Here is a 270,125-nt window from a genome sequence, read left to right on the forward strand (position 1 = left end):
GGTTTATATAAACTACTATATAATATTTTAGAGTTGAATTAACTATTAATTTTAAGAGAATGGATCATCAGTTAATAGAAGAAAATAATCAATATTTTATAATTAATTTTATAATTAATTAATAAAAAAAAACCAGTATGTAATAACTTTTTTATCCTAAAAAAATATTTTACAAAACTTACATTATAAGTACAATTAATCTTATTTTTTTTTTTTATTATACTCAAAGGAATCATAATACATCAATACAAAGGGAGAAACTAGTCTCTAAAATGCCCTAAACAATCGAAAAAATTGCCTACCTGCCGAAGTGCAATGGCAAATATATCCCATGAAAATACAATTAATCTTAATAATTATAATTAATTTTAAAAAACAACAAATATTTAAAATAATAAAAAGCATAATTATAAAATATAATCAATTTCTTCTATAATTACACTTTTAGAACTACTTTATAAAAATCACTGATTTTTTGAAATATTATTATAAAACTAGATAAAGTAACTTTTAAAATAATTGTGCAATTATTTTATAAAATTTTTATAATATATTAAAATATATTTGAAGTATTTTTGAAATTAGTATATATATATTAAAAATAATATTAAAGTTAATTATATTATAGTAACAAAATAATTATAAAAATATTAAAAAATTATTGTAATATTATTTTGAATTATTTTTATAAAACCAGATACAGTACAATTACAAAATAGAAATAATGTATTCACCGCACCCTGCGTTACAAATTTATATATATTTTTATGTTTATCATTTGCCATTTTAAGGAGGAGTGCGGTGTATAAACTAAAGATCGACATAAATAATTTACAAAAAAGGAAGGATGCTTTGTAACGCAGGGTGCGGTAAATAAATTCACTCTACAAAATAATAATAAATTATATTTCAAAATCATTATAAAATTAATTTAAAAAAAATCACATTTTTAGCTAAGTAATATCTTATATAATCACATGATTTTATTATTCATATAATTTTTCATTAAAATATTATTCTATTAAAAAACTATTTATTTTATTTTATAGTGTAATTCTATAAAGAATTCAATTTATTTAAATACTAAAGTTGTATTTTTATTTAGTACTATAAATTTATCTTAAATTATACTATTACATGTAATTATATATATAAAAGGTATTTTACTTATATTTATTATATTATTAAAATATTATTATACTTTATATAATTAGAGAAGTTACATATATATATTACATAATATTTAGTTTAATATAAATTTACTTTCCTTTTTCCTTATCAGTTAAATTATAATATTTATAAATTATATAATTTTATTAAATGTAATGTAAGATTTTGGTTATCCTTCTTTTTCCTTTAATAATTACATAATATCTGTAAACTTCCTTAATAAAATGATTATAAAAAATGTATTTATTATATAAAAAATTTGAAACCAAATAAAATATAATTAAAAGAAAAAAAGAAAGTATTTATAAAGAAAGTTGAATATACTAAAAATAATAATAATATTATATATATACAGTATATTTTTATTTTTATTTTTTTATCACAGCATATTTACAGTTTTATTAAAGTATAAATAAAAGAAATATATACAAAGTAAATTTCTATAAACTACTCTAATATAATTAAATTACAAACCACTTATTATACGTAAAGTACTTTACATATGTACTGTTAAGTGATTGTTTAATTTTATAGGTAAACTTCATTTATATTATAATAGGTTTTCTTAACCAATATTACTATATATATTATTCTATCTTTAATAATAAATCTATTTTAAATTAATTTTATATATTCTATATTAATAATTATCTAAAATTATTTTTTTTAGAAATTTTGTAAAATATTATAAATTTAAATTTAAATTATTTTAAATTAATTTAAAATTAATAAATAATATTAAATTTATAACTTTTTATTTATTTTATTTATTTTATTTTTTTTGTATTTCAAATATGACTGGTTAGAGCTTTTATTGAATTTATTAAAGTTGTAAATTCAACTATGATGCCAAAAGTCTATACTTGACAATCACGTGATTTTGTTCTAATTTTCTGAACCAATTCTATATTATATGATCCAGATTCAGCCAATAAAAAACTGGAATTTTTTGTGTAAAGTACTAATAAAATATGGTTTTTAAAAATTTTTTATTACAAACAAGATAAAACATAAGAAAAAGTAGATTTCAGCAATAAATCGCAACTACTATTTCATAAAAATCATTGATAAAAAATTTTTTTTTAAAAAAAATTACATTTGATTCATATTATGATAATTTGAGTTGGTATTATCACAATATATGGAGTCAACCCAAATTATCATAAATTCTGGTCAATATATTTTATTTTAAATTTGGGACGATCATATGAAAATCATGCAATTTCAAATGCTTATAACTTTTTATATAGATCTTCTTTTAAAAATCTGACTAGTAATTTGATAAAGCTTATCTCAAAGAATAAAATTACCAGTTTATTTTTTCTAAATTGTATTTTTTTTAAGAAGTTGAAAGATTTTTAAGTGTTACATTTTTATTGTTAAGTATAGACTTCTGGCACTATACAAATTTAAAAGACCTCACTCTCACTATGTAATGAAAATATTCAGGCATATCTACTATAATTTTTTATTAAAAATTATATATATGAATTAATTTGTAAAATTAATATTAAATTTTTTTTTTAGATTTTACTAAATTGAAATATATTTAATATTATATTAAAAAGGAAATTTAAAAAAATGGAAAATAATAATAATCAATAAAATTAAATATTTGTAATAAAAATTTCAGAAAAAAAAGTATAAAACAATTGTAAAAATATAATGTATCATTTAATAATATTTTGTTGTTATATAATACTATATTTTTATTATTGATTTTTTAGCTAAAGTAAAGGAAAAATTATATTAAAAGAATTGTTAAATTGGTAAAGCCTTATTAGTAAATCAAAGCTATTAAATTAAATGAATTTATATATATATATTGTTTTTTTTAAAAAAATTAAAGAAAACTTTAATATAAAATAATTTTAAAATCTTTTATTTTTTAGAGAATCTGGTTTATTTGAATATTATTTTCCATTAACATTGGTATTAAAAAGCCCAATTCAATTTATACTGGCTAAATAATAGTATTTAGCAGAAAAAACAAATTCAAATTGTGGAAACAAAAAAGATAGAATAAATAATTGTAATAATATAATAATATAATGTATCATTTATAATGCCTTGTTGTCATATAATACTGTGTTTACTATTGATTTTTTAGCTAAAGCAAAGGAAAGATCATATTAAAAGATTTTTAAAAACTTTGGTAATTTTACAATATAAAGTGATTTTAAAAAATCTTTTTATTTTTTAAAGAACCTGGTTTATTTGACTATTATTTTCCATTAATATTGGTATAAAAGCCCAATACATTTACTGGCTAAATAATAATATTCAGCAGAAAAAAATAACAATTCAAATTGTGAAAACAAAAAAAAAAATAGAATAACTTTATTTATTTCTTGAATCTTTTCTCAATGATCTTATTTCAGATTCTTGTCTTTCATATGTACGTTGTAAAAATTCCTGTTTTTCAATATACCTAAGAAAAAGTTACAATTAATTAAATTGCCCGAATCTACTTTAACAACAAATTTATACTTTTCTTACCCATTTTTGTTATAATATTTTAGTTCGTCAACAATTTGTTCTTGTTCAACATACTTTTTCCAGTCCATTTTTGATTTTTCCAAAGTATTCAATTTTGTTGGTTTTTTTTTAAGTGAATTGGCAAGTTGGTCAAGACCTACCTTAGATTTACCAAATTTATTGCTACTATTAGTACTATTATTTTTTGGAAGAGGTGATTTAACTTTTTGAAGATTTGATGATTTTGTAAGTGGACTTAAAGTTTTTGATGATGTTGATGAGATAGGATTTGATTTTTCATTGCATGCTTTGGAAACTTCATTGTCTTCTAGAAATGCAATTGCTTCTTCTGATCCCTCAGGAACTTGTTTATGTTCTCTTAATAAGAATAATTATATTAATGCTAAGTCTCTTTTTTCAAAAAACTAATCGTAATAATAGTAAAATAAACTTACGTTATAATATCGCCGGCAAATTTGTAAGTGTTTGTAATTGTAATCATATTTGTTGATATTGGAACTTTAGTTATAGGTAACTAAAATATTATTGTAAAAATTATATACATGCATATAATAAATATTTTATGTAATTTGATTGAAATTTATATAAACCTTTTGTTTATCAGTAATATTCTTTTCAACAGATTTATTATTCAGGAGGCTTTTATCATTTACTAAATTATTATCAGGCTTTACTGGTATAGGAGAATAATCATCATCATCTGCATTTAATTCTGCCCATAAAGCATCAATCTTATTTTTACGTACTTCATCAATTGTATTTGATTCTTTGGAAATTTTTTCTTCGAATCTAAAAGAAATTTATAAAATTTTTAAAAGAAGTTGATATTTATTTATATTTATATAATCTTTTTTTTTTTCTATATAAGAGATATAAACTTACTTTTGTTTCTTTATGTTATTATGTGTTTCAATTTCAGCTTCAAATTTTTTACGTTTACTACGAGTTATCAATTTTGGTTCAATGTCTTCTTCACCCTGTGCCGCATCAACAAGTTCATGTTCATCTTCAGTATCTATTTCATCGGCTTTTTTTTAAAAAAAAAATATTTAATTTGTATTAAAGAAACGACTTTTTTTTTTAATAATATTAATAATTACCATTAGGAATATAATCAGCATCGTTTGATGAATCTGAACTGTAATTTTCTTGAAGTTCAAAAGTACTCATATTGAACGAAAGATACTATAAATAATTAATATTTGATATTAGAATATTATCGTTAAAAATAAATAAAATGTTTAATAATAATTTGGGGGTACTGACCAAGAAAGATTCAGAAAAAAAGTTAATAAATAAAACACGTTTTCACAACCACTTTATATACAAAATTCGTTACGCCAAATATTACTTAATACAACCGTTACACAGTTACACAGTTACACAGTTTATCAGTGGACCAATTGACAGATGCACATTGTCGATCACGATTATTTGATCAGCTGATTTAAGAAATTTCAAATTTATTTAAAAAATACTTTACATATGTACATATGTAACTTAACAAAAATAAAATTATTGTATATAACCATTAGTTTTTAACCATTCTTCAACATCTTTTGCATCACGCTCAACCCAAGCTGCGTTAGCACGTATATTTTCTATACTTTGTTGTAATGGTCTTTCGAATTCTTTACAATTTTTATTAGAAAAGAATTTCTCAACATCTTTAATATCATCTTCAGATGCAAATAACTCGGTGCCAAATTTAATAATATGTTCGAAAAGTGCAAGAGACTTGGCATATCGTTCATGTAACTAAATAATAATATGCATTAAATACAAATTAAAATAACACAATGCAACTCACCAAATCAAATAAAATTAGTCTCACCATATAGAAATTTTCTTTAACGAAATTCCATAAAGCTCTTCGTGATTTACGATTGGCTTGTAATCTAAAAAAATCCAAGCCATTTCAGTAACCACATACTTACTGGTCACGTGATTTAAATACAAAATAAATCATACCCATTAAACGCGTAAATAATATCTTGATTTCTAACTTCTTCACTTGTAGAGAATTTTAATGCTCGTTGAATCAAGTCATCACTCTGAGCAAAACCAAGTCCAGTCAAGGCTACTACTTTTTGATCAGCTGTCCTTGCCTCACTATAATATTTCAATATAGAATCAAATTCCTCATTTCCGCCACCATAAGATAGAACAATTTCAAAAACAACACCACGAATGTTAGGATGTAAAGCAGATTCTTCATTTCGTTTAGTGAAGGAATGAAATCTTCGATGAGCTTCTTTAACAGTGCTAAAATATAAATATACAATAAATTGAACACAAATAAATTATGAAATAAAATTACAAATAATTTTTAAGATTATTCAAATTAACATACTCTGGATCATTAGCTCTACCAGCCATCTTAATAACAAGTGATCTCAACATTGTTGTCAAATAATCGTCATTATCCGAATATTCCCATCCAAGCTTTGCTACTAGTTTAGAAACTAATTGACGTTGGAATTTTAAAAGTCCTTGATAAATGTGATCTGGTTGTTCGAACCAAACATTAAGTAGATTGCTGAGACGAGAATTAATCTCAATCCATACACTATTAAAAATTATTAAAGTTAATAAATTATATGTAATAAATTACTGATTACTGTCAAAAGCTGGTTATAGTAGATAATAAGATAAACATTATTAACCCACATGTATTGTTCTTCATCTTCAAAATTTTTAATGAAATTTAATAGTCCACTCGTTTTTCCGTAACCACTAGCTGCCAAAGCACCAGCATCGGCCATTATTCCAATACGATCACTAGTCCCAATCAACCCTTTTTTAACAGCTTGTCCTAATTTAGATAATCGTTCGGGAGTGTAATTTACACGGAAAACGCCAGTTTTACGTGCGTTAAGTTGATAAAAGTCATATTTTTCAGGCAATACCAGTGTCATTTCTTTCTGTGTAAGGACAACGGACCCAATCTCATGATGAGTTTCAGTTGGCCCAAGATCAACGCCAAGAGGCACCCACCATACGGTATTGTCTTCTTCAGGACTAGCAACTCCGGATGAAAGGAAGCGACATTGTCGAATTTTCAGAGTATTTCCTGTTTCTTCCACAGTTAATACCGGATGCTATAATATGATTAATTAGTAAATGACTAAAGTCGTATTTCAATATTGAACGATATATTTTATCTTTATTTATACTTACCCCGGCCATTTTTGTCCATAATGTCATGAATTTACTAACATCATTGCCACTCTCTTCTGTCAATGCTTTCCATAAATCATCGGTACTTGCGTTACTGAATTTATGACGCATCAAATATCGTTTAACACCGGATAAGAACACTTTCTCCCCGAGGAAGGCACTTAACATGCGAATTACATTCGCACCCTTATAATAACTAATGGCATCGAAAATCTGATGAATTTCACTAAATAAGTTAAATAAGTGATATTCAAATAAACAGTGAAAGAATGATCAATAACTACGACACACGTTAAATACTAACACCAAAATAAAGTTAATAACGTTTATAAATTACCTGGAATCATTTACAGGAACTTCAATAGGATGAGAAGATCTTAAGGCATCGAGTTGAAGGCCTCGCTGAAATCCTTCAGTGACATATCTGCCATAAAAATAGATTCCTTAATATAATATTTAACACCAAAATTACGACTTTGAAGATATAATTTAACGTACTGATTCCATATCTCCCAATCAGGAAATAATTTATCAACTGCAAGATATCCGACCCATGTAGCGAAACCTTCATTGAGCCAAAGATCAGTCCACCTATAAAATTAAATGATAATCTTTAATTGTCTAAAAACGGTCAACAAATAATAGTTTTATATAATGTTTAATTACCATTCCATAGTTACAAGATTACCGAACCACTTTAAAAATAAATTCATATGAATTACGCGGAAAACATTGTTTGTTTGAAAAAGAATTCTTTTAAATTTAAATACCTGATGTGCCAATTCATGGGACACAGTATATGCAATACGTTGCTTGAATTTCGCATCAGATGCCTTTGGATCGTAGAGAACTGCGGTAGTACGATAAGTTATCAGACCCCAATTCTCCATAGCGCCTGATTGTAAATTGATGTTAGTTTAATTATCGGTAGATAGTTAATTTCTCAAAGGAGACGATCCTATCATACCCGCTTCAAAATCTGGAATTGCAACCATATCACATTTTGGTAAAGGATATGGAATACCAAATACTAAAATATTCAAAGCATTGATTAATACGAATTTTAATGCATGACATAAGCGATAACATTTTCAACTTTTTCCTAACCTTCTGCGAAATATTCTAAAGTATCTGTTGCTATTTTCAATGCAAAATCACCATGTCGTTCTTCTCCCTTAGGTGCATATACTCTAACCGTTACAGACTTGCCGCCATTATGTTTCCCAGTTGTAAAGGATTCAACGTAACCCAAGTCACCAACAACGAACGCAACTAACTATTAAGTAATGCATCAAGAAATATATAATTGAGTAAGATTCTTTCATAATTACTCTAATACTTAATAAAAGAAAATTAAGATAAAAGAAATCGTACGTAGGTACTCATTATCGGTGTTCTTGCAAATTTTACTTCTTTTTTACCATCACCAAGTCGAGTTTCGCTGACTACATTCATATTACTTAAAGCAGTCATTTCAGCAGGTACAATTAAGGTGATATCGAAAGTAGATTTAATTGCGGGTTCATCCCATGAAGGAAAAGCTCGACGGGCTTCAGTTGCTTCAAATTGGGTTGATGCCATATACCTTTATAACATAATGATTTAAAAAAGTTACTTTCGAGAGTAATATTCAAATTTATAAATAATAATTACATTTTGATATATACCTGGTCTTTCCATCTTGATCCTTATAAGAACTTCTGTAAAATCCGAGCATTTTATCGTCCAAAATGCCAGTGTATTCAATATGAAGGGTAGCAGTAGTTTTGGCAGAAATTTCTTGTGGAAAAGTTAAGGTAACAGTTTGGGTTTCGGCATTTTTAGCAATATTTACTGTTCTGAAACTAATTTTCAATTCCAATTCGTTTTAATATAAAATTAATTTTAATAGCGAAAATAATAGTACTTTAATGAAAAAATTAATACCCTTGATTGGTCTTCAAAGCCGAATTTACTAGCTTGGCAGATTTTATTTCAATATCATTAGCGTGAAGAGTTATAACATTGGTGTTTTCATTAATATTGAGACTAATGATATTAATTAAAAAAAATTTTAATAAGAAAACTTTAATTAGTAATTACGTATATTGCCAGTATGTTTATACTATACTACTACACTGTTTCAACATAACGCTTATACTCAACTCACTTGACGACTTCTGAACCTTTAAAAGTGAAGTTAACCAAGTCTGGAGTGATAGTCAAAGTATAGTGAGTTGGCCTTACATTAGTAGGCAACAAAACACGTTTGTCTTCCTCTTTTGACATTTTAGATAACGGGTATTGTCTAAGAAGGTATGCAACAATAAGAACTAAAATAGAAAAGAAAAGTACATTTAAATGTTTATATGAACTTTGTGTCGCAGGCGAAGGTCGTGAAGAGCTAGAATTCTTTTGAGTAGCCAGTTTCAATGTAACGGACAAAGAAATCTATAATTCCGTATCCCGTGAGAAATTTGATCTTTTAGCAGTTGATGTAACAATTAATAGATATCGGATATTATATCAACCTAATCGTCATTATCTAATTATCTAATCAAAATATATATGCAATTTACTAATAAAATTTTACCGATATTTTATTTATTATTTAGAAAACCTATTTTTTTATACAAATATTGCATCCAAAAATGATATTTTTAATAAATATCTTTTAATATAATTATCCCAAATTAATTAGTTATATGAAATAAAAATACAAATATGTACATCTGATTAATATGTATTTTTCTTGACGATAATATATATACATTCTTCTGGCAATATAAGCAATAATAAATATTCATTGTTATTTTTTTTAAAAAAAAAATTATTATTTCCTTGCGTTCGTTGTTTAAATTTTTAATGGTTCCTGAGCAACGTCTGCATATACCTTGTTATCAAGAACCTTGGAGCTCGAAGAACCTTCTTCTTTTGTTATTTCTCCGACTGCAGTCTTTTTTTCATCAGTATGGGTATTAATTTCAATAACAGCTTCGTATCCACTCGCATAATCTTCTAATGTTTGTAAGTATGGCGTTTTATATCCCGGATCCATAGGTGGTGAAGGATAAAAGTACATTGGCGGTGGCATCGTGATTTGAATTGGGATAGGCACACCACAATATTGTGTTGAATGTCCTACGACTTCAGAAAACCCATATTCATTAATAGGTTGTCCAGGAACATATGGTGGTATGTAGGAATGTAAAATATTAGGTGCCAACGGCGCTTTAGATGTAGTAGTGTTCTTCGGTTCGTGACCAGATGATGCGCCATTATTATGATTGATTGTTCCCATAAATGTCATTGACGATGCATACGGATAAGCGAGACCTTCTGGTGTATGTATATATGGTGGCATTGTAAATTCTAAAGTATAAAATAAAAAATGTTATTTTCATAATAAACAATAAGAAATTGAACGTGAAGAACTATCCTTACCTCGAGGACTTCCTGTATATGCTGAAATCATTCCAACAGAAGTAGGAATGCTTGTCGGAGGTGGATAATACATCAATTCAGGTTGTATCTATTAAACCATAAATCATAAATAACACATATAATAAACAAAAGACTATTTAAATAAAGAAATCGTAAATCGTACCATTTTAGGAGCAGTATTATTTTGCACTTCTGGGCCTTTGCCTTTAGGCTCTTGTTTTCCATTTGTGTTAGAACCAGACATCGTGTTTTTGTTTGGACCGATTTGGTGAACTCCCATGCTGACTTGTGGATAAAAGACAGGGGTTGTCATTATTGGTATCTCCTTTGGAATGATACTGTTTCTTCGGCCTTGACTTATAGAAGTCTTTTGAACACTCGCGTAATAATTTTGCGCGCGTGATAATGGTGGAGGCCTTATAGGTTGACGTCCACTAGGTATAACGTTGTAATAAGACTCTTGAAAAGCTTTTCGTCGTATCTCCTGTTGCTGACGAAGCAATTGAATTTGCTGATGACGAAATTCTTGGGATTCGCGATATTGTACGCGAATAGTCCGATCAAAGTATTTCGTATTGTTCTGTGATAAATACAAACAGTAATTAATTAGAAAATATTAAAACAAAGAAACATAAATCATTTTGAATTACATACTTCAGCTTCGATTGCTTTCCTCGGTGCCTCCTCGTCGTCGTAATAAATGAACGCAAATGCACTTCGTGGTGAACCTTAGAATGTAAAATTAATAAGCTAAAATAAGAATTAAAATTATTAAATTATTAAAAGTAATAATACCTGATGCTCGCAAGAATTTTCTCGCTACATATTGTATTTCTTTAATTCTACCATAACGACCGAACTTTTCAGCAAGGGATTCCTTGGTTACTTCGGCTTGATTGAGCTGACCAACGAAGATTGATTTCTTGTCAATGTCTTCGGGTCCTGGGACTGCCTTTTCTAAATTCGCTGCCCATTCTATCACGTAATTACTTGTATGTTGGCGCAGATTCTAGAATAAGACAAATTAAATTAATATTGGTGATTTAATAAATCGGTGTAAACCTATAAAAGAATAATACCATATATGCTCTAATAGCATCATCTCGATAACAAAATTTAACAAAAGCACAGCCCCTGCTCCTTCCAGTTGAATAAGTTCTTAGTAAATAAATATCTTCCGCGGCTCCATATGGCTCTAAAAGCTTGCGGATATCCTGTAGTAGATGATATAGTACTTTTAATAATAATGATAATTAATACGGTAAATAAAAAGAAAAAAACCAAGTATACCTCTTCATTCATAGTCCTATTTAATCTCCCAATAAATAAGGTACGGTTCACTCGTGCTTGTTCAACACGAATGTGTCGTCCCTCGATAACGGTATTATGAGCTTCAACCAAGGCCTTTTTTGCATCACATACATTCTAAATTTAAATTAGAAATTTTCAGCACGTAATATTTTATCAAGTTTAAAATCAGCGTATGAAAAAAAAGTACTTCGAATTGCACGAATGAATAAGGTCGAAATAACCAATCCTTTAAAACTTTGACATTAAGTAGTATTCCCCATCGAGAGAAGTGATTCCATACAGACTTCTGTAAATCTCCGTCAGATTTTGTTGAAGGTAAACTAAGTAGTTTAATTCAAAAAAAAAAAAATTTGAATTAGATCTAATGTAATAAAAGGATGATCTATCATGTGAAATAAAAAAAATTATACCTAGCTACGAATAAGCAACCGGCTGGCAATCCTCGTTTCGCATTGTTCTGAGGTTCTGCATTTTCGACTTTTTCAGCAGGAATTTCAATTCTTTCCTCTTGAACGTCTAAATAAGAATTTTAACGTTAGATAAAAAAAAATTAATATTTGATTAAAATAATATTTCGACTACCTTTTTCATTGTCGGTCATCTTAAGTTCCATATATCTTTTAACAAATGTGGTAATTTCAGACGGATTTGCTTCGTCAATTGTAGCATTGCTTTCTTCTTCCGCCTTAGAAGATAATTCGTTAGAAGAAACAAGGTCAGCTTTCTTATCGGTTTTCTTGACAATGACAAAATCAAGTTGGCTTTCTTGTTGGCTTTCTTGTACATTCTCTTTTTTGTCTTCAACAGATGGGTCTTGAGCAACAGACGAATTAGTTTCTTCTATTGTTTTTTTATTGCGTGCTCGGACAAATGATAACGAGTTTGAACGGGTAGATTGAACATGCCCTTCCGTAACAGAAATGAATCGATCTTTGGTAATTTGCTGTTCAGCTCCAGACTTGACGGCTGTGACGTTAGTATGAGTATGTTTATTGTCTTCATCAATAGTAGCACTTTCAGGTTCTTTATTATCAATATTTTCATGTTTTTCCAAAAGTGAGATCTGATTATTGACTGAAATATGTTGGCCGTTAGAAGATGGATCAGCTTCAATTTCTTCAATTTTATCAACTAGATCAGGTTGATTTTCCACATGTTTGTCTCTATCGTCTTTTTTGGTATCTGTAACAATCTTCTGATCGTTCATTGATGATTCAGCTTTGCTTGCGTTATCAGAAACATTATGTGAATTGTGCTGATTTTCTGTATTGTCCTTTTTGCTTGATCCTTTATTACGTCTCCGTTTGTTTTTAGCTCCTTGGCTGATCTTGTTTGATTTTGATAAAAAAATTTTTTCATCGTTCTTTGGAGAAACTTCTCTTGTCACAGGTGATAAAACTCGAACGTTGGCCTTTGGTGAACCTTGGTTGCCAATATTTGCAGGTGATACCTGATCATTTGGTTTTGGTGAGCTTTGATTATTATTCTCTTCATTTGACTTTGGAGAACCCTGGTTTTTCGACCCAGGAAAGTCTTGGTTGCTGTTCTTTGATATAGCCATATTACTCAGCTTTGTTGAATTCTGAACGTTAGATTCCGATAAGGTCTGTTCATTCATTGCAAGAATTTCGCTTCTCTATAAAACGGTATAGTTTTAGCTACCGCGTCAAGCTTTAAAATTTTGATTCTCGACATTAGACTTTAGCGAGTTTACCTTTATTTTGGGTTCAGGCGAGTTGTCGGCGGCGACATTGGCAAGGTTATTGAAAGTTGCAACTGAAATTTGTGGTTGTGGCAATCTTTTACGCCAGTTTCGTACACGCTTGCGGGTAGTAGGTTCCTGAACAGAATTTTGCTGAACAGAATTTTGAGTAGTTGACAGTTCCATTTTTATAGAAGATAACAGAAGTATATAAAATTGCTATAAGATAAAAAAAAAATTAAAATGAAAGTGTAGAGAATACGTTAGAACAAAGTCATTACCGTAAAATTATATAAAACTACTTAAAAGAACGCGAAAGTCGGTAATAAAAATTGTAAAATATGTTAAAGCGGATTTTTTTTTTTTTTTGAGAATAAAGTTTTTCGCTCGAATTATTAAAATTAAAATTGAATGAATCACAGTTATTGACTCTTATTGACAGTTATTGACAAATATTCTTTAGTATGATTCGTTCTTTCAAAATCAAAAAAAATATATATATATATTTACTTGAAAGTTGATAAAATGGGTCGAGTAAATATGAGAAATATAAAATAGTTAAGAGGATTATTATTGAAAGAATGTAGAACGTATCTTGAGAAACTCGTGGATAAAGATGAGATTCTGAAAAAAAAAAATTAATTCGAGATTGAACGGTTTTTATGTGATTTTTGAAAATTCTAATGACGCATATAAAAAATAATATATTAATTTAATACTTTAATTTGGTTTTTTTTTAGATATAATCGCGTCACCAGAAATTTTCACAAACTTCTTAGCTGATCGTGAATGCAAAGCAGGCTAATTAGCTAATTGGAATGAGTAATATTTAATGAAATAATATGTAACCGTTTTTTGACTTATCAGAGTTAGCCAGAAAATTTCTTTTTTTATGCATATTTGATAATAAAAAATTTAATTTAGGCAAAGACAAAACGTGTTTTTTTCAAATTTGTTTAGTTCTCAAATTTTCAAAGAATAATGGCGCAACTTGAATTCACATTGAAATCTTTTTATAGTTAAAATACTTTGTAAATACGTGAGCAAAGTCAGGCGCAGTAACAAATTTGAACTGAACGAAATTTCGCGTTTATCATTTTTTATAGCTTCTTTGACAATTACAAGTTCGAAAATTTTTTCATTCATTTTCTTTTTGCATCATTATTAAAATTATAATATTATATATAATCCTTAACTATGAAATGAGGAATCAATTACAGTTACGCGTTAATCGCGTTAATCTGAGCAGAAATTGTTTCATAAGCTCATAATATAATTATTATGAGAGATTAAACTCAATGATAAATTAATTATATGGTAACATGCATAACAACCCAATGATAATTATTAATATTTTCTGCTGATCATTTTACGTACGATAGATAGAGTAAGTAATACAAATAAAACAAAATATTTCAATATATTAAATCTGTCATTTCAAATTCAACGATAGATATTAAAAGAAAGAAGATAATGTAGCGGGGTAGTGAAAATGAAGTCAGAATTTAGAGATTGGAGTTTAATCAATCGAATTGATTTAATCTCAAAATTTTTTCATAAATGATCAACGAGAAGATTTTACCTGCTATTCATACGCAGTATTTGGGAATTACTTTGGAGTCGGGCCTGTAAACAATGATTTAGAGTCGAATCGATTTGATTGGTTTTAGATTTCTTAATAATGCAACATGTGGGAATTATTTTAGAGTCTTTCATGTCACCATTTTACCTCTAACTAAGAAATATTTTTAATGGTATAATGCTAAATTTCCGAAATTACTTTATATTTAAATATCATCATCCCAACAAAAATTTTTTAATATTATTTAATATTCTAATTCATTTTTCTTATATGTAGATAGTATTTAGTATCAGAACCCATATAAACTTAAAATTGTCAAGACCAATTAATATTTATTAGCAAAAATGTATTTATTACCTCTATAAAAAGGAATTTATTTACAGGTTAATGTTCTATATTATAAATCATAATAATATTTATTTATAAAAAATTGAAATTACAATGTGAAATATCCTAAAAATATAATATCCTAAAAATATAATGAATCTATGAATTTACCATATTTCAAATCTTTTTCTTCTATTATTATTGATATTTAAATCTTAAATTTCTTAATAACACCCATTTTATGATATTTTTCAATTATCGGACTTGCCTTATTTTTAATGTTATCTAATGTATTTTTAATAATTAATGTAAGTGATCTTTGTGGTATACGATTTTTCCAATTTATAAAAAATTCTTCAAATCCTTGAAGTGAAAACAAGTTCATTTCTAATTTATGAAAATTTTTTGGTGAATAATTTACTAAAATCTCATAAAATTCTTTACTCTTTAAATGTTTATAACTATATGAAGCATTAATACTCTCCAAAAATTGACAATTTTTTAAAATTAATTTTAGAGATTCTAAATCATCCTCTTCCTCACTAATAATAACATATAAACCTTTAAGGTTTGGACAAAATTTAGCTATAGCTAATTTCATTGATTCATAACAATCACAAACATAATATTTATTTAAATATTTTCCATTAATTTCCAAAAAATTCAGTAAAGGTCCAGCCTTAGGAACAGAATATGGAAATTTTAAGGTTCTTAAATGTGGAAAATTGATATGTTGTAATTGATCAAAATCATCAAAAAAATCTTTAGATTCAGATATTAAAACAAGTTTTTGTAAATTCATGAACATAGATATAAATGATGCCATACAAGCATCACTACTATGTATTCTTAACTTTGTTAATGTTAAAGAAGATTTAACCAATGAAGGGATTATTGTCCTTAATTCATTTTTACTACAAGAACTTAATTTTAAGCTTTTTAGATTATTTTGTGAAGAAATGAAATATGCTAACCCATCTGAAATACCATTATCACTAAAACTTATACTTAATGATTGAATGTTTTGACATATGTGAGATAAATGATAAAAAAATTCTGAATGAATATCTGAATAAAATCCTAATTCTGTAAGAGAATATAAACAGACTTTTGCTTCAGGTGAATATATAAATTCTAAACAATTTGTAGATTTTGTTTTCAAAAAATATTTCAATGATTTTAGGGATGGAATTTGTTCCATAAACATCTTTAATATTTCTTGTAATAATAATGATAATAAATATTTATCATAGTATGAGTCCCCTGAAGTAATAATTAATTGTTTATATACAAGAATATTTTGAATCATTTCATTGATTGTATTAACTGAAATAATTCTGCAAAATGATGGATAATTAAACAATGGAGGTTTCTGACTTGAAATATTAATAAACATTCCTTTCTTACGTAAAAATTCTTTTGATTTCTTGGGAAGACAAGTAATCAAAGTACTAATAAGTGATATTGTTACATATGGTCTATATTCATATCGAATGTCCCAAATATTCTTCCATAAAATTCTAACTGCAAATTTACAATAATGACGATTAACGAATAGACATGAAAATAATGTATTTTTATCATTTTCTAAACATTTAAATATTTCGTTAACACAATCAATAGGAAGTTGACGAGACATTTTGTTTTCGGAAAAAGAAAAGAAAAGAAAAGAGAAAGAGAAAGAAATTGGAGAGAAAATAATGTTAAGGCAAATATTTAAAGGGGTGGGAAACTCAGGTTACACAATTTATTATATAAGCTGGTCAGTGGTCAGCGAGTGGTCAGCGACAATGATATGGTATTTGATGACCATCTAAAAATGGCTCGATATATCACATGATATTTTCCCATGATAAAAGGCCATCCTTAACCTGATCCACCGGTCCAGATGCTTATTCTGGACCAGTCAACTTTTGATTGGCTAATCAGCCCTTTTATTACATAACTCCGGCATAATTTATTTTATCTCTTACTCTTCCTATCTTTCACTCTTTCTCTATTCTTTTTTGTGGTATGTTAGTACTTAGTATTTCATATTTCATTTCAGTTTGTATATTTTAATTTTAATTGTATTTATTGTAGTTTTATGATAATACTAAATGTTTTTTATTTTCTTTTTGAAGAGTTTTATGATATATTGATATTATTCTGGAAATCAAGTGTTTTTTTTTTAAGTTTTGGGGTTAAGCAAAGTTGTTCAAAAAAGGTTGTAAATTACACATTTATAACAAAACTTTTAAAGCTAATATAATACTATTACTTTGTACTTTTGTTTTGATATTAACGTTAAAATAATTTTAATAATAAAATTACAGTAAAAAATAATGTAAAGACCTTTTTTATAAAGTTATATATGCAATTTTACTTATTTATTAATAAAGTTTAATAAAATGCATACCAAAGTACAAATTTTAAATAACATATTACTTTAAAATGGTAGTATTAAATGCTTTAAAAAAAGGCATTTCGTACCTTTTTTTTAAAAACAAACGCGAATTGTTTTTTTTTCCAAGACAAATGTTACACAAAACAATCTCATCCAATTAGATTTGCTGGTCCAGGATAAGCATCTGGACCGTGGCCCAGGATAAGGATGCTCATGATAAAATACTCATAAAATACCCACGGGTATAATTCAATTTTTTATATCAGACAAAATTGATTTAGACCCTGGTAATTCAGGAAGTATCATATATCACTATTAATTATTATTCATGCAGATTTTACATAATTGTTATTTAGGTCGGTTATCTCATATTACTATGTATTAGCATAATAATAAAATTATTGGATAGCAACGGGAGTTTATTATGATAATATTATTATTGGATATAATAGTCTAATGCGGCACTACGTACTGCTATTAGACTATTATATAGTTTAATTCTTTCGAAATAGTAATGAATACTTATTATCACAAGAAATATATTAAAAAATGGTATGAATCAAATTTCATTATTAAAATCTTTGGATTATTATCATTCAAAAAAATTATTTTTACTTATTTGCCTGAAACAAAAAATATTACATTCATTAACTATCGATCTTCGATGGAAGCACTAAAGTATTAATGTTCGGCTAGTTTATGGATATTCTAAAGATAAAGAATTTTTCGAGGTTCGGCAAAGTATTCATCAAAAAAATTTCCATGAATTAGAAATAAATTCTTATGAAAAATTAAAAAATTTTAAATTTAATTTATGAATCTGTAAATATGATTGTTTTTGTTTACTTTCCCCTTTAATGCTGACAAATTAACTGTTAATGCTTAACTCCGGTCAAACTTATTTATATCTATATAACGGGTATCGCAAACCGATTTTTATTTCATTTTCACTCCCGAATAAATTTCTTTTGAAATCGAACAAAGACGATATCTGCATATTTTACACTCATTAATCATTTATTTTATTATATCACTTATATGAAATTATATGAAATCTCGATAACTTCAGCAATTAGTCTCACAATAAAGCCGGTTAATAAACATAGATATAGAGTAGTTTTATCATCTTTAAAATATTCAAATATTTTATTAAGAAATTCAGTAGGAAGTTGACAAGACGAGAGAAGATTTTGCAATAAATAAAAACATCCCATAATGCTGACCAAAATCGGCATAATTCGGGCTGGGTGCTATAATTATTTTCGGGTGCTTAATAAGAGAAATACGAAGGCTAGACATGGCTGCGGGCAGATTTTGCGACTAAGTAATAGATTATAATGCAGCAAGCTACAAAAAATCTATAAAAACTATTTCGACTTAAAAATATTAGATAGCACGTGATTCTAGCAGTAGATTTGACCAAAAGCTTTAACTGGTAAATATATATATTTTAATTAGAGTGTCATCGACGGATAAATTTACAATAAATTATACTAATACAAAAATAAAAAGTAAAAATAAAATAATTTAAAAAGTAGATATCATAAATTTTCTTCTTCTATTAACTTCTCTTCTAACTCTAATACATTCAACAGGATTATCAGATAAAATACCATCAATTTCACCAAATTCTACGCATTTTTTTATATCATTTGTATCGTCAACAGTCCAAACAAATAAATTTCTACCTTTTCTTTTAATCAAATTAACAAAACCAGTTTTATCTGATAATATAAATGGATATTCTATATTATAATTTTCTACTTTATCGAAAAAATCTTCGCGCGCTTCATTAATATCACTACTTATAAAAGAAACTGGAAATTCTGGTAAAACTTTACGAGCTCTTTCGAGAAAATCCAATGTCCATATACCGAGATATAATTGTGAAGTGAAATTATATGGAAAATTTGAATGAATTATATCAGCCATTACATCAAGAATTTCAATCTTACTGTCTTCCTGAAAAAAATGAGTAAATGATGTCAAAATTTTGGAAAATAAAAATGAATGAATTTTCGATTTTTACCTTAATATCAAGAATTACGAAAACATCTTTATTTTCTTCTTGCTTTAATAGATCTAAAACGTCTTGAAACAACGCTATAGGTTCGTTATCATTTCTTAAATATTCAATATAACCAAACCAATTTCTATCTTCAATTAATCCGGTTCCGTTAGTAGTGCTTTCTAACGTAGTTTCATGCATCATAATAACCTGACCATCTTTCGTTAAACGAACATCAGATTCTAAAGCATCTGCACCATAAATTAACGCTTTTTGAAGTGATTTCAAGGTATTTTCTGGAAACATATCAGGATACCCTCTATGTCCAATACAAAGTGGTAATTGTAATTGTGCTTTCACAGAAAAAAAAAGATTCGTTAAATTAATATCAAAAAATTAAATTATTTATTTTATTTAGTCCTTACCAAGAACATTATGATAAAAAGTAAATAATGAAATGAAGAAAAGTCTTTCTAAATTAATTAATAACATTTTGAAAATATAGGAAAAAAAGAAAAAAAAAGGAGTATTTTCTTTTAGTGAATTGGGGGCTTTTATATAATATTTATTAGTTTTTTAAACGTTTTTGAAACAGCCGCTTCAATTTGATGATGAAACAAGCAGATCACCATACGCCTCAAAACATTATTACAAAATAAGCCTAAACTATATACATTATATGTAAATCAGTCGTATTAAATTTTATTTTATTATTTTTCAAAAGAAACAAATTGAATCACAATAATAGAATCAACTAACAATTGTATAAAACCACAAAGAATAAATTGAGATGGTACTCCTGTGTATATATAATAAAAAGCTTTAAATGCATCTCCAAAAAACCATGTTAATAATATCATTGGACTTGTTAAAAAAAAAAGAAGAAATTGTTAGATTAGTTAAATTAATTAATAAAATAAACCAGTTTTCTCAAAAATATTACCTGAATCCTGATACAGATTTATTTTGAAAATTTTGTATTGCTTGTGGCATAGGAACAGTACTTTCAATGCCAAGTGACTATTAAAAAAAGAAGTTAATTTTTTCTAATTCAAACCTCCCAAAAAAATTTATTTTTTTAAAAAAAAAAATCAATTTACCGCAAAACCTAATAACTCAATAAACCAGTATTGATTACCAAATATTAAATAAGATATTAACAAACCACCGGTTAACATTCCAAGAAAAGTTAAATACGGTCCTAAGTGATCCCAATTCCAAAATTGTCTTTTCTTCGGATTATACAAAGAAGAATAAGGTAAACGGTATTTTATACATTCGTATAAAACTATTATTTGAGTTATTATCATTAATATACTTTGATGGAATAATACATTATCAAATCTTTTTCCCAACCTAAGATAGCAAAAATGTTGAGTAAGAAACGAATTTTTTTCAATAAAAATAAAATAAATATAAAATAATAAATTAAAGTCCTACCAAAAGAAAATTCGAATAATGCTTTCAAAAAATATATAATATATTAAATAAATTAATTATTCTTTCCAAACAGAAATTTACCTTTACGTTCGTCATATTATTATCTTACCTACTAACTAATAATATTCCACTTGTATCTAAAGAAAATCCTGCACTTGATTTTGTTTTACGAAATTTTGTTATTTGGTCAAAATATCCTATTACTGGTCCAATTACCATTGAAATTTTCAAAAGTATCTCTGCCATGCCGATTAACTAAATTGACGGAAAAAGGAAGTTTTAGATTCAGTATACTGTATTTATATTAAGTTTGGTGGGACCATGGGACTTGTTGGATTTAAACGGTAAAACTAAAATACCGTGACTTGATCACATGATTTATACCTCTATATCTACTTTTTTTATTTTATAGCTCTCATTAAGCTTTACAATTTAAAAAAAAGTTCATCAAACTTGGATAATTTGACCAAAGTCAATTATAACTTATATATTCTTAAACTTTAATTATGGAATTTATTAAAATTGATTCATGTAGGCTGTATGAATGATAGATATTCAGCAGTTTGGATTGTCGATCCAGGCTTTTCCGACGAAAGCAAATGGTGACAAAAAAATAGAATTCCTGCACATAACTTCGGGCTAATCCAATGAAAATATTTTTTAGCTAGTAGGATAACATACGATCAAGTGCTAGAACTAATCGAGAAACTGATAATATTCGTGAATAAGCCCTCCATATCGATGTTTTCTAAAATTTACTTTGCTCAGCCTGATACCTTTTTGGGCTATAACAATTATTCCGCTTTTTTTGTCCAATTCAATATCGAAATATAATTATACATAGTTGACTTTATGTAGTCAACAAAAATTTATGAAATCAAGATGTTAATTCTATCGAGAATCTCCAAAAAGATTGTACTCCTAGAATGAATGCGCCAGCAAGTGACATTATAATAAATAACAAATATGATAAATGATTCTAAAAAAAACTCTGTATGACGTGAGCGACATATACCACTTCCATATTAGTTAATCTGTCACACATTCAATCTAAATATATTTCACTTAATCCTTCCGATCTTCCGGTGGAATTAAATTTAGTTAAATGTTCGATTATTTTCAATTTCTATTGGGCGTTCGACCCTGATTGTACTAAAAATAGTTTCCCAATTTAGCAAATTATCATTTTCGGAGTTAATCGAAAAGTCGGGATAAATAATGTAAATGATTCAAATAATGGAAATAGATTAATAAATAAAAAAAACCATATATATATGAATCAAAATCCAATTTTCACTAATTAATATTGTCGAATATGAAGATCAACATATCTCAATTTATGTTTTTTTTGATATCCTTTAATTGGACTAATGCCTATATAAACAAACAATTATCTCATACATTTGCAAATAAATTTTTTGTCAAATTTTCTTCCTCTCCTTTTACTTCATCCCCTGAACATGTTGAAGCTCAACACTCCACTTTTCATAAAGAATTAAAAAAACGAGGAATCGAAGTTAAAATTGGACATACATTTAAACGATATGCTAACGGAATTGCCATTGAAACTGATGAGAGACACGTGAAGAGAATTGCTGAAATTGAACATGTTGAAAGCGTTGAGCCTGTGGTAGATGTCAAAATTGATTATTAGTACGACAGTGCCACAGTGGCGCATAAGTATCCGCAGTTACCGATTTATTAATAATTGATTTCTTTTATGAAAATAGAGATATTATAAACGGTTTAAACCGGATGAACAGTTTAAGATTAAATCAATTAAACGTGACAATTCTAAAATGATTCAAATCGCACCTAATAATGATATTAATACTATTCACGAAATTACCGGTGTGAAAAATGCTTACGAAAAGTTAGGACTTACCGGGAAAGGTGTTAAAGTTGGAATTATTGATTCAGGTATATATAAAATAAGTGAATTAAAATATTATGTCTTGTTTAAACTAATTCGTCTCCTTTTTTTTATCAGGTATCGACTATAGACATCCTGCTTTAGGAGGATGTCTTGGACCAGGGTGTAGAATAGCATACGGGTATAACTTTCTTAATGAAAATAATGATCCATTTGATGATTGCAATGGACATGGGACTCATGTAGCAGGAATAATTGGAGGTTATGATATCAAGACCGGATTTAGAGGTGTAGCACCAAACGTTATTTTTGGAGCATACAAAATTCTTGCTTGTGAAAATAATGATTCTGCTGATGCTTATAATGAGGCAAATAACAGTTATGGCCATGATGAAATTTTATTGATGAGATCGATTGAGAGAGCTATTGATGATGGCATGTTAATTATAAATATATCTGCTGTAAGTTTAAATTAAACTTTAATTTTTAAATATCAATTCAAAGTTATTAATAATCAATTAAAAAAAAAAAAAATTTGTAGGGTGGCCCTGGAAATGCTAGAACGCCATCATCACTTATGATTAATGATGTGGCTAAACACAAGGGGATAATATTTATGATAGCATTAGGGAATGATGGATTAGATGGTGTATCAACAAGTCTTGAACCTGGAGTTGCGAACAATGCTATTGGTGTTGGTTCATTTGAAGCAAATAAGTTTTTAAATTTTAAAGCTTTTGATACAAAGAATCCAGATTTTGTTCTTTGTAAGTATAAGTTTCCCTTGTTATTTATTATCTCGATAATTTAAAAAGTAATAACCAACAAAGTTTGTATTTCGAGTAGATTATATGAAAATGAATGCAGCGGCATTTCCTTACACAAAAGTTAAAGTTAAAATTTTCAAATGTATAAATGATTACAAAGAATTTAATAATACAATACTTATCATTGATAATAGAGATTCAAAAGTTATAGAATGTTCATCAGAAAATAAAGTAAGTCGAAAGATTAAGTCCAATTTATTTATTAACAAAAAACTTTTTTTATAAATTAGAGTGATCTCATGTCTTTTCCTTTCTTGCTTTCCAAAAAAAAAAAAATATTTTACAGGTTAATAATATAAACTTACAGGGAATAATAGTAATTAACGCAAAAGATGATGAAGGACTTACACTTTCTCCAGCGGTTCCAGAATATGAAAAATTGGGAGCTATATTAACTTCAAAACAAGGTGATACTTTGATCAAATATCTCGATGAACATCCAAATTTAGAATTAGATTTTTCTGATAAGTATGGATACATGATAGAGCATCCTTTTGCTGTAACCCCTTCTATATTCTCAGGTTGGGGTTTATCTGATGAATTTGATATCAAAGTAAGTATAAAAAAAACCATGTTATTTTTCTAAAAAAGAATTAACTCATAATTATATTTGTATTTATATAATAGCCTGATATTTGTGCACCTGGAGGATTTATTCTTTCAGTTTATCCAATTAACATATCACCTTATCAGGTTTTGTCTGGAACTAGCATGTCTGCACCGTATATGTCTGGTATAGCAGCATTATATTTGGAAACATTTGGAAAACAAAATTCTTTTGAACAAATAAGGGCTGCGCTTATGAACTACGCCATTCCTCATAAAGATCGAAATAAATTATTGTCTCCAGTACTTCATCAAGGTGCAGGATTAGTCAACATTTATGACACATTAAGAGCCACTAGCTTTGTCTATCCACCAAAAATTAATTTGAATGATACGATTCATTTTAACGGAAATCATACATTATATATTTATAATGTTGGAAGAAAAGAGATGGAATATAAATTATCACATTTACCAGCTCCAAATGTTAATGGATATAACACGACCCTCTCTAGAAGTTATTTTCAGTTGGAATATCTCACAAATAATTATGCCGATGTTAAATTTGAAAAGGATTTAATTACAGTAGCACCTGGAGCTAATGTTAAAGTTTCTGTAAATTTCACCGCACCAAAAAATTTATCTAGGGATAAACATTGGTTTTATAGTGGATGGTTGAAAGTAACTCCATTAGATAATAAAATGCCCGTGATGAGTGTTCCTTATGGTAATTATTTTTTCAATTATTCAATTTGTATGTTATTTAAATTATTTAATATTAATTCTTTAATCATATCAATTAGCCGGATTGGCTGATGATGCAAGAAGACTTCCATTATTTCAAACACCAAAATTCCCTAAACTAGTTGAAGATACTACTACAGACAATAGCAACATTGGCGAGATTATAACGTTTACTTTTAAAAATAAAACAGGAAATAAGCTTGATATACCGTCTATAAATTTAAGATTGGCAACTCCAACTCACGGAATCTTTATTGAAATTCTGGATTATAATTATAAATTTTTAGGTGTAGTTAAAATTTATTATGGCTTTCCTGCTCCAAGAGTTACAGATCTCACAGTTGATTGGGATGGTTTAATTTATAATCCTAATGATAAAAATGATCCAGGTGTAATTGCACCTGACGGGGAATATTTCCTCAAAATTAAAGCGTTAAAATTATTTGGTGATATTAATAATGAAAATGATTATGAAGTTTGGTTAAGTCCTAAATTTATAGTTAAAAGAAGTACATGAACCATTGAACCGTTGAATTATTGAACTACTGAACTATTGAATTACTTTAATTTATTTTCTTACTTAGGTTTTATTGTACAAAAATTTAAAATTTATTTTGCAATGCTTTTTATTAGAACAAGTTAATGTAATTTTAGTACATATTAACATCATAAATTGTATTTACTTAAAGTCTACTTTGCGTTTTAATCATTACCAAACAATATCTAATAATAATCCTTCCATGAAGTGATACGTAAAGTAATATTGCTTACATCAAATGATTTTAAAAATTTTAAAAATTTTTAGATATGAAATTTTTTCTTTTGTTATTTAGACTAATATACAACAAAAATTATAATTTGTTCATCCGTATTAAACTGATAAACAATAATAATTCAAGAAAAAAAAGACAAATTTTTTTATAGCAAATATCATTATAATAATTTTAAATGATATAGTTACTCAACATTCGTTATTTATAATAGGAATTTCATCTCCCAATTTTTCGCCATCTTCATCATGGTTTTCGCTTGTTATTGTGGCTCTACTAAACTGATCACGAAGACGATATCTGATACCTGAATTGATTAGATTTTGCGGTGAATCGGTTTGTGTTAGGAAGCTCATTCTTTGATGATAATATAAGAAATATGATCTAACCATGGTAATTGATATAAAGATCCACCACAATAAAAGAACAGCCACAATAGTATTCAGTACAGATTCAGGTGAGAATGTTTTAGGATTATTAACAATAATTTCGTTTTGACGATATTGATCAACGATTTCGCGTGCTTTATGCTGTATAGACGAGATTATCTCTTCCTGCACAAAATTCACATCCCCAGGGAAAGTAACGACTTTCCCAAGGATTGGATCCGTCTCTTGAGCGTATTTCGCTTGTACACCATCCTTCGCATGTTTAAATTCGTCGGTGTGTATGTTGTATTCATGATGTACAACTACGGGATGATTTTCTTCACGTTCAAATTCATATAATCTACTATCGTCGATGTTTCCCGTGGATTTGTAAATAAATTTCAATCCTAACATTCTCAATTTTGCAACTACTCTATCCCATATAGTGGTTGGTATGATATTATTTGGTGGGGGAGGAAATTCAAGACGCATGTGGTGTATATTATGGACCACGATAAAAAGTGTGGGATCTTGTTTTGAGGTTGGGGTACTTGATTGAGATGTGACCATCCTTGACTTTAGGTAAATAAAATAAGATGAATATGTTTACGATTATTATAATCAAAGATTCAAAATTCCTTTAACGAGATTTTATGGATGGAAGTTTACGCGATCAAAAGCTGTACTATGAACTACGAGTTTAATTATATAGAATAAGTTTGGGTGGCTTAGAAAGTAACTTTAATCAATCAATATCGTCATACTATATATCAGGAGAAATGTTAGTTTTTTCAGCCCATTCATTAAATAATTCGAATATACAAGCAATTCTTTTATATTTCATTTCACCGGTCTAGATAATGTAATATTTTTTATATTTTATATTAATTTAAAAAAAAAAATAATTAATCAAAAGATAAAAAATCTCTTGTCACATAATATATTTGTCCTATTTCAAACATAACACTCAATTGGAATATTTCTATTTAAAGTTAATTAAAATTTTCGTTCGTAAATCTTTTTTTATATTTCACGAAAGTTATTGTGCGAACTTAATCTACCTTTATTTGGTAAGATGCACTATAAATTTATCGATCACAGCCACTGGGCTTTGACCTTTTATAATGATAAAATTTTTTTTTTATTTCATTACCTATTTATAATTTTTAATAATATTTTAATAATAGAAAAAAATGTCGACTTCACCAACATCACCAAAATCACCAACATCAAATTCACAAGAACAGTCAACTTCATTTGCGTCAACTTCTGTACATGTGACGCCTCACATAACACTTACATTGCCGCGTAAAGGTCGAGCAAAACAATTATTGAAAGATTTTTATGGATTGCCCGACGGAAAAAAAGCAGATCCTCTAGACATTGGTTTGTATTTTAAAGTATCTTCTTAAGATCATTTTTTAATTTTTTGACCAATTAATTTTAATCAACATTAATGCTTTTCTTTCTTTTTTTTTAAAAAAGATTTTTCTGCCTTTGATGTAAATAAATATGTTAATAATATGCTCGCTGAGAAACATCTTAGCGAATTGATGCAGAGAGATAATGATTTAAGTACAGGTGAGAATTTAATATTATGATATTTTTAAGAATTTATTTAATAAATTATAATGTTGTATTTTATATTGATAGTTAAAACATTTTATTAGAGATTCGGCAACTCGATGGAGATATGAAAACTTTAGTTTATGAAAATTATAGTAAATTTATAAGTGCTACTGATACCATAAGAAAGGTAACGAATAAAATATTTTTTTTCAGTTTATATCATAAAAAATTTTAAGGGTAAAAAAAAAAATTTTTTTACTTAATTTAGATGAAAAGTAATGTAGAAAATATGGAATCAGAAATGGATCAGCTCTCTCAAAGTATTAATAATATATCAAATGTTACATCTTCAGTAAATTCTGCTTTAGGTCTAAAACGTGATAAAATTCTTCAATTAACTGGAGTTCATGATTTACTAAAAAAGGTATTTTTAAATGATGAATAATTTTATTTCCTATGTTTTTTTTTAATTTTATTAAATTTCATTATTTTTTCAAAGATTCAATTCATATTTGAATTACCAACAAGATTAAAAAATTGTCTGGATCAAAAATCTTATGCCCAAGCTGTTAGATATTATGCAAAAACTTCAAAACTTTTGGAGCATTATAGAAGTTTATCAGTTTTTAGTTCTATTGAAATAGAATGTAAAGAAATTATGGATAAAGTTACAAAGAGAATTCGAGAGAATATGACAAATATGAATGTACGTAAAGCATCTTTATTTTTATTTTTTTTTTCCTTAATTTTATATCTAACTCTATATTTTATAGGCAACTGGATCAGAGATAACGGATTGTATGGCATTATTAATCATTTTGAAAGAACCTCCACAGCAGCTTGCCAAAGAATATTTGGAACTGTAAAATTTATTTCAAATTATTATATCATGTTTTATTGAATTAATCTATTTTACGTATTTACTAACTATTTCCATAAATATTTTTTTAGTCAAAAAAATTTTCTCACGAACTTATTAAGAAAAACGATGGAAGAGATGTCATCATTATCATTGGATTCATCTCAAGATAGTCAACCTAAAAATGCCGATTCAGAACTTAAAAAGGAACCATCATCACCAATTTCTCCGAAAAAAAGAGCAAAAAGTAAATTAACATATTTAAATCAGAAATTCTTGAAAGAATTAAATAAGTTTGTTGAATCTTTTAATGGGTTTTTCTTGATGCCACCAAGAGAAATTCGTGAAGCTAAATCTCCAGGAAAATCTCCTGGAAAATCTCCTGGAAAATCTCCTAGAAGTGCTGGTAATGATATTTTGAGAATTGTTTCCGCAAATATGGATGGTGATGTATGTAAAATGATTTATTATTTTTGATTAATCGAAAAAAAATTATTTTGTACTTATTTATTTATTTATTTATTTCCTAATTTAGGATAGGGATATTGCACGTCAAGATTTCTTAAATTTTACTGACGACATGGCAAAGGAATATTTTATTATTGTGGATAGTTTATTGGAGTTTCCTGTATATAATATAATATTTTATTTTATAGATTCACTTTATTATTGTTTTTTTTTTCTATTAAATTTTTTTGCATATTTTATATATTTAGGAACAAATTACAAATCTCAATCCATCAACACATTTACAATTATTGAACGATCTTTATTATGCTACTTTATCTTGCAATAGTCTTTGTACAATTGCAAGATTTGAAGATCGTGTAAATGAAGTAATTACTGCTTGGGAAATTAAATTGGCTAAAAGTTTATTTGGAACTGCTGAAAAGAAATTGATGGGTAAGTTCAATATGAAGTTATTTAAATAAACCGAAATTGAGTATATTATAAAATTATAATAGCTTATATTTGTCATACTTCACTCAGAAAAATTTACCAAGTATGCTGAAAATGAACTTAAAAAGGAATCATCGACATCATCAAATTCTCAAGTTCATGAATTACAATCTTATATATTAGAGATGGAAGCCACATTTTCTGATTATTTGACAGGGGATTGCTTTAGATTGTTAGAGGTTCGTAATCACCCATTTTTCAAATAATATATATATGAATAATAATAATTTTTTATTTTACTTTTATTTAATAGGAATGTATAAAAACTGAAACTCCAATGATACAAAAGAAAGGTGGAGTTGATCGCCTTTTGAAAGAATTTCAAACACAATTTAAAGAATTTTGGCGTTCAATAGTACAATCATCAAATGTAAGCTTATTAGTAATATTTTTTATTATGAAAAAAGTTAAAAGTTTTATTAATCAATGATATTTTAATAGAAATATATAGCACCAGTTCATCCAACTCCTATAACACAAAATCCTATACAATCACCACCATCGATCATTGCATTGATGATGTCCCGTGTTTTATTGGATTTCGGAGAGATTATCGCAATACAGGTTTATATGACATTTTCTAATATACTGTATAATCAACATAATGATTATAGAAATAGAATTGGAGCTGAAATTTATAATGGACTTGGTGAAAGATTTACTATTGCAAAGGAATTGGCTCATGATGTCAGAGAGGTTGTTGGAATTTGTAAAGATGTTGCCCAGGTAAGTATAGTTATACCTTGAAATTGATGGAATCTTTTTTATTTTAATTCATTTTTTTTTTTTTGGATATACATTCAGAGAATATTGGAAAGATATGTTGAAATTAAAGGAAATCAAGTTTCATCAAAAATAAGAAACATTTATATTCCGAATTATATACAAAATTTGGACGAAAATTTAGGAAAGTCGCCACTCCCTGAGAAGGTCACACCAATTTGGAGCGAGATTATAACCGATTTGGTATATATTGAAAGAGAGGTTGTAATGTTATATGGCGGCCCAGTAGACGAAGAAAAAAGTAAAGAGGTTGAAAATATTGTTGGTACGATATAATATCATTATTCAAAATGGAATTTAAATTTAGTACATTTGTATTTTTTCACTTATTTTATCTTTATTTTTAGAAAAAAGGTTAAATCCAATTTTAAAGCCTGATACAAGTTCTAATGTTAGTGGCGGGGATAAATCTCTTTTGTCACCAGGAACAGCATTAATTAAATCACCATATGCACATTCAAATTCATCATATTCTTCAATAAGTTCTACTAGGTCTAGAACTTCTCCAAATCCTTTTACTAGTTCAGTACAATTAACTTCACATATTGATAAATTATTTAGCGATAGAGTAGAAATATATGGTATTGTTGAAATGAGTATTGTTGGTATTATGATGGGAATTATAAAAATTTTGTTGAAGGTGAATAATTTTTAATGTAAAGATTATTAGAAGATTATTAGAAAATTGTTAGAATATCCGTTTTATTAATTTATTTATTTATTTATTTTTTAAAAAAAAGACATGGATTGAAATGATTAGGTTAAATACATTGACAAATAAATCATTTCAACAACTTCAAGTTGATTCAGAATATATGAGAGTTAAATTATGGAGATTTATTGAAGATGAAGGGTAATTATTTATAAAATTTATTGTTTTATAAAAATTATTATTAATTTGATTATTAATTACTTTAGAATAATGAATACAATGTTACAAGAACTAGCGTCAAGCGCATTTAAAAGATGTATTGAAGATCCTTTACCATTAGTTTATGCTGTAAGTAAAGATTATTTATATTTAATATAATTATATATATTTATTTATATTTTTATCTTTTATTAGGATATTGAAATGATTGTTAGTGGAAAAGTTTCATTTTAAAATATATAGTAGTAATGAAAATTATATAAATTGAAAGAATGACTTTATTTTTTTTTTCTATAATATCAATATACAGTAATTATAGATAGATAGATAGATATTAAAAAGATTAGAAAGAATTCCAACATTCTTCATCATCATACTTTCTAGTTCTAAATTTTTTAATAATTCCTAAATTCATATATTTTTTAATTATATCCATATTTTCATTTACTTCTAAATCAATATTTTCTCTATAATCAGTTACAATAATTAAAGAAATTAATTTTAAAGGATTACGATTTTTCCAATTTATAAAAAATTCATCTAATTTTTCACAAAGTAATTTTAAACTACCAAAAGAACAATAATCAATTTCTAATTTAAAAAAATTTTTTGGAGAATATATAGCTAAAGTTTCAAAAAATTCCTTATTATCTAAATCTTCAATACCATTTTGAACTTTAATATTTTCTAAATATTTACAATTATTTAAAATTAATTTTAAAGTTTCTAATTCATTATTCATAAATATAGTAGATAAAATTTTAAGATTTGGACAAAATTTAGCTATAGCTAAATTTAAAGAATAATCATGATCATAATCTATACAAAATTCTAATAAATTTTTACCATTAATTTCTAAAAATTTAATTAATAAATTAATTCTTGAAATTTTAAATAAAAATTTTAAAATTTTTAAATTTTTAAAATTAATAAATTGTAAATGATTAAAATCATCAAAAGAATCTTCAGATTCTAAAGATAAAATAATTTCTTGTAAATTTAAAAAATTAGAAATAAATGATAAAGGTAAATAATAAGCTTCAATTCTTAATTTTGTTAATATTAAAGAAAATTTTGATAAAGTAGAATAAATTATATTATTATTTGATAAATCATTTTTATTATCATAATATCTTAAAGTTAAACTTTTTAAATTATTTTGTAAAGAGATTAAATCAATTAAACCATCAGAAATAAAATTTTCAAATTTAATATTTAAAGATTTTATATTTTGACATATTTGAGATATTTGATAAAAAAATTCGGAATAAATATCAGAACTACAATTTAATTCAAATAAATTTGATAAACAAAATTTTGATTCAGGTAAATGAATGAACATAATATTTTGAACTTTTTTTGAATAACCAGAATAATAATTTAAAGATTTTAAAGAAGAAATTTGATTCATAAACATTTTTAATATTTCTTGAGATAATAAATATTTATTAAATTTTAAACTTTTTGTTGTAATTAATAAATGATTATTTTCAAGAATATAATGAATCATTTGATCAATTCCATGAATTGAAAGAACTTTACAAAATGAAGGATAATTAAATAATGGAGGTTTTTGAATAATAGAAGGATTAATTAAAAAAATTCCATTATCATTTAAAAGGTTTTTTGATTCATTAGGAAGGCAAGCAATTAAAGTATTAATAATTGCTGATGGTACATGAGTACGATAATAAGGTTTATATATTATACTATATTTAAAATTCCAAATATTCCTCCATAAGATTTTAATTGCAATTTCACAAAATAGACGATTGACAAGTAAACATGAATGTAGAGTGATTTTATCATCTTCTAAATGTTCAAATATTTCATTTAAACAATCGGAAAGAAGTTGACGAGGCATTTTTTTTCTGGTTTTTTTTTCGTTCGTTCGGTTTTTCTTTTAAAAAAAGTAGTTTTTTTCGTTCGTTCGTTTTTTTTTAAAAAAAAAGTGGAGTTTTTTCGTTCGTTCGTTTTTTTTTAAAAAAAGGAGAAGTTGAGAAAGAGAGATCAATGGTAACTTTTATATTTCGAGATTTTTATAAAGAAATGTAACACAAAAAGTTCGTATATTAAATTTAATACGTCCAATCATGTTACACGAGATTTGAATTTTTGAATCGCAAAAAATACGATGATAAAATATTTGGGATAAAGAAATGTAAATAATAATTTTTTAAATCGTATTATTATTAAAAATTTTTTTAAAACATTCTAACCAATTATGTAAAATAATTTTAATTTAAAACAAGAAATTTAAACTAACTTTTTTTAATAAAAAAATATTTTTGAAAGAAAAAAAAAAGATAAAATTACTATAATTATTAGTTAATCAACCCAAAAACAGTATTATTATTAATATATAATTTAATATCAGATAAGTAATTTTTATTTTTATATAATCGCGTTTGATTGTGATTTGGGATGGATCGGATGGATCTTTGTTGATCACTTTTAACTCTGTTATGGATTTTAAATTTATTTTCGTAAGAAAGAAAAAGAAAAAAAAATAAAAATAAAAATAAAAATAAAAAATATATACTGTATGTATATTTCTTTATCAAAGATTACTTTGTAAAGATCATAAAAATAATTAGAATTATTTAAAAATAGATTACAAATTTAATTTCTTTTAACAAAAATAATTGAAACGTGTAACATTTTACCCAACTAACTATTTTATGATTATGTAATAAAATTTGGCAATAATGGATAAAATTATTTTTATTATTTTTTTAATTAAAATTAATATTAGTAATTATTGTATAGATTAATATTAATGGAAATAATGGAAAATAATATATATATATATATAAATATATTTTTCTTAATATAAAAATTCTTTTTATTATATTTATGGAAAATAAATAAAATAAATTAAAAGATTCGATAAAAATTTTTAAAATTTGGTTTTTAATGACTTAGAAATACGTGTTTTACGATAAAAATCAAAAATATTTAAATATTTATAATGTAAATATTAATATAAATATTTAGTTTCAATTATTTTCAAAATTTTTTCTACGTTCTTAAATGGACATCATTAAAAAGTTTAGTAGTAAAATAAAAAAAAAGACATTATTATTATATTACATTAAATATTATCCGATAAATTTACCCTAAAATTACGTATTGTAATAATTACTATTGTTTTTAATTATTAACCAAATATATAAAACAAGTAAAACCCCTTTCTCTTCCAAATATATGCATATATTTATATATATATATGTTTTAGGAAATGAATTGTTTTAAAAATAGTTAAATTGTTTGATATCGAGAGTTTTAGATACAATTTTTCTGATAAACATTAAATCATCGAATTTTTATTACATTTGTTCTTGATGAAATAAGGATTATTTATCACTTCGCCTTTACAAATGAAACATGGAAATTTTCTGAGTTTCTTTCAATTCACAAAATTTTATTATTATAATAAGAAATTTTAAAAAATGTCTATTAATCAAATTTCACCCTTAAAGTATATATATATATATAGTCTTTGATTAATGTTTATAATCTTCTAAAATATCCAATTGATTAATTTTAAAAGATTTAAAATTCCACATATATAACGCAGATATTAAAGGAAGATTTGAAATAGTTTTTAGATAGTTGTTAATATTTAGAGAATATAAATTTTGGTTGATAAAAAATAATTGAAAAAAAAAAATATATTTGTTATTATTTCCCAAATCGGCTATGAAGAATTTATATATTTTTGGGGGGTTCGCTAAAGGTTTCGTGTATTGGAATACGTCATTGTAGTCTGATCAGAGAATTTGTATATCATTATTAGTTTATGAGCAACATGTAGAAAATAATATAGAAAATTTAAAATTTTTACATATAAAAATGAATTTTATTAACAGCCAAACGTTATAAATAATTTTTATATGTAAAATAAAATATTAATATAAAATTAATTTTTATTATGTATTATTTACATAGTAAAATAAATTTGTAAATAATTTGTATAATATTTTTTAATTATTAAAAATTATATAATACCCATGAGGTAGATATTTGACCAGAATTAATATTATTTGTATACTTGGTCTTGGAGATACTGTAGAACAAAATTCTATAAATCTATAAATGGTGTGATAATCGTTCACAAGTAAGAATTTCGGATAATAATCAATCCGCGGATATATAACACATGCAGGTACAATACAATTCTCCTCTTTTTTCATGTGAAATATACTGTAAATCAAAAAAAACTAAAAAAAAAAGGAAAATAGGCCCAAAATCGAATACAAATATAGGAATTTAACGTGAGTTTCAGGGTTTTTGGACATTTTGATTTTACGAGTTTCGTCAATTTAAACCTAATAATTATAAATAGTGTAAGTGATAATACATCGTCTAAAAAACCAACCTAATAAAGAGCACGCCGTTGTTGTTTGGTTGCAAATCAATCCTATTCTTTTTTGAACTATTAGATGGATAAGAACATTAATTTCTTTAAAGAATGAAGGGATTCGCAATTTGAAAGTAGTACAAAAAAAAATCGTATTTACTAATTCACATAATTCTAAATATCTTTTATCTTCTGATACATAATTCTCTGCTTCGATAGCATTGAAAGAATTCGTTATGAGAAATATGAAAGTGCTACTAATTATGAGATAATTAATTTTAATACATCATTATTGACTTCTGTGTTCAGGTCACAATTTTGCAGATCAAACTGGGGACCAATGAGCTGATATTTCGGTCCGGAAAAAAGGTCTTGGCTCAAATTGAATTATTATTACTGGCCGAATTTACAGTCAAATTAAAAGTTAATTTTACAATTTTACATCCTCTCGAGTTTCGACTTCTCCTAAACTTCTTTCAACTAAGAAAATATGTTGAGAAACTTTGTTATTTTCATTCTACTTTTTCACTCGAGTATTTATGGTTTCATTAAATGAAGTCGTTTGTCAATGTTTGTAACATTCAACTTGGAACGTTTATGAAAATCATATTCAAAAAGGTATCCAATTGGCTAACCTAGTCGTTATTTTGGGAAAACTTTTAGCTGGATATGCAATATTTTTACTAAAGATAGAAATTTTAATAACAAGAAATAACAAGTGGTTACCGAAATAATAATAATCATGTATAAATTCGAAACAATAAGTTTTCCGTAAACTTTGTTTTTATATTTTCATTTAAAGCTCAAATTGTTCATTTATTGTGAATATAAATAGCTAGTCTATTTGATCGGCATTTTTACGATTGGTAGCTCAAAGATCATGAAACAATCATGTGTGTCATTATCAAACTATTATATAAAAGGTTCAGTTTTAAAAATCTAAATTTTCTAAATTTTCACATAATTTTTTTTTTTTCGTAACAAAATTAACAAAATGTCTGTAATTAATGATGATATAACAGCAACAAATGAGTCTCGAATGGATAACGAAATAAGAGAATCGATATACGCTCCTTCTAGGATGTCTGTAATAGAGAGTCCTCAAGATAAACAAAATAAAATTTTGGGTGTAGCTTATGGTATTGGACTGAATATAAACAATGTAATAGGATCAGGAATTGTTACTACACCAGGAATTATTTGGAATATGGTCAAATCTCCTGGAACTGTATTATTATTATGGTTAATCGGTGGTATTGTAAGTATGGCGGGTTCATTATCTTATGTTGAACTTGGCGTTATACATAAGATAAGTGGTGGAGAAACAAAATATTTACAAACCGCTTATCCTAAGCCAAAAATTTTGATGAGTTATCTTTTTAGTTTCATGCATATTTTGTAAGTATAATTTCGATGTTTCATTATTTCTTATTTTATTTAAAAAAACTTTATTTGTAATTGCTGTATATATAATTTTTTAATTTAGCGCTATTCGACCAGGAATTATTAGTGCAGTTTTACAATCAGCAGCCCAGTATTCTTGGTTTACTATTAATGGACGTAGATATGATGAGGGTATTAAGCAAGATACAACTGGATGGAATCTTCCTTTTTCCCCATTTTGGTAATAAGAATGTTTAATTATCGTCGCGTTAATGTAACATCAACTGTTAAAGGGACTAATCCAAGTTTTTTATTTATTTTATTAGGTTTACAAAAATATTGGCAGTCGTATATTTGCTTATTATAACAATTTATCATATGATTAATAACAGATGGGCTAATTATATAAATCAATCCCTAGCTGTCATAAAATTGATTACATATTCGATTATCGCTTTAGCCGGAATTTATAGATTAGCATCGAATTGGTCTGTAAGTCGGTTTAATTGGGAACATCCAATAAATGGTGATACGAATATTTCAGCTTATTCTTCTTCCATTTTATTAGTAAGTATACACGTTTATGATTTTTATGGTTTTATTCGTAAATAAATTTAATCATTATTTCATTTTATAGATTATGTTTAGTTATGATGGATGGAATACTTTGAATTGTAAGTCATTTAAATTTTTTTTTTTAAAAAAAATTAATTGATGTATTTGTTATTAATAACGAAATTTTTTATTTTTATAGACTCGCTAGATGAATTCCGAAAACCGGGAAAAAAACTTATTTTCAGTAATAGTATCAGTGTCGGAATTGTTACATTAATGTGTATGTACAGTAAATATTATAATAAAATAACATGATATAAAATTCTAATTTCTAATTCATTTATATACATATATGTTTTAGATCTTCTCGTAAATATTGCATTTATTTCAGTTGTTCCACAAGAATCTATATCAAATAATAATAACATAGATGAAACTATAGCCGCAACATTCTTTTATAAATTATTTGGTAAATCTGTTGGAATCGTAAGACTTTTTACCGCTCTGGTTGTACTTTCTGTAATTGGTACCGCAGCAGCAGGAGTGTGGAGGTAAAAATTATATGATTAATATTATTTTTTCCTTTATATTGATAATAATACTAACAAATTTATGTTTAATAAAAAATTTTAGTGGATCAAGAGTTATTGTCGCAGCAGCAGCATCGGATTTTTTCCCAAAATATTCGAAAGAATTAAGAACCTGGAATCAATATTTTAATACACCAATAAATGCTTTATTATTACAGTTTATTTGGTGTTCATTTATTATATTGTTTGTTGGAAGTAGTTTTACTATTACAAGTTTTACGTTATTTTCAACTTTTTCAATGTATAGTTATTGGATTTTTTATTTCGCTACTGGTATAGGTTTATTGGTATGTGTTTTATTTGATAATTTTTATATAATCTAAAAGATTAAAAAACTAAAATTTAATTTATAAATTATAGTTAATTCGGCGTAATAAAAAAAATGAATTGAAGAAAAAACAATTCGATATGAATGATAAAGAATTGAATGAAACTTCTAGCCTATTTTCAAACATAACTCGAGAATATAAAGTTCCATTACCTTTTGCAATAATTTTTATATTAGCAGGTTTATTCATTTTAGTGTTTTCTTTTGTTGTTAATGTTGAATGTCCTAAAGATAAACCAAATTGTGATCTAAGAGAAAAAACGGCTCAACAATTAGCTCCGATACTTATTAGTTATGGATTTCTTTTTGTTGCTTTAACATGTTGGTATTCCTTTTATTACTGGTGGGGTTCTATAAAAGATCAAAGAGAAGCTGCTGTTATGAGAATAGCGGATGAAAATGAAAAACCTTATGATTTTAATTAATTAATTAATTAATTATTATTATATTAATATTTAAAAATAGTTATTTGTAAATTAAAGTGAGAGGTGGCGCAGTAAGACGGGTTAACATTTATAATTACGACTGGTTCGTATTTATTATTTCATTTAGCGCTGCTTTTTATTTTTAAAAAAAAAAATTAGTTATTATATTAATATGTTAATACGACTTAGAAGTTACGAACATTAATAATAAAATATAGATATATAAATTTCAAAGTTTTTTGAACTTTTACATTTTTCAACAAGTTGTACCTTTTAATAACTTAAAGTACATGTAATATATATTAATCGTACATTATTAAATGAATAATATTAATTATTAATTATTTTTAACGGATTTTTTAGATGTTAAATGATAAAAGTATTTTAAGTTATATTTTTCGAATATAAAAGTAAGTAGTGTGACCAACGTTGATTGTAATGAAAATTACTCATTTGATAGTCATAAATTATTGTATTACTCATATCAGTCATATGAATAAAAGTTTACTCATACAAAAAAAATTACTCATGCAACAATTGATTGTATCATGCAAATTATCATTACATAATCTTAATGTGGATAACATCAGTATGACAATTAAAGAGTTGTGATGTGTTATAATATGAGTCATGACTAATCACGTATATCTCAAAAAAAAATATATATATATATATATATAAATACCTTTACTTTCCCTTCATTCTTGTGAGGTATGTGTGGGTGTATGGGTGTGAGTGTGGGTGTTTGGGTGTTTGGGTGTGTGGGTGTGAGTGTGGGTGTGTCGTGTATGGGCGTGGGTGTGTTGTGTGTAGGTGTGGGCGTGGGTGTGTTGTGTGTAGGTGTGGGCGTGGGTGTGGGTGTGTGTGGTGTGAGGCGTGTGTGTATGTGTGGTATATGTTTGTTTTCCCTCGCTCTTTCCCCTTCTTCTTCCCTCTCTCGTTCCTCCCTTTCCCTTTCCCTTTCTCATCCTTTTCTTCCCTTTTCTTCGAGGTCCTGATCAAATTGCTGCACCTCAACGTTGGTGATCAGGTGACAACAAGTTTTTTAAAGACTTGGCTAAGTCAGCAACAGTATAAACCGTCATAAATTAATTTGAATTTGTTTAAATTGTTCTTATATTGTATAATAACCATTATTCTGATTATTAAAAATTCATTCAATTTTTAAATTTTATGATAAATTTATTTAGTGATGCTCCAATTGGTATTTTTTTTAGAAAATAAACCAATCGTCGTGTAAAATTAATTTCACTTTTAATTTTTAATGATGTTCTGAATATATATAAGTATCTACCTAACCCAATGAATCCACTGAGGAGTGAATCCACTGAGGAGTCGTTCCTTTGACGTATGAGAAAAAATTGATCGTGTGTGAAAAAAAAATTAAAAATCAATTTATTCGGTGCCACGTTGAATAAAAATTTTTTTATTTCAAATGAATTGAATTTAATTTTACTTGAAAAATTATAAAATAAATAATAACAATGTTCGATTGATAAATTATTTTTAATAGTATGAAAACGCATTAAATAATTTTAATATACTGTATTTTAATTATAATAAAGTTTTAATAAGAAAAAAGGTGGCAAATAATGTAAATGAATGAAATTTTTATATCAGTTTTTGAAAGAACGAAATTTATTATTTAGTAAAAAAAAAAAGGAAAAAGGAAGAGATAGCAGACACCGTGAGCAATTCCGGGAAGTTTGTCCAAAACTTTGCGTCCAAAATCCAACACTGGGCCGGCCGGCCGTTGCGGGTATAGTAGGAGGCGTAATATACTGGAGAATCAGAGATTAAATTAATTAATATTAAACTAGCTGTAATCTGTTGCAACAGGATTAATAATAAAATTTTTGACCTGAGTATATAACATAAATAATAAAAATATGTCCTAATATCTAAGTTTTGAGTCTCTCTTAGGAGTGGTAAAAATAATTGAAAGTCTCTCTTAGGAGCGGAAGAAATAATTTTTTTTCTCGATTTTTTTTTTCAACGTTTAGTTTATATTAATTACTAGGTCTTCTTTTATTTTTTGATTAAATAATCTTGAATATGGCTAAATAATTCTTCGATAAGAATAAACCATCTTCACTCGATGGGGTTTCTTTTTTCTTACCATCTTCTTTTAGGTATGTAGGTTGTGAGTGTGGGTTGTGTGTATGGGTGGATGGTGACTATAATATCAAAAAATCCCGATAGTCACAAATTCCCAAAGTTTTTTTTTTTAATAAACACAATTTTAAAAATGCAGCGGCGCAGTAACGGGTCTTAATTTATTCAAATATAATTTGAATTATTTGATTAGTATTAACGCAAAATATTTGTAAATTTTATCAATACCAATGCAAATTGCAAATTTTTATTAAATATTAATTCAAATTCACTAAGTTACTATATCATTAATGAAATTAAAAGAAAAATCTTTTTTATTTTAATTAAAAGGACAATGTACAGTATATTACTAGATTGCTAATCTAAAATTGCATTAAAAATTGGATTTTCAAGATTTTAGATTTGCATTTATCGAGATTTTGGTGTCAGGATTATGCATGATTGACTGTCGATATTATGATTGTTCAGGATTTGCTTCTCGTAACATAAATCACGAGGAAACTGCGAATTAATCTACAATGCATGTTAATATAAAATTAGCCTATGACTATATAAATCCTCAATTTTCCAGCTAAATAAAAATGAATCAGTTCGGATTTTTTGCTAAAATCGGCTATAAATCAATAAAATCACTGAAACTGCTATTAAATCGACAAAATTGCTAAAAAATCGTTATATAGTGCTTAAACACTCAAGTACAATACATTTCAGAGATAATATTGCAAGAATGGTTAAACCTGTATGGAATACTCCCAATTGTGATATAAATCTTAAGGAAGTACAAGCGTTAATGCATCTGCATTTGCATTACAAGCATGATTATGAAACACCAGAAATGTGGTGCTCTCATATTTGAGCTCCATTCAAAAAATTTCTTAAAGACAATCCAAGGTACTTTTTATATATCCAGTTGGTGTAGAACATATATATAGATGGGAAAATTCAATTGTCGAGAAAGAATATAGAAACTTAAGTCTTAAAAGGCAAATCTCAGTTACAGAGACTGAGATGAAGCGTCTTCAACCAGAGATTACATCCCAGTCTCTCATTCTGGTGATCCCGTTGATCAGTACGGTTTGACAAATTTCTTAACCGGTTAAAAATCCGTTTTCATCCTTAGATAACGCGGTTAAACGGATAAAAATGTTCGATGACAAATTAAAATTTACGCCAAATATGTTTAAATAATTTTTTTTGATGATCAAGTTAATATATTTACTACGTACACAAATTTTATATATTATAAATATATTTATTCATCTTTATTCATCAACGTATAATGTTATTTCATCCTAAAATAAAGAAGATTGTTGAAATTTTTTTTTTTAATCATACTACAGGATAAAATCTATACAATAAGCATCTGAACTTATTTATAGACCCAACTAAATTAACTCAAATATTGATGGTGAGCAAACTGTCATGAAATTTCAGCACTTTTATCTATTCGGAAGTATTTATTTCACGAAAAATATGGGAGATCGAGAAAATTAGAACAAAAATGATATGATGATCATTAATAAGCGGATATCCTCTATCCCGCTGATCCGGTGAAAACTATCCGTTCAACAAATTAACAAATTTTTAATCCGGTTTAACGGATATATCCGGCGCCAGACCGGCGGATCAACGGATTACGGGTTCATCGAAACTTTTATTTGCATTTAAAATAATTTTTATTATTTTTTTCGAGTTGATAGATAAACATGGTATGGGATTGATGAACTCAAGTTTAGGAAAACATGGAGTTTTCTGAAAATATAATAATATCATACTTTCATTTCAGGAAGCAGAGAATCTTATTTGCATCACGGAAGACAAAATACAGGATAAAATCCTTAAAGGCTTCGCTCGGAATATAAACAATTCGGAAGCTCATACGAAACGAATAAAAAATGAAAGCGGGTTAAGAATTTGTATGATATTGACATTATTTGTGAGTGAGAAAGATTTCATACTTTATTCTTTGCAGGTCGAGATTGCTATATAGTTGGGTATGATTTCACGACGAAGTGCCTATTAGCATCGAATTTCCGAGAAGCTTTGGATGAAGAATAATATCAAGCCTTATGCAACAATGTGATCATAGTTCATTAAAGGAGGCATATGTGATGATTCTCCTGTACAAGTAAGAGGGATAGAAACTTCATGGCTGATCCGATTTGATGCTAATAAACCGCTCCTTCGGGATCAACTTTTAGGAACCAGATTTTCACATGATGGAGAATGATACGCTGTATATCATCATTTCAAAACATATACAGTCAAACCTTTATATAACGATATGTCGGGACATATATGAAATTTTTAGAAAATATCGTTATATCAAAGTTATACCGATATTTATATGTCCTCATATATAGCGGGAAAATAAAATTTTATCGGTATATCAAGTTTTTAATAGTATATCGGTATGTCGAATATCGGTATATCGAGGTTAGACTGTACTACTTACTGGTGTCCTGGTTCATTCTGCTTAAATCAAAAGAAGAGCATTCCTTGCCTCTTTATGTTACTGCGAAACAAAATCTGTCAAATATCAATCAACAAACGAGAGAAATATAGTAATTATGTACTGAACGGAAAGTAATAATGGGTTATCGGTTATATAGTGATACTCTTGTTGGTGTTATCCAGGCAGTCATGAAAGTTTTCAGAATTTAATACACTTTAAGATTTGAAATTGACGACTGGTCAACTGAAACGTGAAAAGTCTGATATGAGATGCAAGTAATATTAAGTAAAAAAAAATTCAGACATACCCTTTATTCCAGAAAAGTTTATGTGTCTGATAACCCTTGACAGGATATAATTCGGAAATCATAAGAATTATAAGCGAAGTGTTATCGAGGAATAATATGTAGAAGAGTTTTCTGAAGAACCCGGAAAAAATGATGGACTCGAAATTAATCAACATTATATTGCTTTTATCGGTTATTCGAGCAAATTATCTAAATTATCTTCAGTTATTTATCCTAAATAGTAAATTTATATGCATTCAGGGATAAAGACCCGAGTCTTATTTCAAATGTATTGCAAATAAATTTTTTTGTGTTCAATCGTTATTAATAGAATATTCCTTTCGGGATATCCTTTTTTTGGCAATCAATATTTCACATAACGGGGGGCGTGCATATTAAGATTTGCAAGGGGTGATTAACGAAATGACGAAGTAATTATGCTAATAAAAAAAAAAAATTACTTCGAGTAACGTTTCATAATTTTATACAGCACTATAACTCGCAAACATTACACTAACCGAATATGTAAAACAATAGAATAATAAATAACAAATTTGCATTTATTATTAATATTTTCTTCCTCCAGCAGATTCTTTTTCTTTTTTTTTGAAAATAAACAAAATGTCCAGTCAACTTCCCATTGATTGTCTTAACGAAATATTTAAGTATTTTGAAGATGATATAATTACTTTACATGCATGTTTGCAAGTTAGTAGTCTTTATTGTGAAATTGCAGTTGAAATTTTATGGAAGGATGTTTTGGATTTTCAAAATGGTTATGAACATAGTTATAAGTCACACGTATCATTATCAATTATTAGTACTTTGATTGCTTGTCTTCCTAAGGAATCGAAAGATCTTTTACATAAGAATAGAATTTGTATTATTACTCCAACTCAGGAACCTCCATTATTTAATTATCCATCATTTTGCAAAACTATTTCAATTTATGGAATCGAAAGAATGATTGAATACACTATTAAAAGTCTACAATTAATTACTTCAGCAGAGGATTTTGATTATGGTAAACGTCTATTATTACAAGAAATATTAAAAATGTTTATGAATCTTTCATCTTTAAAATCTTTAGATTGTTCTACAGCATACATTGATGATATTGAGTTTATTTATTTACCTGAAGCAAAATTCTGTTTAAGAAATCTTACAAGATTATGTTGTGATTCAGATTCTCCTCCCAAATTTTTTTATCAAATATCACAAATATGTCATAATATACAATCAATAATTATAGATTTTGCTGATGTTATTTCAAATGGATTGGCAGATTTAATTTCTTCACAAAATAATTTAAAATGTATAACTTTAATATCTTCTTATTATGACGAGAATGATGAAATAAAGGCCATAATCCCCTCTTCAACTAAATTTTCTTTAACATTAACTGAATTAACATTACATGAATATTATATACCATTATCATTTGTAGCTTTGTTTAAAAATTTACAAAAACTTTTTTTTTCTTTCAAGTATAAACCGTTTGATGATTTTGATCAATTACAATATGTTCATTTTTCACAATTGAAAACTTTGAAATTTTTATATTCTCATCCAAAAATTGAAATGTTAATTATATTTTTAGAAATTAATGGAAAAAATTTAATAGAATTTTATATATGCAAAGGTCAAAATAATAATTCATTAAATTTAGCAATAGCTAAATTTTGTCCAAACCTTAAAATTCTATCAGGTTCTTTGATTAGGAACATTGAAACTAATCTTAAATAATTAATAGTCAATGATATTTAGAAAATTATTAAAATTATTTAGATTTTGATATCATTAATGGATGTTGAAACCATAGGGATCATACACCGCAAAAATCTCTTTCGCTAGTTATTATTATTTAAATCAGAAGTATGAAGTGTCAATTAATAGAATATGAATAATGAACATTATTTTTATAACATTTGTAACAGATAATAAAAAACTTTGATTTATTTTTCAATATTTATAATATATATGTAAATAAAGGTAGGTATAAAAATGTTTACTATGATCGGTGCATAACTTTTAAATTATATAATGGATCGAAGGTTAAGGTCAGCAATAAATGATGGGTTTATATTATAGAGATGACGCCGCAACTAGGTCTTACTAATCGCAACTCGCAGCTCGCAACCCGCATAGCAGTAATTTCGCAACTATTTAAAAAACAGTTGAGGCGTCAACCTTAGTTTATAATAAATATAAATACGTCAACCTGAAGCAGAAAATTAAAGTTTATCTGGAAAGATCACGTCTTCAAAAAGGGTATTTGTGAAATTAGTAAATGTAATTTCATATTTATTCAATACTAGAGTTCGTGATTCTTTTTATTGATCTTGGTCACTCTGTGTTGAAATGTTTGGAAATCATAACCAGCGACTTTAGTTGTAAGAAAGCATATTATAAATCTTATTCTTTATTACTTTGTATGTATAAGTGAACATGTAATTTTGGCGAATTTTTTATATTTTAGATTAGGTGAATTATCATATCATTAATATCATCCAACAATTTTAATAATTTTAATAAAGAAAATAGTAAAATTTATTAAAGGAATTTTCTTATATTAAAGTCTTTTTCATATGTTTTAGCCAGATTTGAGAGAGTTTATTAAGACCGTTACAGAGTGTTGGGATAAAAAGTGTCGGGATAAAAAGTAATGAGTGTTGGATTTTGAATTTTCGGGATTATGATTTGTCAGGATTGTGAGCGTCGGGTTTATGTTATAATGGATTCTGATCGTCAGTAAGTCCGGAATTTTTTTTTGCGTCAAGACATCTCCATGTGTAATTACTAATTATATAGTAAAGGGGGAGTGTACCAACGTATGTTTATGTATTTTTTTTTTATCTTGATAGAATTAAAAAATAAATTTTTTTGGTTGATAAGATAAATAAGATAAATTCTTGGTGGCAGAAGTTTTCCGAAATAATTCATACCATAAGTATGGGAATATAAAATTAATTTTGATGTACGTGTTGATCTACGTTGCGATCGGGAAATACGATTTTTAATGGAACTCAGGAGGCTGGTTTTTTTTTTCTTCATAAAAAGGAAGTAACTCTGAAACCAAGCTATTGATAATTACATGTTAACGAAATATTTAATAATATTTACAAAAAAAAAATTAATTCCAATATTTTAAAAATGAACCGAATCTTCATATTTAATTGTTACAATTTCCATCAATGTCGTTTCACACCTACTTAATAAAAAAAAACTCAATTTAGTCTATATGCAGTCTCAGGTGCTGCCTTAATCAATGTAGAAGTCAAACCTGTCCCTCCTGTTTCTGAACATCCCGTGACTTATCTTGTTTCCGGCAGTGTTGGCAAATTTTGAGGTCATTTCACTTATTTGAAATGACCTTAGGTCATTTCGTATATGATCACGTGATATATTCATAGTAAAATCATGTCGTAATCAGGTCATTTAAAGGTCATTTCAAGGTCATTTGCCAACACTGGTTTCCGGTACATTAAGTCATGATATAACCGTATTAAAAACCGTAACTCAAATTATATATGTTGATATGAACCAACAACCATTAGGTCGACTTTTGTTGTATCACGTAAAGCAGAAAAACCATTTCTGTTGTTGTAATAAATGCTAAGGCACCATATCTTCCTGATTCATACATTATTAGAGTTGCTGTTGGGGATCCAGTAAATGAAAATCAATTAGATGCCTTTGGCTGTGCTGTAGCTACAATAAAGTAGAGGAGCTTATCCTATCGCTGGTTATCTGATCGAAGCGTTTCCATACCCATTGCCGAGCGTTCATACTCAATCCCTAAATGCTATTTGTTTAATGAAAAAAGATTACTATTGCTGGTTCGAATGTGTTAATCTTTTTAATATGAGATCTATTTATTTTATTTTTCGATAATTTTAATTTTAATTTTAATGACTATTTAATAGAATGATGTACTTTTTTATTAATTAATTTATTTATAAAACTTAATCTAATCATAATAAATTGTAAATTAGTTCGTTATTTTTTTAAATGTATATTCATGTTATTATATTTTTGTAGTTTCAGGGAATTGATAAATTAAAATATTAAAAGCTTTGCCTTCATTATCCTTTGCATTGAATTATTTGGATTTTTTTTATTCATCTTAATTGAAAACTAACCAATTATTAATGCTTAAATAAAAATAAAATGTTTAAAATTGAATACGTTCCTATACTATACAAACTTTACCTGCTGCTAGAAAACATTTTGATCACGTTTCAGAAAATTCAATCTTATAAAAAATATGTCAAACTATACTTGGAAATGGAAACCCTATTCTCAGACTTTTTTACTTAATCATATTACGGGAAATCCACGTGGCGCCTGAATATTGACTGGCCCAGTTGAATTGATTGTTTCGCATGTAACATTTATCAATAAAATTAATTTTATTATTTTTATAATAAGTATATTTAAAAGTTAACTCTGTCTACATAACAAGAATTAATAAATGAGTGTTTCAAAATTTTATTATTTGATGGCTTAAATTAACACGGAAAAGCCTAAATCACAATTTTATTCTAATGATTCATGGGTTCTCACATTAATATTAATCTTTAATCTATATAATTAAAAAAATTTGTGTGTATTAACCGTATAAATAAATTCTACCTTACTACTTCCATTGACCAGTTTATTACGTGACGTCAAACAAATTCAAAAGCGAAATTTATACGCCGATCATATAATTCAAGCCGGCATTACCAACATTATAGCGCGAAGCAACAAGTGTATTAATTTAATTAAATTAAATAAATGTGATTGGCTGCAAATTTATGTTAACCAAATATGTAAAACAAGGGAGTAATTACAATTTACTAAAAATTCATTGATTTTTTTTTTCGAAATCCAGCGGTCAAACTTCCTACTGATTGTCTTAAAGAAATATTTGAATATTTAGAAAATGATACAATTACTTTACATTCATGTTTGCTAGTTAACCACCTTTGTTGTGAAATTGCAGTTGAAATTTTATAGAAGAATATTTGTTACACAAATTATTATAAGCCATATATTTCATTATCAATTACTAATACTTTAATTACTTGTCTTCCTAAGGAATCAAAAGATCTTTTACATAAGAATGGAATTTGTTTTATTATTTCGACTCAAAAACCTCCATTGTTTAATTATCCATCATTTTGCAAAACCAATTCAATTTATAAAATTAATTATATGATTGAAATCAACGATTAATTACTTCGGCAGGAGATTTTAACCATATTGAACTTTTATATATTGAAAATGTTTATAAATCAAATTTCATCCTTAAAATCTTTGGATATTTCTCCAGGTAGGATATACTGATAGAATTGAGTTTATTTTATTCACTTGAAGCAAAAATCTGTTTAAAGTATCTTGTAGAGTTAAAATGTTGTTCAAATATTTGCTCTGCATTTTTTTATCAAATACCGGAAATATGTCATAATATACAATCATTAACTATAACTTTTGTTAAATTTATTATTTCAGATGGTATAACAGATTTAATTTCTTTACAAAGTAATTTAAAAAGTTTAGCATTAGAGTATTGTAATAAAGATATAATAAGAATAATAACCCCCTCGTTAATTAAATCATCTTTAACAATAACTAAATTAGTATTTATAGATACAGCTAATTCGCCATTATCATTCATATCTACGTTCATAAATTTACAAGAACTTATTTTACATTTAGATCCTGATGATCCTAATGCTGAAGGTGCTTTTGAAGGTTTTGGTCAATTACAATATATTAAATTTCCCACAATTGAAAATTTTATAACAAAATTTAGTAAAAGCTAAAATCTTAAAAGTTTATGTCACTATTAAAGAGATGAGGGGATGAATTGAAGCATTAAGTAAGTATTTTAGTTCACTTTGATTACAGATTTATATCTAGTAAAAATTTTTTTGTTTTGATAAATTATTCACCAAAAAATTTTCATAAATTAACAATAAGTTTATTCCCATCTAAAAAATTAGAAGGATTTGAGGAATTTTTTATAAATAGGAAAAATTCTATATCACAAAAACCACTTTCATTAACTATTATTACTGGAGATATTTATTTATGATTCAGATTTAAAAATAATAATTGAAAAATATTTTAAAATGGTGTCATTAAAGAATATAAAATAAGATGATGTTTCTGAAATGTGGTACATTGCATTTAATAAATGTTAAATTATGAAATTAGACATGATAACCCTGGTTTACCTGGTTTACCATACTAGTCAAATATTTGAAATTATCAAAATGATTCATTACCCGAAGTAATTCTTTATAAAAATGTTCCATATTTAAATTTCGTAAACATAGCATATTCATGAAATAAATCATGGAAATTATTCAGTTTTGTCGATTTTATAACGGATTCATGGATTAAATAATTGAATTTTATTGTATTGGTTGATTCAACTGAATGTTATACGAATTTATTTGGCGTTCTTGGTTATAAATATATTTTATTATTTTTCTTTCTCAATTACCCAAAAATGTTGTTAGAAATGTACAAGTAAATTTATAATAAAACACACTTTTTCTAGCATAAATAACTTGAAAGCAATGATGCAATTTACGTTAAAAATAATAATAATTTTAACATATATCTATTGATACATTCAGTTGAATAATAATGTTCCTTTTCTACATCATGGTGAAAAGCCATAACGTGAAGAAATTAGGATCACGTGGTTCAAACAATTGCTGTCGGAATTATCATTATTCTTATTGATAACTTTCATGTTTTAATTAAATTTTATTTATACACATTTAAAAAAAATGATATGACAAAAAATTATCTTCTACTAGTAATAATTATAAATTCCTTAATTACACCCATTTTCGAATATATATCAATTACTTTTAAATCTAAATAATAAATATCTTCACGAAAATCTGTATTTATAGTTAATGAAAGTGGTTTTCGTGGTATACAATTTTTTCTCTTTATAAGGAATTCCTGCAAACCTTCTAATTTATAAAATGGTAATAAACTTATTATTAATTTATGAAAATTTTTTGGTGAATACTTTGCCAAAATATCAAATAAATTTTTACTAGTTATACTTTTATTAACAATCCGAACTTTAATACTTTCTAAAAATTGACAGTTACTTAAAATTAGTTTTAGTGCTTCCAATTCATCATTCTTATAAGTGATGTTTATACTTTTAAGGTTTGGACAAAATTTAGCTATTGCTAAATTCATTGTTTTACAATCATAAGATGAATTAAATTTTGTTAAATTTTTCCCATTAATTTCCAAAAATTTAATTACCATTTCTAATTTTGGACTAAAACAATTAAATTCTAAAATTCTCAATTGTGGAAATTCAATATATTGTAATTGATCAAACCTTCCAACAGTATCTTCAGGATCCTCAGCAGGACCTAAAGATAAAATAAGTTCTTGTAAATTTATAAACATAGATATGAATGATAATGGCGAATTATATGTATTTATTTCTAACTTGGTTATTGTTAAAGATGATTTAGCTAAGGAAGGGGTTATTATTCTTATTATATCTTTATTACAATACTCTAATGTTAAGCTTTTTAAATTATTTTGTAAAGAAATTAAATCTGTTACCCCATCTGAAATAACAGCAGTATCAATAAATCTTATAGTTAATGATTGTATATTATGACATATTTGTGATATTTGATAAAAAAATTCAGGATAAATATTTGCATGACATTTTAATTCTACAAGATTCGGTAAACAGATTTTTGCTCCAGGTGAATAAATAAACTTAATTCTATTAGCGTATCCTGAAGAATGTTCCAAAGATTTTAGGGATGAAATTTGATTCATAAACATTTTTAATATTTCGTGTGATATTAAAAGTTCACTATGGTTTAAATCTCTTGAAGTAATTAACTGTTGACTTCTAAGAACATTTTCAATCATATGATTGATTTTAGAAATTGAAATAGCTTTGCAAAATGATGGATAATTAAACAAGGGAGGCTTTTGAATCAAAGTAATAAAACAAATTCCATTCTTATGTAAAAGATCTTTTGATTCCTTAGGAAGACAATTAAATAAAGTACTAATAATTGATAATGATATATATGGCCTAAAATAATTTGAGTTACAAACATTTCTCCATAAAATTTCAACTACAATTTTACAATAAAGACGATTAACTAACAAACATGAATGTAAAGTAATTGTATCATTTTCTAAGTGTTCAAATATTTCGTTAAGACAATCAGTAGGAAGTTGACTAGACATTTTGCTTGTTTTTTCCGGAAAAAAAAAAAATTTTACTCGGGGTAAACTGACCGAATTTTAATTGTAATTTACTTTTTGTTTTACATATTTGGTTAGTATAAAGTTTGCAGCCAATCATATTTATTTACTGAAATTATGTTTGATCGACTGCGGTGATAAAATTCCTTTTTATGTATGATTGAAAAAAGATGTGTTTGGTCAATATGTTAAAAGAATTAAAAATTATCGAAACATTTATTCTTATTAATGACTTTTTTACGTAAGCATATTTAAAATAATCAAATAACAAAAATCATTTTCAAATACTAAAAAATTCATATTCCTTAATAACACCCATTTTCGAATGTTTTTCAATTATTATTTTTAAATCTGAATCATAAATATCTCCAAATAAATCTGTAATAATAGTCAATGAAAGTGGTTTTTGTGGTACACAATTATTCCTATTTATAAAAAATTCTTCCAATCCTTCCAATTTTTTGTAAGATATAAATAAACCTATTGTTAATTTATGAAGATTTTTTGGTAAATATTTTGCCAAAACATCAAATAAATTTTTACTAGTTATAGATATGTAATCAATATGTACTGCAATAATTTCTAAAGATTGACAACTACTTAAAACTAATTTTAACGCTTCTAATTCATCCCCCTCATCTTCTTTAATAGTGACACATAAACTTTTAAGGTTTGGACAAAATTTAGCTTTTACTAAATTCATTGTTTTATCATCATAAGATGAATTAAATTTTGTTAAATTTTTTCCATTAATTTCCAAAAATTTAATTACCATTTCTAATTTTGGACTAAAACAATTAAATTCTAAAATTCTCAATTGTGGAAATTTAATATATTGTAATTGACCAAAACCTTCAAAAGCACCTTCAGCATTAGGATCATCAGGATCTAAATGTAAAATAAGTTCTTGTAAATTTATGAACGTAGATATGAATGATAATGGCGAATTAGCTGTATCTAATACTAATTTAGTTATTGTTAAAGATGATTTAGCTAACGAGGGGGTTATTGTTCTTATTATATCTTTATTACAATACTCTAATGTTAAACTTTTTAAATTACTTTGTAAAGAAATTAAATCTGCTATACCATCTGAAATAATAAATTTAACAAAAGTTATAGTTAATGATTGTATATTATGACATATTTCTGATATTTGATAAAAAAATGCAGAGCAAATATTTGAACAACATTTTAACTCTACAAGATACTTTAAACAGATTTTTGCTTCAGGCGAATAAATAAACTCAATTCTATCAGTATATCCTGGAGAAATATCCAAAGATTTTAAGGATGAAATTTGATTGATAAACATTTTCAATATTTCGTGTGATAATAAAAGTTCACTATGGTTCAAATCTCCTGCTGAAGTAATTAATCGTTGATTTCTAAGTGCGTATTCAATCATATAATTAATTTTATAAATTGAAATAGTTTTACAAAATGATGGATAATTAAACAATGGAGGTTTTTGAGTCGAAATACAAATTCCATTCTTATGTAAATGATCTTTTGATTCCTTAGGAAGACAAGTAATTAAAGTATTAATGATTGATAATGATATATATGGCTTGTAATACGAGTTACAGACGTTTTTCCATAGAATTCCAATTGCAATTTCACAGAAAAGACGATTAACTAGCGAACATGAATGTAAAGTAGTTGTATCATTTTCTAAATATTCAAATATTTCGTTAAGACAATCATCAGGAAGTTGACTAGACATTTTGCTTGATTTTTTCGGGAAAAAAAAAATTTTAGGGTAATCAACCTGTTACGGATTTTAAGTGTAATTTACTCTTTGTTTTACTTATTTGGGTTAATAATATAAAATTTCAGCCAATCATATTTATTTACTGAAATTATGTTGTTGATCAACTGCGGTGATAAATTCCTCGTGATATTACCATATATGATTGAAAAAAAGATTTATTTAAAATAATAATTAAATAACAAAAGGAGTGTCCTTAAAATAGACCGGGGGTTCAGATTCTTATCCTAGACCGCAAATGTACTAATCACGTGACGATTACTCTGAAAAAAACTTATTTATATAGGGGATTTAGGATAAAGAACCTGGACCCCCGGTTCAGAATAAATTTGTCCTAACAAAAATCATTTTCAAATACTAAAATATTCATATTTCTTAATAACATCCATTTTCGAATATTTTTCAATTATCATTTTTATACTTTAAGCAGATTTTTGCTTCAGGTGAATAAATAAAATCAATCATATCAGTACATCCTGGAGAAATATCCAAAAGATTTTAAGGATGAAATTTGATTTAATTTTCAATATTTCGTGTGATAATAAAGTTCACTATGGTTTAAATCTCCTGCCGAAATAATTAATCGTTGATTTCTAAGTGCGTATTCAATCATATAATTAATTTTTAAATTGAAATAGTTTTACAAAATGATGGATAATTAAACAATGAAGGTTTTTGAGTCGAAATAATGAAACAAATTCCATTCTTATGTAAAAGATCTTTTGATTCCTTTGGAGGACAAATAATTAAAATATTTAAGTCACATATTTTTCCATAAGATTCTTACTGCGAGTGTATAGTAGTTGTATCATTTCAAATATTTCATTAAGGCAATCAGCAAGAAGCTGACTAGACATTTTTCGAGGAAAAAATAAAATTTACTCAGGCGAAAAAATATTCAGCAAATTTAATTGTTAAATTACCCTTTTGTTTTACATATCCGGGGTAAATGTAAAATTTGCGAGCTAATCATACTTATAAGTTATAATTATAAATGGTATGGTTAATTATCTGCTATACGGTATATGAGAATTACCAATTTTAGCACCATACATACAACGGAGGTCATATCATACTCATTAGCTATATAAATGATATAAATGATATGAACAATTTTGTTGCTTTATTTCATGATTGAAAAATGTGTGTTCGTGCATTTAATTATAAATGGATGTGTTAATTTTCGTAAGAAGGGTTTTTGTATGAACCAATTTCCATATGAAATTTATTGTTTTTTATCCTTTAATAAGTTTCACAATATTTTTACAACTTCGCAATAGCTTTATGCAAGTTGACATATTAAGGAGTCGATTAAGTTCAAAATGATTTATACTATGCAACGAAAAAAATTTACATATTCTCCTCTCCTAACAAATTTTCTATCCCACGTGACCTAAAAATATTCATCACCGGCATCACACCCATCGCGTTTTCACTGTTTATATTTATCTGAGGGACAGTTTTTTCGTTTTTTTTCACATCCCGCCGGTCACGTGGAGTTAGAATTTTAATTATAAAATTGTTGCTGCACATATCCTACAAAAAATGAATATTGTGGGATGCATGCTAAGTCTAACTGTCCCAGTTCCCCTATCATAAGTCTAACAAATATAATATATTTTTTGCAAAAAATTAGAGGGAAATCATCATATAAACTTTACCCTTATTTTTCAGGAGATGCCCCAAGCCCCAAATTGACGATCGGCCTAAATTATCGGCCCCTTTATAATGCCTTAAGAATTTTCTAGCATTACTTTCACATATATACGTAGTAATCATCGATTATCGTCAATCATACAATATGCATGTTGCTTGTAGTGTAGTATTAGAATATAATTAGTTAGAACATTTATATATTTTATATTTTATCTGTAATTTATACAATAAATAATAATTTACTTGTAATTATTATAATTATTATTTTTATTTATAATACTTTTTATATGATACTTTTTTTCACTGAATTATAATTTTCTATTGTAATTGTTTAAATAAATATTATTTCATATTCCAAATCCTCAATATATTTTTTATACTTTTAATGCAATAAACATTTCTTTAAAATTGTGTATTTTTACACATAATTTTCTTTATTTTGTTAATAATAAAGCTTTTCATTATTTTGATACAGTATAAACTGCACTACTAAAAACTTTTATTATTATTTCTCTAAAAGGTGAGATATCTTTACTCTTTTTATAATATATATACAGTACATATAATTAAACCTCTATATTATATTCATCTAATTAGCTCAATAAAAAATAGTAATTATATAGAGTTATGACTATATAGGAGTTAATTTATTAATAAAATAATATGTAGGTTAAGCAAAAATAAGTGTTTATAAGAAGGCATTATATAAAGGGTAATTATATAAAAGTCTGACTATATATTTAATCTTCTATTTCAATAAACAAAATTATAAAAAAATAAATATATATTAAAACTAAGTTTTTATTAAAGAAAATGATATACCTTTTATTAAAATATTTTTAAAATTTTGTAAAAAAATAATAAAATAATGATAAAATTTTTTTGTAAAAGTTATATTTTTATTTATTTTATCAAATACTATAAATAGTTATTGCAAATATAAAATATTACATCTGATTTCACATAATATGTAACATTGCAAAATTTTTTCAGATATTAATAAGTAGTTTATTATTATACTTCTTTGCAATAACTACAATATTTTTATTTTTATTTTTATTTTTATTAATTTATATAGATGTGATTTTGTCTTAATATAACTACGCTTACTTACATATACTAAATTTATAAAAATAAGAAAAATATAATATATATAAGAACTAAGCATTATGAAAAAAAACTACTCTCCTGAAGAAAAGGTCAACATGTCACCTAAATGATTATATTACTATTACAAACAATTATACAACTAAAATTTTAGGTAACTGTCAAGATCTACCTAAAAATTTGCCTAATGACCTTTCCAATAAAATACTAAATCATTCCATTTGTTTCAATTCATTTCATTGAAATGTTCTATTACAATGTGCTTTCCATTACACTTTTTACTATTTGACTTCATTTTTTTATCTTTATTACTAATGTTATATTTTTTTCTTTTTCTAATTATCTATACACTATAAATAGCGTATATATATAATTTTTTCTTTATTAATAAAAGCTGTATATATACTATCTGATACAGAATAATAAAAGTATAAAAAGCAAATGTACCAAAAACAATTCGTTAAAATTACCTAAAAGAAGTCTATACTGTATTTTTCTTTCAAATAAAATTTGCCATATGTAAATATAATCAAATATGGAATGATGTGAAAAGGGTAAAAATTTAATAGATTATCTATCTATATATTTTCTTTCTAACTAAATAGCCCTATGTAAATATTATTAAATAAAAAATATTGTGAAACTAACAAATAATTATATAACTACAATATTATCCTTTAAATATAAATTTATTATTTTTAAACTGCAAAAGTTTTTTCTCTCTATTATTTATTTATATCTTATTCATTATTCTTAAATAAGTAAGGAGGTATGTTTTTATTATAAGAAAATAGTTAAAAAAAATATGTAAATCATTTATGATTAAGATGAATTAATTTTATTAATTATTAAATATTGATTTTAAGCAAGTCAAAGATATATTCTATTTATACATTTCATAATTATATTTCTATTATTTTGATTAATTATAAATTATAATTCTTCTAATTATTTTTCTGAAGATTCTATAATTCTTTTAATAATTCTTATTTATACTATTTCTTAATATTATTCTTAATGATCCATTCTAATTTTTTTACAATAATCCATAATTATTTATTCTATCATATAATTAGTATCATATAACTTGATTACCTAATCATTCTATTATATCAAAATATTTTATAATTGAGATATTCTATAAATTAATTTATTAATATACAGTATATTATAAAATTTTTTTATATATCTTTTTAGAATTCATAATTATTATTAATTAAAAAAAAAATGTATATATAATTTTTAGTATAAATGTTTTCAAAATTTTAATTTAACCAAAAAATCTAGAAAAATTGAAAATATATTAAAATAGTATGATAAATTACTTTTTATAAATTCAATTACAATAAAATATTCAAAATTGTAATTAACACTAATTTAAAAATAACTAATATTTAATTTTATTATAATTTGATTTAAACTAAAAAAAATCAATGTATTTTATAAAATAAAAAATTTTATAAAAAATAAATTTCATGAAATTTTTGCTAAAATTTTCAATTAATTGAAAATTAATAATCCAAATTTAATACAAAAATAATGCTATTTCTAATAAACTGAATGTATTAAAAAAAATTTTAAAAATACTTAAATCAATTAAAATCAAATTTATTATTATTAGAAGAAAATAAAAAAGTAATTATACGAAATATTGTTAAAGATATTAAGTATTTTACTTTTATATATTATTTTTTAACAAAATTATCCATAATCAAAAATTTTTATTGATATAATATATAAATATAAGTTCCTAATAAATAATTTTTATTTTTATTTAATTTAAGGATACTTGTCAAAATTATTTTTTCAAAATTTTAGTTTAGTCAAAATTTAATTTGAAACTATTTTTTCAAAATTTTAATTTAGTCAAACTTTAATCTAAAACTATTTTTTTATAATAAAATCAATTGTCTAAACTGTTTTTATGCTTTTTTAAAACTAATTATAATTTAGAAAGTTTTAGATTTACCAATTTTTTCATTAAAAATAAAGTTTTTAACTTTTAAGTTTTAGATTTTTGAATTTTATCATTAAATGAGTTTCGAAGTAACTTTGACTTCTTAATTCAATTATATTAATTCTGATTTTTTTTTTTATTATGATAAGACAAATGCATTAAATTATAAATTATATGCAATTATTGGTCAAATAAATGATATCAGATTTGCAGTTATATATTTGTTTCTTAATAATACTAAAAAAATTAAAACTGAAATTTACTTAAAAAGCTTAAATTACAATTTATTAAATATTTTTAATAGATAAAGATTAGTCTTAAATTATTACTGTAAATTGAAGTTATATGAAATTTAACTTTATTTATAATATGCAAAAAAATTACTTAAAAAAAAAATTTATAGATAATTTACAACCAAAATATTATATATAAATTAATTTAAAATTATTTTTTTATTAATAATTATAAGTTAATTTAAAACTATTTATTTTACGACTGTACTAAATCACACCACTGGTGCTCAACACCACAATCACGTGATTATAAAATTTTTTATTGGCTAGTTTTTCAATTTTATTTGATCAATAAAAAATGTTACACCACAATGCATTACATGATTTATAAAAAAAATTTTATGATATAACAGATAGCTGATAAGTCGTAATTGCATAACGTTAACTTTAATGCCATAATGCTGTATATAAATGTGTTGCAATATATGAAGAAAGGACAAAAAAATATAGTAAAAAAAGACAATGAAAAAAACTAAGGGAAATAAAGGAAAGGAAAGATAAATAAAAAGGGTTGAGTAAACGAAAAGTGATGTAGGGAAATGAATGATGAACAAAAATGACGAAAGATAAACAAAATATGATGAAGATACATGAAAGATGAACAAAAGAGACGTGAAAGATGAATGAAAAAAATGAATAAGTGAAAATGATATAGGGAAACGAAAGATGAATGAAAGAGGATGAAGGAAAACGAAGATAACCGTAAAGGAAATGAAAAAAAAAGTGAAGAATAGTAAAAAGGAACAAAAGAATCAAAGGGGAAATAAAATTTAACAAGAGAAACAAAGGGGGAATAAAGGGGAACAAAGAGAGAATAAAAAAAAACAATGAAAAAAATGAAAGGGGAATAAAAACAATGAAAGAAAAGTGAATAAAATACTATGAGAGAAATGAAGGGGAAATGAAAGGGAACAAAAGGGAATAAAAATCAATAAGAGAAACAAAAGAAAAATGAAAAGGAACAAAAGAGATGAAAAAAAAATGAAAAGGAACAATAGGAGAATAAAAAATAACAAAGAAATGTAAGGGAACAAAAGGGAATAAAAAGCAATGTAAAAGCAACGAAGGGGAATGAAAATAACAAAAGAAATGAAGCGAGAATAGAAAACAATGAAAGAAATAAAGGGAATAAGAACAACAAAGTAATGAAGGAAACGAACCATAAATAGAAAGAGATAAAAGGAAATAAAATAAACAGAAATGGATGGATAAAAACAAAAAATAATGAAGAAACAAATAAAACGAAAATAAGAGAGATAAAGGAAAATAAAAGTAAAGCCAGAACACCACCCATAGAAAAAGAAAAAAATAATTAATATCGTTTTAACAGCGATAAAACAATAAGAGAAAAAGACGAAAGAGACTTACTCAGATTTCACTGAAATGGTACACGTCTAAAAAAGAAACAAAGGTTAATAAAAGAACAGGGAAAAGCAGTATTGGCCTTTTGGACTATTGGACTTTTGGACCATTGGACTATTGGAATATTGGACTTAGTCCATTCCAATTCCATTAAAATTTGGACTATTGGAATATAGAGCTATCAAAGCTATAAGTTTTATATGTAATTTTAGCAAATATATAAATAATTACAAAAGTTATAATTGCAAATCATTTTTTATTGATATTTATTAAAATTTTTTATTGAATTCATCAATTATGCTTAGCATTTTTATTGATATCTAAAATTTTTTTAATTGTTACCTAAAATAAAAGCTGACAAATAATTGGGTTCCCCTAAACTTTCAATAAAAATATCTTGAAGTTTCCATTTAGAATTTTGATCTCTAGCAGGATGAGGCAAATTTGATATATTTGTAACATTAATTTCAAGTTTTTCATCATCATCATTACTATCACTTTCATTATCATTATCATATTCTTCATTTGATTCATCTTCCAACATATTAATCCATCTTGACACTACACTTCTCCAATTACTTTCAGTTTGAACATTAGCATCTGTTTCAATAAATTCACTTGATGATTCATCATCTGACACATTCAGATCATCTGATGCATTTGGATCTTCGTTTTCATTTACTGGAAGTGCAACACCTGTACTTCAAAACTTTAATGCATCTTCATCAATTTTTTTTTGTTTAAGTTTTTGTTGCATTGAAGCATGTAACTGAGTCATTCCTAAAACCTTCTCATGCTAAATAATTTAAAAAAATATTAATAAATGATATAATTATATTTATTATAATTAAATTACTAATAAAAATACTTACTGCTAAACGATTTCACCGCTTTGAGTGTAACCATCCCATTGTGAAAAAAGTCTTTCAAGAGATGCTGTAGTTACTGCAATTGAAAAAATACGGTTAGCAACACGATAAAGTTCTTTAGAATAACCACGAACATAATTCCAAAATTCTAAAACATTATTATTAAATTGTCGTGAAGTTGCATCATTATAGGGATATTTTTTTTGTCGATAAGCCTCTAATTCAACTAATATTACAGTCGGATCTTCATTAAACCAAGCACAATAGTAATAAGTAACCCATTTACCAAGATGTGGAAAAGACAAAGTTTCAATTTCAGGATTAAGTTTATCAATACGATATCCTGGATAAAGTAAAAATGCCAATAATAAAAGAGGTTGCTCCCAATCACTCCACCTTTTTTCAAGTTTTTTTAAAAGCTTGTTTTTAAGATTATTATTATCTAATGAATGCAAAACTATAACTAAATTGCCAAAGCAATGGAGAACATCATGAAGTTGTGAATTATGTCGTTGAAGTTGATTAAGTGCAGCACAATAGGGAAGTACTAATGTTTCCAATTCTTTAAGCTTTTTCCACCAATTATTATCAGAAATGCAGTTAAGATATTCGTTTGGAAAATCATAAAGATCATCACTTTCTTGTTCTTCAATTTTTGTTGCTAAATTCTAATAATTTTAATTTTTTTAGTAATAGAATAATATAAATTTTATTAAAAAAAATCAAGACTTACTTTTAATGCAGATTTTGATCACAATAAACTTGCAAAACAATAATATTGGGAATTCCAACGAGTATCATTAGGTACAATTAATGCATAATATTTATTTTTATACATTGCTGCTTGCTCTTCTTGTAATTTTCCAATCCATACTTTTGCACGGTTAAAAAAACTAGCAATTGCAACAGCTTGCTCACCAACTTTTGTAAGAGAATTTGATTCTTTAAATATATCACCAACACATAGATTCATTTGATGAGCAAAACAGGGTAAAAATAGTTTATCACGATAAAGTAATTGAAGTTGTTTCCTATTAATAATATATTTATAAATTTAATAATTAAATTAATTAATTAAAATTAATTAATTAAATATAATTAAAATTAAACAATAAAAAACTGAAAATACACACCGTGCAGAAGCATTTTCTGATGCTGAATCTGTAACTAGCCCATTAACTCTTATATTTTTTTGATTCAATTCTGCAAAAAGTTGTTGTGTAATTCGAATAATCTCATTGGCAGTACCTCTATTACCGCCGCAATTGATTGCTTTCCAAATAATCATTTCGCCTGTAGATGTAATAAGAACTATACCAAAAATATGTTGTCGTGCCACATTTTTCCACCCATCAAAAGCGAGGTTACACCAGACAAATCATTTTTAGCATTATCAAGTAATTTTGTTGAAACTTCGTCAGTTGCATCTTTTAAAATACGTCCTGATAATACTTTTCGAGAAGGCAATGCAATCATTGGATTTAACCAATGAAATAAACTTTTAACTGCAGGATCCTCAATCCATTGGAATGCAAAGCCACATGAAACAGTTACATCCAATAAAAGTTGTTCAAGTTTCTGTTCTTGAATAATTGTTAATGGACAAAATATATAATTATCCAGTGTAATCTCATCCAAATTTGATGTTTCTTCTTCAAGTATTGGATTATCATTATCATCATCATCAGATGATCCATCATCAGATGATTCTGTATGACATCTTTTTTTAAATGGTTTACTCTTCGCACCATCTTTTGCTGCGTCATCAAGAAGTTTTGCTATTTGTTGTGAACTATATTTCTGCGCAAAATTTGGACAGTTTTTAATATGACGTGCACATTCTTTTTTAGTATTTGTAAACTTTAACTTATATGCTTCATCTTTTCCAATAATACTAATACAAGCTCGACATACTGCATACTTGTTGCTTTTATTTGCCTTTTTTGCTGCGTGCAAAACTACAACATATGGTGTTAAAAAATGTGGTTGACGGCCCATAATATTATGATAATTAAAATTAGAAATGAGTACCCTTATCTTTTCTTTGTTTTATTTTGAAGATGATCGCAAAAAGAGATTAAATAAAAAAATTTTTTTTTTTATATTTTTCAATCGATTGATCATCCTTTTAACCAATTATGGTTAATTTACAGCACAAATTTATGTACACGTATGCTTTTTTAATTGTAAAGAATTAAAATTAATTTTAGCCGGCATTATAAAATTGGCCAGAATTATGGTATATAAAATTTAATTCGGCCAAATTTATGAGGACATAGTCCATTTGAATTGGAATTGGACTGGATATCTCCATTAGGTCCAAAGTCCAATAGTCCACTATTGGGAATTGGACAATGTCCAATTCCAACACTGGGGAAAAGAACGAAAAGAAAAACAAAAAAAAAGAGAAAGAAAAGAAAGTAAGATTCACCTTAAATATTTGCCAAAATGGAAACTAAAAACAGCCACTCTTAAAAAAAAGAACAAGCAAGTTTAATGAATGAAAGAAAGGAAAATAGAAGCAAAAAAAACTTACCTGTAACCTAATCCTAAAGCTAAAGATGGTCGTGTCTAAAGAAACCTAAAAAAAAGAAACAGAAAAAATAATAAATCGCGTCAAAAAAAATAAACTGATCAGTAACACATGATCACGTGATGTGGTGTTTACAACACCACTAGTGCGTTTATAATTTTCATTATTTTATTAATAATTAGTATATTTTAATTTAAAACTATTTTTTTTATTAATAATTAGTTTTCTATTATACCTTCTATTTTTCTATTTATTTTTATTGTAATATTTCTATTAATATCTATTTATTTTTATGAAAAAATAGATAGTTCTTATTATCTGAAGATATTTGAAAATTATCAATGGAAGAAATGTATAATTTTATTATGAAAATAACTTAAAATATATTTGAGTTTATATATAGTATAATTGGTATTAATATTATTTATATTCATAAATATAAGCAGTTATTCTTAATGAAATTTGTATTTTAAAATTACTATATTATATTAATTGACGATCCATGAGTTAACTAGAATGATTTCTAATGTAATAAAAACTATAAGTATAGTTTACTAAAAATAGTAACACAAATAATAAAGTAAATGTCACACTTTTATTTTTCAAAGCTACCAAGCATAAAACTTTTTTTTGACAAAGTTTACCTTGAAAGTACATGGCATTTACTATATTATTAGATAAACTAAGGTTTTAAAAGTACAAATTATGGAAATTTTTTTATATTTCACTAAACTTTTATACATATAAGCATATTTGCTTTATTTTTGATATATTTTATTAGTAAACTATGCTGTAATAATTTTTAACCTGACAAATTCAAGACTTTTTTACATTCATTATACAAGTGATATGGTATAATAAAACTAGTTTTTGTTTTTCATATCTCAGATCTCTTAGAAATTGGACTTTTTTCCAATGTTATATTATGGTTTTTTTGCATGAGATTAGTGAGAAAACTATGGAAAACTATTTCATTAAAGCAAAATGGCATTATTTAAACATTTGGCTAAAAAAATTCATAAATAACTTCACATTTAAAAATGTGACTTTTAATTAATAAATTTCCATTAAATTTTATTATCATTTTTGCTACTTGATTTGCAGATTACTAATTAATAGAATTCTATTGAAAAGAAATTACTTGCCAAGATTTTTCAGATTATATTATTTAATACTTTATAGTAAAATAATGTATAATAAATATTAATATTATAAAATTAAACTAAATATAGTTTTATATTTACTAAATAGTAATAAAGATTACTAAAAAGATAAATATTTAAATAATATTGAATTTAATTATTTATTAAACACTTGATTTTTTAAATACTTTATTAATATTTTAAATTGGTATTTATGAGTATTTTTTAATACATCTTGTATTTAATAAGTATTATTAATAAATATTAATAAGTATTTAACAAATATCATAATGAAAGAAAAAGAAAAAAAGAGGATTTAATTAAAAGAGAAGATCTAATTCATAATAATAGACCTGAAAAGATTAATATAACTCAAAAATAAAATTAAAAAATAAGCTTCAGTAAACTCATGCAAAAATTTTTAATCCATTAGAAGTCAATAATCCAAATTTAATATAAAAGCAATATTATTATTGAGAATTAATTAAAAAAAAATTTTACTGTAATTTAAATTAACTGAAGATAAGTTTGTTATTATTGAAAAAAAATAATAAAAAAGTAATTATATAAGATATTATTAGAAATATTAAATATTTAGTATTTATTAAATATTTTTTAACAGATAAAAATTGGTTATAAATTAATGCTGCAAAATTCAACTTTATCTTTGATATATAAAAAAATCTATTAAGAAAAAATTTGCTGATAATTCAGAATTAAATATAATATTTATAATTCTATTGAAGTTAATTCAAAATTATCTTTTATTGAGATTCAGTAATTTCTATTTTTTTATTCAAAATAATTACAATTAAAAATTATGTAATTATTTGTTACATATTTTCATTTATATTCACTTGTTCCTGTAGAAAATAGAAGATTTTTATTATATGAATATATTTGGAAATTATTAAATTATCAGCAAAAAAAATGTATAATTTTTGCTATGAAAATAATTTAAATTATATTTGAATTTATATGTAATGCAATTAGTATTAATTTAATTTATGTAAATATAAACAGTGAAACTCAGACGGATGTGACGATGTGATGAATTAAAAGCAATCACATGACTGTGCAAAAATTGCTGGTGTAGCATGTATAATTACAGTCATTTATTTTTAGTACACATATCATCAATATACTTCTTCACAATAAATAAGGGCATAATCGCCTAAACGAAAAATTATATATTTCTGCAATGCTCTTATTTTTAGATAATCTAGATGTGCTATTTTTGTATTAATGGGACCAAGATTTTATAAAATGCCATTGATCAATAAAAAATTATTCCGGCAGTTATTCAAAACTATAGTTTCAAAAATTTAAAGTTTTGAGACAAAAAACTTTAAAACACAATATCTCATTATCCAGTGATTATAAAAGATGTAATTACCACAGGACCCCGGATATCTCCAAAACAGGTCATAAGTCACACTTTCGGCAGATTGGCCCATTTTTTAGGGGCTCAAAAAATCGTTTTTTGTAAATATCTCGGCATCCAGTGGTCCAATTTTGATGAACCTTTTTTTAAATTGTAGAGCTAAATGAGGGCTACAAAATAAAAAAAAGTTCATTAAAATTGAATTACTGGATGCTGAGATATTTACAAAAAACGATTTTTTGAGCTTTCAGCAAAAAGGGTGTTTTTGGCCAAAAGTCCATTATGACCTTTATATTAGATATCCGGGGTCCTATTACCACCCACTATTCAAATTCTTTTAACGAGACATATTGAATGATATTAATTATGTATTACAGTTCAGCCTAGGACTGACTGGTCTAGGACTGAATAGGACCAATGACCATCCTTATCCCCAATCCAGTGACTTAGTATAGTCTTTACTTTCTGTCTTACTGTATAATATCACGTGAGTTCATATAACAATGTACTTCACTGTCTGAATCAGAATTAAATTCTGTCTCACTTTCTTTTGTTTGCGCTTTTATCATTTGAAAAATTATAAGTTTATGCTAAATTTGCTTTTCTGAAAGACCTTTTCTTGCTAGAACAATTAGTTTTGTATGTCCTATTCTTTCACAATTTGAACAGCGGCATTTTGTTTTACCTGTTTTTATTAACCTTTTTAGTGACTTTTGTAGTAAAATGTCTCATAACCCAATTTTTCAATTTCTTGTTCAATAAACTTATTTAAAGAGTTCACGTCCTTTAGTAAACTATCAGGATAACCTAAACATTCTGCAATAATTTCTAATGCTGAAAAAGCCTTTTTACTATTTGTAACTAGTTTCTTTTGTCTTGATGAAATATGTTCTTCTATATTTCATATTATTTTCCATATAAATTTTTAGCTGGTTATAAGATAAGTTGGCATAATTACAAAATTTTGAGTGAATTTTATGTATTTTATAATTCTTTAAGAACTTTATTATTATAAGATAGTAGGGCCTGAATGATAAATAATATTTGCTTAGATAATTTAATAGCTAGTATAATTTTTTTTATTTAAGTCAGAAATTACTAATTACAGATTATAATATATTAAATACAATTAAACCTTTGTATCACATTTGTGACCTTAAATTCTTTCATGCCTTATTTGGATTTAAAATTTAGGAAGCCTTCGTTAGTTATTATCACTTATAATTTAGATCGACAACAAATTTTAATCCTAGTAAAATTAGTCCAGAATCATAACATTTTACACACATATATTTACAACTTTTATTTTATAAATTTTTCTTTTATTATTTATTTATTCAATAGAATAAAAAATATTTAAAAACAAGTTATAAGTATAAATATTATATTATAATATTTTTTTTGGAAAATAAAAATGTATTTTTTTTTAATATTCAAAATAATCATATTCTTTAGTTATAAATTTATCAATAATACCCAATTTCATATACTTTTTAATTATTTCCATATTTTCTACATTTGATTCCAAACCAAATCCATCAAAATTCTTATAAATAGTTAATGAAAGTGAATTTTGTGATATACGATTTTTCCAATTAATAAAAAATTCTTCTAAATCCTTTGAAAGTATTATTGATGTTTTATTAAAAATATAATAAAATATTCCTAATTTATTAAAATATTTTGGTGAATAATTTACCAAAACATTCAAAAATTCTTTATCATTTAAATAACCTTCACCACACCAAACTCTAATACTTTCTAAATATTGACAATTATTTAAGATAATCTTTAACGTCTCTAATTCATTCTCTTCAAATAGAGTAATTAAATTTTTAAGGGATGGACAAAATTTAGCCACAGCAAGATTTAATGAATTATCATGATCACCTACATGAAATTCTGTTAAATTTTTACCATTAATTTCTAAAAATTTAATTAATGTTTCAACTCTTGGTATAGCAAATAAAAATTTTAAAACCCTCAAATGTGAAAAAGTAATATATTGTAACATATTAAAATCATAAAAAGAATCTCTATAATCAAAAGATAAAACAAGTTCTTGTAAATTTTTGAATATAGATATAAAAGATAATGGTATATAATATTGCATAATTACTAATTTTGTTAATGTTAAAGAAGATTTAGTTAATGAAGAAGTAAAATTTTCTGTTCCACCATAATTATTAGATAATAATTTTAAATTTTTTAAATGTTTTTGTAAAGAAATTAATTCCGTTAATCCATCAGAAATTATATCTTCAAAATCTATAGTTATAGATTTTATATTATGACATATTTGAGATATTTGATAAAAAAATTCTGCATAAATATCTGAACTACAATTTAATTCTGTAAGATATGTTAAACAATTTTCAGCTCCAGGAAAATAAATTATCATAAAATTTTGAATATTTTTTGATTCATCAGAATAATAATCCAAAGATTTTAATGATGAAATTTGTTTCATAAACATTTTTAATATTTCTTGTGAAAATAAATATTTAATATAATTTAAACTTCCTAAATTAATTAATTGTTGTGTTTCAAGATTATGTTGAATCATATGATCGATCTTATGAATTGAAAGAACTTTACAAAATGATGGATAATTAAAAAATGGTGATCTTTGGGTTTGATCGATAATAAGAATTCCATTTTTATATAAAAGTTCTTTTGATTCTTTAGGAAGACAAGAAATTAATGTACCAATAATTGATGACGATGCACGCGCCTTATATTGAAAGTTCCATACATTTCTCCATAAAATTCTAACAGCAATTTCACAATAAAGGTGATTGACTAATAGACATGATTGTAAAGTTTTTTTATCTTCTTCCAAATATTCAAATATTTCATTAAGACAATCAGCAGGAAGTTGCCGAGGCATTTTGTCATAATTCAAAAAAAAAAGGAAAAAAGGAAAAAAAGGAAAAAAATTTTTTTGAAATGTTAAATATAAAAAAGTTAAAACTGTGACACGAACTTAAAAATGTGTACTACATATATGGTTAATATAAATTTGTTGAAGATCTTACATATAGAGTTTCACTATTTGTTTTATCGGATTACATTTTGAGTATATTATTGAGGATATTTATAATAGGTTTTAGGTTTTTATAGAGCATTCCATTATAAAATGATTGTTTCCTAATTTGATTTACATGATAAGACACAAAAATAGCTTCTTTCATTAACAGAAACAAATCAAAATTCATGGGACTTCTTTACTAAATTTATTATAGCTTGTCACATAACTCAATAAATAAATATAGTTATTTATTATTATGAATTCTTACAAAATAAGCGAACCATACAGATTATTGAATGATCTTACTTATTTTAATGCGACAATGATGACAATTATTACCTTTTTATATTATCACGTGCGATTGACTGTATCTATCAAAAATGATATTCATGATTGACTAGGCACTTTGTCTTCACCCATTTATACCAGATTGCACGCATTTTTGTTATATTTTTATCAGAAGGTTCCATATTTAGACAAAAATTCGGTGAGCAACTGGCTATCTACCTAATTCTCGTTCTAAATATAATTTAGAGGGATTAAAAGTTACTCTTCTTTTTATCTCCCTTCTTTGAGCCTTTAGAGTCGCTTAGAGTCGCTTGATTCAAAATATTCATTCAATCAATTTTTGTGAAATGTAATAATTTTCGCCATATCATATGACATGGTCTTGAAATATTTCTCCCTGTTTTCTTGTTTGTAAAATTACAATCCTCTTATCGGCGGAATACTCAATATACCTTCTAAATTAATTGTCCACAATACCGTCAATACGGAACTAGTGACAAATATTTTTCACTGTCGCGTGATATGCATCGGATTAAATAGGATTCACGTGTCATTTAACCGATCAATTTTACATCCTTTTCTTGGTAACGAGTAACCATTGAGTCAGATAAAAAGTTGGTGGTAAAATGCATGCTAAACTATACGATCCGAAACATGAAGCATAGAATATACTAAACAACAGTATAACGAGCAAGTAAAAGAGACAATAAGAACTAAGATTAGTCTATGGCAAGATAGAAACAAGAAAGTTATCTTATTAGTAATGAAACCAGCCACAGGATAATGAACGAATCTTAGAAAAATACTACAAAATATTAATACTTATTATTAGAAAATATTCTGTTATCATTTTTTTTTATTATAAAGATATTATTCAGACATGAGAAATTTAAAGTAATACAAATGAATTTATAATAAGAAATCCTTTGTGGTTAGGGATAATCATGGTTCGAACTGAACAAAATCACCAATTCAGTGCAAATTTGGCACATTTGTGTACATTAAATTTTATTTATTTTATTTTAAAAATTTAGACAATGACTGGAGCTTAACGAGAACGTGAGCTAGACAATTAAAAAACCGAAAAAAAAACTCAACTAAACGAAAAAAACCCAACCTCCACTAGAGCGGTCGTCCTGCCTCTTATTTATAATAAACAACACTAGGCATGACCTGCATCGTTAAAGAAAGTAACCAACGAAAAAGAAGAAGCAAAAAAAGATAAAACGACTAAGAACGAAAAAATTTGATCCGTATTTTACTTTTGACCCGAAGGCCACCACCCGTCAAGGGCGGAATGATTCGCACTATTCTAAGTTGTTTTAAAATGAGGTACCCACCCATAACATAAGGTTGTAATTAGATGTATAAGAGGGAGTACGTCAAAAGTTGTAAGAAAGGAACTAAGCCTTGTTATATAATTAGACTCATTACAAAAGTGAGAAAAAAAAAGAAAAGGACTATTTTTTACTAGGACCAGCGGTCGGGGAGTCATCAAAGGAATCGGTCGATGGTCGAGGTTAACCCTAGGTCTACTGGAGGAGTTAAGAGAAGGATTAATCTTATCCCGTTTCTGAAGATGAAATTCGATTTCTCGCGTATCGTCAGAGGTGTAATTTTCCAGAACATCAATGAGGTAAGGTTGTAATTCTTCAGGAGGTGTCTTCTCTCTGAAGCTCGTAGACATAAATTTGTTGAAGAAATAGTGGCGACTGCCCCATCTCGGGTTTCCCTGTTTCATAAAATCAGGAGCAGAGCGTTCCCACGACATGTGGCTGTGGAACTCATTGGTGTAATTTGTGAGGTGTCTTTTAGTTTGTATTCGGCGATTAGAGTAGTGCCATGCCATGCGGCGCGTCTGGTGTCTCTAGCAAGTTGTTTAGCGTCACGAAGTTCGGATGCGTGATCTAGAGAACTGATGTATTCGTTGTGAAGATAATTAAACTAGCCAGTGGAGCCAAGAGCCAAATAATTTCGCTCCGTTGTGTATATTAAATATAATGTTTAAAGTCATTTTTTTTAAATCATGTGATATTGCGTTCACCGATTTAATGATAATTTTAATAATTAAATAACTATGTGAACTATAAACTGAGTTGACTCGGTTTAAAACCACGGTTCACTGAACTATGTTAATGATAATAAATACTGTATAATTTAGGAAAACGTTACCACTATGGTATAGGAACTAAAACAAATAAGCTGCAAAATTTATTTATATATCTGTAATTACGCTAACATGGTCCAAAGATTATTAATTAGATCTAAATTTATTGAGATTTCCTTTGATTAAACGAGACAATGCGTATGGGTCTGGTTCATTTCACCGACAACTATTTCACCGACAATTTCACCGACATAAAAAATAAATATTGAATATGAAATATTTTATTATAAACCCTTTTTTGGATATTTAGTTTAGATCTAATAAGTATTGATACTTCTATCTTAGATGGGTTAGTAGATAGAACAACATATAGTTATATCTATTGTATTTTTTTAAAATAATAAAAGAAATGCGCGTTACTAACAAATACAGTATATATAAAATAAACTATTGTGAAAAGTATGTGCTATTCCCCTAAGGAAATCAATAGTAGTAGTTTTTTGTATTTTATTAAATCTAGCAAAGAAATACGTGTTACTAACAAAAAAAAATTCCCTATTTCATATGTAAAATATTTATAAAATTTTTATATTTACATATTTACAGCAAAATTCGAAATATAGTGGACACTTGAAAATTTTTTATTGTCGGGATTGTCGGGTATTCGGGTTACTAGGCTAGTCGGGTTATTAGAAAAGACATATAATACGTGACATATACAGTATATATATGATGGCGTAGTATATATAATGTATGTTAAATTTAATTGAAAAGTTACCCATTTGATTAAATAGCGTAGTCCTACTTTCTCAAATAGTTTCGACCGAAGAGTGAGGTCCTATATGGGATGAATTTATGAGATCTTCACACATATATTAGTTTTTTCGTACGAAAGTACCTTCAACTCTTATCTGTAATTGACTCATTTAACTACTCTTTTTGGAATAAAATAAATAAATCAAATAAATGTTTAATTTAATTAATTTAATTAAGGTATGCCCGTGTTATTTTCTTTTCTAATAACCCGACTAGCCGAGTAACCCGAGTACCCGACAATCCCGACAATAAAAATTTTCAAGTGTTCACTATATTTCGAATTTTGCTGTAATTTCATATATGTCGGTGAAACGTTTGTCGGTGTAATTGTCGGTGAGTTAAACGCGACCCATTGCGTATTACATACAAAAGTTAATTTTGACTTTAATTAAACATAGGTCATTTAAACTTTATTATGACTTTTAACAATAGCTAAAACTAGAAAACATTTGGTTTCAGTTAAGTCGACATCACTAATAACGAGCTTTGACTGTATATACAGTACATGTATTTAATATATTTTATTGTACATACTTGGTTAAAAATATTATGAGCGAAATGGCACTATTTATATACACATAATTACAATAATTTTTATTCGGCGTATACCCTATTATATCCATGTTACATGTCAACTTTAACTTTTAACTTTTATTTGTCGGTTTATTTTCTCTTATTTTGCTTCTCCAACTTTTCTTTTCTTCAATTTTTTGAGAAGTTCTTCTATCATATAAGCAATAAACCCCAGTATTATATAAGACTTTATCCAAAGAACTGAAGGCCCAACGATTGTACAGGTTATCAGGCTACCACAAAATACACTTATCCACCTTTGCCTTTTGAATTCTTCATTCTCAGCTTTCAATGCTTCCTCATCTTTCGGTGCTTTCTCGTACGATACTACAACAATATTCAGCGCGTCAACATCATTCGACGTTTCCTCATCTTTTGACGCTTTCTGTGCTTCTTTATCTTCCTTATCTTTCGACGTTGCATTATCCTCCAGGCAAACGTTACATATAAATATCAAAACCCCAATAAAAAAAACGATTATAATAGGTACTAACGCAAAAGAAAGATTTGTCTTGTCAACGTAATTTCTCTTTACGGCTAGAGAAATAAAAATGAAGTCTATGGCGTTGTTTAATACATAGATCAAAAGAAAAGAAATATATAGAGATTTGCTAGAAACAATGAAATTGAACCATTTTAATAGTAATAGCATTGAAGTTATATAATCTGTGATATTTTTAATATAGTTATATAATAATTTTGTAATGAGATATACGATAAAGAAAAAATCTTGGGTATTTTGATATTTAATGACACAGAACCAAATGAGCAAAGAGTTCATTGTAATAATTGGAAGCCTTTTAATAAGTTTAAGATGTCCTTCGGATATTAATTCAAATAGTTTAATTTCCTTCAAATTTTCATTATCAGTGAATAAAATTAAAGGAATCAGAACTGTAATCATCAAATCAAAGACCGCCTCGATAACTGGATTATTATCACCATCATTGTCTTTAACGTTAAATGCATTGGCAAAATCAAAAAAAAACAATAATGATTGCTGGTAGAAATTTAATATGTCGAAAAGATCTAGAATATTCCATTTTTAATACTAAGATAAATTTCCTTTAAATTAATTTTATAATGAAAATGTTCGTATGAAAATAATAATCTCGCTTCTTTAAATGGAAAAACTTTGTTATTGTTCATGCCAAAGATCGATTCTTGCCAAGACTTGTAAATTGGTACAACTTCAAATATTACATCACAATCATTCCCAAATATAGCTAAGTAGTGATACAGCTATCGTTTCTACAAAGATATTCCAAACCAACTGTATCGCAAAATGAAATAGATGAATAGAACGCTTTCTTTTTCTTTAACCAACCAGATAATTTTAATGAAAGGGGAATCTAGAGTTTTTCGGGTTTATCCGGACGGATATTCGGATCTACTAATTTACAAATGAATTACCCCAAGATTATATTCTAAACAATTACATTAAAAAATAAAGTTATAATGATTTAGAACATATAATTATCAGTGAATGTGTTTTTTATTGCATCAAAAAAGTAAAGCAGTGAACATGTGAAAATAAATCTTTTTTAGTGTAAAAATATATTACATGATTTAGGATATAGCCTATGATACATGATGTGAACCTATCTATAGAACAGTATCTCAAATAAAGCAATGAAATATTGCATTTTTTTAAAAATCCCTGTAAAAAATGTCAATCCGTTTTTTTTTATTCCATCTTTTTTCCGTGAAAGGCTCATATTTCCGGAATTAATAATTTTATATCACAGAATTTATCAAATTATTTACATTTTCCGTGAATGAATCCGTGAAAGGCTCATTTTTACGGAGTTTTTACAGAAATAACGGATAAAATTTTTTATAGGAAAAAAAAAACCGAATTGGTTTTGATTGAAATTACAATGTCATATCCGTCTTAAACAAGGCTACTATTTCAGTATTTTCTTTATATGAGTTGTATTTATGAATAATCAGATGACTTATGCAAAGAATAATCATGTGTCAACTGATTCACAATGTAGAAACCATGGTGTGATATGATAGCAAATCACTGCAATCTCTAAAAATCCGCATTGTACATATATAGATTGGCTGTATAGTATGGCATATTAATCTGTAAGTCCTAAGCAGTAGAGAGAGTGCCAGGGCGGGCAGACCTAATAGATTACTTATAGTTATAGAACTCTAAGAAGATAGGTGACGAATTGATAGTATACGGCGTACTTTATAGACTTTACTCCTGACGCGACGCATGTATTATTATTAATAAAAAACAAATATACTTTCACTTGCTAAGTGCCTAAATAAAGCAATTACGAAAAAAATTTTCATTGCATAAAACTTGTTGGATTATGGGATATTGCGGATACGCTAACTTTTTGTCTGTAGCTACTGTATAGGCGCAAGATCTGCCATTATAACATTTTTTCTTTTCAGAATAGGGGTGAGCATGATATCATTTTCACAACGATGAAGCGTTTGATGGATAAATACAAATTCCCTGCCGTAGTGGTGTGCTGTAAAATATATAAAAGACGCATCCTTGCAATAATCAAAGTTCAACGCTCTTGTTTTGCAATAATATCCAGAAAAAATAACTGTAATCTGCGTACATCTGCATATCATCTTGTAAAAATTAACCTTGTCAACCACAAGCAACATGAACGGACGAGATATTTTTTTAATCGTACTTTTCATTTCCGTCGTTGCATTCTATGAGATGCTATCCCGAGATGTCCTAACAATGGACATGATCCAAAATGTTTTTTCGGGAAATGTTATTACATACGCAATTTTAGCAGGTGCATTGTCATTTTTTCGTAAATATCAGCCCGGGACAAATAATGAACTTGAAAAAATAGTCCTAGCGTTAAATAATGAAATCCAAAGAATGCGAGGAATGATGGTAAGCATATCACGTCACAGTCCGCAGTCTGCATGTCACGTGATTTCTGACGTTTATTCTGCGCCTTAGCAGAATCAAATCGATTCTCTTCCACAAGTCGTTCAAACGTTCCGAATATAACGACGAAACAGACATGTATTGGGTCGAATTCACTGCCATTTTCGATCAGAGAAGAAAAAGGGGGAATCGCTCTCCTACACAAATGTATAATATATTGTCTGATGAAATCGGACTTAATTCTGGTACATTAACCAGCTTCTATCATCATCGAACAAATCCAAGAAAGACTACGATGGATAAAATAATTCCATGGATCGAGAAAGAGGGGAAAGGGTAGTTAGTTTCGCGAGTAATAGCAGTAGTATTATAAATGACGAAGTTAGCAATAGTTAGCATAGAGTAGCGGGAAGGAACTGCCATTATTGCACTTGCAAACGTCTAGGGGCGGGCAGGCATATTTTATGCTTTTATTCCTCCCTTGAAACACCCGCTATCCGTTTGTTTTTTATTTGCATAGCAACCGGTTCCTTTAACATATATTACTTTATAAAAATAAAATCTATTTCTTTATCATTTAAAACGTGCGTGCGCGTGTTTTGTGTATGACTTAAAAATAAAATTTTATTAATACAGAGACAATTGTGGTTAGCTTAGCTAACCGAATACATAGGTCATTTGGGACACAGCTCCTTTATGCGTGACTGTGGCACAGTATCAAAAAAAGTTCTGGAAAATTCGAGATCATTTTCAATGAAAATGGTTATAAAAGGAATCGTAGTGCTTATACTGTTTTTCCGTTTACTCTTCGTTTTCTCTTTTTACTTTCGAATAATTTTTTTTCATTTTCAATATGAGTGTCGCAACAGAAGGTGTAGAAGAAATGTTATTTGAAGGGGCTCGGGGAACAAGGTTTTCCTCCAAAGTTACTCAGGTATAGTTATATTTAATACCGTTTACTAACAGGGGGTATGATTAACGAGTAACGACTACAATAGATCTGCGTAAAAATTAATGAATTATTGGAGCAAGTGCAAAAAGATGATGTCGTTGAGATCAACCTTCTGATGCGTGGATAGAGGTAACTGTATTAAATCTTTATTAAGGAAAACGTAAATGGTTTTGACTTATCAGATCTGAATTCTTGCAGGTATTTTTTGATCAGGACCCGGATCGGAGAAACGTGTTTAATAGAGTTAATCATTGTAAGCGATATTGGGATTTTATTGAATACATTAAAATCGCTGTACCCGGAACCACTCGTCGAAATCCAAACCCTGCGCAAGCTTCAACTGCTGTAGTTCTACAAAACAACCGACCTAACCGACCTCCATATGGTATTTACTGGGACGTAGCCGGAAATCCACCAGTTTATTTTACATATACCTGGAACAATCATTTACTCCTTGCGTGTGGTTGGGCAATTGATTTTAATATTGTACTCAATGCAATTCCTTAACGATAGGCACTATCTAAAACTTGTTGCATTATTATCATATTAATTAAATAATAATGATAAAAATGATAAATAGAAATATTAAAAGATATATGTACAAATAAATTAAAAATCATACATGCGAATTTGCGAATTAATATTATTTTTTTTACAATAGTGTGAGGTATCACGCAAAAATACAAAAGTTAAAAATAAACGTTTCTATAATAATTATTGAGGGCCATTTTTTTTTGTATAACATCCTCCTTTTTATTCTCGAGATGTCATTACGGTAAACGCCATAAATCAAAAACTAAGGATCCCTCTTAAGACGTCATGAATTAAATTTCGGAATGTCTCCATCATCGGGAATTGTTTAAATGTCTTGAGTTGGAAAACCTCCGTAGCATCTGTTTGAATCTTGGTTATGGACGGACGCTTGTGCGAACCCTTTCATGAAGTCTTCCTTCTTAACTTCGACCACGCCGAGGATCCTACCAGTCGGACGACATTCTACTGCATAATCAAGATTTCCTTGCCCATTTCGACCCTCGACAAGTTTTTCCGGTATGAGTTTGAAATTATCTTTGTAAAACGAAATCCCGGCAGCTAGGTAACAGTAAGAATAAATGGTCTTCGTTGCTTCATAAGCCCTGTCGAGGGGAGTAACATCTTGACGAAGTTTTAATTCAGCCATTAGATGCTAACCTACAGCTTTGGACTGTTCGCTACTTAGGTCTGCACTACCACACGAAAAAACGGGATACACGTCAATGCTGGGATTCGGGTCATCGCTAAGGCCGTAGAGTTCGCACACTTTCGCCCTGTAAAAAATCTGATCCGTGTTTTATCTTTCCATGTTTTTTCCGTGAATGTATCATTTTAATGGAATTTATAGCCTTAAATCATGGAAATTTTCATCTCGCTAACACGGATATCCGTGAATGTATCATTTTCACGGAATTTTTACGGAAGACACGGAGAAATAATGGAAATATTCAGATAAAAATTTTTTATAGGGTCGGGAAGGTCCATTCGTTGAAGGGCTTCGATGGCGTCTCTATTAACACGGTGAACTTGAGGCTATTTTTAGATACTAATGATCGCAACATCTCCCGGAAAGCATCATCGTTCCTAGGTGAATATCTCCTCCGTCATTAGTGAAGTTGAGCACCGCTCCATCATTTTCAAGCGCTGGTGGCTTGTACAATTCACGTATATAATCTTTGAGGCCTTCGAGAGTCGCATGTTCGATATTTGCAGTCCACTTATTTGCCTTCCGTTTCGGACTAACGACGACATCGAAATCTACAATGCAACGACCGGGTTAAGTTATTTGACGTGGAACATCGTTCCCCGAGGAAACGGTCTCATAACCTGAAGATTTCTTGGCAGAATCTTACGTACCATGCACGGACTTGTTGAGTAATGCCTGTAACGAAGCGAGTTTCTCCCTTAATTCCAATACCTCGTTCGAAGCAGTAGTTGACACGGGTGGTTCAACTATTACATGAATATTCTTCTTAGGCGGTTTCTCGGTCCAGTAGTCTCCAATTTCGTTTATTGCTGACAACTCGCCACTGCCATTGAGGTTGAGATTCTTCAACTGATCGTCAAGGTGATCGCCACTAATTTCCACCTTCCATAGCCTGAGTTCGTCTGCAGCAAAATTATCAAATACTGGTGCTTTTTTCGCCTTTATAGCGTCCTTGAGGTCGCCAACAAGACTATTTCCATCTATATGGACAGGGAAAGGCGGAAAGCGTTTGCGAGTGTATTTCCTTTGACGAGACAGAGTAACGTGACTGACATTTTTCGGGTTTTATACTGTTTTTTGCGAAATGTTATTCCGAGGCAGGGTATATGTGAAAAATGTAGATGTTGTACAGACCGCCATGTGACCTGTTTATTTTGTCGCACAGGAGTACAGTCGCGTCGGAAAGTATTGCCCGATTTAAAAAATCGGCAAAACTTTATTAATTCTCATTAAAATTTACATAAAAAAATAACTTTTAAAATGGCTAATAATGTGTTGGCCCTCCCTTTGCTTCTAGTACTGCATTGATTCGTTGTGGCATTGAGGCAACAACATCTTCAAAAACGGAGCAGTCCAAATTTTCCCATTCTTCACTTAGTGTGGCTTTAAGTTCACCCACAGTTCTAGGAAAGACCTCCTGACTCTGGTCTCTGGATATTGTCTTTTAACTGCTTCCAAATGTTCTCTATCAGATTTAAATCAGGGGAATTGGCCGGCCAATCAATAATCACAATTTTATTCTTCTTTAACCAATCTTTAGCTATTTTCGCGGTATGAATGGGTGCATTATCTTGTTGAAAAGTTGCAGCCCTTCCTGTTAATTCGCAAACTGTATGATGAATGGATGAAAATGTTTATTTAAGATTCTAACATAAGTATTTGAATTAATTTTTTCATTTCCTTCCTTATTTTCATCATAAAAAATCAATGGTTCTTTTATCCCTCCCGCAAAACATCCCCAAACCATAACTGATTTTTGACCACTTTTAAAGGTAGGTGTCAAACATTCAGTGTTAAACCTTTCCCCTGTATGCCTCCAAACTCTTATTTGTCATGACTGCTTTCCAATTTCAATACTTGATTCATCAGAGAAAATAACTTGTGCCCAATCACGAGCTATTTTTTCTTTATATTTTTCACACCAACTAATACGAGCTGATGCATGCCTTTTTGATATAAAAGGCTTTTTTGCGGCAATATGGGAATGAATTCCAGCATCATATAGTGTCTGTTTATTAGCAGTTGTTAGACTACAATTCAACTTCAATTTATTAATAACTTCATATAAAGATTCACGTTGATTTTTAGTAACTTTATTAATAAGTGCATTTTTTCCATTATCATTGAAAGCAGATGGCCATCCTGAATGTGGTAAATTTTCAGTTTTTCCAGTCTTCTTGTATTTGTCAATAAACCTGCATATTGTGGTAGGTCACGTCCCATTTTTCTTGCTATTTGTGCAGGATTGAAATTTTCCATATACACTAGTATTTTTCCCTTCTCTTGAGAAGATAACTTAGTATAATGTGACATTATTTTTTTAACTGTGAAACGGGTTCAGCAAGTTGTAAATTTATGGGAAAACAAAAAAAAATAATAAAAAAGGGGTATAAATAATGTAAGTTAAGTGTATCGTTACATAATACAAAATCAGGCAATATTTTCTGACGTGACTGTACATGCATGTGGCTTAACAAATATCCTCTGAGCTGTGGATCGATATTATGACCTAGTATGGGTCATTTCAGATTCCCAAATATTCGCAAAGCTCAGGTAATTGAACATACCTATTACTCTATCTTGTCTTATATTCTTGACTATAATAAAACCTGTCGTCCTATCATATTCGTGCATATACTTGGTTGGATTATATAATGGAATATACTGTGTAGGGTTAGTAGTAAACTTACCCATTGTCTTATGCTGATTATTTCTCGATTTTCTAACCATTATTACCAATAAAGTTATCTGTTTTAACTAATCCGTAAACTTGGTGAAACAATTGCAGGAATATCAATGTCATGTTTCTGCTTATACTGCAGATGAATAGATCCATGTGAAGAAGCAAACCCACAAAAAAATGAATCCGTTTAATCTATAGTATAAACTTTGTAAATCATCATAAAACATGACTTATGATATCATTTTATGTGGGATCATCTTCCTAAGCCTATTAATTTTCATCCTAAATATGATATGAATTACATTAGACTGATTAGAGCGTATTAATATAAATGTAATTTCAGCTGTGACCTGATGATTGAAGGGACTAGAACAGAAATAATTTATGATATTTTATTAATCATTAGATTTTATGAAACTCTGCAACAATGGGCATTTCACGTAAGAAGTGCTCTGCGAGATTTGCTTTTTATGAGTAAATATAGCTTTTATATGTGCACTGCCTTTACGCATTATATGGGAAAGGTTGGATGTCTGATAAGGTTGCCTGCCGAAATTAGGTAGTTTGGGCCAAGACCAAAACTTTTCTATTGCCGAAAGTTTAGGCAATTAAAAATAAATTTACTGAAACTTACAATGCCAAAATTATTGCCAAAAATCTGAAATTTAACCGAAATTATAAATATAATTTTATTAATTTAATTGATAATTTAATATTTTAATATTATAATTAATAATTTATTTAATTATTTATTTAAATTCAATAAATCTGTTTATTAACTTTATTTAATACTTTAAAATTAGGACCCCGGATATCTAATATAAAGGTCATAATGGACTTTTGGCCAAAAACACCCCTTTTTGCCGAAACTCAAAAAATCATTTTTTGTAAATATCTCAGCATCCAGTAATTCAATTTTAATGAACTTTTTTTATTTTGTAGAAACTTCATTTAGCTCTACAATTTAAAAAACAGTTCATCAAAATTGGACCACTGGATGCCGAGATATTTACAAAAAACGATTTTTTGAGCCCCTGAAAAATGGGCCAATCTGCCGAAAGTGTGACTTATGACCTGTTTTGGAGATATCCGGGGTCCTTTAAAATTGTTTACATATAATATTATAATATCAATTATTATTATTAATTATTCACTATAATTATCATCAGTAATATTATCATTATTATATAATCTTCTGATTCACTATTACTTTCTGATTCATTATCACTATCATTCTATATATATTTTTTCTAATTAAAAAATATAAAAAAAAAGATTATCAGAAATCAAATCAAAATGATCAGTACTAAAATGCTAATCTAATCATTTAGATCATCTGATTTTGATTATAAATTTATAATAAATAAATTATCGTTATTTTTTTAAAAAAAGTCTTTTTTTAAGAAACGTTATTAATGTTTTTGGTTTTCTTTTTGTAGCAAAAAAAAAAAAATCTCTCCTGTTAAAAAAAATTGTTCCAACAAATTAAGTATATGTCAAAAAAATAAATCTTATTAAAAAAAAATTCTCCAAAAAATATCTATCAAATAAAAGTTTTAATGAAATTATCCATCAAAAAAAAAAATTCAGAAATGTCCTTATTAATGAAAAAAATTCTCTACCAAAATTTTTTATCAAAAAAATCTTTTTATTAAAAAAATTTCCAAAGAAATTCTATCAAATAAAGCCTTTACTTGTATTAAAAATAAAAAATTCTACACCTTTAATAATTTCCACTTTCTTGTTTTATTCAATAAAATTAATTTATCAAATAATATACTCGAAAACGCAATATTTATATTTCACACTATTGCTGCTTAGTTTTTGGACGAGTATTATGAACCACCGACCACAAAACTATTAAACTATTAAAGGTGAGTTATTCATTTTTATTTCATTATTTTTTTTAAAATTTCTTTAAGAAATGTTATTAATATTTCTGGTTTTCTTTTTGTAGGGTTCCTGAACAAGTATTACAAACCATGAAACTAGGCTTTGAAATTGAACTATTAAAGATAAGTTATTCGTTTATTTTGTTATTTTTTTAAAAATTTCTTTAAGAAACGTTATTAAAGTTTCTGGCTTTCTTTTTGTAGGATTTCTGGATGAATATTACGACCTGGCTTTGGAAATAAACCATTGAAGGTGAGGTTTATTTTGGGTTTTTTTTAAAAAAAAATTCTTTAAAAAACATTTAAAGCTCCAAACGGTTTAGTTCAGTTCCATTTTTCAGTTTTTTTCTGATTGGTCAGAATCCGTTTTGCGCAATAACTTGCCATTCAGTGATCGTAGAAATCCGATCTATAGCTCGTTGGAATCATCTCGTCGAGACAGTTCGAATGGTACCAAAATCATCCTTCTAGCATCGATAGATGAGGAGCCAATTTTGCCAATTTTTCAAAAAATAACTCGCCATCTATCAATGCTAGAAAGATGATTTTGGTACCATTCAAACCGTCTCGATGAGACGATTCCAACGAGCCATAGATCGGGTTTCTATGATTACTGGATGGCGAGTTATTGCGCAAAATGGATTCTGACCAATCAGAAAAAAACTGAAAAATGGAACTGAACTGAACTTAGAAATATTATTAATGTTTCTGGTTTTCTTTTTGTAGGATTTCTGCACAAATATTACAACCTAGCTTTGGAAATAAACCATTGAAAGTAAGGTTTATTTCATTTTTTTTTTAAAAAAAAAAAATACTTTAAGAAACATTATTAATAACGTTTCTGGTTTTCTTTTTGTAGGATTTCTGGATGAATATTACGACCTGGCTTTGGAAATAAACCATTGAAGGTGAGGTTTATTTCAGTTTTTTTTTAAAAAAAAATTCTTTAAGAAACATTTAAAGCTCCAAACGGTTCAGTTCAGTTCCATTTTTCAGTTTTTTTCTGATTGGTCAGAATCCGTTTTGCACAATAACTCACCATCCAGTGATCGTAAAAATCCGATCTATAGCTCGTTGGAATCATCTCATCGAGACGGCTTGAATGGTACCAAAATCATCTTTCTAGCATCGATAGATGAAGAGTTAATTTTGCCAATTTTTCAAAAAATAACTCGCCATCTATCGATGCTAGAAAGATGATTTTGGTACCATTCAAACCGTCTCGATGAGACGATTCCAATGAGCTATAGATCGGGTTTCTACGATCACTGGATGGCGAGTTATTGCGTAAAACGGATTCTGACCAATCAGAAAAAAACTGAAAAATGGAACTGAACCGAACTTAGAAATATTATTAATGTTTCTGGTTTTCTTTTTGTAAAATTTCTGCACAAATATTACAACCTAGCTTTGGAAATAAACCATTGAAAGTAAGGTTTATTTCATTTTTTTTTTTAAAAAAAAAAAATACTTTAAGAAACATTATTAATAACGTTTCTGATTTTCTTTTTGTAGGATTTCTGAATAAATATTACAATCCGGTTTTAGAAATAAACCATTGAAGGTGAGGTTCATTTCATTTTTTTTTAAAAAAAAAATACTTTAAAAAACGTTATTAACATTTCTGGTTTTCTTTTTGTAGAATTTCCAGACGAATATTATGATCCAGCTTTAGAAATAAACCATTGAAGGTGAGGTTTATTTCATTTTTTTTTTAAAAAAAAAAATACTTTAAGAAACGTTACTTTGCTGAAATCTTCAAATTTGCCACAATATTTTAATGATACATTTTCAACATCTTCACGACGACATCACGATTTTTTTGAAGATATCGCGACGATATAGTTATGATAGTCTTAACGATACCTTTCCAACATCTTCGCGATATTAAAATCGGTAACATTTTGATATCAGAACGATATCATATTGATTTCGTAATTTAATATCGCGAAGATGTTGGAAAGGTATCGTTAAGACTATCATAACTATATCGTCGCGATATCTTCAAAAAAATCGTGATGTCGTCGTGAAGATGTTACGATGATGTTGAAAATGTATCGTTATGATTATCAAACCGTATTGTTACGATATCATTTAAAAATCGTGATGTTATCGTGAAGATGTTGCGATGATGTTGAAAATGTATCGATATAATTATCAAACCGTATTGTTACGATATCATTTAAAAATCGTGATGTTATCGTGAAGATGTTGCGATGATGTTGAAAATGTATCGATATAATTATCAAACCGTATTGTTACGATATCATTTAAAAATCGTGATGTTATCGTGAAGATGTTGCGATGATGTTGAAAATGTATCGATATAATTATCAAACCGTACTGTTACGATATCATTTAAAAATCGTGATGTTATCGTGAAGATGTTGCGATGATGTTGAAAATGTATCGATATAATTATCAAACCGTACTGTTACGATATCATTTAAAAATATTATTTCATTTAAAAATATTATTAAGATATCAGGACGACATTTACACAGTATCAAGATGATATTTGACAAGAATTTTGGGTCATGAAAAAATTGTGAACCGTAGGTACTAGTACATTCAATAATTTTTATTAATTGATAATGCCGTATATATTATTAATATGCAATTATGATGGTCAAAATGAAAAATAAAAACAACGTATCGATATCATTGTTATTACAGCTTGAAGTAGTCACGTTCCGTCATTATTGATTCACAATTGTTGAATTGATAAGTATTGCGAAGTTTAATCGTACTTGGTAAATTATGTAGGCGCATCCCTCTCTAGTAACATAAAACAATGCGACAATATCGGTATGACAATAATATTATAAATGTTGAATTGATGTAAGTTTCCTGATTACGACGCACCTGGTAAATTACTTCTCTCTCCGACGGTTAACATAAGACACTAATATTATACCAAATACTGAATTGACAAGAGTCTGTATTACATACAACGCAAGTTTCTGCGAAATTAAAGATAAGTACCTGGTAAATTAGACATCTCTCTCTCTCCAGATGGTTAACTGTTATGACACTAATATTGTATCGAAACTTTGTGACAATTGTTAAATTAATAAGTACACGGATTATGGTGCAAGTTTCTGCGAAATTAAAGATACGATCGTACCTGGTAAATTAGACACATCTCTCTCTCCCCGGATGGTTAACATAAACCAACGTGACGATATCGTTATAACATAATGGAGTAGTTACGCACAACATTATCGGATTTCGTCACAAATATTAAATACTACTAGGATTCACCTGTTAACTACATTAGCAGTTAATGGTTAAAACCTAAACTTGAAATAAAGTAAAAATTTAATTATTTAAATTTTTTCTTGATGTTATTCTTGAACATGCAACATATAGTTGTCCATGAGAAAATACAGGAGTTGAAGATACAAACCAACCTAATTAAATGATAGTTCTTAAGATTTATTAAAGTCATTGCAAATGCTGGTTGTTAATCCTAAAAAAGATGCATAAATTAAAGTACTGCATTTATAGAAATCAAACGAAATTTTTTTTTAAAATAAAAATTGGTCTCAGAACACTTGACCAAGATTTTCAACCTTAAGAATCAAAAAATGCAATAAGTGGGTTGAGCTCATCCGGCGGGGCCTACCTCATTAGAGTGTCCCTTAGGTCGTCAGCCATTAGCACCCAACTGCCTATGACCAATGATACATCACCACTACCTTCTGATACCACAAGATCCCAAGTATTACATAGGAGCACGGCGCTTTCGCTATGTGCATACCCTGCCTCCATGATACGGCCTACCATATAGAGGTCTTAAAAATGGTGCATTTCATCAGCGGCCAAAAAAAAACCCTCGAATGATCCCCCAAGTACAGTAGTACCTTTTGTGAAAAAATTTCAGGATAATCTCTCTTTCTTTTCGTTCCTTTGTTTTCTCTTTTTCGTTTTTTCACAATGGTTTTTTTCTTTTTCTTCTTCTTTCCCTTTATTCTTTTTCTTTGGGTATTGATATGAAAAAAAAATTATTATAAAAAGGTAAAAACTATTAAAACTGAACGCGTAATTATTTTTGACGCGTTATATAAATGTCAAAGATAGTTTAACATAACCCAGCGAGAGCAGAATATGTACCTGTCGTACGCTGGAATAAAAATAGACGCGCATATACAGTGGTCTGACTGTAATTGTTAATATGAATATATTTTTTTGAATAAATTATACTGTTGATAACAAAAACTGTCAAAATGTTTTTCGGTATTAAAAAAAAATTTAAAAAAATTGAATAGAGAGATGTAGACGTAAACATAATCGTGCGAATGTTTAACATGTCTAACAAACAATGATTTGATTGGATAAAAATTGCAAAGTCACGTGCCTAATAAATTCATGAATACGATATCAAACGATATCGTAACGATATCGTTATCTTTATTTATTTAATAAATCACGTTATCATAAATAAATATACCGAAAAGAATCATTGTACTGCATAATAAAGCTATATAGCCGTAAAATAATAATTATTTTTTATCCACAAATCAATTTTCGTATCATAGACAAAGTGAACTTTCTGTACGTGGTCAATTATTGATATCGGGAAGATTCTTCTCCAGCGAATGTCTTGGCTTGTCTGAATGCGAAAAAGAGGACATTTCAATACGTTGTGAATTCTGTTAATATTGTCAAACCAATCAATAGTAATAAAGGCATAATATTTATCATCATTGCCTTTGTATTTGAAGATCCCTTTTATAATCGCATAACATTCACCACTGTCTTCCTCGTGTATTGTTACGACGTCACCAATATGAAGATGTACTTTGGAAAATACGCCATCGCTTTCTTCCATAGTGTATGTCGCCAATTCATACCAGCTCATTTGAGAATATATAAGAGCTGACTTTTGTCCAATGTCCATAAATGAAAGAAGCAGCTCAGATTTGAAATTTGGCAAATTTTTCATGATATTTTCGCGATCCTGACGGGATAAGCTCCTCTTTAAGATAATATTTGTAATAAAATCCACTGGAGATGAAATCGCTATATAAAATAAAAATACGTTAATAATTGCGGAAATATTATTATTATAAAATTGTAATACAAACCTTCTTCATTTCCTTCCGGTTCTTGTTCATTTGATACCTTGTCTTCAGTAATATACCAATTAGTCAATAAATTTCTAAAATTTGAGGACATAGTAGCGAAACCTCTACAAGGTTGTGATAATCTTTGATCTGCGCCTCCATCTACTAAATGACGAATTGCAAAGAGCGTAGTATACCGCTTTAACAAGTCTAGCTCGACATTCTTGCAATTTGTTCGTGGTACCATTGCTTTAAAGATCCGATGCACCATCTCTTTGATACCAACTTGAGTGTTTATAAGAGTACCATAAGTCCTTGCATGCACCAGCAAGTGGATATTGATATGCAGGTTTGGTAAGTTAGCAAATTCAGGGAAAACCTAAAGCCACATTATTAAATAATATTTTATATATTGATAAATAAAAAATAAAAAATTATATAAGAATTATGAATAATTGTACCTTTGGAAGAATTTTCATTTCTTCTTCAAGGCATTTTTGTAATTCGTCATACGAATCTAATGTAAACTTGCTTTCAAAAACTATCCTCATTGTTTTTGCTACATATACCCAACAAGCAATTATTACATTTTTCGCCATGTTAATGCGTGATTCTTGAATTCGTCGCAGAATGCTTCTGGATTCATTTTCCTTTAAGCTTGATGATTCTAAAAAACTATTAAGTATAAAAGGCATTATCATAGCGAGCCTAAGATAGTCAGACATCATGAAACTAGCATTGTGGCTAATTGGATTTGGCAAACGAGACCATTTTTTTGGTTTCTCTAAGTTCTTCCAGGCTTTGATAAACTCGTCCTCTCCTTTTTGTGAAAATAATTCGCACCTGTGGAAATCAAAAAGCTTTATTAAAAGATTTTGTTCGTTACATATCTAGCTAAAGTTAATTAAATTCTAAGATCATACGTTAATTTAAGAAGTCGTCCAATCTTCCCAGCAGTTGCATGATATACATCTTGAGGTGTCTGTAGATGCCTTTCTCTTAGCAGCCTATCCAAAATGCTAGGCCTTGTTCTTAGTCCGAACTCAGTACAAAGTCGTCTTTGCCTTGTGGTAGCAGGTTCATCAAATATCTCTTTAAATTGATCGTCAGGTGATGTGATGATATCTTGATGTTGCTGGTACATCCTGAGAGAAGTTGGTAAGTGATTCTCGAGAGGCTGTACAAGTGCGGCAACCTTTATTGGCATTATGTCGTAATACACCACACATGTCATTCCCTTGTGGTAAATCAGCAGTTACGACACCTAAACCGGCTATCACCCAAGCATCTTGGCCATTCACTTCCATTAATTTTCCTTGTTCGAATTCTTTCATTTCAGAAATGAATGGCAACATGAATTCATTGAAATTACCACCGAAAGGAACAAACCCGAGAACAAAGTGATTTTTGAGCAACTTTCTTTGACGGGCAGGCATATTTCCAAACTGCACATAAACACCTCCTAACGAATGATAAACATTCCTAAATGTTCCAAAATCATCGTAGTATATGTCCAAAAACAGCTTATAAACCGGAATTGTTGGAGATGGTGGCTGCCTTATGGAAATATATTCTGAAGGATGTTGATAAGAGAACGTTGCATCACGAATGCGCCAGTGTGTATGATGTTTATAAAGTATTTCGGTAATTCGTAGTGTATCTGCAGCAACCCTTTTCGGAAATTTGTGATGTTGTTATTGTCAAGAATGGTTCATCTTGTAACCAAACTTCTCCGGAAAGAGAGCGATTTTGTCTTAATTCTCCCTTAAAATTTCCAGGCAAGTCACTATAATCTAGAACTTTTTGGATTCTCAGCCGATACTGTTGGTTCTCTTCATTTAATAATATCGCTCTCAATCTGCCAAGTTTTCGCTCATTATCGTAATAGTAAACAAAATCGCCGCATTGGTATATCTCTATTATATACATATGAAAAAAGTGTTAGTCTCTTGTACTTTATTGCTTCGCCTCTCTACCATCAGCTTGCATTTAATAAATAATTACCCCCTGATATCATTAATTGTTCTTGACCGAAAAAAGGTGACTCTGCCCATAAGGTACCATGCCAGTACTCGGATTTTGTTTTTGAATCGACACCAGCACCAAAATACATTTCCTTTAATAGTGATGGGTTGTTAAGAACATTCCAAATGATATCACTTATTGAAAGTTGATATGCCATCTTTGAATCCTTTAAAGTTGATGGTGTTTTTTTTGATGAAATTGAGATAGATTTTGCTGATATTGAGGGAAGAGGAAGACGCTCCCTCCATGATCGAAATCTCCGAATATTCTTTACAATATGATCTCTATTAAATTCTGGTCTCATGATAATGTCAACAAGATCTTCATATGCATTTGTTGAAATATTATGTTTATAAATCCAACAAAATAAGGCAGCAGTAGTTAAATTTTGAAAATATGGAGCAAAATCACCATCAAAAGATGGTAACTTATCTTTAGCCAATGCTTCATCAACGAATAGCTTTTCTTCTGAGATATCAGAATCATGTCTTTCTTCATTATCTGACGACATTGTTTCATAATCTTCATCACTTTCTAAGGACATTATATAATCGCTTTCTGTTTCATTCTCTGATGATGTTGAAATCATGTTGGTATCACCTTCTTCATTATTGCTTCGTTGTTCTAAATCATCATCATTATCGTTTCGTTGTTCTAAATGATCATTATCGCTTCGTTGTTCTAAATGATCATCATTGCTTCGTTGTTCTAAATCATCACCATTATCGCTTCGCTGTTCTATATGATCATCATCACTTCGTTGTTTCTAAATCATCATCTCCGTCGCCATATTCATTATACTCTTCGCCACTAATATTATCATCTTCAAAATCTTTTTGTACCATTTTTTCATTGTCATCATTATCCGATAATAAAAATCTGTTGGGCAACCTTCTAAAATTATTACGGATACGAAAAGGTATTGCAGCAATATTCGCTTTTCGAGGTTTATTTCGTAACATGGCTATGACAATAATTATAATAAGGAATAATAAAATGAAATAAAATCATAAATTTAAAAAATGTCCATAGCGCGTTTGTGTATTTAATTCATTAACTGCTTTTATAATATTTTCAATTGGATATCATAGTATCGTGACCGCAGCACATAAACGGAAATTTTGGGTTAACAAATTTCTTAACGGTTACATTAGTTCCTTGTCCGTGGTGCATTAACGGAAATTTTGGGCAATGATCTGGTTACATGTAAAGAAATTTTGTATGAAATCGTGACCGCAGGGACATAAACGGAAATTTATATTACGAATTTCACGAAATTTCGAGAAAAAAAAATGTCAATGGTTACATTAGTTCTTGGATCACAGTACATTAATGGAAATCTTGGGGAAAATGATCTAAAATTGACGTGTTAACAACAGTTACATGCAAAGAAATTTTGTATGAATATCGTGCGTGACTGCAGAACATAAACGGAAATTTAGATTACTAATTTCTTAAATTTTGGGAAAATCGATCAGAAAAAAATGTCAATGGTTACATTCGTTAGTTCTTTGTCCACAGTACATTTTGGTAAAATGATCTAAAATTGACGTGCAAAGAAATTTTGTATGAATATTGTGACATGCGGGACATAAACGGAAATTTGAATTGATCGGGAAATTTTCTTAATGGCTACATTGGTTCTTTACTTACAATGCATTGACGAAATTTTGAGGCAATGATCTGATGAGTTGACTTCTTTAACGGTTATATATAAAGGAATTTATATGAATATTGTGACCGCAAGATATAAGCGGAAATTTAGATCATCAAATTTTGGGATAATTGATCGGAAAAAAAATTCGTTAATAGTTAGTTACATTAACTGTTAATGAATTATATAATGAACAACATCGTAACTATAGAAATTTGGGTTAACAAAGCTCTTGATTGATGTTTTGACGATTACATGTAAAGAAATTTATATAGGCTGCTGGACATAACGGAAATTGGGTTAACAAAGCTTTTCTGAAAAATTGACATTACATTTTAAGAATATCGTGATCGCAGCACATTTAGACAAGACAAATGATCAGAAAAAAATTGTTAGCAATTCGTGTTCCGGTTTATATGAAATTTTGATTTTTATGATTTTAAATTATTACGATCAATTATTATGATAAAATCACTAGTGGTGAGCTTTACGGATATATACAATTATAAAATTACATAAGATTTATTTTTTTATTGAAATAAATTGAAAAGAAGGTGAATATAGTAATATTGTGCGGTATTGTAATGAGATATAACTTCATATAATGGCAATATCAATTCTAACAAATAATTTTAAAGTGTTAAATATTTCAAATTATCACAAAATATTAAAGAATCAAATGATCATACTTTTTTCACCATCTGAGCCCAGTCTCCCATGGTCTTCGTTCGGTTGTTACGAGATGGACGTTGCCGTTTCTTTTTAATGTTGGTTTGGCGAAGATCGTTCAATCGGGTTTGTTCTTTTATTAGATCGTCTAGCGAGATCAATATCGTATTATCTATATATGAAAGAAATTATATGAATATTATCATACGTTATTTAATGAATTAATATGAGGTATTTTTTTTTTATACCTGTTTCTTCTCTACTAGGTTTGGGAGAGGACATTTTCTTTCTAACTTTTTTTTATTAGAAATCTAAAAACTCTGATCTGAGATGTGGTATTTTTATATGTAACTGATAAGATATGGACAGTCAAACTTTAAAAAAATATCAATTGAATTCTTTGGGAAAAAAGTACAAAGTAATTTTTTTTATAATATTACGACTGTGATATCATGACTGCACTACATAAAAGGAAATTTGGGTCAACAACTTGTAAAAGTTTTTTTTTAAAATAATTCCGAGATAGAGAATTAATGTAACAAATTCTGTCAATGCGCTGCAGATAAAAATCAATGTAATCATTAACAATTTTTTCCGATCAATTATTGATCTAAATTTCTATTTATTTATTGCGACCACGATATTCATGCCAAATTTTTCAGATCATTACCTAGATTCCACCAATGTGCTGCAGATAAAGATCTTTTGCAGATAAAGAATCAACAGAACTGTTGACAAAATTTTTTTCCGATCAGTTTTTTGATCTAAATTTCTGTTCATGTCCTGCGATCACCTTACATGTAACCGCAATTTTTCCATTGCCCAAAATTCATCAATTTACTGTATACATTGCACTAATATTGCACTGTTAAATATTTAATATAATATTTTTTCTATTAAGATTAAAAGAATAGTTAATAATTTATTATCAATCCTAATTATTAAAATAAATATATAATATATTAAACATATAAAAAATGTACTCTATTTAAGTATTAGGACAGCATAATATAGTACGTACAGTATAATTCTTCAACCCTGATTATGTAACCATTAACAAATTTTTTCTCCTGATCAATTATCCCGAAAATCCGTTTATGTCCTGCGATCACGATATTTCTGTCAAATTTTTCAGATTACCCCTGAATTCTATCAATGCGCTGCAGATAAAAAATCAATGTAACCATTAATAATTTTTTCCGATCAATTATTGACCTAAAGTTCTATTTATTTATTGCGACTACGATATTCATGTCAAATTTTTCAGATCATTACCCTAGATTCCACCAATGTGCTGCAGATAAAGATCTTTTGCAGATAAAGAATCAACAGAACTGTTGACAAATATTTTTCCGATCAATTTTTTGATCTAAATTTCTGTTTATGTCCTGCGATCACGATATTTCTGTCAAATTTTTCAGATTACCCCTGAATTCTATCAATGCGCTGCAGATAAAAAATCAATGTGTAACCATTAATAATTTTTATTATCCCCAAATCTGAATCTAAATTTCCTTTTACGTCCTGCGATCACCTTACACGTAACCGCAATTTTTCCATTGCCCATTAATATTGCACTGTTAAATATTTAATATAATATTTTTTCTATTAAGATTAAAAGAATAGTTAATAATTTATTATCAATCCTAATTATTAAAATAAATATATAATATATTAAACATATAAAAAATGTACTCTATTTAAGTATTAGGACAGCATAATATAGTACGTACAGTATAATTCTTCAACCCCTGATTATGTAACCATTAACAAATTTTTTCTCCTGATCAATTATCCCGAAAATCCGTTTATGTCCTGCGATCACGATATTTCTGTCAAATTTTTCAGATTACCCCTGAATTCTATCAATGCGCTGCAGATAAAAAATCAATGTAACCATTAATAATTTTTTCCGATCAATTATTGACCTAAAGTTCTATTTATTTATTGCGACTACGATATTCATGTCAAATTTTTCAGATCATTACCCTAGATTCCACCAATGTGCTGCAGATAAAGATCTTTTGCAGATAAAGAATCAACAGAACTGTTGACAAATATTTTTCCGATCAATTTTTTGATCTAAATTTCTGTTTATGTCCTGCGATCACGATATTTCTGTCAAATTTTTCAGATTACCCCTGAATTCTATCAATGCGCTGCAGATAAAAAATCAATGTGTAACCATTAATAATTTTTATTATCCCCAAATCTGAATCTAAATTTCCTTTTATGTCCTGCGATCACCTTACATGTAACCGCAATTTTTCCATTGCCCATTAATATTGCACTGTTAAATATTTAATATAATATTTTTTCTATTAAGATTAAAAGAATAGTTAATAATTTATTATCAATCCTAATTATTAAAATAAATATATAATATATTAAACATATAAAAAATGTACTCTATTTAAGTATTAGGACAGCATAATATAGTACGTACAGTATAATTCTTCAACCCTGATTATGTAACCATTAACAAATTTTTTCTCCTGATCAATTATCCCGAAAATCCGTTTATGTCCTGCGATCACGATATTCATATATAGCTTCTTTACTTGTAACCGTTAATATTGCTCGAAATTACCATTAATGTTCTGCGGACAAAGAGCTAATATACCCATTAAGGATTTTCCCGATCAATTATTCCAATAATTTGAAAATTTTGTTGGCCAAATTTCCGTTTATGTCCTACGGTTACGATACTCATATATAATTTCTTTACATGTAACCGTTAAGACATCAAATTTTCCCAAAATTTTCTTCATAAAGAATCGATGTAACCATTAACAAATTCTTCCGATCAACTATCCAAGATTTAATGTAACCATGAACGTTTTTTTCGAGAATGCTAACCCAATTTCCTTTTATGTGCTGCGGTCACGATGTAATTTTTTCTTAATATTAGGAGAAATCTCTATAAATAAATAAAGATAATGCTGTATTCGTTTCGTCAGGAATCACCTATTTCTTTACGTTGCTACTAGCACAATACCAATAAGTACCATCTTGTTTGTTTATCATGACTAAACGTAGAGGAGTAACAGGAAAAGGTAATAAAATTATATTTTTGATTTGAAATTTTATATAGTAATTGCGCCTAATACTATTATAATGATACCTAAAAGACAAGGCAACAAAAGCTGCAAAGACTACAAAAACTATTCGTACATATGTTGCCAACTCTTCACGTGATTATAATAAGGAAAGAGATGAAAGGAGAGAGGAAGGAAGTGAACATGAACAAGATAATTTACATGGACAAGATGTAGATATTGGAGAAGGTAATAATAGACAAGATGATGATATTGAAAGAATTATTTTGGGTAAATACCTTATAATAATTGTTTTATTATTCAATTGAAATGATATTTCTGCGAATTTATTTAAAAATAAATTTACTTCGTTATAATGAAGATATGCTTCCAGAGCAAGAAGAAAGAAATATTGAAAAAGAAAGAAGAGAAAATGAGAAGAAAGAGATGGAGAGGAGAGATAAAGAGAGAGAAAGAAAAGAAGAAGAAAGAAAGAGAGAAAGAGAGAAGAGAGAGGGATAGGAGAGAGAGGGATAGGAGAGAGCAAGATAAAGAACAAGAAGAAAATGAAAATGATGAAAGCGGTAAAACATAAAATCTGAACATAATTAATGAATATAATTTTATTCTCATTTAATATTACTTCTAGAGAGTGAAGAAGAAATTCCGGTTCAGTTTGGCGCGATGACCAATCAATTGCAAATTTGCAATTGGTTGGTCTTACATCCAAGTGTGCTACATTTGGCAAACAAAATGCTTGATGCCTCGACGAAGCAGCCATCAACAAATTTGCCACTAACCACCTCGACTTCGTCATCATCTGACAACGTAAAGTCCATTTCTTATTTTGGTTGTTACATTCTTACCAATTAAGAACAATCGTTATTACACAGCAGAATTACTGATGTATTATGTATTATTGATATTATTACTATTTAGGATAATTATCGTCTTATTGACGAAGAAATGAAATGTCTTTTTTTGCGAACTAGAAATCCGCCCGATCATGCGTTTGATAAAATAACACAAAAAATTTTTGGGCATGATGCTTATCAAAGCGTGGCGAAGTCAATTAACGAACGATATCGTAAATCATTTTCCGACTATCGATATCAATTGAAAAATGTACTTTCAACATTAGTAAAAGAATTTCGACAAATTGTAGAAAGGTGATCGATACGTTCATATCGTTATGTTGTTTTTACTACAATAATTTAATGATTTAAAATTTTTTTCTATTAAAGTGAATATACGGAAAGTTCAGATCCTACCGACGAGGAAGTAAACAACTTCATATCACGTGAGGTGGTTTTAAAGAGAATCTTAAGCCGATACGTTTCAGCCATCGATTTTACAAAATTATCGGAAACTTCACTAGATAAATTAATAGAATTCTCCAGAAAATGCTTCAAAATAGTCTGGGTTGAAACTGAAAGCGCAAATATCAAAGAAAAGGTTAAGGAGTTAGATGTTATTACAGAAGATCTAGAAATTCCTTCCCGTAGCGGAAGAAACATTGCTAGCTCTTTAAAACTCCATCTTTTTTCATAAATACAGTACATATCACATAAAAGACCGTGATAACATTGATATGTTTTTTATTCCTTTATTATAATAAAGATTACAATATATCATATTGTTTTAAAAGTTTATAGAATGTGACTTCACAAGTTAATAAGTTAATGTCGTAATAACTTCATTAACGCAATTTGACGCTAAAATATAACTATTAATCTGTTATTTATGTCATTCTCTAAAAATTATTTTTTTATCGTAACCTTGACCTTATAATCATCAATTATCATAACTGTAATCGTTTTCTCATTTAATTTTTGATAAAAAAAAAATTAACAATCTCTTAACGCAGTAACAATTAACATGTATATATACATACATAACAGGTCTTACAGTGATCGTACAAACCTTATTAGGGAATAGCACAATCAATAATCCAGTAATTTAGTAATAAAGAGTAATCAATAAATATCCCTTAAACAGATAATCGCATGTGGTAGAGTAGTTTGAGATAGGAAATCCGCATCGCAGCAGGTCTCTGGTTCGATTACTATGTATACCTTATGGCGATTATTATCGTAGAGTTCTAGCGGGCGAAAATTTCCCCATATCCTCCTGATAGGCGAAAATTTCCCAGTTAAACCTTTACAAATATTTTTTTTTATTATTTACTGGCAAATAAAACATATTTTACACGATATATTATTAATACGAATTTGATTATTTTATGTATTTATTTCAATATTACAAAAATTTCTTTTATTTAAAATAGTAAAAAAAAATAATGAACTACTAGATTTCTTTTACTAAAAAATGAGAACAATTCATTAATTATAAAAATAAAAATCATTAAAAATTGCACAATACCTAAAAAATTACTAACTTGATTATGTTTAAAGTACTCATCCATGCTTTTAAAAGATGTCGGTGACAATTGTGATGATGATGATGATGATGGTGGCTGTGGTGGAGATGACAGAGACGATGATGATTGTGCTAAATAACTCTTTAATTCAAGCTTATATATCTCTTCTTCCTGACTTGAGATTTGATTTGAAAAAATATCGATCCACTTCAATAGATTTGCGTTTTCACGCTCAGTTTTGTCTAGCTTGGAAATCACTTGTTCACCGGCTGTCTCAACAGCTTTTTGGAAATCCTGGAGCTGTATCTGGAGATCAGATATTTCAATTTCTTTTTGTTTAAATTTTTTATATTGTCGTTTTTTTTGTCTACGCCAGGCCGTTTTCCTAGAATGTAATGATGGTTTTCCCATTATTAAATGAAAAGAAAATTACCTTTTTTTTTATCGAAAAAAGATGTTATTTATTATTGGGATTCAACAATTTTGGAAATTGTCCAATTGTACTGTCGTCAAAATTAGTTTAGTACAACGTAAAGATCTCGTGTATAATTCCTGTTTCAGTAACTACAGTAGTTCAGGGTTTTTCCCTTCGGGAAAAAACCATCCCATGAAATTATACCCAGGAGCGTGTGACTTATGGCCACTGTATTATCACGTGTATGATTATTATTATTTAAAGACTACATAAAAATTTGATAAATCCATAGAAGCCGCAATATTATATCTCGAAGAGCTTGGAAAATCACAAGTAACTGTGAAAAGGCTTCCGTAAAATGAGAAAAATTTGTCGTGCGCATCTTATAAATTCTCAATACAATAAAACCCAAAGATGATGAGATTTTAAGTGCGCTCTCATTCTCCTCCGTTAGTATTTTCCTTAATTTGTCGATTCTTTAGATTTACATTCGGCTTAATCTTCTCTTTACTATTTTTATATTTAATGTACCTTTCTACTAATTTCTTCCAAAGGACGTTACGCAAATTATTATAAATTTGTAACACGTCAGCGTATCCTTAAAAAGAATTCATCGATCCACACAATTCAGGCAGCATTACTCAAGCTCAAATGGCACGTTTGCTTTTTGAGTCGTACAAATCACTACCGAAGTGGATTAGAAAGATAATTTTCGGCGAATTGAAGCCATTATTTAGGAACGATGTACTTGAACGATTCGTCAAATCAAATTTTGAAAAATGATCAAATTTCCAGATATTTTAATGGTAACGATAATCCAGCTTCAACAAGCTTTTTTCAATATCATCCCTAATAAATAAAATGTTAGCGTTTTTATGATATTAGGTACTATAATAAAAAAATTATCTTTTATCACATTTTATTTACATTGGAGTGAAGAAGCGCAATTATGCAAGACGGGTCACAATTTTTTTTTATGATAATAATAATATAATAAACTTATAATACACTATAATATAAAATAAAAAAAATATGCTATAAATTTTCGTATAAGTATTATACTTAAATTATTGAAGAATCAGATTTCCGATCATGTGTTCCAACATTCAGTTGCTAATATCAAAATAATATTTTGATGATCTTAAAAAATTTTGTTAAAAAGACAATATACTTATTTTGGTCATGTAGAAAATAATCAAAATTATATAACGATTGTTACCATCATAAAAAGTTATTGTGGCGAAGCAAAATTATAATTATACTGTTTATTTCCACCTCCTGAATTTTCTACTAACATAGTAATTTCATCTGAAGGATTCATGTGTTAAAATCCATTTCAGTTTGTTGATCCCCAAAATTTAATTTTTCGTTCTCACTACTAAGCATATTTAGTATTCATGTCATATTAAGGTAAGTTGCGCTCTCTGTGTTTATGAGAGAGTTTAACTTTAGATGCTTGAGAGGGTTCAAGGAACCCGTAGTGTTATTAGGAAACCAATATCAATACAATTTTTTTTTGCAAAAAAAAGTTTTTTTGCTAATAGGTGTATAAACACGATATGGAATTTTATTCGATCACAAAGAAAAAAAAGAAAAATTGAAAAAAGATTCTACTCGATCATGATTTAATTACAATATCCGTAATCATATGATGAGATTAATTTCGAAAAAAAGAAAAGTCTAATTATTGACTCAATCTAATCTATTTAATTTCGAAAAAGAAAAAAAAAATTCTTTTTTCCATTGTTTTTATTGTACCGTATGATTTTTTTAAGGAAAAAAAGTAATATAATCACGATATGAAAACATTACTTGTTCATGATTTAATCACAATATCCATCATTATATTAAATAATTAATCAGATTTTTTTCCCTTAAAAAAATCTGTATTACACGATGTAATAGATCAATGGCAAAAAATAATTTTTATTTTCGAAATTAACCGTATTTTTACTCGATCATGATGTGGTAAGATTAAAATTATTTAAATAAAAAAAAAATTCAATTGAAAAAATTTTTTGACCCACATTTTTTAACTCATAGAAACCATTATCAAAAAATGTCTTCTCAAGATCGTAATAAGCCTGTACAAGAAAAAGAAAGTCATAGACGGAGCTCTCTTATTAAGCATTGGGAACCTTCGCAACCGCCTTCGCAATCGCCTTCGCAATCGCCTTCGCAATCGCAATCTCAACCTCAATGGTCACAACAATATTTATCTCAATCATCTCAACTTTTACCTTCCTTACGTTCGTCACAGCAACAGTATCCATATCCCTCTCAACGTTTTTCGTCACGGCAACATTCTCCATACCCCTTGTACCCATACCCCTCGTCACAACAACAGTCTCCATACCCCTCGTCACAACAACAGTCTCCATACCCCTCGTCACAACAACAGCTTCCATACCCCTCGTATTCCTCACAACACTTGCAGCATCCTTCAACACAATTACTTTCTGATGAAGAAATTGGTCTGTATTATTATAATATTCGGTATTTGAAGAAATCTTCAATAACAGAACAATAACTTGTAACGTTATTTCTATCATATAGATAATTTACTCGCTACACTATTTCTACAAATCGAGGACATCATGTCCAGAGCCGTTAATCCTGTTTATGTCCGACAATCTATTGCAGAACGCTTTGCCATGACGCTCCCTGAACATTTACATGATCAAATCGAGCAGATGATCCACAGAGGCAAGCGTTCTAGTGAAGAACGAAGCCGCACTTCCTCATCGTCTACACCTATTATGACAACCCCAACTCTCACACGGACGGATTCAATGTAACGAATATGATTTTTTCATATTTATAATCTTATAATCTTCATATTAACATAATGTTTTTTAAAATTAGGGATACCTTGGAAGAAATTCCTCTTATAACTCAAAGTAGTACTAGTACTTCTTCTCTTGGTATTGCTATACCTTCTGTTACATCTTCAACTCTCCCTCGGATGAATCCAATGTAACAAATATATTTTTTTCATATTTATCATCTTGTAATCTTCATATAACAATGTTTTCTTTAAAAATTAGGGATGATATGGAAGAAGAACTCTTAAGCTCAGGCTTACAGCTGCCAAAATTCTATCTCAAGAATCGAAGATATCCAACATCGATTCGCCCTTATGCAAATTCTCCTGAAAAGTTCACAGATCGTGATACAAATATATCATATAACCAGAAGAGAATTTCTAATATTATATCGTTGCAAAACTCTATCCCAAAGTGGTTAAGAATAATAGTGATTAACGAATTAAAATCATTATTCCTAAGAACAAGAAACTTAGATAAAAGCAACAATAATCAAATTATAGAAGATTTCTTAGCGTCATTGTTACCAACTTTTATGAACGATCATCCTGACATATTACATAATGTAGCAAAAAGTTTTCGTAAAACCTGGTCGTACTGGAGAAATACATTATGGGATAACATCAAGCTTAGATACGAAACTTATCAAAAACGTAAAGAAAAAGACGAAAGTCTTGATTTCAAGCCGTACTTAAAAGGTCGTCATATTGAAGAAATATTCAACCTTTGGTTGAAATTTTCGGACAAGCCGATATCTCAAGAAAACGAAAATTCGCTTAAAAATTTAATTCTTTTTGGATTCCACTGTTTAGAAATTTATAACAGCGATGCACGCGACCGTTTTTTTACTCACACCGGAAACCTTTATACGGTTAATAATATTTTTAACAATTTATCTGGATATAATATTGGTTCTTCGATTGATTTATCAAAGTATGAAATTGAAAATAATGATGATGATGATTCAAATTCCAGCTCTGAGGATGAACCAAAGCCGAAATCAAAGAAATCTACTAAAAAGCGAAAAAAATAATATATATTATGTAGATTTTTTTCAATTTAAATTTTTAGCGTAGAAAAGTAAAGTATCTGGTCGTGTGTTGAGAGGTTCGTATGTAAATTTATAAAACAAATTTTTCTTTTTTTTTTAAAAAAAAAAATTCTATGTAAAAAACCATCATTTTAAAAACCAGGTCAAATGATTATAATTATCATTGTTACTACAACAATAATTTTTTTCTTTGTATCTATATATATATATATATATATATTTTTTTACTTTCACAATCTAAAAGAAGACGGGTAGATAGTATATTCTTTATCATTTTTATTTCTATTGTATAACATTATTGCCAAAATAAAACTTCAAATTTGCAACCAAAATTAACGAACATTCATTCACATTCTTTAACTGAATCGAACACGGCGATATCATTTAGATTTTTTTTGGTACAATTATGAAACATCACGGCGATATCATTTAGATAATTTTTTTACAATTACAAACCGATATCACGAAGATATCATGCAGTGTTTTTTTAAAATAAATCAAATCATTTTTATTAGTATATTGGATTTTATAATACAATAATAAAATATTAAATTGAGTTAATCGTGAAGGTTATTTTTAAAAACAGCAACAGCAACATCAACATCAACTTCACCAACAACATCTACAACAACATCATCAGCAATATCAACGGCAACAACAATCCATTTATAAACCTCAATCACAATATTATCCTGAATTTGGACGTAATTACAGACCATTTCGATTGCAATATCCTTATGAGGATGAACAACTACCTCGTTTACAATATTGCCCAGGTGTCCACATTTTGAAGAGGAGACAACAATCTCAATCAACCAGACAAGCAGAAATCATTAATTTGGAAGAGGAGCAATGACGCAGCACATGAAAAATTTTTCTCGTTTAATGGAAGCCTCTACGCAGTTAACTGTGATTTTCCAAGTACTTCTGGTTATAACGTCGCGACATCAATAAATTTATCAAAATACGACGTGATCTTTCAATATGTACTTCCGATGTTGATTCTGACATCACTGATCCATCAAATTACTGACTTCCATATTGAACAATTTTTTTTTATATTTTCTGCAATATGAATTTAACATTATCACCATATCAATTTGGCATTCAAGATGATATTCAAAAAATGTCCGTTAACTCTTTATTAGGTTGTAAAAATTGAAAAATATTTCATACAATAAAAGTATAAAAAAAAAAGTTCACCCTGCCACCACGGCCCAGATAAACTTTCGAAATTTGCCACTGCTACCAGCAACTCATGGTAAATTTCGTAAGAAAAAAAAATTTCAAAATTTTTTTTTAAAAAAAATAAACTATTTATAAATCAAAAAATTTACAATTTCTTCTGGAGAACGAAACTCTTCGTTGAACGGCACGACCTCCAGTTCATTTTTACATTCACTACTGTTGTGCCCAGCTTTCCAGCAGCGTATACAATAATTACCCCATTAAAACTGCGATTTTAAATTGGGGCAACTTTTTACAGAATGGCCAAAATACTTACAAATTTTACAGGCCTCTTTATACTGGATGGTTGTAAGGAATTAGCCAGTTGTTGTTCGTCATAGATATTAACACATCTCTCGAAGAATATAATATTCTTGGTGAAGAAGGTGTTGACAGGCGGGAGGTAGGGTATAATTTTCGTCGCATTGCTTAAAGGCTAAAGCCAATAGTGTTACCGTACCGTTTAAATATAATCTCGTGTTACGCCTGTTCAAAATCCGGTTTATTTATTTTTGATTGGACTGATAAGTGACACGAAAAGTTTTTTTGTAATTAAGATGTGTAATTATGACGTATAGTGCAATATAATTGGGTTTGTGAAACTTGAGTATGACTAAAAAAAAAATATTTGATTTCACATGATGATTAACATTAACTGACCAATAAAATTTATCGAATTTTGCATTCGAATTACAATAAGAATGTGGGTTTCGTAAGATTTAGTAAACAAAGAAAAATGGGTAAGTAAATTTGCTTGCTATTCCTTTCGTCACAAAGGCTGAATTAAAATATTCCTTTCGTCATGAAAGGCTAAATCTTGGTTAAAATAATCGATATTCCTTTTGTCACGAAAGGCTAAAATAAGATTCCTTTCGTCACGAAAGGCTAAAATAAGATTCCTTTCGTCACGAAAGGCTAAAATAAGATTCCTTTCGTCACGAAAGGCTAAAATAAGATTCCTTTCGTCCCGAAAGGCTAAAATATGTTTCCTTTCATCTTTAACATTCCCATTCCTTTGTTAAAATATGATATTTAATATTCCTTTATTGAAATCAAATATATTATATGAAAAAGTATATATCAAGAATGAATCATTTTTCTTTTTTTAATATAAAGTATTAATTTATTATTTTTAATTTTATTTAATAATAATATAGGTAAGAAAAGACATGAATGTTGTCGTGATCATAAATTATCAGTTTTCTTCGGTGGTAAGAACACGAAAGAGTTAAAAGGGATAAAATCGAAAGACGTTAAGGGATGGTTAAAGAATAGATTTTCTTACAATTTTGTACGTATCAGAAAGGATCCTGATTGGGGGTAATGAAATAAAATAATTAATATATACAATTTTTAATTAATAATTTAATTAAATGAACATTTGTTATATTTAGGCATGGATTTGTGCACTTCGAAAATGATGATGATAAAACTAGATTTTACAATTATGTGAGAAACAAAAAATTTATCGGACCTCTAAGTAAAACAATCGTGTTCGCAGAAGCACGTCCAAAAGGAGGAGATGATGATGATTATGATGATGATGATGATGATGATGACGACGATGATGATGGACGATCTGTAAGCACTATTATTACATTAATGAAATATAAATTAATGAAGGAATTATTACTTATTAAAATTTTTTATAAAAAATTAGAATACACAAAACCAATCACTACAATCCCCGGTACAGCCGCCCCTATCACAACCATCACCACAATCATCACCGTTACAACTCCCACCACCACAATCACCACAATCATCACCGGTACAACTCCCACCACCACAATCACCACAACCATCACAATCACAATTACCAGCTTACAATATTTTTGAAGTCGAAATTAATAGGTATTAATATTAGTTTATTTATATTAATATTAATTGTTTTTATTAATATTTTATTTACTTTTTTTTGGTAAAGCTGTTTAATTGTAGATATTTTTATTTTTAATGTGAAAAATCTCTCTGTTGATGTAAATATTAATAATACGAAACTCATATTTGTCAAATTTGAGTACGATTTGCCAAAAGATCCTGAGGGATCCAATTGCCTATTAAGAGAAGCAGTTTTTCCGGACAAGGAAGTTATTCTAAATCTGGAATTACCCAAAAGGCAAGTTTATATATTAAATTAGTAAAATTGTAATTTAATTTATAATTTAAAAACTAATAATTAATTTTTTTCACGCAAAAAAAAAGGGATAAAAAAAATTTTTTTTTTTATTCAATTAATTATTTTTTTTTTTTTTTATATTTAGATATTTGTTTTTTTTTTGACTTGCATTTTTTAACTATCATTAAAATGTCTTCTCAAGATTTTGATAAAGAACAAGGAATTCGTAAAAAAGGCTCGCTTATTAAACATTGGCAGCCATCGCAACCGCAATATCAACAACCTCAGTCTCAACAACCGCAACAATCTCAACCCCAAACTCTATTTCAGTGGCCGCGACAACCTCAACAATTTCAACAATCTCAACCTCAACAATTTCAATGGCCGCAACCACCTCAATCTCAATGGCCTCAACAACCTCAACAACCTCAACAACCTTCAATGGTCGCAACAACTTCAACAATCTCAACCTTAATGGTCGCAACACCTCAATAGCTATAAGAGTATCAATCGTCGCCGCTACCTCAATCATCGCTCTATCGTCTATCATCGCCTCAAATTGGTCAAGAAGAAATAGGTGACTTATAGTTGATATTCAGTATTCTTTCTTTTTATGATATGAATAATTCACTTACCTTGATATCTATCTAATAATTGTAGACGAAATGTTAAAAAAGAAAGAATTGAGAACATAACGAGTAAAGCGTCAGATCATCTTGCAATTAAGTAGTCGGTTTGGGCTTGTTTTCCTGAATACGTCAATATGGTTGCCGGAAGGCAATATAAGAAAAGCCAAAGTCCTATATTATCAACAACTCCGATGGAATCTTCTCCGGCTAGTTCTCCATATTGTTCTCCGCGTTTGGAAAATGCACAAACACGTACTCCCAAGGTAAATATATTTACGTATCATTATAATAAATCTGTAATATTTATAATTCATATATTTCGAACCTATTTTAATTTTTATTATAGAGACGAATTTGAACAACTACTATTAATTAATAATTGGAGTTACTTTGTTAAAGACCGTCACTCCAGAAGTCCTTCCCAAGAGCAAAGATCTAGTGAATAAAGTCAGAAATAGATGAGCGAATTATTAGAAAGCAACGTTATAGTTCCCTCCCAAATGGGGATCAAACATCATATACGTTGAATTAAGAGCATTATTTCTTCGTACAGCATCTTGACCATTCTGCTAGGAATTTAAGAGGAGTGAATTGTGGCCGAATATAGGTAGCGCGTATCAAAATAGTAGTAGTATTGGCGCTAATTTTCGCAATCTTCCCCTTGAAGTTTTGGCTATATTTCGTCAGTGGTTAACGTGTGTTTCAAATGAATTACCTGAAGAAATGAAAAAAGCTCTTCGAAATGTTGTTGGATTATATGTTTAATTAAAAAAAAGACGATAAGACAGCTCGTAGCTGAAAAAATAAATGTTGCAAGATCATTGGACTTATCTCGCTATTACATAGGCGCTGACGTTCCGTTGATAATGAAGAGAGTAGTAATGATGAAAGAAAATCACGATTGCGAAATAAGGTATATTGTGTATTATATGTTTTTATTATTATATATATTTATACACGTGGAATTATCAGTTTTCACATCGTAACAATTTTTTAATATCTATAATTTTTCTGAAAAATCTTTTTTGAACGTAGGAGGGAAAGCAAAAAAAAAAACCATGGGGATGTCTTCGTGATATACCGCTTCGATATTAGCGATATCAAGATTTTTTTTGATTAATTGTAGGTTTGTATCACGTGAAGTTCAATATTCAAGGAAATTTTGTAATATACCACATGATGCTTTTAGTAATAAAATAAACAAAAGTCTAATTTTTTGCAAATTAATTTTTTTTGTTATAATTAAGGATGACGGTTATGATATTGCGAACATTACGAATTATGATGTCTAAATTTTCGCAATTTCGCAACCGCATTTATTCTGCAACGTTACAATTATTCCGCAATACCATAATTAATCACAGTTAATTTGCAATATCGTGATTAATTAAACTGGAGGTAATCACCAAATAAAAGCAAAGACAAAATTACGAACATACATCAATTCAAAATTTTAACAAAAAAAACAACAAATTGGAAAAGAGATATTTTGATGCTATTGACCGTTCGGTTACTAAAGCTTTTGATATGAGTATTGAGTAGCATCCCATTTAGTGTTATTGAAAACCTTGGTTTATTGATATGATTAAAACTTTACAACCAGCGTACAACCTACTACCAACTCGACAAATTTTAAGTGGAACGTTATTACAAGCTGAATTGGCTCGTGTAAATTTACGAATCTATAATGAATTAGCTAAGGAAACTAATTGTACGATTGGTAAATTTCATTATTATTTCTTTATTAATATTCTGATTTTAATTTTGTTTCTTCTATTTGTTATCTATTCTAAGATTCACATGATCATTTTATCAGCTCTATGGGACCACACCGCCGAATTATCTCTCAAAATCATCCATCAATTCTCGATATACGGTGCATTGCGCGCTGCGTTAATTTAATCAGTTCTGACATGATTAAATGCGCAAATGTAATCTCACAAGATTTTTCAAAAATTCGGCTATAGGCGCGGCATTACTTAAAGCGCTATTCAATTAAAAAATATACAAGGAGGAGGTCTAAAATCGTACGTGGAGACAAGGTGGATGACGGTGTATGAATGCACAAGCTCAATCTGGCGTTAAAAGATGCTTTGCAACATTGTATTCTCTAAGTCTATTAAGAAGAAGTTACTTTTTGAGATAACTAATGTATATTACTTAAAAATATTACTTAATTGAATTCTAGATAATCGCAAATAAAATCAATATTGAGAAATCATGGATTTTTTGACGATATTCGTATGTTTTAAGGATGCAATGTTAAAATTAGAAGGTAAAACGCAACTCTATCAGTAATAGCTTCTCAAAATCGCATAAAATATCAGAATTTTATTTTATTAATATGACAGCACGTTATACATTTAAAAGTTTTTTATTAATTTGTAAAAAAATAAAGTTTAATATTTACGGTATTGCGGATGAGTTGCGATACCACAAATGAGTTGCGGCAATGAAGTGACAATATCAAATCAATATCGTAAATACTTTTTTTTTTTTATTTGAAATTACCGACATCGTAATGATATCAAGACTGTGCCGATTAGATATTTTTGAATAGATATTGTCATGATATCTCGGCGATAAATTGGGGGATGAAGTGACGATATCAAATCAATATCGCAAATACTACATCTTTTTTTTTGAAATTACTGACATCGTAATGATATCAAGACTGTGCCGATTTGATATTCTTTTGAATAGATATCGTCACGATATTTTCGCGATAAATTATGGTGATAATGTGACGATATCATATCAATATCGTAAATACATCTTTTTTCTCCCTGAAATTAACAATATCGTAACGATATCAAGACTATACCGATCAGATATTCTTTTAAATAAATGTTGTCCCGATATTTTCGCGATAAATTATGGTGATGAAGTGACGATATCAAATCAATATCGAAAATACTACATCTTTTTTTTTGAAATTACTGACATCGTAATGATATCAAGACTGTGCCGATTTGATATTCTTTTAAATAGATATCGCCACGATATTTTCGCGATAAATTATGGTGATGAAGTAACGATATCGAATCAACATTATAACAATATCATCACGGAAATTGATACCATTATGACATGAAATTTATATCGTATCCATATCAATTCAACATCGCTCAAATTTTCAAGGTTTCTGTAAAGTATTAATAACGTTTCTGGTTTTCTTTTTGTAGGATTTCTGAATGAATATTACAACCTGGCTTTGGAAATAAACCATTGAAGGTGGGATTTATTTTATTTTTTTTTTAAAAAAAAAAAATACTTTAAAAAATGGTATTAACGTTTCTGGTTTTCTTTTTGTAGGATTTCCAGACGAATATTATGATTCAGCTTTAGAAATAAACTATTGAAAGTAAAGTTTATTTCATTTTTTTTTTTAAAAAAAATACTTTAAGAAACGTTATTAATAACATTTCTGGTTTTCTTTTTGTAAGATTTCTGAATGAATATTACAACCCGGCTTTGGAAATAAACCATTGAAGGTGAGGTTTATTTCATTTTTTTTTTAAAAAAAAAAATACTTTAAAAAACGTTATTAACGTTTCTGATTTTCTTTTTGTAGAATTTCCAGACGAATATTATGATCCAGCTTTAGAAATAAACCATTGAAGGTGAGGTTTATTTCATTTTTTTTTTAAAAAAAAAATTTCTTTAAAAAACATTATTAACATTTCTGGTTTTCTTTTTGTAAGATTTCTGGACAAGTATTACGAACCACCTCTAGGCTTTGGAAATAAACTATTAAAGGTGAAATTGTTTATTTTGTTTTATTTTATTTTTTTTTTAAGAAAATTCTTTAAGAAATGTTATTAACGTTTCTGGTTTTTTTTTTAGGATTTTCACTTTTCCGGACAAGTATTATAAATTGAATTTTAGGAATTAAGGTATGTGATCAGTGAAGGTAATGGAAAGGCGTATTTATGATTAAAGAAACATTTCTAACATTTTTCTTTAATTTTTTTATTAATAACAGTTTCAGCTCAATTACGCCATTTCAGAAAATATTTCAGGTTTTAGTTTTAATTTTGAACTGGAACTTCATAGCCGAAACATTTTGGAAATTAAAAAACAGTTTCAGCAGGTAACCTTATATAAGATAATTCCATTATGTAAACAAATATATTTAGACGTGAAAATATATATTGAGGTAGTAGTAATATGAGTGATGACAGTAGTGATTATGTAATGATTATATTTAGTTAAGATAACTATATCAAATATGTTTAATTATGAAAATTATGTATTTGCCAAAGTAATATAGTGAACTCTTTTTTATATGTAAAGTGAAATAATATTATTAATAAAGTTGTATTTGGATGCGAAAAATATTTGTAATTGTGTCTTGTATTGACAAAGGGGCTTTGTGTAAATATAAATATTATATCATAATAATATCATTCTTGTTATGTATCATAAAATCCTGTTATATTTTATATTTAATCAAAACATAAATTTCGGAAAGAATTAAATGATGGATCTGCATGTAAAATTTACTTTTTTAGAATATAATTTACATTTTTTTGGAAATTTATAATTATATAAAATATACTGGTAGGTTAAATCATCCAGGTTAAAATTAGTCTTATACTTTTAATAAAATATAAATAAATTACTAGTAAAATCATTATCATATCGAGTTACTGATATGTATATGATTTTTTATATTACATATTAAGGTATATCAGATTTTTTATATTTAATCGATATACCATGATACCTAATAATGACCTGATATTTCATTATTTGACCAGTGAAAATTGTGAAATGTAGTACAAAATTAACAATCACTGTTAGTGAAAATAAAATAAAAATTAATTATAAATTCAATATATAATATTTTAAAGAGTTCTATAAATATGAAAAATAAGCAACTAAAAACTCTTAGTATTTTAAAATAATACCAAAAATATGCAATTTAATTATCTTACATAGTATAAAATTTTCTCAAAATTAAGCATTATAAAATTCTTAATTCTTACATCATAAAATTTTTCTATGTTGGCTAAACATTTTGGTACCTTATATACAAAAGTATTTTCTGAGGTCCTACTGCATCATTATTATAATTATTGATGTGCTATGTAGATTATTTTTCTTTTGGCTAATTATTTATCTTGGTTAATTATTCTTCTGATTATATGATTACCTATCTACAGTTACAACATAAGCAAATGTGTGTTATAGTTTTATCATTTATATTGCATATTAAATATAAGAAATTCTTGTATAAATTTAGGTGTTGTGATTTGAGTATTAGTTTTTCCAATGAGTAGAAAGTTATTTAATAATTTAATTTAAAATATTCATAACTAATAGCTTATTATATTTGAAGCTTATATATTTAAAATATTTGATTTATTTAGGGTATTTCATGTAATATTTCAGTTATAATCTTTTATTCTAATTAATATCTCTTAATTACAGTTTAGTTGATTTTATTTTACAAATTTTCTAATTTTTTATTCTATCAACACATTATTTACTATTGAAATGAAAATGAATCCATCATAGCTCTTATTAAATTGTATAATTATTATTCCATAAATTTTTATTATGTTTTTTGACCTTATGCAATTTTAAACCTAATAAGTTATTATCTCTAATTACCCTAAAAATTTTATGTAAAAGTAAAGAATTATTGTAATTTAAAATTTTCTTTGTTTATTTAAGAAAAATATTATTAATTGCATAAATTGCTAGTACACTATCTGTATAAATATATACTTTAAATTTGATGAGTAAATTTTTACTTATATTAATGATAGTCAATTATTAATATATAAAATTAACAATTTTTTTTGTCTTTAAAAATGTTAAAACTATTTATCATTTAATATGATTCTTTCTATAATACTCATAATTCATTTTGTGTTTAAGTATTAAATAAATGTTATTTTTCTTTATTGAATGATTTTAATGAATAATATATTGAAATAAAGACAACACAGGTCAAAAAGTGAAAAATCAGGCATCAATCAGTCACCAATCAGTCACCAATCAGTCACCAATCAGCTACCTGATTGGTAACCGATTGGTGACTGATTGATGCCTGATTTTCCACTTTTCGACCTGTGCAAATAATCAAACCTTCAGTATTATCAATTTCAAGGATATATAAAAACTAAGTAAATAATATATTTGAAAAAAAAAAAAGAATTTATCATAAAAATTATTAGCCTATTTTAAATGGAATACCTTTAACCAGATTTAGTTATCTGTTTTAAGTTAAAACTTCATCTTAAAGGATAATAGAGGGGAACTTCAAATAAAAACAAAAGAATACTTCTCTATATCAGATTATTTCAGGTCTGACAACTTTTATCAACAGTTTAAGACTAACATATATATATGATTCTGATAACTTAATAGATAAAGATATAACTATTGATCAAAATTAACTAATTTGAACTATTGTAATAATTTTAAAATTTAGTAATATATACAACTTTAGCATTAAAGTTGCATATATACAATAGTACATTTTATTATTTTTATTATTATTAATATTTTAAATGTTTTTATTATTCTATAAATAAAAAATATATAGTATATCTAAATTATATAATCTAATCTTCATCATAATCATATTCTTTAATTCTGAATTTTTTAATAAGACCCACTTTTTCATATTTTTTAATTATTTTCATGTTCTCTTCATTCGCTTCTAAACTAATTCCTTCAGTATTATTAAAAATAGTTAATGAAAGTGATTTTTGTGTCATACGATTCTTCCAATTTATAAAAAATCCCTCCAATTCTTTTGGAAGTATTTCTGATGGTTCATGATAACTACAATAATATATTTCTAATTCATAAAAATTTTTTGGAGAAGATTTTACTAAAATATCCAAAAATTCTTTATCATTTAAATAACCATCACCACACCAAACTCTAATACTTTCTAAATATTGACAACTATTAAATATTAATTCTAATATATCTAATTCTTTTTCTATAAATATAGTGAATAAAATTTTTAAATTTGGACAAAATTTAGCAATAGAAACATTTAATTTACTATCATGATCACCAACATAAAATTCTGTCAAAGTTTTTCCATTAATTTCCAAAAATTTAATTAACATTTCAACTCTTGGTATTGCATATAAAAATTTTAAAACTTTCAAATTAGAAAAATTAACATGTTGTAATTGAATAAAATCATCAAAAGGGTTAAGTTCAAAAGATAAAATAAGTTCTTCTAAATTTTTGAAAATAGCAATAAATGATAAGGGTATATAATATTCTATTATTTTTAATTTGATTAATGATAAAGAAAATTTAGTTAATGAAGAAATTAAAGCTTTTGTTCCTTCATTTTCTTCATCACATGATATGGATATTAATGTTACACTTTTTAAATTATTTTGTAAAAAGATTAAATCAGCCAACCCATTTGAAATATCTCTCAATTCAATGGTTAATAATTGTATATTATAACATATTTGAGATATTTGATAAAAAAATTCTGAATAAATATCCGAACGACATTTTAATTCTATAAGATCCAATAGACAAGTTTTTGCTCCGGGTAAACAAGTAAATATAATATTTTGAGAACATCCCAAATAATATTCCAAGGATTTTAATGATAAAATTTGATTCATAAACATTTTTAATATTTCTTGTGATAATAAATATTTATTAAAATTTAAGCTTCGGGATAAAGTAGTTGGTTGTCCTTTAAGAATGTATTGAACCATTTCATCGATTTCATTAATTGAAATAACTTTGCAAAATGATGCGTAATTATACAATGGAGGTTTTTGAGTTGGAGTGAAAATAGCAATTCCATTCTTATGTAAATGATCTTTTGATTCCCTTGGAAGACAAGCAATTAAAGTACTAATAATTGATAATGATACACGTGGTTTATTATTACTTTGAAAATTCCAAACATTTCTCCATAAAATTCTAACCGCAATATCACAACATTGACGATTAACTAATAAACATGAATGTAAAGTAGTTTTATTTTCTTCTAAATAATCGAATATATCATTAAGACAATCAGCAGGAAGTTGTTGAGACATTTTTGTTTATTTTCAATATAATTAATTTTCAAAAAAAAAGGAGAAAAAAATAATAAAAAAAAATGCTTTTCAAAGTTGAAATTCACAAGATTTATATATAAAAGAAGGAAGCCTGTGTTACCGAACTAAACTATATTTTGATGATCATAGTAACTGATAAAGGTCGAAATTAAGAAAAAAGTATGGAATATAAAAAAAATTTTTAACAGGAATTTGAAATTACACGCGATGACTTATAGAATAGCTTCTCAAATGTGCCCTTTTGGAGAAATTTAGAAACGAAGAAAGATAATTATTTGCATCTCTAACTACATTCAGTAAGGAATATATGGGATTTTAATGACCGGATATTTTTATGAAACACCCAATATTGAAATTTATTAGCATCAATCTACCTAATGAGCGAACTATAACTCAGTTATTGGATGGGATATCGGTCTAGACCGATATTTCTATTCCCCATCCATACATACTGTAAAAACAGACAGTAAATAAAAACGATATAATAAAATAGAATAAAGATAAAGATAAAAGTAACGAAATTACATAACCTTTAAGATTCAATATGGAAAATATTTTCATCCTTTTTAATTTTATAATAAATATTCTCTATATAAACAAATAGTAAAAACATAAAATATATAAAATTTTTCATAGTTTTAAATATCTCATAATCTTCCACAGAGAAATAATCTTTAGTTTTTCTAATTGGAGGATTTCATTTGACTTAGTAGTGGATCGTGGCGAGAATTTATCACCGGATACACGAAAAATTAGAATTTGTATGTTTTATCAATAATTTCAATCCATTTCGAGATGAATCAATACCTTTTGAACTATAGTTTGTTATTTGGCTGATATATTATATCCATAAATTCTTTGAAGCTAAATTATAAAAATTACTTGAAGGGTCTGAACTCTGAAGGGAGTTCAAGATTTTGAGCAATACTCGTCTAAGCACAAATTATCACGTTAAATAAGAGAAATCAAAGTTCTTCTGAAATTGAAATAAAATCATTTGATTTAAAAAATTTTCCTGTAATTTCAAGAAAGAATTACCTTCAAATTTGTTTTTATATCATTTTAAAATTAATTCTCAAGACAAAGTTCATTGGCAGCTACCAAAATTTTAATGATATATTTAAAATGATATTTAATATGCGTTAAAATTCCATCATTTTTGTATATAAGATGAATAATAATAATAGTTGTTCAGGAACTGAAATCGGTGACTCCGTGAAATAACTTATTTATATCACGGTTCCGATTCCCGACCATAAAACTATTTAATATACCTTTTTAAACTTAAATAATGATTGACTTATTATTCATGGTAAGAAAAGAAATCCTTATATAGTGACTCATATATGCTATTTTTCTCGACAATACTTTCCCGAATATTTGAGTTTTTGGAATGCCGGAAATGCATTCATTATATATCATGAATTATTATAAGGAACCGTGGGATAATATATAAGCACGAAAAATTTTTACGTATGGGTCATCGTCAATTTCCATAGAATTCATTATTATTTCTAATATGTCAGGTAAATTTTAAGATAATTTTGATAACAATTTATTATCTTTCATTCTGAAATACTATAAATTTATATTTTCAAAAAAAAATGAAAGAAATGCAAAATCCGTCTAATTTGTGAAAACATACTTATCGTCACCTAAAATCTGCTAATGAATTCTCATCTCTTTGTTATAACCAAATAATAGATATGACTAATAACCCACCGAACTTAACAGCTAATATTCAAAATTTATGTTACACCACCCACCAGTGTTGTAATTCGGACGGGACATGCCTATAGACAGGACAGGACGGATACGTCTGGAACAGTCCAAGAATTTAGCCACGTCATTAGGACATTAAAAAAGTCGTGATGTTTAATTTGGTATTTCCATAATAATTGATCAAATTTAATAAATTATATCTTATTAGAATCGTCTTGATGAGATGTATTGAATGGTAGTTATTTCATCACTCTAACATTAATATCGATGGAGTTATGATTGTTTAAATTTTTTAATTATTTTATTATTTTGTAATCTTGAACAATTTCTTGGATAAGTTATTGGACAGAACAATTCTGCCATGTACAACACTGTCACCCACTATTCGAGATATTGGGCAAGCAGGACTAACAGTGCACTTACTTCGAAATGAGAGTGGTAGGTCTCATAATACACGATGACAATTCTTCGTCAGAATTGGATAAAAATTAAAAATTTTTTATATTTTGCAGATTTTGCTTATGAAAAGATAATAAGATAGTATTAGAACTTTTAAAGAAAACGTGCGAAATAATTATCTACGATTTGATGACGTTCAAAAATGTGTAGGATGGCTATCACAATGCATCAAAAATATTTTCATGGATATGATAAAGTTATAGTCGATGCACAGTCATGGTTCCACAAATGAAGTTTTGTCAAGTGTTATCTTTGAACATTTCAAGATTCCATGGACGTATTGTAATGCGGATAATTCTTTTTAAAACCATCTCTTAGCTGGAATATTTGAATCTTTTTTTTTTTAATGTAATGTTTATTAATATGCTAAAATAAGGCAAAATTGAACGTATGCTGTGTCATGTGATGCTCATATCGCGTGATCTTACTTGCGGCCATCACCTGATCTTGTAGATGCTGCAAAGATTCCATAGGGGAGAAGATTGCAGCCTCACTCTGAATAGAGTGATCTCACTCCAAAGGATTAATATTTCCTAATATTGACCATTCCCGTTTTCTTACAACTTATTGTAGATGTTCCTTTCAACCTAAGAATACAAATTGTCCTACATTTTTTATATAACAAACACGCGCGTAAACATAATATTCATGTAAGAGCACCATCTCATCAATATAAAAACATGTTCAAGCTATGATAATTATAAAAGTTTTTTTTTCCGGTATTAGTATTTGAAACTTTATTATAATGAAAAACGATAAGCTTTAAGATTACATAGAGTTTTTGAAAATTCTTACGAAAGATCGATTAGAGAACGTTAGAATCTGTTAAGTATTTCAATGTTGTCACTTTCGGAATCATCCCCAAATTATTTTTCAGATCATCTAATCCAAGTCCCCAAGCAAAACCAAATTAAAGAAGAAATATAAGAATGAAGCTTTATAACCATATTTGCAACTCTGAGTCTTATAGTTTATAATCGATCTCCAACGATGATTATACGCAAAATTATCATACGAAGTAGTCTAAGAATAACCATGAATAAGAAGACATAACTATGAAGGAACTGCTTCATCATCACTATAACCACTAGAGGGTTCATTATTAATAATGTGAATGATGGAATAGAATCATCCGGCATTCATTAAAATCGATGCCATCTAATTTAAATTACCAAATAACCGGAGATACCAATATCTTAACTACCCAAGTATTGCCAACATACCCATGCGACTTTGCCAGCATATTTAAAAACCTAACCTTATATGCTTAAACTTTTGTTTCAAAATACTCAGCTTCAAAGATGTTCTAATTTGATATGATGTACCTCTTAAAGTGTTATTGCTTTGCGGGAAAATAATGTATATGAAAATTTCCAAGAAAAATAGAGTGTACCGGCACCATACTCCGTGTGTTATCATGGGACATTACTCGTTCGAGCGCTTATATCTCCTTTTTTACAATCCAACTGCATCTTTACCATCAAATGCTAAATCAACACGAGGCTTGATTCAGTACAAATTCCTCATATCCTTTACTGCAAAATAATGTTGGAATATAATAATATTTAATATATCCTTTATTATCGCACAATTTTTGATGCTATTAAAGAATTATTAAGTAATGCAGATATATTTAAATATTGTGTATTGACTATATAATAGAAAATGGTGGGTTAGAACCGGAAATACATATCTTTTTAAAAATCTTTTCTTCACTGCATTCTGGTACGTCCACGGCTTGTTAATTCTTGTTCTTGGTCGTAAAATATTTTCTCACGAAAAGGTAAATAACACAAAAAATTCTCAAAACTCCCCTAATTTTCCACATGCGCGCGACAATTCTCCCTAATCATAAAGAGGTGATACTCGCGAATGCACTATATTGGGTCAGTAAACCTTTGCAAGAGCTCTGCGCCTGTGCCGACTATTTCCTCTCCGACTCATGTGGATAAAAAGAAACTAACAATAAATAATAAATAATAACTAGTAGTTCTGATTATCTGTGTTCCGATCAGCTGTCACGATATTTCTTATAAATTTTGATGTTTTGGCATCTTTTACTCTTAAAAAAATGGCAAATAATTTACCAGACTTATGTCTTCAAAATATATTCAAACATTTGAATTACGACAAAGCTTTATATCCTTGTACATTAGTTAATAAACAATGGAGTTATTCTTCTATTCCAGTATTATGGTCAAATCCATTTATTTATGTATTTGAAGGACGAAAACCTTTAAATTCTTTAAAACCTTTAATAGATACTTATTTATCTTTTTTACCTCAAAATCAACAAGAAGAACTTGAAATTAAACCAAAATTTAATCAAAACTCAATAATGTTTAATTATCCCGTTTATATTCGGCATATATTTTTTTATTTTATTTATGAGGGTGTAAAATATTGGTGTAATCACTGTAATGTATCAAATATTATTATTAAAGAAAGAAAAAATCAAATTTGTAAAGCATTAATTGAATCTTTTTTTATTAAATCTTCAAAGATTGATACATTTGAAATTTTTGAATCTGATGATGATGATTTTAAAATTTCAGATATTTTTGGTTCCATTTCAAATATTCAAAAAATTCAAAAAATTCGTACATTAATTATTGCAAAATGTTCTGATATTTCAATTTTGTTAAATTTAACTCTAAATGTAAAATCTTTAAAACTTTTTACTCTTTATAATTTTGATTTAGTTAATAGTTTAAGACAATTTGTTCAATCACAAAAAAATTTAACTGATATTACATTCTCCTTTCCACCTAAACTATTTCCAACTTATTGGGAAATATTTCATTCTTCAAAAACTGCTACATCAACGGTAACTTTTATTGAATTTATTCATATTCAATTTCCTAAAAATATTTCTTTGATCTATCATTTAGCTCTTTTTACGAATTTACAATATCTTAAATTTCGTGCTTGTGATTTTGGTTATATTCCAAATATTAAAGAAGATCAACTTATACAAGAAATCAATTCAAATTATCCTTTGGCTTTTAAAAAATTAAACACTATTATTATTATTGAAGATTCTTATCTTAATTTAGAAATATTAAAGATTCTATTACAATTTTCGGGTGAAGAATTATTATCTTTAGAATTATTTGAGGTCAAAATTAATAAATTTAATTACATTATAAAATGGTTGGAAGTTTTTTGTCCAAATTTAAGAAGGTTGGTGATTGTGGATAAAACAAATGATAAATTAGAAATAGTGGGAATTCATGATTTTTTCCGAAAATTTAATAATTTATCATATGTAATTATTAATGGAGAAAAACATTTTGTTACATGATACTGTAAATATCACGTTATTAATAAACGTTTGTATTTCGTTGTCAAATGGCTTAACTACTTTAATTTCGAATTAGTACTACTGTATTAGATAGAAACCTCCTCAGCCTAACGCCAATGCCAAAGCATCAAACCACCAAAACCCTCCTATTCTAGCAATTGCTTGTATTGAATTACCAATAAAATCTTTATGCCTATTAAATTCATTATCAATCCTACTTAATCCGCTAAGAAAATCATCATAGTCTACTTGAGCTGGCACAATATATTCGGATACATTTTCTCCTCCATCCAATTGATCATCATCATCATCAATCGATAGTGAGTCGGATTCTGAATCCGAACTATCATCCTTAAACCTTCTTTGTCTATCGTACCGAGAATGATCATAAAATGAAACATTCTCACCACGATATCTTGTATAAAGTGTACTAAATTGTATTGTTAGTTCCAGGACATCCAATATAGAATTGTGAATCGAAATCGCCTATAAATTAAGTGATTTGTTAGCAACTTTATAATCAAAAAATATATATATATATATATGTTTTGTACAAATAAAATGGTTATCTACATTTTTATTTAACAAACACCTATCATGAACAGTGAAAATATAGTCTCCATGTAAGGAAATCATTTCATCAATATCAAAAACCTGTTCAAGCTTCTTATAAAAGATTTCTGTTTCCGATAGTAGTATCTTAAAAATTTTATTATTTCAATGATAAGTTAATTTAGTATGATGAAAAAAAAAAAACGATAAAACTTTAATAAGAAGATCACTTACAGTCCTCATAGCATAATCCCATATTGCATTTAGGAACCATATTAACTTCATCCTTACGCCATAAAAAAGTATCATGGCTGTAGAATTATCTTGATTTCGAGAAAAAGATAACCTTTCTAAAAGATATTTTGATCGCTTGACTTGCAACAAAAATATAAATATTCGTTTGTACATTTCTAATGTATTACCATGAATAATATTATTAAGTGGCCAAGGTAGCTAAATTAAAATAGAAAGTTTAGCTAACATAAGAAAAGACGAACAAAGTTTATAATTTGAACACTTACTCGATATTCAAAAACAATTTTTTCGAATACTCTAACTGTTTTTGTATTTGGCTTTTTACCTGCTTCGTCATCTACCCAGACGCTGACCGAATTCTTATCTAACCATTTAAAGTCCTCGATAGTGTTTAAAACTACTTCGTTCAAGACATAGGAATCATACCACATCTGTTTCTTATCTATCTAATAAAAAAGAAGATAAATTTATTACTTGAATTTTAGCATAATTTGCAACACGAAAAAAATACGTAAATGATTGAACGAACTCTATCAAATAGCACATCACTTAATCGATGCATTGTTTCTCCTTGTTGCATAAAATAAATTCCTGCAAGTGCTCTTAAATGTCTCCAAAAATGACACTGTTTAACTAAAGCATCATAAACTTGTTGTCCTATTCGCATATACCTTGGATGAAGATATTCCTCAAACTTTTCCCTGAATCGCTCACTGAGAGGATAAATTTTTATCATTGGATCTATATTTACATGTTGATTCCCCTCATCGATTTGTTCATGTTGTTCAGTTTGCACTTGAGATTTATTCCAAAGTGGAAAAAGAGCTGAAATTGTCTTTGGATACGTTTCAATAATGACATTTAAATCGGTAAGATTATCTATCTCAGGTAGATTAACGTATTCATTCTCATCCTTCATAATCTCATTATCATCTTTATGTTCTTGTTCAGAATTCTCGACCACATGCTCAGTTTCAATAATGTTGTCGTTCTTATCACTACTTTTATGTTCAACATATTTCTCCATGTGAACCATCTCGTCATGTATAAAATCTTCTTCAAGGGGATTGTTTAACAAATCAAGCTCTTCTGATTTCCTTAAGTTATTCAAATCAAATAACAATAAGGATTCAATATCAAATTCAAATTCCTCTGGATTATATTGAAAAGTCATTTTGTGCAATTTTTCTTCCTAAAACGAGTATTTTAAATAATTAAATGTGAGCCGATAACATGAAAATTCAAGAAATTCGAATTTGTAAGTACCTCTTTAAGTTTTAAAGACATTAGCAAATTTCTTGCTTTACCGGAAAACAATATGCGCCTTGCAAAAGGTTCCAAGAAAACTGGTAACAAATCTTCTCGAATCTTATACATATACTGCCAATACTGTGACGAATTTTTATTAATGTTCGGTGTTCTGAGATATATAAAGAAAGGTTAATTTATAATGACAGATTGTGAAATAAATAAGCTCATAAATTTTTAATTACAAACCTGACCACGAAAAACTCATCTGCAGGATCATGACATGTTCCCGTACACATCCAATCATTCATCATACGAACAAATGGCGCAAATGAATTATCGAGATGTTTTCCAAGCATTATGAAAATTGAATTATTTCCAACAGTTTGATGTGTAGAAGTCTCTTCATATAATCCCGAAAGAATATCATGAGCAATTTTTGACGGTGTTGCTGATGTATTCTTGGATTGCTTAAAAGTATTTTCTTGATAATAAAGTTCCGGTATATCTAAAATATGAGAATGATTAATAGGGGTCAACTATTAAATTATTTATCCAATAATATGTAAGTACCGTTTAAAATAGATTTCTCAACAAGATTATATATAACAGTAAACTCGTAAAGTCGGCTCATAAGTTTGCTTCTTAGATGCAAAAGAGAAATATATGTAACCTGATCTAAACAATTCGAATAAAAATTATCATAAAGATTAATTTAAATAACAAAATATCTTTCGTAATAAATATATATATATATATAACAACCTTGAGATTTTGCGCGATCAACTTGATACTCTAGTTCAAGATCCGCTAACAATTTGTCAAACTTCCAGACCATTTTCAAAATGGAAGCAGCAAATGCTTGCGCTGTTTGTCCATATAAAGCACAAGATTCTCTACATATTCTACAGAGAAAAAATTATTATTATTTTTTTTTTCAAATAATTTAGTAATATAGCAACAACATGGTTCTTACTTTGAAGCAATTGTTCTTAGTTTGACTAATTTACTTCCATAATCACAAAAAAACTCCAAGATAGCTCTGAATCCACTTTCAGTTAAATGCATCAACATTATGTTACTTTTAACCTATTTTGTTCATTTGTGTAAGTAACGATTATAAGTCGAATTGATAAGATTATATTATTTTAATACCTGAAATTTTCCATTCTCTAACTGAAGAAACAAATAACTTGGCCTACCCGATAACATGAACAATACTTCACGTATTGCATCGAGCTCAGTTATATACTTTGCCCGAGTTGGATCATAAAATAGATAACGTTCATCTTGACTATGATGTTTAGCGAGTACGGGAGCTTCAATTATGAAAGAAGATTTAAATTTCAAATAATTAAGACAAGTGGCTTACTGCAATTACATAAGATTACCTTACCTAAGGTACAAGCATCGTTAAAACTAAACTCGGTCTCTATTAAAAATGAACATTTTTTAATATGTTTTATAATCTAATCATAAAACAAATTATAAAAGAAACCATTCATACCAAATATTTCGGGATTACTATGAAAATCATTTCTCCAATATTGTTTCGATTCTATTTCTTGAATAATATCGTAGTTTATATCAAACTCTAACACTTCATCTTTTTCATTTTGGTGTTCAGAATTTGATACATTCTTTTGTATTGACTATAATCAATAATAAATTAATGCGTTGAATATTCAACATTATTTATTTGCATTTACATTATATTATTAATAATTACAGATCTTCGAGAGTTTTGTAAGTTAACAGCTCGATCACCCAATCTCTCTCTAATCCATGCTTGTACATCAAAATTTCCCCAATCATCATCGTCATCATCATCATCAACATAATTAGATTTTATTTCCCAATGTGGACCTTTTAGTGGTTCTTCGCGAAATATATCTTCAACATTTAATTGAGTTTTTAACTTTGGTTTCGAAAGAGAAGGATTAAATGGGATTCGAAGAGGTGATTCTGACAAGTTTAATATAAGATTCAAAATATCATAACGCGTGTGAATCTATAAAAATTAAAAAGATGTCAATCAAAAGAATATAATGACACGTCAAGTTTTATGAATGAATAACTTACGGGAATCGAACCTTTATGAACTGGGCGATTTATGTACGTAGTAAACATTTTTTCTAAATAATCGGCTTTATCATCTTGTGCGTGTAATCGAAATTTTTCTATCAAACTTAATAACAAAAGATCAATAAAATAGTAATCAATAAATATAATTAATTTAATTATATTAAATTTTGCATACCCTTCGTAACTTCGTGATATATCTTTGTGACCTGCACTTCCAAATTTACCGTATTTGAAGGTTGAATGAACATTATTTACAAATTTTTTATAATTTTCTGATCCCGGCTAAACATGTAAAATGCAAACATTATTTTTTTTTATCTATAATAAAGTAAATAAATAAATTATTAACTAAAAAGTATACGAACCACTGTACTTGTTAAATGTTGTACAAGTTTTTCAATTAATGAATTAACAATACTCGACATGACGAGAAAGAAGGTATGATGATCAAATTTGTTACTTTATTTTTAAACCCTACATTTATCGTTCCAAATATGGATAAATTGATTGTCTTAAACAATAACAGATAAACCTATCTTTAGGGCAATAAAGTTGGCACACTATTTTTATTGGACGATAAATAGTGGATAAGACCAATCCAAAAAGTTTTTCTAGAAAAGATATCTAATACTAATTAACGAAAAATTATAAAATCTACGACTTGATATATCTAATACTTTATTAACGTCTTCAATAATTTAAAATCTCTGATGAGTTGATCCATATGAAAACGTTTATTTCTACGCGTTTCTTGAATTCTACCTACACGTGATCTATCCATAAAGAACGTTAAAAAAAAATATTTTTAAATACTCGACGATGTATGCGTTCCAGTAACGGATATGCATATTTCCAACCGGCAAAAAAAGTTGGTAGAAAATTGTTTTTGATTTTTTCGCGTACTTGCCTTTACAATTCAAATAGATACTTTATAGAATCTTTTGAATGAAAAGATTTCTCTGCGCCTATAACGTACTTCCCTTCACATATCGATTTTTTTTACCAAAGAATGTGTCTCTAAATTTGAATAGAACGTAAATCATTTCTCTACACCAAAACATAATTCCCAAATATTTATATAAAACTCTACAAAGAATAACTTATTTTTATAACTTTTATTATTATAAAACTATATATAAAAGAATTCCAACTATACACTACATACAATTTATTTTTTGAAAAAAAAATAAACAAAAAAAAAAGAATACAAATTTCTAACCTTATATATATACTCTAATATACAAAAAAAAAAAAAGTACAATCCCAAATGAAATATTACTAATAATAATAAGATTCCTTAGAATTATCAAGACTAAATATATTCAATTTTCTTAAAGTATATAATTCATCTATTTTTTGATGCCATTTTACCATTTCAGTACCAACAAAATCATGATCAAGAGTAGCTTGTTTTGCATAAAATGATACAGATAATTCAGTAATATTGGGGCATAAAGATAAAATCTTATTATTATTACTAGTAATAACTTCAAAATCTGTGAAATTAAAGCCAATTTGGTTTAAGGATTTACCATATTTTTCAATTATTTTTGTAGTAATATCAGAAGGATAATATAAATAAGATAAATGTAAATTCCTTAAGAGAGGAAAATTACATTTCATAATAGAAATTGATAAACCTCCACAAAAACATAAACAAAGTGTATGTAATTTATTAAATTGATTTATGATGTTAATGGAAGGTTCAGTAAGTTGAGCGTGAATAATTTTTAAAGATTTTAAGGATTTTTTATGAGAATGTAAAGAAGAAAAGATAGGATCTGAACCATTTGATATATTTGCGATCGTAAATTCATTAATATAATTTTGAGATTTAATTATCGTTGAAATTAATTGAATGAGTTCAGGGGTGTAATTCAAGGGACTTAATCTAAAATCTAAACAACGAAGATCCTTGCAATTTGATGAAATAATATCTAAAAGTTGAATAATGTTTTGTGATAAAGGTGTAAATAAAACTTTAAGTATTCTTAATTGTGATAATAATATATTAAAATTTGTAAATGCAACCAATTCAGGAGTATCAAAATCATTATTTAAAATGATACTTCTTAAATTTGTTGACATTCTAGTAAATAATTGAAATAATATCGAAATAACGATTTGTGCCATAATTGGTTTATGCTCTTGTTTTGTTTCCCTATCACACCATTTAAGTACCGTCGAAGAAACAACTCTTTCTAAATCTTTAAATGAGATTTCATTTAAAAAGAATGGATATTCGAAAAGAGTTCTTCTTGGAATAAGATTCATTACGTTTAAATATGGTTTTAAATTAAAGTCCAGTAAAAAATTTTCTTCTTTGTTCAGACATAATAAGTATGTACGAATTAACCTATGACTGTTTCGTTTCGGAAGTTGTTTAAATGGATTATTCCATAAAAGTGGGACAACATTCTGACACCAATATCTATTCACTAAAAGCGATGAATGCAAAGAACTAGTTTCTTGTACATATTTAAGTATTTGTTGCATTATTTCAGGCGGTAATGTTGGCAGTGTGACCTTTTCAGGTCTATTTAAAAGACTAACAATTATATTTAGAAAATATCGCATTGTTTTTAATTAATATAGATTAAAAAAAGGAATATTTTTGGAAGAAAATAAAAGATAAAATTTATAAACGACGAGAACGAAAAATACCGAAAAAAAAAATTTATATATTTTTTTATATAAACAATGGAAAACTTGTTCATATTCTGGTAAATAAATGCGGCTGATTGTAATAATTTGAATTAAACAATTACATTTTGACGAATATTCAAAACTGCGCCTGCATAGTAGCACGAAACTAAAAGTGGGGCATTCGTTAATAGTATATAAAACAATGGATTAAATAAAAAATCCGATCGCACGGTAATTTTGATTACAAATTTAATAAACGAGCGAAAGCAGAACAACGATTGGGCTGGTTTACAGAAAAAACGATCGTCTACCTGCGAATTGTAAAGAAAACCATTCGTTTGTTGTCTGTCTGTTCTTACATTTTATTTTATCGGAATTATAATAATTTTATGTAACACGTGACGCCCGTATTATTGTTGTAATTATTGCATACATCATGCATCATTGATGTAACGTTGAACTCGAAATAGAAGGAAGTATAATGAACCCTATTGTTCTATCGATTTAAGTTTGGGTTTTTACGGAAATTTTCAATGATTGGTCATTTTTACTGCGCCATATCACCGTCAAAATAATATATTAACATGCAAACATGCAACGTATTTTTACTAAACCCTAGAATTGAGTAAATGTGCTATAATCCGTATCAAAATATCATCCAAGAAGGAAAATTCATGCCCGAAAAAATTGTTCTATAACGACAAAGGAATAAAAGAACGCAATGTACATTATTACAAACGAAGAAAGTCTTTGACTAACCAATCGTGAAATGTATTGAAAATTAAGTAATAAAAATATAAATAAGCACTTTAAATGGTAACTATGTGAATCATAATTTGAAATTTAATGAACAGATGTTATTAATTTATAAAATGCTTTTAAGTTCCTTGAAATTCTGACATTTCTTCCCTTTTCACGAAGATTCAATAAATGATATTTTCTTATTATTTTTTTTCAAAACATATCGCATAGATGCTGATGTTCATTCAAATCATTATCGGTATTACTGCAAATTTTATACGTTTACCGAGCGTTTAGGTTTGCCTAGCAAGGTAACGCTTTTGGAGTTGAACCCTACATATAGGATTTTACCCGAAAATTTGATACCATTTTTTCTTCCATATTAGCTGTCGTCATTAGTTAAGTCTTTGGCAAAATTCGGTACTGTGACTATCCAATTTTCTTGACAACTGTCTCCTGCGCTAGATTATCTTGCTAGAAGCAGTCCTTCCTTGTTGGTTTTTGTCCAATAGTATCGGAAAATAGTATAAATGTTAGTAATTATCACAAATTTATCCTGAGACAATAGAGTGTAAATTGAAATTTATTAAATTAAGGTAGCAAAATCCGAATTCCTAAAGACAATAAAATATATAATTAAAATTATATAATTCATATACCCAGATAATTTTATTATTTACCAAGTAGATTAAGCATATATTTAAATATGTGAAATGTATATATGGTCAGCGTTTACGTTGTTACATTAGGTAATAATATAAATGTATATTATAGTCATCATTAAAATAATTCTACTGAAACTTTAATCCAAAATTTAATTACAAATATTTATTTGTTCAAGATATTTCTTATTCTTTGTGTGCATCGTACTGTTTATACATGTATTGTTTGGCATCTGTTTATACGTCGGTCGTATCGCATACAGTATATTTTTCAATATTCCTGCATCGAGTTATGTAGGCTATTCCATCATTATTTATTTTTCTTTTTTTTTATCCATCCATAGGTGAAATCTTAACATCTATCGATTACTACAATTATGTATTGCTATCCTAATAGTTTGATCGATCATATATAAACGAGAGGGATTTGATCAGCAGAATTCTTTTATATTTCGGAGAATTCCAATGTGTTTGTCAACATTGAGTAAGAAGGGCCTGAAGGCAATAACTACGAAACCTTTTTATTTTCCTGAAGATTCTAGATGGTGTTAAACCCGGATTACTCCATTAAACAATCTTTTTTTTCCAGAAATTCATAAACAAACGTTGCCCCAAAGGTATTTTCTCGTGTGCAAAACGGTACGCTGATCCACAAGCCGGCCGAGAAAAATGTTGCAAAAAAATGCATTGAAAATCAAATTCTCTTAGATAAAAACATTTACCCATCGTCTACTCCCTCTTTTAAAGAAAGAAGTTTAATTTGAGTGTGATAGTAAATCTCTTCAAACCATCTTTTTATCAGTAATACGTGATACAAAATTATCATGTAATCCTTCTAGTCAGCACGTGCACTAAGCATAATTTATATATTTCTTATCTTTCTGCAAGAAATGTTAAGTATTAAAACAAATTTAGGACTTTTTAAGAAATCAAACGATTATCCTGATTTTAGGTTAGCCGAATGAGTGAACGACATTTAGTAACACCATATTATAAAGTTTCCAATAATTACAATCGATTCTTTTGAATGAAACTTTCTTACCCTTCACGTAACCATATTAAGATAAATTTGGTGAAAAAAGGTAAATTGGCTTACATTTTGATATGTTGTGCAAAATTTAGATGAGATTTAACATTGAAATTTTATTGTTTCCCGGATTGGAAATTGATATGAGCACATGACGCCATAAAGCATACACAGTTATATTTTATGAGTTCACTTAATTCTAAATTTTCTTTCTCATAACAACGATTTAGCAAAATGAGTAAAATATGCTCGGAAACAGACTCGGAGGTAGAACTCAATAAGGAAGAGCAAGGTGATACTGAGATTGATTTGAAAAATCCAGACCACGCTTGTCATGCCGTCGACTCCTTAGATTCAACTATAGGAAGTAGCTATTCCCTTTGTGGACTTACCCAAAAATCTACAATCACCTCCGAAACATTACTATCTGAATTGAGTGTTCACAAAGTCAAAAGAATTGAACGTTATGCCTATGAAGCCGGTGATGATCGTTACAAGAGCAAGAGCAAAAGCAAAAGCAAAGAAAATCCTAGTACTGACTCTGTTGATCCCGCAAGCAAAAAAGAGGCTGATGCAATAGCTTTACGAGAAGAGGCTATATCAGAAACGCTTACCACTATCAAAAAGTCTCTAAAAGTTGACTTATGTTTTGTGTTGGACTGCACTGGTTCCATGTCAAGCTATATCGATGCTGCAAAGAACTGTATTCAACAAGTGGTGGAACACATGGAGCAAATAAACCCTACCATCAAACTCTGGGTCGGATTCTGCGGCTACCGTGATCATTGTGATGGCTCTGACCGCATACAAATATTAGACTTCACTGACTCATACTCAATATTCAAAAGCTATCTCTCAGACAAGGTAAAAGCCACAGGAGGTGGTGATGCACCAGAAGACGTCTTAGGCGGTCTCGATGCTGCCATTGATAAAATGAAATGGACTCACAGAACTCGTGTTCTTCTCCATTTAGGGGATGCACCACCACATGGTCGCCGTTTTACAAATAAATATGATGCCTATCCAGATGGTGACCCAAATGGCTTAACCGCAGAAAGTGTGTTAGAAAAAATTCAATCAGAAGAAATTCTTTATTATTTTGGGAAGATTACAAGTCTAACCGATAAAATGATCGATGTATTCCGCGATATAATTGGTGAATTCTTGATATTTGATCTCAATGTGGATGGTGAGGATCCAAAGGCATTAACTACAAAACTTTTTGAGGCTGTCTGTTCATCTATAACCTCCTCCGTAATATTGACAAGTTCCGAAGCGGAAAATATTTACAGACGCAAGCGGAAGAATCTTGAAAAAGACCCACAAAAACCTGCTGAATGGGACACTCTCCCGACCGAAACTGGAAAACTTTTGCATTATCGTTTCCCAAAAACTATAGCTGATATTAAGAACCCATATTACTTTACTAAACCGAATCTCGTTATTAAGAAATTTACTTATAAACGCGCTCCGAAACCATTCTCTTCGGGTTCTGAACGATACGCTTATTTTGCTCTCAATCTTACTCGTGAGCCGGCTGAGGAAATTATTATAAAAGAATGCGTTGAAATTGGAAAAAAAGCAAACTCTCTTGAACGATATCTTGAGATGATAGAAACTTCAACCATTGCCTATTTTCTCTCAAAGCAATTCAACGCAGCCGCTAAACTACTTGATATCAAGAAGAAGGTGAATTTCCTCAAACCGCAAGCTTTGCGTCATAAGGACGGCGGTGAAGTTAAAGTTAAAGACGGCGGTGAAGTTAAAGTTAAAGACGGCGGTGAAGTTAAAGTTAAAGACGGCGGCGAAGTTAAAGACGGTGGTGAAGTTAAAGACGGTGGTGAAGTTAAAGACGGCGGTGAAGTTAAAGACAGCGAAGGTGACAAAGAAGGTTCCAATATTCAATGCTACACTATAGAACCGATGTTTCATGAAACATTTAAACGGTTTAACATAAATAATGGAATTATTAAAGAATACCATTCCACTCTTGAGGCATTCGCTCATTTTACATACGAACAAACAAAAGGTTATTTAGTGGTTTATGACCTACAAGGAATTGAGATTGACGGTCAGTTCTTGCTAACAGACCCAGCAATACATTGTGAAGATAAATTAAGGTTTGGAAAAACAAATCTTGGAGAAAGAGGTATCAAGGAGTGTTTCTTAGCAAATCACAAGTGTGGCAACGTGTGTGAAAAGTTGGGTTTGGCTAAGATAGGTGACTGAAGCTAGATTCGGCATGTTGTATTTTTATATATTTTAAATCACATGTACAGTATTTATGTGTTTTACTAAGGGACGTGAATATTACTATTATGATTATTAAATTTTTAACTTTGGTTTAAAACATGCATTAATCAAGAAATTAAAAAAAAAGGTCTAGGATATAATATCCTGTACAGTGCTAAGATAATAGTATATAGTTATGTATAAAATTTCTATAGTAAAAAATTTTTTGAATCTATTTATATACGTAATTTAAAAAGAAAATAATGCTGGGCAAAGTTTAACATATAGCAGTAATTCAACCCACTCGATAGTTAATAGCTAACACAAACTATTGTATTAAAAAAAAATTCACAATAAGGTCTGCTAAACTAGCATTTCATTCTTCCGCCATACATTTTAAATTGAATTAATTTGAAGGGAAAAAATTTCTTTAGCCAGTTAAAGTTTTTTTTTTAATCGGTTAAAAAATGACAATTATTCGATAAGAATTAAGATTTTCAACTAGTTCTTTTATTTTCTCTTTATGAAAAGACACATAAAAGTCTACATGAGAAATATTGAAAATACAAAAAATTGTACTTATTTATTTATTAATTTGTGATATTATTAAAACTAATCTACAGTCAATCTTAATCAAAAACAGTAGATTTTGTCCTTCTGCATGTTTACCGTTTAACAAATCTACACGTACACGTAATATCGTGAAAATATATACGTCATTATCAATATCGATACATTTACCCTAGCAAATTGTTCAAATGAAATTGATTTTATATATGAAATTATTATGAAACCGTTTTATCTGGAGTTTCGACGAATTGCATGGACCATTAAAAAAAAATTGATATTTATAGCATTGATTTTATTACGAGATGATTAACTTGACCTCTTTATTATAAATGTATCGGAAATTTATTAATTCGAGCCGAAATTCTCCTAAATAAAATTTTTTGTCAATTCCGCCCAAATGAATACATTAAATGTACATTTCCTTGCAGAATATAGGTTTACAATCAAATGAAATATTTTATTGTACAAAAATGCACAAAATATTAAAATTAGTTTAGGAAATAAAACAATCATCTTGTTGGTTTTAACCAATTAATATTGTAAAGCCCCAAATTCTTTTTAACATTAATCCATTTTAAGATAAATTTGATAAAAAAAAGGCAAGTTAATGAATATCATTTCGTTGTGCAAAAAAACAAAGAGAGATATAACATTTAGGTGTTATTGTTTCTCGAATTGGTATAAGTATATGCGCACAACGCCATAAATAAGATCCAATCCTCACAGGAAATTTGTTTCACATAAAATTGTACACACTCAATATGACAGTATGTCTGTCATAAATAGTTTTCTTAATTCCTTATATTCCCAATTATCCTCTTCTAATATTATTACTTCTAACGAAATGGATAAAACTGACTCAGATACTGAGCTCGATATCGGAAAACGTTGCCTACATAATCGAACTACCAGCTCTTTAGATTCTTCTGACAAAAGTTACTCTCTTTGTGGGATTTCTGTAACAGAAACTGGCACCATTTCTGAGACACTCATATCCGAATTGGGTACTGAGAAACTCGCAAAAGGGTGTCTTGAGCGCTATGCGGATGAGGCTGGTGACAGTCGTTATGCGAGCAAAAATATTTCTATCACCGACTCTGTTGACTCCGTTAACTCTGATGATTCATTAGAAGCTGAGACGATAATTTTACGAGAGGAAATTATATTCAAAGCAATTCAAAATATAAAGAACTCGATGCAAGTCGACCTATGCTTCGTGTTGGATTGCACGGGTTCCATGACAAAATATATCAATGCTGCAAAGAACTGTATCCTACAGGTGGTCCGTCATATGGAAAATACAAACCCTAACATCAAACTCTGGGTCGGATTCTGCGGCTATCGTGATCATTGTGACAACTCTGATCGCATACAAATTTTAGACTTCACTGACTCATACTCAAAATTCAAAAGCTATATCTCAGACGAGGTAAAAGCTAAAGGTGGTGGTGATGCTCCCGAAGACGTCTTAGGTGGTCTTGATGCTGCTACAAATAAGATGAAATGGTCTCACAGAACACGCATTCTTCTTCATTTGGGCGACGCTCCGCCGCACGGTCGCCGTTTCACCAATAAATCTGATAGCTATCCAGATGGTGACCCAAACGGTTTAACTGCAGAAGGCGTGTTAAAAAACCTTCAATCAGAAGAAATTCTTTATTATTTTGGGAAGATTACAAATCAAACCGATAAAATGATCGATGTATTCCGTGATATAATTAGAGAATTTCCGGTGTTTAATTTTGAAAGTGATTGTAAGGATCCAGAGGTATTAACTAGGAAACTCTTTGAGGCAGTCTGTTCTTCCATAACTTCCTCTGTCACATTAACTAGCATCACAGACGAAAATGTTTATGTACGCAGTCGAAGGGAACTTGAGATGGATAAAAATGTACCTGATTGGAAAATGCTTCCGGTCAATACTGGAAAACTTTTGCATTATCTTCCTCCGAAAACTTTAGATGACATCAAGAATAAAAAATATTTCAAAAATAAATCGAATTTAATTCTCCGAAAATTTTCTTACAAACTCGCCCCGAAACCATTCTCTTCAGGAGCAGAACGTTACGCTTATTACGCTCTTGATGCCACACGTGAGCAGACTGAGGAAATTGTTATAAAAGAATGTATCGACCTCGGAAAAAAAGCAAATTCTCTTGAACGATACCTCGAAATGATAGAAGTTTCCACTGTCGCTCACTTCCTTTCAGCAAAATTCAACTTGGCTGCCAAACAAATTGGTATCAAGAAAAAGGTGAATTTTCTCAAATCGCAAGCTTTGCGCTATAAAGATGGTTCCGATGTTCGATGTTATGCAGTAGAACCGAAATTTCGCGATGGTTTGTTTAAACGATTTAACGTAAACAGAGGAGTAATTAAAGAATACCATTCCACCCTTGAAGCGTTCGCACATTTCACATACGAATATACAGGAGGTTATTTAGTGGTTTATGACTTACAAGGAGTAGAGCTCTCTAATAAATTTTTGCTAACAGATCCGGCAATACACTGCAAGAATCGTTTAAGATTTGGGAGAACAAATCTCGGAAAAAGAGGCATTGAAGTTTGTTTCTTAGCGAATCATAAGTGTGGCAATGTGTGTGAGAAGTTGGGTTTGGCTAAGATAAGCAAATGAAGTTAGACTTTACGTTTCTGATAGTATTATTATAAATTATTTACTTATTTTTTACTTTTTATATTGCAAAAAAAAAAAAAAAAATTTATTATTATAATTTTATATTTAAAGTTTATTTTTTCTTTTGGCCTCAATAAGGTATTTATCATAAGTTTAGGATATGAGATATTGTTATATAAAGTGCGTTATATTGATTTTACTATCAATAAAGTATAATTTTTTGACCTTTATATAAAAAACTATAGATACTGGAAATAATTGAAAAAAAATTCCAAGTCTTATAATCATCCAATTCATTATTATTCGCAACTTAATATCTTCAGAGGTTTGCTGTGGCACAGAGTTGATCTATAAAGCTCGTATTAAACGAGACAAAACGTATTTTCTGATAATACCTGAAAAGAACAAGAAAGATTTATCTTTTTAAAGTAAATTAATCACTCACCAGATATTTCTTTTAAGAAATTTCAAAATCTAATATGATGAGTAAAAAGAAAATAAGTTTACAAAAAATCATTTGAGCTATTATGATACTATTCATAATAATTACGTGAAATCACGTCAATGAATTAATGGTTTTTTTTAAATATATAATTTCCCTTCACATAATTTTATTATAAACCTGAATTGAGTTCGTGAAGGTCTCAATATATGCTATAAGAAAATTTTGCTCGAAAATAAAACATTAGTTTTGCGACCAGTTGCGTCGAATATTAAGAAAGGACGACTTGATGATGAACACAAAATAGGAGTATTTATAGACTTTATATAAATCGGGAAAGATCTAACCGCATATATTATGAGTATAAAAAACTATTTTTATCTCTATCGCGACTACATTAAAAGGCTTAAATCAAATATATTTTAAGCATATATTGCATCAAATTCTATCACCATATGAAAAAATATGTTGATTTTGCATTAATGATCGTAATTTATGTTAACTTTCAATCACTTTATTATTTTCACTCTAAAAGAAGAATTTAAAAGTAACCAGTATTTAAACAGAACAGGTAATAAATATAAGTATGAATGCTGTTGAATCAACAATCGAAAGACAGCTAAACTATGTTTAAATAATATAATTGATTACGTACGTAAAATAACACTATTATTTCCGTGATATATGAATTACAGCTTTTATTTAGGTTAATCATTTCTATTCATTGGCTTCAAAGCATTCATTATGTGAATAATGGGAAGACCTATACTCTCTAATATAGCAGTTTATTTGTAAAATGGGAAATGGTCGGAAAAACAATTTTTTCTCACGATGGTTGTGGTATTGATTAAATCAAATATAGTAATTTAACAATTTTTAATCAAATTAATAATGATGTTCCTCGTTTTCTAAAAAAAGATAAGATTCCGTAGCACGTTTAATAAGGGGTATTTTTAGAAATCACAAAACTGTTGAAGACGTAAATGTAAACATAAAGACATTTTCTTAAATTCTATATAAAATCATAAATTTTCCTTTTCAAAAAAAAAAAAAAAAAAGAAAGATTTTTTTTTTCGAGTTATGAATTTCTTTCGATCGTAAGAAAAATATATATATAAATAAATAAATAAATATATACATATATATAAATATGCCTTCTTATTGTCTTTTGTTCAAGACCGCTCGTGACCTTCTTATTAATAGACCGATCAATAAAAAAAAACGGAGAAAGACAACAATTTCTGATATTCCGACTGAATGCATGCAACAAATTTTTTATTATATTCAATTACAGGAAGAAGGAATTTATTCCGCTCTTTTAGTTAATAGATATTGGTGCAGAAATATAATACCTCTTCTTTGGGAACATCCGTTTAAACGTTTTTCCAAAGAGTATTATTCTCAGCCTAATAAAAGTTCTAAAAATCATATTCTTCGAATTTATCAACAATCGAATAATAAATTATTATCCACGTTATTTTCTTGTTTATCTGAAAAAGATAATTTATTATTGGCTTCTCAATTATCTAAATATCGTATTAAGATTCCTCAATTTCAACAAGCTTTATTTAATTATTCTCGTTATCTACAAGAATTTTCTTATAGTGATTTAGAATTAGTCATTTTTTCTTTCCTTCAACGTTGGTATACAAATGGTTTATCTCATGATTCTTTTTACCCTCAGATTCATTTGATTTCTACTACTTTATGTAAATTATTTTTTCAAAAATCTAATTTAAATTCTTTATACTTTGAAAAGAATTTTCCAGAACTAGATATTCCTAATTTCACTGAAATTGAAAACAAACGTCCCGTTTTCTCTCAAATTACTCGATTTTCTTTTACTTATTCTGATCCTATTACGCAAAATGTTTTGAAATTTTTAAAAATTGTTTCAAATTTTTGCACTCACATTAATTTTCTTGAATTTAAATTAAAATCTTCTGATTATAATATCGAAGTTAGAAGAGTTATTGTCGATATTATTAAATCACAAAATTATTTAAAACATTTTTCTATTGAACATATCAACAAAGATGGGATAGAACCAATCATTCTCTCATTAAAGAATCATACTATGAATTTGGTTTCTTTACGTCTATCTCATGTTCAATTTACGGAATCTAGTATAAGTTTAATTTCACAATTTAATAATTTAAATTCACTTATATTGGATAATTGTGAAGGTCTTTCTAATGAAATTCTTTATTCTCATTTCCTTCTTAGTAAATTAGTTATTAATTCACGTCAGCAAGATATTACTTTACCTTTGTTAAAAAAATTTGGTAAAAATTTAAAATCTCTTGGTCTCAGTATTTACGATTTAGAAATTGCTGATAAATTATTAAGTTTTTGTCCTCAAGTTAACGAAATCTATTTAAATATTTGTGTTGAAAAGACTGAAAAATATTGTGATTATGGAGAATTAAAAAAAATGGAAGAATCCTGGAAAAATGCTATTAAATCTGCTTACTCTCATAGAAAAATTTCAGTTCTTTGAATATATATATATATATAACAAAGACTCCTTTGATCTTTTTTCAAAGAAAAAATACGACGAATAACAATAGAGTTATAAATGTATATTCGTACCTTTACTCGAATAACTTTTTTTTTTTACAACGAACGATGAATTATTTCGAATTCACATTTTACGACGGGAAAATCTGAAAACATTTCATTGGCAAAATCATTAACTTTAAAGTCGACAAACATTTTAAAAATCTTTATATATGTTGAAGCAAAAAATTAAAATTTTTTGCTGAATTAATTGTTTTATAATTACTTTATGATAATTTTACATACAAATAAAAATAAGCTTAGTTTAGATAATAATAATATTAGTTTGATGTAAATAATTAATAAATTATGCAAACCGTACGAGTTCATTTATGTTATAAATTAAATCAATTAAATCGTTTATTTAGTGTACTATAACTATAGTTCCCATTTGATGAATAACGGAACGTATAATAAAATTGTTGAGTAGGCTAATTTCAAATTCCGATTTAGACACAGAAGCTATAAGAATACATTGATAATATCCAATAAATACTCATTCATTCATTGATTAAATTGCATTCTTTTTTAACATTCAAATATTCAGATAATTTGACGAACTTTGTAGTGGTATTTTTCTTCCATGATGCCAATAAGCGTAAGAAAATTACTAAATATTTCATAATTTAATTGCGTTGTCCGGAGGTTTCGTTTATGGGCGAGGAAACGAGCGGGTAGTATTGCGCATTTCAAGCCACATTTCTGCGTCACGGTGTATTTTCTGAACGTTCACACTGTCTCCATCATAATAAATATTTTTTTTTTAAACCTTCACTGTTAATTAACCTTTCATTATTGACCATAATTCTACAAGCACCATGAACCACACGAACGAAACTTAACTCACAAGCTTTAGGAAATAATTCACTTCCGTATGTATTCTCAATAAACCGAAATTTAGAGGAGTTGCGGTCCATGGCCAAACCAAAAAATTCTACTTTACGTAGAAACATTCAAAAACCGAAATTTAGAGGAGTTGCGGTCCATGGCCAGAACAAAAAATTCTACTTTACGTAGAAATATTCAAAATGTTGATACCAACTCAGGCGGCGTGTCGATGAGTTTCCAGCTTCAAGAAACGATTAGGCATCGCTTATAATATAATGGATGGACATCAAATATCTATATTAAAGAGAGCGCATTTTATAAAAAAAAAAAAAAGTATTTTATTATTATTAATATATATATATATAAAAAAAACACTTATTTAATGATATCTAAAATTCCTTACAATATCTATTATTATTATTATTAGATGGTTTAGATGTAGTAGATTTTGTAGTAATAATACGTTTTATATTTAAATTTTTTATGAAAACCTTTTTAGAATGAGTATTGAATTTTTCTCTCCATTCCATTAAATCATTATTCATAATAAATAATACAATAATATTAGGACAATAATTTAATATAATATCAATATTTTCCTTATTACAAACCAAATCAATTCCTAATTGAATTAATGAAGAACCAGATTGTTTAAGTAATTGTAATAATAAATTTCTTGTCTCAACATCATTATCATTTTCACTAAAAATTTGTAATTTTCTTAAATTAAAATTTCTAAAATCATTAGTAATATCCATATTATTAAAACCATTACAATTAAATAAATAAAGATTTTTTAAATTAATTAAATTTGGTAAAATACTTAAAGAAAGTTTTGTAAAATGAATATTTTGTAATTTTAAAGAAAATAAAGTAGATTTATGATGAGAAAATAAAGATAAAAATATTGATTCAGAAAAATTATCTTTTAAATTTGAAATATTAAATTCAAATAATTGTTTTTGTGATTTTATAATATTTGATATAGATTGAATCAAATCATTATTATAATCTTTTGAATCAATTTTAAAATCTAAATGATTGATTTTTGTAGAATAAATTGAAATAGAATTTAATAAAGTTAAAATATTATTTGATCTAATTTTAATATCTTTAAATTGAAATTTTGTTATATTTGATAATACTGGTTTAATAGTAATATTATTATATCTTTTAATATTTGGTATATCCATAATACTATCGTTGCATGTTGAAGAAGAATTAAATAAAAGAAATTTTAATTGAGTGGAATTTTGTAAAAATAATTTACATAATGCTGAAGCTATTGAAAATGCTTGATATTTTTCTTGTTGAAAATTGGAATTTTTAGAATTTGAATTTTTTAAATTTATCATAAATGATGTATAAATAGTATTCTCTAAATCACTATATGATAATTCTTTTAAATAATTAGGATAATTATATAATGTTTTAAATGAATTAGGAATTTCCATATCAAATGGATGTAATGAAGGATTTAATTTAGAAAATAATAAATAATATTCATCATTATCAAGACAAGAAATATAAGTTCTTAATAAATTATAACAAATTCTTGGATCTCTTGATGGTGTATGTCGTAATATTGAAGGAGGAAATAAATCTCTAAATGGATTATTCCATAATATTGGTATCACATTTTCACACCAATATTTATTTACTAAAAGTAATTTAAAAAGGTTTTTCTTATTTGAAATTTGTATCGTATATTTAAATATTTTTTGCATACAATCTGAAGGTAACACTATCTGTCTATCATGTAACTTTTCATTTAATTTTGATTCTTTAGTTTTATGTTTGTAAAAATTTATTATTACTTTTATAATAAAACAAATTGTTGGCATTATCAAAAAAATTATTATTAAAATTAATTAGCATTTAGAAAGTAAAAAAAAAAATAGAGAGAAAGAGAGAGAAAGAGAGAATTTAAAAAAGATTCGAAAGCCACGAGATAAATTTTGTGAGATTCTAAGGGCTTATTTATTTGTTTATTAGTTATCCAATTTTGGACAGCTTATTGATTTTCATTAATTTGGCGTCTGGATTGTCACCGTATTATCTTCCAAAATTAGATCTCCTTCCCCCTCAATTCTTCGAACTCTGAATCAAAAAAATTCAAGCCAATAAAATGGTTAAAATAGGGTCGGGAAAAAATTATTTTATTTAAATTCAGGTAACACACTCTTGTGTCAACAAAAGAAAAAAAAATGCACAAATCATAAATTCTCAAGAATTATTTATTTCCGGTTTGTTTAACAGAATTTTCCCCATGCATTTTTTTAATAATTTTTGTGATTCAATTTGTGTAAGGATTTAAGGGATCTTATTTGATAAGTCCAATTTTGGATTAGTAGGTTAAAGTAAGTACAATGATTAAATTGGCAAGTCTTATATCATTATAAAAATAACATAATATCTTTGAAACTTGGAAAACATATCGGCCGATTGTTAATTAGCGAACCCAAAATTCCAAAGTACAGTATTTATTATTTGACCAATGATATTTTTAACAACAATATTAATTGATTCGTGCAAAAAATGGGAATGTGAAATTATGTCGAATAAAGGTAATAAAAATCTTGAAAGAAAGTTGGAAATATTTATTTATTTTTAGATAAATATTTTGAATTCATATAAATTCATATAATGAAAATATTACCTAAGGACAGAAAATAAAGAGATCTACATTACATATTTTGACAGTGATTCACTAACCCCTCGGATCATGAATTAATATGGTTATCAGGATAAACTGTAACAAACTTATTATTATTTTAATCGCCCGAATCTTTTTATTATACTGGAAATCTATTACGAAATCTGTAAGGAAGATGGTGATATACATGAGGACAGATTGAAAGTTTAAAATATAAAATGTTAACGATTAATAAGATTCATCGTGTAACCATTATGTAAAATAATAAATAACCATTGGTATAATAGCATACACAAATATATTAATTGGTATTGATTCCCGATCGACAAATCGAAACTATAAATTTCGTAAAAAAAAAAAAAAATTTTTTATAACATCTTAAAATCTTTTTGTAAGTGAACCGCACTTGCACAAAAGTTTTTAATTTCTTCTTTTCTTTTCTTTCTTTTTTGAATTGGCTTTTTTTATTTATCTTTTTTTTTATTTATAACTTTTTATTCCGTAAATTAACGTAAAAATATGATACATATATCATAAAGTTATAATCTATTACAATAAGAAATTCAGCCCACTTTTTTATTATAAACGCGAGAAAAAGAGAAAAGTTGAAGGTAATTAATTTAATAAGTTAACATTTTAAAGAACTTGTTTGATTTTTTTCGAAAAATTATTTATAATTAATATAAGAGTAAATTATTATAATGTCTTCTAAAAAATGGGAGTAAATTAATTAATTAATTCTTAAAATTATTTTTAGTTATTTTGTATAATGGCGTCAAAATTGAACGCGGATTGTTTGACGGAAATATTTGAAATTTTGGAATCAGATCAAGTAACGACATCAAGATCATGTACTTTACATTCTTGTATTTTAGTTAATCGACAATGGTGTTCAATAGCGATAAAGATATTATGGAAGAATCCATGGAATTATAGAAAAAATCTTGAATGTGTTGCTCATACAATTATCAACACATTTATTTCAACATTTTCTAAAGAATCAAAAGAAAAATTAAAAGAAAATAAAATTATTATTATACCTAACGAAATATTAATGAGAGAAACAATTTTTAATTATGCAAAATATTTAAAAAATTTAAATTTATTTCATTTAGAAATAACATTAGAATCATGGTTTCATTATTTATTATCATCTCAACGACAACTACAACGACAACAACATCAACAACATCAACAAATGGATGATGATGTAACAAAAATTTCCTTGAGAAATTATAAATTTATTTTTGAAGAATTATTAATCAATTTTTTTAATCAATCAACTAATATATTAAATTTGAATGTTTCAGCTTGTCGGGATAGTAGCATTTCTTCTTTAACAAATTCTATTGAACAATCAACACGAGCGATGGATTGTTTGGCACATTTAAGATATTTTAAATGTAGTGGAACGATGCCAAAATTATATTCACTACTTTCTAATATAAGTCCAAACCTTATAAGAATACATATAGAACGTTATATGATCACAGAAGAATTGGCGAATTTAATTAATGTACAAAAAAATTTAAAAGAAATTGGATTTCACAAACATCCAAGTTTAAGACATCCACCATTATCATTAACAAATAATATTATAGGTACATCATTAATTAATCAATCTTCTTCAATTGAAACGTTAATAATTAAAGGAATTTATTTTCAATCAAAGAATTTATCATATTTTGAAAATTTAAAAGAATTAAATATTAGAATATGTGGTGGAATGAGATATACTAGGGAAGAATTATTACCTTTAGCTCTTGTTTCTTTAAATCATTTACAAACATTCTTTTGGTATTCAACACATTATATTTATTTAGATTTATTTCCAAATTTTTTTAGAAATAACGGAAAAAATTTAAGATTTATTACTATTAAAGGATTCATGATTTCTGATCCAGAGAATGCCGGAATATTAATTAATAGTATAGCAAATCATTGTATAAATTTAAGATCATTCTCGGGACCGATCTTGAGAGAAAATATTTTAGAATTAACAAAAATGATAGAAAATTGTAAAGAATTACAAAGTTTAACTTTACATCCATCAAGAAAAAAATGTTATGGACCACAAAAGAAAGAATGTTTTGATGAATTAATGAATGTATTAATTAATCAACAAAAAAATATTAGATTATTTGAATTAACAATAGTTTATAGTTGGAAATTTAGTTTTCTTCAATTTGAAAGGTTGATGAAAAAATTTGAAGAAATGCAAAAAAAGAAATTTAAATTTTCTTTTGATCCAAATATTTTAAAGGATCAAAATTTTAAATATATTGCAAATAAATTTATAGATTTAGGTGTATTAAAAGAAATCATTGATTTTGAATTTGGTCAATAAAAAAAAAAAAAAAATTTTATTATTTATTCTTTATTAAATTTAATAAATTTAAGAATATTATTATTTTGATATTCAATACAAATTTCTTCAGTTAAAACTATAATAGAAGGATTACAACAAAATTCAATAGGAATTTCTAATTTTTTCCTACTAAACAAAAAATTTTTAAAAGGTTCTAAAGAGATTGTCCACGTATCAACCAATCTTAATTCTTTTAAAGATGTTGGAGAAACGAAAGTTATTACATCTAATAAATCATCAAAATATATTTGTTTTGGTACATCCCATAAACTTTCACGATATTCTCTAGTAGGACAAAGACGTAAAGTTTTTAAATTTTTACAAAATTCCAATAATTTTCTAAATTCAAAAATATTATCTTCCATTATAGGACCTTCATAATATTGTAAATTAAAACAAGTAATTGCTATTGAATTTAATAATAATCCCGAATTATTTATATCTATAAATAATCTCGCTCCAATAGTAATTTTATTAAGATTTTGTCCATTTAATAATAAAAATTTTGAAAAAATTTCCAAATAAATTGAATGTTTACATTTCCAATAAAATATTTCCAATTTTTTTAATGAAGCATTTAATAAAGGTTCTAATTGTTCCCTTGAATAAATTCCACTACCATTAGCTTTAACTTTTAATTCTCTTAAATTTTCAAATTTTGGTAATAATTGCATAGTAAAATATGTAGCTTTAAATTCTAAATAAGTTGTGGATGGTGATTTTTTTAAATTTAAAGAACAAATTTCATTTTCTTTAGAATTTAATGATGGTGGATTATTATTTAATTTCATACCAAAATGTTTTTCAATAATAATTTCTTTAAGATCTTTTTGAGAATTAATTAATAAAATTAAATCTTTTGAAATTTCTACTTGTCCAACATGTAATCTTTTAATATTTTGACATATTTTTGAAATTGCTGGATATAATTTTACTTCAATTGATATAGTTTTATAACATTGAAATTTTGTTATCATTGAAAGACATTTTTTTGCTTGAGGAATATTTTCAATAGTATCAGTTAAAAGATCATAATTACCATAAGTTGATGTAGCATTTAATGTATATAAATTAGGTGATTGTGTAAATATAAATTTAAAAAATTCTTTAATTAATAATTTTAATTTATATTCTGATAATTTATTATATTCTGATATTGATTTATTATTAAATGTTTCAATAAACCAATAACGTATTGATGATTCCAAATGATAAATTTGTAAATTTCTTAATAATGATATATAATTAAAAATATGTGGTTTATTACTATTAGATTCGATTGATGATAATTCGAACCCATTTTCTAATAAGATTTCTTTGGATTCTTTTGGAAATGCTGAAATATAAGTTTTAATTAAAGAAACTTGAGAAGAAATTTTTTCTCCATTTCGCCATGGATTTTTCCATAATTTTGGTATAGCGCATTGACACCAAAGTTTATTCACAAGAATACAAGAATGTAACGATTTATGATCATTCTCTAATATTTCGAAGATTTTAATTAAACAATCAATATTCAATTCAGTAATCATAATTTTGAAAATTAGAGGGGAAGGAAAAACAAAAAAAAAAAAGGTAAGGTAAAAAAAAAAAGAGGAGAATAAAAGAAAAGATCAACCTAAAAATCTCCGGATAAATTTATCAATAAATGTTTATCCAATCACCATTCTTACTCTAACGTTAAATGGGGGAAAATGGAAAAACTTGTACTATATAATTTAATTTTGGCCACAATTATGAATTATGATAATTCTGCTTTAGAGCCGGCAAAGAATTATGTATCTTTACTAGATCATAATAGGTTAGAAGAGTTACACGACTTTTTTTCCTCATATGAGAAAAAATTTTTTTTTTCTCTGATTAAAAAACTCTCTAATTTAAAATTTTTTTTCAAAAATTAAATTTTTTTTAAAAAAAAAAATAAAATAAAATAATTAATTAATTTTATTAATAATGTTTAAACAAATATTTAATCAATCTAATCAGATCATTTTATCTAATTTATCTTCAAATTTTAAGTTTAAAAAACGAATTTCAACTAATTATTTATTCAAAAATTCTTCGTTTAATTACGTTACTACTAGAAACTTTACTGATAAAAATATTATTTATAATCAGAATCTTTATTTATTTTCTAAATTACAAATAAATGGTAACGGTCTTTCACGAAAGAATACAAAAGGAATTCGTTTTCAAAGTACGACCGTTAATCAACAACCACAATCATTAGAAACAAATGCATTAGGAATGATACTAGATCAAAATAATGAATCATTATTATTAAAAGATCAAGATATGAATAATGATAATGTATTGGATTCAAATAGTAAAATATTTGAGAAATCGAATTTTATCGCTAACGAATTATCTAAAAATGAAAAGGAAATGTCGGATGAAATGAATCTGATGGAGAAAGATAATTTGAATACTTTGGATAAGAATCAACAAATTTTAATAAAATCTATGTCATTTGCTAATGAGGAAACATCTCTAGAGACATTAAATTATGACAATGAAATAAGAGATGCCCCACTAAAAACTGATGTTTTAATTTCACAAGTTCCAGAACCCTTTTCTGATAAGGAAGCATCTTTTGATAGTAGTGGTTCATTAGAAAAAAACAAGGACGCAAAAAAAGATGTAGAAATTGATATTTCAACTTCAAATATCAAAGAACAAGTACATCATCCAATTATTCAACTTGAAGGAAGGAACATTGATGATTTATGGAATGATTATAAAAATCTCACTCAAGAACAATTTAAGACTTTGACAGTAAAAGATTTCAATCTTATTATTGAAACGTTCAGAAAATTCTTAAAAGATTCTGATTTTTCTGATAAGTCTGATAAATCTTTAGTTTATAACAAAATCATATCAATATTTGAAGATCTTGAAGGGAAAGCAAAGTTGACACCTGATGTTTCCACTTACAACATATTTATGTCCACGGCTTTAAATTTGGGTGATTTATCAAATTTACGTAATTTATTCAAAGTTATGAAGAGTCGAGGAATTCAACCAAATACAGTTTCATATAATATCATGATGTCAGGATTCGCTAAATTAGGTTCACGTCAAAATATATACTCGTTACATAAAGAAATGATTAATTTGGGAATCAAAAGTAGTATAGTTACTTACACGATACTACTTGCTGCACGCGCTAAGGATAAACACTTTTTAGACGCTTTAAGATATTATAGAATGATGTTAGAAGAAGATATAAAACCGGATGTTCAGATTTATAATGTATTATTAAATGTTTTAATGTATGATTCTGATGGGCATCAAATTATTAAAATTTATGAAGAAATGAAATCAAGAGGAATCAAACCAACAGTCTTAACATATAATAGTCTTATTAGAGCAATGATTTTACGTGATGAAAAGGAACGCGCGAAGGAATTTTTTCGTGAGATGGAATCTGAAGGAATCAAACCCAATGTTTTAATCCTTGATTCTTTGGGGATCACCGGATTAGACGCTATTCAAAAATTACAAGATTCGAACGGTGTAAATTTAAATTTATTAGATTATAATACACTTTTACGTGGATGTTTGAAAAAATCTGAATATGATGACGCGATCAAAATTTTTAATATTATGCAAGAAAATGAAGTTTATCCAAGTCTTGCAACTTATACTATTCTAACAGGTGCCTATTTACAAAATAATGAAATCGAAAAGGCTATAGAATTATTTAACAGGATGAAAAATGATAATGTATCTCCGGATTCACAAATTTATACTTTTATGATCGATTCTCTATTGATACATAAAAATATTGATGAAACGTACAAATTATTATCAGAAATAACAAATTCGGAAAATGAAATAAAGTTTAAAAAGTCAGAAGTTATTCGACTTCTTGATTCGGCTTCAAAATTAGAAGATAGTAAAGTGATTGAAGAACTTTTTCATACGATATCCAAAACTGAATCTCAATTATCAAATGTAGCCTTCGAAAAAATTCTTTGGCGCGTAGCACAAGATGAAAATTATGAAGAAAAAATCGATTATTATTTAAATTATATGGAAAAATGTAATATTCCAACTCGAAATACAATTTATGGATCAATCATTGAAGGATTTATTCAAAAGGATGATGATAAAAATTCTATATACTGGTATAAACGTATGATTGATGATGGATTCATTCCAATAGGAAAAACCATTTTCAAGATGGTACAATTACTTTCTAAAAAGAGTAAAATTAATAATGTATTGAAATATTGGAATGATTTTTATAATTATGGAATTAAACCTGATAAAGAAGATTTTAATTTTATAATCGAATACTGTTGTAAATCGGGAAGAGAATATATAGTATCGGAAATTTTTTCTCAATGTAGAGAGATGGGATTTAATCCTACAAGTGGAAATCTTTTAAAGATTATGCAATTTTATTTTAAAAAGTCCAAAGTAATGAAAGTAATAGAATTTTGGGACCTCTTTTATGTTTTAAGAATTCATCCCAGATTGGACGTCATTAATTTTATGGTGGACTTTTGTTGTACGTTAAAAGATAAGAAGCTTGTATCACAAATTCTTTCTCAGTGTTACGATACGGGATATGATGCTTATTCACTTTATAGATTAAAGAAATCTAACAAAGGGACCGATGAGATTAATGCTTTGTTAAATAAATTAGAAAACACGAATAATGATTCTAGTGAGAAAAATTTATATGAGAAAAATTTAGAAGTAATTGAGCATTGGATAAATTCTCGAGAGAAGAAATCTAATTTATTTTCAAATTTTAATAAAAATTTAAATTTATCCGAAATTCAGACGTTAAGGAGAGTATTAAATATAGAAGAGCGAGCTATAAGAAAACGAGAAAAATTAACTGATTTCTTACAAAAAAATAAAAGCTTATTAGATCCAGGTGCTCAAAAAAGTTTAAAATCTTGGACTCCATATAAAAAATACGTTAAAAATACCAATAATTTGAAAGATGATGTTAATTCAAATATTGAAGAAAATGTAAAGAATGTTGATTCAACCAATATATTATCAGAAAATGATGAATTATTAGTTGATTCAATAATTGATGCAACTTTTAATAGTGTGATCGAACAAAATGTAACGGAATAAATCAAAGGAATAAGTTTTTAAGGGAAAGGGAATTTTCTTCTTTTTGATATTTACTGTATATTCAATGTATAGAATAACTTTTTTTTTTTCAAATACAAATAAAAATTTTTTTACGAGAAACTCGGGTAATAATTTTTATCGGTTCATTAAGTATTTAATTTACAAAATTTTTACATAATCCTCCAACGACTACATCGATAACACCGCTAATCTATCGAAAGTACAATGAAGACTATTTCACAACAATTTCACGACTATTTCACGACTATTTCAACTATTTCATGACTATTTCACAACTATTTCACGACTATTTCACGACTATTTCACGACTATTTCAACTATTTCACGGCTATTTCACAACTATTTCAAGGACGAAATTAATAATAAGCATTTAGATGTCACGGAATGTGATACTTTGAACCACTATATAATACGTGATAATGAAGTTTATAGTTTATTTTATTTTTTCTTTGTTACTTTAAAAAGTTAAGGAAATATTCTTTGATGTAAAATAGACTAAATCTTGGTTAAGTATTAATTTCAAAAAAGAATGTATCAATTTGAATTTTTACTGTTTTTTAAAAAAAAATAGCTTCTTTTAACTTCGAAAGCTTTTTTTATTAGACTTTTTTAGGGTTGTCAAAGACGGATACCCTTATCTCGTTCATTTTTGATCTTAAGATCCAAATATTTGATTGTTCTCCTATTGCCTTGTTCAACATCGAATCAATCGATGTTGAAGTTCTGCTAGTTATTTTAATAATGTTGTAATTAAACTAATGAAAGTTCTTATTTACATATTTAATAAAATGAAAATGTGAATTTATAAAATTTATAATTTAGAAAGAGATGTGAATATTAATATAAAAATAATACAATGAAAATTGTTACATAATATACTAAACAACCATTAATTTAATCTGCTTATCTCGGACAAGCCTAACTTTCTGCAAATACTGTCACACTTATGGTTCGCTAAGAAACATTCCTCGATACCCCTCTTTCCAAGATTTGTTCTCCCAAATCTTAAACGATCCTTACAATGTATTGCCGGATCTGTTAACAAGAACTCATCGGTGAGTTCTACTCCTTGTAAATCATAAACCACCAGATAACCATTTGTGTACTCATATGTAAAATGTGCGAAGGCTTCAAGGATAGAATGATATTCTTTAATAACTCCATTATTCACATTAAATCGTTTAAATTCGGCATCACAAAATTTCGGTTCTATAGTATAATATCGAGTAGAGAAACCAGCGGTACGGCGCATGATTTGTACTTTAAGGAAATTCACCTCCTTATTAATACCAACTCTTGCGGTAGCAGAATTGAATTCCTTTGATAGGAAATAGGAAATGGTAGAAGATTCTATAGCTTCGAGGCATCGTTCAAAGGAATTTGCTTTTTCGATACGTTCTTTAATAACAATTTTCTCAATTAACTCCTGAGTTACATCGAGAGCAAAATAAGCGTATCGTTCTGCGCCTGATGAAAAAGGTTTCGGGGCATGTTTGTAAGAGAATTTTCGGAGAATGAGATTTGATCTCCGTTTAAAATATCTTGGATCCTTAATATCGGTCAAGGTTCCTGGGAGACGATAATACAAAAGTTCACCATTTTTGACAGGAAGCATGTTCCAGTCAGGCTCACGTGAATCTTTTTCAAGCATCTTTCGCTGACGAGTTTTTTCCATGGTACTAGTTATTGTGACGGTGGTAGTGATGGATGAACAGATAGATTCAAAAACTTTTGCAACTAATTCTTCTGGGTCAAGTCCTTCTGATGTGAGATCAAACACTAAAAATTTGCCCATTATACCACGAAACACACGAACCATTTCATCGGTTTTATTAGTAATCTTCCCGAAATAATAATGAATTCCTGACGATCTAATTCCACTTATAACACTTTCTGCGGTTAAACCATTCGGGTCACCTTTCGGATAATCATCCTTTAAACGAGTGAAACGACGACCGTGTGGTGGACAGTCACCCAAATGAAAAAGAATACGAGTGGAATGACGCCAGCTCAAATTATTTATTGCCGCATCCAGACCACCTAAAACATCTTCTGGTGCATCACCACCACCATCTGCTATTACTTCATCTGTTAAATAACGTTTAAATTCTAAATGTGAATCAGTGAAATCAAAAATCTGTAAACGATTGGAGTCACAGTGATCACGGTAACCGCAGAAACCGATCCAAAGTTTGATATTAGGATTTGTACGTTCCATATGTTCCACCACTTGTTGAATACAATCCTTAGCAGCAGCGATATAACTTCCCATGGAACCCGTACAATCCAACACAAAGCATAAGTCAACATTAATATCGACTTTACTAATATTATTGATATCATCAAGTATTTCGGATATAATTTTCTTTTCTCCTACTTTTTCACCATTTTCTTGTTTCTGACTATCAACAAGTGTCACAGTTTCTGTTGCAACATTTTTACCACAAAACCAAGAAGTGATAGTACGAAGTTTACGTTTAGACATTATTCAGGTTATTTGTTTTAAAATTATTATTATAACTATTTAATTTTTTTTTTAATTTTTTTTCTTGAAAGATGAAAGGCGGAAGGGCGGGTATGATGATAACAACTTATTAGTTTTTTTGACGGCAGATTTTAATTATTTTGTAACGTTTTACCAGATTTTAATTTCAATGAAATGATGATGCAATATTTAAATTTGGTTTATAAATAAGATATATAAATTTAACAATCATTATTATTAGACGCAGATCCACTTTTTTGCTTTTTCTAAATTTGTTAAATACGTACATAAACTAATGACGATCCCAAAAATTAAATTTTTTATGACGCTTTCAACCTTAATTAAGTTAAAAAAAGTTAAACAAACCAAAAACAAATGAAAATATATTTAAATTTGTGATACCCTTTAATATTTTTAAAAGAATTCCTTTTTTCTTTAAATTACTAAAAATAAAATAAAAATTTGAAGGCGAAAAAGAGATTATTTCCAAAAAAGGATTTTTGATACAAAAAAAATATTAACGGAATTAAAGTAAAAAAGGTCGGCCCGACATTATGTCAGATTGTCAAAGCCTCAAAGGGTTCTTGCGTTAAAAAAAAATATATATATATAATACAATAGTTATAATATAATACAGGTACAGTAAATATTGTTTGAGAAAAATAATATTATTAATGGAAATAACATGAATAACAGGAATAACAGGTTTATTGGGATAACTTTCTATATTGTTATACCGTTTCTCCGGTTGACCGAACTGAAAGAACACTTAATCTGAAAGTTTAATTGATATATTTATTTAACAATATGACGACAAATAATCCCATTATTATTATTATTATTTATTATTTATATTTAATTATGTAAAAATCCAGAAATCCATAAAAGTTTAATGCATATTATGCATAATTGTTTATTTTTATTAGTCTTCCAAACTAATAATTTCATTATAAAACCCAGATATTTACAAGAAGAGTGAGGCTTTTACTAAGTTAGGTCATTAATTTTATCATTTTTCATGGGGAAAAGAATATATTTGGTTTTAAAAACTTAATTCCGGTTCCAAAAAAAAATTTCGTATCACACTTTTTTACCTATATTAGTATTCGAAGTTTTTGGCATATGACTTATATGACCTAAACTTAATCTAGACTGGCACTATTAAAATTTTCCAATGACGGAATTATTTCGAGTTTAGGCATTAATATTATCATGATCTTATGACCAATAATAATTGATTATATGTACATATATGTATATAGCACCTGATTTTTTTTTTAAAGTTATCGAAATATTTATAAGTTTAAAAGATTCCAAGACTATAGTAGTAAGTAAGGAAGTCTATGCTAGGAAGATAATGGTTAGACATTATTGCATTGTACTTTTTGATGTAGAATCACGATCACTAAAATTTTGGTCAAAAAATGGTATTCCACTTTATAACCAGTGTTCTTTTTTATAAATTTACAAAAATAAATCTTCAATTTATCAAACAGAATGAATTAATTCGATAATATACCAATATACCACACTTTTATTTAACAACACGCATTTATAATCAGTGTCATTCCAGGCAAAAGTTATAAATTTATAAAGATGAATCTTTAGTTCATCAAACAGAATGAATTAATTCGATGACTGAGATATACCATATACCGCACTTTTATTTAACAACACTGCAACCATGACCTTTTATAACTTCTCTTTATAGCAAAGTTATAAATTTATAAAGATAAATCTTCAATTCATCAACAGAAAGAATTAATTCGATGGATGATATATCGCTTTATAATCAGTGACACAACTTTTTTTCCAGCAAAGTTATAAATTCGATTACCGATATACCGCAGCAACATGCAGATATTTTTGAAACAAGTGACGTAATGAATCAGCCACTTTCACTTTTGAAATAAGTGATGTAATCTTCCAAGCATCACAGCCACTTTTCAACGTGTAAAGATAAAAAGTACATGTAAGCAACGAATTTTTAAAGAACGGAAGAAGATGAAAAAGGTTAGGTGCTTATGATAATAACAATATCTTTATTAAATGATAAAATTTCAATTTACTTATTATACTCATATTTCAATTATATGATGCAAATTATATAAAGTATACATTTGAAATCTTTAAAGGTTGTGGAACCGGAAGGAAGTTGAGGAATTTGAACTAATCCTCATTTGAACACAATATTTCCAAACTTAAATATATCACATTTTGATGGTGATTACACTTTGAAATTACATCCGAGAACAATTTAAAAGATTTCATGGGGAATAATAGTTAAAGGGGAATACTTTAGGCATAACTATACGATATTAGATATATTAAAAAACTTACTTGGCATAAATATCGGACCCGACTAAAAAAGATCAGCGTGATCCTAGAAAATTCTATTAGATGTAGATTGATAAATTGATAAAGTAGGTATCTTTTCACGAAAAATATAATTATATTTAAATTATATTGTATTTTAATATAATTTGTTGTTATCTAAGTTAATCCATATATTTTTTAAAGTTTATAAATCAAATCATTTATAGTCTTATACGCGATTTTGTGAACTAATTATTATTTGATCTTCAAACCTTTCATGTCTTGTTGTTTCCTTAATAGTAAAAATAACGAAACCCTACTATCCTTTTTTTTACTTTTTTTATCTGCAATTAAATGTTATTAATGTAACCCGACACTTCTTTTTTTATTATACGTCTAAGACAAGAAAGATTGAACAATGATAAACCTAAGCTTGATAAGTAAAAAAAATAAAAATAAAAAAATAAATTAAACAAATAAACAGTTGAGTTTGAACATGATAAGGGGTACATATCGGATCACCTTTTCAGGGGGACCCGATAATATCTTTCACCAAAAAATGAAACCATTTAAAAAAAAGGTTTTATAATTTTGTTCTAGTTCAGTAATCAATTATAAGTTTAAAGAAAGTAAAATGGCTGAATATCAATAATATTATCTATTATCTTCATGAGTCTTTTTTTTTTTTTTTAAAAAAAAAAAAAAATAAGGGAAAAAAAAGAAAAAAGAAAAAAGAAAATCATGATTGTATTGATTGTATCTTTTTTTTTTTAAAAAAAAAAACTTTATTCTGATACTAGTAAGGGATGCCCAGTTGCCCTAAGTATTAAAAAACGGGTATTGAAGTAACCATATTGGACAAAGATCATAATAGATCAATATACCCAATTTCAATGTTGGTGTTATCTTATAATTTCACGTTTTTGGGTGAGAGTGGAAGGGTGACAAAGTATCCTGAAAATTTTCCTATTGCATGAACCAGATGAACAGCGTATCAGACAATTATTTAATGGTAGTGTGTGATACATATCGGGTCACCCCGAATTCACTAATACTTTTCTGTCGATTAATTGCATAGTAATGACTTTCCAACAATATTTTTTTAAAAAAACTATTTTTTTTCTTTTATTTATTCTTTTTTTAAAAAGTTTTTGTCACGTAAATGGAAAAAGCGCGTTTGATTATGTTTGAATATGAATATTTTTTTATAAATTTATATTTATTTTTATATAAAAAATCAATTTTATTAGAGTATATATATATATTACAAAAAATACATAATTTTGTATAATAAATAATACATGTTAAGTACGCGATATCGAATAAATAAAGAAATTCTAAAAAAAAAACACGAAATAATTACATAAATGCGTAAATAAAAGGGAGAAAAAAAAATAAATAATTTACATGAGAAAAATTTATTCTATAATAATAAAAAGGGAAACTTTTAAAGTAAGAAACATTTTTTTTTGTTTTTTTTGTTTTTTTTTTTAGACTTGACGAAAATAAATACTAAAAAATAAAAATACGAAAGGAAGAAAAAAATCGAATTAAACAGTATCCCGATTCTTTCCTTTTTCTTGTATTTTTTTTTCTTTCCATTCAATGATTATCAAAATAATTGAACAAAAAAAAAAAAAAAACGAAAAAGAAAAAGAAAAATATTATTGCGAGTAAGAAACCGAATTTTTTTTTTTTTTTAAATATTGATTTTTGATATCGAATATTATGGGAAATCAAAGGCATCAAAATATTTCCCAGGCCAGGGTTTAATCGAATAAAAAATTTTTAAATTTTTAAAATCAAAAAAATATATGTATAAAACATGCCACGAATTAGTTTTAACATAAGATTTAAATTTCATATATTTGAAGATATGTGTTAAAAAAAAAGATCGAGAAGCATAATTGTTTTTTAGAGATCAATTTCACAATTTTCTTTTTTTTTTTGTTTTGTGAAAAAAATCCACTTATTAATTATCATAATATTGTCTTATTGTTATATTTAAAAAGAATGTATAGAGGTGAGAAATTTGAATATACACGAATAAGAATATAAAAAAAAGATGATTTATGAGTAAAAAAAATTGAAAAAGAATTTGAAGGGTTATTTATAAACATTTTAGCTACGATCGTAATTCATTTTCTGCTAAAATGAAAATGTTAATTCATTGAAATGCCTTGCATATCATTATCGTCCGAAAAAGTTCTATTTGAATAATTAAATATGGAAAAGAACTTATTATATAAATGAAGATTTTTGTTTTCGCAATTGATCCGATGAATAAAAAAAGTAACTCCTTATTTCATTTCTTTTCGATAATCATAAATTCTTGCATTTTTGTTTATTTATTAATTTTTTTTTTTTTTATTCTATTTTTCTATTTTAGCACTTCTTTTTTGAAAACTTCCCATGCACAAAAAAATAAAACAAACCTAATTTAATATAAAATTAATTTTTGTTGTTTTATGTATCTTTGATCATTTATGATTCTTTTTACGGGTAATGTAAATCCTTTTCTTTGTAATAGTAATTTCATTACTAATATTAAAACGTCATATTGATTGTAAATCGGGTCTTGATTTGGTATTAATTAATTGTTTGTAATAAAACCATTTTAACGTATTAAAGTTAAATGATATATTTTAAACGTAATCCCACCATGTTAGAAAGTATTAGAAAAAAAAGAGAGAAAGATCTTCCATTGATGCTCGTACAAAAACCTTTTTTTGTTGTTTTAGATCTTCCTTATAAATATTAAGAAAAAATTAAAAATATTATAAATATTTATTCAGCTAAGAATTTAGGTATTTTTAATTTAGATCGTAATAATATAGTCTCTACCTATTACTTAATTGAAATTAAATTAAAAGATTTCTTCTCTAAATAAGAAAGTTTTTTTTTTTTTCAATCAAAGAAAATCCTTTATGAGAATATGATATTATGTAATATTATTTTAAGAATAAAATAAATAAATAATATTTCTGCATAGAATTACGTATTACATAATTGAACGCGGCTGCGACGAAATCAAGTGTATATGACATAATCATTGCCATTATTGATAAAAATGACATAAAAGATCGGAAATCTACAACTTTCGTATCACGAATGAGTTTTCTTTTTATATGTCCGTCCTTTCCTTATAAATTTTATAAACTTTAATCATTTCTATTTCAAATATGTATTTATTCTATTCATATGAAAATTTATCGATTAAAAATCGGAAGAATATATATATATATATATATATAAAACACATATAATAATATATTAATATATTCGTGTATTACACAACATGATTATTCATGAAATCTATTCCTGATTTATCATATATTTACCTTATTACGTTTTAAATTTTGTTTAAAATCATTTACGAATAAAAATCACATAAAACTTTTTTGTACTGCATATTGCATAATTTTTCGCAATTTTTTTTGTTCAACTTAATAGTCTTACACTTCATGTGAATCAATAAATTTAACCTTTTATAGTTACTATTATCTCATTAGAAGAGAAGAATACTTAATTTTTTTTTTTCGCGCAATATTTTTATACCCCGAATGACCAGTATTTTTTTTATTTGTGAGGAAATGATTGTCCTGATTTTCTTGTTTGACACATAAATAACTTTAAATTTTCGTTTCCTAATTTGTTAATTATTTTTAATTTACCCTCCTGTTAATCTTTTTTTATACATGTATATAATTTTTTGAAAAAAAAGTATACGTAAGATATCACGCGTTGATTGAAATTTTCTCCGAATATTTCCTTTCCGGTATACCGTTATTTTTAGTAAAAAAAAAACTCCTATGAAAATCTACTACATGAAAGGCAAAATCTATTAATAATATGATGGGAAAAAAAAAGTCATAATAAAAACATGAGAATTACAGCAGGTTTACTCTTGATAATCAAAACGTGGATTATATAAATTAGAGATCAACCTATCAGTTATAGTATTTTTACGTGTACTCATTCATCATCATCGTTTAAAAACAGTCATGTATATTATGTATATATATATATATATATAAACCAATTAAAAAATATCTTACCATAATTGATATATTTTATTAATACTTATTATAGGAAATACTTAACATGTAGCAAAAGTAAAATAAAATAGTGTAATCTTCTTCAATTTAATTACATGCCGGTGGTAATTTAGAAAAATTTTTAGATTAAAAAGATTAAAAATTCTTATCATAAAAATCATAAAAAAAAAATTCATATATAAGAAATGGCTTTCAGCAAATTAGGATATTTAGGATATAAAGAATATTTTTTTTTAGACCAGCTAAAATTTTTTAAAAAAAAATTACGTTACATTAATAATAATAATAATAATAATATTAAAATATACAATATATACAAATTATAAATATACAAAATAAAAATATTAATAATATTTTTTTGGTTTTTTTTTTTGTTTGTTTGTTTGTTTCATGCGCTCAAATATAAAGGTAAAAGGACGTGATTAATATTAGAAAAATAGCATATATAATAATTAAGGAATGAATTAATCGTTGGTTTGATTTTACAAATTCATTTCAAAGAGGTATTGGTATTATTCTCGGTTCAATTTTTTTTTTTTTTGTACAAATTATACAAATTAAATAATTAAATTGGAAAAAAAAAGATTTGAACTTAAATGAAATTAGGAAGTTTGGAAGGTAGAATTTTTTTTAATCGCATTCTGGATGCATTCTGGATGCATTCATTCGAACTTGAGAAGTTTGGATGCGTTCATTGAACTTAAGAAATTTGGATACATTCATTGAACTTAAGAAATTTGGATGCATTCATTCTCACGAAATGAACTTGGAAAGTTTTGGATGTTTTCATTGAAACTTGGGAAATTTGGATGCATTCATTCTCACGAATTCTTGCAACAAATTTATTTTTTCATATAAGAGGGGAGATTATCATAATTTCATAATTTGAACGAGAATAACTTTTTTTGTATAATAAAAATGAAAAGGTTAAAATTTAAATGTTTAAATACGAAAACAAAAAAAAAAAATTATAATAATTTTTAATTTTTTTTTCATTTCTCAATGAATTAATTATTTATCGTACGAGATTATCATTATCGTGTTCAAAATATCCAAAAAAGAACTTTAAATTATTATTGCTTTTACATTTTGAACATTGAGATGTTGCTTTTGGTAAATTTAAAGGCTAAACCACAATTTTTTTTTTATCTTTATCATATCTAAAGTTTTGGTATCTTTTTTCATTTTTGTAAACAATATTATGTTAAGATTTTTAAAACAATAGGTTTTTTTAATCTAAATTTAGAATCCGAACAAAATTTTTTATTGGGACAAAAATTTTTTATTACAACTAGTTACAATCATGTTTACAAAAAAAATCACGTGATATTGAAATTTTTAATGTCCGATTATTAGGAAAAAAAAAAAAATTTAATAATTAAAAGTTATTATCTATTTTATAATTAATTAAAAGGTAATTTTTTATTATTTTAAAATAAAATTTATTAATTTAATCCCTTTTTTTATTTGATGAATTTTTTTTTTTTTTTTTATTTTTTTATTTAAATATTTCTTGTGTAAAAGAAAGGCTTGATGATCTCATGATTTTTTATTAGATTTAACAAATTTGGTTAGATTTAAAATCTTAAAGATTTTTTTGGATAATTCTAAGAAAACCAATGTAACAACTCATGATAAAGTATGTGCACCATGTGACGAGAATATAACGTAAGTTTTTTCAATAAAAAAATTTATTATATAACTTTTTTTATTCAATGGTTTTTAGTTTAGTTTTTTGGGTGTTTCAAAAAATGAAAAAAAAAAGGGATTAAATATGAATGGACAAACAATGAAACCAAACAACCATCATTGTCATTATGCATGAAAAAAGTTATTGTGGAAATTTTGTAAAAAAAATAAAAAAATAAAAAATAAAAAATAAAAACTTTTTTCCATTTTTCCATTCTTTCTACTGCGGTGAATTTTTTTTTTTTTTTTTTTTTTTTTTTTTTATTTATTTGATGATTTACAATAATTACTCATATTGTCTTTTATTTTTTTATTTTTTTTCTTTTCTCTTTTTTTTTCTTTTCCTCTTCTTTTCCTCTTCTTCTTCTTTTTTCTTTTTCTCTTTCTCTCTCTTTTTTTTTTTATAAATAACAAGTATAAAAAAGGGCGCATTCTGTTTCACATTGAAAAACTTGTACATTGTAAAAAAAAAAAGATGTCATCTTTAACATCTTTAAAACTTTTTGCCTCGGTTGCTATTATAACATTTGTTGGCGGATATGGTTTGTCAAAACTTTATAATAATAATAATAAATCCCATACACAAGAACACCATGATTATGAAATTTCGGATAATACAGAAAAAGTATTAATAAAACAATCAATATTTTCATCATCCGCTTACACAAATAAATTAAATAAATCGGATAAATCAGATAAATCCTTTATTTCAACAAAAAAATCCACTTCTGTATCAAAAAATCATTTTATTATAATAGAAAATTTAATAATGAATATAACCACAAAACAAAATCAAGCTATATATTTTAGAAAAAGATATCATAAAAATTTAAATGAAATATTAAAACACATTGATGATATGAGAGAAGAAATTTGTATAACAGAAGAAGAACATTTAAAAAATATTCATAAATTATTAGATAAAATAGAATATTATCATAAATTTAAAGATATTAATTCACCTAAAAATAATTCTCATGTAAAAGAATTAGAAAAAAAGGTTATACAAGAAGAAGCTTATTTGGATACCGAATTAAGAGTATTACAGGCCGATTTAGGTATGCTCATGTGGAAATATGAAGAATTGGAAAATTATGATTTAAAAGAATGGAATAATTCTCAATTAGAGATACAACAATTACGAGCAAAATTAATGGAGGTTGCAACTCGATTTTCAAAAATGAAATCAAATAATTATTATTATTAAAAAATTAATCTCTAAAAAATTTTTTTTTTTTTCTTTGAACATTTAACGAACATTTGAATTATATCGTCCATGGAGGAAATGGAGATATATAATAATTATAGTCTACGAATCTTAGTCTACGAATCTAGTCTACGAATCTAGTAGTCTACGTAATATAATTTATTATTAAAGGTGTGGCAAACATATAACGATATTATGCGTTATTTTAATATAATTGGGATGAACAATAGAAAAAAATTAGAATAGGTATAATAGTTATTTACATAATTTTAAATAAAAAGTAAAATATCTGTAATATAAAATAAATATAATCACGTATATACGTATATATTGTATATTTGAAGTGAATAAAAGCACTATGCTTAAAGGCAATATGCTTAGGTCGTTAAACGCCTTGTATACATTTGATCCGGGAATCATCAAGATGCATTATTGCAGTATCGTGCAGGTTTTTTTAATATATGCAGTATCTACATCTTCTCACACCTCGCATCATCTTACATTTAAGCTATAATTGTTTGAGACGTGTGAAAAAATCGAAAATATTGTAAAAAAAGAAAATGTAAATTTACTGGAATAAAATTCTCGTCCTCAAGAACTAATCCATAAAAGGTTAATCCATTAAACCAAGTTCCCATAACTTGTTTGTGTGCATAACGTGATAATAGAACTGATGCGTTAAAATGCGGTTCGCCGACAAGTAAACAAGTAAATACGCTGCTTATGAAGTTACTTAATCATGTATATTTCATAATGGAATATGCGGTTCGTCCATTGGTAGCCAACAAGTTACATTCTTCATTAATGGAATTGATGCGTTGAATGCGTTGCTTATGTATGGAATTGATGCGTTAAAATGTGGTTTGTCATTTGGTAAGAACTTTTGCCTACAAGTCATCAATGGGCGTTGCTTATAATGTATGGAATTGATGCGTTAAAATGTGGTTCATTTGGTAAGAACTTTTTGCCTACAAGTCATTAATGGGCGTTGCTTATAATGTATGGAATTGATGCGTTAAAATGTGGTTCATTTGGTAAGGACTTTTTGCCTACAAGTCATTAATGGGCGTTGAGAATATTGTATGGAATTGATGCGTTAAAATGTGGTTCATTTGGGAAGGACTTTTTGCCTACAAGTCATTAATGGGCGTTGCGAATATTATATGGAATTGATGCGTTAAAATGTGGTTCATTTGGTAAGAACTTTTGCCTACAAGTCATTAATGGGCGTTGCTTATAATGTACGTGCCTACAAAGTTACATTATTATTTCATTAATGAGACTAATGCGCTGAATGCGTTGCTTACAAGTTAATTAATCCATGTATATTTCATAATGGCGTTAAATGCGGCGGTTCGAAAGAACTTTTGCTTAAATGCAATTACAAGAAAGAACTTTTTTATCTACAAGTTTACATTGTTCATTAATGAAACTTTTCAAAACCTTTGTATATAAGTTACATCATTGTTAAACTGATGCGTTAGAAAAAAATTAGTTACATTATTGTTAAAAGAAATATGTATTATATCAGATATGTTTATATAAAATGGCCAAGAATAAATATTGCCAAGAACATGATTTTTAATTCACAACAAAAAAAAAAAAGTTCAAAGATCAAATATTTTTTTTTTTTTGTTTAATTATTTTCACTTCCCACTTATGATTTTTTATTTTATTTAAAAAAAGTTTTTTTTTTTTTATTATTATTTATTTAATTTTTCATCTCGTGCCTGAATTTGATGTTGTGTTTTTTAAATGCTTAAAAAAGTTTTTTTTAAAAACTCTTAAAAAAAAAAAGTATAAACAAAATTTTTGTAGCCGGGATTATAATTTATGGAATTTATGGAAAAAAAAAATAACGAATTTTTTATAACGACAAGTAAAAAAAAAATTAGACGTTTCTGACGTTTTTGGAAAAAAAATTTACGCAGAAAAAAAAAAATAAATATATTTTTTTTTTTTTTTTTTTTATGATAAGCTAATTTATATAAAACTAAAACGATATTTTTTTTTTTTCTTAAGAAAAAAAAAAAAAACAAAGGTGTATATATATGTATAATTATATACAAAATTATTTTAAAACGAAAAAAAAGATTATTCAACAAAAATTTATAAAAAAATTGTCCAAAAAAATATGTTGTTGATGTTCAAATTATAAGATATGAAGTTAAAAATTTGGTTCGAAGGTAAAAAACGAAACTAGTACGATTAAAAAAAAAAAGGATCGGATGGGGAAAGTTCATTAAGTCCAAATTCTTTGGGTCATTAGTCGTTAATGTTGTTTTTTTTAGGAGAATTTTTTTTTATATATTTTAAAAATCTATTGTATCACATTAAAAAAAATGTATTATTAAAAAAATGCGGGAATAACTTTAAAACATCCGAAAAAAGTAAAATAGCTTTTTAAATTACATACCACATGGTTACATTAAATGCGATTAAAAAAAAAACAAAAAAAATTTCATGTCATTGAGTCATTGAGTGGTTACGCTTTATAAGTTTAAAATAAAACTTTTATCATTAATTAAGGAAAAAAAAACATGACTAATTTTTTAACGCGTAAAATAAATATTTAAAGATAGAATTACCGTCAAAGATTCCTCATCCGCAAATATGGACTTTTTTCCTTTGTAATTGAAATAAATGAAAGCATTATTATAAAAACATGATTACAAAGGAATGTCGAAAATGAAGGTAATTAATTAATTTATAAAAAATTAAAAAAAAAAGAATTTTTCTTTTTAAAAGGCGGTTTTTTTCTTGATGGAAAAAAAAATTATCTCCCATTTTATACCGATTTTTGGTGTAAACGTGATCACGAAAAAATCTTTATCCTTTTTTAAATTTTATTTTAAAAACCGACAAAAAGAAAGAATGATTATAATTTACAAATGATCTTTTTTCAGGGGAGCGGTGTGAGTTCTAGACTCTTTTCGATAATGAACAGCATCAAATTAAAGATAATATCAAAAACTTTCATTCATGATTTTCACGCGATCTTTCTTGATAAGCCATATATATTTTTTTTATCTTCGAAATCTGACGGTATCACCAATATCACTTTGAGCGGAGAAACTTTTTTTTATATTTGAATAATAATATTAATTATGTCTGGGGAAAAAAAAAATTTTTTTTTTCCCTTAAATATTAAACAAAAACGGTATTGAATACATGAAAAAAATTTTAGGTTTGAGGCTGAACTCTTTTAAACTGCTTTATTAGGATTAATTGCAAAATTTTGGTAAAAAGAAAAAGTTCATCGAAAGATCAGGAGGCTTTTGTAAACATATTTTAATACACTTTTGATGCATGGGTTGCATTGTGATCTTTTGCACTTTTTACCACTTTTACCCTTTATAATGATGTTTGTCATATGAAAAGATGGAAAAAAAACATAACATATATATACACACACACATATAAACATATATTTAAACTTTGTATCTAGTAATAATGCATTTATTTATATTGATTATTCACAAATAAATCAAACCCTAAATTACACAATATATTTGTTACAAATTAATAATAAATTCTATATAATAAGTCTCATGATGATTGAATGATAATATAATTGTCCAATGATTGATTGTTAATTATTACATAAGAAAAAGATCGTTTGTAAAAGGAAAAAAAAAAATATAATAATTACATGTGATGATAATGTATTCACCAAACCTTCAAATTCGAAAAACTTAAAAGTCTACTAGTATATATCGCTAGAGGATGAAACATGGAAGGAGAATTTGGAGCTGATGTACTATTTATTCTATATTCTTCAGCAGCATTAAATTCTTCTCGAATATCTGATGGTTCATAATTATTATATAATATTTTAATCCATCCTTCTAAAATATCAACTAATTCTGTCGCATTTGGACGATTTGATGGGTTAGGATCCCAACATTTTTTCATTAATTTAACAAATGATGGTGGTGTACCTTTTACAGCTTTAGGTCGTAAACTATTACAAATATCTGAAGCAAGTGATTGATCGTGTGGTCGGTCAGCAAATGGTCGTCGTGCTGTTGATATACCCCACATAATCATACCAAAACTATATATATCTGAGGCCGTAGTGAAATCTGTACCTAACAATACTTCAGGTGAAACGTATGGTAATACTCCATATAATTTTTTACTATTAGAATCTTTATCTGATGGATAATATTGACCTATATCACTAATACAAGTATACCCTTGATAATTTGCATCTATAAATATATTTCCTGGATGAAAATTTCGATGAACTATATTTTTCCTGTGTAACATGGCTAATCCTAACGCTATATCGTAAAGTATCTCCAATTTTTTCATCCACGATATCCTTGTTGATCTTTCTATAACATATTCGTAAAAACTTTGAGCATAATCCATCACAAGAATATATTTATTAGTCATTGGATCCTTGGATATACCATAACAAAATAAAACATGACTTTCGGAATTACATTGATAATGTGATGCGAGCTAATAAAAAAAAATTTTTTTTTTATTAATAAAAACTTCTTTCTTTTCTTTTTCTTTTTATAAAGAAAATCATACCTCGTTGAGAAAATCGGTAGTGATATTTTGTGAATTATCAAGAATTTTTAATGTAACATTTCGTGGTCCCGTTCTTATTCTCGTTTGATCATTTTCATCCCATGCCCATCGGGGACCTTCTTGCCATACAGCGGTGAAGATATCTCCATAACCACCACTTGTAATATATTCAACATCAGTGAAATTATCATGAGGTATCCATTCCATATAACCACGATCAGTTTGAGCTAGTTTTTGTGATTTCCTTATAAAATCATCAATATCAATATTACCACTCGTCCAATGAGGAAATTGTTTTTCAAATCTATAGGATTCACAATTTTGACACCAACTATAACCTGTTCTTGGATATCCACATTCTATACAATCCCAAAAAGTTCTATGTCTCCATTCAAGTACTGCATCAATATGTTCTGTTGAAATTAATTGAATCGTTGGTGATGAAATGCTATTATCTATATTATCTGTATTATTATCTGTATTATCATTATCCGTTGGTTTTTTAAGTACGCCACCCATCCTTTTAATAACTTGTCCCAAAGCCACAAACTTATTAGATGAGATTTCGAATAAATTTAATTTCTTTGAAAATTTCATTTGAAGAAATTTTTTTTCACATATATATATATATTATATAAATATATATAAAAAAAAAATTTTTTTTTTTTAATATAACAATCTTTTTTTTTTAAAAAAAAAAAAAAAATTTTAATAATATGATTTTCAAAAATTAAATTGAAACATAACAGATATATTTGGTAATAAGAACTATCCTTGAACACCTTGTAAATAAGAATTGAGTAAAAAAAAAAAGGGGATCCGAAAAAAATTCAAGATAGACAACTTTTTTTTTTAAGAGTGGGAAAAACAATAAATCTTAACAAATAATTTTTTCTCGTTGTACAATGACATAAATGAGCCATTCTAACTTGTGATTCGTTATCAGATATGTATAAATTCAAAAAAGGTTAAATAAGATTTGAATCTTTTATTTTATTTATAGATTTTCTCAAAAGTTTAACATATATACTCCCTAAAATAATACAATGAATCAACGTTTTCCAAAAATAGATCAAATTAAGGAAAAAAAAAGATGATAGAAGGTAATAGTCACATGCGATTTATATTAAAGAAGAAAAGAGGAAAAAAAAAATTTTGGGCTGTCATATGATGATCAGATTTCCTCATCGAAACAAACAAAAAAAACAAAAAAAACATCCATTTTAAAGTTATGAGAATAATGAGAATTATTGAGAATTATGAGTTGGGTTTATACCTCATAGTAGAATAGAAACAATACCATTTAGTTCCATCATCTTTCATGTGAAATGAATGCATGCAAAGTGATAAACCGCAGCAAATATTTTACTTTATCACTTGAAAAAAAAAAATCTCTCACGGTCCGTTAAATAAATGCCTAATGTATTATTACGCACGTACCCCTTCAAACTTTTTTTAAAATTTATTTGTAACCTTATTATAGGATTGCACGTAATCCGAAGTATTAAAAACACATGTTTACGTTTGACATAAATATCTAATTTAGGGCTAAAAAAGGGCGCGCGACAAAAAAAGATGCCAAAACATCTAAATATCGGCAATTTCCGCCTAATAACCTGATCCCCTTATCTTTTATGTTAATCGCGTGAGAAAATTTCCAAATCGCAAACTTCGTGCAATCAAATAAATAAACGCTATTGAGTTTTTTTTTTTGCAGCTTTTTTTAACTTGCTATAAAATGATTCCATTCAAAAAAGAAATTTAATGAAAACTTTTTCGACTTTTTTCAATAAATATCTGTATTCATTCTTTCCCTTCGAAACAAAGAACTTTTCCTTTTTCAACGTGTTCTTTGATTAGATTATATGTATGCGTATGTAAAATGAATGAAATACGCGAGAAACGAGATTTTTAGATTTTGTGATATTGATAGATATGATCAAAAAGTTTCGGTAATGGTTCAATTTTTTTTAATTATAAATATCAGTCCTCTTGAACCTACCTTTCAATTCATAATTTTAAATCTTAACTTTTTACTCCTCAATTTTAACACTTTTTTAATCTCTCGCTTTTCACACATTTTAATCTTCTCACACATTTTCACATTTTTTATACTTTTTAAACTTTAAATAAATAAATAAATAAAAAAAAAAAAAAAAAAATCACAAAAAAAAAAAAAAAATAGCCCACAAAAAAATTTCAAAATAGAACACATATAGAATACATACACACTTATTCCGCGCTGAAAACGCTGAAAACGCTGAAAACGCTGAAAACTCTGAGAACGCTGAAAACGCTCAAAGCAATCAGCATATAAATCTGATGAATCAGAACTTTAATCAATACGGGAGATCAGCCCGGATTGAAATGCCTGACAGGAAATTCTTTAAATTTAATCAATTCGGTATTTCAAATTTTTTACTAATGTATTATTCTATTGATCAAAGTAAACTGCTCAAAGAAATTGATTTCAATAATTTAAATGAATATTATGATTTATTACACATTATTATATTATATTGTAAATTAGAAATACTTATATACAATTATTATAGGGAAAGCAATATTTATGGATTTGACCTATTTAATATAGATATGCTTCGAAAATTTCGAGCTTCGTTGTAGATGGTATACTTTTAAGTGATGAAGGATGTTATAACGATGATGAATTGCTTCAAAAAGTTCGAGTTTCATTTGTAGTTTTATATATTTAGAAGGTCATTCAACTTTATAGAAAGATTATCGATAGTCCATTATGTTCACACATTTTGTAATTTCTCTCATTTCTCTCATAATTTTGTTATATAACTTATTTTATTAATTGTTCCTAGATTACTTATATTTACAACTTTTATCGATAGTTTATTTCTCACATTTGTAAAATTTATCACATATATAATCTTTTTATTAATAAAAAAAAAAATTTTTTTTTTACTTACTCGCGCGACCCAAAAAGGAATAATTTCAATAGAAACAAACGCCAAACGCCATGATTGTGCATACAATGGAATCCTAAATAAGTAAAATTGGTTAGATTCACGTGATAAATAATTATAATAATTATATTTACTTACATTCTTGAAAGTTTCATGTGCAACATTGTCGGTATCCATATCCCAAGCACAAGTACATTGGATTCTAAATATATTTTTTTTTTAAAAAAAAATACTTTTTAATTTAGTTTGGATAAACTTGATAAAATTGATAAATTTACCTTGCCCCAGCACATTTATTCTCCATAATTGTTACGTTAACGATATATTTATATCGAGTCAATTCTAAATCTATTAAAATTATTTGTCATTTATTATCGATGTAATGTAAAAATCATTAATCAATCATGTTGTGTTCTTACCTATTAATTTTTGTTTTATTTCGTGAGAAATTTCATGAGCCCAACCTGGAGCTTGATCCTTATCATATAACGCATTATTTAACCTTTGATTTAAAATTTGCTGAATGAGTGTTCTCGCAATAGAAGGTTTAAATCTATCAAATTAATAATTCGTATATCATTAGAATGTTCGACAAAAATCAAATAAATAGAAAGTGTGTCGTAGTACTTATGCGTTACGGTAGAAAAAAAAAAATTCTTTACTTTTGCTTATAACTTGGACGAAGAGAAAAATTCGAATCGTTTGATCCGCGACGTTCAAGATCAAAACCATTATTAATTAATGGTGGGAAGTCAAAGGGTTTTTGTAGTTCTTCATATTGATTTTCTTTATTTTCTTTATTTAAAAACTCATCTGTTACAATTTCTGAAGTTTCCATTTCTTTTTCTTTTTATATATATATATATATATTCACAATATATACAATGTAAATATCTTTATTTTTATTTATTTGATAAAAAATTTTTCTTTTTTACAAGAGAAAAAGCCGTTTTATATAGAATAATAGGTACGTGTTTTTTAAGATGATAATCATGCTATTTTTTGTAATGTATATGCAAATTTATGTATCAATGATTAAACAAATTGTGAAAGTATGTTGATCATGATAATCATCCGTTTTACAGATTCTTTGAAATGCGCAACCTGCATTCTTAAAATTTTTTTTTAATTTGACTCAAAAAATCTTTTGATTATCGCAATAACAAAAAGTCCTGGTTGCATTAAATTAAATTTTGTACTGTAAAATTTTTTTGAGGGCTAGATTGATCTATGTGTTCAAGGCAGGTATCATCGTAATTTTCAAAATTCCTATTATATAATGTTTGTTTTATAATTTATTTATATGTCTCGATTTCCATTATTTGTCTAACATTTCCTTAGTTCGGAAAAAATTGTTATACAGTTTGATATCATATGAATATTACAATTAGAGCAAATAGTTTAAAATAAAATATAAAAAATTGATTTTTTTACTTTACAATTATTAACAGTAATTTTTAATTATAAAAGTTCAAACCTTTAGTATTTCCAATAATAAATACTCATTGGATAAAATCTTAATATTTTTAGAATACTTAAAAAAAAATAAATAAATAAAAAGAATCTTAATTTTTTTTAAGAAAGTATTCAATTAATTTAATATTTTAAATACATAAAAAGTTAAATATATAATAAACTTGTAATTACATAGTAGTTTAAAATTTATAACAAATTTAAAAGCTAAATTATTTTATTATAATTATTATAAATTCTTTAAAAAGGCATAATATTATAATTTTTTAAGTTATTTCAGTTTTATAAAATCTTTAATAATTTTACATCAATATTATAACTAAATATATAATGTATTTTTTACTAATAAGTTATGTTATATATATATATATTATTTATATTAGTTACAGGACCAAATGATTGGATGAAAATGACCACATAATGGTCATTTTCACCAATTAATGAAGAATCTGTAACTGATATAATCTTATATCCAATAAAAGTATTATTATTTTAATACTTTTAATTATACATTAATTATAATACCATAAATAAACTTTATATTTAACTTATATAATTTTTTATAAATTTTATTTTATATTATTTTTAGAAGCTTGCTAATTAGCACTCTAAGTGAAAATCACATAAGGTGATATCACTCAGGTGATTTCACTGGTATCTGACTTATCATGTAATTTTATTATATTAAAAATCTAAAATAGCAACTTTCAATCTTGTATTACCATTAATCATTAAACTATCATGCAATTTATTATATTACTAATATTTTTATTAGTCATTACAGTAAATTAATACATTTAGATGTTGAAAAAAAATTTTTTTTACACTTTTAGATATTTGAACATCTTGGAGCATAATGTTCAACTTGATTACAATTTTTACATCTTTCTTTGTTTTCCCTCTTAGCTTGCTGCAACATCTTCTTTATGATTATTTTTATTAGTAGTATTAATTATATCCTAAATATATCTTACTTTCTTTTTTTGAGTTTCATCACATGACTTATACCTAATGTTGGATAATTGGACAATTGGACGTTTTTCAAAACCTATCCAAAACTTATCTAAAACCAAAACCTTTTTTCATTGAACAGGTTTTGGACAGATCACATGATAAAAAATTTAACTTTAGCCAGAATTATGATTAATTTTAGCTAATTTTAATTTTAGTTCAATTATTAAATTACTTAAATTACTTCAAAAATCTTTAAATAATATTATTTATCATTTAATTTATTAAATATTTACTTTTTTAACATTTTAACATTATATTTTTATTTTATTTTTAGTTTCAATTAATAAATATTAGGACTTTTGAACAGGTTTAAACTGTTTAAAACTATATTCAAAACTATGTCCAAAACTGATTTTGGACAGTCCAAAATTGTCCAATTAAAAAAACCAATTGGACAAGTCCAAAATTTAACATTGCTTATACCTATTAAGTTATTGATCTTTATATCTCATTTGCAATAGATTACTAATATGCATAGAAATTACATTTTCCTGCTAGTCAGATAATTCTGACTTTACACTTTTAATAAAATATTCAATTTGATTGATAAATTTATTGACTTTGTCAGTTCAAAAATCAAGTGCCTTTTTAGTATATCCCATACCAAACCCATATTTTTGTTTAGGACCTTGAGGTTATACAATACTAGAAGTTTGCCTAAAATTTGCAAGATGTTAAAATGATAATCGCAAACCTATTTCTAATTTATTTTCTTGGTATACCAGTTCTTTATGTTATTGTTTGATATTATACTTATTATAATTATACTATCCGTTGTTAAAGAATAAAAAATATATAAAATTGTGTATTAATTGAATAGGACATAACTTGAAAGAAATGCCTACACATAATTCCTTTATTAATACAGTTAACCCTTGTTATAACAAACCCTAGAGTTCAGACTTCAACTTCGCTATAAGATTATAGTAAAGATTTTAAGAAATTTAATTGGTTAATTCGTTATAGCAAGGGGAAATTTATTATAGTTGTCTGAAAAATTCATTATATCAAGGGTTTGCTATATCAAGGTTTGACTGTAAGCCAAAGACAGGTATATAAATACAACCCATCATCAAGTAAAATAATATGTTGTAGTTCAGATTTTTGTTCACAATGTTTAGTTGCTTTCCATACTTGCCGAATACTATTATAAAGTATATTTTTAATTAATAAAGAAAAAATTGAAGTTGATCATAATCATTCTCTCTGATCATTTCTTGTTAATAGAAATCATCTACCATCTATGAAAAAAAATAAAAAAAAGGGAAGTATTTTTTTTTAGTAATTGTCTTTATTATTTTAAATAAGTACTAATAATTTTTCTTATTAACCATTAGCAATATACTTACTTTTAAGAGCAGTAACCAATCTTCAATTAATTCTACATCATAATATAATGATTGGGCTATTTAATCACATTATTTTTGAAGAATCTATGGTATTAAAATATTCTTGCAGAATCTTATCAAGTTTTGGAAAATATTCATCTATAATTGATAGTATTCCTTTAGTAAGAATTTCATTTTTACATTCGTTTAATATTGCTTTTTTTTCAATTGTTGATCAAATATTTTTTGAACTTCTTTAATAACATCAATCAAACACAAAGATTTATTTAATCTATCTTTGATTATTTTATTAGTAGATTCTACCCATTGTATACTTTGAATTCCCACTGTAAAATTCTGATTGATAGCATAATAACAAGTCCAACTACTTTTACAAGAATATAAAACTCTTATAAGATATTGTTCACAAGCTGAAAATTCATCAATAAGTGTATTTCATTTTATTTCAAATGTTTTATGACATAAAGAATTGCGCATTTCTAAAAATTTAGCATGAAAAAGTTCAAATTGATTATGTAATTTTCCTTTAAGATTCTTTTTTAGATTTAAATCTATATGAAAAATACAATGAAAATAGTGTATTTTTAAATAATTTGTCTTTATGGCTGATATTAAGGCTGGATCAGCATCAGAATATAGAATTGTTAGTGTAAGATCACAAGAATTTTTTAATTCTTGTAAAATCTATATGAAAGTTGCTTCTGTTTCATCTTCTAAAATTGCTGCAACTACTATTATATTTCTAAAATTATTATTAATTACAATGATTAGCATTCATATCATATCAAATTGATTAATTTTGGATATCATATCAACCATCACAATATTATGGTATTTTTCATATACATTAACTTGATCAGGTAACATCTAAAATAATGAATTTAATCTTCTTTCTCCATGATCAAAGTATAGCTTTATGATCCATTTTGGATTAACATCTTTTTTTAAGTATAGCTTAATAAGCATTTGACATGCATCATTTTTAATAGGTTTTGCTTATTTTTTTAAATTGTTGACTTAGATCTTTCTTATTAATTACTTTATTTGAAATTGAGATTACTAGTAAATTATATTGAGTTGATATGTTTAATTTTCCTTTAATCATCTAAAACTTTACTTTCTCAAGCATTTTATCTGTCAATTTTCAGAATTTTAGGGCTATCTCAGTAATGCAAGGATTCATATCATGATTATATATTCCAACTATACTATTAATATGAATACTATTTTTAGATTTAGGAAAAGAAAGATTAATATGCTAAAGACATTCAATTATTTTAGAATCCCTATCCCTTCTATTTTCTTCTAAAATAACCTTTTGAATCTCATAAGTTCAGGCATATGAATATTCATATGTTCTACATCTTGTTATTGTACTATCAAGTTAGATTCAATATACATTTTTTTTTATGAAAAGAAAATTCCTGTTACTTTATATATTCATTAAAGTATGATTCAGTGAGTTCCTATGTTTCAAATTCCATCCCTTGATCATTTAATTCTAATTTATTCTCTTCTTCCTCATATTCGCTATCATCATATTCTTGTTCTTGATAATTAAAATGTCTATCTTTATCATCTGAAACATTATACTAGTGGCTATTTATTTTTTCATCTTCCAGAAAATCATACCTATTTATATTCTTATTTTCCGAAACATCTATTTTTCTTACATTTCCTATTTGGATTTCATTAAGTATATCATGATCTTCAAGAAATAGATCAAAAGAATCATACAAAGAACCATAAAATTCAAATATCGGTAAGTCAGAAGATTCATATTGATAACCATTAAGCAAGTTTGAACTACTATATGGAGAACCATAATAAGAGTTGAATAATATATTGTAACTATAAAAAAAATTTGGGTTTAAAATATTTTCCATTGTAAGTGGTTTTATTAATAGTTTAAAGTTTCATAGTTTCATATAGATTATTATAATTGATATGAATTTGCTTTAGGAAATGATGTTTTAGAAAAACAGAATAAGATACGTGCTTATAAATAGTAAAAGTTAAAATTTTCTTTAAAAAACAACACGTTAGTGTATATCAGAATTTTTTTGAAAGAAATGAACTTAAATATAAATTATATTATTATATAAGCAATGGCAATTTTGTATCACAACCATTTATTATTCGTGTAATATTTATCAGGTATTATCAATTATCGCCTGCTGTAATTATTAAATTTAAATAATTTAATTACCTTCCGAATTATATCAATAAAATTAATCAGGTGATTTTACCTGAATTATATTAAAATTATATAAAAATTATCAGATTATTAAATCACCTAGATGAAAATAATTAAAATCATCCTGAATGTAAATCATTAGTTATATTTATATATATAAATAATATAAATTACTTTTAAATTATAGCTTTATCAATAAGACTACTGTATAATAATATTTCACTCTGTTTTTTATTAAAATCTTATTTTAAGCATAATTTGAACTGATTTTTAAACATTAAAATGTAAATTAATAAATGAACTGAAAATTTAAATTATTTAAATTAAGGTAGTAAAGTTTAGAAATTATAACTACAGAAGAAGCTGATAATCAGACTGAAACTGTAACTTATATGTCATACTTATAAATATTAGAAGAAATAATAAGCAAATATGAAGCTGATATTGAAATTACCACTCACTTTGCTGGTGAAGAAAAAACTGCAGTTAGAGAAATTGTAAAAGAAGGCCCTTCTAGTTCTAAAATACTTAATGATGAAATGTATATTGGCATTGCTCAAAAACCAACCAGTTTTTCAATCAAATCAATTCTTAATGATGAATCAAATAAGTCAAGTATAAGCATGAGCAACAAAAAAAGAAAATTTGGTAAATTCAATAACTAATCATATATTATATCAATTTTATATTAATTTATTTATTATATTCTATCATTTTTTATATTAAATCTTAAAATTGATGAAGAAAAATCTATTATAGAATATTATCTGCAATATTTGAATTTAGTAAAACAATTCAGAATTTTCATAAATACTGAAAAGAAAATTTGACTCTAAGTGACAAAACTAAAAAAAAAGAATATAAAATTATAGCAAATAAAAAGTAATTAAGGCGATTAATACTTTCAAGAAATAAAAACTTATTGAAATTCTTAATGATTTTTAAATTTATAAGGCTTAGTTTAAGATTTTAATTAAATTTTACTTTTTCTATGTTCATTAACTTAATTTGTTAACAATCTAATTTATACTTAAAGCTTGTTTAATAATAATAAAGTTTATAATCATTATCTATTATATATCAGAAAAAAATAACTTTATTATCTCCATTATATGAGAAGAATTATAAGACTTAACTAAAAACTCTTACTAAAAAATAGGAGATGTATGACATATATTTTTTGATATTACTAAACTACCATATTTTATTAAAATTAAGCACCTTCGAAAATAAGCATCCCCATAAACTTTTCAAAATTTTTTATGCAAGTTTATATATATATTTCTAATAAAAATAATATCAAAAATAAGCATCATCCCAAATTTTCATTCATAACTCTTGCAAATTGGGGGTGCTTAATTTCAATAAAATACGGTACTATGAGTAAAGTACTTTTGCAATTTGTTTTATTATTAAAAATTAATAAAGAAAGGTAAAATATAAATTTTATAAATTAAAAATTAAATATCACTCTTATATTTTACTTGTAATCTAACATTATAATTCAAATCTAATTTATATTTACTTTTATATAATTCATATAAAGATTTGTAATGCTCAAGTTCAGTTAGATTATCCTGAAAAAATAAATAAAATTAAAATTATAAAGTTATTCAGAAATAAAAAAAAATGGAAAAAAAAGGTGGACAAAATTATCTAGAGATGAAAAAAAGTGGTAAAAATGAGATAAAGTTATCCAGATAAAAAAAAAGCAAAAAAAAATGGATTAAGTTGTTCAAAGACAAAAAAAAGTGAACAAGATTGTCTAAAGATAAAAAAAATGAATAAAGTTATTCAAAGATGAAAAAAAAAGTGAATAAAATTGTCTAGAAATGAAAAAATGAATAAAGTTGTTCAAAACTAAAAAATGAATAGAAATAAAATAAAGGAAAAAAAAATAAAATTATCCTATACCTTATTGATAAATGTAAAATTTAACAATGATTCCTTTAGTTCAAAATATATATAATCTTTATTTTTTTTTATGATATTTTTACTTTATCTTATTTAAAAGTACACAAATCAATTTTTTTATTTATCTTTATCTAAATAAAAGAAAGTATTGTTGAAATTAAGCTTTCATTATCATCAGGTAAATAAATTTTTTTCTGCAAATTTTTGAATTGAAAATTGAACAGAATGTTTTAACATTTCTAAAATATTTATTCAATATTTTAAAAACTAATACTTTATTTTTATTTTTAAAATAAAGAGTGAAGATAGCAATTAAAGTACTAAAAACTGATATTTATTTAATTGATCAAATAACAACATGTGATAACATGATTATTTTGATATGTAAGTAATTGTAAATTGTAATATGTTTAATATAATGAGTTTGATATAATAATATGATATAATTGTTAAAAAAATGTATAATATATTAATTATAACTGAATAATTTTATATATTATTATTATTTAATTGGATTTTAAAAATATTTTGACAAGAAAAATTTTTTCGCTTTGGTGAGAATATTTTACAAAAAAATGATTATGTAAAGATAATCTATAGCTAATCATAATTTTCAACAATTCAGCTTTTTGGTATTAATATATTTTGATATCAAAATTCTTATTTTTAATATAAAACTTTAGTTAAAATATTGTATATATTTATATATTTACAAATTTTGTAAATTATTTGCAAATTTGCAGATTATTTGCAGATTTATAGATTATTTGTGGATTTGCAAATTATTTGCAAATTTGTGAATTATTTGCAATTACAAATTTGTGAATAATTATTCTTTAAAATCTGTAATATTGCAAATTGCAATTAATCTGCAATTAAAGTATTGCAAATACATCTTTAATAATAAGTTTTATTAGGTTTCACTTTTTTTCAGAGTTTTACCAATTTTTTAATAAGACTTTGCATTTTGCTAACTTGATAAAATTCTTTAATTTTTCTAACAACCTTAAAGATGTAGTATATAATTGATAATTACTACTTTGTATTGTAATAGTAAGAATTGCAATCTACTACTACTTTTAAAGTCAAAGTATTGTAATATTACAATACTTATAATTTTTTTCTTTTTTAAAAAATAATACAAAAATAAGTGTTTGTAGAACAGATATTATTACAAAAAAAATGATTTATATATTATAATATATATTTATATAATTAGCAATAATTATAATACTATATAATAATTACAATATAATAATAATTATATTGTAATTATAACAAAAGTATTGTATACATATTGTAATAATTATAACTTTACAACTTTTTAAAAATAATTATATATTATATTTTTATTAATGCTTTCTATAAGCTATTTTAAAAAGATTCTGCTTACTTATTCTAAATAAATTATCTTCAAATCTAAGATAAAGTTTATATATAAAATTGTTAAAAATTCTACTATAAAAGAAAATTTTATATTATATTATTATGATTTTTTTTTTTAACTAATTAACCAATAAAATTTAAGCAAATTCTAAAGTAAGATTTCATATAAAAGTTGAAATTTTTTATAATGATATTTATTAATAGTAAATGGAGTTTTATTTCAAGCTAAGCAAATTTTATTTAAAAGAACAAGTTTTTATAAGCCTTTACCAAATTCTATTAGCTAAGATTATTTCTTAAATTGTATTGCAAGTAAATTTATCTGCAATTTCTAAATTAAGATAAATAATACTATAAAAAATTCTTTAATTTTGAACAAATCATCACAAAATTTTGCAGTCAAATTGATTTACATTCTGCCCATAAATTGTATAAGTTAAATATGGATTGATCATTAAAATTGGATGAAAAATTAATTCAAAAAAATAGTATCAAAATTTTTATATAATAAAATCTAAACTTTTCTTATTATCATATTTTTTTTTATTTAAATATTTATTATAACTTTTTATTTTCATTATAAAAATTTTGCATTATAATAAATAAAATAAAGATAAAAAAAATTAATTCGTGATCCACCAGTGAACTATAAAACTTGGCTATTAAATTCCGGTGAAGGTTATATATATATTTACTAATAGCATGAAATCTACAGTTCTGGTAATGCAAGATACATATTACTAAAATATAATATGAAAACTAATATTATAGTAATAAAAATATGCAATTTGGCTGTCTTAATAATAAAAGATCAGTAAAAATTTTAAGCATCAAAAGATACTTTCATAAGAGCTAAAAATTTGAATTTGAAAAAAAAAATTTAGTATTTAAAGATTTTAAAGATAATTCATTATCTAGTGATTGTAGGAAAATAAAATTTGGTTTATTAGATTTATCTTATCAAGATGCATTTAATGGTAATAATTTTATATCTCTATGACTAATAGAAGGCAAGATATTCCATATTTTTTTTCTGGAATTGCAGATTCTAAATTATTGTTAAAAATATATATGAACTTATCACCACCTTTTAATAATCAAATTTTATGGTTCACTGGCAAATTACAAATTAATTTTTATAAATATATAATTAAAATACATAATAAAATTTTTATTAAGGTTTTATATAAAGTTAAAATTCTACTTTTAAATATCAAAAATTATATTAATTTCTCATACCAAATTCTACATATTCTATTAAGCTTTTATATAACTATCAATAAAATTGTCAAAGTTAAATGCAAAGTTTTTAAAATTTTGTAATTATTTTAAAATACAACTTTTAATCAATGGATAATTTTCAATTTTCTAATATATAATTAATAAATGATAATAATTGCTACATAACATATAATTTAAACTATTTTGAAAAAGAATTTTATTAAAATTACTTTATTTTTCATAAAATTAGATAAAAGTTAAAATTTGGTAAAATTACAGGCAAATTTACTCACAATTGCTTATAGTTTAAGGAATAATTAATTAATTAATCAATAAGACTTAATAAGGTTTGCAAAGCTTAGATTTTTTTAAATAAGGTTTAATTGGCTTGAAATGATTGAAGATGAATAAATTATGCAAATAAACTTAAAATAATAATGCTTAAATTATATCATCCAGTAAAATAATATCTTGTCATCTGATTTCTTTATGAAAAAAAGAAAGAAAGATATTATGCTTTTTAATATTTTAGATTTAATGACTGCAATATCACTATTTTTTAATAATTAATTCTATCTAATTTTAATAGTAATAAATAGTTATAAAGCCTTTAAAGTTATTACTATTAAATATTGTAAACATAAATTTATAATTTATCTAAAAAAATAGGAAGATTTAAACAATCTTATAAAGTGAAATTACAAAATTAAAGGTAAATAGCTAGATTAGCGCTACTTCATTTCCCTTTAATTCAATATAAAATCTAAAAATAAGCTACAAATGCAAGACAGATTTAAAGTTTTTGTAAATCTTAAAAAGAATCTAAAATCAAAAAATTAGGTTATAGATATTAACTAAATTTCTTTAAATATTTAAAAGTAGTAGTAAGATTAAAAATTCAAAAAAAATAATAATAGAAGACCTTCTAATTAAAATTGCAAATTTTAATACAAATAAAATAAGAAAAAGAAGAGCCTTAAAATCTTTAAGTGAAAATTTTAAAGAAAGTAATAAAACTGGAAAAAATGCTAATAAAATTAATAGATAGGATATAACATCTGAAAGGCTAAATAGTTTATCTATTAAAAAATGACTTCTTATTTTAATTAGTTTTAATTTGTATTTATTTATTATTATTACAGATAGATATTTTAGTTTCTTTTAGAAATTTTTCTTTAATTAGTTTTTCTTTAACTCTTTGTTTATAGATTTATTTGTATATATACTTATAGGATATCTGTTATTACACTTAAGCAAATAAAGACTAATTTATTTTGTAATTTTAACTTACTAATAAAATTTAATAGAATAAAAAAAAAGAATTTTTCTAACTATCACCAGAGGTGATAATTACCGGTGACTGAAATTATGACGATCGACTAACATTAAAAAATATAGTACTGGTAAAAATTGATAATTCTGGCCAATGATGATAATCACCCCCAGTAATTTGAAGTAAAAATTAAAAATAAAAATAAAAATTAATTAGATTAAAATAAATGGGTATTGCTAAATATGCAGTGGTGATCATCATGCACGCAAACAATTCTGGCCGAAAATTATAATTTTGGCCGAGTTAAAAACACATCGTAAATTTTTTTTCAAAAATTTCAATTTAAATAATAAATGTGTAAAACAAACCTGAGTAGATACTAATCACACTAAAATTTTAAAAATTTGACTAAAAAAAATCTTTTTTAAAACAAAAAATTGTATTTTGCTTATAAAATCAAACTTTCCTATTTTTCTCAAAAATTATCTAAACAACAGCCTTTATAATCTAAGGCAAACTTGTTCTACCCATAAATTTACATATAGTAATGATATTTATATTATAATTAGAATAATATCTCAGTCAAAAATTTTTGAAAATTCAAAAAATATTTTACATGTGGTGACGATCACCACTGGTGATATTTAGCAATACCCAAAATAAATTTAATAAATTTAATTTTATTAATTTACTATTTTAAAATAGCAATATATAGTTTAATCTAAATAAAAAAAATAGATTTTTTTATAGAAAATATCAACAATGATTTTTATTAGTTTAATTTTTTAAATTTTATAAGATTTTTTTTTTTTTATTTATAGTATGACTGAACCGAATTTTATTAAAATTTGAAATTGTATAAAATTACAAATATGAAAAAACTGTCCATTCCCGCTATACAATAAAAATCTCCAGATACACTTAATTTTATAAGATTAATTAATATTAAATTAAATAATTAATTATATATATTAAACAATTATTTTATATGTAAATTTACAAGGAAATTAGTTTAAGATTAAAAAAGCTAATTTTCAGATAATTTTTGAGAAAAATGCAAAATTTTGATTTTTTTTATTTTTTCACTTTACAAATTTTAAAATTGTCATAGTTAATATTAAATCTAATTATTAGTATATTTATTATTTAAGTTAAAATTTTGCCTAAAATTATAACTGGTATTTTAAATTTTGATCAAATTGTAATTTTTGGTTAAAATTAAATGGTAACAATTTCTAATAGATTTAAAACCTTATTTTGTGCTTTAAGTAAACTTGTAAAACAAGTTAAAATATATTTAATATATATATTTAAAAAGTTATATATATATAGCAAAAAGTTTTATTTAGAAAATAATTTGAAAATATAGCTAGTATTCGCAAATTGATTTATGATATAGTATGATTCTAATTGATTCTGAAAACGTATTTTGTAAATAACTTTTAATTTAGTAGTTTGATTTTGATGATTTTTTTATTTTAATCAAGATAATAAGAGCTATCAATTAAAAAAAAAATTATTAAAATTGGATTACTAGATTTTAAGATAATATTTTTTAAAGTTCAAATCAAGTTTATGTTAAATCTGAATTGAATTAAATTTTAAAGAAAAAATTTGATTTGTACAAAATACTAAATATAACATACCAATTAATGTCTACATAATCTTTTACAAAAGATGTATTCTCATAACTTAGTAACAAATTAAGAAGAAAAAGAAAAATAAGTTAAAATAAAAAAAGAATTTGCTGACTTTTTTATTAATAAAGCTTTTTTGGATAAAAAAAGCCTAATTTTATTTTATAAGATGAATTTAATAAGTTGTTTGGTTATAAAATAGTAATTAATTTATAAAAGATTCTGTTAAAGGATAAGAATATAAAACATATAAAAATTATTAAAAAAAAAGGTTATATATATCATTATTGAATATTAACTAATAAGCAAGACTAATTTTAGCCAATGTCAATATATTTTACTTTATAATATTCTCTCAATCTGGATGAATAAAATACTACTAAACCATCTGAAAGTATGAAATTATATTATTTCTATAAAGATTATCTAGTAAAAGAAATATAAAACTGTTTATATTAAATTATTAAATTGAAAATAAATAAGTCATGTAAACTTACTTAAATAATAGTGTATAAATAATATTATTAAAGAATATTCCAATTAGGTAGTTTTCTATTACCTGACTTTTTACAAAAGGAAAAAGAGAGAGAGTTTTCAAGATATTTTATTTACTGTTTAAACTCAATTATAATAGCTTTCCTATATTTTAATAACAAATTTTATAATTCCTTGCTGGTAATACAAAACTACTATAAAACCTTCAAGGTTATTATCACTACTAAAGATAAAATGCATAAACTCATAGTTTACCTAGAATAATAGGAAAATTTATATAATCTATTAGATAAAAAGTTCAAAATTGAAGGCAAAAGTTATGATTAATACTGTTATATCTCTTATAAATTCAATAAAAAGTTTAAGTTCTTTTGATGAAAAATAAAAAGAATAAAAATTTTAAGAAATCTTTTTAGAAGAATTTTCACTTTTTTAAAAAAGGAAATTTTATATGATTTTTATATACTTAAAACTGAGTAAGAGGGTGCATTTAGAGAAAATAATATATAATATATGCACTTAGGAAAAGTGCATTTAAAGAGAATTAACTGTATATTTTTTTGTAAATATATTATTATTAATAAATCCTATATAATAAAGCTTTACATTATTTTTCTATCTTTTATATAAAATCAAAAAATAATAAAGTAATAATAATAATATAATAAAATATTCTTTATATTTCATACCAAATTTCTTTTTATATAATTTAATGTAAGCATTCAAATTTTTTTTTTTTTGCAACAATTAAATTTTGAATTTATTTTTTTTTCTTTTATTTTTATATTGTTAGATTTTTAAATACTCTTTTTATATATTATATTACTAAGAATTGCAAAGTTAATTATTTCTCTTTAAGGATAATTCAAAAAAATAATAAAGCTTTATAACTTTATTAATTTTAATTGTTTTTAAAATAAGTTAAGGTAGTAAAACATATGGTCAGGTTTAGGTTTATAATTAGTATATACACAGTACTTGTATTATTTTAATAAAGCTTATAAGATCTAATTTTTTCAAATATCAAAAAAACATGAGTAACTAAAGTAGATTTATAGCTCTTTCTCCCTTATTTAATTAACATCAGCTTTTTAATTCAATAAATTGATATATAATTCTGATGAATTGACATTAATTTTATAATAGTTTTACAGGAAATATATATAGATGAATTTACCAATTAAAATAAAATATCAATTTCAAGATATTAAAATTACAATTAATAATTAGTATTTTTTAGATATCAAAAAATAAATATAATCTAAATATAACATTTATTTTATTATTACCATTTGTTAGATTATACAAAGAAATTTAGTCAAATTACTGTTAGAGTAATATATAAAAATATTAAAAATATATTTTACTATCAAAAAATGTATTTTGTATTTTATATCTTATTTAAAATATTTTTTTAAAAAGCAATTTCAATTTTTACATTTTTCTGAAAATTGCTTGCTGAATATTATACAAATCGATCGATACGTCATTAGTTAACGGATATGGTGGTGTACCGGGACATCTCAAATAAATACAGGATGGGGATATTCTTAAAATGCACATTCCCCGTGCAGAGCAATTATTAATTGGTCTTTGTTGGGAATCTATAGTTCCAAATTCGATCTGATATAAATAAAGTTAGTATTTAATAATAACCAGCTTCCTAGAGTAAAAAAGTAAAAATAGCACTTACAACTCTTATAGGTCGATATCCACTTCGTAGATGACGGCTTAAACGACAACAAAACTTATAACACTGTTGAAAATAAAACTATTAGACAAATAAACAGAAATAAGAATAAAATAAGACAGTACTTAACAGTTAAGCGGCGTAAAGGATTACCGCCTGCATTTCTTAAGCCATTCCAAGGCCATAATTTAAGTACTATTACGTCCTCTGCGCGATTTGGTCTTAGCCAGAATTCGTTAACTTTTTGGAATATACTGGAGAGGCTTTGAGTGTTTGCAACTTCGCAAACAATTGTTGGCCAAGGATTGCCCTATATTATAAATAATTTGTAATTTATTAAATTTATTTATTAGATGAATAATATTTTTGACGATCTACATTTTATTATTTATTTACCTGAAGGTCACAGGGATATGGAGATGGTTTTGGTAATCTAACAGGTACAAACGCGGCATCTGGTTGCTTAGCGGATGCACCATCAATGCAACCTTAATAGAATTAACCGAAATCAGATTTGAGATAAAAAAGATAAAAATAATATTTATAATATAACATAAAAAACTGTATGTACTGGTTCCTGCAATATTATCGACATCATCTTGAACTGCTACATTGCTAAAGGCAGATAGAAACTGCCGAGTAAACTGTGTATGTGCAACTTCATGGTCTGGATTAGGCAGCTCAACTACTGTTACATTGCCCGCATCGAAATTCCAAAATTTTCCTGCATCCGCAATTTCCGATTTTTCAATATACTCTTCTAACTTTACATTTTTTGTCAGACGCAAAGGTAGTCTAATAAGCATAAGATGAACAATGGACCAAACTTTAAGAATTCGATGTTATATATATATCACCAGTGAAAGTTTACATAATTTTTTATTTACAAAAAAAAAAAAATCACCAACAAAATGCTCATGCTACCTTTTTTTATCAATATTTTCGTAGGATAATTCATCCCACCACTTTTTTTCTTCTTCATTCGCTTCGTTAATAACGTTGTCATTTTCCGTGTCAGTTCTGCTAAACCCCGCAAACATCTCTTCAACTTCTTCAACTACTTCAACTTCTTTAACTTCAACCAACTTACTGCGCAAAGTACGTCTTGGAGAATATGATGTAAAAGTAGGAATAGTTGAAAGCATAATTAATAATTAATATTGAGATTCGATAACAAGATTATGTTTAAAAACTTGGCAAAGAATAAAAAATTTGCGAAAAAAAGTATGATCTTATTACTTTTTGAAAAAAAAAAAATCCGGAAATGTTCATATATATACATATTTGACTTCGATTGGTAATCATAGTAATCATTTATTTAATGTATTTAATGTCGTAATTATGATACAACACGTGTTCAGTACGACATCGGAGAAGAATTTTAAGTTGTGCGGCAACTTTTTTAAAATGAGAAGGACAATAGAAGGAAAAACAATTGATCACGTGACTGCGATTTGATCACGAAAGAAAATGAAAAACAATGTGATTATTATTATGTTATTTCGATACATTTCATTATTTACGGAGTTTTTTTTAGGAAATAAAAAACAAAAACATGAGAATGAAAAGAATTTTAGAATATCTTTATTATAAGAATATAAGAAGGATTTACATTTTATACATAATTGTTACGTTCAACCATAACAATTATAAATTTTTATTATCAAATAATGAGATATAACATAATATATTGATATTGAATAAGAAAATTTTTAGCTTGTATCTCATACAACCTTTTATGATGACGTTTTAGTTACGTAACAAGTTTACACGTCATAGATCCGTATTTTGCAAATAATAATATACTTTATAAAGTATTAAAACTAAGAAGCTGAAAAATCAAAAAAAAAAAAACTAATAAGTAGTAAATTACGTTATTTAAAGCTAATTTGAACATAAAGATACTTGCCTTATCAAATTTCCTGTTTCGTCTCGTAATTTCTCTACGATGAAGATCTTCAGCATCAGTAAATTTAAATTCTCGAATTGATTTAATAACTTTATCAATATTCTTCTTAATAGATGAATCTATAAAATATAATATATATATAATTATAAAATCTTTTTTAAATAAGAAAAATTCATTTAAATAATTCGTTTTCTTGATTTACCAAAATTTTTTTTTATAATTCCTTGAGGATTTATAATTATTACTTTCTTTTGATAAAGATGTGGATTTTTAAAATTCCATACATTAAAATATAATGCGATCTCATTATTTTTATCAGCCAATAATGGAAAATCAATGTTAACATTAAGATTAACAGGATTTTGTTCATAATGTATTAAATGATTGTGCAATATTAAAGAAGTAAGTCTAATTTTAAAATATTAAAGTTTATTATTAAAAGATCATTGTAAAAAAGTTACATTTATATATATATATAATGAATCTTACGTGAAAACATTGTCATTAGATACTGCTAATAGCACTACATTTAATTCTTCGAATATTTTTCTGTTTTTAGATATCGTAATAATCTTAATTTGATAATGAAGACTAATTAGATTAAGTTCATATTTTCAATAAATGAATTTGCTTTAAAATAATAATCACCTCATCTGGGAAAACTTCAGGATTATTCTTTATATCATAAAAAAATAAAACAACATCTGATAAAAATCATGGATAATTTATGGTATATTAATAACAATTCATAAAAAAAATAATAATTAAAGAAATATATATTATATACATATATATATATACTGTATATATGATATATCAATTCTTACATTTCCCAAGATATTTATCAAAGGTAAAATCGTCAAAGAGACCGTTCTCGACATATAGAATATCAAATTTTGGAATTGGCTTAAATAAAATAACATTATTAGAGAACATCTTTATAATAATAACGATGTTGATTATCTCGCAAAATTTAAAAATACTACTTAAATGACTGATATTTTTTTTTTTTTTATTATTATTGACATCATTTTATTTTACATCGACAAGGCATAACTAACATAAGAATTTTTACCTATTTTAGCGAATAATTAGAAAATTATTGTGTACTTACGCAAAAGACATGCAAAGAGGATGAACTTAAATTACGAGTATGCATATTGTTATCAAATGAAAAACATAATTGTAAAAATAATTGAGTGAAAAGCTTCTTAAAAGAAAAAAAATTATATATTTATTTTTATTTATTTATTAAATGAGTAGGACCGATAGACAATAAGGTTTTCTTTGCAATTCTTCACTATAAATAAAGAAAAATAAACTTAAATCAATTCCATATTCAAACTATACTTTTTTGGAAATTTTCTTTCTTTTGATAATTAATGTTTATTTACTGATGAAACAAAAAAATTTATTAGAAATTAGGATAAATTAACATTCATTAAAAATTCTATTCAAACATCAGTCATAATCCCTTAAAAATAATAAAATTGGAAAATATTCTGTATAAAGATTCTTTATTCGATAATTAAGATAAACAAAATTAAGGGCAAATATTTCCTTCTTTCTATGAATTTTCATAATCGATCGACTTTTGTTTAATTTTTTTAATTAATTCTGATTTGTGAATTGAAATGATATCGCGTGCATCGCGCATTATAATCTCTTTTTAAATAAAATTATACACAATTGATCGTATTGCATCAAATGAAAATCACATATTTACTTAAAAAAGAATTTAGGCAAAATTTTCTGGTTTTAATTGTTTAAAAACAATGCCAACAATCATGTAGTACCACATGATTTGAATAAGCCAATCATTCACCTCGACATCTTTGATCATGTGATATTATCAATTTTTTAAGTTTTCACTAGAAAGAATCACGAGATTTGTGTAACAAAGGTTTTCTAAAATTATAAATAATTTAATAAATTTATTATATTAATTATAAACTGTAAAGGTCTAAAAAGAAAGAGAGATTACAACTAAAACTACAACTATTATAGTAATACATTTTTAACTGGTTTTAAAAATTCTAGTTAATAAATTTCTAAAATTATGAAATTGTTTTTCAGTAGCATTTTTACTTAACAGAAACGAAACAGTTTTAGCTGCTTCTTCTTTTTCACCATCATTATTTGGCATTCCGGAATTTTGCATCATAAACCCTTTAATACATTTCAGTACCAATTCACCTCTTTTATAAAGAATATTCTCATCCAGTATTACATTTGTAAATGGATCAATATTGGATGGAATCAATAAAAGTGGTAATGATATGCTAGCGATATCAAATCTGTCAATTGTTCTTAATATATTTCTTAATCCTTCCATTACGTGAGATCTTTGTGTGAGCTCTGAACTTGTAATTGCTTAATAGAATTAAATATAATTAAGTTAGAAAATGATTTAATTATGATACTATAAAACCTTTGAACTACTTACATTCAAACTCAATCACTAAATGAAATACGACATGTATAAGAGGCAAGTTTGAATGCTTTGTAATAAAAAAATCACCTATAAAAGAAATTATTAAATATATGGAATGTATGTTATTAAAAAAAATTTATTAAATATACTAACCCTCCTGTATTTCGGATTTATCAAAATCTTTTTCAATGGCTTCTAGTTGTGATTCAACGTCTTTAAAATGAAATTCAGTCGATTCTTTACATCTTGCAAAAAATGCTATCATTATAATATTAAAATTAAACATTGATAATAATTTTAAAGTTTTTATAAAATAAATAAAAATATTGTTACCTCTGTTAGCACTTTTGCCTAATTTATATTTAGGCCAGTCTTTTGGTGTTAAGAGTAAAACAATTGCCGTCAATTTTTGAGAATATAAATTTGCTGCAGTTTGAGCTTTATATGCCATATCTCTTGCAGTATCATTGGATGATTTAAGTAAATCGTCCGTATCTGACAATGAAAGTTTAAGATTATGAGTTGATTTCACTTGATTCCCAAGTGAAATTGTAAAACTCTCCATCATTTGTGGATTATCAGCCAGATTCAAGTTTGGTATATGCCTAGAATAATTGAAAATAAGATTATTGTTCAAAATAATGTTCTAGATAATTTTTTTTTTGTTACTCACCCGTTCACATCATCCATCACTTTTCTACTTAACCAACCAAATCTTTTAACTGGTGTGCTTGGTGTAGGTATCATTTGTTGTTTCGGGTTAAATAATGACATTGGAGACCAGGAATTCTTCTTTTCTTGTTTAGTTAATACTGTTAATTTAGGTCTACGCGGAGGTTTTGATTTTTGTTTCCCGTTTGATGGCTCTTTTAGAGGAGAACTAGCAAATAGCATGGATGCGCGTCTAGGAGGTAAAATTAAATTATTCGCTATTTGCGCGTCAATTTTATCCAATTGCTCACATAGCAAATTAACAGCTTGTTCCTAATATTGAAAAATTAAAACGTGTTAATAATTACAATTGAGTGGGTTTAATTGTCTTTCTTCTAAAAATATTACCTTATTCCCATTAGCCATTTCTAAAGCCATTCTAGCCTGGTCATGATTAAATCCCATTTCTTCAATATCATCAATCATCTTTAAATCCTATTTCAAAAATATAAAATAAATAAAATAAAATATAACAAAAATAAAACAAAAGTTAATTTCATGAAAAACACCCTCTAACGAAAAAATGATAATTTCCCTATACCACAATTATAATCCGAAATTTCACACATTAAAGTAGTTATCTTCTCCATTGCCGCTAAATGACGATAAAACAGGTGAAAACATAGGAGAAGGTGGTGCAGTCATTACAGGAGATGAGATAATCTCTGATAATGAACTGATACTGCCGTGACGACTTCGTGTATCATGTCCTTGATCAAGTTTCAACACTTCTTTAGATAATTCATATTTACTTTTTTTTAAAGAAGAAATTACTTCAGAAACTATCTCTTTGCCATCTAATCTCATATTTAGATCCGTTGCTGATTGGTGTACCGATAGCGATCGTTGATGTGCTTCATATAGTTTAACTACAAGATCACAATATTCACTTTTTTGTTGTCGCTTAATTTCCTCAAGTTCACTTGCTAAAGCAGCCTGATTATATTCTACATCCTAATAAAAGCTATAATTAATAAAGAAATAATTATTTAACTAAAATAAATGTAATTAATTACCTCGCGATATTTCTCGATCAAGTTGTTTATACCGTTATTACAACCGGATTCCGTTTCTATTTCTTTATGGTGTCTAAGAAAGAAAGAAAAAAAAAATTAATAAAGACAAATGTAATTTGCTATTTATTAAACGAGAATATAAATTTACCTGCTCTGAATACATTCCAATTCGCTATCGCTAGCTGAAACAATATCCTTGATTGCTTGTTTATATCCTTGTTCCAATTGTAAAAGGGTATCAAAGATTGAAGGTACGGGAGAATGAACTAGGTTATGATATGCTTTTGGAAAAATATCCTAAAGTAGTTAAAAAGATAAATATTCGTTAAAAAGTAATTAATTAATCCAAGCCTTATTTTGATTTAAATAATTATTTTAATTTGATGGGGTACCTCCGCAGGTGCATCATTGTATCTAACGGTGTGTTTTTTGTATTTTGATACAAGATTTTTTCGAATATTGATTGCATCTGATTCACTTTTAACTAATAAAAAAGAAAAAAAAAAGAAAAATCAGAATTTAAATTCAAACAAGGGCTTAATCAACCGTATTTGGTATCTTACTTTTATTATCCCTTTCAGTGTCTATACGTAAACTTTCTTGTATAAGATGTTCGACGACAGAAAGTAATGAATTTTCCAAATAACAAGGAATATTATTATCATCTATAAACTCTCTAACAACATCCAACAATAATTTGTCTTTTTTTAAGTGAATTGTTAACATGCACTTTTTGTTACTAGGTGGAATCACAAATTTAAGATCAACCATAATATCTTTCAGAATTTTAATAGGTTCCATCTTATTCACATTGAGATGTAGAACCCAAACGTAAACAAATAAATAAATAAATTATTCCAAATACAAATTAATAAATAAAGAAAGAAAGAAAAACTCAAAGAGGAAATAATACGAATCTCGTAGGGAAACCTTATTTTATGCAGTAATCCTATTGTGGATAAATTTATTGTGAAATGTATTACCACACTTGATTGTCCAAATGCCAAAAAAGTAATAAATTTCAACTTTGGGCTAATTATAGAAATTAACAATTTGTTTGATGAGTACCACGTGTGTGATGTTCACACGTCAACAACGTCAAAAAATTACTTGAGTGTATTAGTTAACGCACGATTGAGTAGGATCCTTGTCAATGACAAAAGGTAACAAATTATTAAATTTAATAGATATATTTTGTTAGTAATTTAAATTCCGAGTTACGTTAAATTAATTTTACAACAAATTAAAGATTGATATTTTATAATAACCCATTTTTCATGTTATTTTTCAGATTAAAAGATATTTGTATTTTGTAGATCGTTATTAAAAAATATATATTTTATATGTTAGCATTGTTAGCATCAAAATGGTAGCTGGATTTGTCTTTCCTACTACAAGCATATCAGGTTGTAAGCGGTTTATACCATTCGTGATCTTTAACGTATTTCTGGAAAATTGCTATTAACATACTTTCAGATAGTTGCTGCCCATTTTTACTATAAGCAAACTGTCTAGCTTCAAAAGTTGAGGTGCATTGCACAATATGGTCATCATATTTTACCTATTTTGATGCAAGAAAATAGAAAATATTGCTTGTTCATTCACGACTCTTTGTGCATCTCTATTTATGAGCGATTGGATTTCTCTGGGAGGCATATACCTCCTCTTTTCCAAAACTCATAACTCAACCACGTTTACATATAAGATTGCAAAAAAAGTAAACAATCATACATGTTGATCAGCAAAAAAAAGTGATGAATTTTGACCGAAAATATACTTTAATATCAGAAATATCTTGCATTAAATTATTATTTCACATTTTAACATTGGATTTAATGTAATATTTCGTACAGAATGCAATGCATCTATATTTTACATAAGTAATCATATGAACATAAAACCATAAAATCACCACAATATTGTTTAATAATCCTTATGTGAACCGACTAATTAAACTCTAACTTTCGGTACACGTTTCTCTTTAAGAGATGAATTCGATTTCGACAATACAAGGTGATAATGGTTGAGATGAATCTGATGAATACATAGTTCTTAATGGTAGATCTTACCCTTTCCTACCTTTATAAAAATAATTAGTGATTAAACAAAACTTGTTTGGACTATAAAATATATTCTTACCGATAAAGAATAAAATGTAGATGGATACCGGGTTTCATTTCATAATTTTTCGACTCTCGATCTGAAAGTTGGACCAAAATTCTTTAAAATATACTTACGAAAACCTTTCAAAGTTTCAGAATATGAACAACAGCACGACGGAGCATGTTAAAAATTCTGGCATGATTTCATTACATAACATTGTAGATGATAAATACCTACAAAAATAATAAAAAAAAAATTAGATATCGTAGTTGATTTTATATCGTAACGAATACTTACAATATCATGTTATGCGATGAATAATAAACTGACTCATTATTCCGTGAAAGTAGCAGTTAAATATGTGTAAATTTCAATTAAACAAATAGTAGACGCGACATTCGTCATTGGAAAATGACGTATCCATCTCGTCCCACGTGACTTAATATATAAAAATTGAAATGATGCTGAATTCAGATGACAGATTATACGCAATACGCGCAAAGCAATTACACGCGCGGAAATTTAAAATGATGTATGCTGCGTCAACTACGCGGATCCAATTTCCATCACTCTAAGCTGAAGAAGGTTTTACAACAACTTTACTGAACCATGGGCATCTATAAAAAAGAAAGGAATGGTTAGTAAACCGTTCCAAAATAATAAAAAAAAAATAAAACCCAAGATTCGTAAGTACAGACCGAATACTCTCAATCTGTCCAATCAAGAAATCCCCCTTCGTGTTGAATCTCCGGGCAGGGCTTAATGCCAGAACATTCTGAACATCATCGACTCTTGTTCTTTACACTAATAAGAGGTGCAGCCCATTTTATGTCCTTTAGCACATTGGAATATGTACATCGCTACGTTCTTGTGCATACATTGCCATATAAGAGGATCTTGTCTATTAATATACTTAGTTGCAAGGTAAGGACCTCCTTTTTTCTCTGCAAACTTTCTCACATCTTCAATAGTTCGAGTGCGACGATTTTTAACTGTACACCACGGACATCATGTTTTTTTGTACTTTACACTGAGATTAGTTTTACCATTAATATGTTTTTCGGAAAGACATCGTTCGCGGACACATACTCTGATTTTGTCAAGATTGCTATGTCTGGGTAGAGAGTAAGATGGGTGACTTGATGGAACATACGCGTTTAAAGATCGCTTTGGTGATGTAATTATTTGAAGGTCCTCTTCCTCTTCTTGTGCTAACGTTGTTTCAAATTGTTGTTGTTCCAATGCCGTCTTCCTTTATTATATACGATCTCTTTGGCAACTTGTAAAGATAATTTGGATGGATTTGTAGCTAATGCTTATGCTAATTCTTTAAATGCTTGGCTCTTTAAACGTCCAAAATTATTACTGACAAGTATAATTTTATTGACGTTAAATGTATTGACCATTGTGTAATAAAAGTTTGTGTGTGTTTTTGTGTATATGATCGTAAATATAAATTTTTTATTAATAGAGAAATGTTTGCTTGAGCAAAACGGATAAAAAATAAATACAAATTGAGTTAACGCCCAACATCCATGATATGGCCTATTTACAGTATCTGACTTTAACGCAAGATTGCTTGATGTCCTTACCCTTTTTATTTCCCTCGATTCTTCACCGCTTGTGTATCATCCACCGACTTTTGCGCCTCCTCCAATAACTATACAATATGCCCGGGGATTTTTTCTACAAATTCTTATCTTTGTATACAACGATCACTTGTTCCGACAGCTTAAATGTTGGCTTCCTCTGCGCTCCATAAAGTACATCTATTACAATCCCCCGTACTAACTGTAGGAATCATCTATTACGTTCACTTTGCATTTTCGGTACGTCAATGATGATTACATCTGCACGACGGTCTGCGCGAAGCCCTGCTTAAAGTCATCCTTTTTAACTTCGACTAAACCAACAATCCTATATTCCATCGCATAATCGAGATTTCTTTACCATTGTGACTCATCATAAGTTTTTCCGGTATAATTTTCATAGAATGATACAGTACACCGCTAGCCAGGTAACAGTAAGAATAAATGGATTTCGTTGCCCCATGCACAACGTTAAGAGGGTGGTTTTTTGACGAAGTTCCAATTCGGCTATTAGATGTTTAATCACTGATTGAGACTTTTCACCTTTTAGGACCATACGTCCACACGAAAAAATGGGATATACGTCAATGCTAGGATTCGGGTCATTCGCTAAAGTTTGCACACTTTGAAAAGGTCCATTCGTTGAATGGTTTTGATAGCGTCTCAATAAATTCAGTAAATTTAAGATAATATATCAGATACAATTATCCTACTTCAACTCTTCAATTTAAATTGAAAACAGATAATATTGAAATAAATATTTTCTTAATGAATACATGAGTATGTAAAGAAAGTACTACAGTCGGCTCGCCTTATACCGAATTTTTGTCAGGCTCCGTTATAGTAACATATGAGAATATTTATCAGATAAATAACACGTGTGATAAATATACCAATATTTAATACACTAATACTGATTTTACCCGCTATATATATGAACCATTTTAATTTTTCATATGTATCAATACACATATCAAAATGTAGAAAATGAAATTACCTTGAATTACCACCTAATTATGAAATACAATACTTCATAAGATGTTTAATGGTAAGGTGAACAATGTCTTGTACGATTACAAGATCAATGACTTTTATAGAATTACCCATTCTTGCAAGCGGCGATTTGACCTTTGGCTTAGAAGACCTTGATAGTGTTACCTATATAAAGTCTCACATGAATTTATATTGAATATTTATTTCACGCGTAATAGGGATTAAGTCCAAAAAATTATATCAATGGCACGTAATTCAAAAATCTGCACTGCAAAATTTGCAAAGATTACCCATTATTTTCCTTATAACAGATTTTTTATTGCAATTTCAACTGATTCAGCAAATTTGTTTCTAAATCCACTTCAAGAAGACATATTAAAGCTCAATACATCTTTGCTTTTTTATCAGTACTATACTAGGTTCATATTAACATTTATTATAATGTTCAATATCTCGATTTGTCATTCCCACATGTTTAAGAAATTTCTATCTTCATTATTTACATTTAATTTCTATAAGAGATTTTGAGAAAAGAGTAATAGAAATTTCGTTATCATTCCACATTAATAAATAAGTAGACCAAACAGCATCATGAGTAACTACACGAATTTTATCACTTTTACATAAATAATCTAATAAGAACCTATTGATTTCTTTATTGTTACTATCAAATCCAATCATAACATCGTCATCAGTGTATCGTTCAGTATGATAAAGTACGATCAAATCGTTCGGAATTTCATTTCGTAACATTTGTGACATAACACGTTTAAATCTATGAAATGAAATATTTCTAGGTAATTCAATTTGGTATTTAATAGACCAATTTTGCCAATAAGTATGAATATTAAAAAGAATTAATCTTAAAGGTTTAGAAGTGCGTTCGTCTGGTGTTAATAAAGGATTTAAATTGTGACGCGATGTATATGATATGGTTTGATTTCTTGATATTGTTACAGGATTTATTGGTGGTGAAATTGGATTACGATTATTAAACATATCATCACAACAAAAATAATTCAAAGTCTTGACGGGAGAATAACTAGATGGAATTTTCTTTTCTAATAAGTTTGATTGTTTCTTATGAAATGTTTTTTCTCGTGATGGAGAACAACATGGTTTTTTATAAATCTTTCGATATTCATTGTATTGATCTTCGTAATTCTCTTGAATCTCTTCAGAAGAAGTAGATGACGAAGAAGAATTATTAGAAGAAAAATTCCTTTTTAAAATTCCATTAGGATTCATTCTACTCCAAATTTTATAAAATAATTTTTTAACGGGGATAATTGAAGTAAATGTGCTACCGAATTTTGAATTATTAGAAATTATAATGTAATCATCATCTCTAATTGGTGTTGATGTTGGCCAAAATTGTTTACCAGACAATAATAGCCTAGAATGTTGTTGTTGTAAATTATTATTAACGAAAAGAATATTGTTATTGAGAGAATTATTAGTTTTTTGTGAAGGAAATAATGAATTTGATGTTGTATTGGATGAAGACGTGTTATAATCTAATTTTTCAATAATTTCTTCAGGAACGAATTTTTTATCAAATAACGACACAATAAATTGATGTTCAGACATTTTCTTTCAAAAGTTTTCAAACAAAAAAAAACAAATAATTTCGAAGTCAAAATATGTTTTAAAATGCACAATCTGATTCCCGATTCCTTGTAAAACATTTAATTTTATTTTTTTTTAAAAAAAAGTCGCGGCACCCAAAACATTTACCCATTCATTCATTGTCTTCAGAAATGTAAGGATTCAAGGGATAAATTCATCCTTAATTTTGGATAAATCGAGATGTCGTCTGTTAAACAATTCATTATTAATTATTAATCGGGAACTTTTGATTCCAGATCCCTCGAAATTTATTTTTAATGAATTTCCACTAAATAATTTAATTATTGCATTTTCCATTTTCGAGAAAAAATATCATTCATATTTTTATTTTTTTTTCGAGGAAAAAATAGTTAAAATATAAAACTCTTAAAAATATGTTTAGGAATATTCGAATAATAATTTATAACAATTGATAACAATCGGAATGTTTATGTCGCGTTTCAAAGTTTTGTTTAATAAAGAAATATTGTGTCTATTTAAGTAAAGTTCCTATCATCTTATTTGAATCCAAAATCATAAAAGGAATGTTATTAAGTGGTATTACGGATGGCTTTTACCTTTACCTTTGTTCGGATATACCTTAATTAAGAAGGTGGTTGCATATAAATATATAGTAATAGTGAGAAGATTTAATTAATTCGCGGGATCTAGAGAATTTAAGGATCGAATTGTTACTCAGAACTCCCGGATCTTTGAATATATATGTATAAGCATATCTTGCTATAAATTATAATTTCCGACGAAGCCACATTATCATACTTTTTATTCTGCATTTTCGCCTGTATACTTAATATGGTTACAATTAAACTTTAAGCCAATCAAATTCAAACACATTTAATTAAAATTCTAATGATATATGATTACCAATTGTAACTAACAGCATGTAATAACTCCTTATAAATAGCGTTTTATTTCAAGAATTCATCGTTGTTCGTTTCTCATTCAACAATTTTCTTCTATCAACTGCCAAATTATTAATTTACACGTATTTGTTTTCCTTATTTTCTAATAAACTGGAACAAATTGTATTAACGAGAGAATATTTATATATCAGGGTAGGTCACCATGTCCTTAATAAAAAACTCCACAGAATATAAAAGCTCCGATAATGAGCAAGTAAATTTAGTTATATCTTCAAACTCAAATAATATTTGGAGTAAAGAGGATATGGTGGCCTCAACCCAAGAAAATAATAATAATAACACATCAAGCAATACTGAATATACAGATCTATCACAACTCAACTCATTAATCTATTCTCCAACTTTATCTTCCTCATCACAAGATTTAGAAAATAGTTTATCAACAGATGAAAGCATTATAGCAATAGCTCAAAGTAATGATTTATTTTTACAAGAATATATTAATGTAGAAGAGTTACAAAAATACACAGACAAGATTTTTTCATGTTCACTTCCAACTACTCCTACTATCACACCTTCTACTACACCTACTACACCTTCTGCTTCTTTAGTAACTCCTGTTAAACCAATTAAACCCGCATTACCACTTAAATCTACAGTATCCACACCAAATTCTGATAATGATGATCTTTCTATTAATGATGAATCAAATCTTAAAAAGAAAGCAGCAGGAGGTCGTAAGAGAAAAGCTGAAAGTTTAGAAGAGAAAGAACAAAGACAGCGTGAAAGGTATTGTTTCATTTATTCATTAATTAAAAAAATTACAATATTTTTATAAAATTGACTTTGATTTCTAATATTTCTCTTTTTTTTTTTTTCTTAAAGAATTTTAAGAAATCGACACGCTGCTCAAATGTCACGAGACAAAAAAAGAAGACAAATGGCTGATCTTGAATCTCAAAATCTTTTACTTAAAGAAGAAAATGAGCATTTATCTAAAAGATTAAAAGTAGTTGAAGAAGAAAACATCAATCTATCTGCCAAGCTTGATGTTATTTCAGCACAATTAAGTGAAATTCAATCGCACCTAGCTGTTTCCGAGATGACCAAAGTCCTACTTGACGGTGTTCGCGGATCTGCAGTATCCGCGACCTTGGATTATGACTCTAACGCATCGAATAATAATAATGGTAAGAAAGAACAAACGAGCAGCACAAAAATGAACGGCAGTCAGAATGAGACTTTACTGGATTCTTCATATAGGTATTACTTATCCGATAATGATGATGCAAAAGAGTTCAATTTATCCGAGAAGTCCCAGCAGCGGCACGTCAAGATGAGGAACCTTTACGGGATATTATCACAGACCCATTCTATACCGACTTGGATGCTTCAACAACCGCAACAAATAATGAAGCAAGTGTTCTTGATCTTTTCGATAGTTTTTTGGACTATGACTGGTCAGATAAAGAACTTTCAACTATTGGACAAACAGATGGGATTTGTTGATGATATTGTCATCTTGGAACTTGATCGTCTCTTAAAAGTAAGACGGTCGAAACCCGTAAAGGCTTTGCGTGGTAATACGTTTTCAGGTATGAGACGTGTTCCACGTGACTGGCGTAAATATCCACCATAACATTTAGTGAAAAAAAAAAAATTGGTAATTTCTAATATTAATTTAATTCAGATTAATTCCTCAGTCTACTAGTATAGAACTTATATTTTTTTGTTAAAAATTTTTTACTTCCGTCTTTAAAAAAACATTATTAGTATATTTTTCTTGATTCGAATTGTTTTTTTTTAAGTACATCTTTTTAATTGCTCGAAATTTAACATTTTTATTTCGTTTTTCATAATAAAATTATTTGTTTAGTATAAATTGTTTATAAGTCTTTTTCATTATTTTATAATGAAAAGTTGAAATGAAAATGTATTTATTATATATATATATAAACAAAAAATAAAGAATATTTTTTATATTAAAATTTCCTATTATCTAAATTTCTATGAATTATTAGATTATACAAAATCATCGTATCTTTTAATAGAGTAGTACTTTATCAAGTATCTATTAATACTCTATATATTAGAAGGTTTATTAACGATAGAGCGAAATTCCGAAGGTAATAAATTTTCGTTAGAATCAATTTGAACAGGTCTTCTAATTTTTATAAATACATGAGTTTGATCATGTAAATTAAATGGATACGCTTCACAATTCACACACATTTCAAATTTAGCACAGTGTCCACACTAAAGAAATGATTAATAGTTTGGATACAAATAAATTTGTTAATTGTAATACGAAATGAATATATGATGTAAATTTATTCGATATTAAAAATAAATTATTGAAATTTTACCTTGTATCTAACACCTCGAATCTTTTTGTGACAAACATTGCAAATAGCCTTATGATCGATATCTTGAAAAAAATTTAAATAATTTTAATCTTTAATACAATAAATATAAAAATAAATATTGAAATATTGAATATACCTTGTTCATTTTGTTCAATAAATTGAAATTCGGGTAGTAAAGCAGTTTTTACAAATCTATCATTAATGATTGGACGTTTAATTTTAATAAATACGTGATTACGATCATGATTTGATGTCTCACAATTCGAACATATATCAAAATCATCGCAATGTCCACACTTTTTTAAAAAAACATAAATGATTAATAAAGAGCGATTAAAAAATATATATATATATATATAATTATTTTACCTTATATCGAACTCCTACTATATATTTGTTGCATACATTACAATATGCCGGATGTATTCCATTCTCTGTAAAGCGAAGAAATTATCAGCATAACTTTCTTCAAAGAGAGAACTTTTATCATGAGTAAGAAACTTTACCTTGCTGATTCTTTTCCCTCAAGACACGTTCTTGTTCAATAAAAAGATGGTTTAAATCATTGATATCACCTTTTAATTTATCATTTAATTTATTCGATTCATCAATTTCATTATATTGTAAAACACATTTTTCACGAAGTCTCTTAACTTCACATTGTAAATTTTCAATTTCTAATTCCAATTCAGAATTTTTACATTGTAATACACGATAATCAGCATCTAATTTTTCAAAAGAAGATTTTATTTCATTTATATTATCCTCAATTGAAGTTGATTGTTCGTTACATTGTCTCAACTCTTTTTGTAAAATAATTTTTTCATCCTCATATTCCCTTAATTTTTTATTTAAATGTTGTTTATCTAATTCTAATAAATTATTTAATTGACGTATTTGAACATTTTCTTGTTGTAATTCATTATGTTTTTTAATATAATCATTATTTTCTTCCCTTAATGTAGATAATTCTTTTTTAATAATATTTAATTGTAAATCAGAATCATTAATTCTTTTTTTATAATTATTAACTTTTTCCAATAAAATCTCTTTTTGTGATTCTAAATCTTGATTTAATTGGACGGAACTTTCTTGAGAAAAGATTTGTTGTTGTAATGTACGAATTTTTGTTTTTAATGATTCTACTAAAGTATTTAAACCATCTTTTTCTAATTCTGATTCATAATATTTTGATTTTAATTGTTTTAATTCATTTAAATCTTTGTTATTATTATTATTATTATTATTATTACTATTGCTGGACGTTGTTTGTTTCATCATTTTTTCGATTTAGAAAAAATGGGATGAAAAAAAAAAAAAAAATGAAATGTGTACGGAAGATCCCCCTGAAATAAAAACATTTTCTTATTTATATAATTTATATAATCAAAATATAATCGGGTACATGCGAGTTACTAGTTACACCAAAAAAAATGTATAATATGTATAATGTATTAATGTAAGATAATCAAAATTATCAATTATTAATTAAATGTACATTAACTTTTTTTAAACATCATCGAATTTTTGAATAATTTTTTTTTATGATGAACATGATGAATATCCAATGTTTAATGTTTGAATCTAATGAAAGTAATAATGAAAAAGCTAATGAAAGGTTAATAATATATTATATATATATATATATATATATTATAGTATATTTGTATATTTTTGGTAAAAAAAAAAAATTTTTTTTTTTTTGATAAATAAATAAACATGTTGACGATCATTGAATGTGTTTACACGTGAAAATTATGAAAAAAAATTGCGTGTAATGTAATTACGTGTAATGTTGTAATTTGATTTCTTGATTTTTTTTTTTTTATAGAGAAAGGCTGAACAATTTTAAAATAATTAAACTAATTAAACTTTGGCGATATATAGGCGCATCTAATTATGTCATGATAATAAAAACGTCATCCTCGTCATCCTCTTGTAAATGTTTAATCATTGATAAAATTTTATAAAAACTTGATAGAAATTTTTTTTGATCCAAAAAATAAATTTTTTACAAAACTATGTCGGATTTCAGAAGTGATCTCAATCCACCACCCAAATTTGAAAATGAATTACCGGTTGGTTACGTTGGAGCAACTATCATGCCGGGTAAGAATCCCAAAGTTCACCAGAAGATTGCCGCAGCATATTTTAATAAATTTATATGATTTTATGATTTTATTAAGGACCTGTAATAGCTACGGATAATGAACTACCAAAATTAGAACGCGTTAAAGAAAAGGATCCTAATAAAGGTAATCAAACTGAAACTGGTACATGTGTTGAAACCGAAAAAGAGATTCCTGATGATCAAGGTAAAACGAGAGAACATGAAAAACCATCACTTATTCGTGGCACTGAAAATACTATTACTGGAACTTTAAAGGTAAATTTTTTTTGGACACGTAAATGACATATTTTACGCGTAATTATATTATATATTAAACCTTTTTAAAAATGTATAACTAATAAAAAATAGGAAGCTATTGGTATATTTTCGGGAAAGAAAGAAACAAAAGATGAAGGAAAAGAACAAAAAGAACATGCAAAAAATGAAGTTAATAATAGTTATCAAGAGAATAAGTTTGATAATAAACTTGAATAATAATAATGATACTGTACAATACAATAAGTATATTTCGCGACATCAAATTGAATAATCTTCAATTGCTGCGCCCCCTTACGTACATATTATATTTATCTGATAGATATATCCGGAAAGAGAGAAAAAAATCATTATTTCATTTAAATTACCATTATTATAATAACAAATAAATATTTTGAATTTTTTGAAATGTATTTACATTTCTTTATAAATACATTTAAATTTCCATTCCATTATAAATATATATAACATTTACCATTCTTTAATGTCGATTATAACTAAATTTAAAAAAAATTTCAAAACAATCATTAATGATTTCGAAAAGAGGGCACGAGACCTGATAAATGATGTAATTGATTTCTTTTTCCTTACCATTGTTTTATCTTTTTCTAGACGAAAATAAAAATTTCATTCATTTTAAAAAATCATTTAAAAAAGTATAAATTATATCAGTAGATCAGAATAACTAACGGAAATTATTTCTAATAAAAGTAATGTGTGATCAATAAAATTTACAAATCAAGAATCAAAAGAAATTTCGAAAGATCAAAAAGATAAAAAGAAAATCAAAAAAGAAGGATTAAGTTTGAAAAACATTGAAATTTGTCAAAATATAGTTTAGCTTTTTTCTTTGTTAAAAAGAAAAAAATTTTTAAAATATTTTAATATTAAATTTAGAAAATCATTTAAGCCAAACAACTTTTTACACTATCTCGTAATTATTATTATTATTATTGTAAATTTTTTTATTTTATTCAGTGTAATCTTGGATCAAATAATTTTTTTAACGCTAAAAAAATGCGGAATTTAACGGAATTCATTCTAAAACTATTCGCTAATTATAATTTCACAAAAAAAAAAAAGTATTTATTATGTGTTCCATTTTTACTTCATATTAACGATTTTGTGTAATAGAAGAAACCAATTATTTTAAAAATATTCTGCGCCAGTTAATAAGAATATAAATGAAAAAAATTTTTTTTTTAAATTTAAAAAAAAAATTTTTTTTTTATCCCATTTTTTTTTTATCAATGTATTTTTTAGCCTTATCATAATTTTTTTTTTTAATTTAAAGAAGAATTTTTTTTCTTCTTCCTTTTTTTTTAAAAAAAATAAAAATTTAATTTATTTATTTTATTTTGAGGGCTTCTTTGGCTCTCTTTTTTTTTTTTTTTTTAAAAAAAAAATAAATAAAATAAAAAAAAACCTTAAAAAAAATTAAAAAATAAAAAATAATAAATTAACGAGTGTCACTCGTGACACTTTATAGACATTTTTTTTTTTCATTCAAGGTAAAATGGATGAAAACTTTAAATTTGTTTTAGAAAAAAAAACATGATTACTGAATATATTATTTTTTTTTTCATTCAGTTCGACGCCCGATTTGATTGATCCTATATAAAGTAAGACATCAGACTTTGATATCTTGATATTGCAACATATTTTTTTTTTTTTGATTATTTTGATGATCAACTTACCAAAAAAAAAAATTTTTTTAAAAAAACTTTCCTCTAGAAAAAAAAAATAAAAAATACCCACCAAAAAAAAAATTTTTTTTAGACAGCTTCGAAAAACAAAAAAGTAATAATATCAAACAAAAACAACAACAACAACAATAATAAAAATTAGTATTTAAAAAAAAACCAAACAAAAAATGGGAATAAGTTTTGAAAATATAAAACGAAATCTCCCTCCGGGTCTAGAACTCTTACCTGGTGAAACAATAGAAAAATTCTTTGAAAAATCTAGTTCAATAATATTATATGAAGCTACAGTTGATGGCGGATTTATCGAATGTTATGGAAACATTGGTGGAGACTTTTATAATTTGGATGTAAATAATGAGGTATTTTTATTTTTTAAAAAAAAATTTTTTTTTTCTTTTTTTTTTCAACAATAAAAACTTTTTCTAATCTTTCAAAATTCTTTTCCTCATTCTTTCCTCATTCTATTATATAAAGCCTACAGTATTAATTACCAATTATCGAATTTATTATCAACCATCAAAAAATATTTCAAAATTATCATCATCATCATTGTCATCTTTAGCTGATGCAATCCATCCTCGTGCAATACAAATACCGCATTTATCCATCTCACAAATTGATGAGTCACAAAATCAAATCATAATAACGCTAAAATTTTCCCCATTAAAATATTTATTTAAATTTTCTAAATCAAAACATAATAATACTTTAAATAATAATAGATCGACAAATTCTTTATGTCATGATTTTTCTTGTGTTTTAAAAAAATTTACAAATCCAAATAGCATTGAAAATGTTTTTGCCTTTCGCATGGGCGAAAATGAGATTAATAATAAAAGAGGAAATCATGAGAATGCTGGAAAGAAAAGAGAATTAACTGAGGCAGAAAAAATGTTTGAAGAGCTTTTTGATTCTAATACTAGTGAAGATGAAGATGTAGAAAATTATGCTAGAAATAGGGGTTTAGATGAAAATAAATATAAAAGAATTCAAAAGTTGGGTTGGTCTAAAGGTTATAATATTCAAAAAGAATTTGAGAGGTTGCAAATGAGTAAAGATTCTTGGTAAGTAATTAAATTTAAGAATTTATATTTCTCTTATTTCTTTATTAACAACGTTATTAATACCTCTCTCTAATAAAATTATCTTAGGAATATTGTATCTTATAATGATGATTTTACTTTATCTCCAACTTATCCAAAAGATTTTATTCTACCTTCTAGAATTCTTAAAACAGACGCGACTTTTGCTTGTGAATCATTTGATACAAATGAGGATTCTTATGAAGTTTCAACTGCATTTCAATCAAGTTCGGAATTTTTTAGAAAACTTGTAAATTTTAGAAAAAATGGTCGTTTTCCTTTAATTTGTTGGAAAAAAGGTCGTCATGTATTAATGAGAAGTGGTCAACCAATGGTATCAATATTAGGTTGGAGAGGTCTAGAAGATGAATTATTAATAAAAGATGTTCTTAAAGCTATTAATGAAGAACAACAACAATTAATTAATAAAAGTATTTACGCTAATAGCAAAAAAAAAATTGGTTTACAAGAAAAATGTACAAATACAAAAATTTGTATTTTAGATGCAAGAAGTTATTCTGCTGCATTAGGTAATGGCTTTGCTCGTGGTGGTTATGAAAAATGTGAAAATTATCCTCCAAATACTACTTTACATTTCCTGGGATTGTCAAACATTCACGCAATCTCTTCTTCACATGCTTCTTTATTAAATGCTATTGCAACTAATAGCTCAGCTCCTAAATGGTATTCCGTATTGGAATCTACTGGTTGGTTAGGTCACGTTGCTGATTTATTAAAAGCTGCTGGAGGAAAAGATGGTGTTGTCGGAAAAATTGTTGAAGAAGATGCAAGTGTTTTGGTGGTATGTAAAAAAAAAAATTATTCAAATGCTTAAACAATTTTAAGTTAATTTTAATATAAGATCATTTTTTTTTTAGCATTGTACGGATGGATGGGATAGAACAACTCAATTAGTGTCTTTGGCACAAATAATGATGGATCCATTTTATCGTACAATTAAAGGATTTCAGGTATTAATAGAGAAAGAATGGATTGCAATTGGACACCCATTTAGAGCACGGGGTGAACTTCCAAAAAATCTTCGAAACAATAATTCTATAATTTCATCCACAGAAGAAAATTCATCTTTCAGATCTAATCATCAAGAACCTATTATTGTACCATCAACATCCGCTCCGGTCTTTCTTTTATTCTTAACATGCGTACACCATTTATTACAACAATTTCCACGCGCATTTGAATATAATGACTTTTTTCTCTTATGTTTAGCAAGAGCTGCAGCAGGAAATTCACCTTATGGAGATTTTCTTTGTAATTCTGAATGTGAAAGAGAATATGTGCAATTAAGGGAAAGGACAAAAAGTATTTGGACATGGGTTAGAGAACACAAAGCATGGTTTAGAAATACTGGTTATGATCCAAAGATTAGAACTTATGATCCTATTAATATTTGGTTAGATAATAAGTGGAAGAAAGATGTATTGAGACCGGATACAGGAGCAAGATTAATCACTTTATGGACTGAATATTATTTTCCAAAAGATGACTTTTCTATAACGTTATTATCTACACCTCCAGGTTGCGAAAGACCCTTTTCAAATGGATTAATATCTGATCACTTATCTGATTTCGATTTAATTAGATTGTTAATGAAAAGAAAAGAGAGGAGAATCGCTGAAAAGGTTTGGAGAACCTGGAGATCTTTTGTATTAGAAAAGAAAAGCAAATCAGCGATTAATAAGAAAGATCATGATGATGTTATGTCATGTAATGGAGAAAATGATGAAATAGATATTGAATTGATCGGATCTTCAGTTTTGCGAGATAGTTATAATTTGTTACCAGAAAGTTCAAATAAATCAAATAAATCGGTCCTAGAAAGGCGAACTCAAGATAGGAATAAGATTGTTAAAAATAATTCGGAGTCAAAATTCCTTTTAGTTATGCCTCCAGAAAAACCAAGCTTTAATAAAAATTATTTAAACACACTTTCTCCAGCTTCTTCTTCCACCTCTTCTTCAATATATCTTTCATCAAGTGAATTATTACCAGCAAAGGAAGATTATTTTTCAGAAGAAGAACGAAAACCTGTTTATCCCATAAATGGGGAAGATGAAAGTCCATCACTTTCGCAACAACAATGGGTTTATTTATGTAAACATCATCAAAAAATTGATGATGATTCAATAGATTTATCACAAAAGTTGGCAGAATTACTAAAAGAAGCTCAATCAGAAGATCATTATTTATGTCAAAGTAAATGTCATGATTCGAAAGTTATAGTTGATTTATTAAAAGAAGCTCAATTCGATAATTCTTTATTACCAACATCAAGAACTCGACAGCAAACAAATATATCAACTAATACAACCCAGAGAATTACAAGAACTTCATCCACTTCACCTTCAAGATCTTGTAGAAGCTCTATTATTTGTACAAATAATTTTACAGATTCTAATCATAATTCTAATGAAATTAATTCCAATATTAATATAAATTCTATAGAAAATAGCCCACCTGATCTCGATTTTGTATTGGTCTAGGTTTTGTTGGGTGGTTTTTCTTTAAAAATAAAAAAAAAAGGTTAAAAAAGTTTTATAGTGTTTTAATTTATTTATTAGGTATTTTTTTTTTAATATATTATTATTTTAATTATATTTGGATGGTTCAAATTTTGGAAGTATTGGACGTTATTGGACGTTATTGGATGTTATTGGACGTATGAATAAGTGAATGAATTGGTGATAAAAAAGAAAAAAAAAAATTTTATTGATGGTTGGTTTTCCAAATGTAAATATAATTATTTATTATACATTGGTTTGCTAATTATATATTTTTTTTTTTTCGGTTTATATATATATATTACAATAAAAAAAAATGGTTACAACCTTTCTATTCAAAAAGTAATTTTCGGTTTCTCCTCAACTTAATCGTTGAAAGTTATAATTAAAAATTACACCTTATCGAACGACTGGAGGTTAAAGAATAATCAAAATAAAAAAGTTTAAATAATTTTTATTAGACAGTACAAGATAAAGGAAGTAGAAGAATAATGTGAAAGTATCGGATTTTCTCCGATAAAAAAAGTTAATAAGCAAGTTTCTAATTCCTAAAATATTTCATTTGCTCCGTTTTCCATGGTATTAATTAATAATTTCTCTGTATTTCCACTCATAGCTTGATTGAGGTCAAGGCTTATTAAGTATCAGCTGGCGATAGTGCCTTCCTGCTCCTATACGTCCATTCATTTATTCTTCTATTTGCTCGAACTAACTCATATCCTAATCTATAAGTTTCATTCCTTAATATAATACCAGATCTTCTTACTTAATTCATCACAATAAATTTGTAATCGATCTCGTTCACGTTACTAATTAAAGATCTGTGTAGAAGAAATGGAAAATAAGGTAGCAAAATATGGTTATATTACCTCAATATCATATATTATACATTCACTATTGCAATCTCAAAAACTTATCTAGAACCATGTTTAAATTTGATTTTTAATTTTAAATGCTTTAAAAGTGAACAAAAATTACGAAAATTAAAAATTTCTAATTTTAGGGTTGATGCAAGTAGTTTTTACATATATTTTTTTGTAACGTAAACGAAAGTGATTTATATAAATCGGATGAAAATAATCTTGTGGTAACAATGGAAATAATAGAAATGATATATACTATAGTGTAATCGTCGTCAATTTTCCTGCCACGTATATTATACCCGCTTTATTCACAGTTCTTTACACAGAAATATTCCTCCTCTTGTTCAAAATTATTCATGTGAAAGAGATACAATTGGGGAACTCAAGAGAAATATTAAAGCTGAAAGAAGTGACTTTGCCCATTTCGGCGCGAGCGAGCTTAAACTATGGCGTATATGCAAGAAAATTGAAGATGGAAAAAGCCTAACATTTAATAATCTTACTGAAGATAACAAACTTCTCAACATTTATGAAATTGGACAGATTTGGGATGAACCCCATCTAGAGGTTTTTTTCACGTGTTGATACGATTACCTGGTATTAAATATCATTCTTAGAAATGACTTGCAGGTACTTCAACTAATAACCTATTTTCCTTCCTCCGGTATCTTTTTAGAGTTCGCTCGATTAATAACTCTCAATTGCATTGTCTCTGGCTATAATTCGGAAAACTAATGTCCTATAACAATCTCTATGGGTGAGAAAGTTATCGAAATCTAGGATCAAGGAAAAGTGGACGCCTCGTTTTAGCAATATTACTTTAAGTGAACTTGATCTTATGGTTATTAATGAACCACCTGATCAGCTTATTGAATACGTACCGGAAATAAAAATGCTACCGTTGGATACAATTAATAACTATTTCAATGCTAATTCCTACACATATGATCCTTACCATATTCACATTATGGCGAGTTCTACATACTTGAAGGAGTTGTGTTGCGAAACCAAATATGAGAGTACTAAGAAAAATTTTCGATGGTGACATGCTCACAATGGTTAATATGAAGAACAGACTTCGCATGTGCTTTTCAGATCTCGACGGTGTTGAAAACCGACTTCTCCTCTCCTCTATAAATCAGATAAAGAATTTAATGAAAAAAGAATGCTTGAAGAAAGTGTAGTTTTTGGATTGATATGTTTAAGGTTAATATATTTATAATTATTGAGGTGGATCGGCTAGATAATAAATATTATTAGTAGTGTAGTATTATTTGTATTAGTTGAACGATTTATTAAATAATGCTGTATGATGATGTTTACCAAAGTAAACGGATTTTACATTAAAATTTCGCATATACCATGTTGTTATATAAAATCGATCGTATCGTCGAAAATCACGCGCTGAAATTTTTTGGTAATATTATAACCTACTTTTTTCTTCGCAAATTTCTTAGCAGAACCTGCATCACGTGAGGGTGACTTAGTCAAAATCTATGCTATGCGTAGTAATAGGCATCCGCAGTGAAAGACATACTACGCCATTGTATCATGTGACTGTGTATAACCGCAGTCGTTTATTTTAGCGCATTACGACCGGCCAGGAGAATTATTATTGTGTTGTTTTCGTCATACACTTTCCCGAAAGTTTCGGATCGTACGACAGGGCGTCATTAAAAAGAATCAAAAATGGAAATTAAGCGATTAGAATCTATGAATTGCAGATCCTCGGATACACGACAATTTTTTATTATCCTACTGACGTTAGCGCATTCAAATTACGTGTACAGGTTAATCACACATTAATCCATTTTTGAATAGGAATTAGTGATACATGTGCGATTCGTCATCTACAGATCTCGATCCATGATGAACAAATATTCCGATTTTTTGTGATTACAATTGGGTTGTGAACTCAAACAAAGATGTACCACATGCGATCTTCTTTTCGAGATCTTAGAAATAAACGGAAAATTTTGAGACACAGCATTGCTCCATTAGTTTCAAATTAAGTTATCATAAAACCGTAATTCGTCGGATTTTATTTTAAGCACTATTGTTAAATGCGCCTCAAATTCAGGGAGAGCCATTTGTTATTATTAGATGGGATCCAGGCCGTTATATAAATTGTTTTAGCTGAAAAAATATAATTATGAAAAATGTAGTTATGACAAATACACATAATAAAGCAACATAATTTTTATTAAATCGGGTTAAATTCTCATTTTCACGCGTAGTAGGCATACAGTATAAAATAAACCTTTTTCCAAGCGCATTCACGCAAGAGAATTGCATATTAAAAAAAAAAACATTCGTTAATATCTAATCTAAAAAAACTTGATCCACCAATAATCTCTTAATAAAATTACTACGCATCAATTTACCTAATCATGTCCAGTTTTTGCTCAACTCTTCGGAAGTCATGCCTTTTTTGACCTTAACCGCTGTTTTTTGTTCATTGGTCCAGTGTTAATCATAGGAATCGCTACTATGTGGTCAAATCTCAAACAAAAAATTTCCGATAAACTTTCTGCACGTGTCACTAGAATCGTCAATGATCTTGATATAAAAAATAATACACCGGAAATCGAAAACATCTTCAGTAAACTTACCGCGGAAATTAATACTAAAATCACCAATGAACTTTCCGCACGTCCTTCTGAAGTTAATTCTTCTTTCACTGCGGAGCTCGGCAAAAATAATAATAAACTTACCGCAGAAATCGCTAAAATCAATTCACGTGATGCTGGCTACGCCTCTGAGGCGCAGAAAAATTTATCGATGGTCAATAATGTGACCACAAGACTTGTTGAAATCGAACGAGAATATGAAAGCAATTTTACTAGAATTTAATCAGAGTTTACCACAATCAATGCTACTATCCAAGTTCTTCTAAGCAATATGGTTCGACATAATGTAGATGGTATTCTTGCTCAAAGAACTCAGTCAGTATCTGACGAATCTGATGAATCTGATCAACAAAGTGTGGCTAACAATTCCGTTGCTTCAAGCCAATCAGAGTCTAGCTCTTATTCCGGAAGTTCATCATCTTTTTTTGAAAATGTTGAGAGCCGTTTTAAGCAAATTTTTAATTCGTTTAAAGGGAATGATTCTGTTGACTATATGTGTGAAACTGTGGGCTGTAGCTTGTGAAATTCGTCAACTTAAAGGGAAAAAGATTGGAGGGTCTACTATAAAAAGTTTTTATTATGGGTATAGTGATTCGAAAAATAGTACAGTAAAGTTAATTAGCAAATGGTTAGATAGCAAAGAAAATATTAGTAGTTTAGATAATAATCAAGAGTAGCGGGGAAGGAACTGCCAGTATATGAGTTAGTATACATGTTGCCCAAATTATTTTGGGCTGCCGTAATTAATTATTTTGGCACTTTACATAGTAAATTACATATAAACTGAATGAATTTCGGCATCCCAAATTATAATTATGGCATTCTAAAATAATTTGGGCAGCATGTATATGAGTTAGGGCTCGGCAGGCTTATCAAGCAGGTTCTTTTATGCCTTTCCCTCCCTTGAAACATCCTGCTATTCTATCATTTTTTACTTTTATTTTTTATTAGCCGGCCGGCACTTTCTTGTGTATTACTTTATGAAAAATATAATTGTTTGATTTTTTAATTTTTAACTTTTAACTTGTGGCAAATAAAATCACTCATTTTAAAAAACTGTTATCATGAGTAGTATCACGTGTAGTTTAATATCCGGCTGATCAAAATCACAGGTAATTATTTACAGGCACGTATTACATCATTTTTTTTAGTGACTTTTGGAAAAAAATTATTTTTCTATCGCATATGGACAATCGCTTAAAGTTAAAATATCCAGGTAAGTCTACTACTTTGCACCTATTTCTAATATTTAGAACAATGAAAATATAAACTTTGATCTTTCAGACTATTGGAACCGAGCTCCAAATACTTGGGGTACCGTAAACGATTGGGACCTTTTCTGGATTAAGCAATCACATCTCGTGACAGTTAATAAACGCAATTCTCATTCAGCTTTGGCGAACGATTTAAAGTGCCTGAAAAAAATATTCGATATTAATAATCCTGCTTATAAAATGGCGTGTAACTTGAGTAGTGAATTGAAGGAAAGTATTTTTTTTTGACATTACAAATTCGATGTTGCTAGCGTACTCAATAGTTAATCTGGCAACCAAAGCGTGTTGAGAAGGTTTTTCCCATTAAGCGCAAAAACCGACAGGTAGCACCATTGCGTGTGCGTGGCTATTGAAACGTAGCTGGCATACTTTATGTCTAATCTGGCAACCAAAACGTGTTGAGAAGGTTTTTCCCATTAAGCGCAAAAACCGACAGGTAGCACCATTGCGTGTGCGTGGACATAAGAATGCTGGTCGGACGAGCGTCCGGAGCACTTTGTAAACTTCCTTCCTATCCATCATCTCAAAAGTGCATCAATCCTAATTACCTTTTTTTTATAGAATATACAAAACGACCAAATATGGGAGAAGAGTGATTTAGTCACGTCATTAAAGCTAGAGTCTGATATAATCGATGTTGAATTGGAAATTGATAGGGCAAGTATTTATTAATCTCTTTGATGCATCCTAACAACTTCTTAATCAGTTCTTGTCAAACTTTGTTATGACAGAAAAGGGGAAGGCGATCTGTCCATAAAATAACACAACAGGGATTTCAAATTGCACAACAAGGACTTCAGAAATGCGCTGATGACGAGTTTGATACAATAGAACAAGAAAGGAAAAGGATCAGAACCGGTATGTTTGACTTAAATTATTTGAGATACTGGTTATCACTACAAAGTTGCGTATTTCTAAACATTTCAAGTAGTTCCTCCTTTGCGTGGGACCATTTACGGCAGGACGATTAATGGCGGAACTAATAATATGTTCATTTCGAACAAAAGTGATCGGGAAAAGGTATACGTGAGCATTTTTTTATAGAAATCGCGATGATCAGCAGAAATAGCCAACGGTTTAACTGCAAATTTATCCCTTACTTATGTAGGATTTGAATAACGAGATCGAAAACTTCTTTCAAGGTCATTCCGAACGACAATCATCCAATTTGTTTGGGAAAGTAGAACATGACGTTTCCAACGAAACAGACAACGAAAAGGGCGAGGTAATCGAGGTATGGTATTCACATAAAAGTTATTACTATTCATAATAGATAAATTCAGAAATACATATTCATTATTTATTCAAAAACAATCCTCATATTTAAAATTATTTTTACTAATTCAAACTAAAATCCTTTTAGCCTTTTCCTTTAATTGGAAACTTAAATGAAGTTAAGCGAGATGAGTCTCTTCAACATGCAATTGAACAGGAAGCTTTATTCGAAGATGTAAAATTACAGACTCCTCAAAAGCGAGAGCAGAAAAAGATAAAACCAAATGAAAGTGATTGGGAGAGTGTGGTGTCACATGACTCGCAGTCTCAGGCTCAACAACGAACTCCCGAACGTCAATTCAGTCCATCAACTTCCGTGTCTGAGGTAATTACGTTTTATGTTTAGCATATAAAAGTATTTTTTTCTTAACTCTTTGTATGCATATACAGGTTACTGATGATGTTTTCGAACCTCAGTCGATGGGTTGGGAGTTCGATGAACCAGAGCCAACCTGGCTAAAGAAAGTAATAAACCGACAAAAGTTTTTGATCTCGCAAATGGATCCGTCTGCCAGATATGAATCGTCATTAAGGTATTTTTTTTGATATATATAAGGTTATTTTTACTTTTTGTTGCACCAAATCCTGACCAATTCTTGACTAATTCTTAGCCCGATCTGGTGGCGAATAATAGATGCCTCGGATCTAAAAAGTACATCAGATTTTCTGACTGAAGCGGACATGTCGGATCTGGTCGCCGTATTTGCATCTGCCCTTAATGTAGGCCATCCCACTGAAGATTGGACCATACTGGAACCTTCAGTTGAGAGGTGTTTACAGGCTCTTGCTAAAGTCAGTGTTGATAATTTTGCATTTTTATATTTTATTTCATTTTATTTTGTATTATTTTAATTATTTTATTGACGTACGTTTTGAATCCCAGCTTGATAACAATCATCTCAATAAGGTTGGAAAAATAGTGCCGCTCGAAGGATTTCATGGAGCTATCCTTGAAATTCAGAAAATGGTGAAGAATGTTGAGACATCAAGCTTGAGTGTTTCTTTATTTGGCGATGAAGATACGAATGATAAGGTAAAGCCAACATCTTCTGTCGAGGAAGAAGACTACCTGAACCCTGATGTGCAATTTATTTTGGACTTGATTCGATTTACGTAAGTTATTCAATTCATGTTAATTCGGAAATTTTATTATTCTGCATGTATTCCGCTTAGTTCCTTAACCATAACTTTAACTAGATGTGAAATGCTTATGAAGGGAATTCCCCAGCGGAAAAATTCTGAAAGAGACATAGATGTCTTCATCAAACGGCACCTATTTTCGTGCTTTGACAATATTCTAGACAGTCACTTGTAAGTCCCATTGTCAATTCTAAGTATTTTCATTGTTGTTAATAATACTTATAATTGTTCTTAAATAAGCGGGGAGATGGTATCAAGGGCCTCTCGAGATCGTCGAGCTGGAGCAATGGATGCCCCAGAAACAGCAGAAGGCTACCATTTGGACTGGATGTTTACGGTACACTAGATTTTGGAGAGTTCATTGTTAATATTACTTACTAATACTAACTTGAATTAACAGAAGCATGATCTAGCAAAAGATTTACCGTATGGTCGCGAATTTTCACTTTGCGAGCGCACTGGCTCTAGAATTGAAAACGAAAGAAAGATCCTTTCGAATACCTTAAAGGCTCAGAAGACGTTAAGGGACATGCATAGAACTCTGGTTGAAGCTATATCAGTTGAAGGTGGAGGAATGCTGTCAAAACAAGTATTAAGAGCTACCACCAAGCTTCTTATGCCTGGATTCTTATCTCATTGTTTTTTTATTCGCGCCTTCTTAGTTGTTTATATAGGAGATGGATTTTATTCATCAGTAATTTTGGCGGACTTTGATATTCCATCGACATATTCGGAACTTGGGTCTATCATTAAGGTTTCGCGCATTATGCTTCAGGTTAAGGTTGGTAACAATCCAAAAACCAGTATTTAAATTATAGTTTTATACTCATCTTCCTTGCTGTTTGCAGAAATTGTTGAATCTTACAGTTTGCCGTTTCAAGCTTATGAAGGAAAGGGCTTTTAAGGAAAAATTCGCTAGTGGAAAAGTGTTAATGAATGCCCAGTCACAGGAGTACCGATCACCACAGAAAACAAAAAAGAAAAAATAAGATTATCGTAGTTCATTAGTTGGGATATAGTAAACATATTAGCACTTGAATATGATGTATTTACAGACAAAGCTCATCTGATTTATAATGTGATAGTTCTTAAATGCACTTTGCAGTTTGCATACACAAGTTGAAGGGAAAACTTGGTTTGTTGTTTTTTTTAATGATTGACAAAGCGCCAAAACGTCTTCTCATCACTTGTACAGTGTGTGTTCCGAAACGGAACGCACGTGATTATTTTTCTAAGACACTAAGGTGATACAAGTATGATGTGTGCAAGCAACCAGTATTACCAGTATTCTCAGGACCCAAGGTCAGCATTATTTACAGCTATTTTGGAGTCTTGACTTTAGTTAAGAGAAATTAAAACCACCCACAGAAAAGATGGGATCTTGGGCTTTGGTTAAAAATGAGGTTAGGGATAAGACAAAATGTTCTGATGAAGCTTTGCGAAAAAGGACAGAGATCCGAAAAGATGTATAAGCTTTTTAATAGCATAGGTAAAGAAAAAATAGCCCGAATTAGATCTATTCCCCCATCATACGTCTTAAATCTAACTATAGATGAAATCAAATATGTAATGGCTGAAATCTTAATGCATAAGGTTTGATGAGCTCGGACGCCCCCTCAAAAATAATTTTTTTGGGGAGAAGGCAGGTAATCATAGACTTGAAAGAAAAGCTGGGGAAACATTTTTATCTTTTTTTGAATCTAGTGAGAAAAAAGACCTCAGCCATTTGAAAAAAAATGTATTCTAATATTCATTCATATTAATAAAGTTCGCCCCCATTTCAGACTTATATTTTTATTTGCTTTGCGAATGTGTATGTGTAATGTATTTGGAATATGTAAACAACGTTGCGAACTACTGCGCCATAAATTATCACTTGACATACTGCACTACGCCACACGATTCATTAGCCCGGACAAGCTTGTCCAGACTCTACCACCAGAAAAAATAGATTTTCGTTCACAAACATATATCTGCAGTTCTGCACATATCGGAGTTTGTTCTACATACCACTACTGAATTCCGAACATCAGGGAAAACAATTTGCCATAATGGTTAGATTATCCCGAATTTGCCTCATCTTCTGCGCAATTTTGACGAGCCCGGATAAGTTTGTCAAGACTCTACCATCAGAAAAAATAATATTTTTTTGCATGTGCATTTTATTCGTAATCATTTTCCCAAATTCCCGTTGTGCATACCCGGCTAAAGAAAAAATCTGAAATCTGATTGGCCGATCATCTCATGATTTACTAGAACTATCGAGGAACTGGCAGGGATTTAGGGTATATGTTGATGACGTAACATTGAATTCAACTCGGAATTATTAGTAAAAGTAATACAGAATAACAATATCAAGAAGCTTAAAGAAGTTTTTCTTCACAAAACCTTTTCCGTTACAACGAGATCGCACGAGATATCCTGCATATTGATCTATTTTTAAAGGCTCCAATTAACTATAGTTGTCCTTCCCATTTTCCCTCTTCATTATTGGTGGATTGATAAGATTAGGTGCATGTTATGAGAGAAATAGGAGAAACTGAGTTTAATAAGTTTCTTAGTTGTATAAATGTTTCTAGATTACCGTTCGCCTATTTCAATTGCGACGTCAACGGTCAATCCCAATATTTTTTTTTTCGGATCTTTTTCTTTAAAAAAACTTTTGAATACTTTTTTTTCAATTTTAATTCTTTGTTTCAAATTCACAATCATCAAATGATCTTGAAAGAACAATGGAACGATACAAATCACTATTTTCTGACAGCATTGATAGGTCATTTCCAGAAACTCTGTAAAGGTCCAGCCATTGGAACAGAATATGAAAATTCTAAAATCTTTTATTGCGGAAAATTAATGTATTTAAAATCAATTTTTGGAAATGTGATTAATCTATCACATTCATCATATCCTCACCTAATATATAAAATCCATATTATCCATTAATAGACACCACCGTAATATTATTTCAAAATATCTATAAAATCAACGAAATGTTCTGTAAACTTCCCAACTTCAAGTTACCGACCAGTGGTTCTTTGGTATAGTTGAGACAATTCGTTATACAATGTAATTAATTTGTTGTCATGTCTTTTATTAACTCGCTAGAAATATGAACGACTGGATAAATAGTCGCGCGAGAAAAAGGGTTTCCACTCGTATAAATACCAACAATATCTTTAAATCAATTTTCTCTATCAGCCAATAAAATTAATTGATCCAACGTGACGATCTACCGATTATGAGATTGGTATTTTAGTTCCCTCATCAGTCTTCATTTGTAAGAATCGGAAACTTATCTATATGCTTGTGGCACGTTGATTCTTATCAATGTTCGTATCTTGATTTCATTTCCTTAAAAAGCGCAGATAGATAGATATTAAGACTTCACTTCGTGCTATTGATATTTTTGTCAAAAAAAATAGTCACGATGACTGTATTTCGGTATTTGTAATTAACTATATCAGTACTTAATTTAGCCTGATTAGGAAATTGACAAGAATTACTTCTTGTTCAACTAACTGAGACACATTTACTATTGTTAGAATTCTCCATTTTGGTTAAAATTTTGTGAACGGTAATATGAATCCGGGAGCATTTACTCTACTGTCATCCGAATTTTATCTATACAATTTTTGAAATTAAAAGACGCCTTAAATTATGCAACAATTTTTTTTTTTATCATTTTATCAAAAATATTAACTTTCTGAGAAATCTAACCATTGCTAACATTGGTAATAACATTTAAATTTTATAATAATATTATTCATTTATGAGACTTATAAGCAATTAAAAAATTTTTTTTAAACCTTTAGTTGACAAAAATTGATTGATAAACATATGAATTACCTTAATAGTCTAAATCTGACTTATAATGTAAACAATTAATAGATAAATTTGTATATTTTTCCGGAAAAACTCCAAATAAATTTCTTTTGTGATTTTGTGATTGAATTTTTTTCTTTCATTAAAAGAAAATGGACAATTTAAGAAGAGAAGTATGTGAAAAAATGAAAGAATAAAGTCAGTAAATTATTATTATTAACATTTTCTTTTTGAAATATTTTATTATAGGAAGAAATTATTCGAGACTTAAAGTCCAAATTATATAATTGTGAACTAGAATTAGATGGAGTTAAATCTTTGAATGAATCGCTGACAAAAAAAGTCACACTCATGACCAATAATGAAATAGAAATAACTCACTTAAAAGCGGAAAATAGTAGATTAAGGGATGAATGTGTAAAAAGCTATCAAGAAAAAGAAGATTGTATGAGTTTGAATTATACTTTAAGTGAACAAATAAAGGATTTACAAGAAGAAGTTAATGCTTTGAAAATGAGAAGAAATACAGGTTTTGAGGGTAAGTTTGTTGTTTCTCTTTAGGTTAAAATGATTTTATTTATTTATTTATTTTCAATTATAGAATTGGTTAAGCATCCTTGCACTTGTGATTCATGTAATACTACTATAACTGGAATTCGTTATAAAGTAAGTAATCTACAAAATAACCTTTTAACCTTTTCACTTTTTTAACAAATAATAATAATAATAATTTTATTTATCTTAGTGTGGACATTGCGCAGATTTCGACCTTTGTAGTCTTTGTATAGGGACATATCATGATTATAATCATGTATTTTTAAAAATTCGACATCCCGTACATATTGATTCAAGAGTTGTTTTATTATCTCCTTTTAGATATTATCCTGGTGGTAAGTATTTTTTATTGAAAGAAATTATTTATATTTCTCATCTTTTATGTTAACAAATATATAAATTTTTTTTTTATAGGATCAGTTCATAATAGTGTTTATTGTGATATTTGTGGAAAAAGTCCAATTTGTGGAATTAGATATAAGGTAAAATAATATTAAATTTTACATTTTTTTATACTTTTAATTTTAAATTAAATTAAATTTCCCTTTCACTTTTTGATAGTGTGGAAATTGTCGAGATTTTGATGTTTGTGGTAAATGTGAAGTAAGCATAAGCAAATTACATGATGAATCTCATATTTTTATAAAATTAAATAGACCAGTTTACCCTGATGTTGGATTCGAAAATACACCACTTTTACCAAATTTCATTCCTATTATTTAGTGAATTAAATTGGTTTTATAGTAAAGTTATATTTATTTATAAGAGGAAGTAGAGAAAGTTGTAATAAACTTCAACCCCCCTTCCACACTAACCTTATTATGATTTAATAATGTTATAAGATTTCTATTGTTTCTGCAAGTCAGAGTGAGATCCCCTTTTTTTAATAATATCACGCAATCAATCATTACAGTATTATGTACGTCATTGAATTTTGTATTACATTGATTACATTAATATAGCGATGATCTATTTTTTTTTTCTTTTTTTTTGAACATTTCATATTTCCACAGACACTATTATTGAATTTTTTGTTTGTTCTTTTACCATTAACACGTGTTTTTGATAAAATACGCGTTTTTTTTTGACTAAAAAATAAAGTATGAGTAACATATTAACATTATGGATAATAAAGAACATAATTTTTATTGTTAACTCTGAATACAAATAGATGAAAAATACTGAAAATACACAAGAAATGGCATCCTTATTCTATGAAAAGATTCTTTTTTTTATGGGAGGCGTGTTGAAACTTTTATTAATGAATAGGCTAAAGGGCAAGGTTCTTATATATAGTTAAGGATTGTGTTGTTTGAGAATAGAGTATTATGTCAATTTACATTTGTCTATATATAGTAGAACATAGGATACTAGGATAAAGAAAATGCAATACCCTTATATAAATACATCTTGTTAAAAGGTTGATCTTTTGCATACATTCTATCTAGAAAGTTGTTTCTACAATTTCACCTAAAACGACCTTCATTACAACTGTTGCCTGTGGCGTAGGTGTATTGTTGAATTCAAATTAATGAATGGGCTAAAGGACAAGGTTTTTACATAGTTAAGGATCATGTTGTTTAAGAAAATAGGTATAATTTAGGAAAATAGGATATTATGTCAATGTACATTTGTCTGTGATTATAGTAGAACATATAATTCCATATCAAATAAGGATACTAGAAAAAGAAAATGCAATGTTCTTTTATAATAAATACATCTTGTTAAAGGTTAATGAACCCTGAATCTTTTGTATACATTCATTCTATCTAGAAAGTTGTTGCTAAAATCTCACTGACAACGGTCTTCATTACAACAGCTGCCTGTGGCATAGGTGTAAGTTTGCCACTTTTGTTGAATTCGAAAAGATTTACTGGTTCTCCATTAATATCAAAAGGAACTTGGGTTGAGTTGCTTGTTGATCAACTCGAATTCCTCTATGGTTTGTTTTCTGTTTAGACGCTTTTGAATTAAATAATAAAATGTGGGTATATCATATCAGATATTATAATGATCTTATATTAAACAAATTAATGATAGATTTGTTGGCTTACCATAAAAGAGTAATCTCAAAATTAAACCATGAAAACAAGAAAACAAAAATGTAAAACAACATTGTCTCCTAATAAATGGTATGATTACTGTGTGTGTAACCAATCCTTATTAGTTGATTATTAGGAGAGCGCATCATAATCAACCATACATAACCTTCAATATACTGTAGTGGATTATACCTTCTAATTAATTGTACTGGATCTTTAATTTGCTATAATTTACCATTAGATAGTACGATTATTAATACCCATAACGAGAAAAATGTGCATTATCATATTATGATAACTATTTCCGATAAACTTATACAACTAAAATAATCCGATAATAAACCAATAACAAAATAGTAAAAATAAAATTATATTAGTGTGTATAGTACGTATATTAAACATACATTTAATATAAAATAAAAAAATTGGTATTGTTTTTAACCTCATCGGGGAAAAGGCTACGCTCTTTTTGAGTTATATTTCTCCTAATTTTTTTAGTGAGGATAGTTGAAAATAAAAATACATTTTTTACTTGAAAAAATGGTTTGTAGGAAATAGATTAATATTTATGTTTGATAATAAAGAAGTTTTAGTTGATACTACATTATATATATATACCTACTAAGTTAGAAATTAAAGCGTCGGTATAAACGAACAAAACGTTTAATGATACCGTTCTTTTCTTTTTTTTTAGGTTCGGGTCTTGGGAAATCAATGCAACATCAATTTTTTTTGTGGCTTAGGCAGATGTAATCGTGTGAAATTAATATTTAGTTCAAAGTACTATAATACTACAATTAAGAACCGGATATGTAATGTAATATAATATAAATTTTTTTATTATTTGAAACTGGAAAAGTAAAGTATCTGATTTATTTATAATAAGGTTTAAGAAGTTCTCAATAATTGAAAAGTATAAAAGTATATATATTAACAAAATAGGATTCGAATGGATTAAAAAATAATTTTAAAAAGTTATAAACTTCTAATTTGATACTAAATACAAACTGTACTTGTCTATAGTTATAATAAAATGAAGTTTAAGAAATTCTCAACAATTGTTCAACAATTTAAAAAGTATATACTGTATGTTAAACAAAGTAGGATTTGAATGGATTAAAAGTTCATTTTAAAAAGTTTATAAATTGCTAATTTAATACTAAATACAAAACTGTACTGTGGTTTTTGATATTTTATAATATTTTAAAACTATTGATTTAAAAAAATAAACTCTTTCAAGTGGAAGATGTGCTCATAACTAGTCCTCAACTCGCAACTATTGTAAAATATTTCTTATAAATATTAATTTCCACTTATTAAATTTATTTAAAAATTGAATAATTTCTCTGCAAATATTAGATATTTGCAAATAAATCAATTTGCAACTACTATAATAATATATAATGATAATTACTGATAAAATATTATTAAAAGATTCAAATCATAAGGCAAAAATCATAAAAAAAAAAATTTAAAAATTAAAATTAAAAGGTTATTTTAAAGAAATTACTACATATTAGTTAAATTGAATTTTTTTTTATTACAATAATTATAATTTGCTAATTGGAGTATTCTTATAATATCCTATTAAAAAAAATAAAAAAGTTTTAGATAATCACAAATATTTATAGTTCAAAACCTTTGAAATTTTTCAATAAATTAGAAGCTTTATTTATTTACTATAATTTTAATTTAAAGTTTATAGAATTTTTAAACCTTTTAAACATAAAATTTGTAATTATTAATTATTAATAATACTATAATTAGAATAAGAGGATTAGAGTTAAAAAATTATATATTATATTCTTTAAAGAAGAAACAATGACAAATATTAAAATTGACAATTATAGTTTATAAAGAATTAATTTATTCTTCTACTTTTATTTTTATAGTTTATTTTAAAACATCCTTTTAAAAACTAAATCAATATTAATAAATTTTATAATAATTGTTTTTTAGAAATAATTGGTATTGATTAAAAACTTAGAAGTAGAAGTAGAAGTATTTATTTATTACTTATTGGTTATTACATAAAAAATATTATTAAAAAATAAATGGTAATCTGATTTTTTAAATATATATAAATATAAATATATTTTAATTTTACTATTATTAATAGTTAATTAAAACAATTTAAATTTATTATACTAATTTAAATAATTATAATAAATATAATATAAAATTATATAAAAATAAAATATCAAATTATAAATAAGAATATATAATATTTTTTTTAGTTAAAGATCATATTTACTATATAATTATTAATAATTTAATATTAATATTAAAAATGTACTTTAGCCCCAATATTTTTTTTAAAAAAATATTGAATTATGGCATGGAAATATATGGAAAGAAACTCCATTATTTTATAATATATTAATATTTTAAATTTATAATATAAATTATAAATATAAATAATATTTTAATTTATAATATAATAAGTAAATAATTACAATATTTTTTTTAATATTGTTAATTTTTTAAATAAGTAGAATTAATTTTAATATTTTTATTTACTATTTCAAATTTTTAATTAAATATAATTATTTTAAAAATTAGCTATTATTTTTTCATTTAATAATTTAAATTATTTAATTTACTTATATTTTACTAAATTATATTTATTAAAAAGTTCTTCAAAAACTTTAGTATTTTACTTATTGGGAGAAACTATACACCAAATTAAAGATGTTAACCTTAATTATTTTTTAAAAAATTTTGAATTATGGCTATAAGATTTTTATAGCCTTAATTAATTATGGCATATAAAAATTTTATATTACAGCACTTTTTTGAATTATGGCTAACATCTTTATACCAAATAGTGATTAAACTTGTGAAGAAAAAAAAAAATTTTTTTAAATTATATTTCTTAAATTTTTATATAGGTAAAACTTTTAAAATAGTTTATATCTTAGAATAATACTATAATAAAGTTATCAAATATTTTGGTTTTAAAAATGCAATTTTTTCTTTGCATTTAATTTTGCGAAAACTGAAACATTGCAAATAAATAAAAATATGAATAAAATTTGAAAAATTCAAAATTTACTTATAATAATTTTAATAGGGTTTGTAATTAAAATTATTACTATATATAATATATTATTATATTTATATAATTTAAAATTATCAATATAAATATATTTATTAATTTGTATATTTTTTAAAAAAAAGAAGCTTTAACTTATCATTTACTTTTACTTTATAATAAATTATTGAGACTAATAACTTATACATGGATGCTACAGATTCATTAATTTTAAATATATCATCAATTCTTTTAAATTAATTTAGGAGTTTTTTAAAAAAAAGGATTTTTCATTGAACTGCATGCATTATTATTTATTTAAATTACTGAATTAATTATCTTTTAAAATTATATTTAACTTTATTATAAATATAAGAGTATTGATAAATTTGACATATAAATATATCATTTTCACAAACTAATTAAACATAGTTTTTGAAAATATTTTATATTTACTGCTGAAGTTATATTAACAAATAGCTGACTGATTTATAAGTATAATAAATGATATTAAATTTAATTAAATTAGTTGTATATTATTATTGTAATATAATAGTATTTATTATTAATGAAATTCAAATATTATACTGCAAAAAAAAGTTGCTATAAAGTTATAATTTATAATTAAAATAATCCATTATCAGATGAATTTCAGATATATCATATGATCATTTTTTTAGCAATAAGCCTTAATATTTGGAATGATGATCACAATAATTAAAGCTTAATAAAAGGGTGAATTACATCCACTAATTTTATAAATAAAAAAAAAAGTATAATAATTAGTAAGGTTCATATAGACTATTATTAATAAATATGACTAGAAACTTATAATATGTATAATTTGAAATGTGAATCAAAACCACCATCATATAGCAAAAATGTCAGAAAAAGGTTATAAGCATGCATACATAAAGAAATAAAGTTAGCAAATATATACACAAGGGAATAAAGTTAGCAAATATAAACAAGAGAAATAAAGTTAGCAAAAAATTCTGTTCCCCAGGCTAAAAATTAAAGTTTATGCTAAGGTTGGTCATATGACTATTTAGTTGGAATAAACTTCACGTGAAAATTTTTTCTATAATAAAGATAATCTTAAAATTAGTTATAGAAGATCGATTAACAAAATAAGACATTCAAGAAGCCAAAATTCCCTTGGAAGATTGACAATTCCGCTTACAAAAGGCTCAAATCCCGTTAATCTTTTTTAAATGAATAGATTTTAAGAATAAATGTGAAAATTGATTTTTAGTGACAAAAGAGAAATATCTGTATACAATAATTACGCTGAAATCGCCATTTTTGCTGGTTTTGGCACAATAATCAAAAAGAACAATAAAATAAATTTAATCCTAAATAAAATTTTTTTTTTAAAAAAAAAAATTGATACGACGATAATTTTAAAAAAGATTGATTAAATTCTAGATTATCGAACTGGCTTGAACTTTAGGCGTCAGTGTTTTGGTATATCATATTTACTATTTTAGATTTTTTTTATATTTAACGCAATTTTTTAACTATGTGAAAATTAAAAATTTTCATTTGAAACAATTGAAACAGGAGCTATAATATATTAAGTGAAATAAATTACGCGTGCTTCTAGCCCATTTACCTCAAATTTTAAGTTTAGTGTAACTTTCGACGCAATGATCGCATTTCGCACTGTAAATCAAACGAGAAATTTGAAACACCAAATTTTGATTAGCGAACAATGGACAACAATTATTCTAACACAATAATGACAAATAAAAAAAAAAGAGAGAATGCATTGTTTAGATTTCCCAAAAAGAAAGATTTTATTTATAAACAAACAAATAAAGAAGTTTTCATGTTTTTTTATATATTGTTTGTAAATACAGTAATAGAATTATAATATTAATTTATTTAATATTTTAATATATTTTTTTTTAATTTTGAAACCTGCTTTATATAATCTTAATTATTCATCATATTTACTTTTACTATTCTTTTCCTCCAAACTAATAATATTTAACTAATAATATTATCAGTTATGCAAATACAAAGTAGTAATGTGTATTACCATCCTAGAGATGCATAAAGTACTCGGGTGATTTAAAAATTGCATGGGTACTTTGTGAAAGGTATATGTAAGTTTGACCAGAGTCAGGATTTATCGGTCCTATGTATGTAATACGTATAACACCCGAATCTTATAACACACTTTAAGGGGAATAATTTATGCAGTGTAGATAATGATAATAAAATATGGAAACAAAAAGGAAGGTTGTGAAACTTATTATAATGGCTAATTTTTTTTTTTTTTTTAGTTTTTTTTAAATACATTATTTGCATAAACAATGTTTAGCAGGACATCTCCGAAGTATTCAGTACACATCCATTGAATTCTTGGCTTGTTACAATTCATTGAGAATTATTAAGATGGACTATTGTCTTTTTATTAATATTTCACAAACATTCTTACAAGAAATTATCTTCTGTTGATCTAACTTGCAGTATCAGAAACGACGCGCGTTCGATGTTCTCTGTCAAATTTAGACTATAAATTATCACGTGAAATAGAACTTTATCTTTATATCATCTCAAATATTTCGTATTTAGCGCATATATTCAGTGGCACAAAAATAGAGTTTAATTGCAATTTTAATTAAAAAGAAAATTTAACTAATACCAACAAGTGATAGATTTGCAAATTGCAATACGTAATAATATAAATATTTATCAAGTTTTTCCGAAAAAGTTTGAATAAAATTTCTAGTAAATGAAAAAGCGAACAAAAATTTTTATTTCAATAATTTAAATTAAATGCTATAAAAATCTTCAGAACATCAATTAATCATTAATATGAAATAATAAATTTTATTCAACTCGATAATAACAGATAATAATAATAATGACTAGCAAAGATGTTTAATAAATGGGAACACAGATACTAACTTGTTTATTTACTTATTTACAGAGCATTTACGTTACACCTGTATTACCTCGTATTATAACACGAAGGAAAAAATTACGGAAACTTGTTAATCTTTTACCAAATTTATAAATTGGAGTTTTTAATGGATTATGGATTACTTCGAATTTTGGATTTGTGATAATAATAATTATGCGGGGTTAAGTTTTTTATGACTAAAAATAAAATAGTTTGCCCTTAATAAATCTTATAAATCACGATTTTTTTATCAGAATTTTTTTTTTTAAAAAAAATTTTTTTTGGTTTTTTTTTTTGTTTATCGAATCCCTTTGTTTCATAAGAGGCATATTGTTTTTGTTGAGGATCACATTACTTGTACTTACATATGTTGTACAATAAATAAATACTAATTTATACTAAAATATTAAAAAACGCCAATTCTCACAAAACTTAAAAAACAAGTTCTTAAAGAAAAAAAAAATTCCCCATTTTCCTCTTAAGTACTTTAAGTTCATAGAATCTTCCCTTTTTATATACAAATAGCATCATATTAATATTTTTCGAAGGGTTCTGCTACTTATTTATTGAGAAAATAAGATTTGAAAGTTAATATATAAATCGACTCATTGAGAATCAACAATTTGAGCATTACATTAATTGTTATGCTCTTTTGTTTTGTTTCGAAATTGAAACCAAAAAAAATTTTATTGGATTAATAGTTTGATCTCCGTTAGTCCATCAGTTGTTTGTCAAACTTCATTATTCTACGATATCACTGTCCCTTCTGCTTTCAACTTTCAAAACAATAAGATAATCTTATCTAGTTCAGGTTATAAACGTCCTGTCAGCTGTCATGTACCTTATAATTACGAGAAAATAAGTTGTGACTAAAACAAATTACATACTGCGGTTTATACATTTGTATATAAACGTCGTTGATAATTTGTAGGTAAAATTTTTATATTCTCATTCATTTAGTCTTTTTTTCCCTTTCCCCTTTTTTTCCGTTAGCTTTAGCTGAATATTTATTAAAGAAGATTAAAAATCCTTATTATTTTTTTTATCTTCTTTTAGAATTTATTTCCTCATTTATAAACATGAATGAGTCGATAAACCCAGTATCAAATTTCATAATACCGACTTCCCATTTTTCGTTTACATTACCATCCCATTCTTCTTCTTTTTCTTCTTCCTCATCTTCATCCTTACCGAATCTCTCTTTCCAAAAGTTAACTTTCAATTCAATTTCAACTTTATCATTCCAAAATTCACGATTAAACCCACAAAATGATCCACAAAATTCGCGTTGTCTTTTTACAATTATCCCTACAGAAACATTTATTAATATTTGTCAATTCCTAACTCCATGGGATTTAGTTTCAATTTCACTCGTTTGTCGTAAATTTCGTGATTATTTAACATGCCCAACTTCATCTACTACCATGGATGTTTGGCGTATTTCTAGAACAAATACAATATTTTTTCCTCAATTATCTCCACCCGAAGGTTTAAATGAAAGAGATTATTGTAAAATTGTGATGTTAGAAAAAGGGTGTCAATTTTGTGCAGAAAAAAGTAATGATGTTAGAATATATTGGATCTTTCGTGTTAGATCTTGTTGGGATTGTTTAATGGAAAGAGTTGAATATATACCACAGTAAGTATAAATCTACGCGTATCATATAAAAATTACGTAACTTTATGTGTAACTGATTAATTTTTTTTTTTTATAATTGTTTATAGAGGTCAATCGATTCCCGATTTTACCGCAGGTTTACTATTCGAAACTTTTCGAATGCATGGTATGTTCGGACCAGAATATAAAGTCTTTTGGAAATCGGACTATAAATTATCAGAAATCGAATTCTCTAAAGTGAAAGAATCTGAACGTGAGAAATGGATTGAAGAGAAAAATTTAAAATGTAAATCACTTATGGAGGATGCCTTTAAACGTAGAAAAATTGATCAAGAATCAAAAGAGATTCATAATCAAGCAAAATTAAATAAAGTTAAATCTTTTTGTCATTTAATGATGCTTGAAACGTCACATGATTCTCAATTGAATTCTTCTCCTTCGTCAGAATTAAAATCTCGTAAACCTATTTATAGTCCTTATATACTTAGTTTATGTCCCACATTTAATGAAACTATTACCCTTCCTAATCATTTATTTGCACAAGTTACATTTAAATCTTGGAGGGATAAGATGTTACAAGATTACAAACAAATAGAAATGAAATATTCAATTCCTATAAGGTCTAATCAAATTTATCAAAAATTGTTACGTACTAAATGGTTTTTTAGTCCTTTACAACATTGGATAGTTCATTGCAAGACTTATATATCACCACCATATATTAATAATGACCCAAGAATCGCATGGCCTGAGGAATTTTTAGACAGAAATATTATACGAAAAATATTTAACGAAGCAATAGAATGCGATAAGAAGGCGGACGATGCAAAATTTGCATTACGTCATGTCGAAAGTATAATTTTTCAGAAAGTTACTAATTTAAAATCCGCGATTGCATTTGGATTGGGGGGAAGTGATGATGAAAATTTTAATAAATGCGTTAATTGTAATAATAGTAATAATAATAATAACACGGGACTCGAAATTTTCCGTTGTAAAATATGTATAGAAAACACTTCCAATTATTTATTATACTCTTATCGTGGAGTTAAAAAACATTTACAAAAACATTCATCGTTAATTGTAGAAGATAATATTGAATTAGACTATAAAATAATGTGTAATTATTTTAAAGATTATTCAAATTGCTGGTTTAAAACTGGCAATTATCCTTATAAATTACCAGATGAAATCATGCAAATTTTAAAATCTCATAGAATGCCTTGGTGGAAAAATTCGAATTAATTTATTTTTTTATTTTTTATTATTTTTATTCTTTTTTTTTTTTTTTTAAAAAAAAAAGGAAATTAAATTATTTTATTTAATATGATCATTAGAAATCGATTTCATTTTTTTTTAATAATTATTGTACAGTACATCATTAGTAACATTAGTAATTGTAAAATATATATATAACCTTAGAGGGGGTTTAGTAACAAAATATGATTTTTTTAATAAGGAATTTTAATAATTTTTTAAGTATAAAAAAAAAAAAAAAAAAATATGACGAAAATTTAATTCATCTATTCATACCATCATACCGAGAAAAAAAAAGAAAGAAAAATAAATCTTAAGTTTGAAGTTTGAGGATTATTAATAATTTATTTACCAAAATCTCTCAATTAGATATTTTCATTGTTTTTAACTGCGAGATTTAGACTTCTACACAAGTCGCGATTAGTTTTTTTCAGCCGCAGCCAAAAAACGTGACTTTTTTCGACCAAAGATGTATTCTAAGCTTAGAGGGTCGCGACTAAAAAAAAACATGGCTTTTTTCGACCAAGATGTATTCTTCATAAAAATGCACCATTGGCGGAAAATCGGAATATTTGACAAAAAAAAAGCAAAATTTGATTTTAATATGTTAGGGTGCAGGAAATCCTTAATCTTTTCTCGCAACGATCACACACCTGTCTACTAACTACTTTTTTTCCAACATTATTATTTTATTAAAGGTCATACAGTCCTATCAATTAATTAATACCTTCACCCCATTAGTGACCCAGTGACCCACCAGTCTGTAGTGATTATAATAATTTCAATAATTTCGCTCAACCTCCGTACGATTTTTCGCAATTCTCATGGGAATAAATTTTATTTTATCATGACTATCTCGGTTTTCTATTAATTATACGATAATGTGGCCGTTTATAGTCAAAGCCTCCCATGTAAAAAAAGTCGATCCGTTTTTTATATTCCATCTTTTTTCCATAAAAGGCTCATATTTCCGAAATTAATAACCTTATATCACGGAATTTATCGAATTATTTACAGTTTCCGTGAATGCATCCGTGAATGCATCCGTGAAAGACTCGTGGCAGTCGAAATTTTATTAATTTAAATAAGTAGATAAGATATAGTCCGGCCCATAAAGAGTTAAAGTAAAGACTTACTATGTAGTTGCCCATTTCCACTATATTCTCTCAAGGAGTTTTTACAGAAATAAAGGACAAAATTTTTATAGGTCTCACCTATTAAACAATTCACAGCCCTGCCATTATATATTTCATGAAATAACATTAATAAAATTTATGTTAAAATCTTTTTTTATTAAGTTTTTTATTAAAAATCTTAACAAGAATTTGAGTAATTCTAACGTATTTAATAACGCGTGATATAGCACGTGTTATCGTAATAAAATTAAAATATACTATAATTTCGTAATGTTTTTTTTTTAATATGCAATATGAATGTATGTTTAATTAAATGATAAATGAAATAAAAAAATGCCTTAACTATTCTACTAAAAATACTATACAAATGTGATTGATTGGTTTTATTCATTCTCTTTTTTAATTCTCCTTAAAACAGCTTCTTGTATTCTACCTAAATCAGTCAAGATGTTTTCAATTAATTTTCTTTGATCCATAGATTTAACTTCCTTATAATAAAATAATATTTTAGGTTGTAAATAAAATGATTCTGAAACTCTATCTACAGGATGTCCTTCACCTTTTTCCCAATATCCTAAATCCATTAAACATATCTTTATAAGTATATAAAGTGTTGGCCAATAATAAGATTGATTTGATACATTAGAATTATTATTATTTGAAGTTATTTGAAATGATTTACTATATGTAGTTCGAGGCGTAGTTGGTGTAGTTGGTGTAGTTGGTGTTAAGGGAGACATAGGATACCTTGGAGTTGTAGGAGTACGACTTGGTGTACGGCTAGTTGTACGACTTGGTATTCTAGGTACTTTGGTACTTAAATTTTGAGTATTTATTGGAATAATAGATTTTGTTGTTGTTCTTGCAGAAAAAGAAGCTCTTCTTTTCGGTAATGATGATATAACCGAAAGTTGTTTATTTATTGAATTTATCAATTCATTTAAACAATTTCGTATTTCACTTGTTGAACGATCACAAACTAAATTTGATGAAAGTTTTATCGCTTTTTGTAATGGAGGAAAATTTGAAAATGGAACAATATTTTCTTGTGAAGACATTTTTGTTAGAAGTGAAAAAAAAATATATATTTATGCGCAGTAAACTTATAAAAAAAATATATTTCGTTTTTTTTTTTAAAAAAAATTTTTTTTTTTTTTGATCGTATAACAAAAAGAAATATACTGTATATATATACTATTTTTTTATGCCATGTGGTATTTAAACGATATACATATAAATAATAAAAAACCGCGGGCTTTTGTTATCTCATCATTAATCACTATTACGATTGTCATAATTATTACAAAATGATCAAAATATATTTATTACTAAAACAATACGATTATTCTAGTGGATTATCCTTAAAAAATTAAATCCGTCATTTTAATATAAATAAATTGACAATTAGTTTAAATTGGTATAACCGAAATAACTGCGGTTCCTTATTACACAATTTGTTTACCAAAATAAAATATAAAAATAAAATAAATGTTATTGATGACCTATCAGCTGGATTGCAATTTCTGTAGTACATATTATGACATAAAATTTTATTAGCAAATATAAGGCAAGCTAACGGGAGCGTGCGTTAATCAATGATATTTTAGAAAGATAAAAGAAAATCTTTAACATATATAGAAAAATAATGCCTTGTCAAAATGTAAAATGATAATTTTGACGTTATACTAAATATAGATTAGGTCATTCATATTATAAAGAAGTACTAAACTGGTAGCGATCACAATAAAAGATGCTTCTCGAAATCTCGAAATCGGATATAGCATTCGGAATTCGGGTTTCGGAATTTAATACCGAGACTTTGAAAGAAACCAATCAAGATGTCATGCATTATGACATTTTGATTATTTATAAGCCGCATAACAATTTGTCCTTAAATTTTGGTAAAAAAAAATTTTTTTTTTGGTTAATTTAGTTAATTTAGCCAAAGGAAAATATTTTCAATATCATATGAAATCCTCCTTACTTTTTTAAGATCCATTTTATATAATTGAAGAAATTTGGTTAAATATATATTAATCAAGGAAAAACTTTGTTTTTGACTTAAAATTTTACCCCTATTTTAGATCCTTAAAAAGGACAAGAAATTTTTTAAAAAAGGTAAGAATTTCTTATTTTAAGAATAAAAAAAGGTAAGGAGGAGTATTGGCTGGGTTATTGGTTAGAGTTACGAGAAAAATGGTTTTTACATATATTTTTTTTGCATTCTTACCTTTTTTTTAAGAATGCAAGTTAAAATTAGGCAAAACAAGGTTAAATAAAAAAAATTTTATTATTTTTAAACTAACCTTAATTTATCTTAGGATTTTTTTTAAGAAAAAATTATTGAATGCAATACCAAAATTTTTTAAGAATTAATTATTATTTATTATAATAAATTTATTATTATAATAATATTTATATATAATAATTGTTTATTACTTTTATCAAAAAATCTTATTAATTCCATTAATTCTATTAGCTTTCTATTACTTATTTTCTTTAAATCAGTTTAAATAAGATCTCAGATATTTAATATATAACTCATAACTAATTTATACTAAAATTAATACTTTTTATATTCTTAATTTTTTACAATTATTTTAGAATCTAATGATCAGATTTAAATAAACTTTTTTATTTTATAAAATTTATTAATAATTATAATTTAAACAAAATTTTAGTTAAATTAGATTATTGGATAATAAAATAATTATAAAAAACTGATTTTTAAATTTTTAAATTTAGTAAAATTTGCTTTTTTTTATTAGTAAAATTAAATTATAATTTATTTTAAATATACTTAAAGTTTTATTTGAACTATAATTTGGATGTTTTTAAATTAAATAAATCAATTAACTTCAAAGTATTAAGTCAATTTTATCAGTATAATTAATTCAATTGATTTAAATTTAATAATACTATTTTATTATAATTATATCTTAAATTTTATCCCTTAAACTGTAGGGACTAAAATTAATTTTAAAAAATTTTTGAATTTTTAAAATATCTTAAGATTTAGTGATCATAAAAAGATGAAATTATATTTGTTAGATTCCTCTTATTAAGGCGCAATTAATGGTAATAAAATTATAACTCTAAAATTGATAAATAAAAAGTTATATTAATTTATAAATTTTTAGATTTTGTAAGTTATCCTATTTGTAGAAGGACAAATTTATTTCTATCAGATTCTTCTTTTAAGACACATCAAATGGTGGTAATTTTATATTTCTAGGGTTAATAGATAAAAAGATATTTCAATTTAAAAAATTTAACTACTATTTGTTATAATTTATCAATCATTTACTTTTAAAAAATCATTAATCAAATTGAATTTTTTTTCAATTTTTACTTAGAAAATACTATAGAATTTATTACAAAAATATTGGTTTATGTAATAAAATATTTTAAGATATTTAAAAATGTCTTTAATTAAAAAATAAATTGCAAGCAAATTCAGTTTAAAAAATAATAATATATATATACAGTATATTACTCTGATTTAAAATATATATATATATTTTTTTTTATATTTTATACTTTTAATTTTCTTAAAATTTTTAATAATAGTTATTAAAAATATTTTTTTTTTATTTAAAATAAAAAACTGATTAAATAAAATTATTATAAGATTTATATAAAAAAAGATAATATTTTAAAAAACTATAAAAAATTAAATGCTATAAAATATAATAGATTATAACTAATTTTCATCTAGAGTAATTTAACAATTTTCACTTAAGATAATTTAATAACAATTTTTCATTTAAGGTGATTTAATAATTTTTCATTTAGGATAATTTTAACCTAATAATTTTATATAATTTATTTAGTAATATCATCTCATTTAAATTTTATTGGCTAATTAATTAATATACCAATTATTTTTTATATTTATTTATTTTTTTTAAACATATTTTTTTTCTTTAGATCCTTTACTTTTTTGCATAAGCACTCAAAATACATTTTTTTTTTTTTTATTTTGCTTCTTACATTTTGTTTTCTACTAACTTTATTTTATTTTTTTAGGTTCTTTGATTTTTTCGGGTTTGCAATTAAGGTATATATGTTCAGCACTATATGCCTATTTTTTCTTATTTTTTATTTCATTTTTATTTTTTATTTTATTTTTATTTTTTATTTCATTTTTATAGTATTTTATTTCTTATATTTTATATTTTACTTTTTTTAGATCTTTTGGTTTTTCATTGCAAATACTAAGATATGTTTTTTATTTTTATTTATTTATTACATGTAATTTCCATTTTCTACTAACTTTATTTTTTCTTTTATTTTATAAATTTGATTTTTACTTAATTTTCCATTTATCTTATTTTTGTTTTTTCTTCATTTTTTGTTTTCCTTTCATCTTTTTATTTCTTTTTTACTTTTTTTATTTTTCTCTTTTTTTATTTTTTCTATTATTTTTATTTTCTTTTTATCTTTTTCATTTTTTTATTCCTATTTCGCCTCTTTTTTATTTTTTCTTTATTTTTTTTCATTTTTTTATTCCTATTTTGCCTCTTTTATTTCTTTAAATTACTCTTTATTTCTTTTATTTTTATTTTATTTTTACTTCAACTTTTTTATTCCTTTATACTACCTTTCATTATTTTCATTTTTTTTCTATTTCTATTTCATCTTTTTTGTTTCTTTATAATACTACTTTACTAAAAATGGCTAATTTTTTGAAATATTTTATAAACCTAGATATAATGGCTTTCAAAACAATTGTGCAATTATTTTAATTATTTTGTAAAATTTTTAAAAATATATTAAGATATATTTAAGGTATTTTTGAAATCAAAATATTGAAATAATATCAAAGTTAATTATATTATAATAATAAAGTCACAGGTCAAAAGCTGACAAATCGGCTTCCAATCGGGTACCAATAGCCTTTCCTATTGGATGCTGATCATGAGCCGATTGAGGAATATTGAACTTATAGTATTTATGCTGATTGTGAAAAATCAATGGTGATAATCGGCACACAATCATGTATTGATCAGTATCAACAATTGGATTAAACCAGATTATAATAAGACCGTATTATTTAAAGTATACAGTCGCCACTGGATATAACGAACCTGCCGTTCCAAGCGTTTTGGTTCAGTATATGGTGAATTCAATATATGATATTCATATTATATACCGAACTGTTCGGTATATGGATTTTATCCAATTAAATTATAGCAGCATATACTGTAATATTTAAAGTTCGGATGATTACATGACTTACTATAACAGATAACAGGACCCCGCTTACTTCTAATAGAGGTCTCTGAAAATATAAGGTAAAATTTATATTAAAAAAAAATTTTAGGTCTCTTAATAGATAAAGGTAAAATTATATATATGACAAATAAAGGTCTCCGGATATGTAAGGTAAAGTTAAAATAGGTTTCCGGTTTTATAAGGTAAAATCAAATATAAGTTTACAAATGTTTCGGTAAATAATAAGGTAAAATTGTATATAAAATTTAATATTTACTTTATATATACTAATTTGAAATATTGTACAACAATTATTACAATATTTGGTAATATACGTTTTATAATTTTTTCTCAAAATAAAAAATTTATTCTCTTCTTTATACTTGTAAAAACCATTTTATATTTTTAATTTTATTTGCATTAGCACTATCTTTTTGAAAATTATTACAAAAATTAGCTTTTAAAATATAAAAATTCGTACAGCAATTAGCAACTTCAGAATTTAATTTCAGTACTTTGGTTAAATCAAATCATATTTTACTATCTAAGAAAGTTGTTTAGTAAGGTCGAACTACTTATATTTGAATTTTTATAGCAGTTGGAGTAATATTTATTGCATACGAGCATTTTTTTATTTTAATATTAACTTAAAATTTACGTTTTTTGTTTATTAAATTCGGAGCGTAATTTGGGCATTTTAGTCAAATGAAATCACCTTTTTAAGCTTAAGTAATATTGTTCGGCGAGATCGAAACTACCTGAATATTAATTTTCATAAGAATCAGTTTAATATTTACGGAATACGAGCAATTTTCGCACTTTTAATTTTTTTTTATTTTCCCGATCAGTGATTATAGGGCGTAATTTGGGCACTTTGGTCAAATGAAATCACTTTTTCATGCTTAAGTAAAGTTGTTCGGCAAGGTCGAAAATATTTAAATAAATATTTTCATAGCAGTTGGATTAATACTTATGGGGTACGAGCATTTTTTCATAATAATACCAATTACGAATTTATTTTTTTTAAAAAAAAATTAATTAGATTTTTTTAAAGAAAGTAAGTGAATAATAGTTTCGAAGTAAAGTTAAAGATGTGTGTCTTTAAGATTTTTTTTATAGTATTTTTGTAATTCAAAGTACTTTTTTTACTAATAAAAGTTATTTATCTTTAAAGAATAAGAATTAAACGTAAAAATAAAAAATTTTTAAAATTTATTGTAATGATTATAAAATATTTTGTTTATTTAATATTTAAAAAAATTTAGGTCTCTGAAAATCTAAGGTAAAATTTAATATAATTTTAAAAGGTCACTATATATATATGGTAAAATTATGAGATAAGAAAGGTTGGTAAAATTACTAGTAAATCTGAAATTTTGCCCGGAGACCTTTATTAGAAGTAAGCGGGGTCCTCAGATAACACTATGTTTTATTTAAAATTTATGTGTTCATCGATTTTTTAAGTATTTACCAGCTATTCAAATGAAAATTTTATCTGATACTAGCAGAAATAATTTTTCCGGTAGTCCATTCTTTTATATTACTAATTAAAGTCACGTGATAGTTTGGTATACTAAATATGTAACTGATATACTTGGGCTGGCTAAAATAAGTTCAGATGCGGTATATAGTAATTTATTATGTGATTTCGTTATATCCAGTGCAATTAATTATAAAAAAATCGGTTCTGTGAAACTTGGTTCAATACAACAAGTTTTCGGTACAAACAGGTTCGTTATAACCAGTGGCGACTGTATTAAACAATTGAGTGTAGCCGATTATTGTGAATGTAAACTATGTATTACAATCGGAAAGGAACTGATTTATTAATAAATGAAAATTAGATAGTAACTGATTGCTTTTTAATGAATTTATTTTTTTAACTGATTGAAATCAATTTATTCATTTATAAATAAGCGTTATTCTTAGTGGAAAATAAAAATATGCTATTATATAAAATTCACTAAATAGAATACTACGCAGTAAAAATTATCTAAATACTATTAAAGGTTATTATTGTATGAAGCTATTTAGTATATATTCGTAAAAATTTGTAATAAAATATTTAAAAATTATTTTCTCTGTCATCCAGCATCAGTTAGATTTGTGGAAAAGAATCAGATGTTCTTCTATAGTAGGCCTTTTTGACTTCATTCTTAAGAGATTCTTGATAATTTCCAACTGCCTATTTTAGTGAACGGAGTGGTGCAGTTTGTTCTTTTTCGTAGAAATCATCATCATAAACATGAGTTCATTTCTTTGGGACCTTAGAAGTTTCTGTAAACAATCGATCAATATAGTTTTGTAAAAATAACTGAAGCTATAGCAATTAATAAATTATTAGTATATGCCAGCTAATTTCAAAAGATTAATTATTTAATAATTTTACAGTTAATGAACGCCACTTCAGTTTCTTGACGACAATATTGCATTTTCCATTAAGATTTTCAGTATTTATCTCAGAAATTTCCAGTGAATGAAATGCAGAATTTTTTTTAATTTGTTCAAGTTCATGTACTTTAAATTTCCTAATTAAAGGATCATTGACCGCTTGTAAGTTTGTTATCATTCTGGCTCTTATCAACTGTTTCTATAATTAATGATGAAAACCACTTAATTATCAAAATTAAATCAAGTTAATGACTAATTGACTGATTTGATACTTACATCATTTTTGTGACCGTTCAAGTGTTTTCTTTGCGCTTGATTATCTTGAACAGTTACAGCTCACAATTTATTCAGGTGCTTTTCACATTAATATTTGTGATGAGCGTGAATCATATTATATATAATAGACTCTATGACCGGATATGTATCAGAGTCTAAAGCTACCATTACGGTTGGAATGATTGTGCCAGTTACAAGATCATGTTGTGAATCGAATGTACTGTTTATGTCCAACTGGTTTTTGGCCAGAATTCTCTCAATAATCCAAAACAATTCTCTTTAAAATGTGATAATTAACAATATATTGTATCAATGAAATTATAAACTAAAATTCATATAAAATTCCTTATTTTCAAAGCATCCTTTAAGGTTTCTGGCATGTTTTTAACATTTAAATATTTTTGAGTTCTCTGATGTGATTGTTGACAAACAGAGGAAGATCTTTATCCAGATTTGGATCTTTGTTTAGAGAAACTTCGACCAGATTTAAAACTTCGATCTGATCTAGAAGATCTGGATTTTGAAAATCTTCGTTGAGATTTAGAACTTTGATCTGACTTAGAAGGTCTGGATTTTAAAGATCTTCATTAAGAATTTTGATCTGACTTAGAAGGTACTGGATTCTAAAAGGTATTCAATCTGAAAAATCTTCACAAGCATCTTGGCAAGTCTGAATTTATATCTTCACTTAAAATTGTTAAGAACTTTACTTGCAGTAAGTAAGACTTCTCGCAGTTCGCATTCTTTGGAGTTAGAGTCTTGCTCAAAGTTGAAATATTCTTGTTTAGATTCACTACAGTAGTACTTTTTCTGATCCATTTTTTTACTATCTATATTGAATTCAAATAGTAATGGTAGGACCCCGAGCAATATATATATAGATAACAAGAAAGGTCAAAATTTTTATAATAGCTCTACGCAAGGTTTTTATTAAGATAAATAAGCAAACTCAACATGTGACTTCACAAATTACCCAAAAATAAGCAATCTAACCATATGACTTTATAATATTATATTTTACAAAAATTATTTGATCAAATTTTCTCACATTTATGATTTACAATTTCACTTTTTTTAATAGTAATATCATCTTAGCTAAAATATCCATCTTAAAATTTTTTTCATCTCCTATTAACTTTTGCATATTAGTATAATACCATCGCTTATATAGTTAAATGTTATATAATGCATTATTAAATAATACCAAATTTACTCAAAAAATAAGCAATTGTAATATATGACTTTTCAAAAATTCTGTGAAAATAAGCAAATGAAAAATATGACATTGGCAAAAAATATTATTAATTTTACGCAAATCTAACCTCTAACTGTGGCTAAAATAGCATGTGACTAAGCAAACAATATTGTTACCTATACATATATTGCTCGGGATCCTGTAATGGCGGTAAGTGAAGTTTTTGAATTCGTACTGGAAGTCTTGAAGATAAAGTTATATTTTGTTTCTCTTGTGAAATGGAAGTGAATTGTCTTTCCTGTGAGATTGAAATGGAGGTGGGCTGTCTTTCCTGTGAGGGTAAAGTGAAAGTGGATTGTTTTTCTTGTAGTTCAGAAGATATGAAGGCGGATTGTTTTTCTTGTAGTTCGAAAGATGATATGGAGATGGATTGTTTTTCATGTAAAAGATCTTCTGGAATTATAAGATTGAAAGGGCCTGTAATATTATTTATATTTGAATCCTGTGAAGGTTCTTCTGAAGTTCTAAATGAATTTCCTTGTTCCATTTTCTTAGATGAACTGGTCTCTTCATTGATCTCTCTTAATTTTCCTTGTTTGATAACTTCTCTTAAATATCAAACTTCTTCTTCTAATACAGCTATTATGAATTAAAAGAAAAAGGAAAAACAAATCAGTATGTCCCAGCTGTTATACGTACATTATCAATGACACTATCTATAATTTACCTAGGTCTTTACCTTCATTTTTATTTTTATTATGTGACTGATTATCATTTGACACTTTTTTAAAGTCGAATGACTCTGAATTCTCAGTTGATCTATCGTAAGATGGTATACGATGATGCCATTAATGGGAATATTTTTTGTCTTGTCTTAATATTATGAGATTATAAAAAATGAATGGTAATATCATTTATTAATATTTTAATTTTGAACATATTATTGCTCACCGGTTTTTATCATTTTTAATTTTTTTGTATCGTGTATTTTTTCTTCTTCGCTCATTATTTCTTGAGCGACTTCTACCCCGCTGTAACTGGAAGAATGGCTATCATTTCTTCGCTCAATATTACTTGAGCGACTTCTACTCCTGTCATAATTAGAAGAACAGTTATGTTTTTTATTATTACGAGTCATTTTTGTTATTGGGATATGATGGTAAAAAAAATCAGGGAAAAGTTTTAAAAAGTCTTAAATATTTGCAAATGATTTTAAATCTTAAAATGGCTAAGGAGGAAATAAATAAAATGATTTAAGTTTATTTATTAACTTATCATATTAATTATATTACTAATTAGACTCATCAGAAGTCTATTTTATATCGATCGATTTGTTACATCACATTAAATAAAATAAACTTAAATTACTAATGTATACTGATTTATATATTGCATTCTAACTCATTCTAATTATTCATGCAAACAATGAATGATTCTAATAAAGCCTGATCAATACCAACAATCGCTCACGAATCAACTTACAAATCAACTAAAGTTAGACCAAATATATCATATCATTGTAAAAAATATAATGGCAAACTTGCCGATACAAAAACAAGAAAAAGGCACGAATTAAAAGATAAACAGTTTTGAGATTCTATATCTAAAATAAAGAAAGATAAGGGAATAGTGAGACACGACAAAATACAAGTCGATTCAGAAAAATGATCTAGATTTAATTCAGTTGAAATCCAACTAATTACTACTGGCTCGTCCCAAAATATTCATGATGATGATGATGATGATGATAATGATAACGATCACAAAGATTTAATAACCATTGCAAAGTTGGTTAGTATCGAAAGAAAGCGAAGACGCAACTGATTTTGTATGACAGATAATACTATCATAATTTCAGATGAAGATCCTGAACAAGAAGTTGATTCATCTGGTAATGAAGGAGGTTCCCAGTCAGTTTATGATAAATCGACCTTGAAATATGATGAACTATACTTTGAAGAGGATGAGGAAATATTTGCACTCTTACTGATGATCTCAATTATAATTCAGACTAGAAGAATCTCACCACTAATACAGATATAGATGACTTGTGGATTTTCATTTGGATCTTTAAATATCAAAAAAGTTCAAATTTCCTGATGTTGCAATCAATTCTTTGATCGGTTTCTTTAGCCTCCTCATAAAAGATATTGATTCGCATCGGTTTAAAAAATTTTCTCTAACCGCCTATATGGCAAGGAAAGCATTAGATATCAGGAAAAAATCAAAAACATTTGCCACTTGTACCGATTGTAATAAATTGTATAACATCACGTTAATAATTCTATCAAATCTGAGTAATGAAGGATTTAAATGTACACATGTTGAATTTCTGAACCATACAATGCAGAGTCAGCGTAAATCCTGTAGTTCAGAATTGCTCATGAAGGTTCCAGTAAATAATGGATATATCTGGCGTCCAAAACTGATGTATCCTTTACCATATTTAAAGAATCAATTATTTGTGATGTACTTGCATATATTTTATCCACCCTGCAGCAGGAGAAAAATATTACCTAAGAATGTTACTTAATGTAGTTCGTGGTTCAATATCTTTTGAAAATATTCGTACAGTAAATGGAATATTTTATCATACTTTTAAAGAAGCATGTATTGCATTAAATCTGTTGCAAGATGATGAAGAGTGGAATCAATGTTTGCAAGAGGCAAGTCAAGTGCAAGGTGGAGCACAACTGCGTAAACTATTTGCAACTATTCTTTTATTTTGTGAACTAATAAGACCTGAAATACTTTGGAAAAAGCATATTTTTGCTCTTAGTGATGATATTTTACATCAAATTTATCATAATTCTAATAATATGACACTTAAACTTACAGATGATGATATACATAATAGGGCTTTACATCATTTACAAGTCATTTTAAGTAAAAATGGACGACTTCTTACTGAGTTTCCAAATATGCCTATTCCACCTGCATTTTTAATGATGAAAGTAATCGTTTAATTAGAGAAGAGCAGGAATATGATATTGAAGAACTTTTAAAACTTGCAAAAGATGATTTTTCAAGTTTAAATACAGAACAACAGGCTATTTTTGATGAAGTTATTAAGGCAGTAGAAACTAAAACTCCTGCTATTTTTTTTGTGAATGGTCCAGAAGGAACTGGAAAAACTTTTTTATATAGGTAAAAATTATTCTATCTTTTATTAGTTAATAATTACATATATTATAGATTGATTTTAATTTTAATTATATATATATACATATATATAGCAATTTACTTGCAAAAGTCCGTTTAGAGAAGCGTATTGCTCTTGCTGTAGCATCTTCAGGTATTGCTGCTTTTCATTTACCAGGTGGTTGAACTGTATATTTCTGTTTTAAGATACCTCTTGAAATATATGAAGATTCTACCTGTACTATAAAACATGGTTTTGATTTAGCTTCACTTTTGCAAGTTACACAGCTTATCATTTGGGATGAAGCCCCAATGGTTCATCGACATGCATTTGAAGCTGTAGATAGAATGTTAAGAGATATTATGAAAGCTGTAGATTTATCCTTAAAAAACCAACCATTTGGAGATAAAGTAGTGGTATTTGGAAGTGATTTTCGTCAGATACTTCCAGTAGTAATAAAGGGAAGTCATGAAGATATTGTAGGATCTTGCTTACGACAATTAGCATTGTGGAAATATGTGAAATTAATGACATTAAAAACTAATATGCGTCTTCTTCGTACTGTAAATGAACCAGATGCTATTGAATAAAAAGAATTTGCCTAAGGTTGCAGGCTAAACTGGTTTTTAAATTTGGCAAAACGTTTAAACCTCAGTTTTGTCAATTTTTTTATAAAAGTTTATTATAGTTTTGTCATTTCATATGATTTTTATAGTCAAGTTTCGCCAAATTTTTATTAATATTTTAATATAGTTTTGTCAAGTTTCGCGTTTACTATAGAGTTTCGCCTGCAACCATAAATTTGCCAATTGGTTATTAAAAATTGGAGAAGGTCAAATTCCTACTATTGATGGATTAGCAAATAATATTATTCAACTTCCAAATGATATTGTTTTACAATCACAGAACATCAATGATCTTATTCAATTGATTTATCCAAATCTATCTATTAATTCAAATCCTAAATATTTGGTTGAACGAACAATACTTACACCAAAAAATGTAGATGTATATTTGATTAATACAATTATTATGGATCAATTTCCTGGTAAAGCAGTTGAATATCTTAGTGCTGATGCAATAGAAGAACAATCAAATTCAGAATATCAGTATCCCATTGAGTTTTTAAATTCCATAACAATTGGTGGACTTCCACTTCATAAATTAGTATTAAAAAAAGGATCTCCAATACTATTATTACGAAATATTAGTCCATCAGATGGCCTGTGTAATAGGATAAGGTTAGTTTGTTGTTCTTTTCAGAAGAATATTATTGAGGCAGAAATTATTACTGGAAAACATGCTGGAAAACGTGCTTTTCTTCCATGTGTTACCCTGTCTTTTACAAATGCTACTTTACCTTTTACTTTTAAGCGTCATCAATTTCTAATACAACTAGCTTTTGTAATGATTATTAATAAGTCACAGAATCAGACATTAAATTGGGTTGAATTATATCTTCCAACTTCTGTATTTGCTCATGGACAATTTTATGTTGCTTGTTCAAGGGTAACAACAAAAAAAAATTTAAAGATAATTACCACTAAAGATGATAATAGAAATTTAATAAATTGTACTTATAATATTGTATATCCAGAAGTTTTCAATAGTTAGAAATTATAGTAATACTAAAAATTGTAGAAATAAATGTAAGATGTAAATTTATTTATATAGTTTATTATTTTTTATATATAGATTTATTTTACATTATAATTATTATTATATATATAAAGTAAAGAATAGAATGTTGACGTAGTCAACAGGTACTACATTATTAAAAAGTAAGTATATTTTAATAAAATATAAAGTAAAATAAAAATTTATATAGCCTTAGTAGCTATAAATGTTTATAAAAGTATAATAAAAATATCATATAAAAGATGGTATCATAATAAATATTTTCAAACAATAAAAATAATTATTTTATGTTGGAGTTTGTATTACCATCTTTAAATGCAAATATATCAAGATTCACTGATCTGTTTTCTATAATTTTAGGTTTGTTGGAAAGCCCTTGTTCTGGATTTTATAGGCGAAAAAAGAGCTCGCTGATTGAATCATTAGATCCAGAAATATTTACGTTTAAAGTTGAGGTACGAACTTTTTAACATGCTTAATAAATGCAAATATCTTGGGATCCACTGATCCATTTTTTATAAATTTAAGCTCTTTGGAAAACCTTTGATCTGGTCTATATGAACGAAAAAAGAGTTTGCCAATTGGATCACTGGATCTGGAGATATTTACGTTTTAAGTTGAGATAAATTTTTAACATATATAGTAAATGCTAAAAATTATATTAATTTAAAAGAAATATTTACCAAATTATAGTATAATAACATTAAATAAAAATTTTTTAATATTCATTTCCAATTTACTGTATATTATATAGTATTTTGTATAATAAAAATGTAATAAAATTAATATTTTAATTAAAGGTAAACAAATCAGCCTATATGTTTTTTTCATTCAACCTGTGAGTCCAGTCACATCAACACAAAGGATGAATGCCTTTTTAGTATTTACATCAAATTCCTGTAACACTGCCTTTCCACTACCTGAGCTATTATAATCATCAACTGCTTTTGCTAAATATTCAAACATCTTTTTTTCATTATGATTGCCAAGTGCAACTTCATGATATCCTTAAAAAAGATTATGAACGTAATTATAATCAGGATTCCTTGCTCGATTTGCAAGCATTTCCAATAATTCTTAATCATTAGCAGTAGAAAGATGGAGATCATTCTGATAAAAATATAATGCAGAAGCAGGAGAATATCCATCATTAAATAGCTCCAAGAATTTTTCACGTACATCTTTCTTGATATGCTGAAAACTTAAAAATTCTGCCGAATTTATTACATGATGATTATATATGAATTTGATATTGACTTCTAATGGATGATTAGTAGATTCAATACGCCAATTCTCTAACCGAAGTTGAATATTTGCATAGCAGTATGCTTATTTTTTATTAAATAAACTAATATATTTCTTATTATACAATTAAAACTATATTCATATTAATACCATTTTATTTTTTTATTAAATAAACTAATGTATTTCTTATCATACAATTAAAACTATATTTATATTAACGCTATTTAATAAATTAACGATAAATACTATTTATCACCTGGCTACTAATTGGTATTTAGGATTTTTTCCGCCAGTTATAAACTGGCGGACCAATTAGTATATCTAGGATGATAAAAAAGTTATTTACTGATCTAGTTTAGTATATAAATGGGCCATCATCCTTCAGATGATAACCCATTTATATACTACTAGATTAGTAAATAACTAATACTTAATGACTAACAAACTAAATAAATACTGAATAAGCTATTTATTAATCTCGTTTTATTTTGATTTTTTAGAATAAATCCCATAAGTTTATATAGAATATATTCCAAATAATAAAAAATCTTGCAGACTAACCTGTGGTGTATTTCCTGTATTAATATCAGATTTATCACCTTTCATATTGTTTCACAAATTACAGTTTGTGCTGTGTAACTTCAATTAAGCAATATATAAAAAAATATATTAAGAAATAGTTTTAAAAAATTTATTGCTCGTAACGATAAAAGTAAAGTTTAAAGGTTTGAAAGGATTAAGTAACTTTGATAAAGGATATGAAGGAGTGCAAAGAGTGTGAAGAGCGTGGGGAAAAAAATGTCAGATATGTTGATTGTTTATTGTTTATGATTTACTTTTTTATCTGATTGGTTAAAATTTATTTTTACCGAAATTAAATTTTAATTCGGGCAAATTTTAATTTCGGCCAGAATTAAACTGTGCCACATGCGCCACAGACCTGGCACACATTTCGTTCGCTATACGGATACGTTACACCGTTACACAGACACGTAAACACGTAAAATTTCAATTTCATCACACGGATATCTGATTTCTTTTCGCTTACGTCAACTTCGCGCAACTTCGCAATAATAAAATGTCCATACACGAGTATTTTAATCGTAAACATACCGAGTGGAGTATCACCGGGTTTTTAAATGAAAGTAATGAAGACCCGTTCCGGGCAAAGATTGGCTTGTACTTAAAAAGCCTTGAGACAATTTACGACTATGAACATGGAAAGAGGCAGGAGATGGCACGGTTTCTCCTCGATAAATATAGGAAGGCGAGTAAAAAAAATATTTTTTTTTATTGAATATAGTTAAAGTTGCGTGGCAGGAATCTTCAGGCTTCCTTGTCATTCACGTCTTTAGGCCGAGCAACAAAACCAACACTGGGGCACAGGTGATCTTTAGGCTCGCCTGATGTTTCAACCGAGCCAGTGCTGGACCTATTAAAGCACAGTTGATCTTTAGGCTTAGCTGATGTTTGGATAGGATGAAAATCAGACGGAATTTTTGTGCATTAGTTGATAATATTGTTAATTACCCGAGTATTATATTGCTAGGAACCTAAAACCGACCAAGAAATAGCAAAGAAGTGGGAGAATGAGCGTACGCATAAACAGGTCCACATCCATCAACCAACTATAAATGGTACTGTAACTGCGATAGGAATAGTTGGAACTGGAACTATTAGCGGAGGGACTTTTGGTGTTGAAACATCAAAAAAAAAAAGAAATCAAGAGGTAGATATATTTTTAGTTGGGAGAGTGTAAATGGCAGAACTAATTATTTATATTTTAATCCTTTAGGACTATCACGAGGAGTTGCAGAGAAAACAAGCAAGAATAGACGGTGAGAATCTTCAACCTATCTATAACGTTCAAGTCCCTCCTCCACGCGTTGTCACTCCTCCCCATCCACGGGTTCTTTCGTCTCCCAAACCGCAAGAAATGAAACTAAAAGGAATGAACTTAGCACAGATAAGCGGGACCCTAAGAACTGTACGTTCGATGAATATGTGGACGGTGAATGTATTGATGACGATGACGTTTTTGAAGAATCTCAGCCAATCAATTGGGAGTTTGATGAACCAATGCCAACTTGGCTAAGTAAAGTAATAGAACGACAAAAGTCTTTGACCTCACAAACAGACTTATCTGCAAGATTCAAATCGTCATTGAACTTAGTTTTTATAGATATATTATATATTGGCCTTTTTACCTTTATGACGTAATCCTGATTATTTCTTGACTAATTCCTAGCCCCATCTGGTGGCGAATAATAGATGCCTCGGATCCAAACATTGTATCAGACCTTCTGACGGAAGCAGATATGTCTGAGCTGATCGCCGTATTTTCATCTGCCCTTAATGCTGGCCATCCCACTGAAGGTTGGACAATACTAGAACCTATAGCTGAGAGGTGTTTGCAGACTCTTTCTAAGGTTAGTGTTGACAATTTAGCATTTTTGCATTTTGTTGCATTTTATTTAATTAATGAATGTTTTGACTCCAAGCTTGATAACGATCAGCTCTGTAAGATTGGAAAAATAGTGCAACTCGAAGGAACGCACGGAGCTATCCTTGAAATTCAGAAAATGGTGAGGAATGCTGAGACACGAAGCTTGAATGTTTCTTTATTTGACGAATAAGATACGAATGATAAGGAAAAGCCGGAACTTCTTGTCAAAGAAGAAGACTACCTAAACCCTGATGTGCAATATATCTTGGACTTGATTCGATTCACGTAAGTTATTCGATGCATATTAATTCGGAATTTTATTATTCTGCATGAGTTCTTTAACTATAACTTTAACCAGGTGTGAAATGCTCGCAAAGAACATTCCTCAGCGAAAAAATTCCGAGAGAGATATTGATATTTTCATCAAACGACATATATTTTCGTGCCTCGACAACATTCTAGACAGCCACTGTAAGTTCCGTTATTAATCATAAGAAATTTCATTGTTTGGTAATAATACTTATAATTGTTCTTAAATAAGCGGTGAAATGGTATCAAGGGCTTCCCGGGATCGTCGAGCTGTAGCGGTAGACGCCCCAGAAACCACAGAGGGATATCATATGGACTGGATGTTCACGGTACGGTAGATTTTTGGAGGGGTCCATTGTCAATATTGCTTACCAACACTAACTTAAATCAACAGAAGCATGATCTGGCAAAAGATTTGCCGTATGGTCGCGAATTTTCACTTTGCGAGCGCACTGGCTCTAGAATCGATAATGAACGAAAGATCCTTTCGAATACCTTAAAAGCTCAGAAGACATTAAGAGACATGCATAGAACCCTAATTGAAACGATATCAGCCGAAGGTGGTGGAATGCTATCAAAACAAGTATTGAGAGCTACCACCAAGCTTCTGATGCCCGGATTCTTATCTCATTGTTTTTTTATTCGCGCCTTCTTAGTTGTTTATATAGGAGGATTTTATTCATCAGTAAATTTGGCGGATCTTGATATTCCAACCACATATTCGGAACTTGGGTCTGTCATTAGGATTTCGCGCATTATGCTTCAAGTTAAGGTTTGTAAAATCCAAAAATCAGTATTTAAATTATTTTATCTAATATCCCTTGCCATTTGCAGAAATTGTTGAATCTCACAGTTTGTCGCTTCAAGCTTATGAAGGATAGAGCTGAGAAGGAAAAATTCGCTGGTGGAAGAGTAATAGTGAACGCCCGATTGCAGGAGTATCGATCACCACAAAAAGCGAAAAATAGTAAACAGGAAAGACCAGTTGGAATATAGCATTTTGTTGTAACGTATATTGACGCTTGAATTTATATTTTATTTACTCGAACAAAACAGAAAAAAGCTTATAATATATAATCACATTACCGCACTTTGTAAATAATAAACCATTTTTTAACGAAATTAATAAAGTTTGGCCACATTTGGCTTCAACTTTGTGCATGAATATATGATTTCTCTTCATATGTGGCATGGGAATTTTTTTTGCCAAGTGATTGGCGGTCTGAGGTGATTTACTACATCTTTATCAACATCAGTACATCACGTAGACAAATGGAAGATAGTTCACCGATTTCATCTGTGGTGAATCTTAGCGTATAATATATTCCGGATCTCTATTTATTATATATTTTAGCATAGGAACATCATGTATCATCCGATCCTTGTGTTTATTTTTTACCTCTATCAATAAAATTTTCCGGGACCGCGTGGTCTCAGAAATGTCTTGGCAAAACTTCTGCATAATTTTATTTTAATCAAACACTTAAACATTACGTAGCTAAAATAAAAATGGCAGATATAGAAGAAATTATTGATATATATGCACAAGTACCCACTTTTCATCTTGACTATAAACTTATTATAGATAAAATGCCACCAAGTTTAGTCAAAAGAGCTTTTAATCAATTACTTAATATGAGACGTGATCCTGTCTCACTAGAAGAAATTACAGAAAAAAGTGATCGGGTTGAGCAATATCTGCGCCATAAATTAATTGAGGGCAAATCTTATTTATACTGTAGTATGGATACTGGAATGCAGACAGAGAATATTAGTTTTTCAGATAAAGCAATACAAACTGGTTCTTTAGATAAAGCAACCCAGACAGAAGACATTGATTTTTCAGCTAAATTAGAGCAAATTAAAAAGGCTAATGCATTATTGATTAATGCAATAAGCATTTTATCTAATATTTAATTCTATTTCAAAGTATGTTTTTTTTTCTTTGCCTTTGAATGCATATGAAAAGGTGAGGTTTATGAGAATTCATTAAATAGGAAATGCAAAAATATGGCACAGGAAAAATTATTGCACCCTTGGAGCTGGCCAGAATGTAATGTATTTCCAGCATCATTGGCTATATATGTCTCAGATAATGGAACCCAAACCAATAATACTACTTGGCCAGAGGCACTAAAGCATAATCATGAAAAAGAGAATAATCGCCAGGTTATGAATTAAAGTATTATTTTAGCACCTGCTTGATTATAATAGACAAACTTTTGATAAATTATGCAAGACATAGAAAGGGAATATAGAGAATGGATTAGTGCGAATAAGAAATTGTGATATAAAATGAGGATCTAAAAATAGGATGGTAATTGATAGGTTTAGGTACAAATTTATTAAAAACCTTATCTATAATAATTTTTACAATATCTCCAGACATATTTATTAATAATGTAATAATTTATATTAATTTTATTGATTTATGATTCTTTTAACCTATACTAGAAATAGTATTATAATTCAAATTTATACAAAACTATAATGTATATTATAAAAATTCATATTTTTCCTAGTTCTCTACCAATTTCATAATACTATTATTTTGCCAAGTTGTTTCTCAATCATAGGATAATCAATTTTATGTAGTACTTAAGCTACTGATATTAATCACTAACACATTACTTTATAAAATGGATGCTGGAGAGTCTCTTACCATATAAAAATATGTCAACTATCAAGTGAATATAAGAAATTCATCTGTTACATAGGTCTGCATTTCAAATACTTTTAACTGTGATATATGTTCTTTTGCTAATTCTATTTACATGATTTTATTGGGTTTGAAAGTTTGAAAATATAAAAGTTTTATTAGAATTTTGATTATTGAAATTGATATGATAACCATTTATTACATTATAATTTTTATCCAAGTAAAATAAATGTTTCAATATTGCTAATTATAAAAATATTCTAAGCTAGAAAAACAATACTTGATATTAATATAATAATTATTTTCAATCCACTTATACAATGAAATACATTATGTAAATATTGAAGGCAATGATCACACATAATTTTCAAAAATAGAAAATCTTTTTATCTATTCATTTAAAATGGGATGGTACTATTATTTTCTATTCTAAAAAGTGAAAATATAAATATTAATAAAACAATAAAGTTTGCAAATGGTATATGAAATAAAGAGCTTTCTCTGCTAAGCTACCAGAGTCTGGCAGAAACCTGATTACACCCTGACAAATAGAGAAACTATATTTTTTCAGAATATTTGTAATTATGATCAGTAATCATAATCACATCATTAAGTAATACCAATTTAAACTTATTCTTTAAGCAAACAGAATTGCTTTTAGACTAAGCTGCGCTACCATGCCAGCTAAGAGAGATTTTATCTTTCTTTTTAATATAGTTTAAATTATGCAAGAACTTATTTCCCATGTCATATTACCAACTGCCTAAATTGTTACATTCACATACTTCTATTTTAATTCTTCATAATTTTTCATATTTAAGCTTTGTAAATATAAAAAAAAAACAGGCAAAGCAATTATTAACTTCTATACAGATTATCATGCAATAAAAAAATACAAAATTTTTATATTTACAACTTTAAACATCAAATTCATAAATTGAATAAACTTACAAACCTCTTTTTTATCTTTATTGATTTTTAGAACTTTGTCATATACTTAACTTTATTTATTGCTAATTCTAATATTTTTTTTTTATTTCTCTTTTCAGTCTCTTCTAACTCTTCAAATGTATTAAATACAAATTCCGTCATTTTTTCAAAATTTAATTATCAAGTCTTCTTTTTTATGATGTGTTAAGATTCTCTTTATCACTGAGTACTTCACCTAACTTTCTTTTTGCAAAAAATTATTAATCCATCATCTAACTATTTCTTTATTAATGTTTTCCTTATTAAAAAGTGTTACTTCATAATATCAATTAAAAAATCAGTTTAAAAGTCAAATTGTTGTTTTCATAATTAATTTCATAAAAGACAAATGATGGCTTTACAAGTCAAAGTAGAGAACTCTTAAAGTGAAAGATCATACCATCATTCCTTTCCATTAATCACATTTCTATGGATAACTTTGTTCCTTACATTCTTTTTAAAATTTGGTAATAATTCAGCAGGATTTGCCTTATATTTACCATGAAATAAAAACTTTTTTAAGAAAATTTTAATATTTCTATTATGAAGTTTAACATATACAAAAGATTTGTATTACTAAAGTCTTTGTTAATAAAAAGATGTTATTTAGCCATGAATTTTTCTATGATTTCTAAAGGAATTATAAATTCATTTTTGATAAGAATTTGTAAGCTACTTTCTCTGTGAAATTAATAAAAGGTTTGATGATTACTCCTTGTTCATTTTTATTAAAAGAAAAAGCTTATTTAATTCGCAAATAAGATTTATGAGTAGTTCTAATATTGTTGTAATTGATAGTTTCAAAGGGTTCATATACAGTGATTACAAACATGACTTATTAAAAACTATAATCCGTTTAAACCATCTAGAGGAGATAAAAAAAGTTGAAGACAACTTTTATTTCACAAACCAGTTGAATAACATATTATAGGCTTGACATATTTAGCAAAAGTTCGTATTAAGATATAGTATGATATCAATGGAACAAATCACAGAGTGACCTGTGAGAAATATTGATAGAACAGGCATCAAGTAAAATGTCTAAAGTTAAATTAAGACTAAAATAAAAATTGGTTAAGATTTTCTTGAATATATCACAAATGTTTTGATGCACGCCATTTTTTCAAAAACACATCTAATCCTTGTTCTTCTAAGCAACTGCTTAATACTGCTTGATATTTTTCTCAATTAACTAAGATATAATTATGTAAAGAGCTTTTTTTTACTTTTAATATGACTGATTAGAATTTAGAATGTTACTATGAGTATACAAACATACTTATATCATCATATTGATTATTTTACCAATCACATATACTGTATATTCTAAACTTTGATTACCAATATTTTGGCAACAAGTGACTCAATTTTGATAAATTTTTTATCATTAGAGTTATCTCATAAATCACTGAATGCCAATATATGCCTAATTTTACATTTTTATTATAAATCATTATATCAGCTAATTGGCTTTAGCAAGAACGATATATGCTTAACCAGGCTATAAAAATTAATAAATTTAATCTTTCAAATATTATAAAATAATATTATAAGCCTTATTATTGCTAAAATTGATATTTGTTAACTTTATATATAAATTTTAAGTATATTTAATTAGTAAATTTGTGATTTTTAGAATTAAAGCTTTGAAAAAAACAATAGAATTCTTTATTGAACTCTGAAATTTTTATCATATATTAGTTAATTATTTAAGATTATAAGGTAAAAAAAATATCATTTTAATTCATCTGAAATAAAAAGTTTTCTATGTATTATTTTTGATTAATTTTAATAAATTTGCAATTTTTAGACTTTAAAGCTTTATACAAAGTCACAAATACTTCATTGAATTTTGAAATTTTTGCTATATATATATTTGTTAACTATTTAAAAATATATGGTAAAAGGAGACATTCTAATTTTTTTGAAACAAAAAGTTATCTATATGCTATTTTTAGTTAATTTTAAGTAAGTTTATTTAATAAATTTTATTTTGTTAACTATTTTAAGAATATAAGACAAAATAAAACTATTTTTATATTATATTTAGCCAATTTTCTTATAAATAAACAAAAAAATTGTTTTAGTAAAATTAAAATTCTTGCCCTACTTAAAAAAAAATATTTTTTTTAAAAAATATAGTCATTAAACATATTAAACATGAAAAATACTTCTACTTTTTCAAATATTTGTAATTTTAATTTCATTGAATGCAATGAAATAATAAGATTAATTATTCATAACTAAATCAATTATTTCAGTTAAAATGTATTTATGTCAAATTCATTATAATCAATTTATTTTAAATAAAATTAGAAATATTAATTATAATAAAAGTTGTGAATATTCAAAATATGATAAATATAAAAATTAATCAAAAAATACAAAAAAAAACTTAAAGTTCTAAAAAGACTAATTGAAGTTTTAAGATTAAATGAATCTTTAGAAATTTGTAATATATATAAATATAGAACTGACAAAGATCCTGAATATTTATAAGATAAAAATTATAAAGCACCAATTCCAATTAAAACAAATAATTTAAATGATAATAATAATTTACAAGATGAATCAATAAAAGCTATACAAGATGAATCAATGGAATTTATATAAAATAAATTAATAGAAACTAAACAAATAAAAGCTTGCTAACACCTAAAATATGATGAATACTCAAAAAATACAAATAAACAATTTAATAATCTTAGAAAAGTTCTAACAAGATTAATTAAAGTACTAAAATTAGATGAATTTGCAATGATTTGTAATATATGTACAAAAAGAACTGATAAAGACTCTTAATATATACAAAATAAAAATATGAAGACCAATTTCTAGAAAAAATAATGAAAATAATATATCAAAAATAGGAATCATACCTATTTATTTAAAAAAGATATTTTATATACTGGGGAAGAATTAAAACAAATTATCAAGAAATTATAGCACAATTAAAAATTTTAAATGAAATTAAATTAAGTAGTAAAATAATAAAAATGTCCAATATTCTTTATAATAATCAATATAAATTAAATTTAAAACCTATTTATAGTTCAATAATTTTTAAAACTATGTTAAAAAAAACTGATAAAGATTTAATTAGATTTTTTGATAAATTATATATTAAAACTAATTCTAGTACTAAGTCTGAAATAACAAATAAAAATAACAAAAAAAAATTAGTTTCCTTATGTTATTTTTTAGCTAGTATTAATAATAAATATATTAAGAAATTTCAGTAACAAGAAAAACAGTAAATTACAAAAAAAAATCTTATTTCAAATAAATACCAGTAAACTGTAAATGATTATTGTTTACAAAATATAGAAAATATGTTTATTCTTAATATGGATGATTACCATAATATTTATAAATGTAATCAACTAACATTGTTACAAACTCATAATATTTATTATTTTGTAACAATATTATTGAATACAAATACTAAAATTCTAAGAATACCATTTTATTTATTAAATAATTTTTCAATACATAATCCTAAAGGAATTGATTCTGAATTAATTATTAATGGCATGAAAAATAATTTTATAGATCAATTAGGCAAAAATTATTATATGCAAAAAGAATTATGGAAAAATTAAATTTTTTAATTGAAGATTCTTATGAAAATAAAGTTGAACTACTTAATATTTATAATTATGATGGTAGAATTCAAAATTACCATAAATTAAGATTAATGTCTAATAGCAAATTAGTACTTTATTTTACATCCTTTACATAGTACTAAGGATTATATTGAATGTTTAGATCATGTATTTAAAGCATTTGAAAGATTAGAAAATATTAGTGAAGAAAATTATTTAAATAATTTTGTTATTTTTATAATTGCTGATTGGCCAGAATAAGTAAATATAAGAAGAGTTATAATACTTAGAATCAAGAAAGGCATTAATTCTGGAATTTCAGAACAAGTGTTAAATTTAATTCCTATGATAAGTCCACTTCATATTTCTTTAAATAGTAGAAAAACATTATTTCAAATATATCATTTTTTTTTTTGAAATGCTATATTATAACTTATTTAAAGATAAAAAAATATTATTTCAAAAACCAAAGCAAATAGTAATTAATCTTATTTGCATTTAACTTATCATGAATAGAAAAATATTCATGATATTGTTATAAAAAGATTTGGAAATTTAAAAGATGCAGAATATCAAATGATGATAGATTTATTAAATAATTCTATTTCACTTACTTTAGATATATATGCAGTACTTTTTAGAAGTGGATTTTTAAAGGATATTTAGAAAATGTTGTAAAAATTTGGGTATTATTTCAAAGATTAAGAAGACATAATTATAATAAAGTACCACTTATGTTTTTAAGTAATATGTTTTATTGAATTTTAAAAAAACATCCAATAATTAATATTTTAAAAAATAATTTACCAATTTTCAATGATTATTTTGTTGAAAATTTCTATAGCTTTTTGAGACATTAAACAGTAGAATCAAATTCAGAATTATAAATTATACAAAAAGCAAAAATTATTGATGCTAAAAGAAATAATAATTCTTTTGAAAATTTTTTTATTAATTTGAGAAATCCAGTTAAATCTCAAATTAAAGAATTAAAATCTTTAGAAAAAAAGTTTTCATTATTTTTATTTTTAATATTTGATAAGATTTATCAAAATATAGAAAATACAAAACAAATTAATAATAATAAGTATCCAAAATTTTACCTTCCAAATTTTAATATTGAAGTAGATGTAAAAGTACTTTCTTTAGGCTGAAATACATAAAAAATACCAGCAGATAACAAATTTTGTGATGCAGATAATTGTTTATTACCAAATAATATGGATTTATCCAATGAAATTGTTTTAATTTGTAGGCATATTTTCACTAAAAATATTTAAATATATTATATAATAATAAGTGTTATCATATTTTAATTATTTATCAACTGAAATTGAAATGAATATTAAAAGTTTAAATAAAAGATTATCTACATCATTAGAAGAAAATGAAACTCCTTTATTTGAAAATGAAAATAAGAATGATGAAGAAAATGATGATAATGAAAATATTGAAAATATATTAGAAAAAACAGAATGTGATGTAGAAAATCAATATAATATAATATATCAACAATGGTTAAATTATAATTAGTATAATTTTAATAATATTTTTTATTAAATTGCTAAAATTTACTTTTATTAAAAAATTTAATATTAGAGTAATTTTAACGCTCACCAGTGATGAAAATCACCAGTCATGTAATTCATAAATTTTTAGTTTTTTTTAATTTTTTGTTTAAATGAAAAATATAAATTTAATAAATAATTTTTCTGCAATTTTATGTAATAATAAATGAAATATAACTTAATAATAACATGTATAATTTTTTCTTTTTCTAATTAATATTAAATTGTAATTATATAATTAAAATTGATAAAGTTTTATTATAAGCAAATTTATACTCAAATTACATGAAAAATCACACAAAAAAACACCACCAATTAGCTAGCAAATACTAAGTCTTTTATATAGTTTTTCACCTCATAAAAGTTTCATCACATATCAATTATTATAGTATTGCAAAATTATCTTAATTTTCTATTATAAAATTCTGTTATTACAATTTTGATTAAAGTAATTGAAACTATAAAATTCTAATATAAAAAACATACCTATTATTATCTATTCCTTGAGTATTTTTTTTGATAGTGACCAAATTTACCATACAATAAGCATTTATGTATTATTTTATAGGCTGAATGTTATTTTTGTCAGCAATTTCTTGCATTAGAACTCTTCTTTTTGATATTTCTATTGCACTTCTTAATATTTTTTTGATGAAGCCCCTCTAACTTTAATCATATGAGGACTGGTAATTTGTTCAATTAAATTTTTTTGTAATAAAACTATATTATTATTTTCTTGATTAGACTCATTAATTTCTACTATATCATGATTAACATTATCATTATTATTTACATTTTGTTCTCGCTTTGCTTCAATAAAATCTTTTAATAATTGAATTAATTCACAATTACTATTGGTTTCTAATGCAATATTAACAGCAGTTTTTGCTATAAAAAATGCTATTTCAAATCTATTTCGTTGATTAGTATTTTGACGAATAACTTTATTATAATCAAACTTTTGAATACAATGTAAACTTTGAATATATATAATGTAATTTGAGATAATATTTCTGAAGTATCAGTAGTTATTTCTATTGCTGTAAGAATTAGAGAGTTTTTAAGATTAATATCTAAATTAGTTAAAATACTATTTTTATACTATCTAACAATAGTGCTCCGAAAAAAATCCGATCTGATCTGGATCCGCAGATTTGATCCGAGTCAGATCCGGTTCGGTTTTCAAAATTCTGATCCGTAGATCAGATCAGATTTAAAAAAAATCTGATCTGATTAATTTCGGATCGGATCAGATCATAACACAAGAAAATCTGATCCGATCTGAACAGATTCGGATCAGATTTTTTTTTAAATAAAAAAAAAAATTTTTTTTTTTTAAAAAACTTTTTCTGGACGAACGGACGAAGCCGGATGACCAAGATTTAAAAAAATGAACTAGGTAAGTTCGTTTCTTTTTTTTGTTTTTTTTACTTGAGGGAACGTAATTAACAGTTCCCTTCTTTTTTAGTAGGAAGCCTGGACGAACGAAGCCTAACGACACGACCAGGATTTAAAAAAAATGAACGAACTATGGTAAGTTCATTCCTTTTTTTATTTTTTATTTTTTATTTAAGGGAATGTAATTAACGTTCCTTCTTTTTTTTTTAGGAAACCTGGACGTGAGACGAAGGAACGACCAGGATTTAAGAGAACGAACTATGGTAAGTTCGTTTCTTTTATTTTATTTTATTTTTTTTTACTTAGGAACGTAATTAACGTTCCCTTTCTTTTTTTTTTAGGAAACCTGGACGTGAGACGAAGGAACAACCAGGATTTTAAGAGAACGAACTATGGTAAGTTCGTTTTACTTTATTTTATTTTATTTTTTTTTACTTAAAGGGAACGTAATTAACGTTCCCTTTCTTTTTTTTTTAGGAAACCTGGACGTGAGACGAAGGAACGACCAGGATTTAAGAGAACGAACTATGGTAAGTTCATTTTTTTTTTGTTTTTTTTTTTATTTTTACTTAAAGGAATGTACTAATTAACGTTCCCTTTCTTTTTTTTAGGAAACCTGGACGTGAGACGAAGCTGAACGACCAGGATTCAAAAAAAGAACGAACTATGGTAAGTTTGTTTCTTTTTTTATTTTTTTATTTTTACTTAAGGGAACGTAATTAACGTTCCCTTTCTTTTTTAGGAAACCTGGACGTAAGACGAAGCTGAACGACCAGGATTCAAAAAAAAGAACGAACTATGGTAAGTTCGTTTCTTTTTTTTGTTTTGTTTTTTTATTTTTACTTAAGGGAACGTACTAATTAACGTTCCCTTTCTTTTTTTTTAGGAAACCTGAACGTGAGACGAAGCTGAACAACCAGGATTCAAAAAAAAGAACGAACTATGGTAAGTTCATTTTTTTTTTGTTTTTGTTTTTTGTTTTTACTTTAAGGGAACGTAATTAACGTTCCCTTTCTTTTTTTTTTTAGAAACCTGGACGTGAGACGAAGCTGAACGACCAGGATTCAAAAAAAAGAACGAACTATGATAAGTTCGTTTCTTTTTTTGTTTTTTTTTATTTTTACTTAAGGGAACGTAATTAACGTTCCCTTTCTTTTTTTTTTAGGAAACCTGGACGTGAGACGAAGCTGAACGACCAGGATTCAAAAAAAAGAACGAACTATGGTAAGTTCGTTTCTTTTTTTGTTTTTTTCTTTTTTACTTCGGTGAACGTAATTAACGTTCCCTTCCTTTTTTAGGACGGACCAGATCCAAACCAGATTCGGATCAGATTCAAATCGGATTCAAATGAATCTGAACCAGATTCGGATCAAATTGAACCAGATCTGATCGGATTCAGATCAGATCAGATCTATTAAAATAAAAATCAGATCAGATCAGATTTAAGCTGAATCCGGTCTGAACCGATCTGTTAGGAGCACTATCTAACAAATATGATACTAATATGAAACTTTGCTGAATTTGAATATAATATTACTTTCCAGAAATGTTAGCAAATTATGCCTTTTGTAATTATTTCCAAACAAGTACAAAGTTGGGTTTCATCATCCAAAAGTATTACTATATTATATTTACATGAAAAGCCACTTATGTGTCTCATTTTCCATATTTTAATAATATTTGAAATTTCAATATCACTTAAAAGAGACTTTAAGATTATTTGTGGTTCATCAATAATGTTTTCAATAAAATTATTACTGGTAGTTTCAATATCTAAATTCTATAAAATTTATATAAAAAAAAATCACATGAAAATATGAATTATATGATCGATTTATTAATTAGTAATGCAACTTATATAAATAATAAATATTATGAAGTTACTATTAATTTTAATGAAATAATAGTTATCTCATTTAAAGATGATATTAAACAACCTTCATAAGTGAATGATTAAGAAATTTGAAATTTCTGCCATGATAATACAAGAGGTGTTAAAAAGTGATTAAGAACTATATCAATACTGAAAAAAAATTGGGATAATAAATATAAAAGACCAACTGTTGTTTGATAAGCTTTAAGGTTGATTAATTTACAATACTAAAGTTTATCTTCATATTTTTTATCAATAGTATTTCCAATTTCACAAAGATTACTTGCACTATTTAATGTTTTTTTGATAATTGCATTAAATGATTCTATACATTGTGTGGATTGAATATATGCGTTAAATTGGAATGGTGTATAGGCTTTGACCTAGCTACTTTGATTAGGATATAATACTTTAATCATATATTGATAACTTTCTGGAAATTCATTCATTATCAGTTATAGATTTTCATCATTATTTAAATAACTCTATACTTGACTTAATGTATTTCTACATATGATTACTACAATATCAAGATTTAAGCATTAAATATCTAATATAGATAAACAAAAAAACATTATATTTTGATTAGTTTTGCGATTTAAAATTATTTATAACATCCAAATAGACCTAATAATATTATTTTAATAAAAAAAAAATTCTTATTAGTATTCTAATTAAAAAATTTTAACAAAATTTATAAATAACAAAAAATCTGGTATAATAATCACCCTTCTAAGCTCAATAAAAGTTGTTTGTTTCATCAAATTATGGCTAAAAATAAAATAATTAATGGTTAAAAAAAGCTTTTGCTAAAAGTTTTATTGAAATCAAAAAATTTTTTTTTTATTATAAAAATTGACTTTTTGCAGTTTACACAAAAACTACCTAAATAACTACCTTTTTCAACTTAGTAAATCTTTTTCTTCTTGTAAAATTACATATATTTTTATCATTTAAATTGTATTTTACATCTACTTTTAAGTTGCATTTGGAGGAAAACTTCATTTTTAAGACAAACTTTCTTATATATGCAAAAAAAAAAAATTATTATTACTAAAGAGGAAATGATGATGAAAATTTATAATACATATGACGAACTGTTAATTTACTTAATTTGTATAAGCGTTATATTAAGAATTTCTTTTTTTAGCTACATGATAGAATATTCAATTATGGTTACACAAAATTATTTTAATTAATGATTAGCAAGTGATCTGAAATGACTGCTGACTGTCATTGGTATAAATCCTGTTAGGAGGGATATTCAGAAAATACCAGACAAATGACGTTTATTACCTGAATGTCGAACAAATACCTTCTAACCTGAATCTTGAATTATTTTTTCAAAAAAATTGTTAAGTAATGAACTTGTATCAGAATTTTCTTTATTTTCATTTTTACATAAATGGTATATTAAGTTATAAACATCCTATTTATGGAATACATGTTGTGGATGTTTTTTTTTAAAAATTTCTAATTGTATAATAGATGCCACTTTGCAGTCTGTAAAAAACTTTAAATCTTATATCATCTCATTATTAAAATGTCGATATCTAGTATTAAAATAAATGTACTATTTATATAGGATTTAATTCATGATTGTATATATCTACTAATGTTATACACTTTATTTTATTTTCTGTCTTTGGTAATGAAAAATTACAATACTATTCACAATTGTTTTTGCTAGAATTGCGTGAACAATGCAAATCTTGATTAATAATCTTACAGGCTTCATAATTACCACTAGAAGAACAATAAAATGATTTGTGTTGGATAATAGAATGATTATTTGCATCTTTATCATATGAAAAACCTGATATCTAAAGCTTCTTTCTAAGCAGTTATTGTGCAAAAATGTATCAACTGATGTCCAGTCATTAAAACTATCTTCTATACAAAGATTATATTGATATGAAGAACAGTTTAAGCTGTCATTTAAACCGTTAAATAGTTCTGTAAGTTTTTCTTTTAGTTCATTAAACAAGTGTTCAGGAGAATTAGGAGGTATAATAATATTTTCTAATACATTTTCTTCTAATTCATTAAAAAAGTATTCAGGAAACTTGGAAGGTGTAATAATATCTTCTAATATACTTTTTTCATTATTTTCAATAAAAAAATTTGTAGGTAAAATGGTGTCTTTGGGAAAATTTATAAAAAAATCCCAATTTATATCCATTATGGTAAAGGATTTGTTAGGATAAATATCACTACATTAATTATCATTCCTTTATTTAATATATGTAGAGTACAAATATTTATTTAGTTAAAATTCATATATTTGTATAATAATTACATTATAAAACATTATGGTAAAAATCACCAGTGGTGAAACAAAGATTAAAAATTAATAAAATCACCAGTAGTGATTAAAATTTGAATTTCACCACCAGTAAATTCATTATGAAAATTACTGGTGGTGAAAATAAAATATAAAATTATTAAAATCACTAGAGATGATTAAAATTCGAATTTCACCAGTGGTGAAAATTAAATAGATTCTTAATATTAATTCAATTTTAATAAAATTAAAATGTTATTATTCTAAAATAATTTAAAATTATAAGTAAAATTTTAATATATATTATTTTTCAATTAGGCTAATTAACTTGATATAATAATGTTTTATATGAAAATTATAAAAAATTGCTTCTAATAAATTATAAAAATCAATATACTATTACTTCATAATGTTATATATTAAATTTTTTTTGTTTAAGCCAATTAACTTAAAAAAATAAGCTAATAATGGTATGTGATAAGTTCGAATAAATGATTAACAAATGATCGGCAAAATTGTGATAGAATAGGGATGTTCGCTATGTTGGGTATATACTAGGAAAGGAACCACCGTTGTAAGTCCGGAGCGAAAAACTAAAATTTGCGATTTCATTGGTGGCGATCACGTGGCGGACCAAAGAATTCACGTGATCGATTTTTTTTTCATTAGTCGCTTCGCTCTGGACAATGAATCTGCATTGTGTAACCAAGATGACTCGGTTCGAGTTATTAGTATAATCTTGAGTTCATCTTGATATGTTTATGATACGAACATATAGGTCTATTAAGACTGGTAGGAACCATACTTTTCCAATTTGAAATGTCAAGTTGTCAATTAACACTTTAAACAACGAGATCAAATTATGTATCACGTGACTTTGGCTAGTTGTATCAACATTAAGCTAGACGAATATTGGACAAAAAAAAAAGGGCAAAAAAAGGTTATTTGATTATTTAACTCAAAGATTATTATCCGATTAAATAAAATTTTTAATCTATTAATAGGGTTGTAAAAAAAAATTATACACTACTATAATTTTCATCTTGTTATTATTAATTTTACATTTTGTAATAATTTCACATAATCTATACAACAGCTCCAATAACAATACGACTAATTTCTTCACTTGGGGATCGGACAGATAACTCCATCGTAACTCCCGTACTAGGAGCAAACGTCATTCGATTCTTTGCCAGTACTTTTATACCACCCAAAAATGTTCCAGAAAGCATTAAAGTGTGTACACTGGATGATGTTGGTGTTCCACTGTTTTCAACTGGACTCATTCCAAGAAGTTCAATTAAAGTTGTACAAGAATCTATAAACAAAAAAAAATCAATTTTTTTTAGTTTAGATAATTAAATTAAAGTCTATACTTAATATCAATTGTATTTACAAAAAAAGACAATTCATATTCCTAATAAAATAATGTAACACATACCTTTCAAACTCTTTGATGCAGTTAGAGCAAATGTTTCTACTACTTGACCTTCCTCTCCCACACTATCCCATGCACTTGAGAAGTCACTTATATAAGTTGGAAAAACATAATCACTGGTAACTATCTCAATATCTTCAACCTAATCAATTTCATAAATTAGTTAAAAAAAAAATTTTTTGTAAATCATTAATTGTTAAAAGAAAAATGGTTTGTTCATACCAGATATTCATCCTCATAACCTTCTCCTTCATCAGCTTCTCCAGTAGATGGATCACAATCTTTAACTAAAAACTTTAGAGTGTTGGAGAAACTACCTAATGTATATTCTTCGGGATTTGTTCTCTTAAATGCAACATATATAGAACTAGGTTGATCATATGGCAATTTTGTTGCCGGAATTACAAACTCCTCCACCAAAGTACCTTCATCTGATTCTGGTTGCATTACAACAGTAACATTTTCCAATAACTGATCATTCAACGTATTAGTAACAATAAACTATTGAAATAAAAAATTTTATTAAAGAAATTTAAGAAATTTATTAGATTTTTTTTTTTATTATATATAATAAATTCACATAAATATTATTTCATATAAATACCTGGAATACCATATTTTCTTTAAACATATGCTTAACGCAACTGACAACATATTCTGTTTCACTTTCTGTGAGTTCAACAGGTTTGATACTGCTCTTGAATAAAGGTCCAAATGCAGCAATCTCTGGAATTTGTTCAAGCTGCTGAGAATAAACTTGCTGTTGATCTACTCCCGGAGTAGGTGTAGCATCTCTACTTGTAGAAACAATATTTGAATTTATTGAACCAACAGCTGAAGATGAAGTTCCAATGGTTTGCGTGGACGCAAGGTCAAAGCTTCTGGGTTTCAAATTCTCGGCTTCAGCTTGCGCTTTAGTAATCTTTGGTATGTCAGAAAGATCAAATGGTTTTTCTGATGATTCTGGATTACTAACATATTGTACAAGTTGTCTTTCAAGTGCAGCAAGTGAATATGTAGAATCTAATGAATAAAATAAAATATTAACGAAAAAGGATCAAGCTTAATTAAATTAGTGAATACAATACTTCAAAAAACAAATTATGCGACTAACCATCTTTGACATATTTTTCAGCGCTTTCGTTATCATCTATAAGTTTCAAATATAATATAGCTCTGTCTCGAACTTCATCGTCATTGTCATCCAAACACCTATAAATAATCAAAAAGACCGAAATTAAATAATTTTATAAATTTTTTTTTTCTTTTAATAATCTCACCTCGTGAGCAACACCTTGATACTCTTTTTAACTTCTGGATCTTCAGCACTTACACCAAATTTAGCAAGTGCACTAACAGCAGCGGCTCTTACAATAGAATTCTCTAATATAACACGATTATATATATAACGGATATATTTTGTAGGAGTAGGTGTCTTTGGTCCTTCAACACCGAGCAAGTGAAGAACTCGTACGGAAAGTTTGGTGAATTCACAATCTTCAATGAATTCACACAAATGAGCCAAAGCTAAGTAAAAAAAAAGGAAGAGAATTAATTTCTAATTTACATATATGTGAATGATATTAGATTTTTAAAAAGATTTACCAGCTTCTTTTGATTCTGGAATGAATTTAACCAAATCAAATATAGCTTCAACTACAGCTCGTTTAAACTCATAACCACCCTCATCCCTCAATACTCCAGACAAGAAGCTGAGCATTACTACTTGTTTTGATGGAAATTTAAGACATAAAGAACGTATCGCGTCAACAACAATCACCTTGAATTCATCTGAAATTTCAGACATAAATCCTGTGATTTGTTTCATTAGACGGTCAACACTAGCTTCATTGCCTGTCTAAATAATTTAATTATAAAAGATAATATGAATTAAATAAAAGATTAAATAAAAGATTAAATAAAATTTTAAAAAAGCTTTTTTATAAAAATAAATTGCCTTCAGTAAAGTAGTTATAGCAAAAGTTGCTACACTTCTATTTTGATCAGTGATCAAATTTTCCATATCCAAATTACAAGATTGAACAGCAGTTGGTTGAGTCATGGCCAATTTATTGAGTGTACGAATTGCGGCAAAGCGAAGAGTAGATTTTGGAGAGGATAGGAAAAGTTGTAAAACTAAAATTTTACAAAAGATTTATTAGGAAAGAAACTAATAATATTTACCAAAATCAGAAAAATATCATAGAAAAAAATACTTTACCGTTAACAGCTGGATATAATTCTTTACTTGTTACATCCTTGATATTACATATCGCTTTTGCTGCTTCGAAATTTACAATATCACTCTTATGGCGTAACCATACCTCCAAAAGGTCATACATTTGTTGTCGCGAACTAAAAAAAAAAATATTAATTAAAAAAAATTTAAAAAATAAACATGAATTTAAAGGTAATTATAAACAAAATTTTCTTACTTTGGGTCTTCATCTAAAATTTTAGCAGCGTATCTGATCAACAAACAATATGCAAAAGAATTGCGTAAAATTCCACTTGAGGAACCAAAAGTTCCTCGACTACTACCAGCCAATTGTTGAATTAATTTTGTTACAGCCATACGATCATGTTGTCGAATCATATATATGAGACCCAATGCATGATATTGATTAATATTACTTGTTGATGATGGTTGTGAATTATAAGAAGATCCACTTGATGAAAAGGATGTTAAATATGAAGATGCAGTACCAACAATTGAAGATGGTTTAGAATTAATAGCTTCATTAACCTCATTGGCCCATCGTTTAATCACATCTTTACCAGCAGGAAATAGATGATAACTAGAAACCATTGCAGAGGATGATATTGATGGAGTTTTATCAACAATAGCGGCTTTAAGAAAACGTTCAACACTTGGAAGCATTGATGCCTAAGTTAAGTAATAAAATAATTTAATTAAACTTTTTACTTATTATTTGATTAATAATAATAAATAATAATTACATCAATAATTTTACAAAGTGCTCTTATAGCATTTGCTCGGTAGATGACTTCAGATTTTGGTTGCATATCCTTCATCAAACTACTAGTAACCATAATAACATCTTCAGCAACGGTTGATAGCTCCTTAATTACCAAGTAAACCATTTGTCGAAGAGCGGTCTATGAAATTCATAATAAAAATTTTAAAATTTTACGAAATATATTAATAATTTATTTTAAAGATTATTATATTTTTTTTATTCATTTTGTAAAAAAAAAAAAGCGAGAGGGAAAATTTTTTTTTGATCTATTTAAAAAAAAACTTACATCTTTGGATTGAAATAGTTTAGTAACACTAAAGAATAATTCTGTAGCTTCAGTGGTAGCCATCGGCTCACCGAGATATAATAAATATATGATCTTTGTGAGTAAAAGACGACATTTTCTTGGAACTATTGGAGACTCATTAAAAACGCGAGCTTCTTGAAGTACGGTAGTCTTATCGAGGTGATAAAAGACACCCAAGTCTCCTGTCAAAAAATAATGTATAACAAAACTAAACTACATTAATTGATAAAATCACCAATAATAATAATTTCTATCAAACGATTATAATCCACCCATCCAATTAAATCCCAATATTTTGATTCAATAAAACCTAAAAATGTTTAAATCACCAAACACTAAAAAAATTCTCTAAACTCTAAAAAAACTATCTAGAATGTTTCAATCTAAAGCTTTAGAAAATACATCTTGACGGGATTTTAATCGTAATTAGAAATATTGTATATAAAAAAAGGAATGATAATCACCTGAATCTTCGTCCTTTTTTGATAAATTCATTAAATTAAGTGAAACTTTTTTAAAGTCTAATCTATTTGAAAAATTTTGTTTTTTTTTGGAAGAAACGAAAAAATATTTGATGATCGTCCGTGTAACAATCTGTAAATAACGTGTTTGTTAATCATTTGATAGGATAAAAAAAAAAAGTATGATGTCGTATATATCGTATCACGGGAACATTCTTTTGATTAAAGTTTTTGATTTTTGGAGAAGAGTTTATTATTATAACAAAGTTTACTAAAATTGTACAATAACTTTTACAATAGGTAACTTTTACAATATGAAGAACATAAATAAATCATTCTATTAAAATTTTAATTAATAATCTTATTTATATAACTATATAAGTAAAACTGAATATAAAAATTACGCGTTCCCCTCTTAACTATCTAAAGATTGTAACGTTATAGAATAATCATTAATAATACCTTCACGTTTATGATCTTCTTGATATCGGTTATTACCGGTCCAATGCGAAGATTAAATATGGAAGAGAGGATTTCTGAATAATAATAATTTATCGATTAACAATAACAAATCTTTTATTTTTTCTAAAAAAAAAGAAAAAAAGAAAAAAAAGAAAAAAAGGAATGTGTTACATTTTACGTATTACATGATTATGCTGTAACATTTTGGACGTATTTGTATCAAAATTCTTTTGAATTTAGAAAATTTTTTCTTTATGAATCGGAATCAAAATCCGTTATTTTTCGAAATATCTTATAATAGTTTTTTTATTGGTTTCATGTATAAATAATAATTTGAACCATAAAACGTGCAAAATGTTCGTAAATCTGTAAATCTCGCATATTTCACTAATAATAGGAAAAAATTTCTAACATAAAAAAAGATAAATGAAAACAATTAATTGAGATATATAACAGATAATAGATTAAAATAATTTCATTTTTTTTAAAAAAAAAAATAAAAAATAAATTATGTAATAACCGAACTACCGAAGAAAGAAACATGTTTCACAATAATTCATTCCTTTTTAATCTTCAAGCTCTTTTGTGTTTCGTAAAGTTTCATCTTATTTTTAATCCGACGTCAGGGTCCATTGTTATCCTTTTTCAAAATACAATTACTTATATATGGGATTACCAAAATTGGAGTTAATCACGCAATCACGTGACATTACAAGAATTGTTTTGAAATGTTTCGAATATACAACATGGGAATTTTTGTCCATTTGAATATTTTTAGATACCACAACAAAGTCTCCTGTTTTCCTGTTTGAATTTTATTATAATTATTGTATGACGCGATACTTGATGCAATTTCTCGAGCATTATTGCATTATTAATAAATTTCCTTCATATTATGCAGATAATTTAACAAACACTCTTGGTTTTAGAAGATCAATACATTGAGCATTATTTCACTTTATGTATAAATATGTATAGAAAATCGGGAATTTTTATAAAACGGACCCCAAAATATTAAAAAAAAAAAAATAACTATAATTAAATTTTTATATAACTAATATTTGATCGCTTAGCATTGTTATGTATTAAATAATATCGTTTCGGTATAAAAGATTACATATTAAGAAATTTATTATATCCCGAAATGAAATGATAAGGTTTAATGATAACGAGGTTTGAAGAAGATTGCACGACATTTAGTTATGATTAAGAGCGAACTTGTAAATCAATAAATCAAACAAATTAAATGATTGGAAAAGCATATAGATAAATGCATTCCCTAAAATCGGAAATTTGGTCCGACGAAAAAATTGTTGGCGTAAAAATTATCTTTTACACAAATATAAGAAAAAAGTTCATAAAAAAAAAAATTATTTCCCAAAAAGCAAACAACGGTGAGTTTTTGTACCACGAAATGAGGAATTTAATTGGCTAACTTTATTTAGTGATGATCCAAAAAATCTTTATTCTTTTTGATTAAAATTTCGTAAAAAAGATGGTAAATTCTGATTCTGTTATAAAAATATAGAATACAGTAAATTAATTAATAATATTTATGGTAAGTTTTGTATATTTATTATTTAGGTACACTGATGGGATCGAATGACAAAACTTCATTAAAATGGTTTAATTTAAAAACGGGAAGTTCTGTTTTTGAATCCAAGAATGTAAATCCAAATTTATGTTGGGGAAGGGTAAAAAATGTATCATATGAAAAATTACATGGTTACTAAAATTATAATTAAAAGAATTAATTAAATTAACGCGTGACAAAATACTAAAATTGTTTCTTGATTTTTCTTTTGGACAAAGATCTCGGCCTTTTGCTTTAGTTTGTTTTTTAAAAAATTGATTGGTTCCTTGAAAAAAAAAATAGATAAATAAAAATACAAAAACATGCAATGATAAACGATTGATTTGGGAAAAAAAAAAATGTACATATCAAGTATAAACAAATTGGTACAAAAAAAGAAGAATGATAAATTTTTTTTATATTATACTATTTCTTATTGTACAAACCTTTAATGGTTTACCATTTTTTATATTCTCGCTGGTATTAAATTAAGTTTGATATAATTAAAAAAAACATTTTTGGAATGAATGGTGGAAAATTTTCATAGATTAGCGAATAATATACTGAAATTATATGTTACAGTACAGTACATCTTATCATTTATATCATCAACATTATATATGAAGATTTAGTATTATAAAACAAATTTGGAACCAACGTTGTTTTTTAAAATATTTTCTATATATTATTTATATTATTTATATTATATTATATTATATATTTATATATATATTTATATATATATATGTGTGTGAGTGTATATATATATGTATATATATTTTTCTAATATTGTTGTCAACTATCAACTTATTATATAATATATATATACTGTATATATTATACGTGTTAATTTTGATTTATGATTGGCGTTATCTTTTTTTGACTTCAAAAACTGAACTACCCGAAACTTATTTAACTTATTTTAAAATCAACATCCGAATTTATAAGAATATTTTCCCGATTGTATCTAATCAAATGGAAAAAAAGGTCAAATGAGTTACTCATACTCCATTTTGTGAAATTTTTGATCAAATCAAATGAAAAAATGGTTAGTCACTTTCACTTTTTTTGGTAAAAAAAAAAAAAACAAAAGAATTTTTTTTTTTATTTTTCAAATATAAAAAATTCTTTTGTTCTTTTTAGATTAAACTTTAT

The 270,125-nt window shown here is 26.6% G+C and overlaps 70 protein-coding genes across 71 annotated transcripts; 32 read left to right on the forward strand and 38 right to left on the reverse strand.

Annotated features, from left to right (window-relative positions):
- Positions 1-3,333: 3,333 nt before the first annotated feature.
- OCT59_003903 (uncharacterized protein) lies at positions 3,334-4,839 on the reverse strand (the record flags this gene model as incomplete). The annotated part of the gene is made up of 6 exons (XM_025314503.2): positions 3,334-3,601; positions 3,670-4,026; positions 4,104-4,183; positions 4,260-4,458; positions 4,552-4,696; positions 4,770-4,839. 6 exons carry the CDS (start codon positions 4,837-4,839, stop codon positions 3,511-3,513), a joined length of 942 nt encoding a protein of 313 aa, XP_025184875.1. The 3' UTR covers positions 3,334-3,510.
- A 264-nt stretch (positions 4,840-5,103) lies between these two features.
- On the reverse strand, positions 5,104-13,471 carry OCT59_003904 (uncharacterized protein; the record flags this gene model as incomplete). The annotated part of the gene is made up of 27 exons (XM_025314502.2): positions 5,104-5,427; positions 5,504-5,567; positions 5,641-5,934; positions 6,023-6,238; positions 6,340-6,770; positions 6,850-7,075; positions 7,187-7,273; positions 7,348-7,440; positions 7,516-7,544; positions 7,620-7,744; positions 7,817-7,879; positions 7,957-8,125; positions 8,224-8,434; positions 8,517-8,693; positions 8,776-8,877; positions 8,999-9,279; positions 9,722-10,200; positions 10,273-10,360; positions 10,436-10,852; positions 10,927-11,000; positions 11,068-11,281; positions 11,352-11,486; positions 11,563-11,697; positions 11,771-11,903; positions 11,994-12,099; positions 12,166-13,219; positions 13,298-13,471. The coding sequence occupies 27 exons, from the start codon at positions 13,469-13,471 to the stop codon at positions 5,185-5,187; spliced, it is 5,820 nt and encodes a 1,939-aa protein (XP_025184874.2). The 3' UTR covers positions 5,104-5,184.
- A 1,788-nt stretch (positions 13,472-15,259) lies between these two features.
- On the reverse strand, positions 15,260-16,833 carry OCT59_003905 (uncharacterized protein; the record flags this gene model as incomplete). The annotated part of the gene is made up of 1 exon (XM_066147933.1): positions 15,260-16,833. The coding sequence occupies one exon, from the start codon at positions 16,831-16,833 to the stop codon at positions 15,403-15,405; it is 1,431 nt and encodes a 476-aa protein (XP_065996582.1). The 3' UTR covers positions 15,260-15,402.
- Positions 16,834-19,107: 2,274 nt separating this feature from the next.
- Positions 19,108-20,080, reverse strand: OCT59_003906 (uncharacterized protein; the record flags this gene model as incomplete). The annotated part of the gene is made up of 3 exons (XM_025333925.2): positions 19,108-19,542; positions 19,610-19,941; positions 20,014-20,080. 3 exons carry the CDS (start codon positions 20,078-20,080, stop codon positions 19,108-19,110), a joined length of 834 nt encoding a protein of 277 aa, XP_025184872.1.
- A 180-nt stretch (positions 20,081-20,260) lies between these two features.
- On the reverse strand, positions 20,261-21,293 carry OCT59_003907 (uncharacterized protein). The gene is made up of 5 exons (XM_025314500.2): positions 21,138-21,293; positions 21,029-21,049; positions 20,689-20,944; positions 20,532-20,608; positions 20,261-20,452 (listed from the first exon to the last, which is right to left on the reverse strand). Exons 1-5 carry the CDS (start codon positions 21,272-21,274, stop codon positions 20,299-20,301), a joined length of 645 nt encoding a protein of 214 aa, XP_025184871.1. The 5' UTR covers positions 21,275-21,293; the 3' UTR covers positions 20,261-20,298.
- A 1,050-nt stretch (positions 21,294-22,343) lies between these two features.
- OCT59_003908 (uncharacterized protein) lies at positions 22,344-25,787 on the forward strand (the record flags this gene model as incomplete). The annotated part of the gene is made up of 8 exons (XM_066147934.1): positions 22,344-22,658; positions 22,759-22,948; positions 23,019-23,362; positions 23,443-23,668; positions 23,748-23,899; positions 24,036-24,281; positions 24,356-25,001; positions 25,078-25,787. The coding sequence occupies 8 exons, from the start codon at positions 22,344-22,346 to the stop codon at positions 25,533-25,535; spliced, it is 2,577 nt and encodes an 858-aa protein (XP_065996583.1). The 3' UTR covers positions 25,536-25,787.
- OCT59_003909 (uncharacterized protein) lies at positions 25,614-27,089 on the reverse strand. The gene has a single exon (XM_025314498.2). The coding sequence runs from the start codon at positions 26,724-26,726 to the stop codon at positions 25,980-25,982; it is 747 nt and encodes a 248-aa protein (XP_025184869.1). The 5' UTR covers positions 26,727-27,089; the 3' UTR covers positions 25,614-25,979.
- Positions 27,090-27,349: 260 nt separating this feature from the next.
- On the forward strand, positions 27,350-31,432 carry OCT59_003910 (uncharacterized protein; the record flags this gene model as incomplete). The annotated part of the gene is made up of 17 exons (XM_066147935.1): positions 27,350-27,542; positions 27,642-27,737; positions 27,827-27,912; positions 27,994-28,149; positions 28,225-28,431; positions 28,499-28,587; positions 28,677-29,034; positions 29,120-29,212; positions 29,301-29,487; positions 29,575-29,723; positions 29,798-29,914; positions 29,986-30,270; positions 30,349-30,592; positions 30,675-30,967; positions 31,068-31,180; positions 31,246-31,327; positions 31,394-31,432. The coding sequence occupies 17 exons, from the start codon at positions 27,350-27,352 to the stop codon at positions 31,430-31,432; spliced, it is 2,787 nt and encodes a 928-aa protein (XP_065996584.1).
- Positions 31,433-31,447: 15 nt separating this feature from the next.
- On the reverse strand, positions 31,448-33,210 carry OCT59_003911 (uncharacterized protein). Its single transcript, XM_066147936.1, has one exon. It carries the CDS (start codon positions 33,060-33,062, stop codon positions 31,542-31,544), a length of 1,521 nt encoding a protein of 506 aa, XP_065996585.1. The 5' UTR covers positions 33,063-33,210; the 3' UTR covers positions 31,448-31,541.
- A 3,333-nt stretch (positions 33,211-36,543) lies between these two features.
- On the forward strand, positions 36,544-38,842 carry OCT59_003912 (uncharacterized protein; the record flags this gene model as incomplete). Its single annotated transcript, XM_066147937.1, has 8 exons — positions 36,544-36,959; positions 37,048-37,185; positions 37,271-37,511; positions 37,582-37,618; positions 37,699-37,779; positions 37,861-38,050; positions 38,133-38,376; positions 38,450-38,842. Exons 1-8 carry the CDS (start codon positions 36,556-36,558, stop codon positions 38,840-38,842), a joined length of 1,728 nt encoding a protein of 575 aa, XP_065996586.1. The 5' UTR covers positions 36,544-36,555.
- A 5,477-nt stretch (positions 38,843-44,319) lies between these two features.
- On the forward strand, positions 44,320-45,444 carry OCT59_003913 (uncharacterized protein; the record flags this gene model as incomplete). Its single annotated transcript, XM_066147938.1, has 1 exon — positions 44,320-45,444. The coding sequence occupies one exon, from the start codon at positions 44,320-44,322 to the stop codon at positions 45,442-45,444; it is 1,125 nt and encodes a 374-aa protein (XP_065996587.1).
- A 3,522-nt stretch (positions 45,445-48,966) lies between these two features.
- On the forward strand, positions 48,967-49,508 carry OCT59_003914 (uncharacterized protein; the record flags this gene model as incomplete). The annotated part of the gene is made up of 2 exons (XM_066147939.1): positions 48,967-49,015; positions 49,195-49,508. 2 exons carry the CDS (start codon positions 48,967-48,969, stop codon positions 49,506-49,508), a joined length of 363 nt encoding a protein of 120 aa, XP_065996588.1.
- A 941-nt stretch (positions 49,509-50,449) lies between these two features.
- On the reverse strand, positions 50,450-51,961 carry OCT59_003915 (uncharacterized protein). The gene has a single exon (XM_066147940.1). The coding sequence runs from the start codon at positions 51,943-51,945 to the stop codon at positions 50,503-50,505; it is 1,443 nt and encodes a 480-aa protein (XP_065996589.1). The 5' UTR covers positions 51,946-51,961; the 3' UTR covers positions 50,450-50,502.
- A 136-nt stretch (positions 51,962-52,097) lies between these two features.
- Positions 52,098-53,705, reverse strand: OCT59_003916 (uncharacterized protein). The gene has a single exon (XM_066147941.1). The coding sequence runs from the start codon at positions 53,687-53,689 to the stop codon at positions 52,244-52,246; it is 1,446 nt and encodes a 481-aa protein (XP_065996590.1). The 5' UTR covers positions 53,690-53,705; the 3' UTR covers positions 52,098-52,243.
- Positions 53,706-60,440: 6,735 nt separating this feature from the next.
- OCT59_003917 (uncharacterized protein) lies at positions 60,441-60,904 on the reverse strand (the record flags this gene model as incomplete). The annotated part of the gene is made up of 2 exons (XM_066147942.1): positions 60,441-60,810; positions 60,897-60,904. 2 exons carry the CDS (start codon positions 60,902-60,904, stop codon positions 60,441-60,443), a joined length of 378 nt encoding a protein of 125 aa, XP_065996591.1.
- Positions 60,905-67,463: 6,559 nt separating this feature from the next.
- OCT59_003918 (uncharacterized protein) lies at positions 67,464-68,927 on the reverse strand (the record flags this gene model as incomplete). The annotated part of the gene is made up of 1 exon (XM_066147943.1): positions 67,464-68,927. The coding sequence occupies one exon, from the start codon at positions 68,925-68,927 to the stop codon at positions 67,464-67,466; it is 1,464 nt and encodes a 487-aa protein (XP_065996592.1).
- A 1,741-nt stretch (positions 68,928-70,668) lies between these two features.
- Positions 70,669-71,127, reverse strand: OCT59_003919 (uncharacterized protein; the record flags this gene model as incomplete). Its single annotated transcript, XM_025333924.2, has 1 exon — positions 70,669-71,127. One exon carries the CDS (start codon positions 71,125-71,127, stop codon positions 70,669-70,671), a length of 459 nt encoding a protein of 152 aa, XP_025184866.2.
- A 1,825-nt stretch (positions 71,128-72,952) lies between these two features.
- Positions 72,953-73,504, reverse strand: OCT59_003920 (uncharacterized protein; the record flags this gene model as incomplete). Its single annotated transcript, XM_025314495.2, has 1 exon — positions 72,953-73,504. The coding sequence occupies one exon, from the start codon at positions 73,502-73,504 to the stop codon at positions 72,953-72,955; it is 552 nt and encodes a 183-aa protein (XP_025184865.1).
- Positions 73,505-75,869: 2,365 nt separating this feature from the next.
- Positions 75,870-76,073, forward strand: OCT59_003921 (uncharacterized protein; the record flags this gene model as incomplete). Its single annotated transcript, XM_066147944.1, has 1 exon — positions 75,870-76,073. The coding sequence occupies one exon, from the start codon at positions 75,870-75,872 to the stop codon at positions 76,071-76,073; it is 204 nt and encodes a 67-aa protein (XP_065996593.1).
- A 513-nt stretch (positions 76,074-76,586) lies between these two features.
- Positions 76,587-77,192, forward strand: OCT59_003922 (uncharacterized protein; the record flags this gene model as incomplete). The annotated part of the gene is made up of 3 exons (XM_066147945.1): positions 76,587-76,667; positions 76,732-76,782; positions 76,884-77,192. 3 exons carry the CDS (start codon positions 76,587-76,589, stop codon positions 77,190-77,192), a joined length of 441 nt encoding a protein of 146 aa, XP_065996594.1.
- A 23-nt stretch (positions 77,193-77,215) lies between these two features.
- Positions 77,216-78,961, reverse strand: OCT59_003923 (uncharacterized protein). Its single transcript, XM_066147946.1, has 2 exons — positions 78,576-78,961; positions 77,216-78,476 (listed from the first exon to the last, which is right to left on the reverse strand). The coding sequence occupies exon 2, from the start codon at positions 77,863-77,865 to the stop codon at positions 77,545-77,547; it is 321 nt and encodes a 106-aa protein (XP_065996595.1). The 5' UTR covers positions 77,866-78,476; positions 78,576-78,961; the 3' UTR covers positions 77,216-77,544.
- A 9,042-nt stretch (positions 78,962-88,003) lies between these two features.
- OCT59_003924 (uncharacterized protein) lies at positions 88,004-88,776 on the reverse strand (the record flags this gene model as incomplete). Its single annotated transcript, XM_066147947.1, has 2 exons — positions 88,004-88,412; positions 88,493-88,776. 2 exons carry the CDS (start codon positions 88,774-88,776, stop codon positions 88,004-88,006), a joined length of 693 nt encoding a protein of 230 aa, XP_065996596.1.
- Positions 88,777-89,198: 422 nt separating this feature from the next.
- OCT59_003925 (uncharacterized protein) lies at positions 89,199-90,556 on the reverse strand (the record flags this gene model as incomplete). Its single annotated transcript, XM_066147948.1, has 3 exons — positions 89,199-89,485; positions 89,574-90,360; positions 90,437-90,556. The coding sequence occupies 3 exons, from the start codon at positions 90,554-90,556 to the stop codon at positions 89,199-89,201; spliced, it is 1,194 nt and encodes a 397-aa protein (XP_065996597.1).
- A 4,386-nt stretch (positions 90,557-94,942) lies between these two features.
- Positions 94,943-95,284, forward strand: OCT59_003926 (uncharacterized protein; the record flags this gene model as incomplete). The annotated part of the gene is made up of 2 exons (XM_066147950.1): positions 94,943-94,973; positions 95,049-95,284. The coding sequence occupies 2 exons, from the start codon at positions 94,943-94,945 to the stop codon at positions 95,282-95,284; spliced, it is 267 nt and encodes an 88-aa protein (XP_065996598.1).
- Positions 95,285-95,331: 47 nt separating this feature from the next.
- Positions 95,332-96,506, forward strand: OCT59_003927 (uncharacterized protein; the record flags this gene model as incomplete). Its single annotated transcript, XM_066147951.1, has 4 exons — positions 95,332-95,539; positions 95,605-95,783; positions 95,895-96,124; positions 96,200-96,506. The coding sequence occupies 4 exons, from the start codon at positions 95,332-95,334 to the stop codon at positions 96,504-96,506; spliced, it is 924 nt and encodes a 307-aa protein (XP_065996599.1).
- Positions 96,507-97,273: 767 nt separating this feature from the next.
- OCT59_003928 (uncharacterized protein) lies at positions 97,274-97,746 on the reverse strand (the record flags this gene model as incomplete). Its single annotated transcript, XM_066147952.1, has 2 exons — positions 97,274-97,276; positions 97,354-97,746. The coding sequence occupies 2 exons, from the start codon at positions 97,744-97,746 to the stop codon at positions 97,274-97,276; spliced, it is 396 nt and encodes a 131-aa protein (XP_065996600.1).
- Positions 97,747-99,809: 2,063 nt separating this feature from the next.
- On the forward strand, positions 99,810-101,608 carry OCT59_003929 (uncharacterized protein; the record flags this gene model as incomplete). The annotated part of the gene is made up of 4 exons (XM_066147953.1): positions 99,810-100,224; positions 100,307-100,544; positions 100,616-100,726; positions 100,798-101,608. 4 exons carry the CDS (start codon positions 99,810-99,812, stop codon positions 101,606-101,608), a joined length of 1,575 nt encoding a protein of 524 aa, XP_065996601.1.
- Positions 101,609-102,183: 575 nt separating this feature from the next.
- OCT59_003930 (uncharacterized protein) lies at positions 102,184-102,666 on the reverse strand (the record flags this gene model as incomplete). The annotated part of the gene is made up of 2 exons (XM_066147954.1): positions 102,184-102,377; positions 102,657-102,666. 2 exons carry the CDS (start codon positions 102,664-102,666, stop codon positions 102,184-102,186), a joined length of 204 nt encoding a protein of 67 aa, XP_065996602.1.
- A 923-nt stretch (positions 102,667-103,589) lies between these two features.
- OCT59_003931 (uncharacterized protein) lies at positions 103,590-104,994 on the forward strand (the record flags this gene model as incomplete). The annotated part of the gene is made up of 5 exons (XM_066147955.1): positions 103,590-103,593; positions 104,011-104,173; positions 104,248-104,434; positions 104,514-104,707; positions 104,781-104,994. 5 exons carry the CDS (start codon positions 103,590-103,592, stop codon positions 104,992-104,994), a joined length of 762 nt encoding a protein of 253 aa, XP_065996603.1.
- Positions 104,995-105,161: 167 nt separating this feature from the next.
- On the forward strand, positions 105,162-105,467 carry OCT59_003932 (uncharacterized protein; the record flags this gene model as incomplete). Its single annotated transcript, XM_066147956.1, has 1 exon — positions 105,162-105,467. The coding sequence occupies one exon, from the start codon at positions 105,162-105,164 to the stop codon at positions 105,465-105,467; it is 306 nt and encodes a 101-aa protein (XP_065996604.1).
- A 268-nt stretch (positions 105,468-105,735) lies between these two features.
- OCT59_003933 (uncharacterized protein) lies at positions 105,736-106,366 on the forward strand (the record flags this gene model as incomplete). The annotated part of the gene is made up of 2 exons (XM_066147957.1): positions 105,736-105,864; positions 106,175-106,366. 2 exons carry the CDS (start codon positions 105,736-105,738, stop codon positions 106,364-106,366), a joined length of 321 nt encoding a protein of 106 aa, XP_065996605.1.
- A 5,813-nt stretch (positions 106,367-112,179) lies between these two features.
- OCT59_003934 (uncharacterized protein) lies at positions 112,180-113,646 on the reverse strand (the record flags this gene model as incomplete). Its single annotated transcript, XM_066147958.1, has 1 exon — positions 112,180-113,646. One exon carries the CDS (start codon positions 113,644-113,646, stop codon positions 112,180-112,182), a length of 1,467 nt encoding a protein of 488 aa, XP_065996606.1.
- Positions 113,647-117,919: 4,273 nt separating this feature from the next.
- On the forward strand, positions 117,920-119,152 carry OCT59_003935 (uncharacterized protein; the record flags this gene model as incomplete). Its single annotated transcript, XM_025324804.1, has 1 exon — positions 117,920-119,152. The coding sequence occupies one exon, from the start codon at positions 117,920-117,922 to the stop codon at positions 119,150-119,152; it is 1,233 nt and encodes a 410-aa protein (XP_025184329.1).
- Positions 119,153-119,254: 102 nt separating this feature from the next.
- Positions 119,255-123,717, reverse strand: OCT59_003936 (uncharacterized protein; the record flags this gene model as incomplete). Its single annotated transcript, XM_025324803.1, has 17 exons — positions 119,255-119,638; positions 119,726-119,851; positions 119,939-120,157; positions 120,226-120,405; positions 120,489-121,151; positions 121,226-121,379; positions 121,457-121,715; positions 121,781-121,885; positions 121,973-122,112; positions 122,184-122,296; positions 122,363-122,526; positions 122,604-122,639; positions 122,715-122,859; positions 122,937-123,218; positions 123,290-123,395; positions 123,468-123,574; positions 123,658-123,717. The coding sequence occupies 17 exons, from the start codon at positions 123,715-123,717 to the stop codon at positions 119,255-119,257; spliced, it is 3,243 nt and encodes a 1,080-aa protein (XP_025184328.1).
- An 853-nt stretch (positions 123,718-124,570) lies between these two features.
- Positions 124,571-125,869, reverse strand: OCT59_003937 (uncharacterized protein; the record flags this gene model as incomplete). The annotated part of the gene is made up of 1 exon (XM_025314812.2): positions 124,571-125,869. One exon carries the CDS (start codon positions 125,867-125,869, stop codon positions 124,571-124,573), a length of 1,299 nt encoding a protein of 432 aa, XP_025184327.1.
- A 2,733-nt stretch (positions 125,870-128,602) lies between these two features.
- On the forward strand, positions 128,603-130,597 carry OCT59_003938 (uncharacterized protein; the record flags this gene model as incomplete). The annotated part of the gene is made up of 1 exon (XM_025314811.2): positions 128,603-130,597. One exon carries the CDS (start codon positions 128,603-128,605, stop codon positions 130,595-130,597), a length of 1,995 nt encoding a protein of 664 aa, XP_025184326.2.
- A 1,311-nt stretch (positions 130,598-131,908) lies between these two features.
- On the forward strand, positions 131,909-134,033 carry OCT59_003939 (uncharacterized protein). Its single transcript, XM_025314810.2, has one exon. The coding sequence runs from the start codon at positions 131,940-131,942 to the stop codon at positions 133,803-133,805; it is 1,866 nt and encodes a 621-aa protein (XP_025184325.1). The 5' UTR covers positions 131,909-131,939; the 3' UTR covers positions 133,806-134,033.
- A 1,364-nt stretch (positions 134,034-135,397) lies between these two features.
- OCT59_003940 (uncharacterized protein) lies at positions 135,398-136,747 on the forward strand (the record flags this gene model as incomplete). Its single annotated transcript, XM_066147960.1, has 1 exon — positions 135,398-136,747. The coding sequence occupies one exon, from the start codon at positions 135,398-135,400 to the stop codon at positions 136,745-136,747; it is 1,350 nt and encodes a 449-aa protein (XP_065996607.1).
- A 392-nt stretch (positions 136,748-137,139) lies between these two features.
- OCT59_003941 (uncharacterized protein) lies at positions 137,140-139,573 on the reverse strand. The gene is made up of 2 exons (XM_025324802.2): positions 138,038-139,573; positions 137,140-137,928 (listed from the first exon to the last, which is right to left on the reverse strand). Exons 1-2 carry the CDS (start codon positions 139,476-139,478, stop codon positions 137,921-137,923), a joined length of 1,449 nt encoding a protein of 482 aa, XP_025184323.2. The 5' UTR covers positions 139,479-139,573; the 3' UTR covers positions 137,140-137,920.
- A 1,173-nt stretch (positions 139,574-140,746) lies between these two features.
- Positions 140,747-142,672, forward strand: OCT59_003942 (uncharacterized protein). Its single transcript, XM_025314808.2, has 2 exons — positions 140,747-140,901; positions 141,048-142,672. The coding sequence occupies exon 2, from the start codon at positions 141,060-141,062 to the stop codon at positions 142,635-142,637; it is 1,578 nt and encodes a 525-aa protein (XP_025184322.2). The 5' UTR covers positions 140,747-140,901; positions 141,048-141,059; the 3' UTR covers positions 142,638-142,672.
- Positions 142,645-144,214, reverse strand: OCT59_003943 (uncharacterized protein). The gene has a single exon (XM_025314807.2). It carries the CDS (start codon positions 144,188-144,190, stop codon positions 142,661-142,663), a length of 1,530 nt encoding a protein of 509 aa, XP_025184321.2. The 5' UTR covers positions 144,191-144,214; the 3' UTR covers positions 142,645-142,660.
- Positions 144,215-144,516: 302 nt separating this feature from the next.
- On the forward strand, positions 144,517-147,758 carry OCT59_003944 (uncharacterized protein; the record flags this gene model as incomplete). Its single annotated transcript, XM_025324801.2, has 1 exon — positions 144,517-147,758. Exon 1 carries the CDS (start codon positions 144,612-144,614, stop codon positions 147,756-147,758), a length of 3,147 nt encoding a protein of 1,048 aa, XP_025184320.1. The 5' UTR covers positions 144,517-144,611.
- Positions 147,759-148,190: 432 nt separating this feature from the next.
- OCT59_003945 (uncharacterized protein) lies at positions 148,191-150,382 on the reverse strand. Its single transcript, XM_025314806.2, has one exon. It carries the CDS (start codon positions 150,262-150,264, stop codon positions 148,669-148,671), a length of 1,596 nt encoding a protein of 531 aa, XP_025184319.2. The 5' UTR covers positions 150,265-150,382; the 3' UTR covers positions 148,191-148,668.
- An 8,277-nt stretch (positions 150,383-158,659) lies between these two features.
- On the forward strand, positions 158,660-159,832 carry OCT59_003946 (uncharacterized protein). The gene has a single exon (XM_025314804.2). It carries the CDS (start codon positions 158,803-158,805, stop codon positions 159,532-159,534), a length of 732 nt encoding a protein of 243 aa, XP_025184317.2. The 5' UTR covers positions 158,660-158,802; the 3' UTR covers positions 159,535-159,832.
- A 3,129-nt stretch (positions 159,833-162,961) lies between these two features.
- OCT59_003947 (uncharacterized protein) lies at positions 162,962-164,691 on the reverse strand. Its single transcript, XM_025314803.2, has 2 exons — positions 164,080-164,691; positions 162,962-164,004 (listed from the first exon to the last, which is right to left on the reverse strand). Exons 1-2 carry the CDS (start codon positions 164,674-164,676, stop codon positions 163,204-163,206), a joined length of 1,398 nt encoding a protein of 465 aa, XP_025184316.1. The 5' UTR covers positions 164,677-164,691; the 3' UTR covers positions 162,962-163,203.
- Positions 164,692-165,792: 1,101 nt separating this feature from the next.
- Positions 165,793-168,000, reverse strand: OCT59_003948 (uncharacterized protein). Its single transcript, XM_025314801.2, has 5 exons — positions 167,678-168,000; positions 167,435-167,568; positions 167,294-167,363; positions 167,154-167,217; positions 165,793-167,091 (listed from the first exon to the last, which is right to left on the reverse strand). The coding sequence occupies exons 1-5, from the start codon at positions 167,851-167,853 to the stop codon at positions 167,044-167,046; spliced, it is 492 nt and encodes a 163-aa protein (XP_025184314.1). The 5' UTR covers positions 167,854-168,000; the 3' UTR covers positions 165,793-167,043.
- Positions 168,001-172,317: 4,317 nt separating this feature from the next.
- Positions 172,318-172,737, reverse strand: OCT59_003949 (uncharacterized protein; the record flags this gene model as incomplete). Its single annotated transcript, XM_066147962.1, has 2 exons — positions 172,318-172,417; positions 172,484-172,737. 2 exons carry the CDS (start codon positions 172,735-172,737, stop codon positions 172,318-172,320), a joined length of 354 nt encoding a protein of 117 aa, XP_065996608.1.
- A 9,492-nt stretch (positions 172,738-182,229) lies between these two features.
- Positions 182,230-183,908, reverse strand: OCT59_003950 (uncharacterized protein). The gene is made up of 6 exons (XM_025314800.2): positions 183,589-183,908; positions 183,236-183,459; positions 183,061-183,152; positions 182,795-182,974; positions 182,668-182,730; positions 182,230-182,597 (listed from the first exon to the last, which is right to left on the reverse strand). The coding sequence occupies exons 1-6, from the start codon at positions 183,807-183,809 to the stop codon at positions 182,409-182,411; spliced, it is 969 nt and encodes a 322-aa protein (XP_025184312.1). The 5' UTR covers positions 183,810-183,908; the 3' UTR covers positions 182,230-182,408.
- A 579-nt stretch (positions 183,909-184,487) lies between these two features.
- Positions 184,488-185,509, reverse strand: OCT59_003951 (uncharacterized protein; the record flags this gene model as incomplete). The annotated part of the gene is made up of 6 exons (XM_066147963.1): positions 184,488-184,495; positions 184,570-184,692; positions 184,776-184,981; positions 185,063-185,145; positions 185,222-185,277; positions 185,401-185,509. The coding sequence occupies 6 exons, from the start codon at positions 185,507-185,509 to the stop codon at positions 184,488-184,490; spliced, it is 585 nt and encodes a 194-aa protein (XP_065996609.1).
- A 960-nt stretch (positions 185,510-186,469) lies between these two features.
- Positions 186,470-189,535, reverse strand: OCT59_003952 (uncharacterized protein; the record flags this gene model as incomplete). The annotated part of the gene is made up of 11 exons (XM_066147964.1): positions 186,470-186,946; positions 187,020-187,094; positions 187,161-187,265; positions 187,341-187,612; positions 187,681-187,991; positions 188,067-188,153; positions 188,286-188,672; positions 188,735-188,807; positions 188,883-189,031; positions 189,127-189,218; positions 189,298-189,535. 11 exons carry the CDS (start codon positions 189,533-189,535, stop codon positions 186,591-186,593), a joined length of 2,145 nt encoding a protein of 714 aa, XP_065996610.1. The 3' UTR covers positions 186,470-186,590.
- Positions 189,536-190,490: 955 nt separating this feature from the next.
- On the reverse strand, positions 190,491-192,765 carry OCT59_003953 (uncharacterized protein; the record flags this gene model as incomplete). The annotated part of the gene is made up of 7 exons (XM_066147965.1): positions 190,491-190,813; positions 190,874-191,070; positions 191,135-191,454; positions 191,536-191,612; positions 191,702-191,829; positions 191,884-192,089; positions 192,686-192,765. The coding sequence occupies 5 exons, from the start codon at positions 192,763-192,765 to the stop codon at positions 191,409-191,411; spliced, it is 537 nt and encodes a 178-aa protein (XP_065996611.1). The 3' UTR covers positions 190,491-190,813; positions 190,874-191,070; positions 191,135-191,408.
- A 1,149-nt stretch (positions 192,766-193,914) lies between these two features.
- On the reverse strand, positions 193,915-195,009 carry OCT59_003954 (uncharacterized protein; the record flags this gene model as incomplete). The annotated part of the gene is made up of 1 exon (XM_025314797.2): positions 193,915-195,009. One exon carries the CDS (start codon positions 195,007-195,009, stop codon positions 193,915-193,917), a length of 1,095 nt encoding a protein of 364 aa, XP_025184308.1.
- A 967-nt stretch (positions 195,010-195,976) lies between these two features.
- Positions 195,977-197,902, forward strand: OCT59_003955 (uncharacterized protein). 2 transcript variants are annotated; one of them, XM_066147966.1, is made up of 3 exons: positions 195,977-196,700; positions 196,797-197,101; positions 197,175-197,902. In XM_066147966.1, exons 1-3 carry the CDS (start codon positions 196,114-196,116, stop codon positions 197,249-197,251), a joined length of 969 nt encoding a protein of 322 aa, XP_065996612.1. In that variant the 5' UTR covers positions 195,977-196,113; the 3' UTR covers positions 197,252-197,902. The 2 variants fall into 2 exon arrangements, with proteins under 2 accessions (XP_065996612.1, XP_065996613.1); XM_066147967.1 differs by having other exon boundaries at positions 195,978-196,384; positions 196,523-196,700; positions 196,797-197,902.
- On the reverse strand, positions 197,800-199,580 carry OCT59_003956 (uncharacterized protein). Its single transcript, XM_066147969.1, has 5 exons — positions 198,784-199,580; positions 198,647-198,711; positions 198,414-198,573; positions 198,278-198,339; positions 197,800-198,167 (listed from the first exon to the last, which is right to left on the reverse strand). The coding sequence occupies exons 1-5, from the start codon at positions 199,556-199,558 to the stop codon at positions 197,994-197,996; spliced, it is 1,236 nt and encodes a 411-aa protein (XP_065996614.1). The 5' UTR covers positions 199,559-199,580; the 3' UTR covers positions 197,800-197,993.
- A 694-nt stretch (positions 199,581-200,274) lies between these two features.
- OCT59_003957 (uncharacterized protein) lies at positions 200,275-201,119 on the forward strand. Its single transcript, XM_066147970.1, has 3 exons — positions 200,275-200,386; positions 200,464-200,663; positions 200,757-201,119. Exons 1-3 carry the CDS (start codon positions 200,299-200,301, stop codon positions 200,880-200,882), a joined length of 414 nt encoding a protein of 137 aa, XP_065996615.1. The 5' UTR covers positions 200,275-200,298; the 3' UTR covers positions 200,883-201,119.
- Positions 201,120-202,536: 1,417 nt separating this feature from the next.
- On the forward strand, positions 202,537-206,439 carry OCT59_003958 (uncharacterized protein; the record flags this gene model as incomplete). The annotated part of the gene is made up of 5 exons (XM_025314796.2): positions 202,537-202,728; positions 202,844-203,433; positions 203,521-204,253; positions 204,330-206,187; positions 206,317-206,439. The coding sequence occupies 4 exons, from the start codon at positions 202,537-202,539 to the stop codon at positions 205,953-205,955; spliced, it is 3,141 nt and encodes a 1,046-aa protein (XP_025184306.1). The 3' UTR covers positions 205,956-206,187; positions 206,317-206,439.
- Positions 206,440-209,737: 3,298 nt separating this feature from the next.
- OCT59_003959 (uncharacterized protein) lies at positions 209,738-209,989 on the forward strand (the record flags this gene model as incomplete). The annotated part of the gene is made up of 1 exon (XM_066147971.1): positions 209,738-209,989. The coding sequence occupies one exon, from the start codon at positions 209,738-209,740 to the stop codon at positions 209,987-209,989; it is 252 nt and encodes an 83-aa protein (XP_065996616.1).
- A 662-nt stretch (positions 209,990-210,651) lies between these two features.
- Positions 210,652-214,144, forward strand: OCT59_003960 (uncharacterized protein; the record flags this gene model as incomplete). The annotated part of the gene is made up of 15 exons (XM_066147972.1): positions 210,652-210,682; positions 210,751-210,954; positions 211,049-211,191; positions 211,302-211,397; positions 211,472-211,598; positions 211,672-211,760; positions 211,849-211,974; positions 212,104-212,340; positions 212,406-212,548; positions 212,627-212,807; positions 212,899-213,128; positions 213,213-213,326; positions 213,396-213,492; positions 213,556-213,936; positions 214,004-214,144. 15 exons carry the CDS (start codon positions 210,652-210,654, stop codon positions 214,142-214,144), a joined length of 2,340 nt encoding a protein of 779 aa, XP_065996617.1.
- Positions 214,145-217,129: 2,985 nt separating this feature from the next.
- Positions 217,130-218,525, forward strand: OCT59_003961 (uncharacterized protein; the record flags this gene model as incomplete). Its single annotated transcript, XM_025314794.2, has 6 exons — positions 217,130-217,150; positions 217,227-217,515; positions 217,579-217,643; positions 217,723-217,867; positions 217,947-218,014; positions 218,094-218,525. The coding sequence occupies 6 exons, from the start codon at positions 217,130-217,132 to the stop codon at positions 218,253-218,255; spliced, it is 750 nt and encodes a 249-aa protein (XP_025184303.2). The 3' UTR covers positions 218,256-218,525.
- Positions 218,526-219,060: 535 nt separating this feature from the next.
- On the reverse strand, positions 219,061-219,838 carry OCT59_003962 (uncharacterized protein; the record flags this gene model as incomplete). The annotated part of the gene is made up of 5 exons (XM_066147973.1): positions 219,061-219,072; positions 219,213-219,234; positions 219,407-219,494; positions 219,587-219,691; positions 219,835-219,838. The coding sequence occupies 5 exons, from the start codon at positions 219,836-219,838 to the stop codon at positions 219,061-219,063; spliced, it is 231 nt and encodes a 76-aa protein (XP_065996618.1).
- Positions 219,839-226,601: 6,763 nt separating this feature from the next.
- Positions 226,602-228,385, forward strand: OCT59_003963 (uncharacterized protein; the record flags this gene model as incomplete). Its single annotated transcript, XM_025334038.2, has 2 exons — positions 226,602-227,161; positions 227,248-228,385. The coding sequence occupies 2 exons, from the start codon at positions 226,602-226,604 to the stop codon at positions 228,383-228,385; spliced, it is 1,698 nt and encodes a 565-aa protein (XP_025184302.1).
- Positions 228,386-229,412: 1,027 nt separating this feature from the next.
- OCT59_003964 (uncharacterized protein) lies at positions 229,413-230,694 on the reverse strand. The gene has a single exon (XM_025314793.2). The coding sequence runs from the start codon at positions 230,589-230,591 to the stop codon at positions 229,917-229,919; it is 675 nt and encodes a 224-aa protein (XP_025184301.1). The 5' UTR covers positions 230,592-230,694; the 3' UTR covers positions 229,413-229,916.
- An 8,090-nt stretch (positions 230,695-238,784) lies between these two features.
- OCT59_003965 (uncharacterized protein) lies at positions 238,785-239,159 on the reverse strand (the record flags this gene model as incomplete). Its single annotated transcript, XM_066147975.1, has 1 exon — positions 238,785-239,159. One exon carries the CDS (start codon positions 239,157-239,159, stop codon positions 238,785-238,787), a length of 375 nt encoding a protein of 124 aa, XP_065996619.1.
- Positions 239,160-240,442: 1,283 nt separating this feature from the next.
- On the forward strand, positions 240,443-240,655 carry OCT59_003966 (uncharacterized protein; the record flags this gene model as incomplete). Its single annotated transcript, XM_066147976.1, has 1 exon — positions 240,443-240,655. One exon carries the CDS (start codon positions 240,443-240,445, stop codon positions 240,653-240,655), a length of 213 nt encoding a protein of 70 aa, XP_065996620.1.
- A 776-nt stretch (positions 240,656-241,431) lies between these two features.
- OCT59_003967 (uncharacterized protein) lies at positions 241,432-241,939 on the forward strand (the record flags this gene model as incomplete). The annotated part of the gene is made up of 3 exons (XM_066147977.1): positions 241,432-241,523; positions 241,583-241,759; positions 241,849-241,939. 3 exons carry the CDS (start codon positions 241,432-241,434, stop codon positions 241,937-241,939), a joined length of 360 nt encoding a protein of 119 aa, XP_065996621.1.
- Positions 241,940-245,871: 3,932 nt separating this feature from the next.
- On the forward strand, positions 245,872-247,668 carry OCT59_003968 (uncharacterized protein; the record flags this gene model as incomplete). The annotated part of the gene is made up of 9 exons (XM_066147978.1): positions 245,872-245,904; positions 246,187-246,366; positions 246,433-246,624; positions 246,690-246,796; positions 246,886-247,066; positions 247,139-247,222; positions 247,289-247,368; positions 247,442-247,554; positions 247,625-247,668. 9 exons carry the CDS (start codon positions 245,872-245,874, stop codon positions 247,666-247,668), a joined length of 1,014 nt encoding a protein of 337 aa, XP_065996622.1.
- Positions 247,669-247,703: 35 nt separating this feature from the next.
- Positions 247,704-248,511, forward strand: OCT59_003969 (uncharacterized protein; the record flags this gene model as incomplete). The annotated part of the gene is made up of 3 exons (XM_066147979.1): positions 247,704-247,721; positions 247,787-248,164; positions 248,227-248,511. 3 exons carry the CDS (start codon positions 247,704-247,706, stop codon positions 248,386-248,388), a joined length of 558 nt encoding a protein of 185 aa, XP_065996623.1. The 3' UTR covers positions 248,389-248,511.
- A 390-nt stretch (positions 248,512-248,901) lies between these two features.
- OCT59_003970 (uncharacterized protein) lies at positions 248,902-249,309 on the forward strand (the record flags this gene model as incomplete). Its single annotated transcript, XM_066147980.1, has 1 exon — positions 248,902-249,309. One exon carries the CDS (start codon positions 248,902-248,904, stop codon positions 249,307-249,309), a length of 408 nt encoding a protein of 135 aa, XP_065996624.1.
- Positions 249,310-261,204: 11,895 nt separating this feature from the next.
- OCT59_003971 (uncharacterized protein) lies at positions 261,205-261,646 on the reverse strand (the record flags this gene model as incomplete). Its single annotated transcript, XM_066147981.1, has 2 exons — positions 261,205-261,210; positions 261,281-261,646. 2 exons carry the CDS (start codon positions 261,644-261,646, stop codon positions 261,205-261,207), a joined length of 372 nt encoding a protein of 123 aa, XP_065996625.1.
- A 1,072-nt stretch (positions 261,647-262,718) lies between these two features.
- On the reverse strand, positions 262,719-266,969 carry OCT59_003972 (uncharacterized protein; the record flags this gene model as incomplete). Its single annotated transcript, XM_025314789.2, has 13 exons — positions 262,719-263,066; positions 263,190-263,328; positions 263,409-263,687; positions 263,791-264,209; positions 264,301-264,398; positions 264,467-264,713; positions 264,792-265,044; positions 265,144-265,322; positions 265,408-265,541; positions 265,622-266,073; positions 266,148-266,306; positions 266,454-266,656; positions 266,939-266,969. 13 exons carry the CDS (start codon positions 266,967-266,969, stop codon positions 262,834-262,836), a joined length of 2,826 nt encoding a protein of 941 aa, XP_025184295.1. The 3' UTR covers positions 262,719-262,833.
- Between the last annotated feature and the right edge of the window lie 3,156 nt (positions 266,970-270,125).

This window comes from Rhizophagus irregularis, chromosome 12 (genome assembly GCF_026210795.1).
Source record: "Rhizophagus irregularis chromosome 12, complete sequence".
In the NCBI taxonomy this organism is placed as follows: Eukaryota; Fungi; Glomeromycota; class Glomeromycetes; order Glomerales; family Glomeraceae; genus Rhizophagus; species Rhizophagus irregularis.

Excerpts from the sequence above, each read along its gene's own strand:
- OCT59_003907 (XM_025314500.2), bottom strand. The coding sequence starts at position 21,274 with ATGGCAGAGATACTTTTGAAAATTTCAATGGTAATTGGACCAGTAATA. Across the intron at positions 20,945-21,028 it reads ATTATTCGAATTTTCTTTTG|GTTGGGAAAAAGATTTGATA; the intron begins GTAGGACTTTAA and ends TTGCTATCTTAG. Across the intron at positions 20,453-20,531 it reads AAATCTGTATCAGGATTCAG|TCCAATGATATTATTAACAT; the intron begins GTAATATTTTTG and ends TTTTTTAACAAG.
- OCT59_003909 (XM_025314498.2), bottom strand. The coding sequence starts at position 26,726 with ATGGTCACATCTCAATCAAGTACCCCAACCTCAAAACAAGATCCCACA.
- OCT59_003911 (XM_066147936.1), bottom strand. The coding sequence starts at position 33,062 with ATGCCTCGTCAACTTCTTTCCGATTGTTTAAATGAAATATTTGAACAT.
- OCT59_003915 (XM_066147940.1), bottom strand. The coding sequence starts at position 51,945 with ATGTCTAGTCAACTTCCTACTGATTGTCTTAACGAAATATTTGAACAC.
- OCT59_003916 (XM_066147941.1), bottom strand. The coding sequence starts at position 53,689 with ATGTCTAGTCAACTTCCTGATGATTGTCTTAACGAAATATTTGAATAT.
- OCT59_003923 (XM_066147946.1), bottom strand. The coding sequence starts at position 77,865 with ATGGCTGAATTAAAACTTCGTCAAGATGTTACTCCCCTCGACAGGGCT.
- OCT59_003939 (XM_025314810.2), top strand. The coding sequence starts at position 131,940 with ATGTCTGTCATAAATAGTTTTCTTAATTCCTTATATTCCCAATTATCC.
- OCT59_003941 (XM_025324802.2), bottom strand. The coding sequence starts at position 139,478 with ATGCCAACAATTTGTTTTATTATAAAAGTAATAATAAATTTTTACAAA.
- OCT59_003942 (XM_025314808.2), top strand. The coding sequence starts at position 141,060 with ATGGCGTCAAAATTGAACGCGGATTGTTTGACGGAAATATTTGAAATT.
- OCT59_003943 (XM_025314807.2), bottom strand. The coding sequence starts at position 144,190 with ATGATTACTGAATTGAATATTGATTGTTTAATTAAAATCTTCGAAATA.
- OCT59_003945 (XM_025314806.2), bottom strand. The coding sequence starts at position 150,264 with ATGTCTAAACGTAAACTTCGTACTATCACTTCTTGGTTTTGTGGTAAA.
- OCT59_003946 (XM_025314804.2), top strand. The coding sequence starts at position 158,803 with ATGTCATCTTTAACATCTTTAAAACTTTTTGCCTCGGTTGCTATTATA.
- OCT59_003947 (XM_025314803.2), bottom strand. The coding sequence starts at position 164,676 with ATGAAATTTTCAAAGAAATTAAATTTATTCGAAATCTCATCTAATAAG. Across the intron at positions 164,005-164,079 it reads CTACCGATTTTCTCAACGAG|CTCGCATCACATTATCAATG; the intron begins GTATGATTTTCT and ends TTTTTTTATTAG.
- OCT59_003948 (XM_025314801.2), bottom strand. The coding sequence starts at position 167,853 with ATGGAAACTTCAGAAATTGTAACAGATGAGTTTTTAAATAAAGAAAAT. Across the intron at positions 167,569-167,677 it reads CGTCCAAGTTATAAGCAAAA|ATTTAAACCTTCTATTGCGA; the intron begins GTAAAGAATTTT and ends TTAATTTGATAG. Across the intron at positions 167,092-167,153 it reads CACATGAAACTTTCAAGAAT|GATTCCATTGTATGCACAAT; the intron begins GTAAGTAAATAT and ends TTACTTATTTAG.
- OCT59_003950 (XM_025314800.2), bottom strand. The coding sequence starts at position 183,809 with ATGCTTTCAACTATTCCTACTTTTACATCATATTCTCCAAGACGTACT. Across the intron at positions 183,460-183,588 it reads GAAAATATTGATAAAAAAAG|ACTACCTTTGCGTCTGACAA; the intron begins GTAGCATGAGCA and ends TATGCTTATTAG. Across the intron at positions 182,731-182,794 it reads ATCCTTTACGCCGCTTAACT|TGTTATAAGTTTTGTTGTCG; the intron begins GTTAAGTACTGT and ends TATTTTCAACAG.
- OCT59_003955 (XM_066147967.1), top strand. The coding sequence starts at position 196,114 with ATGTCCTTAATAAAAAACTCCACAGAATATAAAAGCTCCGATAATGAG. Across the intron at positions 196,385-196,522 it reads CATTATAGCAATAGCTCAAA|TAACTCCTGTTAAACCAATT; the intron begins GTAATGATTTAT and ends CTGCTTCTTTAG. Across the intron at positions 196,701-196,796 it reads GAACAAAGACAGCGTGAAAG|AATTTTAAGAAATCGACACG; the intron begins GTATTGTTTCAT and ends TTTTTCTTAAAG.
- OCT59_003956 (XM_066147969.1), bottom strand. The coding sequence starts at position 199,558 with ATGATGAAACAAACAACGTCCAGCAATAGTAATAATAATAATAATAAT. Across the intron at positions 198,712-198,783 it reads GAGGGAAAAGAATCAGCAAG|AGAATGGAATACATCCGGCA; the intron begins GTAAAGTTTCTT and ends TTCGCTTTACAG. Across the intron at positions 198,574-198,646 it reads TAGTAGGAGTTCGATATAAG|TGTGGACATTGCGATGATTT; the intron begins GTAAAATAATTA and ends TTTTTAAAAAAG.
- OCT59_003957 (XM_066147970.1), top strand. The coding sequence starts at position 200,299 with ATGTCGGATTTCAGAAGTGATCTCAATCCACCACCCAAATTTGAAAAT. Across the intron at positions 200,387-200,463 it reads TGGAGCAACTATCATGCCGG|GACCTGTAATAGCTACGGAT; the intron begins GTAAGAATCCCA and ends GATTTTATTAAG. Across the intron at positions 200,664-200,756 it reads CTATTACTGGAACTTTAAAG|GAAGCTATTGGTATATTTTC; the intron begins GTAAATTTTTTT and ends AATAAAAAATAG.
- OCT59_003964 (XM_025314793.2), bottom strand. The coding sequence starts at position 230,591 with ATGTCTTCACAAGAAAATATTGTTCCATTTTCAAATTTTCCTCCATTA.